General features: G+C 43.7%; 2 protein-coding genes across 4 annotated transcripts; one reads left to right on the top strand and one right to left on the bottom strand.

Annotated features, from left to right (window-relative positions):
• The first annotated feature begins 11278 nt into the window (after window positions 1–11278).
• LOC147432722 (uncharacterized) lies at window positions 11279–12899 on the top strand. Of its 2 annotated transcripts, XM_086491634.1 has the most exons (3): window positions 11279–11719; window positions 11804–12015; window positions 12125–12899. In XM_086491634.1, exons 1-3 carry the CDS (start codon window positions 11568–11570, stop codon window positions 12229–12231), a joined length of 471 nt encoding a protein of 156 aa, XP_086347760.1. In that variant the 5' UTR covers window positions 11279–11567; the 3' UTR covers window positions 12232–12899. The 2 variants fall into 2 exon arrangements, with proteins under 2 accessions (XP_086347760.1, XP_086347759.1); XM_086491633.1 differs by having other exon boundaries at window positions 11804–12191.
• Window positions 12900–71802: 58903 nt separating this feature from the next.
• On the bottom strand, window positions 71803–202013 carry TTN1 (ARM repeat superfamily protein). Of its 2 annotated transcripts, none has more exons than XM_086492561.1 (17): window positions 201691–202011; window positions 195915–196459; window positions 195420–195522; window positions 195134–195310; window positions 163735–163950; window positions 163522–163638; window positions 112602–112706; window positions 111066–111236; window positions 110776–110991; window positions 110149–110347; window positions 76277–76485; window positions 74213–74440; window positions 73605–74129; window positions 73222–73524; window positions 72914–72958; window positions 72645–72830; window positions 71803–72397 (listed from the first exon to the last, which is right to left on the bottom strand). In XM_086492561.1, the coding sequence occupies exons 1-17, from the start codon at window positions 201877–201879 to the stop codon at window positions 72110–72112; spliced, it is 3822 nt and encodes a 1273-aa protein (XP_086348687.1). In that variant the 5' UTR covers window positions 201880–202011; the 3' UTR covers window positions 71803–72109. The 2 variants fall into 2 exon arrangements, with proteins under 2 accessions (XP_086348687.1, XP_086348688.1); XM_086492562.1 differs by having other exon boundaries at window positions 72279–72416; window positions 201691–202013.
• Between the last annotated feature and the right edge of the window lie 86345 nt (window positions 202014–288358).

The raw sequence follows: 288358 nt of genomic DNA, 5'->3' as shown, positions 1-288358 counted from the left end.
CAATGTTGAGCTCATCTTAAAAACATTTACAAACCAATTGTATCATCTCAAGAACTAGATTAAATCCATTCTATAAAAGATCCATTTATCCACCTTGTCAACATGGACGCGCTCGATCTAACTGACCATTCAGAGCAATCAGCGTTCGACAAGTATCATGTATTCGAGCTTTGCCAATTTGAATGCACTCAGTGTGTTTTTGCCATCTAGAGCAATTTGCATTCGGCACAAGCTTCCGCTATTGCACCAAAGGTACCCCCCTCTGTGCTCTAACCTGGTTGACCAACAATATGTAAAGGGTTTTAAGAAGTATCATACCAAGAGTTCTTTTTGGCTTCCTATTGGTCTCGTACATTAATACTTTCATATCTAGGTCATTTTTCAAGGAAGGCTATCGTGTGCCCAAAGAATGTGAGTTGGTTTCTTAATAACTATCTCAATCTCAAGATTCAAATTCTTTTCATACTATCGAGAACCTCTGTCTCATTTGGTAGATCAACCCTTAATTTCTTGATTGAATACTAACTTAACTTTAGATTCCTTAAGAAATTTTGGAAAAGAAAATCATGTATACCATTATAATATATAAGTAACTCAAAGTTTTACATTGTTAATTTATAGTGGTTTACAAAGCTCTAGGATTGCTAATTATGGCCAAGCGAGTGGCTCTTTTATCTTCCTCATTCATAAGGTTGGTTCTCCCCTGATTGCATAAGATCTGGCTCCTCTTGCTCTTCCTCTACCTTGTCCTCCATTTCTACCTCCTCATAGATTATCTCCTTGATTTTGAGGAATGGCTCTAGCAGTAGTTCGAGGGTTTTTCTCTTATGGATAGTTATGTCTATAGTGCCCCATTTGATTGCATCCATAGCACCTCACGTTTGGGAAGGTCTGCTCCAAGTTCACTGTTGCAGCTACTCCACGTTGTTGATATCCTTGGTTGAAAGTTCCCCTGGCTCTTCCCCTAAAGTTATTAAATCCAGTATAGCTCCTTGTAGAGTGGGTTCCTTTGGCTGCAAGAGGCTTAGCCCTGAGAAGGGCATCCTGTATTGATGTAGGCTGATGGCTTCGAGACGTGTACTTAGGGGTTTGTTGAGGCCTTGACATAAATGGGCAATTTGTTGCTCCATGGTCATCTGAGGAGCATAGCGTCGTATAGACACAAAATTGGTGTAGTACTCCTCTAATGAAAGTCCGAGCTGGCGTAGACCAAAGAATTCGTTCATCTTGATAGCCTGATGTGCAGGAGGGAGATAGCATTTTTAATTGCCTACTTCATTTTTCTCCCAAGATGGACTGCTCGTGGGATTATCTCTGCAGTGTTGCTTCCACCAAAGTTTGGCATCTCTGCTGAGATGAAACATACCCAACATTGTTTGGTTTTCCTGAGCAGTTCCTGTAGTTTTAAAATAGTCCTCCATAGCATCTAACCATGCTTTGGCATCTTGCTCTAAATTGGGTCCCTCCCCCTTGAAAGTAGGGAATTGAACTTGCTTTAATAGTAATTTTTTCTCTTGAGCAACAATGTAAAGGCTATTTACACGAGTATTTCCCTGAGATTAAATTAGTGGAATTTAGTACCAAATGAAATCTCTCTTACTTATGCTTTTAACTTATTTGCACACATGATGAAGACAATTGCCAAGCCATAAACAAAACTGCTTATAGCATACCCATGAGAAGCATAGTATGTACAAGAGTTAATACAATCCATGAAGGTCCTACTATGTACAAGGGTGACAACAATCCTATACTAGAATTTTGTGGACTTTGGGGGGATCAGATATAGGATCAAAATATACAACATCTTTTGGTCCATTAAAACTAGGGCCTACACCTATGGGCCTAACTCTACTTGGGTAGATTACTTTAGACACCTGATCAAACACCCACTAATTTTGTGATACTTGGACATCATCTATTACAAGGGTTTTCTCTGGATTCTCTGTTCCAGTGAAAAAGTATACTTCAATCACTTTGAAGATCTTCGGCCCATTTGAGTCTTTTCATATTTAGTTCTAAACCTTCTAAATCTCCCGCATCAATGAAGAAAACTCCACCAGATCGTGACCAGATGATCCTCCAAGTGGAAGGAGAAAATCTCTTATCTAGCCATTTTATCACGCTTTTTCACATTGAATAGTGTCAGGATAGGCAAGCTCTCATAAACCTAATGTTGAAATCCATGGATTTGCAGTAGGCATGATAGAAATCTTCTTGCAAAGATGGGGATAATTCTCTCTCTTTCTTTCTCTCCCTCTTTTAAATCAAATATCTCTTTAATTGAATTCATCAAGGTCACTTATTTCAACCTAACACCCCAACTTTTCCCTAGGTCCAAGACTTTAATTAACACACGCTGTGATACCACTTGTGAGATCTCCAACCCGCCAATACCAAGATCGGGATGGGATCCTTGACAGGTCTCTAGGTCTGATAAAAATTAGAGTCTCTAAACAAGAAAAATCCAAGGCTATAGACCCGAGCCATTATCAATGGTAAAGGTCTATTCCTTGGATTTTTCTTGTTTAGAGACTCTGATTTTTATCAGACCTAGAGACCTGTCAAGGATCCCATCCCGATCTTGGTATTGGCGGGTTGGGGATCTCACAACATACAAATTAGATGTTCTCATTTGTCTACTTTGCATACTTTGTATTCTCTTGTTTATCAATCTATTTCTCTCTCAAACCGTGTTGCATCACACATGATGACATAGTTGCTAGTCTTCTCAGTGAAGAGATTCACATGAAATCTTGTAGCAAATCTAGAGGTTCTTTATGCAACATTGAATGTTATCATTTCCATAAGAAAGGGCATCCAAAAAAAAAGACTTTCATGCATGGCAAAGAGACAAGAAAAAGTCTTAAGACAACAAGAATCTAGAAAGGGAAAAGCTAAGTTTGCGAAGCTCAATATGGTAGAGTCTTCTAATACTGTAGATGTGCCTAGGGTCATACCTTTCTTACATGCTCTAGTCTTAGCAGACCTTACTCCATATTGTCTTGTTGCAAAAGATTCCAGCTTTGATCAGAATTTGGTCATAGATTTTGACCATGTGACACCTCATAGAGAGTGGTGACATAGTGAAGCTCAATGATGCTTATGATCTTGAGATACATGGTATTGGAGACATTAAGTTTGGTTTCTCATAATGACACAAAAATAAAAGTCAAGAATGTTAAACATGATCCAAAGTTAGAAAAGAGTGTGATATTTGTTGGTCAACTTGACGACTTGGGTTACACAAAAAAGTTTGAAATGGTTCATGATTGATCAGGAAGGACATCTTGTGAGAGGTCAAAAGCATGGAGCACTCTATTTTATCTTTGTTTTGTGTATAAAAGAGGATTGTATATCCATAGCCAAAATGTCATCTATTGAGTTGTGTCATTGCCAGCTAGGCCATATGAGCAAAAAGGAAAAGAAAACATTGGTACGTGTTTTTTACATATGTTAATTTTTTTCAAATTTTGTATGTGTGAGAATTGCATCTATGGCAAACAAACTAGGAAAAATTCATTGCCATTGAATAAGAAGTGCTTATAGTCACTAAAACTTATTCATAACAACATTTGTGATTGTATTCCAACAAAGTCTCTGGGGGAAGAGAGCTATTTTATGGCCTTTATAGACAATTCCAGTACAAAAGTGTGGGTTTATTCTTTGAGTCATAAGGATCAAATCTTCTCTACTTTCTCAAAATTCTAAGCATTTGTAAAGGATCAATCTGGCAAGAAACTCAAGAGATTACAGACTGATAATGGTGAAGAGTACGTCTCGAGGGAGTTTGAAATTTTTTGTAGCAAGAAAGGTATTAAGAGATAGCTTACTGCACCTTATACACATAATCAGAATGGAGTTGCAGAAAGGATGAATCAAATGATCATTGCAGAAACTCCAGTGAGGAGATTGCCAAATTGAAGCAAATATTGAGCAACAACTTTGCTATGAATGAATCAAATATTGAGCAACAACTTTGCTATAAATGAAGCAAATCATTATCTTGGATTTCATATCAAGAGAGATAGGAGAAAGGGAATTCTTGAGCTATCTTTGGAATCTTATATTCACAAGGTCTTGCAACATTTCAATATGCAGGGGAGAGGGCACATATTTGAAACAAATTAAGGAAGATTCTCCCAAATCAGATGCTAAGAGAGCTGAAATGACAAGAATGCCATACTCTTTGGTTGTAGGTAGTCTCATGTATGCTATGGTAGCTATGAAGCCAGACATTGCATTTGCACTGGGAGTGATTAATTGGTATATGGCTAATCCTAGCAAACAACATTGAATAGCAGTGAAATCTATCTTCAGGTATTTGAAGGTTACAACAAGTAAGTGCTTACACTCTCGAGAGGTCACAAAAAAAATAAAAATTCATGTCATGTGGGTTCAATAGTATGGTTGATACGTTTAATGGGAGATTTACACATTTAGTAGGTTCCAGTTTTGCATTGTGATAGTCAAAGTACCAATGCTTTGGCAAGAAATCCTTTGCTTCACTTCAAATGGAAGCACAATGATGTGAAATAACATTTCATCCGGTATGCATTGACGGATAAGCAATTGGAGATTATCAAATTCCACATTGACAACTCAGTGGATCCTCTTACAAAGAGCCTGGTTATAGAGCGATTTTCACATTGCATTGAGTTAATGGGCATAGGGTGAACACAATTGCACAAGAGTGAAGATATTGTCTTCACGGTTGTATATGTTAGCATTTGTCATAGCCATATATGTTACCATATACATGTGGTAGTGATGTGTGTGAACACACTAGGACCGCCGGGGCATTTTTTCCCTCTTTATGAGGTTTTTCCCCCCGTGCATTGTATATACGCCCATCACTCTAGGGCTATTTATCTTTCCATTACACACCAAGTAACACACTCTCTATTGTGTGCCTTGAGATTCCTTCGTCTTCTCCAAGCTGTGTGTGTTTCTCTGCAACCCTAATTCCAACAATTGGTATCAGAGCAGGTTACGCCCTCTCGGGCTTAGTCGCCAGCTGCTCCAGCACACACCTGCTCACTTTCTCCGATTACAGTGAGGTTTGGCGAGTGTTTGAAGGTCAACAAATATTTCAGGGAGGCTCTTAGAGCTTAATCTGCTCAGAGTTTTGAATTGGGCTCATTTCAGCCTTTGTTTCCACTACAGGCAGGTTTGCACATGCAATTTCGTCATTTTGTGCAAATTTTTTGTCAGTGCCGTTTTCTGCATAACAGGTGCCTTACAGTCTTCTATGGTTTGTGCTATATAGCACGTGTTGTTCTCGCTTCGTTTCTCCTATTTTCGGGCAGTCTTCACATCAGGTGCAACATTTACCATGGCTGACAACAACACAGATGTCTTCAAGATGTTTGTTGCTGAGGACAGGTTGGATGGGGATAATTACCCTATGTGGGCTTATATGATGCAACACGTTCTTGTGTCAAAGGGTGTCTGGAATATTGTGCAGGGCCTTGATATACGTCCTGGTTCTGAGGATGTAGGCGATGTTGAGGATGTTGCAGGTCTTGCTATAAGGATTGCTGCTATTAGAGTTGCTTTGCTTATGACAGAACAAGCTCGTTGGGATGTAAAGGATGCGCAGGCTCATGCATTGATTGCGTTGTCTGTGAAGCGCACCATTGTTCCTTACATTCGTTCAGCAAAATCTTCAAAACAGGCTTGGGATATTTTGGCTGGTCTTTATGCAAGTCGCAATGAGGCTAAAATTGCTTTGCTGCGTAAAGAGCTGGAGTCGAAGATTATGCATGAGGAAGATGATATGGACACTTTTCTTGCTAGTGTCAAGGATATCAATGAGAAACTTATTTCTCCAGGTGAAGTCATTTCAAACAGTTCCCTTGTGTAGACTATTCTTGATGCCTTACCAGATTCTTACCAGACTTTTTCTAGTACTTGGAGACGTATGACCCAAGGAAATCCACAAGTTGTCAAGTTTGGTGCATTATGCACATTGCTGTTGCAAGAGTCACTTTCTAGAAAAAACAGGACTAGACAACATGTAGTTGAACATGCTTTTATTGCTTCTCAAAGAAAATGCAACCACTTCTTATGGTTCTGCTGCGAGTGGCAAAACTTCTGTTCCCAATGCTTCTACTGGCAGCACATCGTCTGGCAATTTTGGTGATAAGGGCAAAAAGAAGATGCGTTGCCATTATTGTAAAGCTAATGATCACTTGATCAAGCAGTGTCCTAAGTTAAAGGCCAAAGAGGCTAAGAAGAAAAAGAGTGGTTCCACTGCAAATGCTGGTTCCACTACAAATGCAGCCATTGTTAAGCCTTCTGTAAAAGGATACTATAATGCTGACGTTGATGCAGGATGGGTTTTTAGTGCAGAGTGCACTTACAATCCTGCTGTCCATGATCCATGCATGTCAATTGCTGCAGATTCACATGTGTATTTCGACAGTGGTGCTACAAAGCACATTACCTCACATCGTGAATTGTTCACCTCTCTCGAGTTTGTCCCTCATGGGAATTCAGTCACTTGTGCCAACAATGCCTCTTAGCCGGTTCAGGGAGTTGGAAAGATTGTGATTACTACTGCTAATGGTAGTTGTTTCACACTTGTTGATGCACTTTATGTACATGGGATCAAGAAGAATCTTTTGTCTATATCTGCGCTTGCTAGATTTGGGCTTGTAGTCAAATTTGTGGATGATAGATGTACAGTTTATGATCTCAGTTTTGGTGATGAAATCGTTGCATCTGGGCTTTTGTGCCATGGGCTGTATAAGCTCACTTTGTATGACAAGTGTGGACAAAATTTTGCAAATGCAGTTGCAGATTCAAGGGCTATTTCAGATGCAAAACTTTGGCATGCACGTTTTGGTCATCTGAATTTTGTCAGTTTACTGCGTTTGCAAAAATCGGATATGGTTGCTTCTTTGCTGCCTCTTGAAGCACCTGTCAAACATGTTTGTGAAGGCTATATTTTGGGTAAGATGCAACGTTCTAAGTTTCCAAAGGATGGTTCAGTTCGGGCCACATGCAGGTTGCAACTTATGCATAGTGATGTTTGTGGGCCCATGCAAACTCCGTCCTTGGGCAATTACCTTTACTTCATGGCTTTCATTGATGATTACTCCAGGTATGCATGGGTATTTCCGCTTAAAGCGAAGTCCGAAGTTGTTATGTGCTTGAAACAATTTCTGGCTATGGCTGAAAATGTCTCGAAATGTACTATGGGCACCCTTCGTTCCGATCGAGGGGGGCAGTATATGTCTCATGAATTCAATGCATTTCTGGCTAGTAAGTGGAATAAAACACCAATGTACGGTGCCTTATACACCTTAGCAAAATGGTGTTGCTGAGAGGAAAAACAAGTCACTTACAAAAATGGCACGATGTATGGTCAAAAGTCAAGCTTTGCCGCATTCTTTTTGGCTTGAGGCCATCATGTGTGCCACTTATATACTAAACAGGTGTCCTACGAAAGCTTTACAATCTATTACTCCATATGAAGCATGGCATGATAGAAAGCCTTCTATTGAGCACATGCGTGTTTTTGGCTGTTTGGGATATGCTTTGGTGCCACAAACACAACACAAAAAATTTGAATGATAAGGCTGTCAAATGTATTTTTGTTGGTTATAGTGTTGAAAGCAAAGGTTACAAGTTGTAACATCCACAAACAAAACGTATTCTGGTTTCACGGGATGTAGTGTTTGTGGAAGATTCTATTCAGCCCTTGCTGTCATGTACTAGAGACAGTAATGTAAGCTAACAAGACATTTATGACACTTTGTTGCCTCTTTTCAGTGGTGGAAATACAAATGTAAGTTCCAATGAAGCAAATGTACAGCCTATGGGGGTTTCTGAAAATGTTACAGATCAGCCTATTACTGATGCAGATGTACATGATGTACTTGATGAGGAAAGGGCTAAAAATGAGCAGGCTAGAGGTATGCCAAAATGTCTGGTGCACACTTTGTGTGACAGTAAATTGGATGCACCTTTGTCTAGTCGTACTCATTCAGGCTCTCACCATGCATCTTATGCATCAGATTGTTATGATTTGGCTGTGTCTAGCTTACGTGATGTTGAGGAGCCTCTGTCTTTTGATGAAGCACAAAATTCAAAAAATTGGATTGCCATGTAATCAGAATATGATGCACTTATAGAAAATGACACATGGACTTTATGTGATTTGCCTCCTGGCAAAAAGTCCATTGGTACGAAGTGGGTTTACAAGTTGAAACACAAGCCGGATGGTGAGATTGATTGCCATAAGGCTCGATTTGTTGGAAAGGGTTATGCACAACAAAAAGACATAGATTATGGAGAGACCTTTGCTCCCACTTTTTGTATGACTACTGTGAGTTTTCTATGTGCATTGGTAGCTCATTTTGGTCAGGATGTACATCAATTAGACATTGTTACTGCTTCCTTGAATGGTGACATATTTGAGGAAGTTTATGTAACGTAGCCTCGCGGTTTTGTCAAGAAAGGACAAGAGGACAAAGTGTGCAAATGTAACAAGGCTTTGTATGGGTTGCAACAATCTCCTCGTGCTTGGTATGAGAAAACTGACACTCATTTGGTCAAATAAGGCTTTTGTAACAGTCCAACAGAAAGCACATTGTATGTAAAGCGTGAGGGTGATGTACTTCTCATTGTGGTTCTTTATGTAGATGATTTGCTGATCACTGGACCAAATGAGAGATATATTGCTGAATTTAAGGCTAATTTGAATACTACTTTCAAGATGAAAGATTTGGGGTTGTTGCATCATTATTTGGGCATACAGTACCAAACTGCTGTTGGCTGCCTCATTTATGTATGCAACACGAGGCCAGATATTCAGTTTGCAGTCTCACCGGTCAACAGATTTATGCACTACTTTCAAGATGAAAGATTTGGGGTTGTTGCATCATTATTTGGGCATAAAGTTTAAGCGGTGTAATGGTGGTATCTCCTTGTGTCAGAAAAGTTACATAGAGACATTGCTATGTAAGTTTGGACTTGAGGATTGCAAACCTATTGCCACTCCCATGGAAACAGGTTTGAAGTTGAGTCTACATGATGCTGGCGATCCTACTGATGTCACTCTTTACAAAACTGCTGTTGGCTGCCTCATTTATGTATGCAACACGAGGCCAGATATTCAGTTTGCAGTCTCACCGGTCAGCAGATTTATGCATAGCCCAGGGTCTAAGCATTGGTAGGCTGTCAAGAGGATTTTTCGCTACCTTAGTGGCACTTTACATATTGGCTTGTTTTATCCCAAGGGGGATCATTACCGCCAGATTTAAATGTTTTCTCGGACTCAGATTGGGCTGGTTGTTTTGACACGCGAGTGTCCACAAGTGGTTTTGGTTTCATGCTTGGCAGTTCATGTATATCATGGTTGAGCAAGAAGCAACCTACTGTGGCCACTTCGAGTTGTGCGGCTGAGTACAGGGCAGTCTTCACAGCTACTGTTGAGTGTATATGGCTCAGATGCCTTATGGCTGATTTGGGTGTTGGACATGACACTGCCAACACTATCTACAGTGATAGTCAGAGCGCATTGGCAGTTGCGAGAAACCTAGTTTTTCATGCTCGCACAAAGCACATTGAGGTGCATTACCACTATGTCAGGGAGAGTCTCTCAGCGGGAGAGGTCATCTTGGCTTACGTGCCAACACAGGACAACCTTGCTGATCTTTTCACAAAGGCATTGTCTTGTGAGAAGCTCGAAGCTTTCCGCAAAGCTTTGGGCTTACTCCCCTTTGTGGACTGATCATGTCCTCAGGGTATGGCACTTCCCTTTACTCATGTGCCAGCTCTCGTTCACCGCATCACTCCAGGGGGGGTTTGTTACCATATACATGTGGTAGTGATGTGTGTGAACACACTAGGACCGCCGGGGCATTTTTTCCCTCTTTAGGAGGTTTTTTCCCCGTGCATTTTATATACGCCCATCACTCTAGGGCTATCTATCTTTCCATTGCACACCAAGTAACACACTCTATTGTGTGCCTTGAGCTTCCTTCGTCTTCTCCAAGCTGTGTGTGTTTCTCTGCAACCCTAATTCCAACAATATATGGACACATTGGTCTTTAAGTGGTAGATTGTTGGGATAAAAGGTCATTGCGGTCGCCCATGACTAACCCTATTGCTACTAACGTTTACTATTTTTCTTGTACTAATAATAAAGGAACCAAACCAACACACACTCTTTATTTCCATAGCGTATGGATCCCCTCATCTTGTCTTCTTCCCATTCAAGCATGCACACATCAGACACAATGTCACCCCTCAACACGAAAGCCACATGTATATATATCTTGACAATTGGGACTAATCATAATTATTGAACAGTACCTCAAAGAGAACTTTTTACAATAGTGACAAGTGTATTTGTGCTGAGAGAGAGAGAGAGAGAGAGAGAGAGAGAGAGAGAGAGAGAGAGAGAGAGAGAGAGAGAGAGAGAGAGAGAGAGAGAGAGAGAGGCCACACAAAGATAGCGAGCGAGACACTTATAAGCAACCTATGTAATTTATTTATTTTTGGTTTTGATTTTGCGCTGTCCATGAGGCACATTTCCTTCATTGTAACACCTATCATTTCTCCAGTATGTGGCTCTAATTTTGCGAGCAGGTCAAATTGACGGGAATCTGGCTAGATGCTCCCAATGTTTTCGAGAGAAAAGGGATGGAGACGACACGTGTAAGAGAGAGAGAGAGAGGAGAGAGTCGCGTGTATCAAATGTAGGCAGCAAGGTGTCACCAGCGAGGCAGGAGGATGAGCGCAAGAGACCATGTCTCTCTCTCTGCTGTTCGCGCTGACGACAGAGTGCGAGCTAGGCGAAATAGACTCCAGAGCACATTAGCATTGCGAGGCAGAGGAGCGGTGTGGGTCTTGCTTTGCGCATTTGGATCGATTGCGCATTTGGTAGTCCCGATTTGGTGAGCCAGAGCTACGACCTCCTGATGGTCTCCTGTATCTGCTCCTGATCGAGGGCTTGCATTCCAATCAGCTGGTGATGATGCCACGCAGGTGGGGATTGTTGCAGTGCGAGCTGCTGATGGTGCAAGAGACCTGCAGATCGGCGGCTTGCGTGGGTGCTCGACAAACGACGCGAGCTGTAACTTGTTCGTGCACTGACCGGACACAGCGTGGGAACAGCCCACTTTTCCTTCGGCTAAGGGGCACAGCAGGGAATCTTCTGCATTAATTAATTAATGAAGTCCAAATAAACCCAGTAGCGTATGCTATAATTTCATGTAGAAAGACAAGGAACCTGTGGGATGTGCTCGGGGCCTCTACGGGAACGTTGTGGGTTCGATCGCCTATCTTTGTTCCTCGTACTCAATGAGGACGTGAATAGCGGCCTAATTTCTGTGCGTCGCTGTAGAAAGACTTTTGCAGCACCCTATTCTACACGGCGAAATACACAGCATCGAGAGTCGTCTGCCTATCCATTCCTGCGAGACCTGACTTGTTTTTGCAGGAATGGAGTTTTGAGAGAGAGAGAGAGAGAGAGAGAGAGAGAGAGAGCGCAAAATGAAGTACACAGCCTCAGAGGTAGCGTTGGCTCTGTTCCTCTTTGTGGCCGCAGCTGTATGCGAGATAGGAGGAGGCTGGATGGTGTGGAAATGGAGGAGGGAGGGAGGCCTTTGGGTCTACCTTGTTGTGGGTGCCATTGTTCTCATAGCATACGGCATCATACCCACATTCCAGCAACAAAATTTCGGCCGCACATATGCCGCATATGGTGGTTTCTTCATCTTACTTTCTCTCTTTTGGGGCTGGGCACTTGATGGTGACAAGCCAGATTTATGGGACTGGGTCGGTGCAGGGATTGGTGTGAGCGGCGCTTGCATAATCATGTTTGTACCCCGCTCTTAGCGCTTGGTGAAGCTCTGTATGCCACGGTGCAGGAAGTGGATCGGTGCAAGCTTCATGTGCAACATCCATCAATTATGTCTGCATCAGGGGACATGCAAGAGATCCAAACCATCAGTTATGTCCTTGCATTCCTGTTGTATTATATAGCATCTGTGTCCCAAGGTATGCTGAGTGTTACTCATACACCCTCCCTCATTCACAGCTCTGTCGATGTTATGGTTTCTCATTCTGCAGGTTTTGATGGTTCCTTGTTCACTTGTCTTGGTAATAGTGGTATTGTGTAAGGGAAAATATACAGCAAGACCAGCTTCAATGGATAACAAGGTCAGTTATTGGTTTCTTGTCTCTTCCTACTACAAGACACGAAAATGCATCTAATGTGTATGTCACCTTAGTGGAGGTTCCCATAAGTTTAATACCATAGCCGACATAGTTGAACGACCTTAATGAAACATAGGCTTCATAGCCTGTCATCGTGAGCTGTCCGCCTAGGAGCACCTCCATAGAGCTTACCACCCAACAATATGAGTACCATTTTATGTATGGCCCAACTTTGGACAAGCTTGACCATGAACTTGTGGTCTGGCACACAATGTAGCCAGCCAAATCCTCTTGGCATCATGTGGGACCGTCTTTTGGACTCTAGTCCTAAGCTCTATGCACTCGCGGTGCGCTCTACGGACTCTATCCGCACATGCCATGTGTGCTCCATGGTCCCACTATAGGTGATGTATACTCGATGTATATTACCTCCCCTAAAAGCAATTTTATACCCCCATTAACATTGAGGAACCCAAACCATCAAGTACAAACTCCCCTTCTAAATTAAGTTCAATACTCTGAATCTAGTGAGTTCTCTCTTTGAAACCTCCTTGTTAGCCTTTTGCATTCACAACATATTGCAACAAGCAATCCATACCAGTTGATTGAACACTTCAATGTTCCAAGTGAGATCTTGAAAGTCTATTGTATGTTTGCACTCGATACATTTAGTTTGATTGACTTGGTGTCTTTGGCCTTCTACCCACTAACTTACTCATTTCCAATCCAATAAATGGCATTTTCCCACGCAAACGTGTATATTTCCAATACGGAATTATTATTAGTTTGTCTCGTGTCTTTAAAAGGTGAATATCTTTTGAAAGTCTCCCACCCCACAGTGTATCACAGGGCAGGATGACCATTGTTCTTGTGATGTACTATCCTCTTATTGGTAGTCATCTTTTAACCATGAGTTCTTATACCCATGTCTCTATAAGTATAAGTTCCTATTATTCCTAGATAACTTACTATTATAGTTACCTCACCTTTGTAAAGGTGATTCATTATTATTTCCCTTACTTTCTTCCTTAGAAAGATTATCTATCCACATGTGAAGCTAAATTGTCAAAATATAATTTTACATTTTGAAACTTGTTTTGAAGCCCAACATACTTGACTCAAGACTTTTTGATTGTTTATAGTGTGTTGGAAGTTAGGCACATGCAAATACAAAGGTTCTAGATCCATTGATAATACCACCTTGCCATTCTTCAATCGCTCTTCTTTGAGTGGGTTGGCGGGCTTCAAAAGCTTGCAGTATAGAGAGACATTCTTAGGTTGGAGAACCATTTGCTACAATAGTTTTAAGGATTTCCTTAGCTGCCAGCTTGAAGAAAGCAAAGAGAAGATAAAGAACCTACAAACAATCAAAAGAAAAGGAACTATGCTATATGTTCAACAAAGCCTAAAGGAAATTAAAGAATCTTGAGAGTCACAAATGACGAGGTGGAGGCTACCCAGAAGAGTCAAAGTAGTGAGTAAGATTAGTTTACTTTCTTCATTGAAAACTTTCTTTGGTTTACTCTCTTTCCTTGGGAAGCCTATTAAGTTTTTTCTTTAGCTCGGTTTCTTTTGCTAAAAAGCATATTAAATTTATATGCTTGTAATAATTTTCTAGTAATCACATTTTTTGGTTTGTGTTGAAGTTAGATCCCTACTTCAACTAAATTGTTCACAAAAAAAATGAAGGCTACATCATGGTCATTTTGTGATGTAATTCTACGTGTTGTTGCTTAGAACATGTTTGATAATAAAATATTGAAGAAGGCTAGGCCTAAATGCATTAATGGTTTCTTGTAGTGTTCAACGTTAGAAGAAGAGGATGTCCAATGGACTATGGATAAGGCTGGTATCTATAGGGCAAGTTATAGACAAATATTCAAGAACATTTTTTTTCCCTAAACTCACAATAGTGAGTGTGTGTGTGTGTGTGTGTGTGTGTGTGTATATATACACACACACACACACACACACACACACACACACACACACACACACAAAAGTTACATAATAAGCCATTCTCTTTCTGAATCATGGTATCAAACAGGACACAATGAGCAGAGAAATTGTTACATCGGTTGACTAAGGGAGCTACCCTGAAAGCATACATCACCAGTACAAACGTACTAAGATTGGCTTGGGGTTGCCACCAAGGAGAGAGCTCTTCCACAACCCCCCTTTCCCACCAAGACGACTCAGAAGACATATCTCCCCGAACTAGACCCTACCAATATCACTTTTTCCTCGCCATTCTTCTTAGCAAACTCACAGTGGTAGTCGTAGGGCCCGATACCTTAATAATGTGGCTCATGAGGTCCGGTTTTTGGCCTTGTAAACCCGCTTTATTAGTGACGATCTCCGGCTTGTCTTGCACCTCCACCAAAGGGCAATATGTTTCTTTGTTACTCCCACCAGGGTTTGTGGCCTCTATGCTAATCGACTCTAAAATATCTTGAACCTCATCAACATGGTGCTTTATCTCTTTGCTTGACACATCCTGCGCTTTGTGTCTTTGCTTGACACATCTGGTTGCATCTCATTGTCAAATGCTCAAGAAAGTTAAAGTGAAGGAGTTCTTTCTTCCAAAGCCATCTCTTGTCCAATAGGCAAGGTACAGGATTAACTCCAGAGTCATGAAATTCTTGGAGAACCTTTTCACATCAAGCTTATATATATACCTTGGTAAAAGGGAAGATCTCAAGTTCAAAGTACAAATAGTCCTTGTCCTTTGACTCTACAATATGGGTCTCATCTTTCTTGCTACTTTTAGAATGATACTTAGAAAGGGGATGAATCTTCTTATTGTAATGCCAACAAAATTAACAAAAATTTCTACTTCTAGAATGGCACTTAGAAAGGGGATGAATCTTCTTACTGTAATGCCTACAGAATTTATAATCGAAACAAATTTTAGAAAAATTACATAGTTTGTCACAATTGTAGCACTTCTTCATTCCTTTATTGGAGCTAATGACATGTAAAGTGATTAGGGTCTCTTTCTTCTCTAGTTCATCACAATATGATCATAGCTCTCGAACATAATACTAAAAATCATAGCTAACTTTTCATATTGGGGAATATCACAGTTTTTTGTTTGATTGACCAAACTTATAATGTCTTCACCTTCTTCCATATTGACTTTGTACAATTAGGATCTTTAGAAGGATTTTGGACATTTCGGCTCTACCCTCCATGTTCTTGTTTAAGAATGTCTAAGCATCATGAGCATTGCACTCATTAATGAAATGTACGTATTTTTCATGCAAATATATAATACAATAATTCCTAAGTCTTTCTCATCCTTAGAGGATCTTGGAGCGATGATAGATGAAGATGATGCCCTAGTTTTTGTAGCATATAACTTCTCTTGCTATGCAATTGGCATCTTGACTCTTGAGTAGTGACAACAAATTTTTCTAAATGAGGTATCTTTGGAGTTTGGTTTGCCACGTATGAAAACCAAATCCATTAACTTTATCAATCCCATTTTCTTCCATCTGTGCTAAAACGAGGGGACTTAGTGGTCCTTTAGGAGACTTTATAGAAAAGGAATGCTACATTGTCCAACACCCCTCTGAAAACAACCCCTCAATGAGGAGCAACATGGCACCTCTAGAGTGTTTGGTAGAGTAGTTCTGCTTCCCCTCCATAGAAGAAGTAGAGGTTTTTTTTGATGCTCCCCCCCCCCCCCCGCCCAAACTAAAATTGTTGGCTAAAGGTGGAGTTCTTAACTGTGTAGTTAACAGGTTTGGGATTGATGTTAGTTGTCTTTGAAAACATATATGCAGGCTTTCTTTGGGTTGCCTTGACAATGGAGCCCTATTTTGTATCCAAGACTAGCTCGATTCTTTTGTAAAACACCTAAGCTGCACATTGAGTATGGTTGAGTCTTGAGGGGAAGTTACCTAGATTCCTCTCTAAGGAGGACTTGCCAGAAGAGTAGTGGATGAGGGTTTTCAAAGAGCCCTTTACGAAGAATGCTAAGATCTACTTTAACGATGTGAGACCAGAGTCACTTATGACATCATTTGATGCACCAAAACTTATACTAAGGTGCCCCCTTTAACATTGAAATTATGGTCATGCTTACGAAGGGCTTTGCCTATGAGAGGTGTGCAGTGACTTCCAGTGACCCTCAAAGGCATAAGATTGCATGGGCAGTGGTGTATGAGGATGTGCATGATATCTATAGGTATGTATAGAGTGGAAATTAAGAAATTCCGGACTTAATAAAGGTATTATTGGTGAAACCTATTACTATAAACTCAATGCCAGCCTCTCAACATTGTATCCCACTTTGTTTATCTTGCACATTTGTGAGGCGCCCATTATGAGAAGGAGGAGCAATTAGGGCATATATCTTTGGTGGGATTCTATCTTAAACATTGAAATGGTCGTTGTTGTGATCATGATTGTAGTGAGATGATCTAGCTTTGTGGAATATTCCTTCAAATTTTATATAATGCATATACTTTATACTAGGAAATGTTCAATAGGCGTTGGTCGTTGGATGTGGGCAGTGCGCATTCAATGCCACCCAAACCGCCCATGATGTATATACTAACCTACCAGCCTTGCTTGACACATGAATAGAGGCCATTCCCATAATCCAAAGCATCCATTGTTAGCTCTGTGGAATATTCCTTCAGATTTTATATAATGCATATACTTTATACTAGGAAATGTTCAATCGGCATTGGTCACTGGTTGTGGGCACTGCGCATTCAATGCCACCCAAACCGTCCATGATGTATATACTAACCTACCAGCCTTACTTGACATATGAATAGAGGCCATTGCCATAATCCAAAGCATCCATTGTTGTGATATCCAATCCCTGCTACTTATTTGTTTTGGATTTCTACACATTGTTGCATATAAAGTTGGGAGCAAGTAGTGCACTAGGTGGGACCAACTTGTGCAAACTCTAAGTCCATTCCAATAGTTGATCCAAAAAATTGAGGTCAAACAATTTGTCATGATACATCCCTTTTACGTGCATGGAAGAGAAAATGTGTGGATGCTCTTTGTGCCATTATCACGTGTGTAAGTGATTTTATTTAGCACATAGCCAAAGCGCACATGAAGCTTGGAACATATTGGCTCACCAATATGAGGCTCACAATCACACTAGAATTCAAAATCTAGAAAATAAACTTGTTAATGAAAATTTTAATGAAGGGGAGAAAGTGAAGGTATTTAGCAAGCATGTTAAAGACCTACAAGATCAACTAGTTGTTTTTTGTGTGTCCATCTCTTCCAAGGGCTAGCATGGTGTTGCATTTGAACACTTTCATGCAAGCATGATGGCCTTGTTACAACACTTAACATCTGTGTTTGTCTGGACCACTCTTACTTTGAAAAAAATTAAGTGCAATGTTGCTTGAGAAAGATCTGTGACTCAATACTAGGCAAGGTGGGTGACTGTGAGGACCAACATGGGTGTGCTATGTAAGGGCTATGGGGGATACACCATTGTAGCATTCATGGTTGTGCTTGCATCGTAGCAATAGATTAATAGGTAGATTAGAGAGATGCCAATACACTATGTAGAATATGATAACTTGCTTAATTGATTAGAATTGAAATTACAAGTTTTGGATAGTGACCTTATATAGGCTCATGGTGGGGGAATGGAATCAATGAGTGGATGGATATGCACCACATATGACAATGGCAAGGGTCATGTGAGCTACTAGTAGCATATGGTTAGATTATCTCACAAGTAGCATGTGTTTATTGAATGAGTAACATGTGTGAGGCTATAGAGTTCCATGGAAAAATTGTGACTATGCACAGAATGATGCATGCTTGGCTTTTTAGGGATTTTTCTCACTGGAAGTGTAAGCTAAACGCTTACCCCAACATGCTATACACAATTACTGTACATTCATGCATTTGATGTGCAACTCTCTCAAACTGAATGTAACACACATATTGTACATACAAACAAGCACATATGTATTCGTAATACAATGGGGAAGATGGTACATCTGTCTACCGGTGCAACTATGTAAGTACATGCCGAACAGATAGCGATAGATGTGGACACGCACGACATCTAATGATCGGCCTCTGTGGTTAACAAGTTTAGCCAATAATATTTGACACACCTCATGGTTTCAAAAGCTATTTTAAAGACTTGGACCCAACCTTCTTTTGAGCGTGAAAACCTTCACAAACAAACATACTTCAAACTTACTAACTTTTGACTTCACTTCAACATTGTAATTTACAGTTTATAAACTTTAAATTTTTTTATACACATTGACTCTTGGACAAAGACTTTTTTTAGCAATACTCGTCACTTCATTTCATTGATTATCTGCTACATCTTCCTCCACACTCAGGTAAGGTTACTAAGGGGATTTATTTATTTATTTTGTTATAAAAAAACAAAAGATTACAAGTTAAAATGAAAGAAGTGGAATGGCTAAACCGAAGACTTGTTGTTACACTTATTACATTATCTTAGTTTTCTATTCTAAAACTTCATAGTTGTCCACCTTCGGTTTGGCATCATGTTATGTAGGTGGTGGTGGTAGGGCTTGGGTTACTAGCGATGGGGGTAGATTGACCCTCGTCGATTTTGGTTGTAGGGAGTGGAAAACCAATTGAGGAGCTAAGGTGTGGTTGAGCAAGAATTTCTTGATTCGGTGCTAGCTTCTTGGCTTCTTTGTCATAACGTTATTGTGCAAAGTCTCTTGACATACCTCCTTTAGACAGATGATGGTTGTTATGAAGAGTGATCTCTGCTGATTCCTATTATGGGCGATGTTGGAATTAGGGTTGCAGAGAAACACCCACAACTTGGAGAAGATGAAGGAAGCTCAAGGCACACAATAGAGAGTGTGTTACTTGGTATGCAATGGAAAAGATAGATAGCCCTAGAGTGATGGGTGTATATACAATGCACGGGGGGAAAAACCTCCTAAGAGGGAAAAAATGCCCCGGCCGTCCTAGTGTGTTCACACACATCACTACCACATGTATATGGTAACAAATCCCCCCAGGAGTGATGCGGTGAACAAGAGCTGGCACATGAGTAAAGGGAAGTGCCATGCCCTAAGGACATGATCAGTCCACAAAGGGGAGTAAGCCTAAAGCTTTCTGGAAAGCTTCGAGCTTCTCATGAGACAATGTCTTTGTGAAAAGATCTGCAAGGTTGTCCTGTGTTGGCACATAAGCCAAGCTGATCTCTCCTGCTAAGAGCCTCTCCCTGACATAGTGGTAATGCACCTCAATGTGCTTTGTGCGAGCATGAAAAAATCGGTTCCTCAAAAACTGCCAATGTGCTCTGACTGTCCGTGTTGATAGTGTTGGCAGTGTCCTGTCCAACATCCAAATCAGCCATAAGGCGTCTGAGCCATACACACTCAACCGTAGCTGTGAAGACTGCCCTGTACTCAGCCTCACAACTCGAAGTGGCCACAGTAGCTTGCTTCTTGCTCAAACATGATATACATGAACTGCCAAGCATGAAACAAATACCACTTGTGGACACTCGCGTGTCAAAACAACCAGCCCAATCTGGGTCCGAAAAAGCATGTAAGTCTGGCGGCAATGATCCCCCCTTGGGATAAAACAAGCCAAGATGTAAAGTGCCACTAAGGTAGCAGAAAATCTTCTAGACAGCCTGCCAATGCTTAGACCCTGGGCTATGCATAAATCTACTGACCTATGAGACTGCAAACTGAATATCTGACCTCATGTTGCATACATAAATGAGGCAGCCAATAGCATTTTGGTAAAGAGTGACATCAACAGGATCGCCAGCATCATGTAGACAACTTCAAACTTGTTTCCATGGGAGTGGCAATAGGTTTGCAATCCTCAAACAGGATCGCCAGCATCATGTAGACAACTTCAAACTTGTTTCCATGGGAGTGGCAATAGGTTTGCAATCCTCAAGTCCAAACTTACATAGCAATGTCTCTATGTAACTTTTCTGAAACAAGGCAATACCACCATCACACTGCTTAAACTGTATGCCCAAATAATGATGCAGCAATCCCAAATATTTCACCTTGAAAGTAGCTTTCAAGTCAGTCTTAAATTCAACAATATGTCTCTCATTTGGTCCAGTGATCATCAAATCATCTACATAAAGAACCACAATGAGAAGTACATCACCCTTACACTTTACATACAATGTGCTTTCTGTTGGACTCTTATGAAAGCCTTGTTTGACCAAATGAGTGTCAGCTTTCTCATACCAAGCACAAGGAGATTGCTTCAACCCATACAAAGCCTTGCTACATTTGCACACTTTGTCCTCTTGTCCTTTCTTGACAAAACCGTGAGGCTGCGTTACATAAACTTCCTCAAATATGTCACCATTCAAGAAAGCAGTAACAATGTCTGATTGATGTACATCCCAACCAACATCAGCTACCAAAGCACATAGAAAACACACAGTAGTCATACGACAAGTGGGAGCAAAGGTCTCTTCATAATCTATGCCTTTTTGCTGTGCATAACCCTTTGCAACAAGTCAAACCTTATGGCGATCGATCTCACCATCCGGCTTGCGTTTCAACTTGTAAACCCACTTTGTACCAATGGCCTTTTTGCCAGGAGGCAAATCACATAAAGTCCATGTGTCATTTTCTATAAGTGCATCATATTCTGATTGAATGGTAGCCATCCAATTTTTTGAATTCTGTGCTTCATCAAAAGACAGAGGCTCCTCAACATCATGTAAGCTAGACACAGCCAAAGCATAACAATCTTATGCATAAGATGCATGGCGAGAGCTTGAACAAGTACGACTAGACAAAGGTGCATCCAATTTACTGTCACGCAAAGTGTGCACCAGCCTTTTTGGCATACCTCTAGCCTGCTCATTTTCGGCCCTTTCCTCATCAAGTACATCATGTATATCTACATCAGTAATAAGCTGATCTGTAACATTTTCGGAAACCCCCATAGACTGTACATTTACCTCATTGGAACTTACATTCGTATTTCCACCACTGAAAAGAGGCAACAAAGTGTCATAAATGTTCTATGAGCTTACATTACTGTCTCTAGTACATGAAAGCAAGGCCTGAATAGAATCTTCCACAAACTCTACATCTCATGAAACCAGAATACGTTTTTTTTGTAGATGATACAACCTGTAACCTTTGCTTCAACACTATAACCAACAAAATTACATTTGATAGCTTCATCATCCAACTTTTTGCGCTGTGTTTGTGGCACCAAAGCATATGCCAAACAGCCAAAAACACGCTTGTGCTCAATAGAAGGCTTTCTATCATGCCATGTTTCATATGGAGTAATAGATTACAAAGCTTTCTTAGGATACCTATTTAGTACATAAGTGGCACACATGATGGCCTCAAGCCAAAAAGAATGCGGCAAAGCTTGACTTTTGACCATACATCGTGCCATTTTTGTAAGTGACCCGTTTTTCCTCTCAGCAACACCATTTTGCTGAGGTGTATAAGGCACTGCACATTGGTGTTTTATCCCATGACTAGCTAGAAATGCATTGAATTCATGAGACATATACTCCCCCCCTCGATCGGAACGGAGGGTGCCCATAACATTTCGAGACATTTTCAGCCATAGCCAGAAATTTTTTGAAGCACATAAAAACTTCGGACTTTGCTTTAAGCAGAAATACCCATGCATGCCTGGAGTAATCATCAGTGGAAGTCACGAAGTACAAGTAATTGCCCAAGGACGGAGTTTGCATGGGCCCACAAACATCACTATGCACAAACTACAACCTGCATGTGGCCCTAACTGAACCATCCTTTGGAAACTTAGAATGCTGCATTTTACCCAGAATACAGTCTTCACAAACATGTTCAATAGGTGCTTGAAGAGGCGGCAAAGAAGCAACCATATCAGATTTCTACAAACACAGCAAACTGGCAAAATTTAGATGACCAAAACGTGCATGCCAAAGTTTTGCATCTGAAATAGCCCTTGAATTGCAACAACATTTGCAAAATTTTGTCCACACTCGTCATACAAAGTGAGCTTATATAGCCCACGGCACAAAAGGCCAGATGCAACAATTTCATCATCAAAACTGAGAGGAACTGTACATCTATCATCCACAAATTTGACTACAAGTCCAAGTCTAGCAAGTGCGGATACAGACAAGAAATTCTTCTTGATCCCAGGTACATAAAATGCATCAACAAGTGTGAAGGAACTGCCATTTGCATCAGTGAGCACAATCTTTCCAACTCCCTAAACCGGATAAGAGGCATTGTTGGCACAAGTGATTGAATTCCATTGAGGGACAAACTCGAGAGAGGTAAACAATTCACGATGTGAGGTAATGTGCTTTGTAGCACCACTGTCGAAATACCACACATATGAATCTGCAGCAAATTGACAAGCATGCATCATGGACAACAGGATTGTAAGTGCACTCTGTGCTAAAAGCCCATTCGGCATCAACATCAGCAACACCGTCTCCTTTCACAGAAGACTCAACAATGGCTGCATTTGTAGTGGAACCAGTATTTGCAGTGGAACCACCCTCTTTGTTCTTAGCCTCTTTGGCCTTCAACTTAGGACACGACTTGATCGAGTGATCATTAGGTTTACAATAATGGCAACGCATTTTCTTTTTGCCCTTATCACCAAAATTTCCAGACGAATTGCTGCTAGAAGAAGCATTAGGAACATATTTTTTTCCACTCGCAGCAAAACGATAAGAAGTGGCCGTATTGCTGTTACCACCCTTTCTTTGAGAAGCAATAAAGGCCTGTTCAACTGCACGTTGCCTAGTCCTTTTTTTTTGGAAAGTGACTCTTGCAACAGCAATGTGCATAATGCATCAAACTTGACAACTTCAAGATTTCCTTGGGTCATCAATCTCCAAGTACTAGAAAAAGTTTGGTATGAATCTGGTACGGCATCAAGAACAGTCTGCACAAGGGAACTGTCTGAAATGACTTCACTTGCAGAAATAAGCTGCTCATTGATATCCTTGACACCAGCAAGGAAAGTGTCCATATCATCTTCCTCATGCATAATCTTCGACTCCAACTCTTTACGCAGCAAAGCAATTTTAGCCTCATTGTGACTTGTATAAAGACCAGCCATAATATCCCAAGCCTGTTTTGTAGATTTTGCTGAACGGATGTGAGGAACAATGGTGCGCTTCATAGACAATGCAATCAATGCATGAGCTTTCGCATCCTTTATATCCCAACGAGCTTGTTCTGTCGCAGGCAGAACAACTGTAAGAGAAGCAATCCTTGCAGCAAGACCTGCAACATCGTCAACATCGCCTACATCCTCAGAACCAGGACATACATCAATGTCCTGCACAATATCCCATACGCCCTTTGACACAAGAATGTGTTGCATCATATAAGCCTACATAGGGTAATTGTCCCCATCCAACCTGTCCTCAGCAACAAACATCTTGAAGACATCTGTGTTGTTGTCAGCCATTATAAATGTTGCACCTGATGTGAAAACTGCCCAAACATAGGAGAAACGGAGCGGGAACAACACGTGCTATATAGCACAAACCGTAGAAGCCTGTAAGGTACCTGTTATGCAAAAAACAGCACTGATAGAAATTCTGCGCAAAATGACGAAATTGCCTGTGCATACCTGCTTGTAGTGTAAACGGAGGCCGAAATGAGCGTGAATCAGAAATCTGAGCAGATTGAGCTCTACGAGTCTACCCAAAATATTTTTCGACTTGTGAACGCTTGCCAAACCTCACTGCAATCAGAGAAAGTGAGCAGGCGTGTGCTGGAGCAACTGGCGACTAAGCTCGGGAGGATGTAACCTGCTCTGATACCAATTGTTGGAATTAGTGTTGTAGAGAAACACCCACAACTTGGAGAAGACAAAGGAAGCTCAAGGCACACAATAGAGAGTGTATTACTTGGTATGCAATGGAAAAGATAGATAGCCCTAGAGTGATAGGCGTATATACAATGCACGAGGGAAAAAACCTCCTAAAGAGGGAAAAATTGCCCTGGCGGTCCTAGTGTGTTCACACACATCACTACCACATGTATATGGTAACAAGCGATTGTATCACTATCCGCTATATATCCTTGTATCATTGTTTTAGGGCATTGTCTACATTCTCCTTACTTTTTAGCAGCACTTTAACCTATTGCTCTAATGCCTCGCACCTTATCCGGTCACAATCTTTTGTATTTGATTCAAACTTCATTTTTCTTTAGTGTCGAGCATGTGCATTCTTGATGTTATCTATCTTGCCCTACAGCTTATTGTTCTTCACCTGTAGATCTTTCATTTCCTTTGTCATCTCTTCGATTCTTTCGTGCTATTCTACTATTGTCTTACTGTTCTTAATCTATAGATCTTTCATTTCCTTCGTCATCTCTTTGAATCTTTTGTGCTATTCTAGTATTGTCTTACTGTTATCAGTAGATCTTTCATTTCCTTTGTCATCTCTTCAATTCTTGCGTGCTATTCTACCATTGTATTTGCTTGTTCCTTGGTATCACTCCTTTCTTTGCGGATGAATTCTTGGCAGCAATGATTTTGTACTTGTTTGTGTCCTTCCAGGGAATTCTCTACCAGAACAAGCTCAGTTGCGTTGTCCAACAATAACTTCACTAGTGACTTAGCATACAACTACCATTTTGGCAAGACAGAGTTGTGGGCTTCATCATCTTTAGCATAATGCATGGAGCATTGTCCTTTTTGTCAAGGTGTTGCTTCTCAATCCGGAAAATTCTCATTTCTCTTAGACTCAAGTGTGTCTGGCAGTTTGAGCTTATGTCAATATCATTTCCTGGTTCATGTGATCTTTGGTCTGTCTCTTTGCTCATTACCTTACTTTATGAATCGGTGGCCTTTAACTCATCCCAACTTTGGGTCACCTCTACTACTTGGCGAGATTGGCAGTTGAGCTTCCGCCATGTTTTTGTCGGTTCTTCTAACTTAGCTCTCCCCATTATTCCCTGAGCAACTACATTGTAGATGGCAAGAGCAAAGTAGTCATCTATCTGTATTATCCATTATTCTAGTTGAGTAGGAGCATCATCACCTATGCCTAGAAAAGGATGTGGTTGCACAGATTTGAGAAGGTCCTTGAGATCCTTGTCACACCCAAAATCCTTTTTGAGGGATGTAGCACGTGGCATCTGATTTGATACAAGGACAACTTGAGGTGTTGGTGGAACTCGTACATCATGAACCACAAGATTTGAAGCATTAGCATACCTTATGGATGAGGCAAACAAAACTACTTCCTCTTGACAATAGCTTCACTAATACTCAAGGGTAGATTTAAAATTATCTCAAAGTCAGACATTCAAAAAATGGATTCTCTTTATCTCATCCAAAATTTACATTTGGGAATTACTTAACGGTCAAGGGAAGCTCTTCTTTAAGTTTTTTTTTTCTAAGTTCTCCCATTTCATGCTTTTCAAGGAATGTCCTTAAATCTCTAGGGTTCATCGTAATGCAAAATATAAGATTTTAGACTTGTATAAAAAAAAAAGACATGCGAGCCCAAATTACAATGCCAATTTCTTTTCAACAAGCAGGGATTTCATTGACGTGATCACATCCTTTTGACCTTTAGACTTGGGGTATATATATAATATAAGTTACTCTATTCCTTCACTTGAAAGAAAGCTATGGAGGTCTCCTCTTCCTATTTATATATCAAAGACCGAGACTGAGGCCGAGGCTGGGGCCGGGGCCGGGGTTGGGAGAATGAGTTCGATTATTCTTTTAGTGAACGGTTTTTTAATATAGTTTTTTTAAATTTATTTTTGGTTTTGGATTACTTTTTTTTTTCAAGAATTCAAAAGAAATCAAACAACGAAGAAAATTACAAACTCTATACAAAAAAGCAGATTCTAACCTCTAAAGCTGATGGAAATGCAAACAGTGCAAAAAATTACTTGAAAAATAGAAAAAAATATAAAAAAATATAAAAACTACAAAACTCTGATGCAAAACTTCCAACATTGTAGAAATTACTTCAAAATAACAACATATCTAACCCTAACCCTAACCTTTCCTTAGCCAAACAATAGATCTACAGAAAGCATCATATAAAAAATTACAGGAAGGACAATAAACAATTGCATCGCAAGCTAAACACACAGTGCCTCCCCAACATCGGTGCCAAAAATGTTGCAAACTTGACCAAATTCAATTTAGGACATGTTTTAGGTGTATAGAATATGTTTAGGTCAAACGTTGTAAGTTTTGCAAAGAATTTGTCACTGTTGTAAATAATCGTGATTATTTTCTTTTGCATCATTTTTGCTTGGAGATTGTATCATCACCTCACCTATCATGTGTACACACCTATTACATGCCAAAAATCAAGTATGAGCTAAAATGAGCACCTATAACTCAGAAAATTGCCAAAAAACGCAAAGAAGTCTTTGCAAGCCAATTTGTGGGTTATGGACAACATTTCTTAATCCAAACCACCTTATATCTCATACACAGGGTCTATACAATGCGTAGAATCAAATTGTACCAAAAAATGTTGATTTTGGTAGAAAAGTTAATAACCACGATTATTTACTTTCTAGCCAAAATTGGGGAGTTTTGATATTTTGCCATCATACATCCAAAGTACATGATGTTTAAGCCCACTAGCCAAGTTTGAACCAATTTGGAGCTCAAATCTCAAATTTCCTTTATATCTACTGTTTCAGAGACATAACGCTAAAATTTGGTACCATTTTCACCTTATGCATCCAAATGAGCCCATATTTCACTAAGAGTATGTATTTGGTATAAACTTCAAGCCTATGAAGCCAAGTTTGCAAAAAGTTGAAAAAAATACTCAGTTGTAAATAATCGCGATTATTTACTTTGGTTGCAAAAATTTGTTTTGACTTTACAATTTGTTCCTTGCATGCTTTTATGCATCTATGATTGTTCAAAATTGATTTGAAGCAAATTGGACCAAAATTGTCAGCATTTCAGACTAAAGAATCTTTCAGAGAAAATTTTGACAAATCTGCTAGCTTTGCACTCTATTCACTGAACAGGAGCCATGCAAGCAGCAGAGAGGGCCAAGAAAAAGCTCAACCAAAAGGAAAACTTTTAGGAACTACCCGCATATCAACTAGATCCCGATTCAATCAAAGCAGCCAAGGCAACATACCTCTCCAAAGAATAGCTAGAAGAGCATCACACTATAGTCTTCACCGGCAGATTCAAGAGTGAAGAGGTACATCAGGTGGAGTTGCAACTCCTACCGAAGGAAGTATATGATGTTGCCGTGAAGCCAGAGACAAAAGAAGCCAACCACAAGCTAGGACTCAAAGATTTCTACAAACAGGAGCCTTGTGGAGTGGATTTTCAAAAAGCTTATGAGCTTCTATCCACAATTAAAGAAGATGGAACGGCCCAGATATCTGACACTAAGGGAAACAAGGTCGAACTGGTCATAACCAAAGATATAGTGGCAAAGGCACTTAGACTGCCTACAGAAGGAATGACCATGAGAGCAAGGGATAGGAAAACAATAGGAACTTTTACCAAAGAGACCGCCGCAACTACTTTTGCAGATTTGATTCACAAACAAGTGGAAGAGCCAGCACGATTATACCATCAGCACTTCCACTTCTTGGCAAAAAGGCCACCAAGGTACACCACGCCAAATCATGCAGTTGCCACTACTTTTACACAAGTTCTCAAGTCAAAAACCAGGCAATCGGTGGACCACGCCCAGTACATCCTGACCACTTTGAAGGGCACCAAGAAAGAAGGGAAGATCACGTACTTGGGTGCACTAGAAGTCTTGACGAGGAATGCGTACTATGCCATCGGCATGGCCGACAATCTACCACCTGCCTCTGACCAAAACGCATGTATACTAGCAGCACAACCATCTCCTAGAGCTACAAGGTCAGGAAAGAGATCTTATAAATCAGATGAAGAGTCGGCTGAAAGCTCGCCGGAAAGGCACATCAGTGAGAGCTCTGATAACGAGGAGAAGAGAGCGAGAAGAGAAGAAATGAAGACAAAAGCTGTGGCCTCCCACCAAGAAGAGCCCGTGCAGAAGCAAGCTTGCTTTAAAAGAGAAAAACACGCCTACCAGCGCAACCGACAAGCACAAGGGAAGGACCTAGAGAAATGGGTACCTAGTGGACTTAAGGGCCCAAGGACAAAGCATCACACGAGAAAAGAGGCTGAATATCCAACAGAGAATTTGGAAAAAATGTACCAAGAAGCTGAAGCCCTCAAGCTGAAAGAAGCCGAAGAAGTGGCTAGAAAGGAAAAGGAGGTAGAGGAACAGAGACAAGCGGAGGAAACGGCTAGGAAAGAAACACAAGAACAAGGCTATGAGTCTCCTAGACCCACTTCACTGTCCACGGCACAACAAGACCATCCTATGCCAAGCCCATCACCATCACCTGCAGGTAAAGACACCACAAAAGAGCCAACTAAAGATGCTCAGCCTGAGAAAGAGAAAGCCAGAGAATCGGAGTCCACCAAATAAACAGAATTTGCACAACAAGCTAACCAGCAAGAGAAGCAAAAAGAGAAAGAAGCAGAGCCAGAACAAGAGAAAGCCGCGAAAGCTATGCAAGAACCTGAACAACAAAAAGCTATTGCTACACAAGAGCAATCACGAGAAAAAGAACCTCAGCTAGAAAAGGAAGAGAGTCCTGCAACAAAAGAGACCGCAAAGTCTGAGCCAACATGTTCTACTTCCACACAGCAAGAAACAACCGAGGCATCCACAAAGCCTCAGGATGACAAAGAAGAAGAAGACCAACCCTCTACCTCCACGCAAGAAGAACCATCAACCACAATGCATAAAAAGGATAGACAAGAGGTTGCAGGCACATCAACTCAACTGGCAAGACAGGAGGATTGGCAGTCTAATGACGAGGTAATATTGCAAGTAAACAAATATGCAAGGCATATGCAAGATATGACGGAGAGACTCCGATCAGCAGTACTTAGCCGCATCACAAAGGATAAAGAACTCGAGATGGTGATTGACGCTCTCCAAGGAGAGTTAGAAGACAGAATGAATGTCATCACCGATCTTCAAAGGCAAGTACACGAGATGAAAGCCGAAGTTGAACAGCTAGCAAGAGATCGACAACAGAAAGAAATGGAAGAGTTAGGTGATGTGCTCACCAAGTTATCAGATGCTTGCAAAGCGAAAGAGGAACAACTGATAGAAGTTACGAACGAACTTCTTACGACAACCCTGTCAGCTTAAAAAATTCAAGTGCAATTGGATGTTGCAAATGCTTCTTTACAATACTTTGAACAGAGAATAAATGATCATGCAATCTTCTTACGACAAATAAGAGAAAATCCAGCCGTAGCCTCGATCAAAGGGACAAATGAAGTATACAAGGCACTAGAGAAAAAGAACAAAGACCTCGAGCTGGAATTAAAGCTGGAGCAATCTCAACACAGGGACCTGGCTTTGATGCGGGTCCAAAGAGAAGAAGAGCTCCTAAAAGAAATAGTTGAGCTCAAAAGAGTTAACTAGCTCTTGAGGGAAGGAAAGCCAAAAATGCAGGAAGAGGCAGGCCCTTCAGAGCAGCCACAACTAGATATACCCTCGGTCTCATTTGCTGAATTGGAGACACAGTCGATAGCAGAGATGAGTGGTGAAGATGAGTTTCAGATAAACATTACAGATGCTGACACAGTGCCTAGGTCCAGCTATCAAAAGCTGAAGAGGACGCACTGAAAGAAAAAATCACTGAAGAGATGGACGTGCAGTGGAAGGCTGGGATGGAATGGGAGTTGAGAGTTATTCACTCTGTCAACGTCACTCAACTCAGTCCCAATCAAATCAATGCGCAATGGCATCAACAATCCCTGCCATACCCTCTCATAAAGGTGGAGTTACTACAGGTAAAAGAGAGGCTCTACAAAGACATGCAAGAAGATGACGCAGATAAAGACCATCCAAAGTGGAGGTTGAGATGGTTGAACAAGAATCCGAGGTATTTGATTCTGTTCACAAGAGCACCTGCAGCCCTGCAAAGAGATCCCACTTTCTGTCCTGTACCAAGAGTAAGGACATGGCAAGAGCATGAGGCACTGACAAAGAAGCGGCCAACCTGGTTGAACTACCCAAGACTGCCAGCTCCAGGGAAAGGACAAGCAACAGAGGAATACATGGTGAAAACCCTAACGGGCGCCATGTCTTTCTTCAAGATTCTACCGGATCTCTCTTGCGCAATGTTATACAAGATATGCCGAATGCTACTCACTTGTATTGAATTTTTTCATGAGCCAGAGCAAACAGGCGCCCAATGGATGTCATTCCTCGAGGGTCATAAAGGATTATGCTATGATCTCAGTGGTTAGCCTTTCGAAGAAGTACTCTATGGCTTCTACGCCCGGTGTATGTTCTTGCTATCACATAATATGTTGGCCTTCAAGGAAGCTTTCTACACGGGATTCTTCACTTGGCGAATGAAGATATTTACACCAGTGATCAACAACCTTACCTCAAGATTTGTAGGCTACTCAGCGGTAGAGCTGAAGAACAGAGTGACCATGCAGTTTCTGCAAGTGCCAGATAAAGAAAGAAAAACCAGATACCAAAAGGCACTGAATGCGCTTAAAGACCACCTCGCCAGCTGCCAGCCCGAAGACTATTTCAACCTATAAAGTTGTGTCAAGGGACGACACAGGCGAGGAGGGGGAGAATGTAAGTAGCAAGCTAACACAGATACCATTTTTTAGAGTTCTCTTTGTAAAACACTTATTATTTTGATAAATTGAAAATATTGTAACTCCTATTTTCTCGGATAAATTTTGTAATTAATGAGCTGGGGCTACAAGCTTCTAGACTGTATCAACCTGTCATTACCCAGCTTTGATAGAGTTTTGACCACCCAAAAACCTTGGCTAAGGTATAAAAGCTAATTTTTGTAAGTTTTTTATAAGTTTTGGATAAGAAATACACAACGTGAGCTAACGACGCTCACTCCTCTCCTTCTCACGCTTCCTACTCCCTCCCCGGTTGTCACATTGCAGTTGCGTTTGTTACATTACAACCGCAGGTAAGAGCTCTACGCATTGACGTAAGTAGTTCACAGTATTTCGTAGTTTTTGGCGTCACCGACCCGCTGACTAATTTCATCATAACTAGGAATTTACACTTTCAAATCAAAAACTAAGTATAGGTGGGTATTGGGGCATCATTGCTAAGCATTTAGATGCATTCTGGGTCGAAAACGGCTAGGTCAAAAATCCACTACTGTTAATAATTGCAATTCTAGAACTTGACCTAAATTGGGGTTTGAGACCATAAGCATGTGTGCTTAGGTCTTATAAACTTGCCCTAGAAGTTTCATTACGTTTGGATGTCATTTGATGCTGTAACGGATGTGATTTGTTTGTCGATGAGCGATTGGCTTTTGGTGATTTCAGTCACTTGAGTGTAGCTTGAGTTAGGTGCAAGTTGTTAGTTGTTTTTCGAGAGATTGACACCCTCTTGTAGCCTCTATGGACTAGCTGAGTCAGCTTCATCCCATGGATCGACAAATTAATCGTGGTTCTCGCCAATACTGCAATAAGATAGGACAGTGAGGTTAGACATGCGTCCCACAGTCAGCAATTAAGACTTTCAAATTCTACCTTTGCAAAGAGCTAAAGAACTAATCTGCAACTTGAAAACTGAGTTAATAAGTACCAATTTGGATCCGATGGAACCCAAAATTGACGAGCGGCCTTGTACTATGTTGTTCTAACACTATGTAAGCTCAAAAGTAAAAAATCTTGTCTCTAGGCCTCAACAATAAATAATCGTGATTATTTACTTTTCTAAAATTTTACACTTTTTAGGCTTGTTTTGCCAGGTAATCACCTTGTTGTGGTCTCTTGACAAGTTTGGTTGAATTTGAACAAGATTTGTCCCAGTTATCAACTGTTTAGTGTCCGTAGACTCAGTTTTTGAGAATCTTGCTTAAGTCTCAATGTTGTGATCCAAATTTCACCAAATTTGATTTGTGGTGTCTACTTGATATACTTGAACTTGTGGTATACTCAATTGTGCAAGAATTTTCAATACTAAAGCAGATGTACTTCTGGTATTTTTTGCAACTTTTTGTCAAAATGTTGATAGTAGCTAGTAAAGCAACTCAACTTAAGCTCCCTAGCCGTGTTTCACCAAGTTTCACCAAGTTTGGATAATTACTGCTCAATTTGTCAAAAGTTTTGAGTCTGCAGACTGACTTTTCGAATCTGGGCACAATTTTCACTTTAATGATCCAAATCTTATCAAATTTGATATGACTGCTCAATATAACATGATAAAACTGGTGGTATGCATAGTTGGTCAGAAAAGTTGAAAAATAGGGAAAAAGTAAATAATTGATTATTTACTTTTGATAAATTTTTGCATATTTTTGGTCATCTGAGCATATACACATGTTTAACACTTCAATCTAAGCCTCTGAGTCATGTTTCACTAAATTTGAGCAAGATTTACCAAGTCACACTCAAGTTCTCCACAATCAGTACAGATTTCAGTTTTTCTCAAGGATTTGGTTTGTTTTGTGATCCAAATTCTATGAGCCTTTACAAAAGATTTTTGCAATCATGCACAGAGTCTCTGGTATCAACATTGGCCAATTTTGAGCTGAAAGCAAATAACCGCGATTATTTACTTTGGCCTAAAATGAACATTTTTTGCAATTTTTTCACTGGACAGTCTTTTTATGACCTATTTTAAGCCTCTGAGTCAAGTCAAAACTTAATTTGGCCTAAAATCTCAAGAAAAAGTAAATAATTTGAGTTTTTGCAAAGTCTTAAAAATTTACCTCAGTTGCATCCTTAAGCTTACCCATTGATTCATACAATTTTTAGAGTGTTATCTCCAGCCGAATTCAGTGGTTGACAGTCTTTTGGTGCTGTTTCAAGCCATAGACTTGAATTTTTACAACTTCACATAGACAACTCACAATTGATTCTTTTGGAGTGAGCAATGCTTTGACATCTCACCTCAGATTCTACTTACCCTACTCCTAGGTTCTACTACGATGGGGTTGTGGAAAGTGTCCAGAAACACTTGTTTTCTTGTTTTTAATGGTCTTTTGAGCCTTGATCTTAAGACTTGTCTTATCCATTAATCATTCTCAAAATCCTACTCTAGTCCTACAAGGTACTTAGCAAGTACAATCTACTTCCAAGCTACCTCTACACAGCAAAAGACGACAATATTAAGCTATGCGATTTTAAAGAGAAAGTTTAACTCTAGGTGAACCTATAGGAACTTAAAGGACAACTACACAAGACGCTTGTGTTTTCCCTTATTTAGGTCTTTTGATCCGCAACAGTGGTGCCAAATGTGGGACGGGTTTCTAACCTCACTCCTATCTTATTGCAGACATAGCGAGAACCAATGGGAAGAAGCTAACTTGACTAATGCATAGAGGCTACAAGAGGTTGTCAACCTCTTGGAAAACAACAGACAACTCGCATCTAACACAAGCTACACTCAAATGACCAAAGTCACCAAAAGCTAGTCGCTAATCGGCAAACAAAACATAATTGTTACATCGTCAAATGACATCTGAATGTTACAAAACTTTTAGGACATGCATATAAGACCTAGGCACACATGCTTATGGTTTCAAATCTCACTTTAGGTCAAGTGCAAAAATCACGATTATTAATAGTAGTGAGTTTTTGACCTAGTCGTTTTTGACCACGAATGCATCTAAATGCTTAGCAATGATGCCGCAATACCCCACGTGTGCTTATTTTGTGATTTCCTAGCTTAAATTCCTACTTATGATGAAATCAAGCCACTGGTCGGCGATGCCAAAAGCTACGGATTACCATGAAATGTTTACGTCAATGCATAGACCTCTTACATGCGGTTGCAACGCAGCGGATGACACTACAATGTGACAACCGGGAAGGGAGTAGGAAGCGCGAGAAGGAGAGAAGTGAGGGAGGTAAGCTCTCGCTGTGTTTCTATTATTCAAAAACTTGAAATTGACTTACAAAAATTGGCTTTTATACCTTAGTCAAGGTTTCTTTGGTCAAAACCTAATAATCTGGGAGCTCTAACTAAGGATAATTTGATACAATCTGGAAGCTTATAGCCCCGACTCATCGATTACAATATCCATCTGGAAAAGAGGAATTACAATATTCCCGATTTATCAAAAGAATAAGTGTTTTTACAATAAAAGCTCCCAAAAAATGATACACAGGTTAGCTTGCTGTTAACAGAGAGAAGACTTTTCATATCAACCTCTCATAGACTGTGTGTATTGATAAGGATTATAGATAGAGAAGAGAATCTGTAGCACAAAAAGTTACAGCTAGAGAGAGAGAGAGAGAGAGAGAGTAGAGAGAGAGAGAGAGAGAATTTGGAAGTGCGTGCCTACCTCTGCCATATAGTATGCGACTGAATTTTTGTGTGTTTGGCCATCTGAGAGAGAGAGAGAGAGAGAGAGAGAGAGAGAGAGAGAGAGAGAGAGAGAGAGAGAGAGAGAGAGAGAGAGAGAGAGAGAGAGAGAGAGAGAGAGAGAGAGTTCTCTGTGTGTGCTTGCGATTATGTATACGAGCACTAGTAAGAGAATTAAATAGAGAGAGAGTATTGTTTTTATTGTAGCAAAGAAGCGTGGGAGAGAGAGAGAGAGATAGATAGATAGATAGATAGATTTTATTATCGTCCTCGGAGGTCAAATATGACCTATGGGACCAAAGTTACATGTGATGTAGTATGTGTACGGCTGATGAGTGACTCTCGATGCTCCAAAATTGTAGTGATGAGAGTCGCAATGGAGAGCCCACACTTTGGCTGGGAGAGGAAAGTGTGTAGGTCTAAGTTATGGCTGAAAATGTGAGTGAAGCAAGTTCGGATGTGATCAAAAGCTGAGCACTCTAGTAGTGTGTGGTACTCAGACTCTCGAACTTGCAGTGAGCATAATGTGCACAATCGATTTGACTCTTCTCCATTGCCCCAACGCCCTATCTCGCATCGAAGGAAATGGGAGCTAAGCCGAATTGCTGCGATAGTGCGTATCGCGGACAAGGGAATAGGCTCAAGCATGTAAGTGTGAGTACGGTTTCCTCTCTCAGCGAAGAACATGGTTTTGTAGTTGGGGGCAATATAGGTGGTGTAATGTATGAAGTGTGACCCACCGGATTTCTCCCAAGCCGTAATACATTGGCGTTGTAGAAAAGCTTCATTCACTTGAGAGTCAATTGAAGCATCATGTAGCAAGTGTAATGCATCCCATCTCCCAAACCACTTCTTTATGTCTTGCATCCATCCCGTGCTCAAGATCTTGCTTTTATGCGTCTTTTGAACTTTTTTGCTTGCTTCCCATGCAATTGTAGGAAGTCGATGTGAGGGGTTTTGACGCATCTTTATCATGTACTCCACAACCCTTTCCATGCCCATAACCTCAATTGGAAGAGATCCCGACTCAAGAAGTAGGAGCATATATGGTGTTTGTGTCTTAACTTGGAGAAAGTTTGTAAGAAAACGCTTTTGGACATTCTCAAACTCTTTCCAAGTAGACTTTGAGATGCTCCCACCCCACACTTCAACTCCATAAAGAAGAACCGGTGTCACCAATGCATCAAAAAGATACTTCTTGAGAACCCAACACTTGATGTTTCCCGCATTACACATGTTCTCAAATGCATAATATGCTCTCTTTCCTGCTTCCAAACGACGCATAGCACATTCATGCCACTTGTGATTGGATGGAACCTCAAGGCCAAGGTACTTAAATCTCTCAACAACTTCAAGTGTCTCGTTGTTGTACACAATGCATGGCTTCTCCTTATGGTTGGTTTTCACAAGCATAACCTTTGTTTTGGATTCATTTACAATCAGCCCACTATGCAAGCAAAAGTTCTCAAGGACAACCATAAGCTTTTGTGCATCTTCTAAAGTGTGTGCTAGAAGCACTACATCATCCGCATACAACAAAAGCATGATTACCGCATTGCAAATAGTGACCTCTTCAATGCCTTCTTCTTGCATAAAGTCAAGTACCATTTGTTCCAATTGATCGATGCATAGACCAAAGAGAGTTGGTGACAATGGAAATCCTTGTTTAACCCCAATAGTGCTTACAAAAATTTCTGAAATTTCTCTTCCCATGCGCAATTGACAAATCACCTTCTCATAGATTCGAGAAACCGCAAGCATAAACTCACTTGGCACTTGGAGTTCTTCCATCCTTCTCCACAAATTGTTACGTGGAATCATATCAATGGCTTTCTTAAAGTCCACAAAACAACAATACAATCGCTTGCCTTTCAACCGACTTTCCTCCATGAGAACAAGAAGAGTGACAAGATGATCAATGGTGCTATGGCATCGACGAAAACCCGCTTGTCCCTTTGCACGCTTGTCATTCTCTTCAGCCCAATCACTCAATTTCATCTCCATTATGCACCCAAATAACTTTGCCATAAGAGACCCAATCATTATAGTCCGGTAGTTGCTTACATTCTTTACATCCCCTCCTTTATGCAAAGGCTTAACCCAATTAGTACTCCAATCATAAGGCATACCATGTTGAAGTGCAAGGTTGAACATATCACACATCCACTCATGGGTAAAATATCCCGTCCATTTGATCATCTCCGGCTTGATACCTTGAAGATCTCCCGCTTTGCGAGTGGCCAACTTTTCAAGCCCACCACATACATCCTCAATAGTAAAAAAAGACGGCATACATGGGAGTGAACCATAAAATGGCATTTTTTCAGTATTTTCTTGCTCATATAATTGCCTACAATGTGTGTACATATCCACTAGACTCAAGTTACCAAAATTTTCAACCCGCTTGCCTCTCAAGTTTCTCCAAAATCTTCCACATGCATGTGCCTTTTCTTGGACTTGAAATTCTTGTTGCTTTACTTCCCATCTTCTTCTCTTCTTTTGAATCAATGCCTTGTATGTATGCAAATGACTTTGATAGTTGTCTTTGTCCATAGTTGCATCAAGCTTTATCAAAGACTTTCGAGCATCTTGACATTCTTTATCAAACCACCTTTTGCGTGATCTATCTTTGTTGATACCATGGAGATGCTTTATGGCAAAGCATTCTTCCGCACAAGAACAAATAGCTTTCTTGAAAGCTTCCCATTTAGTTTCCAATGGTGCATCACATTGAAGCTTTGTCATCCATAATTTTTGCTCAACCATTTCAATGTACATTGGTGCCCGTTTGAAATCCATACATAGTGATAACTTCTCTTTCCTTTGGCTGAGATTATCATGCTTAGTTGCTTCTCCACATGAAAGGTCAATACATAAGGTGCGATGGTCGGATTCCGGGGTCCATTGACCAAACATAAAACTCTTTATGCGATACATGATGGCTTCAGAGAGTAGCATATAGTCAATCACACTATCCCCATTATGTCTTCTACATGTAAATCCATTGGTTCCACTCCACAAAGATACACCATTGGCAATGAGCATACCCGTGCTATTACACATGTGTAAAAGTAACTTTCCATAGTGATCGGGCTCTTTCTCATCCATTGAAGTACGATCATACAAGTGAACTTCCTCCAACTCCCTTGAAATGTATGGCATATCAAATTGTTGAGTATCATGTTGCAATGTTTTTGTGCGAGCATTCATATCCCCAAATACAATAACATCACCTTCACCTTTGAAATAAGCAATGTCCTCTTCCAAATCAGAAAATGGTTGATCTCTATCCATGCAAGCGTAAAAGGGAGAATCATGATGAGGAATGTAGCAACCGGCTACAAAAATGGGTGCTCTTTTTGGTGTCATAATTTTCAGCCATACATAACGTTTGTACTTGTCATCTTTCACAATTGATACAAAATCTTCCAATCCTTTCTTAACCATACATGCTAACCCTCCTTGTCCTCTTCGTTGCTTGAGATTCTTTGACCACATCAATGAATGTACATTGTAATCCTCCAAGCCGTTAATCCTTTGTGTATCATGCTCCCAAGTTTCAACAAGAAGTACAACATCGGAGGGAGAGAGAGAGAGAGAGAGAGAGAGAGAGAGAGAGAGAGAGAGAGAGATTGAGACCTTTTATGTATGAGTGTGTATGCTTGTGTGTCTGCATGAGATTGCAACTTTTTGAGTGAATGTATGCCTGTGTGTATGGGGGTTCCGAAAGAGAGAGAGAGAAGGTGAGAGAGGCAAGATAGAAAGACAAAAAGAAGAGCTGGATTTTCGATTGCCATCAATCTTGGGTGACATTCTTTGCTTGTATGAGTGTAAGAACCGAAAGAGAGGGAATTTCCTGTTGAGTGAGAAAGTAAGAGAAAGAGAGAGACAGAGATTATTTTCTACAGTGCTAGTGTGAGTATTAGAGAGAGAGAGAGAGAGAGAGAGAGAGAGAGAGAGAGAAAATTCAAATCCTGTACACGCGAACGCGAAGGCAAAGATGAAGATGGTGAACCAAAGCGCGACTTAGCAAGCGACCACGGTAGTGGCAGTTTGGGCAAGACAAAATTAATTGATGAATAGTAAGAGCAAATAATAATTCTAAAGTTAAATTTCAATATCGATGAAAATTTTGAAAGCAAAAATTTGATTAAAAAAAAAAAGTTTTTAGCTTCAAAGTTTTGCATCATATTTGATAAAATAAAAAAAATAAAAAAAAAATGAAATCTGCATTTTTGTATTAGCATTGGGGTTAAGGTTAGAAAATAGATTTCTATCAATAAAAAATTCATCTTATTATATCTGATGTGTCGCAAAAAGACTGATGTTGTGTGTACATTTGCAAATTAGCCAAAATCTATCGTAATCTAAATGTTATAAACATCATTTAAACGCTTAAAAACATTCATTAGCAGCATTAGCATATGGATAGTGTGAACTCATATGAAAATCATATTAAATTGTCTTTTACAATAGTGTTAGTGTATGATTAGCAAAAAGTTAGGGTATTTAGAGGCTAATTAGAGGGCTGTTTGGGTTGTTGGACTTTGTTAGTAAAGACTGAAAGGCATAGTCACGTGCTACTCGCTTTGCATTCTATCCAGTCTTTTTTCACCAACCAACATGGCCTGCTCCACCCATGCTTTATTTCTTTCTACACTTCAGAGCGTTTGTGCTTGCAAAACATGTGTATCGCACCTTCAACAAGTCTTCATTGAAGTGTTTATCCCGATTTGACACGGGAAACTTGTCATGCAGCATGCTGATGACTCTATCTTTTAATTCATTTGGCACTTCACTATAGGTGTTTAGTATGTAGTGCCAAAACACCTGAGAGCAAAGGCCACACATGCGCGAGATCACCTTCTTGCCATCGTCATCCAAGATGATGATGGCCTGATGTTGACTGAGTACGACAAGCCCTCTCACCTCTGATGTGTGAACCTGGGTGTCACTACAGACATCTCGATAGGTGTCTTGAGTGGGGTCTCGACGGGGGTACGGACTGCAGGTGTCTCCACTAGAGTGTGGGCCCCAAAGCGAGGAGTGTCGAGTGGGGTGAGTCTCGGAGGAGTAGCGAGTGGTGTGTAGCCAAGGCCGGTCGATAGCCACGCAAAACCTGGAGTAGAGGGAAATGTCGTGGCTGGTGTGGGAGCGGGCAAAGAAGGGGAAGGTAAGGAGCCTCGATAACTATGAGGCAGTGTGGAAGCATCAATGGCACCTCCTCCACAACAACCGCCACCACCACTAGGGCAACGGTGCCTAGAGGAGTGTGTAGATTGTCTAGTCGACACTGAACTCTCAAAGTTCACTGATCGCTTTGAAGCAGACAGAGACTCTGAAGGAGTGGAACGACGCGATTGTGAGACAGAGCCGTGGCGGTCCTCCTACCACCTCCTCTACTGGGGGTCCCAAGAAGCAAGAAACTAATCATCATCCATACCTACATTAAATATAGGAACACATCTTAATGATGAGTGGAGAAGAAAATCCAAATAAGTTATAATTTGATTCACAATTTTAACTTTCACAAGTTTAGCATAGAGACAAGAATGGACAAAACTACACGTGAATACAATATATATGACAAAAGGGAGAAAAATTACTTAAATACAATGTCTATGGCTTTAAGAAGTCTCTCTCTTATCCTCACACAACTCAATATAACTCCCTATGTCTATATAGAGCTCTCTTTCTAGGAAAATGTCCTACGTTTCATTTTGTAGGTCCTCTGCATGCATCCCATAGAGAGTAGCAATGTCAAGCCCATCTGGAACTACATCAGCGGCTTCCAAATCATGCCAAGGTGATTGGAAAATTGTAGCCCTCATATATCCGTGCACTCCGAGGGCTACCTCTATGACATATCACCAGTTTGGTGTAGATTTTGTAGGATGGAATACCACCTACAAGAGCCACATAACTTAATTACATGAGTACTTCCATACCACCAATTCTCTAAAGTTGGATGTTAAATATTTATAGACTTACTTGTTCACAATGCTCGGGTAGTACAAAAGTGTCTCGAAGGTAAGGCCACTTTTTGGTTGACTCCACCTCAAGGAAACCTGGCTCTCCTCTATGCACAGTAGCATTGCAACCCTCCATGTTTATCTTGAACCATTTCACGTCAAACAAGCCACAAAAAATCCTTTATAGTCTATCCTCAAAATTTCTAGTAGCGTGCCAAAGTAAGTGAGTTCCGCCACCACAGGATCTGTATCAGAGGGCCGTCGTCGACTAGATTGTTTGAATTTTTCCATGATTCTACAATCTTGTGTAAAATGCTTTCTGTCGATTCGTTCCACCCTAAAATGGCAACCTTTACACCATACTGCCGTATGACTTATACTAGAACCAACAACGATTATGAGTGGTGGTCCTAATATCTAGAAAGCCACGAGTCAAACATTGCAAACATACCTTGAAGATGCAACCCCCCAATTACTCCCACTCCTCAATCACCTGTTCGTCGCGTTTTTGTGTGCTTTTCAATTGGTTGTGCAACCATCTTAAGCTCATGAATGTTGGTAGGCTCTCAAGACCCTCTGGATAATGCATCGATGGTCGTCTTCCTCATCTCCACTCGTCATGCCCTTTGTTGCTCTTGCTTTGCATCCTCGTACAATGAAATCCATTTTTACATCACTAGATTGTGAAGCTGCAAAAGTGATTGATCTTAGTCGCTAGATCTTCTGCCATTTTCTTTTCAACACCGAGATTACACATCACAATTCTAGATATGCACTCAACCTCTATGGTGCACCGAAGCATATCTCGGGCACGATCCACTCAAGAGAGCCACTCTCCAATGTAAACAAGGGACTCTAAAACCAGCCAACCCTTTGCCATGCTACCCTCCGGACGTGCCTTCTGCCGCACATATCCCTTGATCGTTTTTCATAAAATTTTCTAAAAAGAACATCCATCTGGAATGCATTGTGTCTGCTATTTTCACCTCATCAACTATGTGAACAAGAAGATGCCCTTGAATGGTTAGCATGGTTGTAGGAAAGTGTTTCTAGAACTTGCAAACAACCTCCACAACATTTAGTTTGGCAGATGATATGGAACCTACATCAATCTCCTTCCAAAAGATGCATTGCACCAACTTCGCAAGTTTGTAGATTGTGGTCCGAATGCTAGGGGACAAACAACCCTCAATGGCCATCGCTAAAATAAATTGCAAAATAAGTCTAGCAATGGTATTAAAGTCCACATACGGATATGCTATGCAATTTCCACTATGATCTATTTCACTTCAAACATACCTGATACATTTTATACCACTCGTGTGACTTCAAACTAGTAAGCTTCCCTTCTTTAGTGAAACATCTTTGGAGCAAGTGCATTACACCATGGGCATACACACGGGTCAAATGATCTCTTTTACTTTGCGTTACTGGCCTCTTGTCAAAATCCATGGTGCTTTAGGGAGCTTTATTGATCCATCGGGTGATGTCTATCGCCAATATTGCTCCATACAATCCGCATTCCTAACATCAATGCTGGCTTCTAAAGTATCATTCTTGCCAATGAGATGGTCCCACAACAGATTACCCCTATTCTTGAATATATGCGTTGGATTGAGCAAGTGATTGATCATGAGTCTGGGCCAATATGGAAACTGATATCATAGAGAGAATCTCTTCATCCCTGCGGGCAGAGACTGTCATCACACATCTCCTTCTGCTCTAACTATGCTTGAGGCAAAATCTCAAGCCAAAACGGTGCTCAAAGCATCATAAAACACATAGATAGACTGATGGAAAATTATTTGCAGTCTCCTTTATACGAGGAGTGAAAATCCACCCGAATGACACATAAAATACATAAAATCAATGCAAAAGAGTACATCTTGGCACAAACTATCAATTGTTGGCATTGATAAACAACTGCTATATGTAGTATCAAGCCAAAATATCCTATTAGATACATAACCTATGGCAAGGATATTGTAATGGGGAACTCTAGCAACCTGTATCACCCAAGGTATCTCAACGTTTGAGAAAACCCCAACTCAATAAAACCTCATGCAAAACCCTCTAAAAGGCTAGGTAGTCACAAAAAACTATCCACAGTCTCAGAACGGGCTCCTTTTGTGCGAGTCTCAAAAGCAGTCAAGACTACCAAAACTGCCAAAAAATGGCTCCACACGGTGTACAATGGGAAGTATTCACAACTCAACGTACACAAGTAAGAAATCGCACATAAACAAGTGTAAAAAAATGATAAAAACAGTACACAAAATCTTTGTGGGGATATATGCTCTAAAAAAATCTCAATAGCACTATGCATGTTCAAGAAAAAAATGCATCTATCAATGTATAACAACCCACAGAGAAACTGCTACCAAAACCACTACCAAGAATGCCTATGAAGGCATTGTACTTGTGTGTGTCTAAAATCAAGAGAGAAATATATGTGCATGAAAAACCCTTCAATGTGTGTCAGGCCACAAGGAGAGTAGGTGTATGCAAGCTCAAAAGCCCCCGTGTAAACCTACTGTGAGAAAGCATGTATGTCGGTGTTGATTGGAATCCGATGCCGACTTCCACCGCCGGATGAAAGTGTGTTGCGAATGCCAATGCTCGAAGCTGAAACTATGATGAGAACAGGATTGAATGTTGAAAATCTAGTACCTAATGTGTGGGATGTCAGGAAAATATTGAGGATAGTGGCAGCACTGTACAGGATTGTTAGGCCAGAGGAACCTTAGTAAAGTATGAAATGGTGTGCAGATTGGTAATATTAATTACATTCTCTAGATTATGTTGGGCCATGATTAAAATTACTTATATGTGTATACTAACTCTTTCCTTGGCACTTCCATAACCTTGGCTATCACTCCTCTTGTCCCTTGAAAATTAGCACTCGAGTAACTACACCTATGGTTTAGAATATTGTTAATTGCAAAGTTTAGTGAATTGGGTTTAACGGTGCGAGGTTGACACTAGTTCCTATTGAGAGGCTAATAGATCAATAATGGTTAAGCCATAGGCAAGTCCCGAAAGACTCCATTATTAAGACCATAGCTATGTCCTCAATGGTGTCCCCCGTATCCTATAATCCAGCATACCAATAAAGTTAATAAATCCCAATCCCACTTACCATATTGCAATGAACAACTCAAACCTTTCATAGATTACCCAAGGACCTCTCTTCGTAGGCAAGAAAAGAGAAACCTCGGCTCTGATACCAATGTTAGAGAATCTAACACTTACTTTTAGATTTAATGGAGTTTAAATATATGAAAGGAAAGATCTTTTCTTCAAAAGAGAGATAGCAAGGAGAACATAGGTTGTGTCGGGCTGCCAGTTCCCCCTCCAAAAGGACTTGTATTATAATCCTCTCAAAAGAGAGATTTGTTACAATACATGTTTTTGCTATTGTAGAGCCTTGCTGAATTAAGAAGACGGTGTCTTCAAGATTCCATGGTATAATCCTCCTTTCCAAACCCTAAACACCCCAATGGGGAGAAAGGAATTGTGGGGAAAGAGGAAGATGAAGGTATAAAGAAGTATTTTTGAAGCAAGAAAATTGATACTCCATGTACAGTTGGGGCCTTACAAATGTACATTTTCACTACTAAAAATTATAAGGGTAAATCAAGTTCCATACTTAGCAAATTTATCCTTCCTTGATGTGTGCCTTGACAGGTTGATCCATTAGCACTTAATCAATTTCACTTGTTCTCTTTTTATTTTCCTTGGACTTAAGTGGCCAATTTAAGTTGAGAAATATTTTTAGAACATTTTAATTAATATTCATGATATGAACCAAGTAAAAGAAACTTGGGTTGTAAAACAAATAGTTTGCTAGGCCATATACACCAAGTTAGGGAGCTTTTAGGGAAGTTTCAAGCTGTACGATTACATAATGTCTCTAGAGAAAAAAAGCAAGAGGTAGACACCTTAGCTAGAGAGAGGATTAAGATATTCCAGTGGGAGCAAAGAAATTGAAGCTACCTCTCTTTCAAGGTAGTAATACTATACCGAACATCATGAGTTTAGACACAAGAGAGTGACACTGTCCTAAAGGACTTACCAAAGGTCAAAAGCAATGGTTGCATTCAAGGCAACAAACTAGCACCTTATCAATAACAACCTCTACTTCCAGGGTAAGGATACACAAGTACCTCTCTTTAGAGAGATCACACAAATACTTTCAAGTTGACATGATGGTGTTTGTGGACACTTTGCAATTGACATCACTAGTGTAAAGATTCTATAAGCAGGGTTTGTGTGGCCTAGTTTGCCAAACCACTATTGTAAGACATGCAAGGAGTGTTAGAAGGCTAGGGATAGGAGGCTCATCTATGAGCCACAAACTCCTATAATCTCTTATGGACCATTTGAAAAATGGGGAATTGTTCCTATTAGTCCTTTGCCAAGGACCCAATCAAATAAATAAGTGGCATTGAGAATTTTCGGCACTCCTCTTGAGATAGTATCTCATAGGGGACTAGGTTTTAAAGGAGACTTAGTAGGAGAGCTAATGGAGAAGTTTGGCATCTCACATCGATACTCAACTCCCTACTATCCACAATGCAATAGGTCAGTGGAAAAGGTAAATGGTATGATCTATCAGATCATCTCTAAACATGTAAACAATGACACAAGTGATTGGGACAAACATCTCATAGCCGCTCTTTTTTCCAATCTCACATCATTTAGGATATCACTGAGATTCACACCATATCACTTGGTATATGGGTAAGAAGGCAGTCCTACCAATAGGAAAAAAAATGGAGAGGCTTGAGGTTTTAACTAGGCTCATCATCGCAACCAAATTCTTGATTTGGAGAGGCTTCAACTAGATAGATAATCCTACCAATTAGTATGCAACACAGGTAGAGCAACGAGGACTTACCTTCAACAAGGGTATCAAAGAAAAAGGTTTCAAGAAAGATATATTGGTTCTAAGATATAGCAGGGGCAGCAGGTTTGACACCAAGAAGGATAAGAAATTTGCACTAAAAAATGGGAGGCCCCATTCATCATTAAAAAGCGTTAAGAGCAATGGTAGTTACAGGCAAATGGAGGCCAATGGTAAGCTTCACAAAACACGTGTCAACGGGTGGAGATTAAAGCAATACTTTTTAAGGTTTGATAAGGTACCCATGATGGATATTCCAAAGGAGAGAGACTCTTCCACCTCAACTTAAGAAGAATCAAGTATGGAGCTAGAGTCATAAATGCATCTAGCCTAAGGGGGAGCGCTAATGAGGGCCGCTTTTCAAATTTTTGGTCCATCTCTCTCCTTGGTGCAAGAACCTCACCTAGTTCTCCACATTTATTAAATATCTTCAACTAGGTTTATTTCTACTTTACAGATTCTACATGCCTGAAAAAAAGATTATGAACATTACTAATTGGCCTATCTATTTCCATCTCATCATCATTTTTTGTAATTTTTATTACTTCATTCCACTATGTAAGTATTATTATTCCACCTTCCTAGTATTTTTATAATACTTGTTGACTAGTTACATTATGATCTTTAAATAATAATAAAGGGGACCTCATTTGTATTTTCATAAGGAAATTCAAGGCCCTTGGTGGTGCTTTCACACATGGATGAAGACTTTTTGGGATGCATAATGGAAGTGTCAACCAAGATGGGACCACCAAAGACTTTAGTGGCAGCAAGGTACACATTCTTTTGTGGAATTTTTGGTGGCCTTTTCTACTTGGGATTTGGAAAAACTCAAAACATGAAAAATATAGCCCGTGAGTTAAAAAATTTGTCTGTTATTTTTATAATTTTAGAAATTGTAGCGTCAAGATATGATCCAAATAGTGGATCCTAGTTTGCCAAACAGAGAATCCTTGAACTCTTCTCACCTTCTCCTCTCTACAACTCACAACGACCCTCAGTCACCTCTCTCTCACACACACTCCTCTCTCTTCCTCACCAATACCTGCAATGTTTCAACCCTCTCACCATATTGATCATCTTCTTCACCTTTATGTCTCATAGTTTCTCATATGTAGACACTCACTCTCTTTCTCATTCTCATTCTCTATGTCTCTCACACACACAAATACATACTCACCTACATATACACATATGTACATAAAATCAAAATAACATGCCCACATAAAAACACAAACAAATCTCATCCTCAAGCTTGGTAACAAGGAGAGGCTGCTACCTCTCTCAAGGATTTCCTAGTGACAAAATGACATTCAGTCTCTCTCTCTACAAGTATGAGAAGCATGACGGTAATCACTCTCTCATATCTCTCTAAGTAATCCTCCCTCTAGGAGAGGGATCAAAATCATGAAATATCTTGCATTATTTCAAGAGACACAAAGCTCAACAATACAGTCTTGGCTACTTTGGAGTGCTCTTTGCCAAGTCTGATGGTCTCACCCTCTCCAACAACTTCCCACCTCCAACAAATCTCATGTAAATTTCCTCCCCTCTCCTTCAATAAGCTAGTGTAACTAGCAAACCGTGTAAATTTTCCATTCCTCTCTCTCTCTCTCTCTCTCTCTCTCTCTCTCTCTCTCTCTCTCTCTCTCTCTAATAAGACTATTAATTTGGCACATAAACACCTAGCGAGACAAAGATGACCCACAATCACATGGCCCTTTTTTTAGCTTAATAAAATATTAAGAAATCCCACCCTCTTTCCCTATATAAGGAGGGGTCTCCATCACCAAGAAGACAACAATCTTACCAAAGTGCAATCATGAGCACTTTGAGGCATAGGCACCATGCCTCCACATTCTAGCATAGCTAGAAGTTTTAATCTATGTAAAGGGGTTTGGGAGTCACCATCCACACCATCACACCACAAGGATTAAGGAGGCTATACAACACATGATTCACACACATAAGGAGAGCTATGGAGAACATAAATCATAGTGCACACCCTACCCTGTATAATCTTGTCTTTGCATCCTAGCCACATGCTCGCTAGGTGGTGGCCCTGATTTCTCTTTAGATAGAGCATCTCTTTAGATAGAGCATCTTCTCGTGAGGTGATAGGTGGTTCTGGCTAGATGAAGATGTAGAGGCCACCCCCACTCGAGTACAATTTCCTACTATCAGTATGAGATGAAATGATTTCTCTTTGCATGTCATCTAAAAAAAGAAAAAACGTGGTTTGTACTTACATGTGGTTATGACATATGGTTAAACAAAGTAGTGGGGTTGTTTTGAATCATGATTGGATGGATGTAGTGATTTTGTATAATGTATCGAACCTCAAATATGAATGTTGATCTCTCATGTGTATGGGTGTATTGCTTTCCACCCTTCTAGGTCAAAATTGGCTCTATGTGCAAGGGGGCGAGGTGTGGTTATAGTACATTATTTATGAATGGTTAAATGCTTTCAATATGGTATTTGGGGCTTATATTTAATTGCTGGAAGGACTTCTTCTTATGCATAAAAATTGGTTCTTTAAGTATCGTGTGTGTTGGCTCAATCAAGGATTGAAGATTCCTTATGGTTTTGGTTGTGAATTTTAATTGTGGAAACCGGTTGGCCTCATGGATTATTTTTTTGGTTATGATTGTGTTGCCAAAATTTTTGCAGCCATGCTATGTGCTAAATGTGGTTTTGTAGGATAGATGTACATCAATCAAACAAGGGTGAAGTGCTCACCCATGTGATGGGATTGGATTATGGTTTATGATTTTATATTGGATTATGAAGTGGTTTTGATGGGTTGTGGTAGATGTGTGAGAGTAGACACCTTGTGTAGTTTGATTTTCTTGGAAAGGATTGTTTGTGCATATACAAGATGCTATTTTAATTGGACTCATGTGCTATGTTTCTCATGACCGCATCAATATAAAATTAGGTTCACCTACATCACTTAGCCTTAGCTGAAAGGGTCGGTGACGTGGAGCTTTGCTAGATTGGGGGTCTTTTCTGTTAGGCTCATCTACATGATTACTACATTGAGGGTTGAATGACCTACACGACTAACATGCTAGAGATCTTGCCTTGGCTTGGCCTAACACCCATTGTGGCACCTAAACTTGTATGGTCGGTATTGATTTCCTATCACCTACTGGTATTTGAAATCCTTTAACATCTCAGTTCATAGACAGATGCAAAGTAGCCTCTATATTTGGCTCAGGTGAGTTGAAGGTGTTCTGGATCGCTCCCATTGAATTGAAATTATCACTCCCATTGAGGTGTTCCATTGAAGTGAAATTACCTCTATTCAAAGTAGGAGCGGATGTATATGGGTGGACCGATCGATCCCACACAAGATTCAGTGCTTCTACTTAGTCAAAGGTATACCTAATTAAAAAGGTGTACATAATTAAAAAGGTATACCTAATGGCTTCAAAATAATTAAAAAGCTATATTCTTGATGGCTTCAAAATAACTAAACTCCTTAAAATTTAGAAGATTCCATCAACAGATGCTAAAGAATCAATCGTAATCATGTCCTTCCTACTCAATCGTGTCCTTAAAATCCTTTAAAACTAGAATATTTCATCAACACGTGCTAAAGAATCAATCATAAACATGTCCTTCCTACTCAATCGGGTCCGCCCTACTATTGGTAAAGTGTCCTTCTTTGTTGTGCCCATGTCTCACCAACAATCTGCATTGGCATTGGTACCCTTTGCATCCTCTATGAGCAACATTGTCCCTACATGCACCTCTTGCCGTCCTCTATCATTGATGCTGCGTGTACACCCCGACTTGTCCTTATTGATCGCAATAGTCCATGCCAGCTCTATCAGCACACAGTTTGGTCCCGTACATTGTCGCTTACCACAGACACCAACTAATGGCCCTGCACATTGTTATTGTGCTCAAAGGCTGCTTCCATGATTGATGCCCTGTCTCAAGGCCTGACCTATCCATGTCAGTGTTGGTCCATGCTATCTATTTTCATGCCCTTCTTTGTTGATCCACTTTTGGTTGCCCGGACGACGAGACATGAAACCCTCTAGTAGACACCGAGCCTATGAGACGGCCACAAACACGAAGAAGCTAAGAGTTGCAAAATGAAATTCTTAGAAATCCAAGCAACAACAAACTTAGAAATCCAAATCTTTGAAAGAAATTAATGATTTGTTTTAAAGTAGAGCTAGTTACACTACATAACTTTATTAAATTTTTCTACAAATTGATACTAGCTTGGATAGCAAGGTGCATGCATGAGTTTACAACCCTTAGCTCCTTCGTCGTTGTGGCCATCATAGGCTCAAAACCCACTAGAGTGTGGCATGTCTATACTTGAATGAGAGAGAGAGAGAGAGAGAGAGAGAGAGAGAGAGAGAGATAGATTTTATTATCGTCCTCAGAGGTCAAATATGACCTATGGGACCAAAGTTACATGTGATGTAGTATGTGTATGGCTGATGAGTGACTCTCGATGCTCCAAAATTGTAGTGATGAGAGTCGCAATGGAGAGCCCACACTTTGGCTGGGAGAGGAAAGTGTGTAGGTCTAAGTTATGGCTGAAAATGTGAGAGAAGCATGTTCGGATGTGATCAAAAGCAGAGCACTCTAGTAGTGTGTGGTACTCTGACTCTCGAACTTGCAGTGAGCATAATGTGCACAATCGATTTGACTCTTCTCCATTGCCCCAACGCCCTATCTCGCATCGAAGGAAATGGGAGCTAAGCCGAATTGCTGCGATAGTGCGTATCGCGGACAAGGGAATAGGCTCAAGCATGTAAGTGTGAGTACGGTTTCCTCTCTCAGCGAAGAACATGGTTTTGTAGTTGGGGGCAATATAGGTGGTGTAATGTATGAAGCGTGACCCACCGGATTTCTCCCAAGCCGTAATACATTGGCGTTGTAGAAAAGCTTCATTCACTTGAGAGTCAATTGAAGCATCATGTAGCAAGTGTAATGCATCCCATCTCCCAAACCACTTCTTTATGTCTTGCATCCATCCCGTGCTCAAGATCTTGCTTTTATGCGTCTTTTGAACTTTTTTTCTTTCTTCCCATGCAATTGTAGGAAGTCGATGTGAGGGGTTTTGACGCATCTTTATCATGTACTCCACAACCCTTTCCATGCCCATAAACTCAATTGGAAGAGATCCCGACTCAAGAAGTAGGAGCATATATGGTGTTTGTGTCTTAACTTGGAGAAAGTTTGTAAGAAAACGCTTTTGGACATTCTCAAACTCTTTCCAAGTAGACTTTGAGATGCTCCCGCCCCACACTTCAACTCCATAAAGAAGAACCGGTGTCACCAATGCATCAAAAAGATACTTCTTGAGAACCCAACACTTGATGTTTCCCGCATTACACATGTTCTCAAATGCATAATATGCTCTCTTTCCCGCTTCCAAACGACGCATAGCACATTCATGCCACTTGTGATTGGATGGAACCTCAAGGCCAAGGTACTTAAATCTCTCAACAACTTCAAGTGTCTCGTTGTTGTACACAATGCATGGCTTCTCCTTATGGTTGGTTTTCACAAGCATAACCTTTGTTTTGGATTCATTTACAATCAGCTCCATTTCTATGATTTCCTAGCCTTTATATGTTCAAATTGTGTGAAGGGATCTCTATGCTTTTCCACAAAAAAACTCCTTCTTTTGAAGTTGGGAGAACCTAATTAGTCATTTATACTTTGGAGTTATAATATACATAGATTCTGTTATTGCATTAATTCATGGTTTGCATGTTTCATTTAGATGGGGCATTTAAAGATTCTCTTTTATCATTCTCATGTCATGCTCTCTCTCTCTCTCTCTCTCTCTCTCTCTCTCTCTCTCTCTCTCTCTCTCTCTCTCTCTGTGTGCAATGCAATGTACATAGATATTCACCCTCCAGTTGGTCATTTTCTTGAGTACTCTTTCATTTATACACATCAGCAGTAGCACTAGTCATTAGGTACCTCTAGATGCAATCCGGCTTATGGCTTAAACTCCATGCTAGGTTAGGCATTGAAAACTTCTTACCTATGCAATCACTTTCTCAACTCTGATGTATATTGAATTTTTATCAAAATGTAAATTGTATAATTCTTGCATAGGCCCTTGGGGAGGGGTATCTCTCAAAAATCCATATAGATCCTCTCCCATTTACCATTGGAAATCTCTAAAGGATGTAGGAGACCTCCTTCCTCAGACACTTAGCCTTGCTAACTTGACATTTTCGGCAATGCAAGACATAGTTTTGAACATACCCATGTAAGCCTGCCAATAAAATTATCTTCGTACAAGTGCATAAGTCTTCTTTATGTATGGGTTCCCTATACTTAGATTGTTGTGACATTCATAAATAATTTGGTCCATCTATTTAGTTTATCACTTGAAAGAGGAGATTCGGTGTGGAAAGGATAAACACGCTCCGAGTGTTGGAGTAAGAAAAGAAACCCTGTTTTTGACATGACTCCATTCCTTGGAGTATGCATTATCATGCTCATATTTATCTTTCAAATTTTAAAATCAAATTGCTATTTAAGCCATTTTATTCTTTCATGGTCAAACACCAATTCAAATTCAGCATCATATAAATAATGTCGCCAAGTTTTTAGAGTGTACACTATTGTAGCTCTCTTTTATAACCAAAAAAATTTTGATATGCAAAATCAAGTTTTTTTTATGTAAAATCAATTGGCCTTTCCTCTTGAAGAAGAACTACTCTAATAGCTTGATTTCTAGCATCTATCTCACAAGCACAAAATGTTAAGTGGGAGCCTGATTTACCCCTTGTAATTTTTTGTATTAAAAACGCACAATTGTGAGGCCCCCATTATGAAGAGAATCCATCATGCGTGAAGAAATATCACTTGCCAAAAAAACCAAAAATTCACGGCCAGTCTCGAGCTATTCCTTTTTGCCGGAATATTATGGCCGGACACCGGCCGGAAAGGGATCGAAAAACGGTCGGTTGGTTGATCGGTTGGCCGATGGTCGGTGGTCGGAAGTCAAAGACCGGTGGCCGATTTCAAGGCGGACTTATCTTCTCAAGGACGGCGACACATGGGCGCATTGGAGAGTCCAACTTGGACTTTTCTACACAAGGGCGGCTACACACGGCTGCCTCTCATGAGAGAAGGCAACCCTTTTGGCCTATAAAAGAAGGCCTCTTCTACACACAAAAGGTATTGTGGTGCATTGTGAAGTTGATGTGAGGTGGTGAGAGTGAAGCAAGGCGGGAGCTCTATTAAGGGTACAATCCCTTTGTAACCTACTTCTTGTTTGAAGTACTAAAGCCATCGAGTAGCTGCTTTCTTGCGGATGTAACCCACATTGGGTGAACCACGTATATCATGTGTACTCTCTCTCTCTCTCTCTCTACTCTATAATCTCTCATATGTGAAAATTATCTCTCTCCATTAAGTAAATTCTCTAATATCTACTTAGCTACGTCATATTTCCTAACACAAAATGTTTCATTGGATCCCTAATAGCTAAGATGGGTGCAGTACCTAGAGCGACCTTGTGCATCAAAACCTTGCTTTTGAGATTCTCCCCGATGAAATGATTAACCCTTCGCTTTCAATTGGTACACTATCATAGGAAAAGTAATTCGTGTATAGGTTTTAACAAACCTGCAACGATAAAAACTTGAAAATCCAAAGTAAATTTGGAGCTCTTTCAAATTTCTAGGAGAAGGCCATGTATGGACGGTTTCTGCTTTGGATTGATCCATGTGAAGGGCTTGCATGTTACATGCCCCAAATAGTGAATTTCGGTCTACACTTGGACTCTTAGTATATAATTTTTGTTGTCTAAGAAGATCAAACACATACTTTAGATGTAAATGCTCTTCCTCAAATGCATTGTAGCCTAGGATGTCATCGAGAAAAACAATGACAAATTTTCTCAGATATGGTTTCAAAACACTATCCATGAGCATCATGAAAGTAGTTGTCACAGTGGTTAAACCAGAAGGAAGAACCAAAAATTCATAATATCCAAACCTTGTTCGAAAAGAAAATTTAGGTATATCAACAAGTCTAGTTCTTACTTGATGCTACCCTAACTATAGATATATGCACATGCACATAGATTCTCGTGGTTTGAATATTATTACTATTACAAATAAGTAAATGTAGCTTGATAAACCACACATTTTCTATTTTTATGAAAATAAGCACAATGGGAGATACTCATGGTGAGGAACTACGTTGAATAGACCTTCTAGTGAGGTAGTTAGTAAGCTGATGTTCCATCTCGATAGCCATAGAACAACTCTATTTGTAAGGTGGTTTACTAATGGGATTACTATTTTCAACCACATCTATGCCCTATTGCACAGAATGTGTCGACAATAACCCCCTTTGTCATTACTTGGGCATCAAATTTTGCCTTGAGATAATCTTTTTTGCCATGCCCACTTCCCATGCAAGTAAAACATAACTTATCTTTCTTTGCTTTTTACAATTCCTCAGCTGAAAGATGGCCTCAAGGCCCCTTGGGCTTTTTGAATGCATCAGATTAGACTACCCCAAATTTTCTTTTATTATGTGTTTGATGATTACTATGAGATACATGTGCATGCAAACTATCAAGCATGTGTATGTTATGCAATAATTTATCATCAAGGTCATCATGAATATGTGCTTGCACTATAACTTCCTCAAGTTTTTTTGGATCCTAGGTTTTAACATACTTTTTAAGCTTAAGAGTTCCCACACATGAACCCTCATACCTATTGGAAGTCATCTAAACCCTCCAACATGAGGGAACACTTAGCTGATGTTGTCCAATTTCTATCCTTCTCATTAGTAGGAAGAAATTCATTTTTTAACACATGCTCAAAAGCAGCCTATGTGTGTGGTATGATGCCCTTTTTCTTGAGCAACATTCACTATTTAGAGGTGATACTTTCTAGTGTCAAGCTAGTTTGCAATGCCTTGGCCACATCTGGAGTATGATGAAGCCGGTGAATACCATCCCAATTACTAAGGAAGATATTCATCGTATCTTTGTTGTGCTCTTTCTCCTCCCCTCAAAAGATTGGTGATTTCATATTTTCCAATAGCTCATCCATCTCTTTCTGAGTGAGTATTTACAACAGGCCCGGAATGTACTTTTAGGTTAAATCCTAGGCTAGTCACTTGTAGGACCCTTGGTCTACTTGTTCATGAATTGCACTACTAGATCAAACAATTTAGTGACATTCTCATTCAAATATGTATATTTTGTTTCTAACACAGACATGAGTGATTGTAATGCCCTAAATTCCTGAAAATCGAGCAACTCCATGCTGTCATATGTGCCAGTTTTTGTGCGGGTACCCTCCATGAGAGTATCGTACTGAAAAGGCAATAGTAGGCCTAATGAGCGAAGGATTTTCAAAATCCAAGGTATGATACATGTTTATGCCTCAATACATGGTGCAATGCTGTGGTGAACGAAAAAAAATGAGTACCTTGTAAAAAGCAACGCCTTGTGAATCTTTGTCGAGTTGGTGGAGTACTTGTCACAATGACACAATTCAATATCATATTGCACATCAAGTACTAACCTGGACTAGTTAATCATGTGCTACAGGATATGATATGAGTGTACATTAGTAAGAAGTAAACTCTTTGAGAAGATTTATCTCTCTATTTGTAATTTGCTTATAATAGTGTGAAGCATGTTACTACTACTAGGTTTAGTCTCTTCATACTTATGCACAGTTTTCAATCTAGATCATCAGTTACAATGGGGTTGGCTATTGAGAAAGAATAAGAGATGAAAATCGATTGGCTGTGCCAAGTCAATTTTCAATGGCAAAATCGAATCCGATGCCGATTACAATGTCAAAGTTCCTCTCAATTGCTTTCTTGGATACAAATGTGAAACCTTGTGAGCTTCAATGCTCCGAACTTACCTTATCAGAGAGTTGAAGTCCCGATTGAAAGCCTCGAGTGGTCTCCCAAATCAAATCTTTGTGCTAGAATTAAAAGGTACGATTGTACTTATTGCCTGCTACAAGTGTTTGTTTTGTTGCAATGAGGAAAAGATGTGAGCAGAAGGTTGTGCCTTGCTTTTCTCGGGCTTTGAAATTTATTGAGGCTATGAACTATGGCCACGGACGGGGGTGGTTAAACCACCCCTTGTGTACCCCTAAAGGGCCAAAAATATTAGGGCTTGGTGTCCCTTGAGTATGAACGCAAGGCCACACAATCTCCGATATGGTGGCGAACAGTGACATGCTAGAGAAATGGAGATAGATAGGCTCATAGCTCTACTACCATTGCCAAAGTGACGAGAAAAGCCCTCATGTCGATGGTAAGCGAGATGGTGGAGGTCGATGGTGTTGAGTGTGCGCATGAGGGCAAGCTAGGGATGTTGCACACGTCCACCACATAGATGATATCTCCTTCCTCTGTTTTGTCTTCACCACAACTACATGCATGCAATACTTTTTAAAAAAAGACATTGTGCCCTGCTAAGAATAGCTCTGATACCAATATGAGGCTTAGGATTAGAGAACACGATGCTTCACCCAGCTATCCCTACTGACACTTATAAGCAGGTCCCTTGTGCTGGTTCTCAACTGGCTGTGCCCAACCCTTGGCCTCATAGACCACTCCATTTATCTTTATTCTTGAAATACAAAGTAATAAAGAGCTCTCTCGCTATCACACATTGAGAGATTCTCCACCTACATATGTTCTCTTCTCCACATACGACACACACCACTACAAGCACTACATTTGTTTTGGCAAGCTATTGGCCTTTATGTTACTTTTCAAAAATCCAATCTTTTAGCCATTAATGTGTAGCCTCAACATAGTTTTATTTGGTTGGGTGGAAATTCTTCTCAAGCGCATGTGGTCAGACATTTGGGATACCCGTATGTTGGCATATCTTGTGTCAACAATTGACTAAATGGGTGATGCAAAAGTTCAACCAAAAGCTTGATTACAAGAAACCATCTACATGGCCACCGCTTGTTCATTTATGGATTGTACAGGCTATTATTACGGCACACATTCAATTCTTTTTGCCATTGATAATGTGGAAAGTGGACACAAATTGTGTTATGTCTTCGGCTATGAATATTATTTGAAAAACTAAACATGCTAAAAAGGGATTTCACCTTATGTCTATCAAAAAGCTTTGTTCTTTAAAACAACATGGTGGTTTGAATATTCTTGATAAGTATTATCATGCATTGGCATCAAAGACCTCTTTGTTGCTCAAGTTTGTATCTCAGAGACAACCTTAGGGTATAATGTTGGTAGACGCGTGCTAAGATGTCTTCAACACCTTTGACAATTGAAAAGTCATGCATTGGGATGCAATTTTTAGTCATTTTGATGGCAAGATTGTTGGTTGTCCCTCTACAAAGCTAAGTTTAGATTGGAAGAGACTTGTGCTTAGTTTCTTCATTGGACTCCATGATTGACTAATGGTTCTAATTTCCTTCCTTTGGAAAGTATTTTTTGGAGTAGAGTTTTTCATGAACCATTGGTTGAACTTAGGAAGGCTTATTTCCTTGCAAGAAGGTATCTACTTTATTAAAGATGTATTCGATGAGAGCTCAAGTGCTATCTTTTGTAGGTGCTTGTGCTCAATTTGGCATGGGCTATCATCATCATCCTTTATGACGAAAGATTCAAAATTTGTTAGGCCTTTTGAGCCTTTTCCTAGTGGTGTCACGATAGCTCTTCCCAGTGCATTATTGCTCCTAGAGAGCCTTTTGCAGATCTCTCTCACCCTCTCATTCTCAGATGTTGTATCTCTTGCAACCTCAATGATCTCTCTTCTCCACATTTGCCTTGCTCATGGATGTGGAATTGCAAGTGTTCTCTTGTGTCAGAGGATCTTATCACAGTGTAAATGTCCACCGGATCGGAAAACAGTTCTTGCCTTCATTACACCTTTCGTTGCCTATTTTGACATATAGGAGACTGACGCATCATTGTATTCCCTTTTCCCAAATGTATTTTGACTATGCCTTTCTTTGCTGTGGACTTGGACATTTCTATATAATGATATACTTTGTGGGTTTTCCTATTTTGAGGTTTTCCACTAATAATTCAAAAGTGAGTACCACATAATAGCATTAGTAATTCAAAAGTGAGTATCAAAAAGCATAATAGCATTTCTAATGTAAGTATCTTTATATGGCTTCAAAATATATATATTCACGACCGAAATAGTGCAAACACACTTTGAAAAGAAGAAAACGTTGAAGGGGAAATAAAGCAGTTAAAAAACACAAATGTACCAATGTGCACTTGACCACCTCTTTGTAAAGACAAGAAAAATCTTTTAACTTTTCACTTTCATGGGTCTTTTCATTTCCAAACTCACCGTTCACTTATGCACTTAAGATGTTACCAAGATTGGGGAGACCTAATAGCACATAAAAAGGCCATGGAAGCAAGCATAGATTGAAGCATATTCAATACCCAGAAGATGTCATCTTTAATCAACACTTTTAAACTCCACGCAAAAGGATAATCCGAATGTCCCATTTAGGGAGTACTATCTATGCAATATATTTTTAATAACTATTTTGACTTCTTGGAACTTCTAAATAGTAAAATCACTACATGGAACAAAAGTTATGTATGCATATAATGCTTTTCAAGTCATTGAAGCTTTTGCCAAGAACAGCCATGGAGCCATCTCTATATGCTGAGCCACATTAGTAAGAGCCATCAAACTTTTGCAAGACTAGTAAATGTCTCTGAAATAGAGTAGATGCCATTGAGGTTGTGTTGCAATGGCCAGGCTATGTAGTGCCCATTTGGATGTCCCATCACTCGAAACACACCGTGAAGTCCCAAAGAATCTCATCATAAATTCTAAAATGCCTTCGTAGTATCTACTCACTTAATTGCACACCTTCTCTAGACTATTTCATAATCTTAATTTACTGTCTTACAACAAAAATAAACTTGGTGTAGGGAATAGTCACCTAGTGACCATTCCATGTAATGATTGTAACACATCAATGACCGGCAGAGACCGGTAACCATGGGGGAGTAGGCAAATCAGGGAATGGTCACAAAGGAGACCATTCCAAGCCGTCAACAGTCAAAGGGAGGGGAGCCAAGCCACGAGGGTCGCTGATAGGCCTGTACAAGTAATTTACATCCGATTTAGTACACCAGCCTATTCCTTGCATTGATGTGGTGCATTGCAATTGGAGCTTGGGCTGATACTTTCCTGATCTGTCAAATATCTGACGATGCAGCCGTGAATTCCGGTGAGGAAAGATCAGCAGATGGGACGGCTGGGAGGGGCTGCCCCCTGACCTTGACCGAAGTTCAAATTGTCATACACTAGGAACTGACACCCGTTTTACTTGCTGCAAAACATAGTGCCATCACAGCAATCACATACCACTGATCAAGTGAAGCACATAATCTTTTTAGGCACCACCGTAACAAAGTCATCTTCAAAGAAAGAGACATACATAATGTGAAATCAATTAGAGGACCATCCAAACTAACTAATGAGTCCTGTAGCGCGGATAATGGGTCATGCTCTCTACAGTGTGGGTGTCCCTTAGTGCAATGTGCGTGACAATCTCACTCAAACAAATGGAAACTCTCTCAAACAGAATGAAACACAGAAACAATGGATAACAACAGAGACACAACAGTGAACCAGAACATGTGGACTCGACTAGCTCAAAGAACCATGTACAGACTCTGGCGTGGCAGCACACTCAGCTCCAGCCCAGAACTCACAGGTACAAGGGGGTGTCGAGGCTCAGATGTGCAGGGATGGTGAAGCAGTGCTCTATGTAAGACTCCGTACCTAGACGATAACCGACCATCTATATAAGATAATGATAATGACCCAACGGCTACTACTCATAGATACAATCATAAAGAGCCACCAACGGCCTATAAATGTCAGCCAGCTAAGTGTGACCTGGCCACATGTCCACTAGGCCACCATCCGTATCCCTGCCACGTGTCACTGCCCAAGTGTCCGTCCAGTGTGAACAGACCAGACTAAACTGTACTAACTGTAACTGTGTCCTGTGAAAGTGACACTGTAGCCTGCTACAGGTTGCCCGCCACAAGACTGGTCACCGTCTTGGTGAACCAAAACTGAATGAAACTGCAAAAGTAACTATATGTACAATGAAAGGTGGGGTAAGAGCTCAGTCCTGTCACCCAAGGGAAAGTGTTGTCGCCACTGCTGCTCCAGAAGTATCCGGATCGGGAGGAGCCATCAGATCGATAGTGTAACTATGCGGTTGCTGTACTGTGCTCTCCATAACCTGGTTTCCTGTGGTTGTAGCAACCATCTGCTGCACAGCGGATGGGAGCACCTGCCCTGAAGTGAACTCCGGACGCCTAGTAACGCAACCATGGCGGTGTGCACCAGCAACACTGTCACAGCAAGGAACACTCTGGCTCTACATGTGTGGCATCTGGATCTGGACCTGAGACCCCTGCTGAGTGAAGTACTGGAACTGGGGCTGTGGGTAGTGTCCCATGAACTGCTGAGAGGGCTGAGAGGGACCTGTTGGCGCTGCAAAGCCGGCTGGATTCTGGACCTGTATCCTTGGCCCAGTCCATCCTTATCCCACAGGAGCCTGGGTAGGCCTGTTATCATACATAAGCATTTCTTGAAATCCCTGCACCTGTGCTTTTAGGTCATTAATAATCCTCGACTTCAATGCCTCCTGTAGTGCAAAAATCGTTACATCTCGATCTGCGATGGCACTTTCGGCAACTCGCAGAGATCACTCCATAGCTGCGTATGTGACGGAGTGATGCTGGTGGGTTGTAGCTAGCTGCTCCACGCCTAGCTCGATGGTGGCAATAGCAGCTCTCGAGTCTTGAAGTAACTTCTCTGAAAGCTTAAACAGAGAAGTGGAGTCGGTCCTACCTGAAGATCCCTCAGATGGATGTGATGCTGGAGGGCACACATGTGGCACTGCCGGCGAGCTAGAAGTAGGTACAGTTGGTGGCACAGCCGGCGAGCTAGAAGTAGGTACACTTGGTGTAGTAGGTGCCTCGGAGATTGTTGTTGTAGGTGGAGCGAGTGATATGTTGACCGGAGTATGAGTGAAGATGGGAGAAGAAGGAAGAGGATCCTGTATGGGTGAAGTGACCATCCTGTCCCGAGGAGCGGCAGTAGACACTGGTGCCGGCACAGCAGAACCAGGTGTAGAAGTAGACGTATGACGCTGAAGATGTACCCTAGTCTGTTGGCTCTCAGAAACTGGCAAGGAGACTTCACTGTATCCTTCACCACTTTTGCCTTGATCTTCTTTTTCTTGGTGACTGTGGGGTCCACCTGCATGCTCACGGTTTTCCTTTTCCCTTTCGAGGTTCCCTGTTCCTCATCCACTTCATTTATGTTAATAGGTATGTTTATGATCCATGCCAAGAGAGGTGCCGCAAAACATCTAAAACTTAACTGCACAGACTGCACTTGGGCCCGAAATCTTTTAGCCCTAGACTGCAAAGAGCTGAAGAGAATTTGGTGGAATCCACATGGGATAGTGTGGATTAAACAGTATAGCCCGTCGCAATGGGAGAATGTAGTGAGAATATCTGTTTTTACCTTGTCTTCTTTGGCATCCCGAGCCAGAAAGTAATACCTGAAGATTGCGAGAAGCCGTCTGTTTCGGTCATAATTAGGGTGATCTGAGCTCAATAGCTCTTGACATGCTTGAATTGTCGCATCCTTGGACAACAAAGAGAAAGTGCGAGTAGTAGACTTCACAGCTGGAAAGTTGGTCATACCCATGGCATGGTCAAGCCTTGTAGCTGTTAGCTTGTGGCCCCGGACCTTTGGAAAGTTTTTCAACAGTTGATGTATCAGTTCTGCTCGAACCGTATCAGGTAAATTTGCATTAGCCAATGCTGTGAGGCCCAGAGTCTGTAGCTGAGCAGTCGAAAGCACCTCACTGAGAGATGGTCGAGGTTGTTGCATATGAAAATGTAATGAGAATGCTGTGCGATTTTTTGAAGAAGCAGGCCTCTTGATTTCATGAGTGATGATTTGCTGCTTTTCTTTTTTCTGAGCCACTTTTGAATGTTCCTCCTGATCACTGGAAGCACCTGACTCGAAATTTACATCTGAATCATCAGATGCTGCTGAGTCTGCTTTGTAGCTCTCATCACTTGGGTCACTGGAGGTAAAGTCATCTACGTCTGGCTGCTACTGCTTGCAGATACTTCATCTGCTTCGCTCTCTGATTCTTCAACCATAGATTTCCTCCTCTTCAACTCTACCTTTTTCTTGCTACTTCCTTCTGGCTGTTTCTCCTGTTGCTTGCTACCTCCTGCCATGGTGAGGTCTTGGATGACAAACAGAGCAGTTGATTAGACCAGTGCTTTTCCAGAGTAGACAAGTGATGAAAAATCACTCAGTCAGCACCTTGGTCTGCAAAACGAGTTGGGATTGGACTAGGTAGAGGCTGGACAGAAGGGAGCTGGGGCGATTTTGGTAGTCTGGGGTGAGTAATTTAGGGCAGGGTCGAATTCAAACCAAAATAAGGCAGGGGCGAAATTGGGTGGGTAGAGGGTAGGGGCGGGCAAGGTTCTGAGAGATAGGGGCGAGAGGGCAGAGGGTAGGGGCGCGAGAGGGGTGCTGGGAGAGCGTAGGGGCGAGAGTGGGGTACTGGGAGAGGGTAGGGTAGGGGCGAGGGGTGCTGGTATAGGGTAGGGGTGAGGGGTATAGGGTAGGGGCGAGAGGGGGTCTGAGAGATAGGGGCGAGAGGACAGAGGGTAGGGTAGGGGCGAGGGGGTGCTGGGAGAGGGTAGGGGCGAGAGTGGTAGGGTAGGGGCGAGGGGTGCTGGGAGAGAGTAGGGGCGAGGAGTATAGGGTAGGGGCGAGAGGGGGTCTGAGAGATAGGGCGAGAGGGCAGAGCGTAGGGTAGGGACGAGGGGGTGCTGGGAGAGGGTAGGGGCGAGGGGTATAGCGTAGAGGCGAGAGGGGGAGGGTAGGGGCAAATTTTTAGAGTGGGCACAACGAAAATAGACAGGGGCGAAACCATCAAAAAAAGAAAAAGGGCAGGGGCGAATTGTGACAGAAAATGGGTAGGGGCGAATTTGACTAGCTGGGGCGAGTCCAAAAAATAGGGTAGGGGCGAATTTTTGACAGAAAATTGTAGGGGCGAATTTTACTAGCTGGGGCGAGTCCAAAAATAGGGTAGGGGCGAATATTGCAGGGTTGAGGCGAGGGGTCGATAGGTAGGGGACGAGGGCGAGGCTGGAGAGCAGAGGTCTAGGGATTCAAATAGGTGAAAAAAGGGTGGGAGAATTTAATGGCTAGGATGAGGTGTAGATAAGGAAAAAAGTGAGGGGAATTAAGAATCTGGGCCGATTCTTACCGCAGGTTATGTGGTACTCATTTAAGCCAAGGAACACAGCTGAGGAGAGAACATGGGGCAGGTTAAGAGATGCTAAGATACTTATTGACCAAGGGAGCAATGCAGTAGAAAAGGAAGGAGCAAGGAGGAGAGAAAGAGCTAGATATAAATGCTGTGAGAGATAGAGAATAAATTTAAGTTAGAGACGAAAAAGGGGATGCAGTTGAGCTGCTTTAATCTTCGAACACTATCCCATAATGAAAATGGCTATTAAATGAGACTTGAATTCGAAAATTACAAGAACCTAATGTAGCCGAGACAGAGTCAGAACAATAAATGATGCGTCGGTGCAACAAGGGAACTTTTCCAAGATAAGAACTGCCATGATGAAGTTTGGAGAAGAGATGAAGATGGTAAGCCCTAGAGAAATACCGAGATGGGAGTTGGTAAACATGTGGTGGTGAGATGGCTATCATCATTAGCTTTGGAGCTGGGAGTTGATAATCATGTGGTGGTGAGATGGCTATCATCATTAGCTTTGTATATGATTAGGGCTAGTGATAGTATTTAATCCTGGATCCGTTTACCAGTGGCAAAGGAACTCCTGTCAGGGTGACTAACTGGACAGCCCCATGTGGCAGAATCTCTTCCACCACGAAGGGCCCTTGCCAAGCTGGAACCAGCTTCTTTGCTTTCTTCAAATATTTTTGCCTGATAGAGTAGCACCAATGTGCCTTGCGTTATTTTCGGCTTTCTGAGGTGGCGATCATGCCACGCTTTGCGACGAAGTTGCTCCGCTTGCAGAGCATGAGAAGCTAAAAGGCGGCTTTCATCCAATAAGGTAAGACGGGACATAGAAGCAGCTTCCATTCCCCAACTTGCACGCAGACTGCCCACCCTTGGGCTTCCGGAGTTAACTCAAATGGAGCTATGGCTTCCAAACCCAAAGCGAGTTGAAAAGGAGTGTGATTCGTTGTTGCTTTAAAAGATGTGCGGTATGCCCAAAGAGTGCCGTGCACAGCCTGAGCCCACGATGCTGGATGGAGATGACATGTTTTCCTCAGGAGTGCGATCTGAACCTTGTTGGTGCTCTCGGCCTGCCCATTGGCTCTAAGGTAATAAGAGCACGACTTGCGATGAAAAATCTTATAATTGGCCAGTAAAGTGGAGATCATGTCATTGACAAAATGACTGTCCCTATCACTGGTGATCTCTAAGGGACATCCAAATCTGCATAAAATATTTTCATATAAAAATTTGGCTATTGTATTGCCAGTGCAATCTACTGTCGCTAGTACCTCCGCCCACTTTGTTGCATAGTCTGTAGCCACTAGCAGATATTTGCGATTACCTGGTTGAGCCGAGGGATATATTGGACCCACAAAGTCCAAGCCCCATCTCTCAAAAGGTAGCCACGCCATCGAGACCTGCAGAGGACGATTGGATTGCTTACTTGGCTTCGGCCCACAGCGCTGGCACACATCACAAACCTTAGAGTATGCTATTGCATCCTTAAAAACGTAGGGCCACCATAGACCACTCTGCAAAATCTTCTGGGTAGTGATGTGACCAGGGTAATGGCCACCAGTGGGACCATTGTGGGCATCCTCCAGAATATGCTCCACCTCATGAGGCGAGACACAACGCTTCAGAACACCATATGGTCCTGATTTGTAAAGCTCGCCCCCAATCAGAGTGAAAGGCCTGGATTTCAACAGCAATCTCCTCTTTTGCAGTAAGGATGCCTTCTCTGGGTACAGCCCAGTAGATAGAAAATGTAGGACCTCGCCGTACCATTCCGGTGTTGTATCGATTTTAAAAAGACTGCTATCTGGAAAGTCATTCGCAATCCCGATAGCTTCTTCACCTGTGTGAATGCGAGAGAGGTGGTCAGCCATTACATGATGCTTACTAGGACGGAGTACCACTTCAAAATCAAACTCTTGGAATAGGAGGAGCCATCGCCATACTCGACCTTCTACCTGTGGCTTATTAAGCAGATAGCACAAGGCATGGTGATCAGTAATAATTGTGAAGTGGACCCCTAGCAAATAGTGACGAAATTTGTGTAGAGCATACACTATAGCCAAACCTTCCCTCTCTGTGGTGCTATAGTTGTGCTCTGCTTTGGTAAGCAGGCGACTGGCATAATGTACAGGGCGATCCAAGTTGAACTCTTTGCTAGGCTGAGTCAGCACAGCACCCATAGCCAGCAGACTGGCATCTGTATGCACATGAAAAGGTAGGGCCCAATCCGGGGCAACTAGAATAGGCGTTTCAGTGAGGCGTTTTTTGAGGTATGCAAATGCTTTGGCCTCAGGTGTTGACCACTGGAAGGGAACAACAGCACTGGTGAGCCGGGTCAATGGTTGAGCCACCTGTGCATACATACGTATAAACTTGCGATGATAGCAGGTGTGGCCCACAAAGCTCTGAACACCTCTGGGATTTATGGGAGGAGGTAACTTCAAGATGGCCACTATCTTCTCTAGGTCAGGTGCCAAACCTTGAGCAGACACCACATGGCCCAACAGTGTGCCCTCTGTGACCAAAAAATGACACTTGTTCGGATTGAGCTTCAAACGTGCCTCTTTGCACCTGAGGAAGACTGCAGAGAGTTGAGCAAGATGCTCCTTTAGATTTTCTACTGGGGTCGAACATTGAGCACCCGAGAAGGTGGAAAAGTCGTCCATGAATATGCGAAGGTGAACAGTAAGCAGAGGACAAAAGGTGAGATATACTATGGGATTGAAAGAAGGCGGTGCATTTTTAAGCCCAAAAGACATTCTAGTGTAGATGAAAATACCCCAGGGAGTCACAAAAGCTGTTTTGATTTGGTCGTCAGGATGTATTCCTAACTGATTGTAGCCGCTGAACCCGTCCATAAAACTATACAGTACATGGCCAGCAACATCCTCGAGGACTCTCTCAGTGAAAGGTGTCGGAAATCCATCTGAGATTGTGACCTTATTCAGCGCCCGGTAGTCGACGCAAACTCGAATTTTGTTGGACTGCTTCTTTGGGGCAATAACCATAGGGGACAACCATTCTGAGTGCTCTACTGGTACAATAATACTTGCTTCTTGCATTTTTTCCAACTCGATTTTAACTGCTTCTGCATACTTGGGATTCAGTTTGTAAGCCCGTCCTCTGACCGGCTTAGCCCCCTCAATCGGGGGAATTGTGTGGACTCCTAGCTCTGCTGGGATTCCTTCCAAATCGTGGTAAGACCAGACAAACACATCCTTGAAAGAGCGTACGAAAGAGATTACCAGGTCGAGTAGAGTGGGGTGATCCCATAACCAAGTGGCTAATAAGATGGGCTGATGGTTGTCAGGGCCGCCTAGGTTGACTTCTCTGACTGGGTCAGGCGGTGCAGTGGTCGAGGCTGCGTCAGGGGGAGAAGACTGTGCCGTCTCTGTTAGCCTTTGAACATTATGAGCTGGCGTCTGATCAATGTTGAAATCAGCATACTCTTCCTGCAACCATCCTGATGGAAGCTCTGCAAATGGTAAATCCTCAGATACCTCAAAGTGCTCCGGCATGGGTGGAGAGTCAGATGGAGTAGAGGCTAAGGAGGGAGCTGGGGTGTTGGCCAACTCTTGCAAGGGAGACTTTTTTCCCCTTCTATGGTGGGTTATAGGCTCACCCAGGCCGAAGGTTTCCATCAAGGGACCCTCTGAAGGATGGGCACCAGAGACTGGTCCACTTGGTTCTGGCTCACTTGAGACTGGTCCACGTGGTTCTGGCTCACTTGGCTCACTGGGATTACTGGCTTCATAGCATGGCATCGAAGAGGTGGCTTCTAACCACTACAGTAAGTCTTCATCCGACCCATCAGGAGGGACCGGCTGCTCCAAGTAAGGGTTGGACTCTACTGACAAAGAGCTATGCTGAACGACCGGATCCATACCTCCTTCGAGACGAATTTGTTGCATTGGAGAGCCAGGAGTATGTATCCACATGGCGTCGGTTCCCCAGTGGTGAAGTGCTTTCGTATGTTGCAACCATGGCCTACCAATCAGCAAGGGATAACCTCCCTCTACCTGGGGAAGATTAACTACCACAAAATCCAAGTTAAAAGTGAAATCTTGTACCTTCAGAGGCACCTTGTCGACTATGCCCACTGGGTAGACTGTTCTCTGATCTGCCAATGTAACAGTGAAAGGAGCAGGTCTGGTAGGCTTTAGACCTAATTCCATCATAGTGAATCCGGGCATCAAATTGATTTCGGATCCTCCATCAACGATGACACCGGATAGCTGGTGCCCTAGAATAGATACAGTGAGACGAGGAATTTTATAATCGATGAGGGGAGCAGATGGATAGGAAATCAAATAAGACTCTGAGGGCTGTACAGGGAGGTGCCCGCCACTAGGCCCAGCCCCCGGGTACAGAGACTGAATGACTGACAGGGTGTCACTTCTAAGTGTTGCGTCGAGCCTTAGCATGTCGTATAGTGACACCTGCTGAAAAGTATTTTTCAAGATGGCTTCTGCTGTGGGCTTGGCGCCTTCGAACTGGGCTCCCTTTGGGACCTTAATCTGTTCCAAGTCAGCCACTGCTTCCAAGAAGGCTCCATCAATGTCAGATAACAGGGAAGTTGGTTTACTCTGAGCAATTTTGAAGGACTCGTCCTTTGGGTCAAATAGACCAGCTTGAACTTGAGAAAGTGGAGACTGGCGAGGTGGACCTGTGGGCAGACTAAGACCAAGAGCTGCTCTTTGTGCATGAGTAAGGACACCAGCAGGCTCCTCCACTTGCAGTGGCTTAACCACATGAGTAGCAGGTGATGGATGAGGCACTGTGTTCACAGTAATCAAGTTTATCTTTGGGAAGGTGAATTCTTGCTGGTTCTGAGTCGAGCTTGAAGACGTGGATGCCCTTTGCGTGGGACAATCCTTACTGTAGTGATCCTTCGAATCAAGGCAATGACGACAAGGAGGGGACTACTCAGGTAAAGGACACTTGCTTTGATAATGCCCATATTCTCCGCATCTATAGCAAAGTATGGGCCGATTGGAAGGACGAAACGGGGGACGAGGTGGTTGCTGCATGGAGTTGGAGGCTGAAGTGTAGAAGCTCTGAGGGGTTGAGGTGGCATTAGCATTATAAAAACTTTGAGTCGGGAAAGTACTTGACATACCTTGGACAGCAGGGGTATTGAGGAAAGGTGGCATGTAGTTGGGATGGCTGTAGTGGGAAACCATGTTTGATGCTGGTGCTAATCCCTGTTGGAGAGTAGGACCAAGACTTTGCTGTATTCTGTGCAATCCCTTTATATAGTAGCAATCCTTATCTTCATGACCTGATTTTTCGCAGAAGTGGCAATAAGAGCGAAGGGGACAGTCCTGTGGAGGGTGTCCTGGAGAGCGGCATGAACTACACCATACCATAGCCTTAGTCTCTTGCTGAGACCTGAGCTCTTCTAACTCTCTTTTAAGTTGATCATAAGTCTCTTGATGTGGAGGCTTCTCCTGTCTGAGAGAGAAGGATCTCTCTTCGTGAAGGGCCCGCTGTAACTCTAGGGCTTCCAGTTCCCTTCTTAAAGAAGTCAAGGGGTCTGATGGACTGTCCAAGAGTATAGGGGGCAGTATCTAACTGAGGAGAGTCAGTGAATTGCCTTCTTGCTCCCTCTATTCTAGTAGCAATAGCAACAAAGTCCTCCAGACTGGCTTTAGGACGGAGACTTTCTCTGAGCTTTTGTTGAGAAGTCTTAGGCAGAGCCTTCTCTACTCACTTCTTCACCATGAATTCCCCTGGTTGCTGAGGCAGCTTGGCGACCAGGGACTTCGTTCTGGTCATGAGCTCTGCAAATGTCTCCTTGGGCTGGAGCAACGGGTTGGCCAACTCATCTAGAATCTTCTCTTGATAATCCCCTGGTCGGAAAGCTTCACAGAACTGCTGTCTTAACATGGTCCAAGTAGTAAAGTGGTTTTCAGCAAACTGACTGTACCATTTATCTGCAAGACCATCCAAAGTGGAAGGGAAGAGCACCAGGTATGCGTCTTCTCTGTTGAGGCCACGACCTCTGCAAAGAGAGACAAACCTCCGAGCATGGTCGTCTGCATCTTCTGCGGAGAGACCTTTAAAGGTAGGGAACTTGATGTTCACCTTTGCGAGAACACTTGTGAGCTCCTCCATGGCCTCTTGCTCCTAAGTCTGTTGCTCACTAGCTTGCTGTAACAAAATGGGGGAGAGCCTTACCGAAGAAGGTGACCTGGAGGATGTAGAACCGGTTGAAGGAATGGAGGTAGCCGTATGAGTAGGTATGGGTGATGGGGTTAATATGCTTCTACTGGGCACCAAGGGTTGACGTCGTCTGTGGTAGTACTTCAGAGGACTCAGTAGTGCACTTTGACGCTCCAAAGACCTCCTTGTATATGTCATGCAGTAACCGCCACCCCCACCAAGCTTTGGGCAAAAAGACCTTCACTAGGGCAAGACAACCTTCACTGGGCTGAACATTAGTCTAGACTCTACTAGACCAGGGCGAGTGACTAGACCACCTGGCCTGGACCAGGACGAGGAAGGACTAGACCAGGGACGAAAAGGACTAGACCAGGACGAGCAACTAGGTGGACCAGGGCGAGAGAGGACTAGGCCAACCAAGCGAGAGACTAGACCAGCTAGGTTAAGCTGTCAAGAGACTAGACCAGCTAGATTAAGCTGAAACTGGACCAGACCAACAGGCTGCACAGGCGAAGCGAAGAAACCAGCTACTCAACAGAGTGAGACTTCAGTTGAGGTCCCATCGTGATCGCCAAAATGAGAGCACCTGTAGCGCGGATAATGGGTCGTGCTCTCTACAGTGTGGGTGTCCCTCAGTGCAATGTGCGTGACAATCTCACTCAAACAAATGGAAACTCTCTCAAACAGAATGAAACACAGAAACAATGGATAACAACAGAGACACAACAGTGAACCAGAACATGTGGACTCGACTAGCTCAAAGAACCATGTACAGACTCTGGCGTGGCAGCACACTCAGCTCCAGCCCAGAACTCACAGGTACAAGGGGGTGTCGAGGCTCAGATGTGCAGGGATGGTGAAGCAGTGCTCTGTGTAAGACTCCGTACCTAGACAATAACCGACCATCTATATAAGATAATGATAATGACCCAACGGCTACTACTCATAGATACAATCATAAAGAGCCACCAACGGCCCATAAATGTCAGCCAGCTAAGTGTGACCTGGCCACATGTCCACTAGGCCACCATCCGTATCCCTGCCACGTGTCACTGCCCAAGTGTCCGTCCAGTGTGAACAGACCAGACTAAACTGTACTAACTATAACTATGTCCTGTGAAAGTGACACTGTAGCCTGCTACAAGTCCAATTGCATTCAAGGCTCTATGCGCACGCACATCCACATTGTGTTTTAAAAACCTCATACATAAGAAAAACCCAAAGAAGAGTAGAGCACACAAAAGACGTCAAGCATGCACCACGTTTAGAAACAACCAAAGAACAATTTCAAGTAGTGCAAAGCTGTTTCCCCAATGTCATAGCCATATTGATAGTCTACCTAAAAAAGATCTTAAAGAGAACCTCTTCAAAGGTCGAGTGAGTTTGTCATGTTGAAATACATGAGAGCACCCTACCTGAGAGTAGTAGAAAGAATTCCAATCAGCAAAAATTCCTTTCCTACACTCATATTTTGTTATAAGATGTGCTGTTGTATTACAATTACTACAGAGGATAGATATACAAAGTAACCACAGCAATGAAGGTAATGAAAAGCAATTAAACTAGACTGCGTATCGACCATCAATGAATCTCGTCACAGAAAAGCTTCAAGAAAGAAAAGCTACTAGGGCATATACACTATAAATGTGAGATTGCCCAAATTAACTAAAGAAAAGAAAGTTTTATACTTGCAATTGAATCCAAACCAGAACTCTTTGCGTAAGACACTTGTGACCACCATGAACAACTAGATGTGTGCGGCGATAGACTGGAATTCTACTATGTAACCCAATGAATAAGGACAATTCGGAATTATAAACCTCCTCAAAATCAAAAGAGACTGTCAAAGAGAAATCTCAAAAACAAGGAAACAATAAGCACCATGGTGAATCATAGGGACATTGCAAAATCTCCAAACCAACCCAAGTGAAGAGAGGCTTACTGTTCGCACATGCCTCATTTTTAAAATTAGTAACAGCTACGTTATGATGATTGCGATTATTAACATCTGTGCATCCTGATATGTTTTGGCATCACACACTTGCTCCCTATGCTCTTGAATGCAAGTGGCAAACCTCCAAGTGACGAAACGCCCACAATGAGTAGCAATACAAAAAGGCATCCTCTTATCTTATCAGGGAGATGGAGTACTCAAACAAGTAGAAACAGTCAAAGTATAACTAAAAACTGAGAGGCGGGAGATCTCCCACTTCCACCAAAAACCGAAGGGTCTTCCATACAAAAAGCTTACTCCTCACACTTTTTTCTATAAATCTTTTTTGATTAATTTAAAAATAGGAAACCCCAAAGTGAGGAAAAACCATCAAAAAGATAAGATACAAAAGATAGAACACAAAAGTGTTCCTTAATGTGAAGGCTCTAAAAGCATACATAGGAGAGCTGAAGGATATCCGGGATATGTCCCCAACATCAAGGGCAAAATGTAAGGATTGCCTAAGTGAAATCTTTAACGAAGTAAAGGGATCCGCATGATGCTGACGGAACATTCGAAAATGGCGTTGGCACTACAAGACCAATATCTGGCCCATGTGAGGAAGACGGAAAATCGTTGAAGGAAGTTGGGAGAATGCCAAAAGCCCAGAACCGTTTGTGGAAAAATGCCGAGGGAAAGCAGAGGTGCATACACCTTTGTGAAGCGACGATCCCAATACAGGTGTCTGAGAGTCTCATCACAGGCTGGACATCTGACACAACGAGAAGAGCTGATGTGATGCGCACTAAGGAGAGTTCCAACAGGGAGAACTCCCAGCAAGCAGCGCCATAGAAACAGTCGTTCCTTCAGAGGCAAATGGCTCTTCCAAATTGCAGTAAGAGCCTTTCTCCACAGCTTATCAGTTCTTATCAGTTTAATAGTGCTCACACCCACATATCCACACATGCACACAATAATTTATCAATATGGATTCATATAGGCAATCTTTGGATACAAATAGGGGATCACACCAGATCTTGCTGAAAATTGCAAGCTATTTCAAAAATGTACCAACCTTAGGACAAAATTGTGTCAACATTGACATTTCAAGTGTGTAATGCTTTACCAGCCTGCAAGCATATCCCAAGGGGTTCTTTCCTGACAAAACTCCAAAACCCACAATCTCCTGTGAGATGATTCCTCTTGGAAAAAAGAGGTTGGGAAGGAACACTCCATTTGGGCCTGCAAAATCCACAACCTGTATGATGGCTATCATCTAAGCTCATTCAACAAAGCTGCATATGAAGCATTCTCATCATGGGCTGCGGAGTTGAGCGGCCACCCTTGGGGAATTTTAGACGCTCTTACAGCAATGTCTTCCTTTTGAATTTTGAACAAAAGAGCAAGCTGCTCCCTCTCATCTTTGATTCTATCCACTGGTGCATCCCAAACTGTTTCACTCACCAGATCTTCAGCCCGTTCTAACTCATCAGGCTTGAGAAACTCTTCACCTTTCTGCAGAAGCAAGATGTACAACTGTTCTGCACAGGTTTTACGCACCTGTTCAAAGAAGAGAAACCTGTATTACACACGGACAGCTTGTTTGGTAGTCATTTGATCAGCTTCTGGGGGTTCATTACACATTCCACAACTTGCAAGGCAGGATTCAGACGGATGTAGCAAGCATTCATATGCAATCAGCTAATCTAACCGGAGCTTGGATTGTTTCAGGAAAAGGAGTCAACATTCCCTTCAAACGATTCCTTGTTACTAAAAAACATAATAGGCCAAAAGGCTTAATACATACCTTAGGATACCGATGACCCAGTAGTTTCAACATCTGAGAGATAGACTCCATTCCTACTGATCCCATCATTGATGCCAAGTGAGAGAGTACGTTTATCCCAGCCATTATCTTAACAATGTCCTTAGAACCATGAAGCTCCTCCTTAACTGATGCCAGAATCCTCAGTGCACAATCATGATCCATGGCCTGCATTTTGGAACTTAAGTTAAGTTACATGGAATGTCGTTGGACATCAACAGCAGAATAAACACTTAAGGAACATCAGTCACCTGTGTGTCTGGAAATACACGTTTGCTATAAAGTAAATCAATGGACTGCCATCATAGAAAAGTTTGTAAGAACTTTATTGTATTTGCTACACAGCAATAATAAAAACGTAAGTTGTCCTTGCCAGTGGCAGATAACTTGTTTTTGCCAAAAGCTACAATTCAATCGCTTTAAGAACTCAACTACCTCCGAAAAATATAGACATAAATGGCCTTCATGAGCTTGGGGTGATTTAAACCCTCTGAAAGACTCTCTAATGCTTGGCAAAAATCTTACTGCAGTGGGGGGGCGGGGGGGGTGGGATCATTACCTTGTATGTAGGAACAATGACTCTGTCGTTACTCGCATATGTCTCAGTAATTGATGTGAGAACTTTTCCTAACCAGGTCAGGTCATTGATGCTGTTGTCTTGCAGAAGATTATCTGTATCTTTGATGCATAATCCAAGAGAAGCATGTTCACCTTGAAGAAAATCCAGCAGACAGCTAAGAGATACCTTGCCAAGTGAGTCACCAAGACCACCTATAGAAATAACCAACCCGGACATAGCATGCATTCTGTAAACAGGAAATTGAAGCACAGGAACAAGCCGTGGAAACACATCATCAGGAGCCTGTGTCAACCGCATAAACGTTTAATAACAGCTCCAGACAGGTTAACCCCAGGCTTGTTAATTTCAAGGTCAACACTTACCCCCCAATTGATGGTATTATCTTCAGGTATGAGAATCTTTAATGCCTCTTTGTGTGGTATGCATGGTATGTCAACTAATTTGTTGTGTAAAATGTTCTGAAGAGTTCTGCCAGCCACATCTCTCACACGATTAATTTTTTCCAGAGCCTGTTTGATCAGGCCACCAACAAGCCTGACTGTAAGAGCATGATCGAACCAAGTCAAATCATCCTCGCCTTTCTGTCGCATTGACTCCTTGCTCGGACCCATAGCTGAACACAGAAGTTCTGTGCACTGTTTGAGACCCTCTATTGCGGCTTCTCTCACCCAAGAGCCAACATCCCCCCTGTTATCTACAGCATAGTCATCAAGAGCCTCAAAGAGGGACTCCATCACTTGGCCTTTCAAGACTGATAAAGGGGATTTTCCGGAATCCAGAGAAGAGATCCACACCTCACTGCCAGCATCATATAAGCTTTTGCAGACAGCTACCAGAGCACGCACAGCATTCACTCGCGTCTCTGCATCTCTTTCATCTAGGTTTTCCTGCAGTTTAATTACAACTCAGCTAGTGGCACATGACAAAGCTTTAACTAAGCTCTTTAGAGTGTCAACTTAGTACCTATTACCTGTAAGTGAATAGCTTTTCCCAGTGTAGCAACAATTTCCTTCCAATGAGGCAGCAAAAAGCTGTGTGGTAGAGCAGTAAAAGCCAGTGCAGAACCACGCCTAGCTGCAGGGTTCTCATCTTTCTGAAGAATCTGCAAATGCTTTAGTGTGACCCGCTCAATATTAACTGATTTTGCAGGGACCATGTATCCTCGGATGAAAGCTTTCAGTGCTGCCACTGCACAATCCTGTTGATAGCAGGAAAACAGTCTATTCCGACATCAAGAGTTATCGGTGCAGATTCGATACATGCAACTTTTTCTAAGCAGTGTTAAAAAAATAACAACTGGTGCAATGAACAGGTCTGATTGTTTGATGTGAACAATTTGAATCTTGCTACTGTCCAGAATATATATACATAACACTCAAGCATGTGCAATCTGGAAACCTTTCAGAGCCAAGCCCATGAAAGAATAAAAAGGGCATAAGAGTTCACAGTATTACAATGCATCAAACTCTTTAATCTCTCCATTGTGTCATGTTCGTATGGAGGCCCCAGTCAGGAAATCTCATAATCTACTCATGTTTTTAATCAAGAAGGACATGATGCACCAGTCAGTTTGGAGATCTCACAATCTCCTCATGTTTCACCGAGACGATTTGTTTGCCGTTTTTCCCAATTTTTTGTTCGACAACTATTTCCTTTTGCTTCGCTTTAAAAGAGCTAACATATCAGAACTATGGCTAGTATGACTGTTTCTAAGATATTTCACCTTTAACAGGGTTCTCATTGCTTCACAATGAAGGTACCAATCTTTAGCGGCTGTTCCGTGGTGTTTGCACTAGCAAGTCAATTTAGCATTACTATGTCTGTCTGTGTACGCGCGCACGTGCTCTCTCGACATATCACAGCTAATATCACTAATGCGTTTTTTGGGAATGGAATATGCAAAATACAATGATCAAGATGTTTTTGTTATGTGTGGTTATTTCCCCCTCCCATTCCTAATTTAACCATCATTGTACATATCTTGTCTTTTCCTTGGGAGAGTCTCCCCACATGTTTGATGTAGCCCTCTCTAGCAGGGGCAGATTGTAGTCTACTTAACTAATGGAAGGATCTGTTCTTGCAAAAAACAGGATGTTATTGTTACACAAGTTGACATTGAATAAGTGTTTGATTATGTTCACACGAATCCTATTGCGGAAACAATGTTGAAGTTAGATTTTTGGTCTTCATATGTGAATGTGGTTTATTCATTGTATGATCACACTGTCACTAGGGCCATTATTGACAGCAATCTTACTTATGCCTGGCCTCTTTAACATTTGGTGCGTCAATGATGTCCTCTGAGTGCAATACTGTATGCGATCGCTTCCTACAATTCAACTTCTTGGGTGATCTACCTTTGGACACTAGTTTTGCAAAACAAGCCTATGCTGACGATGTTATGTTGATGCTGCGTATTGATCCCTCTGGTGTGCAGATGGTTATGAATGCTTTGTGTTTTTATCCTCTTGTAGCTTGCTTGCGTGTCAATTTTCGTAAATCAAAGCTGCTTACCTTGAATGCTAAGGATTGGCCTACTTCTTTGTGGCCTGGCCAGATTATGCAACCTACAGACATTTTTCTTCATTTGGGATATCCTTTGGCATGGAGTGTTATTTCTTCTCAGCAAGTGGAATGGGTGATTCAAAATGTACATCACAAGTTGCATTATTGGGAACTTTCCACTTGGCCGCTACATGTTCGTTTGTGGATTGTGCAATTTCTTTTAATTGCCTATATTCAATTTTGTATGCCATTGTTGCATTGCCAACTAGCTCTAGTAAAGATTTCCTGTAAAAGTGAATAGAATCTTTTTTCCAGAATGTGTAATTCGCAGAGCTTCTAGTCCATTCTCCCTCCAACCAATGGGAGAACATAGAACTTGTATACACAAACAAGCGCTCTCTATCTCAACATAGGTACAATTACTATGAACAGATGCCAACATGAATACACTTGCAAGAGACAATAAGGATGAGCAGAAAAGACATGACCCAAACTATCAATGTCATCAAGCACCAAACTTAGCAATCACCTGAATTTGACCATTTGGATGTCTTAGATTCTCACTGATAGTGTCCAAGATAGTTTTCTTTTGTGCATTAGTTGTCAAAGGGATCTGTATTAGTGCTTCACATTCTATGAACCTTGAAACTGCTGCCCGCATTATCTCACCACCTTTGCCTCTATACAAACGTGCTTTCTCTATGGCAGGAACAATGTCAGCTAGTGCTCTCTCTTTTTCTGCACAAAACGAATTCCAAATGGATGAATGATTGGCTTCCTGTGGGGAATGTGCAAAATATTCTGGGGTTTAAACTGATACCTAAGCCGAGAGAGATTTTTTTTAAACACAGCATCTACTTTTGCAAAGAAGACAACAAGGAGAAAAAAAAAATTCTGGACTGAAATTAAAAAATTGTCAATACTGCATTTTGCTGCACTCATTGACTGATTCCATATCTAGAGCTGTAAAAGACTACATATATTTCCAACGTTTGAATGCTTCCAATACAAAGGACTGAAGGATCATATGAACTGTTAACAGAAGAGCAGATAAATGAATCAATTCTTTCAGGGTCACCAACGCTAATGGAAAACTTCCTCATTTGTGTGCAATCTACTTTGAAGTGCAATCTTTGGCTTTCATCATTCGTGTTGTGTATTTCTTTGTCATTTGGTGTGGTGTTAGGCACATGGAAGCAGAAAACATGATACATATAACAAACTCTTATCTAATTGGGAATCACCTAACCTTGAAAATATTTTTTTGGGCTCTCCCTCCACTAAAAATTGAAGCTTGAAAAACTTAAAAAACAGGGTTGACTAGGATTTGTGACAGAAACAAGATAAATTATACTAGCCTCCACGACAGCATGCAGGAACTTTATTTCACGATTCTATTGATTCCCTTAATAGAATTTTATAGTTGTTTCATTCGTCCAAATATACATTGATAATATGGTTGTTGTATTCATCCAAAAATAAGGTACTGTGCACATTAAACTTGGATAAAAGCCTCTTGATGGATGATGTAACAACACAGAATCTGTCTGACTTCTCAGCTACATTTTACAAAACGTATGGTTCAGACATGGAAAGAGTTGTTTTGATCACTAGTACAAGGGAGGTAATATCCTGTTCTCACAACGTGTCAATTGCATCTGTAGTGCTTAGCAAGGAAAGGGGGGGAAAAAATGCTCATATGCAAAAACAATTAGAAGGCTTGACTCGGTCAAAGACACAATACATTCTGCGACATGGACTGCTGCAAATGCTTCAACAGCAATGTTTGTCTTCACCTCATTACAAGTGTTTTTGGTTGTTACTGCAGCGAGCTCAAATTTAGAGGCAGAAGTACATGTATGACAGGTCTAATTGGGTGTTTGATTGCAATATCAGGGCTGGATATCTATACAGATTCTGCAGACATTGTTTACAACGTTCTAACTTGAAATCAGCAATGACTTGCTCAAAAAAGAGCTAATTGCGTATGGAAAGGCCTCATGGAGGACAGATTCTTTTTTTTTTTTTTTTCAATCCTTCAATCAGTTAATTATACACCCTAAGAGTACAAGCATGTCATGTACAAGGTAAGGGAGCACTGGGAGAGACTCCACAATACAACAATAAGCTAAGGTGGAAATAGCTCAAACCATGGCATGTACTGCCTACGATGTGAACCACTCTCTATAGAGAACAAGGGACTACTCCGTTGGGTATGGATGATAGCCTACTGCCATCCTTGCAGGATATATGAATTGCCTCACGGGCAATCCTTCTAACTTTGTAGGCTGCACTCGGAATTTGAAGAAGTGATCAACATAAAAAATGTAGCCCACAAGCTGAGTAATCATCTCAAATGTTTTCATAATTTTTGGAGCTACCAGCGGTGAAATAGGATTTTTTGAGTGGACCCAGTCTGCCCACTTTTCTCACAAAGTAACCCATAGTCTTCTCTCACCTCCTTTCCTACTTTCACACACACACTCACTCATTCCTCTCTATCCCTCACTCAAACCTGCAACTTTCATGGCTTCTTTCATATTCTTCACCATTCCCATCTCTCCCTTACTCCATAGCTCAAAAATTATCATCTCTACACACATGTAGCTCAATTATCATCTCTACACACATATAGCTCAATTTCTCTCTCTAGAATCAAATTCATATTACCATAACCTCTTCATCGCAATCGAGCTCAATCCATAGGTTTCAAGTGGTCTCAGCCAACGGCAGACAGTGAACACCTTCGAAGATACTGAAGCATCAAGCCCTGCATAGGAACCATATGCTGAGGCTACTAATAACCTCCAACGGCTGATCCACGGATTCCCACCCACCGGAAGTGTACACATCAGAACACTTCCTGAGGGTCTCAAGGAGTTGCCGTTTTCTTTAGACAGGAGAGGCAAAGCAGGATACAGATTGTAGCATGAGATCCAGTGGCCGGTTTCATTTATATCCGCTTAGAGATTACACTGTAGCAGATTATATACATCATCCTATGTTACTTTGCACCCACAGGCGGTACCTGTGGACAAGAGGAGGATTGGGTTTTTTTTTTGGGGGGTTGGGGGGTGTACTCTACACTAGAGGAAGTTTTCCACATGGGAAACTTTAATGCCCAAGCATACCACCACCAGTGTGAGACCTATGCTTTCCAAGGACCAAGATATATGTCACATGCACAACTAACCATATGTGCCTATGGACAAGCGAACTCCTACTTCTAGGGTTTAGGACAACCTAGGAAGTGTTTTGGCACCATTGCGAGCCTTTACACAGGACGTGCATGTCCAAGCACTTCAGATTAGTTATATACCCCCTGATTGCACATGAGCACAACCAGTGTCTGGTAGGTGTAGGCACTGGAGAGGGTTCGCATCGTCCATCAGTATCAAAGCCTAGGTAGTATCTCCATATGAAACACCTCTTATCATGGGATTATTAATCCATTCATAAGTGACATTAGCATGAATTATAAGTCGTGGGGCTTCCCAGCCATCTGCTCGGCCTAGCTTTAATTCCATATATAAGTGACCCTAGGGCACTCAGTACCCTCGATACAAGCACCAAGTACCGGCAGTACCTCAACATACTAGCGTTTTCCACCATGACCTCCAACAACCCTGGCGTTTTTGCCTAGCATCAGCCTACAGTACCCAATCCAACCTGCAATACTAGATCAACCCCAGCGTTAGCAGTTTTCAACCATTACCTCGCCGTACAATCGCAGATCCAACAATCACTCCAGCTTCTTCAGATTCGGCCCTCAGATCAGCCAGCGTTTTTCAGTTTTCAACCCACCCTCGTTGTCGGCCATAGTGGATCAGCCATAGCCTCACCGACGGTTATAGATCGCGTCAGTTCCACTAGCGTTTTTGCATTTCAGCTTAGCCTCTTAGATCCAAGCATCCACCGCAAGATCCCATCAAAATCTCAACATCTAGGACCATTGTAACAACATATGTGCAATCTAAAGCAAACACATTTCTAGCAATAGAGAGGGGGGCCCTTGGAGAGGGGTGTGGGACCCCATCCGGTGTTAGTCTTCATCCTCTCTCTGTCACTCACAAAACCTTCAGTCACAGTATCATTCTCTCTTCTCTCTGTTAGTGTTGACACATCTCTTCCATGAAATAAAAACAACTCTCTCATGAAGAAAAGGAACCTTGAGTACGCACCGAGCACTCATCTTCAGCATTCACCATAAATCACTTCCGTTGCACATTACATTGGTATTAGAGCTCTTTGGAAATGTTTAGTATCATCACTCAAGAAAAGAACCTAAAGGACCTCTCAAGGAATTTTTATTAAAGAAGTTGTGTTCCTGGTCCGCCATCCCTACCCTTAATGCATCACGCATCAGGCGCGTCCCCTATCTTCATCGCTCTCTCTTAAGGGCCATTAAGCCATAAAGAACCACATAAAATATTTTTTTTTGTTTGAGATTGCACGTAACCCAAGACCACTTGGGCGTGTCGATCGCAAGACTGCTTAGGGGTGCACCCACAAGAAATAGTTGAGCTTGGGTAAGAGAAAAGCCTTCTTAAACACAGATTGCAATCGTTACCAGGTACCAAGAATCCACAAGTACCCAAGTACCCCAAGTACCAAATACTCCAAGAACCCCAAGTACCCAAGTATCCTAGTATTCAGTGCACGGTCATCGCCCAAGCGGAATGGATACCTTGCATGAAGGTGATGAGAGTGAAATGAGAGAAGCAATCCCTACACCTGGAGAACCTTTTCCAAATCCTTCTTCATCCCCATCTACCCCACGGATTGCACCAAATTCTATGGAGGCTTTGGTGAAGTCCATGATGGAGATGATGCTACAACAGGAGGCTGTGCGGGCCAAAGCCGTCAGGGAACAAGAAGCTCAACGTATAGCAGTTGAAGAAAAGAGGGCAGCTATGGAGCTAGAGCGCGAAAAACTGCGAGACCAATGCATGCAAGACTTGGTCCTGCACGTGCTCTCCTCGAAGAGCGATCCACTCAAGGAAATCGGCAAGTCATCACGTAGACGAGGTAGAGTTGTCCAATCACTAAAAAGTTGACTTTCAATAAGTATGATGGCAAGATAAATGCATCTTTGATTTACTCTTGGTTGCATCAATTTAACGCTTACTTTGCTAATACTAAGAAAAGCGATGCCATATATTTGTCGAGTGATGCCATTAATTGGTATCAAGCTTGGCAAGAGGCATAATTAGCTAAGCATCTTGAGCAGGATGGCAAACCACTTTATTGGTCATTAATCTCTCACTCTCATGTTTTGAAAGAGGATAAAACATGCAGTAAGTAGCACTCCTAGTACACAGTTACACATTCTAGAAAAGAATCAATCAATGCATGAAAAAGGAACCTCTTTCTCTCATTCATTCTCTACAGCATGAGAAGCATTTTTTGCATAATAGAGATTTAATTGTTCATAAGGATCATCAAGCCCTCAAGTGGCTGCAATGTGTATCCAGTACACCTTGGAGTGAACGTCAAGCTAAATGGTTCCAGTCTTGTGAGCAATTTGGTGGTCTGATTGATTATGTTTCTAGTAAAGCTAACACAGTTGCAGATAAGATCAGTCATGCAGGATAAATCTCGGCTCTGGAGTCAAGATCCATAGTCGTGATAGCATGAAAAGTCAGTATAGATTTTTCAAGTCTCTCATTCGTGACGAACTTTTGTATTTTCATCGCTATCTTTGTGTGTTAACTTCTCATAGGAAAGCCATATTGCACGATGCACATGATGCACTCACATAGTTACTCAAAAACTCGTTTCTTCAACAAAGAAGCTTCATGAAACGTTTCAAAACTTCTCTTGAACGTTTCAAAGGCCCATGTAATCTGCTTCATCCCAAAGCATATGTAACCATTTCGAAACTTTTGAAACTCGTTTCATACGCAACATTTCGAAACTTCATGGCTACTATGTGCACTCACCGGTGGGCGTAGAGGCACGCGCATAACTACCACTTTAGAGCAAGTAAACAGAACTTTTATTGCGAAAAGGTGTGTTTAAGTATATCACACAGTGTTCCATTTGTTAAAAAGTGAAAGCCCCTAGGGGGAAGCAACAAGGTCTTTTGATGCTCCTACCTATTCACGAAGGCTCATTTAAGTACATTTCCATGGATTTATGACTAATCTTCCACTTAGTTTGCATTCAAGGAATACTACAGTGTTTGATCGTTTCAACAATTTCTGCATGTTAATTCCTTGTAAGGCCAAGGTAACAGCACAAGATATAACATGTTTGTTCATTAAGCACTGGTATCCCCTTTGTGGTTAGCCAAATTCGATTGTGTCAAATAGAGATGTCAAATTTAGATCACATTTTTGGCAAGGACTCTTTGGAAAATATGGCACTTCGTCACATTTTTTATCTACATTTCACCCATAGTCTTTAGAGAAGCATAGTCCATTTCTCGACATGAACAAGGTAAAAGATGTGTCTTAATTTGTGGTTGCCTAACTCATGGTCAATGCACATCATTTCTTGTGTTTTTTGGTTGACGTTGTTTCACGGAGATCCCCCAAAGGAGATTCTTGGAAAGGGCGAGCACAAGTCTCAAGATCGTAGGCAAAGTTGAGAACATGGAGCCGGAGCTGTTCATTCTGCATCACTTTTGGCACGGTTCATAGAAGATAGCACTACCGTCCTTTTTGAAATTCAAGTTTCGTACAATCCACGCAACAGAATGGGCCATCAAAGATTTTTTTACAGATTCGGACTACGCAGAAGCCATGCAGCTCGGTATTAATACTCACCTTTGTAGCGCGGATAATGTGTCGTGCTCTCTACAGTGGGTGGTCCTCAGTGCAATGTGCGTGACAATCACTCAAACAGACTGAAAACAGGAAACAATAGACACACCCTAGCTCACAGAGACACAACATCAGCAATAGGGTAGACCACAACAAGTGACTCGACTATCTCAAAGCACCGATACAGACTCTGGCGTGGCAGTACACTCAACTCTAGCCCAGGACTCACAGGTACAATGGGGGGTCGAGGCTCAGATGTGCCGGGATGGTGAAGACGTGCTTTGTGTATAGACTCACTGCTCTCGACGACGATGCTGGACCAAAGGTGAAGAAGATAATCCCGATGACCAACCGCTACTACTCATATGTAACACCATAAAGGGCCACTAACGGCTCATAAATATCAGCCATGTGGTGACCTGGCCACGATGTCCACTAGACCACCGTCGGTACCCTGCCACTGCCACGTGTCACTCCCAGCCTAGAGGGTCTGTCCAGTGTGAAACAGCCTAGACCAACTGTACTAACTGTGTCCTGTGAAAGTGACACTGTAGCCTGCTACAAGTTGCCCGCCACAAAACAGCTCACCGTCTCGATGAGAGGAAATACTGAAAAAACTGTGAAAGAAAACCATTAGGTACTGCATCTGCACTTATTTCTTGAAGCAGGTTCTAGGCCCAAAATTGGAGTTTAGACACACTGCACTGCTTGCAAACGTTTGAAGCCTTTGGATAGGCGCGACTCAGTATGATTGCATAATCCAAGAATCCCAATTGCCTAAACAGAAAAAAGCTCCACATCAAAGAGATATGCTCGGTTTGGATCCAACGCATCTTTATTATTGATAACCATAGTGAGAGGAAAATGACCTGGTCCATGCTTGCAAATACCCTTGCCACACTTTTTGCAACAACACTCTTCTCGAACGGAGGAGGGATGACCATAAGCCCGAGTAACACCGCAAGGAGGGATGACCATAAGGCTGAGGGGGTAGGGAGGGCTAGATAGGGGCGAAGGGGAGAAGGTGGGTAGGGGCGAGGGGGAAGGGGGAGGGTAGGGGTGGGGCGAGGGGGGCTGGCTAGGGACGAGGGGAAGGAGAGGGTGGGTAGGGGCGAGGGGGGAGGGGAGGGTAGGGGCGAGAGGGGGTGGGGTGGGTAGGGGCGAGGGGTGAGGGGGTGGGTAGGGACGAGGGGGGAGAGGAGGGTAGGGGCGAGAGGGGGTGGGGTGGGTAGGGACGAGGGCAAGGTGAGGGGGAGGGTAGGGTCAAGAGGGTGGGGAGGGGGTGGGTAGGGGTGAGGGGTGAGGGGGAGGGTAGGGGCGAGAGGGGGTATGTAGGGGCGAGGGTGGGGAGGGAGGGCTAGATAGGGGCGAGGGGGAGGGGGAGTGGGTAGGGGCGAGGGGAGGTGAGGGGGAGGGTAGGGGCGAGGGGTTGGGTAGGGGCGAGAGGGGGAGGGTAGGGGTGAGGGTAAGTGAGGGGGAGGGTAGGGGCGAGGGGAAAGGGGGAGGGGAGGGTAGGGGGTGGGGCAAGGGGGGCTGGGGACTAGGGGCCAGGGACTAGGGGACGAGGTCGAGTGGACAGGGGGCGAGAGGGATAGACAAGGGGGTGGGGGGAGGGAAGGGGCGAGGGCAGGGAGGGGGTGGGGTGAATAGGGCGAGAGCTGGGCAATGAAGAGGGAGAGGGACTAGGGCGAGGGTGTGAGGTTGAGTGGGTAGGTGGTGAGGGGGGACTAGGGCGAAGGCCAAGGGAGGGGGTGGGTAGGTTCGAGTTGGGAGAGAGGTGGGTAGAGTTGGGAGTTGGAAAAGGGAGAAGAGGTAGCAGACCATGATGAGCAAGGTAAGGGCCAAGGACACAATGAACTATCATCAGCAAGATAATTATCAAGAGTAAGGAATTCGTCAAGCAGGCCGGGCTCTGTGAAGGGAGTTCGCCAGACCCAGAGTAGAGCTTCGTTTTGGTCATAGCAGCAGACATCTCTGAGGCTGATGTTTGAAGGGTGGTGAACTCTTGTGGTCGAGATTTCTTACTGCTTCTATGCTTCTTCATAGGCTCAGGTGGCTCATTGGGTTTAGTTACTGTGGAAACATTGAAAGAGGGTGTACCTTCATGCAAAGAGTGAATAGAGACTCCATAACAAGGCATAGATTTGGTAGCCTCTAACCACTCCAGCAGATCTTCATTTGACCCTTCAGGTGTAGTAGGCTGTTCTTGTTCAGGTTTGGTTTCCATTGACAAAGAAACTTGCTGCACCACGGGATCCATACCACCTTCTAAGAGAATAGGTTGCATCGAGGAGCCAGAAGTATGTATCCACATTGCGTCGTTTCCCCAATCATGAAGTGCTTTAGTGTGTCATAGCCATGGTCTTCCAATGAGCAAAGGAAATCCGTCCTCAACTTGAGGAAGACGAACCACAACAAAGTCCAAGTTAAAAGTAAAGTCTTGTACCTGTAGAGGCACATTGTCCACTATGCCCACTGGGTAGACTGTCCGTTGGTCGGCCAATGTAACTGTGAAGGGAGCAGGGTGAGTAGGTTGTAGACCTAGAGCTAACATAGTGAACTCGGGCATCAGGTTGATGCCAGATCCACCATCCACTATCACTCCTGAGAATTGTCGACCCAAAACGGACACTGTCAGGCGAGGGCTTCTATAATCAATGAGTGGAGCAACAAGATTGGATATCATATAGGACTCTGACGGTCGCACTGGGAGGTGCCCGCCACTAGGACCTGCTCCAGGGTAAAGTGACTATATAATTGCAAGGGTGTCACTTCTGAAACTCCCATCTAGCCGCAACATGTCATAGAGGGACACTTGTTGGAAAGTGTTCTTCAAGATTATCTCTGCTATATGCTTCGCTTTTTCTACCTGTTGTTGTTCCTCTAGTACTTTGATCTTCTGTAGATCGGAAATTGCTTCCAAGAAAGCTTCATCAATATGTGAGAGCAAAGATTTGGATTCTTTCATGGCACTAGGGGATGGCCTGTTAACAGCTGTAGGCAGGGTATCCACTGGTGTGAGAATGTGTGGGGGAGTTGAACTTGATGGAATGCTAAGACCGAGAGCGGCTCTCTGGGCTCGGGTGAGGACGCTCGATGGCTCCTCTGCCAACTGCGGCGGCTTATTTCGAGGGGTAGCCACGTGGGTAGAAGGGGGCGGCTGAGAAACAGTGCTAACTGCTATCAAATTGAGCTTGGGAAAGGCAAACTCAGTCTGGCTTTGACTTGGGTTCGAAGCCGTGGATGCACGAATTTTAGGGCAATCCTTACTGTAGTGATCCTTCATCTCAGGGCAATGACGCCAGGGAGGGGACCCTTCGGGCAGAGGGCATTTACTTTGGTAATGCCCATATTCCCCGCACGTGTAGCATAAAATGGGCCGATTCAAAGGGCGAGTCGAAGGGCGAGGTGGTCCTTGCTCCTGGTGCATTCAGTTGGAGGTGGATGCATAGAAGCTTTGAGGTGATGAGGGAGCAAGGGTATGATAAAAGCTCTGAGACGGAAAAGTACATGGCATACCTTGCATAGGAGGGGCTGTCAGCAAAGGTGGCATATGGTGTGGATGGCCACAAGGAGAAAACATGTTAGATGCAGGTGCTGGCCCTTGTTGAAGAGTAGGACCAAGACTTTGCTGTATTTGTCGCAATCCCTTGAGGTAGTAACAATCCTTATCCTCATGTCCAAATTTTTCACAGAAGTGGCAGTAAACCCGAAGGGGGCATTCCTGTGGAGAGTGCCCTGGAGAGCGGCATGAGCTACACCAAACCGTAGCCTTAGTCTCTTGATGACACTTGAGCTCTTCTAGCTCACGCTTAATCTATTCCAATGCCTCGTGATGTGGAGGCTTCTCTAGTCTAAGAGAGAAGGACCTCTCCTCTTGAAGAGCTCGCTGTAACTTTAGGGCTTCCAGTTCCCTGCGTAAAGAAGATAAAGGATCAGAAGGACTTTCCAAAAACACAGAGGGGGTCTCTATGTGAGAGGGATTGGTGAACAGCTTCCTAGCCCCCTCTATCCGCGTAGCATCTGCGATGAACTCCTCCAAAGTGGCGTCGGGTCGAAGACTCTCGTATTTTTTGCTGAGAACTTTTGGGAAGCGTCTTCTCTACCCACTTCTTAACCATAAATTCACCTGGTTGTTGGGGAAGCTTGGCAACCAGAGACTTGGTTTTGGTCATAAGTTCTGCAAAGGTCTCCTTTGGCTGGAGCACCATGTTGGCCAACTCATCCAACACCTTCTCCTGGTAGTCTCCTGGCCTGAAAGATGCACAAAACTGTTGTCTTAAGGTTGCCCAAGTTGCAAAATGGTTCTCTGCAAACTGGCTGTACCATTTGTCTGCTAAGCCATCCAAGGTGGATGGAAAGAGTACCAAATAAGCATCTTCCCTGTTAAGACCACGACCCCTACAGAGAGATACAAACCTCCTTGCATGGTCGTCAGCATCTTCTGAAGAGAGTCCTTTGAATGTAGGGAACTTGATGTTTACCTTAGCCAAAACGCTAGCCAACGGCTCCATGGCTCCTTGCTGAACCTGTTGCTCAGTAGCCTGCTGTAGCAGAATAGGAGAGAGCTTTACTGGCGAAGGTGATCTGGAAGATGTGGAACCGGAGGGAGGAATGGGTGAAGTCGTATGTGGAGGTATAGGTGATGAGGTTGATGGACTTCTACTAGGTGTCAAGGGTCGTCTTTTGTTGTAGTGCTTCAGAGGGCTCAGTAGTGCGCTTTGACGCTCGACTGACCGCCTTGTATGTGTCATGCAGTGAACACCAACCCAACCAAGCTTTGGGCAAGAAGACCTTGAACTGGCTGAAGACTGGTCTAGACTCTACTAGACCAGGCAAGTGACTAGACCAAGCTGGACCAGGGACGAGGTCTAGACTAGGGTAAACCAGGGTCGAGGAGAACTAGCCAGGGACGAGGACAGGTTGGACAAGGCGAGAGAACAGTTGGACCATGTGAGAGGAGGGGAGAGGATAACAGTGCAAGGCAAGGTCGGCGAAGCTAGATAGACCCAACTAGCTTCAAGATTGCACCTCACAGAGTGAGATTTCAGTTGAGATCCCATCGTGGTCGCCAAAATGAGAGTACTTGTAGCGCGGATAATGTGTCGTGCTCTCTACAGTGGGTGGTCCTCAGTGCAATGTGCGTGACAATCTCACTCAAACAGATTGAAAACAGGAAACAATAGACACACCCTAGCTCACAGAGACACAACAGCAGCAGTAGGGTAGACCACAACAAGTGACTCGACTATCTCAAAGCACCGATACAGACTCTGGCGTGGCAGCACACTCAGCTCCAGCCCAAGACTCACAAGTACAATGGGGAGTCGAGGCTCAGATGTGCCAGGATGGTGAAGACGTGCTGTGTGTATAGACTCACTGCTCTCGACAACGATGCTGGACCAAAGGTGATCCCGATGACCAACCGCTACTACTCATATGTAACATCATAAAGGGCCACCAATGGCTCATAAATGTCAGCCATGTGGTGACCTAGCCACGATGTCCACTAGACCACCGTCGGTACCCTGCCACTGCCACATGTCACTCCCAGCCCAGAGGGTCTGTCCAGTGTGAAACAGCCTAGACCAACTGTACTAACTGTGTCCTGTGAAAGTGACACTGTAGCCTGCTACAACCTTGAAATGGGGGGATATCACGTCTGCAACGCTTGCTTCTTTGGGCCGCGCCGAAAGCGACACAAAGTCTTTTGTGGCTCCTTCGATACTTCAACTTTGTCTAGAGTCGTGCTTCTTCCTTCTTCAAGAATCTCCATGGCTGAAAATTCCTGAAACCATCTCCAACACAAAACCATGAACATACCCATTCCATGTAAAGTGAATGGAAAAAATCTTGTCTTCGCTAAAGACTGTGTATGCAATGTAGATGAACATAGAGACGGAGTGCTAAACCGTTCACCACATACACGCAAACAATGAGATCGAATCTTTCTCTTTTGATCTAGAGAAATCAATTGTGGCAAAACACAATGGAAATGCCCACGCTTGGTGCTCATACTTTCACGTGCTCTTTCAACAACTGTGGCATGCCAAGGAAGAGACATGGAATGTGACTTTCTTACATACATACTATTCAGCTTTTTATGAACAATCTACATACATTCGTTCTCATTCATGAGTGAAACGTGCTCAACGTACAATATGTCATGCCTAGGAAAAGGGATCACATAAAGACGCTGACTAAAATACAGGAAACGATCACGAATGAAACACTCGAACAATGCGTGCGTATCAATCATGCGAACACATAATACTTCCTGTGAGGGTTCTTTGGACCTAGGCTCGAGAGCCAAGATCGGTTCTTCTTGAATGATCGAATCCTCCTGTGGGGGTTCTTTGGACCTCGACGCGAAAGCCAAGATCAGTTCTTCGTGATTGATCGAATCTACAACGAGATTAGCTTCGCTAGAAAAAGCATCCACTAACACATCATCCTTGTGAACAATCACATCATCTTCATGCAACTCATCATACTTGTGAGAAATCACATCTTGATCATGCAAATCATCATGCTCGTGAGAAATCACATCTTGATCATGCAAATCATCATGGTCATCACGAACATCCAAATCATCATGCTTATCATTGTCAATCAAATCATCATGCAAATCATTGTCATTCAAATCATCATGCTTATCACAATCATGCAAATTCTGTGTATCATGCGTTGGAGAAGAAGAGACTGATAGAGTCTTCTTTTCCCGAATCTCTTGCATCCGTGCCTGAACTTGAGAAAAGAGTCGCAACATCTCTTGCGTTCGTGCTTTGTTCTCGCGATAAAATCTTGCTTCTCTTTCTTTGGCTGCCAAGCGTGCTTGCTCGCTCTCACGGGCTATGGTTACCATTCTTTCTTGGTATGTGCGCTCTATGGCTGCTATTCTTGCGGCATTTCTTGCTTCGCGTTGTAAATTCTGTTGCATAAACAACAACTCCAACTCCTCCATTGGAGTTAGTGCAATTTGTGTCCTAGATGGCAAAGGGGGAGGGTCGAAAAAACCTCCTGGTGGAGAAAATTCTTCTTCGCCTCTCTCATGCTCATCACCTCCGAGCGAAGTATCCATTCCGCTTCGAGTGATGATCATTTTGAAGTCGTGGGTTCTTGTGGGTTCTTAAGTTCACGGGGAACTTGGGTTCTTAAGGTTCTTGGGTTCTCGAGGGTCTTGAGGTTTTCTTTCGCTTGCAAACCGCGTTTCAAAAGGATCTTCTCTTCACCCGGGTTCTACTCTTTTCCGCGGGCGCACCCCTTGGCGGCCTTGCGCTCACACCAAGGTTGCTTTTTCCCACCTCACCTCGATTGGCCAGCCGCTAAGTGCACGGTCCGCTCTCAATGAGTGAAAAGAGACAAGGGGAGGCTGCACAAGCCCTTCTTTCTTGGGATTCATGTCACTCTTCAAAAAACACGATTAGGAATCGACACGCCCAAGCGAACTTGGGTTCGTGCGATCGCAACAAGCAAAAAAAATTCTTGCGATTCTTGTGGTTCTTTCCTTGAGTGATACAAAACACTGCCAAAGCTCTGATACCAATGTTAGGTGCAACGGAATGATTGTTTGCGCTTTGCTCAAGATGAGTACTCCGAACTGTGCTCAAGGTTCCTTTTCGTTCTTATGGAAGGTAGAGCCTTCCGTTCTTAGTGGAAAGTGCTATGATCACAAACAAAGTGAATGGACACTGTGCGTGCAAGTGTATGAGACTGAGAGATAGAAGAGAAGAGAGATACGACACCAGAGACGTTGTAAAACCCTCCTCCGAAGGCCCCACTCTCGTCGGTGAGAGTGGTCTACTTATTGATTGCACAAGGTGGTACAATGACGATGCAATGGACTGATGCAATCTGGGACTATGCCGATGACAATGACGACTTTAGGGCTGAAATCTATGGTCTTCTATCTGCTGAATTCGGGGCTGTTTGGGTGGCTGAAAATGACTGTTTTGGCTGCGTTTTCGAGGGCTGAAAATGGGGATATCTGCAACCAACTAGGGCTAAATCTGCTACCGTGTCTAATGCTGAAAACGCTGCTGCATCTGATGCGGAATGGGCTGAAAACCAAAAACGCTGGGGCTGCCTGCTGAGCGTTAGTGAAAACGCTGAATTTTCGGTACTACTGGCGATGGTCTAGAAAACGCTAGGGCTGAGTGCTGATGGCGATCCAGAAAATCTGCAAACGCTAGGTATTGGGGAGGTGCTAAGGGAATCCAAAAACCCTAAGGGTATCTGTGGCGATGAGGGAACACCAAAACGCTAAGGGTTCTAATGGGTTCTTGCTGAGAAGGTGCCTGTTGAGCGTGTGCTCCTTTTGCCTCTTTTGCCAGAAAGTGCTAACTTGGGTTTGCTTATATATAAACTTAGCAAAATTGCCCTACCTACTTTTGTTGGGAAGTCACTTAAAAATAATAAGTGAAAAATACCAAAAATAGGGAAAATAGGCTAAATGCACTCGAAAATTCCCCTAACTGAATTTGATGGATTCTGAAGGGAATATTGATGATCATGCTATGTGCAACCAGAGGATATACATCTACGTTAAGTGACTGGGCATGCACGGTCTACGAATAGACTCACAAAAGTGCTAGATCACTTCTAATCTAGACTGACTGGATTGACTGAACCCTGATCATGCTGGAGCTTGTCCACTGACACATAGGGTTGGATGTGTCACGTGACACGTGCTCTCTACAATGGGTGCTCCTCAGTGCAATGTGCGTGACAATCTCACTCAAAACAGACGGAAAACAGGTAACAATAGACAACAATTGAACTCACAGAGACACAACAGCAACAGTAGACCACAACAAATGACTCGACTATCTCAAGGAACTGATACAGACTTTGGCATGGCAGCACACTCAGCTCCAGCCCAGGACTCTCAAATACAATGGGGTGTCGAGGCTCAGATGTGCAGGGATGGTGAATAAGTGCTCTCTGTCTAGACTCACTCTAAACGACTACGTTCGACCGTTTATGAAGATGATGCTGCTAATGACCCCAAAACGACTACTCATATGTACAATCATAAAGAGCCACCAACGGTTCATAAATGTCCAGTTAGCTAAGTCTATCTCCAAACTGAGTGGTGGTGGTGACCTGGCCACGATGTCCATTAGACCACCGTCGGTACCCTGCCACGTGTCACGTTTTTTTTTTTTTTTTTTTTTTGGGGGAGGGGGGGGGGGGGGGGGTGGGGGTGGGGGGGGGGACCCAACCCACCTTTTGGTCCCCAGTATTGTGTTGATCTTCTCCCCTCTTATTCTCTATCAAGTTCTGTTTATTTTCAGCATATTCGATGTTCGTGTGCACTCCCATTTGTAACAACTAGTGCCCAAAAGCTCCTAGCATCAGCCACGTCAAAACTCAGCATGTTGTGTCGCATAATTGGTCCATATGCTACGACGTTGGCATCAGTTCATATAGTCTCAAGAATCGTGCAAAAATTCCACCACAATCCACCGATTGCTGTACCTGGACTTGGGCAATCGGATTCTCTTCCCAATCGACTCTATTGTATCCAATCAGTTATAGTCGTGACACGTCACCACCTTGTCACTTGTGACATCCCGATCGCACTCGCTTACGCCTACAAGGATATCGGATATCACATGGTCAATGCAAACATGGCAATCTACATGGCAAGCGAGTTTTCCCATAGATTGAGGTTCACACTCCAACCTTGAGTTGGTACTCCAATGATGTGGATTTTTTTATCTTCACCTGTCTACTTGCCTCTGATATTTACCCTTCAGGTTGTTGGAAATACAGATACAAAATACGCACACATGGAGAAGATGAAAGAGAAGCTCAAGGACATATAACATAGGAACTACTGATATTGAGTTGTTGATACAACCCTAGAATGATGGGCATATACACAAGCTGGGAAAAAAAAACTCCCGACGAGGGACAAAAGTGCCCTGACATTTCTAAATGTGTGCGCTAGAAGTCTTAAGTGCGGTCTCGCATCACTACGATAATATGGTAGCAACTCCTGAGTGTGCGGAAAACATGAGCTAGCACTCATGTATATGAAAGTGCCAAAGCTTCAGTGATCCGTTCACAGAGGGCAAGAAGCCCAAAGCTTGTGGAAAAAACAAAAACCACTAGTGGACACTCATGTGTTAGAGCAACCAACCAGTTCAAAAAAGCATGTAGATTTTGTCGCAATGATCCGCACACAAAATGAAACAATCCATGATGTCTAGTACCACTAATATAGCAAGAGATCCACTTAATTGCTTTCGATTGCTTAGACCCTAGCTTATGCATAAATTTGCTCACTTATGAGATTGCGGTGCCCAGCACAGGTGCTCACACTGCTAAAAAAGGTCGACCAAAGGTGCAATGTCATCTCTGTAAAATTTGTTGGTGGATCTATCGCATTTTACTAGATATCCACGTCATCATTGTACAAAGATGCCACGCTCATCATCTTTTTTTATTGTCTTTGTCAACAAATTTCGTGATATACCCCCCCTTAAAAAGAGAGAATTCACCCTCAATTATGCTTGCAAAACAGACAACATACAAAGAACAGCTTAGTAGACACTGACTTTATGCTTACATGCATTTGACAACTTTAAACTATGCAGTGGCACAAAAACACAAGTCACTAAACAATCAAAATCACATTCACATTACTATCCCCATTGGGATCTTACACATGAACCATGATCACTGTGACTTATTTAGCCATCACATCCAGACCGCACTGATCATTTACATATGCCTTGATGCACTAAATCTCATCACTTCAGATTCACATCAACAAGACAAAATGTTGCGATCATTTTATCTTTAACACATACAAAAGTAACTGAGAGAGTAGATGTTTCATCCAATTTTTAAGGAATTCCCAACCACAAGCCAATGACTTACGACAACTTTCTATGTACGTATCATAAAGTCACTCAACAGAGTACTATCAACTTGTCAACACCCCCCAAAATCTCAAAGAGAAGTTGGTTGACTCTATTCTCTTGTGGATAATTTGTGGCAAATGAATGAAGTGGCTCCCTCTCGTGTAGCACACACCGCACCAAATTCAACCTGTTGATTCGATGTGCACTCTTGGAATAGTAGGAGCTAAAGCCTAATCAAAAGCCTCAAGGTACAACTCTAATATCTGAGGATTATCTACTAGGTCCTCCTCGATCCACTCTACATCAAGAGCAAGGTAATTCCTGAACTTGACCAAATACTTACGGACCAGCTTACCTTTCAGTTTCTTTTCCTTACGTGCTAGGACTTGGTCATATATAAGAATCTCCTCTATTTCTTCAACCTCTAGTTGCTCCTCAAGCTCCCTTTCCTCTAGTATTTCTCCCTTGAAAGGTTTCAATAGCCTCACATGGCATACATTGTGAACCTTCCGAGTATCCGACAACTCCAGTCGAAAGGATACGTTGTTGATCTTTTCAAACATCTTCAAGGGTCCATAGTATCTCATACTTAGCTTTGGGAAAAGCTTCTCTTTACCATTCATTTTCCTAGGACGTGCCTTCTCAAACCGAAGCAACACCCAATCCCCTTCCTTCAACTGCAAGTCACAATGATGCTTGTCTGTTGCCTTCTTGTGCCATTCTTGAGACTTCTGCAAAGCCTCCTTAATCTTTGCACAAGCCGTCCCCAGATCCTAAACAAACTGTTTTGCCTCAAAAATCTTATCCTTGGTGCACAAAATGGGAGGAACCTTTTTGCCACCCTCAACAATTTCAAATGGTGCCTTCCCTATTGAAGAAAGAACAATGTTGTTGTATGCAAACTCCACCAATGGCAAATAACACTGTCATAGAGACTTAAATTCAAAGGTATAACACTTTAACAAGCCCAAAACCACTAAATTTGTTAGCCCATTAGTCTGTGGATAAACAATGACGAGAATTTGAGTGTAGTCACTAGTGCCTACATTCTCACAAACTACTCATTAACAAGCTGATAAACCAAGGGTCTCTATTCGAAATAATAGATGTAGACATATCCTTCACTTTGACCGTAAAATCTGCATCAAGCAAGTAATGTCTCCACTGAGTCAAGGCATGTATAACTGCTAAAAGATCCTTCTCATAGATCTGTGCAACCCACTCTCCCTTAGAAAATATCTTGTTTTCATAAGCTATGACATGGCCATCTTGCATTAAGAGCGCTCCCAGACTGCTTCCACAAGCATCACATTAGGTCTCAAAAAAACATCAACACTGGCCCTAAAGTCAATTTTTGTTTCTGTCACAAAATGTGACGTGGCATGACCACCCAGACAAATTCCAAATAAAATGTCATAAGAGCTCTCGCTGATGGGGCCCAAGGGACGCAAAGAATTAAAGAATTGAAGCTCAAAGTTGTACCAGCTTATGGACTATGGTACCCCAGCCAAGGGGCATAAAACCCTAAAGACCAGAAGCTAGCACTCTGAAAGAGAGTTCCGTAAATCGCACTGACATGCTGACATGGCAGATCGTACAAAAATTCTGCGTTTTGTGTTGGCGATGCCACGTGGCAAGCTGTACAGATTTTTGCGATTCACGCTGGCAGCTTTTGGGAGCAGACGCTTTTGAACCGATTGCTTCTGGGGCTCTGCTTTTGGCATCCCTTGTACTGTTTATAGACCCCTTCGGGCCTCACTTTGCAGAGCATATGGACACAGTCTGAGAGCAAAGGTTCCTCCGGAATTGTATTTTGCAATGAATAATGATCACGAAATACCAAAAGGGGCAATAGACTTTGGGACCAATACCTCTAGGCACGGAACTACGCCGGACCATGTCAACTCTCTCTCTCTCTCTCTCTCTCTCTCTCTCTCTCTCTCTCTCCCCCCCCCCCCCGGGTTTGGACTCTCTCTCACTGATTTTAGGCTTTTGTCACCTCTTTTTTGCTGTTTTTAGGGTTTCGTCATTGATTTTTTTCTGTTTATAGGTTTTGAAACAGTTTTTTGGCCTGTGTTTTAGGGTTTCGTCATTGTTTCTTGCTGTTTTTTAGGGTTTCGAAACTGTTTTTGCCAATTTTTTAGGGTTTCGCCATTGTTTTTTTTTGTTTTTTAGGGATTCAAATGTGTGTTTTGCTGTTGTTTTACAGTTTCGAAGCTGATTTTCTCTGTTTTTAAGGGTTTCACAAGCGATTCTTGATATTTTTTAGAGTTTCTTGTATTTTTTTTTGTTGTTTTAGTCTCTCTCTCTCTCTCTCTCATGGTCTCCTTTCATTGGGCTACGCATTGACCCCCTTTCACATGGCCTCTCCAGTGGCTATAGCCCGCCTCCCTCTCAACATGAAGTTCCCGATTACCAACAAGCAAATATCAACACTTGAAGTTGAAGTGAAGGAGTGGAAGAAAGAGATGGAGGTAACCTTTCTTCAGAAGATGGGAGGAATGAAAAGAGGAGAAAAAGAACCTATGCGAAAGGATTTCTCACGTCGAAGAGCAAGCGGCTTCACAAGAAGCGACAATCCGAACTCTCCAAGGTGAACTTCTTGCAGCAAAAAGTGGGCGGCTCCAAGAAGGCAAAATTCAGCCATCAATGATGGAAGAATTGAATACCATGAGAGAAGCAATACGGGTTATCAAGGAAGATGAGGAGAAGAAGCCATGGGCCGCGGTCATCTCCGCAACACAAAAGAAAGTAGAAGAGGCCGAAAAATGGATTGAGGTCACCAAGAAAGGGAAAGGTACGGAAGCTCCTTGTACACCCACTCTTATTAACATGACCCTCGAAGAGGAACAAAGGAGGAGGATACGGGCTCTACATGTAAGGGTAACCGGCCTCAAGGACATAAACAATGTGGAAAAAGAGGTCACAATCCTCACATCCATGATGGGGGTGGACAAGCCTTTACACACAAAAGGCATGGTGAGTGGGCAAGAAGAGTGGTGGCCCGGGAGAATCTTCAAAAGAGAGAGCTCTCATACTACGCTTCCCCTCCTTGGAACAGAAGAAGAAATTCCTGAAAAAGAGGCCTACTCTCAAGAAGATAGTTATTTTCCTCGGAGATGATCTCACTCTCTCACAGCTTGCGCTTATGAGAGAGGTAATTCCAAAGATTACGGCGGCAACGGAGAAGGGAAAGACAGCCTTCTACAGAGATGGTCGGGTGGTGATTTTAGAGAGGCACTCTACATGACGGTGTGAGACCTATGAGGCCACACTAAAGATGGCTACTTGGAATTGTAATGGATCTATGAGGTTAGACGTTGGTGCCTTTGAGGACAATTTCAGAGAGAGGGACATTGTTTTCTTCTCAAAGACTCATCAGGCCCCTGGACAGCTTATGCCACATGTGGTGCGATACATATGGGAGACGGCCCACAGGACAGTCGCGAGATCTGAGCATGGGAGTAGAGGTTCAGGAGGACTAGCAATGCTATTTAGGGAGGAGTTACAGCCACTACTACATATTGTACAAAGAGATGATCATGCTAGATACATGTGGGTGAGGTTGAGAGCTGACACAAGCCGATTTGTATACATTGACATATGCTACTTCCTTCGAGTACGTCAATATACATCCTCCCAATACGTAGTATATGCAGCACCCAGAGGATAGTCGCCTTTCTCTATACTAGATCATGATATATGGGAGTTTTCTAGGGATGGTGATATCATCCTCCTAGGGAACTTCAATGCCCGAACGAGCAACTCTCGAACAGTCTTCTACAACACTTCAGATGACATGCTTAGAGAGTTGGATGTGGGTGACTTGGGGCTTGACAAATGCTCACATGACAGAGAGCAAACAGAGTATGGGAGATACCTCAACAAGATGACGACTACACATGGGTTAGCCATACTTAATGGCTTACAGCGATTTCCTGGAGCAACCGGTTTCACATGCTTTCCACACAAACACGGGGCTAGTACAGTGGACTATGTTATGGCACAGCCGAGCTTTATTCCTTGTATTCAGGATTTCATAGTGGGAGCCAGACCAGTGGACGTAGCAGTGGATCATGCTCTTTTGACATTGTCTCTTTCATTTCAGTATAGTACAACCCAGACATCAAGAGACAGATCACATACCCGTTATACTTTTACACCAAAGACTGACTCGGTTTATACTGAGGAGATCTATAGCCGTCTATGCACACTTGGTCCTGGCCTATCAGTGGAGGAGTGCACCACTTTACTGACTGAGACACTGCATGGTGCAGCATCAGAGGCATACCCACACACTCAGTGAAACCGGCCTGTTCAATCCAAAAAGGGCGGTAGACTTTACTTCAAACCTTGATTTAGCTTTCACCCATTATTAGTCGTCTATTATACCTGCGCTATAGTGACAAAAGAGAGGGGAATGGGATATAGATGCTAGAATGCACCTGTATGAGAAGACCGACACCAGATTGGCCCCTAACTTAGGCGCCCCTTTTGGTATTTCTTTATTGTTTAAAAGAGGGAATATACGCTGTGGTTCTTTCCAAGCTGCCCCGCACAACCTTGGCTGAATTTTGACTGTTCTGGCTTGATTTCGGCAACATAACTATACTAGAACCCTTCACAGTCAGTATTCCCACGCATTGGCCGACTTTCCCAACTCATACGGACACTTTGCAAAACCTGGCGAGAATCTGCAGCACGCTGAATTCTCTGTTTTCAGCTCTGAAAATGCGCCAGATCGCCTGTACAACGGTCCCCTTGCGTCCCCGAGCCTCCTGGGGGTATTAGGGTCCGTTTAGGGCCAAAACCCTAAACCTGCAAAAATACACAGCAGGCTGTAATTTACTGTTTTGGGCTCCGTTTCGCGTGCCGGTCGCATCCGTAGCAAGTCCTCGAGCTCCCGCACCTGTAGGGCTACTTGCCCTTTGAATCGGACGAGATTTCTGGCGTGAAACCTCTCCGAATTCACCTGTACCTGCGGGGGATTAGCCGCTAGCTAATCCAGTACCTGTGCAAGAGGCTCTTGCTTCGGCAATCGCGCATGAACCCACACAACTGTACATTGGTCAAATGAAGAGCCCACTAGTGGGGCATAACATACTGCCAAAGGGGAGAGAGAGAGCAGTGCGTAGCGTGCAGGGCATCACTTCTGGCACCGCACTGTGCATAAGAGGGAAAGCAAGCACTCCATAGCTCTTAACCTATGACAAATTCTGAAAATTAGCCTCCTCTCTCATTTTAGGCGCCCCCTCTCTGGCCAGGAGTAGCAGAATGCTCACAGAGTGCCACACTGCACATTTTCCAACTTTGGGCATTCCCGGCTAAAAATATCTCAACTGGTGCGTCAGTTGACTTTGCAGCAGAGCAAGAAAATGTTCCCTTTGTCATTCCGGAGGTAATGACGTCAACACATTTTCAGGTCCCAAAATAGTAGTTTCCTAAATTTTAGGAGATGCTGCCATTGTATCTTTCTAGGTCATCCGACCCTCTTTGTACACTGCGGCCACATCCAGAACTGAAATGTAACCTCTGTAGCAAAGGATTCCACTTTCGCTAGTCAATGACCCCACTTGGCTAACCATAGTCCTTGTCCAACCTTAGTGCTCTCTTGCCCTCAGGACTGGACTCCCTCAGGACAGTTCCACACTAGCTATGCAATACAAGGCAGTTAGATTTCTCGAGGGGTGTTTCCAAAAAGTGAAAGTAAATAGATAATAAGAAAGAAATCAACAAAAAGGATAGATAGTAGTCACACACTGGTGACACTCAGCCAGGTCGGAGGCGACATTCTGGAAGCATGCCCCAGAATAGTTGGTATGATGAGGAGTGCAGAGAGATGAGAGCCCAGCTTCAGAGGGATCTTCGTTTAGGAGTCATCACTTACATATAATCTCGGATTGCTTCACAGCGCCTTGTGCGATGGAAGAAACGAGCTTACTTGGCCCAAATGGAGCGAGATTTCTATCCGTTTTTCTAGAGTAGAAACTTGGGAGAGGCATGGTGATTCTTTCATGAGCACTCTCCTCCCCCAGTGATTACTTCTTCTAAGGTGTGGGGCCACTATGCCTCATTGTTATATACGATTCCTGGACACGACTCACTTCCAGATCCTACAGAGACATGCCCACCTACCAGCACCTTCTTTACCACTGAGATGGTAAAGAGAGCCATTGACAGGATGAGGACCAGCAGGGCATATGATCATGATGGTCTAGTAGAAGATCACTTTATACATGCTAGAGATATGTTGGTAGAGGTTCTTGCAGTGTTGTTCAATCGTGCCATGTGTGAAGGGTTACCGGAGACTTGGAGGTTGTCTACTATTGTGTCTATCTTCAAGGCAGGTGATCCTACAGAACTTGGGAACTACCGCACTATTATGGTTGGGCACACATTGGCACAGTTGTATGCATCCATTCTTGAGCAGCAATTGAGTAATTGGGCAGAGGGTGAGGGTGTAAGAGCGAGGGCCGGGCCGGTTTTAGGAGGGGTTTCTCCACTCTTGATCATATTCTGACACTCAGAGCCATCATTGAGGAGGGCAGGTCACCAGCGTCACCATGAAATACGTTTCAACAGGTCAGGACAGGTGAAACGTTTTAGGCCTTGAAACGTTTCGCTCACCAAGTGAAACATAAGCCGTTTCACTAGCAACAAGTTACCATAGTTTTAGTTTCAAAGTCGTTAAAACGCACATTTCAGTCTCACGTTTCACAGTGTTCTCATTTTGGACTGAAACGTTTCGTGGTGAAACTCCGTCTTTCAGGGTGAAACATTTCGGCCTTGACACATTTCGCGGTTACGTTGCAGGTCACATGGGAGATGTATTTATTGTAGATTTGTGGATTTCCGCAAAGCATTTGACATGGTACCGAGAGCTCGATTGATGCACAGATTGCAGGAGATGGGGGTGCCCATAGTGTTGATTTGGAGGATTATGGCTCTATACAAACCAGTGATGGAACACGTACGCACCCCGGAGGGGATATCTGATTTAGTTAACTCCACCATTTGGGTGAAACAGGGTTGCCCATTGTCTCCTACTCTATTTGGTATGTATGTTGATGAGGTGTCTGATTACATTGACAGAGAGGGTGATAGAGGTGCCCAGCTGGCAGGGACGTGGATCCCATTGTTGTTATATGCTGAAGATATTGTGTTGATCTCTCACTCACCAGAGGATTTCCTAACACAGATTTGCAGAGAATAGTGGATTGTCTGTAAACCTTGGTAAAACCAAGGTTATGGTGTTTAACACCACACCACAGTGGATCAAGAGATCAACACCGCCTTTCACATATGGTCAAGAGACTCTAGAGTATACAGATGCATACACCTACCTTGGGGTTATCTTCACTGGGCCTAGGTTTTCTTTAGGGAGACCAGCAGAGACTAGACTGACTAGAGCTTATGCCGCCTTGGCAAGCTTGGAGAGGATGTGTTCGCAGGTTCCGTTCCAGGAACCTCGGACAAAGTTATGGCTCTTTTATACTTTAGTAGCCTCAGCTATGTTGTATGCGGTGCAGATATGGGGACCTTCTTTAGGCAAGGACGGTTGGAGTCGTATGGAGAGGCCCTTGGTATCTATGGTCTCTCAACTGATCAGAGCCAAGGCCTCCGTACCCCACGCTATCATTCGAGCAGAGCTAGCTGCCCCTACTATGGAGATTGAGGCGCTTACCAGATTAGTCTCCTTTGTGCACAGCTTATGGGATACAGCTAGACTGGCCTTTGAGTCTTCCAAACAGTTAGCTCTTCAAGGGGACACTTCATGCTGGTATGCACTGGTGACATCATGGTTTCAGATGCATGGCTTCACCATGGACAGGCTGCCCCCTTTCCAGTACTCTCTTCAAACACCCTCAATGTCTCTTATACGGGTGGAGATTTCTCTACTCATTCGTCAGGACCTCGTCCAGCTGGATACTAGGAGGACATGGATAGAGCTGCCACAGGAGTTGAGCACGAACATGGCTTTCTATAGAGAGCATCTTCTCCACCTCACAGGAGATGGATTTGTGATTCGACCCAGCTACATTGATACACATATGTCTCATGGTTTGCGGTGTGCCTTGGTCAGATACGCACATCCTCACATCAGCTGGAGATTGAGACTGGTAGATTCAGAAGGATACCAACAGACAACAAGATATGTTGCTTATGCTTGCTAGAGCCAGAGATAGAGCTACATTACATCCGTCATTGCACAGTGTACTATGAGATTCGGGCCGTTTCCACTGTTTATTCAGAGAGGGTTTCGGTCCTTTCACTAGGGTCATGAGTTATCAAGATTAAAAATGACAATGTCTTGGGCTATATCTACTTGAGTTAAACAGATATAGAGACACTTTACTGGGGAGAGCTAGAGAGAGACAGTCCCAGAGACAGATTACAGATTTCTTTTCACTAGATATGGGACAGCCAGAGGAGCAGCCATCACTGCAGAGCTCGGCCCACACTCATTCGACCAGTATCGGCACTCTGATCGACCAAGCATTAGAGCTATGGAGATCCAAACGGCCACGATTGAGGAGAGGGGCTACACATCATCGATGGAGACTACAGCAGAGGATTCGAGCCATACTCTCTTGACATCCAGAGTGCAGATGAGGATGGATTCTAGTAGTAGTATTTTTGTTCTAATCTTTTTGTACCCAGACATGGTATCAGATTCACAATTTTGTAACAGTTTGGTCTCATAGGTCATTTTGGCCTTTTGGAGACGTTAATATAACATTTCATTTCATTTCTCTCTCTCTTTTTTCTCTGATTTTGAAGTTTCTATTCGTGTGTTGCTATTTATTCCTCGCTTGGAGTGTCCAAGCCTGTTACAATTTCATTCTCTCAAAAGCCATAATCTGTGAAGGTCCCCAAGCAAATGGAACCCCTTTCTTTTCACAGTATGCAACAACAAAGCAATCTTTGCAAATTGTCGGATGAACCGTTTATAGTATGAACATAGTCCCAAAAAGCTCCTTACATCATGTACATTCCGCACAGTTGACCAATCTCGAACTACAGCCTTCTTGGTTGGATCCATACTAACACTCTCTGTCAAGACAATGTGTCCCAAAAAGTATATATCCGGAAGAAAAAACTCACTTTTCTTACCATTTATCCAATTTTGTATTCCCTTACCTCCTATGTTCTATCTAGGATGTGGAGAAAACAATGACGTCATCAAAGAACGTTCCCACAAACTCATGATACTCGCTAAAGATCCGATTCATTCTGTCAATGTTGCAGAAGAATTTGTGAGTTTGTGAGTCCAAAAGGCATCACCAAATACTCGTAAAACACGACCTTGCATACATCTTTAAGAGCGATCATGCTCTGATGACAACTACCGTCATAAACTGGAGCGCATAACAATATCAAATATTCTGGATAAATAGAATTTATCGCTTAATATTGAAGCCAATTCATAAAGAGAAAAAGAGAGAGATCGACACAGTACTAGGACCCAGAAGATTGTCCTATCTCCTCCCCCTCCCTCTCCCCCGTCCAGGGAAAGAGTATCTTTATTACTTAGGAGAAGTCTTTGTACAAGCACTTGAACCGAACGTATTATCACGTCTGTTCTAGTTCAAAGTCAATGGTACCCGGAAGCATCGGTTTCCTATTCTCAGGCAGAACCCTATTCCTAGGAGCCTTTGTTCCTTACTCAGAATCCTCGAGAACCAAGGCTCTCACCTCTAGAATTCACCTTCCAAACTCATGGCATGGCATCTCTATAACTCTTTTCCGACTCTATTCCTAGGTCCTCTTCCATAGAATCTTAGCGTCAACTTTGCTATCTTGGACGCGAAGTCCCTTCTCGGGAATCTCTACTCTCAAATCCCAACTAGAGATTCTACCACTCTCAAATCTATGGATCCGATCTCGAAACCTAGGGTGCGAAACCCTTGGGCTGATCTAGCTTTGTTCTCACAAAGTGCTTTTCTCTTGCAGAGCCTCATGCCTTCCTCTGCTCCTACTTCCTCGTGCAGAGGAAGTGCACCTCCAGAACAAACACTTTAAATCAAAACATGAAAAACATCAGCTGTGAAGTCTCGGAACTTGCAATTCGGTTCTCGGAAAGTAACTCCCTGGAAGAGGTCGCTATGCAGAGAACCCTCTCTTCCAATCCTATTACACACAGAAGAGGTGTGCTCTTGGGTTCCTTCTCCTAATCAGCCCCATCTACGACGTTTATGGGCTGAAAACCATAGTGACAGGGAATGGCCATTTTCAGGTATCTATTCCCCTTTCCCATTCTAAGTTCCCGTTCCGAATCCTTGTTCCATGTTTCAAACGTGAGTACCCCTAACAGGGAATGGCATTTTGTGGCAGTTGCCGTTCCGCGTTCCCCGTTCTAGTTTCCCGTTCCTGGTAACTATGATGAAAACAGAGAAATACAGCAGCTTGTCGTGATGAAATCAATCTCCGAAGGTACTTTTTCGCAATGGAATTCATCTACTCGGTCCTGGCATCGTTTGATATGCTTGGAGCAGCCATAAGGTTCCTCAGCGTCATCTCCTTTGCGGCTGAAACCTGCAGCAGTTTAGAGGAATCTCTGAGGCCTAGTTTTTTTGCTGTGTCGTCATCTTGGCAGAAATCTGCAGCAGCATGGGCTTTATTCTAGCACCTGGCTTTACTGATCCTCCAACCCAAAACCTGGGGCACTAGGCTGCTTTCATAGCCACCAGGGACCGGCAATAATAGGAAGAGATTTGCTGCCCAGAATAGGGACCCAGGCCTTTCTTCTTTTGCTAAAGAGAGAGAGAAATGAAATGAAATGAAATGTTATATTAACGTCTTCAGAAGGCCAGAATGACCTATGAGACCAGAAAGTTACAATAATGTGGTGGATTTGATATAAAGTCAGAGTAACAAAAATGACAAAATAAAATGCTATGGAATCCAAAACAGCTACGTGTGATCTAAGCAACTAGGTGGGATAGCTAAATCATAGATTACAAAAGATCCAGCATCGGTCGCTGGCGGATCTCATCAATCTCCTCCATGGTCAATAGCCTGACCGGGCGTAGTGCATGTCGGGCTAGAGTGATCCGAATCCTCTGAGGCAGCCTTTGTCGATGCTGTGTAGTCCTCCGCAGTCGTGGGCGTCTCGATCTCCCTAGCTCAAGCGCTCGGTCAATCAGTGTGCTGCTTTTTTAATTTGGGGCTGTCCACTTATCAAGTGGGCGGCCGAGCACTCTAAAAAATGGTATACCTGCAAAAAAACTCAGTAAAAACTTATAAGCTGAAAAACATGCTTACACAATCACAACCCAAGCGTCCCTGGATGCAATCTCATGCATAGATGCAATGTGAACATAGACTCCTTTATGGGAAAGCATTTGCTTTCCCAAAAAGAAACTCGCTTTTTCAAAAAGCAACTACATTTCCTCAAAGCTTACTTCGAACCCATTTTCGTTCAAGTGCTTGTCTCATCTCTTATGCACAATTCTAACTCAGTTCAGAATACGTCCTAACTATGGAATTTTCCTTTATGATGCTCCCGTCACCCACCATATGACGCATCAGAAATAATCATCACTTAGTCCTTTCTCACCGAACTTACAGAACAACTCCTTCGCAATGCTCTATGTCACCCATCCCATGACACATCAAAGTTGTCCATTCCGGATGGTCGAATACTTCTTCTCAATGCTTTTTGTCACCATCTGATGTGACGTATCAAAAGTACCAATTTTTCGTGGCCCTACAAATATTCCCGTTTATAGTGCTCATCCCGTCATTTCTTTGAATTACGCATTGGAAACATTTGTAGTCGGATGTCTCAAACCAAAAAACCCTCTCACTTACAAATCCAATAATTCATTGAGAATTATATTTCTTTCAAATGAAGCTAATTTAGCAACATATACCTAGAGGAATCCAAGAATAGCCCAAATTCACCTATGAAGGAAAGTGCAGCTATAGACTCATGGCAATCGTCCATAAGACAATACAATCATCAACTACATCATGCATTGTATTGGCTAAATACTACTACATCCCTACTAACGTCATCAATGCCCAATAGTGGGTGTAGAACTAGGTACTAACATATGCTCCCAGCACAACACACACCACACACGCGTACACACACATGAGCATACATAAACACAAGCTCAACGTACTACTGAGTTTTTGTAATGACTACGGAGATCAAGGGCAGACTCAGCCACGATGAAGCCTAGCACTAGAAAAAAGGAAAGAATTAATGCAACAAAAAAGGTAGTTCATAGGGCATACGCACCACTAAGAATAGAAATAATTTCCACAATATCAATTGGTTGCAACTTGGAAAAAAATTGATCTAATGATAGCCACTTTTAAGATCAATTCTCCTAAAACAAGTAGAACCTTGTAAAATGTCAAGTATATCATCAATGTTGGGTATTGGAAACCTATTCTTGATGGTGATCTTGTTGAGAGCCTTGTAATCGATGTGCATCCTCCAAAGATCCGTCTTTCTTTTGAGCAGTACTTTGCTGAATCAATTCTTTCTCCAAAAGTCTCTTCCTTTGAGCTCGGCTCACTCTGTACGGGGTTCTATTTAGACAAGTACTACCAGGAATCAAGTCCACATTGTGATCATTTAGTTTTTCAGGTGATAACTTGCCACGCAAACCCTCTAAAAAGCACCCGGCTTGAGCTTGCAAAAAACTTTGATGTTTAGACTCTCTGATGATACAGGATACTAATTTGCCTTTCAATTTTACATTGATCACTATTTGCCCTTGTTTTTCTTCAATTGGATTTTCTTCGCCCCATCGTCGACTACGCGGGTGCCACGGCATCTCTAATAGAACATTGCACCCTTCCAAAGACATGATTTGAAGGACTTGTGCTCATGTAACCCTGACAATGTAGCCGCAGCTTACCAATGATAGGCATTACAACAACTTTATGCCCTTGTGCCACCAACACATCCATTTGTGGCTCCATGTCTTCAAGCTTGATCCCTAATCAAGCCGCCATTCAGTCGAGATAAATTGGCCTTGGCTCCACTGTCAAAGAAGATAAGCCCTTCTTGGTCCTTGACCTAGCCCCATGTCATGCAGAACTCAATGTTGGGATCAAAGTGACCCTCAAGCACCCCAAACAAGTCAAGCCTTGGTCTCCCTTTCTTTGCTCGCTCTTCTGCCGCTTTCAAAGATTCTAATTTGTCTTCATTTTTCTCCTCCTCCTTAGGACACCTTGCCAAGATGTGTCCCATCTCTCCACACCCAAAGCACTTGCCTTTCGTGTAATACTTTGCCTTCTGCACTGCAGACATCTCAGGGGTGGAAAATTTCTTCTTCTGCGTCTTCTTGGATTTCTGTTTATCCTTCAATGCCTCTTTCTTTTCAATTTTAGTCACTAGCTCATCTATAGCAAAAGTCAATAGCCCTATCCGTAACAAGAAACTATCCATCGCATGTTCCATTAGTCTCTGAATGCTAGAAGACCGCTACTTGGGACTATATCTCTGTATCTCTTTAGGTACGCAGCAATACTATTCCATTTGCTCCACCAAAGAGACCTTTCTGAAATGCGCCACTTGTAAAAACGTGTCCTAACATCTGTGATTGCAAGTCGAGATGGTGTCATTTGGTTCCAAGCCGTCAACACACCTACTTCAAACTAGGGAGTCAACCAAATAGAAGAGACCAGCTTCTTACCCAGGGACCACCATGTTTGAGAATTCCCTTTTAAGATGGGAAGCTACTTTCCGAAACTTGAGGGTTCTGTGAAATTGCATCCAGAAAAGGCGGTAACAAAATGCTTTATAAAAGAAAGATCCTTATGGCCAGAAAAGATATCGAACATGATGCTTTCACACCCCATCCTTGAATTCCTTCTTTCCCTTTTTCCGTTCAACGTTGTCATACTTAGGTTCCCATGTCATACGATTCCACTTCTTGTCAAAGAAATTTGCAAAAAGTATAGGGATCGGAATTGCCAGAAGACATAGTGTCCATTTTTGAGCATCAGTAACTCTTTCTGACCTATCTGGATCTGCTCTTTTGGTATTTCCACTTCCTCAACTCTCCTCGATCTTACTCGCTTGAAGATGGGGAAGAGGAAGAAGAATGGCTAGTGTCATCTTCGAAGTAAACATGTTGGCAGGGTCGCTTCTTAGATCCCTTCTCTACAAGTTCTTCAAATGTAGCCTATCGGCCCAAATAACCAAGGAAATTCCCGCACTTTCGTCCCCTCCTTGAGTGTTTCCGATGCTTCATCAACTCATTGATTCTCATTGATTCCATAACGCATTTAATATCTTCTTCTATCATAACAGAGGGTTTCTTATCTGACTTTGGCTTTTCTTTGATTTTCATTGCTGACTTTAGAGGTTTTTTGGTAGCCTTCTGTCATATATCATAGAATTCTGGGATCGGTTGGTTCTTCAGATACTCATCGGTTCTTTGTACAAGTGTTCACTTGCAATTGTCGGGAACGATCTGTAGACTTTTGATCCTCTTCAAGCGAGTTGTCAAGTGATTCATCAAACTCCTCCTCAGTTGATTTGTTGTTGTTGGAGTCATCATTCCCATTAAAATCATTCTCCCACAAAATTGTCGGTGGAACATGTTCTTATTCCCAATCCGAGTCTTTGTCAGGGTCTGTATCTTGTGCTGCAAAAACTGCACCGAATCCTCCATAGCAAAAGAATCGACTAAAGCTTTGATATCACTATAACCTGCTTGCTATTAGCAAGACGATACTCGCCCAGCAACACAAAAACAGAATCGAAACTTAAATACTTGCACTTCAAAACTCAAAGTAGTCAAGACACGAAGCGACAAAGGTCCACTTATAGATGCACTCGCCCCAAAGTTTGGCACCCCTTTTGGTACTTCTGTTACATTGATAAGAGCAGAATATGGTTGCCGGGGAGTTGCTCTGTTGTGTGACCACACACTGATCTGCAAAGTCAACCCCTAGGCACATATTTAAAGGCCCTAGGCCAAAGAGCAACTGAACCAAAATCTGGCCCTGATCCAAAACCTTCTACTTAAAAATAGGACGCTCAACACAAGTGTACACGCTGCTGACAAAGGCACGCCAAAGCAGCCATGTCATCTCCGTAAAATCTCCATTGAATCCGCCGCATTTTACAAGATTGCCATGTCATCAACGTACGGAGATGCCGCGTCATTCTCTGTTTTTACTTTCTCTACCGGCGGGTTGTCGTGCCACGTCATCACTTTTGTGACGGATGGAGCTCTACCGCTAGGGGATCATAATGTAAGACTATATGCGAAGGACATACGAGTATGATCTGCACTTGAGCTAACCCCAGCTTGTAATATAATGGGGCTGTAGTAAACATCAACAATAGGGGTATCAGCAGCTCCCTGAAGAATGTGCCTGGGTCTTATCTGAGCTGACCTAGATGCTCTACAGTCTGCCGGTGGAACTTATCTCTAATCTCTATCATCTCCTGTTGATAGAGATGAGGTGTCAAGAGCTCCCTGTCTCCTGCTGGCTATGAGTGTTTAAGCTCTCTGGAGTCCGAAGGGTAACCTTGCTGTGTGAGTGCTAGTAGATGTGGGGTGGATCTCCAAAAGAATGCGGTGATCTAAATCTCACATTCCCTGCCTGGTACCGTCTCATCCTATAAAGAGATCTCTCTGTGTCATTGAATCTATAGTATAAACCTCCCTTGTACTCGCCGGTCGGCTGACTCTAAGAACTAGCAGTCGGAGCGTGCTCTCTGAACAACGTAGAGTATCTCTCTCTGATGGCAAAGTAGCAGCCACGTGCATAATCTTCAATCTCAAGCTCCTTCCATTGTTCACCATCCACCTCCTCTCTGCATAGTCTGCATATCTGCTTGCCTCTGTGGATCTGAGCCCCTCTGCCAGTCTCTATCTCAAGGTGATGTGACGAAACCCTCTCTGTGTGCACGCGCATGCGCACGCATGCGTGCGTTTGTGTATGTAGCTCCTAGTATATGCTATGATTTTTGCTTATGCCTAGAAGGTTGTATTTTGCACCAACAGTATGCTGGTATGCTACTCTTGAAAGCTCTCTGTAATTCCATTGAATTAGCTCGGACCTATTTTCACTTGGAAAAGAAGGTAAGAGAACTCAGAGATTATACAACATCAGCCAGAAAAAAAAAACAGTTGGTTTACTAACATGACCGCAATTATAAAAATCACGTAGTACACCTTATCTAAGATAAAAGCCACAAGCAAGAGGGAGCTGCCTATTTTGACACGAGACAAGAAAGTGTTTTTTCAATCAAGTTGAAAGAGTGTTTAGTGCAAGTATTGTTTTGTCCAAGGCAAACCTATTGATCACCATTGAAAGTTATCCCTTGAAAAGGTAGCTACTGATTGGGCATCTTCTTGCCAAACAGAACTTGCACTTAGCAAGAGGATCCCGTGGGTTAGTGGAGAATAAGCTATGGTTAGCAACTCTTGTATCTCACAGTGAGCGAGTACCCCTAGCGGTTAGCAAAAGGGAAAGAGTTTTCCAGCTTCACGGTTAGCAAATAAGAAAACCTTTGCAAAGACTCATTTGGTTAGACAAAGAAAGTCTCCAAGTAGTGGCGAACTTATAACTGTGGCTATTTCATTTTGGTTAAAGATAGGACTCTCCAAGGTTTATAGTCAAAATCGGCATGCAATATCAGCTACATAGCATAGATAACTTCTTGTTTCTTGGCACAGACATGATGTTGAACATGCTACTCAATGTGACCCTTGCCCACACTTATGCTAATAAAAGAAATTGGTAATATCAACACAAACTGCAGGAAACTAACTAACCTTGTGAACAAATAAACCCAATGTTTTTTAAAGACAGGATCACTTCTGCAGAAGCAAGAGTTGCTCCATGCCGCAGGTTTAAATCTGCTGAAAGAATCCAGGACAGAAGTTTGTCCAGCACTTCACTTCCAAAGAAATCCATATCATACCTAACTAGCAACGATAGTGCCTTTGCTGAAAGTTCTCTCAATCCTCTTTCCTACAAAAGAACACAACATAAATTTCTAGGATAATCAAACCTGTTACAAGTATTTATTTAGCATATGTGTGAGGATTGCATTGCTGAAAATTTTCTTGGCCTTCTTTCCTACAAAAGAGCACATTGTAAATTTCCAGGATAATCAAACTTGTTACAAGTATTTATCTAGCCTATGTGTGAGGTTAGCATTGAGGATACAAAAAGCACAAGGAATGCCCATCAATTTGAACTTTGTAGTCATGAAAAAACAAACGGCCCATTGTTTGCCTCTCTTAATGAGACTCAAAGGACGCATGCAACAAACTATTGTATGAATTGCCACATTATTGTGTATGGTGTTTTTTAAAATAGTCATAAAGACTTTAAAATGCAATATCAGTAAGGTTGTGAGAGCAACAATAAGTTTTTGATTGGAATGTATGATATACCCAATGGCAAATTTTTGTATCCAACAGCTCTGTAATCATTGGTAGTCGGTATTCTTGAAACTGTGCTACATAAACAGCAACTGTGCAATATGCATTAGGTCGTGATGCGAGCGAGAAGTAATCTGCAGCATTTACAAGATCTATTCCATGTGGATAGCCTCCTTGTCTGCCTATATTCTCCTGAAATGCAGCTGAAGCTGCCCTTCTGCAATTGACCTGGCGTAATGGCCAAAAAGACATTAATTGGGAGTATAGCACACCTCTTACAAAGCAGGACCCTGTTACCATACCTCTCGATCATAGCAAGCAACAGTTAGCAAAGCCGGTGCCAGTTTGATAAGATGTCCCTTCATTATTGAAGGTGAGTATGCTCGAGCGAAAGCCCAGCACACATAGGCTGCAGCATCACGCACATGTGCTCCAATACTGTGGGACCCTCGCCTTACATCATAATGAAGAGCCTACATGCAGTCCTCCATCAGATATTAAAAACAAAATATGTTATCCCAGGATGCTTCACTTGGGTTGTTCAGAATAGATAGTTAATGTCATATACAATGAATCAAATGATGTTGCATAACCCAGCCTCCACTATTATATTTCAGATCTGATATAAATGGTCTTCATGTTTTAATGATATATTCTCTTTCTCCTCATTTACCAATTCATACCTGCTTAGCAGTTTCTAATTTGTGAATGTGCTTTTTTGGTTTAGGCCCTCCATTCTTAAATCCTACTAATCTCTGCTCCTTTTGAATAACACCAACCTTGAGTGCACACAGGCACACACGACTCAAAAGTAGTTCAAAACTTGTTGATGGAAAGATGTTTGTCTTCAGTAAACCTAAACAAGATGCTAACACAAATCCTTTTTGTGTAGCAATTGCAAATATTTGCAAGTGCGCATTCAAATGTGTCAAGTCCTGAACCACACCTATAACCTCCACCCTTAGCCATTTTAATAAGAAAAGTCTGAACTATACAGCACGCCATAGCTGTCTCAAAAGGTAAACAAGCAATAGCCTTTGGTCAATGGAAAAGTAAAGGCAAAGCCAGTGCAAGAACAAAAGACTAAACTGCTCACAAAGCCCCACAATTACTTCCTCTTCTTACAGCACTCATGCATGGGTTACTCCATCAAAACTTCTGAAGCAGGAATACCATGCTCCTTAGCAAAAGGTAAACATGCCACTACGTCCCATGATAAAATGAACCTGGTTGACATTCAAAAAGGATTTGCAAGAGATAAATGCAAAAGTGCCCTCGCAAAAATGCTTAGTGGGGAGCAAAGTGAGCATATCCTTCAAGCCTTGCATGATTCTAAAAGATAAGCCTACTGGCTAACCTCCTTTTGATAGACCTCGCTTTTTTGGGTCCCATACATAAGCATCTATAAGTATTCCTTCATGATGTCCAATAAATTCATAACATAAGGAGTGGAGATTATTATGGCATTGAAACATCTTTCAAAACTTCTCAACTTATTTGCTCTTGCCGGATAACACACCTTCACCACTTTAGGTGGAAGGCTTATTAAAATTGCACAAAGAGGTCCTTATTTGTTGCTAAATCGGAGGCGATTCAAATAGGTTTGTTAAAATACAAAAAGAATTAATCGGAAGATATTGAGGTTTGAACTTTGCACACCGCCGACTCGGCAGCCATGCAGTCATAGAAGAGAAACATAGCTAGCTGCTAGGTTTGTTCTGCTGATGGACAAACTTTGACAGTGGAAAATAGAAGCAAGCACAGAGAAGAGCAGCCAAAAAAAACCACACGACTATTAAATCTTCTTTAAAAAATGGAGACCCTTCACAACAACTTACATTCACAATCAATGGCACTACTTCTGCAAGTCGACTTGGAATAAGCAGACCTCTTCGTGCAAGCTCAGCTAATGCTAGACAACCTCCATGCCAGGCACCGTCCCCCTACAAACACAAAGAGTGACAACATGACAATAAACTCATCACACAACTGAAACACTTTAGCAAAAAAACCTGGTTTAGAAAGGCAATGTCTTTTTCTCAAAAAGCTTCTGCTTAAATAATAAAAATGCACCATTTTTTGAGAAATCCTTAACAAGCTTAACCAAACCCCCCCTCTCCAGCCCTTCTTCTTACCCCAACTGCCCTCTACTTTCTTCCCGTACCCCTGGACCACCCTTGGCGATAAGCCTTTTTCACACGATTATCACAGACTCACAATTGCTCGAACATGGATTGCTTTCCATCCAAGCCGCTTGCAGAATCACTATAAGACATTTTGGCCTACAACATTTGCACCACGGAAGTGCACAGTGATGTAAGTAAGACTGATGCACACTCCTTGCGGCATGCCATTGTGGATGCAAGAGTTAGTGTGCTTGATGGGCCCAATTGATCACCATAAATATATAAAATTGTCATAAATGTGATGAGTGGCATTCCAATGAAAGAGAACCTGTTTAAAGCGCCCAAAAGTCATTGAAACGAAGTCGGCGGACAAGTTTCTAACCTCAAAACAGAAATCCCGAAATTTTAGGAAACGGTTTTTTTGGTTCCAGCTTTTCATACCTGATGCCTTTTGGCCTTGGGCCTTTAAATATGAGCCTTGGGGACCCTCTCTAGCACTCTACAATGCCCAGACTGCAAAGGAGGTGCGCCCCAGCTGTTCTACTTTGCAAATCATCAATAAAGAAAGAAATATCGAAAGGGGGGCCAGTGCATCTATGGGCGGAACTCTTCTGCTCTTTTGGTCTCACAGGCCATTTTGCCTTGATGTTAATATAGCACTTCGTTTCATTTCATCTCTTTCTGTCTCTTTGTCTGCTCTCTCTTTGGATGACGACATTTGGGAGTTCTCTAGAAATGGTGACATCATCATTTCAAGGGACTTCAATAGTAGGACTGCCCATCATCAGACAGTTTTTTATGATACTTCAGAGGAGGTGCTGATGTTGTAGAGACGGGCCTATTCAGACGATCACAGGATGGGGAACATACTAAGTATGGACGACACTTGATAGACATGGGGACTCCACATGGATTGGTCATCTTGAATGGCCTACAGAGATTTCCCGATGCGGGGGGTTTTACATGCTTTCCACACAGACATGGAGCCAGCACACTCAATTTTGTCATGGCACAGCCGAGTCTCATTTCTAGTATCCAAGATCTCACGGTTGGACCCAGACCTGTTGGTGTGGCAGTGGATCATGCTCTTGTGCCGCTGACCATCTCTTTCCAGTTCAGTGTAGCACACAAGCCACAAACAGCAGCCCCTACTCGCTACACCTTCACGTGGGAGACGGACGGTGTATACATAGATGGGATCTACAGACGCTAGTGTGCAGAAGAGCTTTGCATAGGTTCGCCCATAAAAGTGGTTTGTATGTCAATCTTGGTAAAACCAAGGTCATGGTATTTAATACCACCCCATAGTGGATCAAGAGGTCAGCACCCGCATTCACATACAGCTAGGAGACAGTGGAGTATACAGATGCTTACACTTACCTTGGAGTGGTTTTCAGTGGACCACCATTTTCATTGAGGAGAGCAGCAAAGACTAGACTGACCAGAACCCACATAGCATTGGGTAGATTGGAGAGGATGCGTTCACATGTTCAGTTTCAGGAGCCTCGGACGAAGCTCTGGCTCTTTGACACTTTGGTGGCTTCTGCATTGCTCTATGGAGCTGAGATTTGGGGACCTTCATTGGACCATCCCGGGAGGACAGGTCGCACTGATGGATGGGGGGACATGGATTAGCCACTAGTCTCCATGATCTCGCGGCTCATTAGAGCCAAGGCTTGAGTACCACGTGCCATTATCCGGGCAGAGCTAGCTGGCCCCCCACTAGTAGTGAAGATGCTCACCAGATCTGTCTCCTTCATACACCGCATGTGGGAACTTCCTAGAGACAGATATGCCCACCTTGCACTTGAGTCCTCTCGACAGTTAGCCATGCAGGGAGATACAGCATGCTGGTATGGGGAGATGACATCATGGTTTCAGGCGCATGGGTTCGGCATAGACAGATTACCCACCTTCCAATACTCACTGGATGCACCCTCTCTCAGTCTTACACAGTCCGAGATCATCAGGCTCATCCGCCAGGACCTGACTCAGCTAGACTCCAGGAGGACATGGATACATCCAACACAGGAGCTGGGCACGAAGATGGCTTTCTATAGAGAGCATCTTCTCCAACTTACGGAGGACGGTTTTCTGATGAGGCCCAGATACATGGACACCCACTTGTCTCATGGGATACGATGTGCTATTTGCCAAATACGCACATCTTCACACCAGCTGCGGATCGAGACTGGGAGATACACTAGAGTACGGGCAAAGGCCAGGACATGCCTCTTGTGTGACATGGAGACTGAGACAGAGTTGCACTACACATGCCATTGCCCAGTCTACTACGAGATACGTGGCCGCTTCCACTGCTTGTTTAGGGAGGGCTTCGCACCACTCTCCAGAGTCTTGTGATACAAGGAACACCAGAGGCACACTAATCGACTGTAGCGCAGATAGTGTGTCGTGATCTCTACAATAGGTGCTCCTCAGTGCAATATGCGTGACAATCTCACTCAAAACAAACTGAAAACAGGAAACAATAGGAAACAACTGAGCTCACAGAGACACAACAGCAACAATAGACCACAACAAATGACTCGACTATCTCAAAGAACTGATACAGACTCTGGCGTGGCAGCACACTCAGCTCCAACCAAGGACTCTCAGGTACAATGGGGTGTCAAGGCTCAGATGTGCAGGGATGGTGAATAAGTGCTGTGTGCATAGACTCACTCTAAACCATTACGTTCGACCATATATGAAGATGATGATGCTACTGACCCAAAACGACTACTCATATGCACAATCATAAAGAGCCACCAACGGCTCATAAATGTCCAGTCAGCTAAGTCTATCTCCAAACTGAGTGGTGGTGGTGACTTGGCCACGATGTCCACTAGACCACTGTAGCCCTACTACAGGTTGCCCGGCCACAAGACTGGTCAACATCTCGGTGAGCAAAACACTGAAAAACTGCAAAAATTAACCATATGTACAATGAAAGGAGTAGCAAGCAGTGCGGTCCTGTCACCCAAGAGAAAGTGTCGTCGCCACTGTTGCACCAAAAGTCTCGACATCCGGGAGAGCCATCAAATCGATTGTGTAACATTGCGGCTGTTGGACTATGTTCTGAACAAACTGGCTCCCTGTGGTTGGAGCAGCCACCTGCTGGACAGCGGATGGAAACACCTGCCCTGAATTGTACTCAGGACATCTGGTGACACAACCATGGCAGTGTGCACCAGTAACACTGTCACAGCAAGGAACGCTTTGCACCTGTGGTACTGACCTTGAGGCCCCTGTGAAGTATAGTATTGGAATGGGGGCTGTGTCTACGATCCCAAGAACTGCTGAGAGGGACCTGCTGATACTCTTGCATACCCTGCAGGAGTCTAAACCTGTGTCCCTGGCCCAGTCCATCTGTATCCCACCAGAACCTGTGTAGACCTATTACCATACAAAAGCATCTCTTGAAATCCTTCTAGCTGTGCTCTTAGGTCGTCATTGATCTTTGACTTAATCTTCAATGCTTGTTGTAATGTGAAAATCGTTACATCTCGCTTTGCGATGGCACTCTCGGTGACTCTCAGAGATCCCTCCATAGCTGCATATGTGGCGGAGTGACACTGGTGCGTGACAGCTAGCTGCTATGTACCTAGTTCTATAGTGGCAATAGCAGCCCTTGAGTCCTGAAGTAACTTCTCAGAAAGCTAAAACAGAGATGTAGAGTCGGGCATCCCTGAAGATCCCTCAGATGCATGGGATGCTGGAGGACGCGTAAGTGGGACAGCCGGCGAGCAAGGAGTCGATACAACGGGTGTAGTAGGTACCTCTGAGATGGTTGTTGTAGATGGAGACTGAAATATGTTGACTGGAGTATGAGTGAAGATAGGAGAAGAAGGGAGAGGATCCTGTAAGGGCGAAGTGGCCATCCTGTCCTGAGGAGCGGAAGTACACTGGTGCTGGCACAGTAGAAGGAGGAGTAGAGGTAGATGGAGTGTGACTCAAAAGATGCGTCACCCTAGTCTGCCGGCTCTCTGAAACTAGCAAGGAGAGTAAAGACTGCACTGTATCCTTCGCCACTTTTGCTTTGATCTTCTTTTTCTTGGTTACTGTAGGGTCAACCTGAATACTTAAAGATTTTCTTTTCCCTTTCGAGATTTCCTGTGGATCCTCATCCACTTCGTCGAGGCTAACATATATATTTATAATCCATGCCAAGAGAGGTGCTGCAAAACATTCGAAGCTTAATTGCACAGATTCCACTTGGGCCCAAAATCGTTTAGCCCTAGACTGTAAAGAGATAAAGAGAATCTGGTGGAATCCACAGGGTATGGTGTGGATCAAACAGTAGAGACCATCGCACTGGGAGAAGATAGTGGGAAGATCACCTTTTTCTTTTATCTTCTTTGGCTTCTCTAGCGAGAAAGTAATACCTGAAGATTGTCAGAATCCGTTTGTTCCTTTCATATTTTGGGTGATCCAAACTTAGCAGTTCTTGACATGCTTGATCCTTGGACACCTTAGAAAAAGTGCCTGTAGCTGGCTTCACAGATGGAAAGCTAGTCATACCTATGGCATGGCCAAGCCTTGTAGCTGTCAACTTGTGGCCCCTTACCTTTGCAAAGTCTTTTAACAGTTGATGTATCATCTCCACAGGAACAATGGTAGGTAAATCGGCATCGGCCAATGCTGTGAGACCCAGAGTCTGCATCTGAGCATTGGAAAAGACCTCGCTCAGAGATGGTCGAAGCTGCCGTAAATAAAAATCCAAAGAGAACGCGGTGCGATTTTTGGATGTTGCAGGCCTCTTGATTATATGACTCATGATTGGTTGTTTACCTTTCTTTTGAGCTCATTTTGTATGGTCCTCTTGATCACTCGAAGCATCTCACTCGGAGTGTGCCTTTGAATCAGACTGCGGGTCTGCTTTGTAGCTTTCATCGCTAGGGTCGCTGGAAGTTATGTCATCCAAGCCATGGCTACTGCTTGCTGACATCTCCTCACTCTCTGATTTTGCAGCCACACCTTTCGTTTTTCTCAACAATTCTTTTTGCTTGCTACCACCTTCTGTCTGTCTCTTGCTACCTCCTGCCATAGTGAGTAGAGTGAGATCAGTTGGAAGAGTGTATCAGACGCGAGACACGACACTAGCAGGACTAGTATACGAGGTTGAGGAAGAGAGCGGTAGATTTGATAGGGACGGTTTTTATTTTTAGGGTAGGGCGAGTGGTGTTAGCATGGGACGATCGCAGTAGGGACGAGGCACAGAGAGGTAGGAGCGAAGCAAGGGGTAGTGGCGAGCCAACAGGAGACACAGGGCGAGGGGTGAGGTTGAGATGTAGGGGCAAGCCAATAGAAGACACAGTGGCGAGGGGTGAGGTTGAGGGTAGGGGTGAGGGGTCAAGGGGTGGGTAGGGGCGAGAGGTGGGGGGATTGGGTAGGGGCAAGGGAGAGAAAGGGTACGGGCGAGGGGGTGGGTAGGGGCGAGAGAGATAGGGTATGGGCGAGGGGTTGAGTAGGTGCAAGGCAGAGAGAGGGTAGGGGCAAGGAGGTGGGTAGGGGCGAGGGACAGAGAGGGTAGGGCGAGGAAGTGGGTAGGGGCGAGGGAGAGAGAGGGTAGGGGCGAGGGGGTGGGCAGGGGCGAGAGGTGAGGAGGTGGGATAGGGTAGCGGCGAGGAATAGAGGGTAGGGGCGAGAGGTTGAAGCATATGAAAGCCAGGGGAGCAGAGACAAAGTGAGTTTTAACGTTAAAAGCGAAAGCAGCCGAAGAAAAGAGAGTTAATGCCATGAAGCACCAAAAGCAAAAGCAGAATAAAAGAGAATTTAAATGCCTTGAAGCAATCCAAGAAACCTCCGAGATCTATGCAACGAGAGTTAAACTCAAGACCTGTCCTAATCTACCACAATGAGGGAGAGAGGGAGGGAGATTCGGATGGGAGGATTTGAAGCGTAACAATATAATCATAGGGCATCAAGATTGGAGACAAGAGAGTAGAAAACGATGAAATGAAAAAAGGTGATGAGTGTAGTGACTATGAAAGAGAGGAAGAAAATTGGGACGGGAGGATTATAGATTCCATAAAATTGGAGATGAAAAGGCGAAGTTAAACTCAGGAATATTTGAGAACGCAGTTACATCAAAAGTGATACACTTCAAAAGAAGATTAGAGATGTAAGAACGGTTGGTGGGTTAGTGGACACAGAGCAAGAGAGATACATCTGAAAGCTTGAAATCGGATTGAGGTTACAGATAGAAGACAGAAGGTTGTACTGAAGATAACATAGCTGAGAACGACTTAAACTGAGTTAGAGGATTGGTGATAGCTTTTCACCCTGAATCCATTTACTAGTGGTAGGGGCACACCTTCCAGAGTGACTAATTGGACAGCCCCTTGTGGCAAAATCTTTTCCACCACGAATGGCCCTTGCTAGGCTGGCTCCATCTCTCAAAGGGCTGCCATGCCATAGAGACCTGCAGAGGACAGTTTGACTGCTTGCTTGGTTTACCGTTTAGGGCCACAGCACTGACACACATCACATACTTTTACATAGGCAATTGCATCTCGAAAAATATAGGGCCACCATAAGCCACACTGGAGAATCTTTTGAATAGTAATATGACCACGGTAATGGCCACCAGTGAGACCACTGTGGGCATCCTCCAAAATATACTCCACTTCATGAAGGGAGACACACCGCCTCAGAACACATCCTGTCTTGACTTGTATAGCTGGCCCCCAATTAGAGTGAATCACCTAGACTTCAACAACAGTCGTCTCTTTTGTAGTGGAGAAGCGTTCTCTAGGTACACGCCAGTAGAAGGCAGATGCAAAACATCGCCGTACCATTCCGGAGTGGTACCTACCTTAAAGAGACTGCTATTTGGAAACAGGTCTGCAATCCCCGTTGCTCCTTCACCCGTGTGAATGCGAGAGAAGTGGTCGGCAAGGACATGATGTTTGACGGGCCTGAGTACCACTTCGAAATCAAATTTTTGAAATAACAGTAGCCATCGCCATACTCGACCTGCAACTTGCGGCTTGTTGAGCAGATAGAGCAGGACATGGTGATCAATAATAATTGTGAAGTGGACCCCTAATAAATAATGCCCAAATTTTTGCAGAGCATACACAATAGCTAAACCTTCCCTTTCTGTGGTGCTATAGTTGCGTTCGGCCTTGGTGAGTAGACGACTTGCATAGTGAACAGGGCGATCCAGGTTGTACTCCTTACTAGGCTGAGTCAGCACAACCCCCACAGCCAGTTGACTAGCCTCAGTATGCACATGAAAAGGGAGCGACCAATTGGGAGCTACTAGGATAGGCGCTTCAGTGAGGCGTTTTCTCAGGTATGCAAAAGCTTCAGCCTCTGCATTTGACCATTGAAAGGGAACAGTACCACTGGTTAGGCATGTAAGGGATTGAGCCACTTGTACATACATGCGTATAAACCTGCGATGATAGACTATGTGGCCTACAAAGCTCTGCACCCCTTTTGGGTTGATGGGAGGTGGTAACTTTAAGATTAACACGATCTTCTCCGGGTCGGGTGCTAAACCTTTAGCAGACACCACATGGCCTAGAAGTGTGCCCTCAGTGACCAAAAAATGACATTTGTTAGGATTTAGCTTTAGGTGTGCCTCTCTGCACCGGAGGAAGATAGCAGAGAGCTGAGCGAGGTGTTCCTCTAGATTTTCCACTGGGGTTGAACATTGAGCACTTCAGAAGGTCGAAAAATCGTCCATGAAGATGCGAAGATGATCCATAAGCAGAGGACAAAAGATGAGAAATACCGCCCGATTGAAAGGTGGAGCGTTTTTCACTCCAAAAGACATTCTAGCGTAGATAAAATTCCCCAAGGAGTCACAAAGGCCGTTTTCAGCTGATCACCTGGATGGATGCCCAACTGATTGTATCCACTAAACCCATCCATAAAACTATACAAAACATGCCCTGCTACATCTTCGAGCACACGCTCAGTGAAAGGTGTGGGGAAACCATTTGGGATAGTTACCTTATTCAGCGCGCGGTAATCTATGCACAAACGAATTTTATTAAACTGCTTCTTAGGCGCTATCACCATGGGTGATAACCACTCTGAGTCCTCCACAGGTACAATGATCCCTACCTCTTGGATTTTTTCGAGCTCTGACTTGACAGCCTCTGCATACTTTGGGTTGAGCTTATAAGGTCGGCCTCTGACAGGCTTAGCCCCTTCAACCAGAGGGATAGTGTGGAGACCCAATTCTGATGGAATCCCTTCCAAATCCAAGCAAAAACATCCTTGAAAGAGTGAATAAAAGAAACTACCTGATCAAGTAATGCGGGATGCTCCCATAACCAAGCTGCTAAGAGGACGTGCTGAGGGTTGTCCTGGTCGCTCAGGTTGACTTTTCTGACACGGTTAGGAGCTGTAACTGTGGAGGGTACTCCAGAAGTTGAGAATTGAGCTGCCTCTTGGAGCTTCGAGACTTCGTCGGCTTGTGTTTGATCGATTAGAAACTCCCCATACTCTTCTTGTAACCATCCTGGTGGAAGCTCCTCAAAGGGTAAATCTTCAGACACAGACATAACCGAGTGCTTTTGAGGGGGCGGGGCGTCCGACCTGGGAGATGTTAGAGGGAGGGGGGAATCAATGGCGAGTTCATGCAGAGGAGATTTTATCCCCCTTCGTTGATGTGTTATAGGTTCACCGAGACCGACGGCTTTTATCAGAGGAACATTCGAATCATGAGAATCAGGGACTAACACACTTCTTCGACTAGTAAACTGTCTGTTGTAGGACTTGGGATATTGGTGTCCGCCTGAGGAGCTGGGAGAGAGAGTGTTACCGGCACAGGTGAGTTTTGAATAGAGACCACATAGCATGGCATCGAGGCGGTAGCTTCCAACCACTGCAGCAGCTCTTCGTCAGACCCATCAGGTGGGATGGGCTACTCAGGGTTGGGGTTGGAGTGTACTGACAATGAGCTGTGATGAACCACTCGATCCATACCTCCTTCGAGCCGAATTGGTTGCATGGGGGAGCCAAGAGTATGTATCCACATGGCGTCGTTTCCCCAATCATCAAGTGCCTTAGTATGCCGCAACCATGGTCTACCAATCAGCAAAGGAAATCCTCCCTCCACCTGAGGCAGACTGACCACCACAAAATCCAAGCTAAACGTGAAGTCTTGTACCATCAGAGACACCTTCTCTACTATGCCCATAGGGTAGACTGTCCTCTGGTCTGCTAATGTAACAATGAACGGAGCAGGGCGGATAGGCTGCAGACCTAAGGCCAACATAGTAAATTCTGGCATCAGATTGATCCCAGATTCACCATCCACCGTGGCTGAGGCCAAGAGCAGCTCTCTGTGCCCGTGTGAGCACACGAGCCGGCTTTTCCACTTGCTTTAATCCATCTCGAGAGGCAACTACAAGAGTAGAAGGCGGGGCCTGTGGAATAGAGCTTACTGTGATGAGGTTAAGCTTTGGGAATGTAAACTCCTGTTGTTTCTGGCTTGTGCTTGCAGATGTGGACGCTCGTTGTTTTGGGCAATCCTTGCTATAGTGATCCTTAGCTTCAGGGCAATGTCGACAAGGAGGGGACCCTTCTCGTGAGGGGCATTTTCTCTGATAGTGTCCATACTCCCCGCACCTGTAGCACAAAATTGGCCTATTTGAGGGGCGAGGTGGTCTCGGCCCTTGCTGCATGGGACCGGATGCTGACGTGTAGAAGCTTTGGGGAACTGAAGGACTACTAGCATGATAAAAGCTGGAGGATGTAAAGTTGTTGTGCATACCTTGCATAGGAGGTGTTGTCAACAGAGGTGGCATCGGGTTCTGATGGCTATATGGTGACACCATGTTTGATGCAGTTGCTAGCCCTTGTTCGAGAGAAGGACCTAGACTTTGTTGTATCTGCCCTAATCCCTTGATATAGTACCAATCCTTGTCTTCATGCCCAGACTTCTCGCAGAAGTGGCAATAAGCCCGAAGGAGACAGTCCTGTGGAGGATGTCTTGGAGAGCAACACGAGCTGCACCATACCATAGCCTTAGTCTCCTGTTAAGACCGAAGCTCTTCTAGCTCTCTCTTGATTTGATCCAAAGCCACAAGATGTGGGGGTTTCGTGGCAAAGAGAGATATTTTTCTCCTCTTGAAAAGTGCGTTGTAGTTTTAGAGCTTCAAGTTCTCTACGTAAAGAAGTCAATGGATCAGCAGGACTTTCCGAAAAACACAGAGGGCGTCTCTATGTGAGGGGAGTTGTTAAACAGCTTCCTAGCCCCCTCTATCCTAGTAGCAGCTGCGATGAACTCCTCCAAAGTGGCGTCGGGTCGAAGACTCTCTTGGAGTTTTTGCTGAGAAGTTTTGGGAAGCACCTTCTCCACCCACTTCTTAACCATGAATTCACCGGGTTGCTGGGGAAGCTTGGCAACCAGAGACTTGGTCTTAGTCATAAGCTCTGCAAAAGTCTCCTCTGGCTGGAGCACCATGTTGGCCAACTCATCCAACACCTTCTCCTGGTAGTCACCTGGCCAGGAAGCTGCACAGAATTGTTCGCTTAAGGCTGCCCAGGTTGCAAAATTGTTCTCTGCAAACTGGCTGTACCATTTGTCTGCTAAGCCATCCAAGGTGGATGGAAAGAGTACCAAATAAGCATCTTCCATGTTAAGCCCTCGACCCCTACAGAGAGATACAAACCTCCTGGCATGGTCGTCAGCATCTTCTGAAGAGAGTCCTTTAAAGGTAGGGAACTTGATGTTTACCTTGGCCAAAACACTAGCCAACGCCTCCATGGCCCCTCCCTGAGCCTGTTGCTCAATAGCCTGCTGTAGCAAAATAGGAGAGAGCTTTACTAGAGAAGGTGATCCGGAAGATGTGGAACCGGATGGAGGAATGGGTGATGTCTTATGTGGAGGTATGGGTGATAAGGTTGATGGACTTCTACTAGGTACCAAGGGTCGTCTTCTGTTGTAGTACTTCAAAGGGCTCAGTAGTACGCTTTGACGCTCGACTGACCGCCTTGTATGTGTCATGCATTGACCACCAATCCAACCGAGCTTTGGGCAAGAAAACCTGTAGCTGGTTGAAGACAGGTCTAGACTCTACTAGACCCATGTTAGACTAGGGACGAGAAGGGACTAGACCAAGGACGAGGACTGATTGGACCAGGCTAGAGAGACCAAACCGATTGGACCAGGAGGAGAGAGGACCAAACCAGCTGGACCAGGGCAAGAGAGGACCATACCAAATGGACCAGGGCGAGAGAGGACCTAACCACCAGGCTACACAGTGCCAAGCAAAGTAGGGAAAGCTAAATAAATCCAACTAGATTCAAGATTTGCACCTCACAGAGAGTGAGACTTCAGTTGAGGTCCCACCGTGATCGCCAAAATGAGAGCACCTGTAGCACAGATAGTGTGTCGTGCTCTCTCCAGTGGGTGCTCCTCAGTGCAATCTGCGTGACAATCTCACTCAAAACAGACGAAAAACAGGAAACAATAGACAACAACTGAGCTCACAAAGACACAACAACAACAGTAGACCACAACAAATGACTCGACTATCTCAAAGAACTGATACAAACTCTGGCGTGGCAGCACACTCAGCTCCAGCCCAGGACTCTCAGGTACAATGGGGTGTCGAGGCTCAGATGTGCAGGGATGATGAATAAGTGCTCTGTGTATAGACTCACTCTAAACCACTACGTTCGACCATATATGAAGATGATGATGCTACTGACCCAAAATGACTACTCATATGTACAATCATAAAGAGCCACCAACGGCTCATAAATGTCCAGTCAGCTAAGTCTATCTCCAATCTCAGTGGTGGTTGTGAGCTGGCCACGATGTCCACCAGACCACCGTCGACACCCTGGCACGTGTCACTCCCCAGCCCAGAGGGTCCGTCCAGTGTGAACCAAAGCAACTGTAACCAATTGTCCAACTGTCTGTCCTGTGAAGTGACATTGTAGCCTTGCTACATCGACGGAGCGACCGAGCTAGGGAGATCCAGACGCCTATGATTTCGGAGAACTACACAGCATCGACGGGGGCTGCATCAGAGGATTCGGATCACTTTGGCCCGACATGCACGACGCCCGGTCAGGGCTATCGACCATGGAGGAGATTGATGAGATCCGCCAACGACCCATGCTGGATCTTTTGTGATTTAGCTATCCCACCTAGCTGCTTAGCTCACACCTAGCAGTTTAGGATTCCACACTATTTTATTTTGTCATTTTTGTTACTTTGACCTTGTATCAGATCCACCGCATTGTAACTTTCTCGTCCCATAGGTCACTTTGGCCTTTTGAAGACGTATATATAACATTTCATTTCATATCATTTCATCATCTCTCTCTCTCTCTCTCTCTCTCTCTCTCTCTCTCTCTCTCTCTCTCTCTCTCTCTCTCTCTCTCTCTCTCTCTCTCTCTCTCTCTCTCTCTCTCTCTCGCGCGGAAAGCATCCGCGAAGTGCCAATGGCTTCCCCCACGTGTAAGAGGACGCATCCCTCGCCGGCCGCCCACAAAGCCTCTTTCATGCTGGTAGGGAAGAGAATGTCGGCAATATAGAGAAGGAAATCAGAGAATGGAGAAACGAAGTGGAAGAGTGGAGGAAGCAGAGAAGCACTATTCTTCAAAGATGGACCGAAGAAAGAGATGGCATGCGTAGGAGGATTGCTTCGCTCGAGGAGAAAGTGGTCATCCAAGATTTCATCATCCGAAATCTACAAGCAAAAAGTGGGCGGCTCGAAGAAGGCGAAATACATCCATCCATGATGGAAGAATTGAATACCATGGAGAAGAAATACGGGTTATCAAGGAAGATGAGGAGAAGAAGTCATGGGCCGCGGTCATCTCCGCAACGCAAAAGAAAGTAAAGGAGGCCGAAAAATGGATTGAGGTTGACAAGAAAGGGAAAGATAAGGAGGCTCCTTGTACACCCACTCTTATTAACATGACCCTCGTAAAGCACTCTATACTAGATGATGATATATGGGAGTTTTCTAGGGATGGTGATATCATCCTCCTTGGGGACTTCAATGCCCGAACGGGCAACTCTCAGACAATCTTCTACGACACTTCAAATGAGATGCTTAGAGAGTTGGATGTGGGTGAGTTGTGGCTTGACAGATGCTCACATGACAGAGAGCAGATAGAGTATGGGAGATACCTCAACAAGATGACGACTACACATGGGTTAGCCATACTTGATGGCTTACAGCGATTTCCTGGAGCAACCGGTTTCACATGCTTTCCACACAGACACGGGGCTAGTACAGTGGACTATGTTATGGCACAGCCGAGCTTTATTCCTTGTATTCAAGATTTCATAGTGGAAGTCAGAGCAGTGGACGTAACAACGGATCATGCTCTTTTGACATTCTCTTTCATTTGAGTATAGTACAACCCAAACATCAAGAGACAGATCACATACCCGTTATAGTTTTACACCAAAGACTGACTCGGTTTATATTGAGGAGATCTATAGCCGTCTATGCACACCTGGTCCTGGCCTCTCAGTGGAGGAGTGCACCACTTTACTGACTGAGACATTGCATGGTGCAGCATCAGAGGCATACCCACACACTCAACCAGGTCGAAGGCGATATTCTGGGAGCATGCCCTGGAATAGTTGGTATGATGAGGAGTGCAGAGAGATGAGAGCCCAGCTTCAGAGGGATCTTCTTTTAGGAGTCATCACTTATAGACAATCTCGAATTGCTTCCCGGCGCCTTGTGCGATGGAAGAAATGAGCTTACTTGGCGCAGATGGAGCGAGACTTCTATCAGTTTTTCTTGAGTAGAGACTTGGGAGAGGCATGGCGATTCTTTCATGAGCACTCCCCTCCCCCAGTGATTACTTCTTCTGAGATGTGGGGCCATTATGCCTCATCGTTATATACGGTTCTTGGACAGGACCCACTTCCAGATCCTACAGAGACATGCCCACCTATCAGTACCTTCTTTACCACTGAGATGGTAGAGAGCCATTAGAAGGATGGGGACCAGAAGGGCATATGATCATGATGGTCTAGTAGCATAGCACTTTATACATGCTAGAGATATGCTGGTAGAGGTTCTTGCAGTATTGTTCAATCGTGCCATGTGTGTGGGGTTATATACAGATCATTGATGGGACATGTACGCACTTCGGAGGGGATATCTGATTTAGTTCACTCCACCATTGGGGTGAACAGGGTTGCCCATTGTCTGGTACTCCATTTGGTACGTATGTTGATGAGGTGTCCGATTACATTGACAGAGAGGGTGATAGAGGTGCCCAGCTGGCAGGGACGTGGATCACATTGTTGTTGTATGCTCATGATATTGTGTTGATCTCTGACTCACCAGAGGGTATGCATCGACAGTTGGATGCATTACACAGTTTTGCAGAGGATAGTGTATTGCCATTACCCTTGGGAAAATCAAGGTTATGGTGTTTAACACCACACTACAGTGGATCAAGAGATCAGCACCAACTTTCACATATTGTCAGGAGATTGCAGAGTATGCAGATGCATAGACTTACCTTGGGGTTGTCTTCACTGGGCCGAGGTTTTCTTTGGGGAGAGCAGCAGAGACTAGCCTAACTAGAGCTTTTGCGGCCTTGGGAGGCTTGGAGAGGATGTGTTCGCAGGATCAGTTCTAGGAGCCTCGGAGAAAGTTATGGCTCTTTGATACTTTAGTAGCCTCAGCTATGTTGTATGGCGTGCAAATATGGGGACCTTCTATAGCCAGGATGGTTGGAGAGGTATGGAGAGGCCCTTGGTATCTATGATCTGTTGACTGATCAGAGCCAAGGCCGTCTGTGAGGATTAGTGGCGCTAATCCTTTTAATTAAGACTTAAAACTTCATACTCAAGATCTAACTGAGACTCAAGACACTGAATATGTGTTTGATTGATTGCTTGAAAACTGAGTACAATAGGCTTCTTATATACGAGACGAAGAGAAACAAATGAAAAGACACGTCTCATTGTGAAGAGACACAACTTTAGACGTAAAGACATATCCTTTCAGCGAAGAATTGCAACCATTGGACGAAGAGTCACAACCGTAGAGCGAAGGGGTGTGACCAGTCGTGGAAGGAGTGTGGCTTTTGGTGAAGTGGCACGTCTCTTGAGCAAAGGTTCGTGACCATCCAAGCATAGGGCTCCTCCTTAGCATGGTACTTTGCCTATCTGTATCCATGAGTGTATGCGTAGAATGTATCTTAGTCACAATCGTGACATTCCCTCCCATTCAAAATAAAACTCAGGGTAGTTGAAGAACACTCCAGGAGAAGGAAATGTATTTTTGTAGTGCTTCTACATCCAAAGCTCTTTCTGTTAAGTCCCATGTCATGGCACTGTTATCGACCATGACTATTTTGCCAAACTGAAAACTAATCTTCTATCTACAACTTGATAAGTGCCTTTGTCAAAGTCTTTTGTAATTTCGAGCTTTGTCCAAGAAAAGTCTTTATCTGCTTCAAGTGAAACTATTGGTAAACTGACTTGCGTTTTCTGTTGAGTGATGATCATAGGTTGGAAATTTGTAAGGCATTCCATTGGTTTGTTAAAAACAGTAAAATCCTCCTGAAGGGATGTCGTAGACCGAGTCAAAGTAGTATTTGGAGGTACATCCATCAGTAAAGGTTTATCACTGGAATAAGTTGTCCCCAAAGATTCAATGCAGCGACTGAAGTCATGCTGCAAGAGTCTTGAAGTTTGAAAAATTATCATTCACCATAGCATTTCGTATTTGTTCAAAGAGAGACTTTATTCTGCAAGGGCGATGACGAGGTGAGTTTTTTTTCCTGGATTCACGGCCAAAGAAGGGGTTATGTGCTTGTCCGTTGTCACACAAGAACCAGAATCTTTTGAATCTTCAACTGTTTCAACGGGTATTAAGGCTTCCAATTGAGAAGGGGGAGGTCGAGGGAGCTGTCACCTCTTAGACCTCTGAAGAATCCTCTTGCACAAGGAAAGAATCAATAAATATTCAACTTTACCACCATCGGATAAGAAAGACTTAATGTAGGACATGGCTCACGAGGGGGAACTTGTTCAACGTCGCGGCATTCATGACCAAGTACTCGACTAGGGTCGGATATATATGCCACTAAGTAAGCCCATCTTGATATCGCTGATGATCCTTTGGAAGCTTCATATTGCTGCTTCTGTTGCTAATGATTCCGATAAGAAGTAGGTTGCTTAGAACTGTAATATTTCCAAGAATATTCATGATGAGACTTTTGTTGCTCGCACGAAGGTACTTTGTGTTTAGTTGTCTTTGAGAAACCATGCTTTGGGTGAGAAAATTGGGGTTTCGAAGCCTTTGATTTGAGTGGTTCATCCTAATTGACGACTGAAGCTTCGAAAGAAGGTGTTGAAGCATATGTAGTCCGAGAAACAGTTGGGTGACTGTAGCAGGCTACAGCGTCACTTTCACAAGACACACAGTTAGTACAGTTGGTCTGGTTTGGTTCACACTGGACGGACTCTCTGGGCTAGGCAGTGACACGTTGGCAGGGATACGAACGGTGGTCTAGTGGACATCGTGGCCAGGTCACCACCACCACTCAGTTTGGAGATAGACTTAGATGGCTGACATTTATGAGCCCTTGGTGGCTCTTTATGGTGGGACATATGAGTAGTAGCTGGGGGGTCATCATTATCATCTTCTTCATATATGGTCCAACGTCGTCGTCTAGAGTAGCAAGTCTATACACACAGCACGTCTACACCATCCCTGCACATCGGAGCCTCGACACCCCCATTGTACTCATGAGTTCTAGGCTGGAGCAAAGTGTGATGCCACACCAGAGTCTGTATCAGTTCCTTTGAGATAGTTGAGTCCATATCTTCTGGTATGTTGCTGTGTCTCTGTGTTGATCAACTGTTATCTATTGTTCCTTTGTTTTCATTCTGTTTTGAGTGAGATGTCACGCACATTGCATTCAGGAGCATCCACTGTAGAGAGCATGACACACTAGCCGCGCTACAGGTGCTCTCATTTTTGGCACGCCCGGTGGGACCTCAACTCTCTGTTGAGGTACAAATCGAGAAGGTAACTTGCTTTTACCTAGCCTCGTCTACTTCGCCTCGCACAATGCAGTCTGCTGGTCTGGTCACCCTAGACAGCTTAGTCTAGCTGACCTAGTCTCTCGCCCTACTGGTCTGGTCCTCTCTCGCCCTGGTCCAACCAGCCCTTGTCCCTCGTCTAGTCCTTCCTCGTCCCTGGTCCAACCAGGTGGTCTAGTCACTCGCCCTCGTCTAGTAGAGTCTAGACCGATCTTCAACCAGTTAGAGGTCTTCTTGCCCAAAGCTTGGTTGGGTTTGTGGTCCACTGCATGACACATACAAGGCGGTCATTAGAGCGTCAAAGCGCACTACTAAGTCCTCTGAAGTACTACAATAGAAGACGTTGTTGGGCGCATTTCTGACACCCCGTTTTTTGTAAATTTGTACATATGCACATGACATCCGATGTCAAAAGGGTATGTGGGCTTTGGTTTGGTGAGATTTTTAGCTTGTTTTAACAAGCACATGTACATGCACCGCAAGTCGCTAGTCTAGTGACAGCTGTCGGGCTACTGTAAGTGCCCGTGAGTGAGTTTTTTGAAGGGAGACTTGTATATAACTTAAACTCATGTACAAACTTAAAAAAGTTCAGCCAAACATCAGAAATTTGCAGGTTTTAGCTCGTTGTGTCTCCTTGGTGCTTTTGGATGCAGTTTTTTGCCCCGACTAGCCTTCTCTACGTGTAGTCGTGCTGGGACCGCTTTCTGTTCACGTCAATTTTGCTCATGGCAGCGTATGGAATCAATTTTGGTCATCTTTAGCTTTCTCGCCAGTCATTTTTCAATATTTTTTTCAAGCTTTAAAGTGCCCCAATTGGAGTTGTGCTCTTCAGGTTACGACTAGTTCTCTGCAGGGTTATGGCTATGGCAACCTAGTGGCAAATTGTGTGCAAAAAGATTTGGAGGGCATGTATGTATGAATTGTGAAAATGATGTTGAAATTGTGGGTTTGTGATGTTCAATCGTGAAAGGGGAGGCCCTTGTATTCATATGCATTGGTCGGCGTGTGCTGTAAGTCCATGCTTTGGCAGGATTTTGCTCCTATGTGACATAGTCTCTTGGGTGGGCGACAGCCAGTAAATTCCCAAGGGGTCTACTCCTATTGGACTTGTGGTGTTTCAAAAGGATTTTGCAAAGCTTTTGGTCTCTTGAAGTGCTCTTTCAACGCTCTTGGGTGACATCGCTATAGAGGTGTTCCAGTTTGCTTGTTTCCCAACAACGTCAACCCTTGGTACCTAGTAGAAGCCCACCAATCTCATCACCCATACCTCCACATACAGCATCATCCATTCCTCCATCCGGTTCTACATCTTCCAGGTCACCTTCCCTAGTAAAGCTCTCTCCCATTTTGTTACAACAAGCTATTGAGCAACGGGCTCCTGAGCAAGCAGCCATGGAGGCGTTGACCAGTGTTTTGACCAAGGTAAATATCGAGTTCCCTACTTTCAAGGGACTCTCCTCAGAAGATGCAGACGACCATTCAAGGAGGTTTGTATCTTTCTGTAGAGGTCGTGGTCTTCATAGAGAAGATGCTTATTTGGTGTTGTTTCCATCAACATTGGATGGTTTAGCAGACAAGTGGTATAGTCAGTTTGCAGAGAACCATTTTGCAACTTGGGTAGCTTTAGGACAACAATTTTGTGCAGCATTCAAGCCAGGTGACTCCCAAGAAAAGATTTTGGATGAGTTGGCCAACATGGTGCTCCAGCCAAAGGAGACTTTTGCAGAACTCATGACTAAAACCAAGTCTCTGGTTGCCAAGCTTCCTCAGCAACCAAGGAAATTTATAGTTAAGAAGTGGGTGGAGAAGGCTCTTCCCAGAACTTCCTAGCAAAAACTCAGAGAGAGTCTCTGCCCGACGCCACTCTAGAGGAGTTTGTCGGGGCTGCTACTAGGATAGAGGGAAGCTGTTCACCAACTCTCCTCAGGTAGAGACCCCCTCAGTGTTTTTGGAAAGTCCTTCTGATCCTTTAGCTTCTTTACTCAAGGAACTGGAAGCCCTAAAGTTACAACGAGCTCTTCAAGAGAAGAGGTCCTTCTCTCTTAGACAGGGGAAGCCTCCACATCACGAGGCATTGGAACACATCAAGCGCAAGCTAGAAGAGCTCAAGTCTCAGCAGGAGACTAAGGCTATGGTTTGGTGTAGCTCATGCCGCTCTCCAGGGCACCCTCCACATGAATGCCCCCTTCGGGTTTACTGCCACTTCTGTGAAAGTCTGGACATGAGGACAAGGACTGCTACTACCTCAAGGAATTGCGACAAATACAGCAAAGTCTTGCTCCTACTCTTCAACAAGGGCCAGCACCTACATCCAACATGGTTTCTCCCTGTGGCCATCCACATCACATGCCACCTTTATTGACAGCCCCTCCTATGCAAGGTATGCAGAGCACTTTTCCCTCTCAGAGCTTTTATCATACCCATGCTCCCTCATCACCTCAAAGCTTCTATGCTTCCACCTCCAACTCCATGGACCAGGAGCAAGGACAACCTCGCCCTTTGACAAGCCCATTGAATCGGCCCATTTTGTGCTACAGATACGGGGAATATGGTCATTACCAAAGCAAATGCCCTCTGCCAGAAGGGTCCTCTTCCTGCCGTCATTGCCCTGAAACGAAGGATCACTACAGTAAGGATTGCCCTAAGATTCGTGCATCCACGGCTTCGAAACTAAGTCAAAGCCAGAATGAGTTTACCTTTCCGAAGCTCAATCTCATAGCAGTTAGCACCGTTCCTCAGCCACCCCCTTCTACCCACATGGTTACCCCTCAAAATAAGTTGCAGTTGGTAGAGGAGCTCGGTCTTAGCATTCCAACAAGTTCAACTCCCCCACACATTCTCACACCAGTGAATACCCTGCCTTCAGTTGTTGACAAGCCATCCCGCAGTCTTTGCTCTTCGATATTGATGAAGCTTTTTTGGAAGCAGTTTCCGATCTACAGAAGATCAAGGTACCGGAGAAACCACTGGTAGAACAAGAAAAACTTACAGAAGAGACAGTCTTAAACACCTTCCAACAAGTGTCCCTCTATGACATGCTGCGACTAGATGTGAGTTTTAGAAGTGACACCCTTGCTGTTATTCAGTCACTTTACCGCGGAGCAAGTCCTAGTGGCGGGCACCTCCCAGTGCGACCATCAGAGTCCTATATGATATCCAATCCCTTTGCTCCCCTCACTGATTATAGAAGCCCTCGCCTGACAGTGTCCGTCTTGGGTCGGCAATTCTCAGGAGTGATAGTGGATGGTGGATCTGGCATCAACCTTATGCCTGAGTTTACTATGTTAGCTCTAACTCGCCCTGCTCCCTTCACAGTTACATTGGCCGACCAGCGGACAGTCTACCCAATGGGCATAGTGGACAATGTGCCTCTGCAGGTACAAGACTTTACTTTTAACTTGGATTTTGTTGTGGGTCCTCTTCCCCAGGTTGAGGGCGGATTTCCCTTGCTCATCGGTAGACCATGGCTGCAACACACTAAAGCACTTCATGATTGGGGAAAACAATGCCATGTGGATACATACTCCTAGCTCCCCGATGCAACCCATTCGCTTAGAAGGAGGTATGGATCCCGTGGTGCAATAAGTTTCTTTGTCAATGGAAACCAACCCTGAACAAGAAAGATACCTTCAGTCTGAAATCCGGCTCGCTGTTGCTCCCCCCCCCCCCCCCCCCCCCTGCTCCTGCCTTTCCCTCTCGCCATCGCTCTCCTCTCCCCCCCTTCGCCCTTGCGCTGCGTGCTGCCCCTGCCGCGCGCTGCCCCCTGCATGCGCGCTGTCTGCCCCGCGAGCGTTGCTAAGCCTGGACTCAGCCAACGCGTAGCCCGACCAGCGAGCAGTCCTACCCGCTGCCCCCCTCTCGTTCGCTCCCCGCTGTCCACGCCTTTCCAACCGCCCTTATCGTCACGACCCCCCCCCCCCCCCCCCCAACCCTTTGTGCATTCCCCCCCCCTTGCCCCGAAGGCCTCGCTTGAATTGCCTTGCAGTGGATTCACAATTGGATTCTTCTTGCCGAGTTCTCAAGCGATAGCCTTCTCGCCCTCCCTTTTCCTTCAGAGCAGCAGACACTAATGGAGGCTCATGCTCCGCCCAAGAGGGACTCCTCCGAAGCCCCCTCGCCCGACTCTGCTGAGCCCATCATTCGACTTGCTCTTTCACCGACAGAGCAAGCGAGCCTAGCCGCTGAGGTAGAGCGTCTGCAGGCGACTTCGGTCATCTGCAAGATTCTCGGCACCCGACCCAGCAGAGGAGAGCTGCGTGACCTTCTCCAGGCCCGCCTTCTCGCAGAGGTGGGCAAGATCTTGGACATACAGATACTCGGACGAGGCTACTATCAGGTCGAGTTTGAGACCTCCGAGATGGCGTCCAAGGTCATCGCCATGAGTCCTCCGTCCGAGTAGCTCGGGCCCACTTTCGACAATGGAGACATGGTTTTGACCCTGCTTCGGATGTTCTGGTAGAGGAGGCAGCCATCCCAATCTCCGTCTGCTTTCCGGGTTTGCGGAGGGAGTACTTACCACTTTTGTCCAGGATCGGCTCAGCCATTGGGACTGTCCTGGAGACACCTCGCACGGCAGCCTCAATAGCTGCCAAGGCGGCTGTCATTCCCTCAGTTCGCGTTTTGATCAAAGACACTCACACGCTCCCGAAGGTTATTCTTTTGCCTCGGGTGAGTGGGGGTTGGTTTAGACAGAGTGTGGAGTATTCGGGCCTCTCGAACCAGTGCTTCATTTGTCGACAGATGGGCCATCTAGCAAAGGCCTATCTACGGAGGAGGCCTCGACCTACACCACAGACTCAACCCGAGCCGGCAAGTGCTGGCCAGCACACAGACAGAGGCACAGCGCACACATGTAGAGCCACCCTCTGAGCTTGGGGCTCCAACAGAGGAGGGATGGCAGCAGGCCCGTGGTCGACGACGCCAGGGGCCACAGCGACAGCCTAGCACTCAGAGTGGTCCTGAGGCACCTACTCAGCAGCAGTGGGTTCCCACGGGGAACCAGTTTGGTCCTCTTGAGTAGGAGGAGGTCCTTGCTCCAGCCCCCACCCCAGCTTCACCTTCGACAGCCCCTCCCTCCCCCCCCAGAATTCCCCCCCTCCTCATCATCCTCCCCCTCGCCTCCTGCTCCCGCCGCCTCTACCTCTGCCGCTCCCCCCCGCCCCTCTTCTCCACCTCTTCCCCTTGCTCCTTTCTACCCCTCCCACTTCAATTCCACAGTCAACCCTAGGGGCAAGGCCTTCTCTGGCTGCTAGGAGATCTCTTGGCAGCGCCTTTGCCACGAGTCGCTTGGCGAGAGAAGGACAGCCTTTCTTGCGGCCCCCTCTGCAGGTACCGTCTCCCCTTGTAGCTATCCCTCGTGGTCTGACGAACATTGACATCCGGCGCCGATGTGACTTCTTCGACTACGACTTTACCCGTTTTCTCGGCGACCCCTCAGTAGACCATGAGGCAGCCTGCTTCAGGGTCCATGTTTTGTTCATTGCAGCTAGGGAGACAGAGGCCTTCGACTCAGCAGTTGGCTTCTCCTTTCCCCTTTGCGGCAGGGACCAGACTGAGTGGACTCTCGACTCAGTGTTGGGATGGCTATACACACAGGTCCTAGAGCTCTCTCACCACATGGGAGAACTAGGAGTTACAGATATGCTTCAGACTTTGTGGCCATTGGCCAAGTTTGCGGTGACACCTCCAGATACAGCAGGATGTAGACACATTGTGGTTTACTTCTTTGCCGATACACAGTGCTTGCCATGCTATGTATACATTCATGAGGACTCCTGGACAAAGGAGGTTGCTTTACGTACGGCTCGCACTGCTTGGGCTTGGACTCGGCACTCGTTGCAGTCATGCCTATCTAGAGGACGTTCGGATGCGGATTACTCCCCATCCAAGCCAGCCTCGAAGATAGCCCGTCTAGCTGCTGTGGCAACATCTGTTCTCTCTCGCTCCCCATGAGGATCGTCTCATGGAGCGTGCAGGGACTAGGTGGGCTCCAGTTTCAGCGTCAGTGGGGCCGACTGCGCCAAGAGCTTCAGTGATGCCTTGTGGGAGGAGAGATTGATCTCCTTAGACATTGTGGCCAGCTCTTGCGTGGACGATATGATACTTTTTGGTCAGCTGCTTTTGGACCTGGAGGCATCCAAGGGTGGGGTATGTATGACTATTGCGGACTCTTTGTAGCAGGCCATTGTGGGCAGAGGGATTATTGTGCCAGGAAGGGTTCAGTGGATTAGTATGCAGGTTCAGGGTTGCCTTGTGGGCTTCCTGAACATCTATGCGCCCAATGTGGCGAGTGCTCGAGCAGAGTTTTGGTCACAGATAGTTGAGTCTTTGCCGCAGGCAGAACACTGGTGCATAGGAAGGGACTTCAACATGTTGGAGGACCCTTCTGACAGGATTGGCGGTAACCATGCTACTGTGCATGGAGTTGAGTTGGCAGCTTGGGAGAGGTTTTGTATGACTCTGAGGGTCTCGGATGTTTGGCAACACTCTAGTTTTGTGAGGCCCCCAGACAGCCTTGCCTTCTCTCGTTCGGACCGCAGAGTGGGAGGAGTGAATCTACCGCGGATAGATCGCTTCTACACTAGTGACCACTTCAGTGACTTGGAAGGGACAGTTGGCATTCTGGCAGGGACTTCCTTCTCGGACCATGCACAAGTGATCCTCACAGTGGCAGACAGGCAGAGGAGTGGGAGCACGATGCTTCGCATCCCAGAGAGGGTCTTGTTGGACTCTACACTCAGAGCACAAGTAGAGGCTCTATGGACAGAGAGCTTGGACAAGCAGGATTCTCCTGCTGACAGAGTGGCCTCATGATTAGCTCAGATTAGCCGTTTCTTTCTCCAAGAGTCTTTGGCTCGCCGGGCTGCAGCGAGAGAGGAGGAGCAACGTCTCAGACGGGGCATTGCTTCGTTACAGAGGATGCAGGAGCAGCATCCAGACAGTCCTTGGCTCGAGGAGCAGCTACAGCAGGCTCGACAGGAGATTGTTAGCACAGAGGAGAGGCGACATGAGTTTGCTTTCCACCGAGAGGCATCTCAGTGGACCCAGGTGGGAGACAGAGTGACTGGTGCTTTCTTTGAGGTAGTAGGACCTCGGCACTCGCATGCCAAGGTCAGTCAGCTGCGGAGGCCCGACGGGTCAGTTGCTTCTGAGCCCGAGGATATGCGTGCAGTTGCTACTCACATTTACCGTGAGTTACTGTCTGCAGAGCCCCAGTGAGAGCGTCAGGATGCATGCAGGGAGCAGGTTTGGGCACAAATGCCTTGTCTTGTGACTGACGAGATGCGTCAGAGACTTGAGATGCCACTTCAGCTTGAGGAGTTGCACACGGCTCTTAGGGCCCTTCCCCGTGGTAGCTGTCCAGGTGAGGATGGGCTGACTCCCAGTTTTTTCTTGGAGTACTGGGACCTGCTCAGCCCAGATCTCTGTAGTGCTTTTCAATACATTTTGCACAGAGAAGTGATGCCTGACAACATGAGTGAGGGCCTGATCTACCTCATTCCCAAAGAGGGTGGCTCCCAAAGAGGGTGGCTCCTTGGATGAGATTCGATAGTGGCGCCCCATTACCATCCTCAACTCAGCCTACCAAATTCTTGCCAAGGCTCTGAGCTTGAGGATTCAGCCACTTCTAGAGAGCCTTATACATGGGACTCAGACAGGTTTTGTCAAGGAACGCAGTATCCTTGACAACATCTTTACTTTTTGGGAGGCTTCTGCCCTAGTACGGCTTTGTGGTGAGGACCTAGTGATTCTTCTTCTCGATTTTGAGAAGGGATATGACAAAGTTGACTGGGACTTTCTAGAGGGCACTTTACGCAGGATGGGCTTCTCAGATGCTTGGATCAAAGGGGTGTCAGCTTTGTACAGACAGGCTCACAGTCAGGTGCTTTTGCCAGGGGGTAGAGGTGATCGCTCGTTCGGTTAGACAGGGCTATCCTCTTGCCCCCTTCCTCTTTCTGTTCTATGCGGAGGCGATGAGCAGGTTTTTGGTGTAGCAGCAGGTTGGTCTACTGGGCTAAGCACTCCCTATTCGGGGAGATTCGCTGTTGGACGTTGAGTTTGCCGACGACTCAGCCTTGTACTTAGATGGCCAGGAGGCCAACCTACACGTGTGAGCACGCTCTGGAGACCTTCTGTTGTGCATCGGGCGCATTGATCAACTGGAGAAAGACAGTGGCTTTCTCGGTTGGTAGTGCTCCTGTGCCCGATTGGATGCCAGGAGAGGGTTTTAGGTGGATCCCCCCAGGGACTGCAGTTCGGTACTGGGCTGTCAGGTTGGTTTGGACTTGTCTCCCGAGCAGCAGATTGCTCCCCTCCTCCTGTCTATCAGGAGGAAGTTGTTACATTGGAGCTCAGCACGACTTTCTTTGGCTGGCAGAGTAGTAGTGGCCAACCAGGTGGTGTTGGCGACTATGTGGTACATCACTTCTTGCTGGATCTTCTCGAGTTCTTGTATCAATCAAGTAGAGAGGCTGATCAGGAACTTCCTTTGGTCATGACGTGACACTCAGGTAGCCCGAGACAAACTGGCTTGGTAGGTCATCACTCTTCCTTGTTCACATGGAGGGCTTCGGATCATTGACCCAGCACAGCAGAGCAGAGCCCTTCTTGGGAAGTTCATCGTCAGAGGACTATTTCCCAGTGAGGAGCCCTGGAAGGAGTTCTTGCTATAGCGACTTCGTGCAAGGGTGCCTCAGGCAGGAGGCCCCCGGCAACCTTCGACCAGATGGATCTTCACAGTGATGTGCAGAGTTGGTTTGAGCAGGAGATTGGAGGACCGATTCGCTGTGAGTTTGCTTCGATCTTGGGAGCTCTTGCGGCGAGGCCTGGAGCAGAGACAACCTACTTGCACGAAGAGCGCCTACGACAGCCCCTTGTCTGGAACCCCATGGTTAGCACTCAGAGAGGCCACATGGTTTGTAGTTGGCCTCATGTTTCCTGGGTCCCATGGCAACGGGTCCAGTGCGCTCTCTAGGTGACTGGTTAGAGTTTACAGACTTGTCAGAGGAAGTGCAGGGTCTCCAGCTACAGGGCATGAGAGGGGTGCAGAGCATGTGCCAGGACATCTCAGAGGCAGTTCCAGCTGAGTGGCTCATGCCTCTCGAGCCAGTAGAACCCGGGTGGATGGGAGCCTTCACACGACTGGAGGTTCTCATCTCAGTCAGAGCCTGCTCAAAGACTGTTCCAGCCCTTTTCTTCGAGCTTCAGGGTGGGGGACGTCTACAGCGACTTGCAGTAGAGGCCCTGCAGGTGGCAAAGTGCTGTTTTCAGAGGATCCGAGTAGTGGGCATCTATGGGAGGACCTGTGTCATCGATCCTGACCCAGCAGCTCTTGAGACTGGACACTAGAGGCTGTGGGCTTGTGAGTGATGTCCACTGGCACGAGTACAGTGGGATCCTGGTGAGTGGCTCTGGAGGGACCCTTTCTCTTCTGCAGACCACCCAAGTGTCCCGTTCTTTCTGTACACTGTTCGACTGGGACGTCATATACTTGCACCACAGAGGGAGGCCCGCCCCGCTGCAGCACCTCATTGGTAGGAGGAGGGTCTCACAGCTGAGTTTTTGGCAACCTTCTCGGAAAGGTTGTGGGACTCCAAACAGCCGAGGCGAGTCACCTTGTTTCAGTCGCTGGTCGCACACAGAGCTACAGCAGTTGGGAGTTGGTTAGTGCATAGTGGTCTCTCGACCGCATGTGCAGCCTGTGACCATCTTGTGGAGAGTCAGTGTCATTGTCTCTGGGACTGCCCCTCGGCCCAGCAGGTGTGGCTACGAGTTCTTCGGCTGATGCCTTCTCTCCACGGCTCGTCAGTACACGTGGGGAGCAGCGGCTTGGTCCACCCTCATGGGCCCGGTACTTCATTTTGAGCTATCTTCCACCAGCAGGATGATAGTGATGCAGGAGGGGCGACCTACACTCCAGCCTACTACAGAGCTTACTACACAGGAGTGGTGCAGTGAGAGAGAGGAGTGTTGGGAGCTCATCACTGGCCTAACACTCTGGTTCATCTGGCGGGCCCGTTGCTTCCACATCTTTGAGGCTCGCCCTGTGCCTCCAGCAGAGACTGTTCGCGATTTTTGGCTAGAGCTGATCCACACTCTCAAAAGACAGCTCGAGGGACTACAGGGCAGTTCCGACCGCATGCGGAAGCGCAGAGAGGCTTTCCTTCGACTCTGGCGTACTGGACCTTTCTACACCATGGTCCAGGGTGTACTCCGAATGGCACTACCGACCACCTGTGTGGCTTTTCCCTCCCCCCATTTCTTGATTTAGCCCCATTGTATATATGCTGGTTTTTTCATTGGGAGAGTCTCCCTCCATGGTTGTTGTAGCCCTCTCTTGAAGAGGTGGTTGTAGCCCTATGGACAGTTTCAGTAACTAATAGAAGGATCTTTTTCTCAAAAAAAAAAAAAAAACCCTGAACAAGAACAGCCTACTACACCTGAAGGGTCAGACGAAGATCTGCTAGAGTGGTTGGAAGCTACCAAGTCTACGCCTTGTTATGGTCTATCTATTCAACCTTTGCCTGAGGTCACACCCTTTTGTCGTGTTCCTACCGTAGCTGAGCCCAATGAGCCTCTTAAGCGAACAACTAGCGTAGCAGTCACAGAAGTTGATTACTCAGTTGACCCTTTACTGAAAGCATTCACATTGGGTAAGCTCGCAAAGGAGGGCAGTGGGAGGACTGCTGCCAGTATAACTCAAGTGGTATCTGCTAAGTTAGCATTGTATTTGTATCTGCTTTTGATCTACTGGTTCCTACCCATCCCTTATCCACCTCCCCACACCCCCACCCTATACACTTCTCTCTTGACCTCGCCGTACCCACCATTTTTCCCTCTCTCCCCCTCGCCCCTGCCCACTCACCCTCGCCCCCACTACCCAACCCACCCCTCGCCCCCTTCCCCCTACTCACCCTCTCCCCCCCTACCCAACCCACCCCCTCCCCTCCCCAATTCGTCCCCCCTCTCTCCCAACTCGCTCCTATCCCAAACCACCATACTATCATGATTGGGCACACATTGGCTAGGTTGTATACATCCATTCTTGAGTAGCGGCTGAGTAGATGGGCAGAAAGAGCAGGCATTTGGACATCAGGCCACGCAAGTTTCAGGAGGGGCTTTTCTACTCTTGATCAATATATTAACACTCACAGCTGTTATTGAGGAAAGCAAATCACATGGTAAAAGGATTTGTTGTATCTTTGTGGATTTTTGCAAAGCATTTGATATGGTTCCAGAGCTCGACTAATGCAGAGACTACAAAAGATGGGAGTACCCATAGAACTGATTTGGGGAATCATGGCATTATACAAGACAGTTATGCAGTAGGTTCAGTTATGCAGTAGGTTCGTATCTCCGAGGGTTGTGTGAGCATATTCACTCCACCATTGGAGTGAAACAGGGATGCCCACTCTCCCCTACATTGTTTGGTTTGTATGTAGATGAGGTTTAAGATTACATTGAGAGGGGAGGCGACAATGGAGCACAGCTAGTAGGGACCTTGATCTCCTTACTACTGCATGCAAATGATATTGTGTTGATCTCAGATTCGCCAAAGGGGATACAGCAACACTTAGATGCATTGCACATTTTTGCGAATCATAGCAGCTTGTCGGTGAACCTTGGCAAGACCACAGTTATGGTGTTCAACACCACAGTGCAGTGGGTCAAGTGATCTGCATCGACCTTCACATATGGTCAGCAGACGGTTGAATAAACACACACGTACACTTACCTGGGAGTGGTCTTCAAAGTTCAACGGTCCAAAGTTCTCCTTAAGGAGAGCAGCAAAGACTAGATTGAGAAGAGCATATGCAGCTTTGGGGAGCAAGGAGAGGATGTGTTCGCACATTCAGTTTTAGGAACCTCGAACAAAGCTCTAGCTTTTTGACACTTTGATTACCTCACCTATGCTTTATTGGGTACAGATATGGCGACCATCAGTAGACAATCATAGCAGAGTTGACAGTACTGATGGATGGAGATGTATGAAGAGGCTTCTGGTCTCTATGATTTCTCGGATGATAAGATCCAAGGCCTCTGTACCCCAAGAGATTATTCGGGAAGAGCTTGCTGCTCCCCCACTGGTCATAGAGGCACTTACCAGATCCGTCTCTTTTATCCACAGTATTCCGGTGTTAGGTGCAGCGGAATGAATGTTTGAACTTTGCTCAAGATGAGTGCTCCGAATTGTGCTCAAGGGTCCTTTTGTTCATATGGAAGGGAGAGCCTTCCGTTCTTAATGAGAGAGTGCAATGAACACAAACAAAGTGAATGGACACTGTGCATGAAAGTGCATGAGACTGAGAGATAGAGAAGAGAATACGACACCAGAGACGTTGTAAAACCCTCCTCTGAAGGCCCCACTCTCTATGGCGAGAGCGGTCTACTTATGATTGCACAAATCTCTACAATGCTTGGACTTGCCGACGATGTCGATGACAATGAGGACGACGACGAGACGGGCTGAAATCTAAAAAAGGTAAGGGTTGAAATCTGCAAATCTTTATCTGCTGAATTCTGACTCTATGTCGGTGACGATGTCGATGGCGACGATGCGATGACGACACGCTGAGAACTGAAAACGTTGGTCTTATGGCTGATTCTGTCGCGATGATCTGCAAAAACGCTGAGGTTGTGCTGCAAATCAAAAACGCTAGGGCTGCAATCGATCCTGTTGTCGCCAGTGGTTCTGCAAATGCAAAACGCTAGGCTGATCTGCTGGGTCGTGATGACACCGGGGCTGATCTGTTGTGCACAAATCGCCAAGGCTGATCTGATGCAAAAACGCTAGTTCTTCTATTGAGAGAAAACACTAGGGCTACTGCAGGTGTTGGTCTTGCTGAGAAGTTGCTTGTTGAGCAAGGTGCTCCTGCTGCCTCTTCTGCCAGAAAGTGCTAGCGCTAGGTTTCTATTTATACAAACTTAGCAAAATTATCCTACCTACTTTCCAACAAAAGTCATTTAAAAATAATAAGTGAAAAATGTCAAAAATAGGGAAAATAGGTCTATGCACTGTAAAAATGCTACTCATGGGATCTGATTGGAATCTGATGGTCATGATGTGTGCAACCAGAGGATATGCATCTACACTAAGTGATTGGGCATGCACGGTCTACGAATAGACTCACAAAAGTGCCAAATCACTTCTAATCTAGACTGACTGGATTGACTGAACCCTGTTATGTTGTAGCTTGTCCACGGACATATAGGGTTGGATATGTCACGTGACATCCCCTCCTTTTCAATGTGAGGTACTAGTACCGAACTGTATGGCGTCGAGGGAGATCGCCACTAGTATCCGGAATCCTCGAAGGGACTCTTCGCCGGCCCACTCGGATGTGTGGGTTGTGCGGTACTTGAACTTCATAAAGGTCTGCAACGCTTGCTTCTCTGGGCCACGCCGAAAGCGACACAAAGTCTTTTGTGGCTCCTTCAATGCTTCAACTTCGTCGAGAGTCATGCTTCTTTCTTCTTCAAGAATCTCCACGGCTGAAAATTCATAAAACCACTTCCAACACAAAAACATGAACATACCCATTCCATGTAAAGTGAGTGGAAAAAATCTTGTCTTCCTCAAAGACTATGCATGCGATGTAGATGAACAAAGAGAAGGAGTGCTAACCCGTTCACCACACACACGCAAACAATGAGATCGAATCTTGTCTCCTGATCTATATCAATCAACTCTAGCAATTCAGAACGGAAATGCCCATGCTTGGTGCTCATACTTTCTTGTGCTCTTCCTACAACTGTGTCATGCCAAGGAAGAGACATGGAATGTAACTTCCTTGAATGCAAACAGTTCATCTTTTCATGAGAAATCCGCATACATCCGTGCTCATTCAGGAGGGAAACGTGCTCAACGTACAATATGTCATGCCTGGGAAAAGGGATCACATAAAGACGCTGACGAAAATACAGGAAACGATCACGAATGAAACACTCGAACAATGCGTGCTGACGAATCATTTGAACACATAGTACTTCTTGTAAGGGTTCTTTGGACCTAGGCTCGAGAGCCAAGATCGATCCTTCGTGATTGATCGAATCTACAACAAGGTTAGCTTCGCTAGAAAAAGCATCAAGTAACACATCATCTTCATGCAAATCATCATGCTTATCATCATGCTCATCATTATCATGCAAATCATCATGCTCATCATTATCATGCAAATCATCATGCTTGTCATTATCATCCAAATCATCATGCTTATCATTGTCATTCAAATCATCATGCTTATCATTGTCATTCAAATCATCATCATGCAAATCATGTGTGTCATGCTTGGAAGAAGAAAGGACTGAGAGAGTCTCTTTTTCCCAATTCTGTGCAAACTGCGCTTGCACAATAGAAAAGAGTCGCAAGAACTCTTTCATGTGTTGGTCGCTCTGTTCGGCGGCCAAGCGTGCTTGCTCACGCTCACGCTCCAAGTCGGACCTTCTTTCTGCTTCTCTTTTTGTTTTTCTTACTTTGCTCTCGCGATCCAATTTGGCTTGACTTTCTTTTTCTTCCAAGTCGTACTTACGCTCTATGGCTGCCATTGTTTCTTTGTAGTCATGATCTATGGCTGCCATTGTTTTTGCGAACTCCTTGTCCATCATCCTCTTCTCGAAAAGCTTCATAGGATCTAGTGCAATCTTTGGCATAGATGGAGAAGGGTCGGAAAAACCTCCTGGTGGGAAAAATTCTTCGTCGCCTCTCTCATGCTCATCACCTCCAAGCGAAGTATCCATTCCGCTTCGAGTGATGACCATACACTGTGATCTTGGGTTCTTAAGTTCACGAGGAACTTGGGTTCTTGTGGGTCTTAGGTTCTTGGGGTTCTTGAGTTCACGAGGAACTTGGGTTCTTGGGGATCTTGGTTCTTGGGGTTCTTGAGTTCTTGAGGTTCTTGCGTGTCTTGAGGTTCTTCTTTAGCTTGCAATCTGTGTTCGAGAAGGATCTTCTCTTCACCCGAGTTCTGCTCTTTTCTGCGTGCGCACCACTTGGCGGCCTTGCGCTCACACCAAGGTTGCTTTTTCCCACCTCATGTCGATTGCCCGGCCGCTGACGGGAGCAAAGCGAACCCCGAACCCCGACGGCCTCTAAAACACCGGGGACCGAATGGAGCGCCTCGAGCCTGTCATGGTAAAGCAAACAGGGGGCACCACCTAGCTTCAGCGGCTAGGACGCAAACAACACACCACCATAACAAAGTTTTCATCCAAGAGAGATGGATGCTTGGGAGTAATGATGAAGAGGAAAGGGAATGAGATCAAGTGAGAGAGAGAGAGAGAGAGGAAGGGGGTATAGCGGCTTAGTACTTAGGCACCACAAAAGGATGGCGAATCCGCACACCCTTCACACATACACAAGCTCACTCCAAACACAAGATTAGGTGGCGATTCCACACACCTCACATGGGCAAAACATTGCAAGAAAACATACTCACAAAACCTCAAGCTTTATTTAGAGAATAAGGCGATGAAATGGGGAGCATAGGGTAGGGGAATGAGAAGGGAGAGAGTGGTAGAGCACATGGCGGATAGGTGGGAGTTGATGGCGAAGACTCGTACGAGGGTTATGGCCATCATCCTTCATTTAGTTGCCCTTCATCTTCCATAGCCAAGGGTGTAGAGGTCATGCTCAAGACAAGCATCGTGATTGCGGTGATGGTGATGGTGATGGTGTGGGTGTGTGTGTGTGTGCACTAGGCACACACAGTGCATAGTGTGTTCTTTGGTGATGTTGTGTGTGTCTTTAGTGTGATGGTGATCCCTCTTTATATAGGGGAGGAGGGGGGAGAAATTTTAGAATTTAGAAATGAAGAAATCATTATCTACATAGGCCATGTGACTGTGGGCCCCACTTGTCTGGCTGTGTGTATATGTGCCAGAATAGCAGTCTCATGAGAGAGAGACTAAGAGAGAGAGATGGGTTGATGAAAAAAAAGTGAGAGGTGACATGGAGAATAAAGTAATTACAAGAGGGGAGAGAGGGGAGTGTGTTCAGAGGTGAATCTGTGTGCAGATGTGTGTGAACACAAGAAAAATCAGGTAACCACCGGGTGGGGATGGGTCTGTGGGCACCTTTTTTAGTGAAACTGAGTGTGTGTGAGTGAGGAGGAGGTTATTTAGCTACAAGACAAGAGACATGGCGCCCTTTAGAGAGAGAGGGGGATATTTGGGTCATGGGATATGATAGAAGAGAGAAAGAGGGGGTGGGGTATACTATTTTGGCAGATAGGGTAAGTTGCATGTGAGTTAGGGTGCATTATTGGTGAGTTATAATGCATTATTGGTGAGAGGTGGGGTAGCTTGAGGGGAGAGAGAAAGGAGAAAGGACAAGGGGAAGAGAGAGGGGGTTGACCTTTTGAGTGGAGGAGAGGAAAAGGGACACCCGGCGGGGCAACAATGAAGAAAAAGGAGGCAAGGTGGGGATGGGCTACCCCGCAGGCATGAGGTGGCCTATTTTACCTTTCTTATATATTTACATAATCATACTTTATTTTTTTCTTACTTTTTTCCAATGCCTTTTATCACTCCCTCCCTAAGAGGGGGTTTTCATGGGGTGGGGACGAGAGAAGCGGGGTATGGGAGCTTGGCTTGTGAAAAGCCCCCATCACCGCTAAGTGCAGGGTTCGCTCTCAATGAGTGAAAAGAGGCACAAGGAGAGGCTGGACAAACCCTTCTTTCCTGGGATTCCTGTCACTCTTCAAAAACACGATTAGGAATCGACACGCCCATGCGAACTTCAGTTCGTGTGACCGCAACAAGCAAAAAAATTATGTGGTTCTTGTGGTTCTTTCCTTGAGGTGGGAGAGAGGGAGGGGGTAGGGGACGAGTTGGGTAGGGGGGGGGGGGGGGACTAGTTTGGGAGGGGAAGGGGCGAGTTTGGTAGGGTTGGGCAAGTTGGGGAGGGGAAGGGGGACTAGTTGGGGAGGGGCAGGGTAGGGTAGGTTTGAGGAGATAGGGGTAGATAGGGGCGAGGAGAGAGCAAACAACCCAAATCAGTAGGTAAATTATCAAGCAGGACAGGCTCTGTGAAGGGCATTCGCTAGACACAGATGATAGCTTTGTTCTGGTTGGAGAAGCAGACACCAATGGGGCTGATGTTTGAGGGGAGGTGAACTCCTGTAGAGAAGATTCCTCCCCATTTCTATGATTCTGCATAGGCTCAACAAAGTCAAAAACCTTCACCAAGGGTGTATCAAAAGCAGCTTCTATGACCTTCAATCTTTGAGTTGTCTCAAGTGGCTCATTATGTTTAGTTACTGTGGAACCATTGGTAGAGAGTAGTGTACCTATAGGCAAGGAGTGAATAGAGACTCCATAACAAGGCATAGATTTGGTAGCTTCTAACCACTCCAGCAGATCTTCGTCTGACCCTTTAGGTGTAGTAGGTTGTTCTTGTTCAGGGTTGGTTTCCATTGACAAAGAAGCTTGCTGCACCACGAGATCCATACCTCCTAAGAGAATGGGTTGCATCGGGAAGCCAGAAGTATGTATCCACATCGCATCGTTTCCCCAATCATGAAGTGCTTTAATGTGTCGTAGCCATGGTCTTCCAATGAGCAAGGAAAATCCGCCCTCAACCTGGGGAAGACGAACCACAACAAAATCCAAGTTAAAAGTAAAGTCTTGTACCTGCAGAGGCACATTGTTCACTATGCCCACTGGGTAGACTGTCCGCTGGTCGGCCAATGTAAATGTGAAGGGAGCAGGGCGAGTAGGCTGTAGACCTAGAGCTAACATAGTGAACTCGGGCATCAGGTTGATGCCAGATCCACCATCCACTATCACTCCTGAGAATTGCCGACCCAACACGGACACTGTCAGGGGAGGGCTTCTATAATCAGTGAGTGGAGCAGCGGGATTGGATATCATATAGGACTCTGATGGTCGCACTGGGAGGTGCCAGCCACTAGGACTTACTCCGGGGTAACGTGACTGAACAACAGCAAGGGTGTCACTTCTAAAATTCACATCTAGTCGGAGCATGTCATAGAGGGACACTTGTTGGAAGGTGTTCTTCAAGACTGTCTCTATTGTGAGCTTTTCCTGTTCTACTAATGGTTTCTCGGGTATCATGGATGCACGAATTTTAGGGCAATCCTTACTGTAGTGATCCTTCGTTTCACGGCAATGACGGAACAGAGGGGACCCTTCTGGCAAGGGGCATTTGCTTTGGTAATGCCTATATTCCGCGCATCAGTAGCACAAAATTGGCCGATTCAAAGGACGAATTGACGGGCGAGGTGGTCCTTGCTCCTGGTGCATGGAGTTCGAGGTGGAGGCATAGAAGTTTTGAGGGGATGAGGGAGCATGGTTATGATAAAAGCTCTGAGACGGAAAAGTACTTTGCATACCTTGCATAGGAGGGGCTGCCAGCAAAGGTGGCATATGGTGTGGATGGCCAAGGAGAAACCATGTTGGATGCACGTGCTAGCCCTTGTTGAAGAGTAGGACCAAGACTTTGCTATATTTGTCGCAATCCCTTGAGGTAGTAGCAGTCCTTGTCCTCATGTCCAGACTTCTCACAAAAGTGGAAGTAAACCCGAAGGGGGCATTCCTGTGGAGGGTGCCCTGGAGAGCGGCATGAGCTACACCAAACCATAGCCTAAGTCTCCTGTTGAGACTTGAGCTCTTCTAGCTCGCGCTTGATCTGTTTCAATGCCTCGTGATGTGGTGGTTTCTCTTGTCTAAGAGAGGTTGATTTCTCTTCTTAGCGAGCACGTTGTAGTTTTAGGGCTTCAAGTTCTCTGCGCAAAGAAGTCAATGGATCAGCAAGACTTTCCGAAAACACAGAGGGAGTCTCTATGTGAGGGGAGTTGGTGAACAGCTTCCTAGCCCCCTCTATCCTAGTAGAAGCTGCAATGAACTCCTCCAGAGTGGTGTCAGGTCGGAGACTCTCTCGGAGTTTTTGCTGAGAAGTTTTGGGAAGCGCCTTCTTTACCCACTTCTTAACCATAAATTCACTGGGTTGCTGGGGAAGCTTGGCAACCCGAGACTTGGTTTTCGTCATAAGTTCTGCAAAAGTCTCCTCTGGCTGGAGCACCATGTTGGCCAACTCATCCAAAACCTTCTCCTGATAGTCACCTGGCCTGAATGCTACACAAAACTGTTGTCTTAAGGTTGCCCAAGTTGCAAAATGGTTTTCTGCAAACTGGCTGTACAATTTGTCTGCTAAGCCATCCAAGGTAGATGGAAAGAGTACCAAATAAGCATCCTCTCTGTTAAGACCATGACCCCTACAGAGAGATACAAACCTCCTTTAATGGTCGTCAGCATCTTCTAAAGAGCGTCCTTTGAAGGTAGGGAACTCGATGTTCACCTAGGCCAAAACACTTGCCAAAGCCTCCATGGCCCCTTGCTCAGGAGCCCGTTGCTCAATAGCCTGCTGTAGAAGAAGAGGGGAGAGCTTTACTGGAGAAGGTGATCTGGAAGAGGTGAAACGGTATGGGGGATGAGGTTGATGGACTTCTACTAGGTACCAAGGGTCGTCTTCTGTTGTAGTACTTCAGAGGACTCAGTAGTGGGCTTTGACGCTCGACTGACAGCCTTGTATGCGTCATGCAACGACCACCAATCCAACCAAGCTTTGCGCAAGAAAACCTTGAACTGGCTGAGAACTGGTCTAGACTCTACTAGACCAGGCAAGTGACTAGACCAAGGCTGGACCAGGGACGAGGTTGAGGAGAACTAGACCAGGGACGAGGGTTGGTTGGACCAAGGCGAGAGATGACTAGACCGGTTGGACCAGGGCGAGAGGAGAACAGGGCGATAGGAGAACAGTGCAAGGCAAGGTAGGTGAAGCTAGATAGACCCAACTAGCTTCAAGATTTGTAACTCACAGGGAGAGACTTCAATTGAGGTCCCACCGTGATCGCCAAAATGAGAGCACCTCTAGCACGGATAGTGTGTCGTGCTCTCTACAGTGGGTGCTCCTCAGCGCAACGTGCGTGACAATCTCACTCAAAACAGACTGAAAACAGGAAACAATAGACAACAACTGAGCTCACAGAGACACAACAGCAACAGTAGACCACAACAAATGACTCGACTATCTCAAAGAACTGATACAGACTCTGGCGTGGTAGCACACTCAGCTCCAGCCCAGGACTCTCAGGTACAATGGGGTGTCGAGGCTCAGATGTGCAGGGATGGTGAAGCAATGTTGTGTATAGACTCGCTACTCTAGACAACGACGCTGGACCATATATCTAGTAGATGATCCCCTAACGGCTCATAAATGTCAGCCACCTAAGCCAATCTCCAAACTGAGTGGTGGTGGTGACCTGGCCACGATGTCCACTAGAACCACCGTCATATCCTTGCCACGTGTCACTGCCCAGCCTAGAGAGTCCGTCCAAGGTGGACCAGACCAACCAAACCAACTGTATTAATTGTGTGTGTCCAATGAAAGTGACATTGTAGCCTGCTACATCATTCAACAAACTTAATTTACTCGTCGTTTTGTAGTCTCTAGACTTGCAAGTTGTGATATCATTTTGGGCATTACGTGGTTTCGAATGTTTAAGCCCATTATCGATTGGGAGAAGTTCAGGCTTCTCATCAACAATAATGTGTCGCAACCAGTCTTCATTCGAAGCGAGAGCAGCATTCCCTCTCTCCCCTCATTTCTCATGTCCAACTAAAAGAGAGCTACATCAAGGAGCCCAAGCGGCGGTCATCTATGTTAACCCCACATCACAAAACTTGGGTATTCCTGACAGGAATGGTGAGTTGTTTAGAAAGTTTGAGCACTCGTTTCTCCAGGATGATCTCCCCCCTACAATTCCTTCCAAGCGACCTGAGGATCATGTCATCGACCTCGTGGACGGAGCACAACCTGTAAGTAAGTTTCCATACCGTATGAACAAGGCTAATGGAGAGGAGCTAGAGCGCCAACTAGGTGAGTTGTTGGATAGGGGTTTTATACGTCCCAATGTAAATCCTTTTGCTGCTCCTATTCTTTTTTTTCATAAGAAAGATGGCTCATTGCGGTTATGTGTGGATTATAGGGCCCTCAACAAGATGACGGTCACGAACAAATTTCTTATGCCGAGCATCAAGTACATTTTGGAGCGTCTCAATGGGGTGATTGTGTTTTCGAAAGCCGATTTGAAGAGTAGCTACCACTAGGTAAGGATTGCAAAACGAGACATCTACGAGACCGCCTTTCGGATCGAACGCGAACACTACGAGTTTATTGTTATGTCGTTTGGTCTGACGAATACACCGGGTACGTTTAATCATATCATGATGCGTATCTTCATTGACTTGGTCAATAAGTGCCTATTAATTTTTCTGGATGACATTCTCATTTTCTCCTCTTCTTGGCAATAACATACTATTGATGTGGAGAAAGTTTTGGCCCGATTGGATGTTAACCGTCTTTATATTGCAGCAAAGAAGAATTTTTCCTGACTACTGTGTGCTATTTGGGCTACATCATCTCTTCCAAGGGCATTCGACTTGATCCGCAAAGGTAAGTGAGGTAAGAGAGTGGCCTATGCTTGAGATGACATACAATGTTCGCTCATTTTTGGGTTTGTGTCAAGCATACAATTCTCACATCAAGCACTTTGCACATATTGCTGCACCATTGTCTGATTTGTTTAAGGGTGTCACAACTCGCCGTTGGTGCGTTGTCATGACTGATGCCACCAAGAGTGCTTTTGAAGCGCTCAAAGTAGCAGTCGTTGAGGCGCCATGCCTCCCCCTTGCCTCTTGGGATGAACCATTTGAGGTGTGGACTAAGACTAGATACATTTCCATTTGCGTAGTGTTGCAGCAAAACAACCATATAGTGGCATTTCTCTCTCGCAAACTAAATAGTGCTGAGAAAAATTATTTTGTCTATGATAAAGAACTTCTCTCTGTTATTCATGCATTAAAGCATTAGAAGCATTTCATTTATGGGCGTGATTTTGTCGTTCGCACAGATCACCAAGCACTTAAATGGCTTCACTCTATGCCTAGTGAGCATTAGAGTGATAGGCAAGCACGATGATCTCAATTTTTTGAACAATTTGGTGGTATGATTGAGTATGTCCCTGGCAAAGCTAACCCTGTTGCAGATGCATTAAGCAGGAAAGGTGAAACTCTCTCTTTAGAGTCTCATTCTTTTCTCTCTATTTAAGGTGTTAGTTTTGATGATTTTAAAAGCATTACATGGGTTCTGAATTTGAAAAGCATTGGTTGCAAGCACTAAATGCACAAGGTCCATGCAATTATGTGATGGTTGGCTTTTCTTTAGGAACCGTTTGTGTGTGCTACCTTCACATAGAGCACCCATTTTACATGAGGCACATGATGCTTTGACGGGTGGTCATAGGGGTATTAATGCTACATTAGAAAAATTTGAACGGTTTTTCTATTGGCCAAAAATGCGCAAGGATGTATACAGTTATGTTACTAAGTGGCTCTGTGTCGAAAAGTTAAAAGTCCCTCATCGTAAGCAACAAGGGCCACTCGTGTCGTTGCCTATCCTTGACGGGCCATTTGAGGACATGAGTATGGATTTTGTAACTAATTTACCTCCTCCGTCTTCACGGAACACGCAATGTCTAACCATTGATGATAGGATTAGCAAATTTTCCATGTTAATTCCTTGCAAGGCCAATGTTACTGCACAGGATGTTGCACGTTTGTTCATAAAGCATTGGTATCCATTGTGCGGTCTATCCAAGTATATCGTGTCGGATCGTGATACCAAGTTCACAACCCAATTTTCGCATGCTTTGTTTAAAAATTTTAGCACATTGTTAAACTTTTCATCTGTATTTCATCCACAATCTGATGGACAAACTGAAATTTATAAGCAGTTGGCATTTGATGTTCTCAAATCGTATATGCATGATAAGCAATCCTTATGAGGCGACATTTGGCCGACCTTTTCAATCGTTGTTGACTAGGTCTATTTCCAAATCAATGCTAATTGTGTTAGTCAAACCTACGCGAAGACACTCAAGAGTGTTAAGCTTTGGCTTAGCAAGGCTCAAGAGTCTTATTCTAGGCATGCTAATAAGCATCGGTAAGATGTCTCACTCAAAGAGGATGACTGGGTGTTTTAAAGGATCATGAAGCAACGTCTCAAGCAAGTTGGTAAGAGGTGTCCTAAACTCTCTTTCCATATGTATGGTCCGTTTCGATCGTCAAAAAGGTAAATGATGTTTCCATGCAATTACGCTTGCCACCTTCTTGGACAATGCATAATGTTTTCCATGTTTCTTGGCTTAAATTGGTTCAGGGTGAACCTCTAGGAAGCGTCCAAGATGAAGAGCAACCGGAGATAATTGATGAAGCCGGAGCACATCCTTTTGCATCGATTCAACCACGGCACCAAGAAGCAAGCAAGTCAATACTTCCTGAAGTTTGAGGATCGAGGGACACATGAAGCGGCTTGGGTGGATGAGGAGTTCTTCACCGATTACCCAAATTTGCTAGCCTCGTACAAGGAGACCACGCAGATCGGTACCGGTACTCACCTTAAGTAGGAGGGGATGTCACGTGCACATGGCACTGTGTGCCACGTGGACATGCTTCATCGACTTCCAGAGCCAGTTTCCCCTTTCTTTCTAGATAGGAGTGTCTAGAATCCTAGAAGGATTAGTACCAACAATTTTGTGAGCCTGTTCGCGTGACTTGCATATTCGGACACGTAAGTAGATCAAATTTTCCAGTTTTGGAACCCTCTTGCATAAATGGTTTGTATACATGTTTTGACAGACGTTATTACACTACGGTGGGCATCTAGCATGACGTGCATGTAGTTCTAGGTTAAGGGAATCCAACGAGCCATTCCCCGGGTCAATCGGATTCTCCGATCAGCGCATGTGCGACAGTTTCACCCAAACGGACACCCCCTGGCTCAATTTTTAATAAATCATTTTTATGATTAATTTGTTTAGGTGACATGGCGACAGTTGCCCTACCTCAACCTAAATTAATTCACAAGGCCTATACCTCACCTATAAAGGAAGCAATAGATCTCTCATTTGAAACAAGTTGCAGAAGGAGATTGCAGAGCGCTAGCTTGAGGAGCAAGGCAGCCCAGCGTTTTTGCCAAACATCAGCCTAGCGTTTTCAGCCTGCAACTCAGCCAATTTTTTTGGGGCAGATCAGCCAACGATTGCAGTTCTCAGCCCTAGCGCTAGCTTTTGCAGCAGATTAAATCAGCGTTTTCAGATTTCATCCCTTTCTCCTCGCCAAAAAGTGGCTCAGATCAGCCTACACGTGTCCCCGTTGCGGTCCAGTACTTTGACAGCCCATCGAGCCTCAAATGAGATCTGAATATGATCTGAATGTGATGTGACGTGACTGTTGTCTTTGTACAAGTGCTGGATTTGTGTCGTCTAGTGCGTCGATACTCAGAGTCAGTGTCTACCTAACTGGTTTATGGCTTATGTCTGATTTTGCAGGCGTAATCGAGGGCGATTACAATTCTTTCAAGAGAGGGGTATGTCACAAAATGATGACATAACAACCCTGCCCACTGTCACAAAACGAAAGCGTACACGAGCACTTAAAAAATCTGAAAATTATAATACTTTGCAAACATGAGAGAAGGGAGAAGATCGACACAGTATTGGGGACCAGAAGATGGGCTGGTCCCCCCCCCCCCGTTAAGAGTATTCTTTTATTCAGGGAGAATTCTTATACAAGCACGAGAACCCGAGCAAACCCCTACGTTCAGTAACCTTAGACCCGAAGGTCGTGCTTTCCCGTAAAGGGCTTAGGCACAAGGCCGTACCTTCCCGTCAGGGACTTAGACGCGAAGCCGTACTTTCCCGTGAGAGACTTAGGCGTGAAGCCGTACTCCCCGTGAAGGGGCCTTCCCGTAAGACGGGAGATTACTGCAAAACAAACCACACAAGGCAACAATTCTCAATGCATATCAACACCTTATACCTGTCGCTCCTTGCTCGGAGAATCGACCTCCGTACTCAGTCGTCACGCGAACACTTGCAAATTCCGTCGCCTAGTCTCTGCTCCAGAATCCCAGCGCTTGCACTTTCTGCTGCTTCCGGCTCTCCCAAACTGGAACGCTGGCTACCCTTTTATAGGGTCTGACACCCGGCGGGAATAGGGGTCCAAAAAGCAGAGCTTGGCGCTCCTAGAGAGAGGAGAGAGAAAATCGTTGAAGCTGGCGCTTTTTAGAGAGAGAAGAGAGAGAGATCGCAATTCAGCCCCCTGCGTAGCTATTAGCGCTGGCTTTTTAGAGACTTGCTTTATTTTGTTAATAAAGGCCTGGTCACTTAAAAGTGACCGGCCACTTAATAAAATAAAGTGTGAACCTGTTCAAACTTTAAAAACTCACTTAGTTAATGAACACAATGCTACACAAACACATTCCAGGCGTCCCCGGGTGCAGGACACGACACAGATGCAATGCAGACACAGACTCCTCGCGGGAAAACATCTGCCCTCCCGCGACTGTTCCTGCTTTTCGTAAAAAGCATCATTGAACCCATCTTTATTCTTGTGCTTGCATTCTTACGCGTATTTTCTTACTCGGTTCGGATTTCCTCCTTAGCCTACGGAATGCCCCCTTACTGATGCACCCGTCACCCATCATGTGACGCATGAGGGGCACTCGTAACCCGGCCCTTTCCACCGAACTTACGGAAACTCCTTCGCGATGTTTACTGTCACCCATCAAATGACACATCAGAGTTGTCCGTTCCTGATGGTAGTTCTTGTAGCTACAATCTTTTAACAGTTCTTAGTGCACATAATAAAATATCTTAAAAAAGAGATTAATCATTAAAAATAAGAAAATAGTCCAATTAGCAACATCCCACTGGCTTCTAAACAGTTGACCTCAACTGTAGTGCTTGGACATATACCTCCAGTATCTCCGGATAAGCTGCTAATTCCTCCTGCGTCATCCACTGAGAATCTAGATTCGAATAGTTCTTAAACTTAACCAAATACTTCCGTGTTATCTTTCCGGATTTGAGAGACCGCTCCTGATGACTTACTATCTGCTCCGGTTGGAGTATTTCTTTTGTTTCCTCAACCTCAGGAGGTTCCTCAGCACTAGGCTGGCTCGGAGGCGGTCCCACATACGGCCAGAGTAAACTGACATGGAAAGCATTATGGATCTTCTAATTAGGCGATAGCTCTAATCGAAAAGTGACATCATTCACTCGCTCAGTGATCTTAAACGGCCCATAATAACGGGTAGAAAGTTTTACCACTTTCCCCTTATGAGACGCTTGTTTCTTAAGTCTTGCCTTCTCAAACTTGAGTAAGACTAACTGTCCGACTGTTAAGTCTAGATTCCTTATGTGCTTGTTTGCAGCTTTCTTATGCTTTTCCTGAGAGCGTAGAATAGCTCTCCTAACTTGCCCGTAGGCTGTGTCCAAATCCCGGACAAATTCATATGCTGCAAAGATCTTATCCTTAGTTAAAAGGATCAGTGGAAGCAAAGGCTTACCATAGAGAATCTCAGAAGGTGCTTTCCCCGTCGATGAGTGTATGGTATTGTTATACGCATACTCGACAAGAGGCAAATATTTCTCCCAGTCAGATTGCCGGTCTGACACATAAGCTTTTAACATATCCAATACTGTGGAATTGGCTATCTCACTTTGCCCGTCCATTTGAGGATTGTAGGTAGATGAAAATTTCAGCTTCGTACCAAGATTATCCATCAAGGCACGCCAAAAATTTCCTGTCATGCGAGGATCTCGATCACTCACAATAGACTTAGGCATTCCATGATGCTTAAAGATCTGTGCTAGAAAGACCCTAGCCATATGATCTGCTTTGATCGTTTTCTTGACTGGTATAAAGTGTGCTTGCTTGCTAAACCTGTCCACAATGGTCCAGATTGCGTCATTTCCAGTCTGAGTTCTAGGGAGGTCCATGATGAAGTCCATGGCAATACTTTCCCAAGGTTCATTAGGCACAGGCAAAGGTTGTAGCAACCCAGGCGTCTTATGCCGATCATACTTCACTTTTTGGCAAACCAAGCATTCCCTGACATACTTATCAATGTCTGCTTTAAGGCTAGGCCAAAAGAAATATCTTTCCATTGCTAAGGTCGTAGGGAGAATACCCCGATGACCCGCATAAGGCGAAGCGTGTGCTTCATCCATGATCTTCTTTCTTAATGGTTCCGCCACACATATGGCCTGATGGTGGTAGAGATAACCGTCCCGAATGGAATAGGGAAACTCATTCTCTCCACGCTGTAGCTTTCCCCAAATGGTGGAGAAGTCTGGATCATTCGGATACAAATCCGGTAGTGCTTCTAATTCTTGGTGATACACCGAAGTGATAGCGTTCACCCTTGGCCGCCTAGACAATGCGTCCGCGACCACATTCTTACTCCCAGCCGTGTGAAGGATCTGGAAGTGAAACATAGACAAAAAGTTTGCCCATCTCATCTGCTTTTCAGATAGTTTCCTTTGCGTAAGAAAATACCTCAAACTCTGGTGATCAGTCTTGATCACAAAATCCGCTCCTAGCAGATAGTGCTTCCAGTTGGATAAGGCGTGAATCACAGCCATGAGTTCCTTTTCGTAGATTGATGCATGCAACTCTGCATCCTTAAGCCGTCTGCTTTCGTATGCCACTGCATGACCTTCTTGGTTTAACACTGCTCCGATGCAATCGCCTGAAGCATCGCAGTGAACCTCAAATGGTTTCCTTAAGTCAGGCACTATCAAAATAGGTCCATGGCTTAGCAAGTACTTGAGCCGATCAAAAGCTCCTTGTTGTCTCGATCCCCATCTGAAAGGAATCTTCTTCTTTGTCAAATCATGAAGGGGTCCTGCTACATGAGCAAATCCTCGGACAAACCTTCCATAATATGAACATAATCCCAGAAAGCTACGTACATCATGTACCGTAGTGGGAATAGGCCAATCTTCTACCACTCGGATCTTGGCAGGATCCATACTCACTTGATTGTGAGAGAGTATATGGCCGAGATAGTGTATCTCTGAGAGAAAGAACTCGCTCTTCTTTGCATTCACATGCAACTCATGCTTTCGCAATTCTTGAAACACTAAGTCCAAGTGCTTCCGATGTTCCTCTTCTGACTTAGAGAAGATGAGTATGTCGTCAAAGAATACTCCCATAAAAGCTCGGTACGGGCTGAAAATGCGGTCCATCATGCGATTGAACGTCGCAAGAGCATTGGTCAAGCCGAAAGGCATTACCAAAAATTCATATAGTCCAAAGGTTGTACGGAAAGCAGTCTTATGGACATCCTCAGGGGCGATCCGTATCTGATGATACCCACTCTTTAAGTCTATGCGACTAAAGACACTTGCACCCTGCAACTTATCAAGTATATCATCAATCCGAGGGATCGGAAAGCGATTCTTGATTGTGATCTTGTTTAAAGACCTGTAGTCTATGCACATTCGAAACGTGCCATCTTTCTTCCGTACCAGTAGAACTAGAGAGCAGTAGGGTGAAGCACTTGGCCGTACTAACCCTTTCTCTAGAAGCTCGTTGACTTGCTTCAAAATTTCCTCTTGCTGAGCAAGACTCACCCGATAAGGGGGTTGATTGGGAGGCGAGCTGCCCGGTATGAGATCTATGTGGTGATCTTCCGGGGGTACCGGAGGGAGTTCATCAAGAAGTGTTTCCGTGAAACAATCTTTGTACTTTTCAATAAATTAAAGACGCTTAATTTCCAGACTAGAGAGAGAGTCCCTACTAGTTTTATCCTGTGCAAAAATCAAGTAAGCAGAAACACACTTCTTCATTTCTTTCTTAATGGAGATATGGCTTACAATTGGGAACTGCCAATCTCCTGCATCAGCTTGAATCTTTATTTTCTTACCCCCATGATCAAAAGTGAGGGTCTTTTCCACATAATCCGGAATAGGTGTCATGTGAAAGTGCCATGGCATACCCAAGATGATATCACATCCCTCGATGGGTGCCATCAAAAATGATTCGCGGTCCTTGTACTCGCCGATCCGAAGATTGAGCTGTCCTTGCACGGGAGTTGCATTGGTTGTCAACCCCTCGAATGCCGATCCGGATGTAGCCGGTGTGCCAAGCTGAGCCAGTGAGGCACAAACGTTCCGCAGTATCCAGGGAGATGAAGTTATCCGTGGATCCTGGATCATATAGAATCAGTACTCGCTGGTTGTTCAAAGACCCCCAGCCCTTCAGAAGTTGACGCTTCCCTTTCTCAGATTCTGTGTTTCCTTGAACATCTGGGATTGAGTTCGAGCTTGGCGGTGCGGGTTGCTTCCTTGCTTTCTCTTGCCTCGTAGAGGCTTGCTCTTGCCGTTGCTGCTTTAGCGGGCAGTCCAGTTTCATATGTCCTTTCTCGCCACAGTAGAAGCATCTTCCTTCTTCTCTGAAAGCTTGAAGTTGAGTAGGAGAAAGATACTTAGCTCGCTTGCCACTGCCGTCTGGCTTCTTAAAATGATTATCGTCTCTAGATGGAGGACGTTTTCTTCCTTGGCCCCCTTGGTCATCGTAGACCCCTCTTTGTCTTGCACGGTAAGTGCTATGCTCCATTTTTCTGGGCGTCCCAGTTGAGTACAAATCCTCAGCAATGATTGTTGACTCCATCATCCTCTGAAGAGTATCATGCGGATACACCTTCATACTCTTTCGAAGCTGCGGTTGGAGACCCGCTTCGAACTCTCTTTTCTTTTCCTCGTCGGCAATCTTCATTAAGGGAGTGACCTTCAGAAGAACCGACCAATACTTGTCCACATAAGTCGTTACTCTTTCATGTTCCTTCTGGGCAAGCCAGTCCCATTCCTTCCGTATGTCCTGCTCGAAGTCAGGTGGAAGAAATTGTTCATAAAATTCAGATTTGAAGCTCTCCCAAGTTCTGGCCTAAGAACCTTCCAGAATCTTGGCTAACCACCAATTACTTGCCGTTTCCTTGAGGTGCATCCCCACATGGCGTAATTTGGATATTTCTGTGAAGTGCCCATTGGTAAAAGCGACTTCAAACTGTCTGATGAAGGACAGTGCTTTGGAGATGTCTCTCCGTCCGTTGTAGGTTTCGAACTTGATGTCCTTGTCGCCCAATTTGAAGACTCTCATGCGATGTTGAGACTTGCGACCATGCTTCTTGAATCGAGGCTTATCTTTAGGTTGATGTATGACAGTGGCAGTAGTAGCTGCTTCCTTCTTCTGACGAGATGATCGAGAAGTAGAAGTATAATCAGGAGAGTAAGATGGCGATGAGCTAGAGATGTCCTTGCTCTCATCTAGCAAAGAGAGCGCTTTTTCTTGGTCGTTCCTTGAAGTAGGCCATTCATTCCGATCCGAAGATCCTTTGTGCACCTCGGCACGTTCTTCTTCTCTTGCCTCCTGTGGTCTCACGCCAACAGTGTTATCTGGATGCTTGGCTACATCAGTTCCATTCGTTTTCTTCATTCCGCCCAAAAGCTTTTGGACGTCTGGCAACAGTAAGATTTGTTGCAACTCTGCAAGCTGAGCTTGCACTTGTTGAAGCTCCTCTTCAACGCTTCTCCCTTGGCTGGACACGGTTCTTCCCGTTCTTCCCGGGATCATCCTTCTTTGCAGAGAAAGAGAGGAGTCCGAGCTCTGATACCACTATCACAAAACGGGAGCGTACACGAGCACTTAGAAAATCTGAAAATTATAATACTTTGCAAACATGAGAGAAGGGAGAAGATCGACACAGTATTGGGGACCGGAAGATGGGCTGGTCCCCCCCCCTGTTAAGAGTATTCTTTTATTCAGGAAGAATTCTTATACAAGCATGAGAACCTGAGGAAACCCCTACGTTCTGTAACCTTAGACCCGAAGGTCGTGCTTTCCCGTAAAGGGCTTAGGCACAAGGCCGTACCTTCCCGTCAGGGACTTAGGCGCGAAGCCGTACCTTCCCGTGAGGGACTTAGGCGTGAAGCCGTACTTCCCGTGAAGGGGCCTTCCCGTAAGATGGGAGATTCCTGCAAAACAAACCACACAAGGCAACAATTCTCAATGCGTATCAACACCTTATACCTGTCGCTCCTTGCTCCGAGAATCAACCTCCGTACTCAGACGTCACGCGAACACTTGCAAATTCCGTCGCCTAGTCTCTACTTCAGAATCCCAGCGCTTGCACTTTCTGCTGCTTCCGGCTCTCCCAAACTGGAACGCTGGCTACCCTTTTATAGGGTCTGACACCCAGCGGGAATAGGGGTCCAAAAAGCAGAGCTTGGCGCTCCTAGAGAGAGGAGAGAGAAAATCGCTGAAGCTGGCGCTTTCTAGAGAGAGAAGAGAGAGAGAGAGAGAGAGAGAGAGAGAGAGATCGCAATTCAGCCCCCTGCGTAGCTATTAGCGTTGGCTCTTTAGAGACTTGCTTTATTTTATTAATAAAGGCCTGGTCACTTAAAAGTGACCGGCCACTTAATAAAATAAAGTGTGAACCTGTTCAAACTCTAAAAACTCACTTAGTTAATGAACACAATGCTACACAAACACATTCCAGGCGTCCCCGGGTGCTAGGCACGACGCAGATGCAATGCAGACACAGACTCCTCGCGGGAAAACATCTGCCCTCCCGCGACTGTTCCTGCTTTTCGTAAAAAGCATCATTGAACCCATCTTTATTCTTGTGCTTGCGTTCTTACGCGTATTTTCTTACTCGGTTCGGATTTCCTCGTTAGCCTACGGAATGCCCCCTTACTGATGCACCCGTCACCCATCATGTGACGCATGAGGGGCACTCATAACCCGGCCCTTTCCACCGAACTTACGGAAACTCCTTCGCGATGTTTACCGTCACCCATCAAATGACAAATCAGAGTTGTCCGTTCCTGATGGCAGTTCTTGTAGCTACAATCTTTTAACAGTTCTTAGTGCACATAATAAAATATCTTAAAAAAGAGATTAATCATTAAAAATAAGAAAATAGTCCAATTAGCAACACACACACACACACAGTGACCCTGTGGCAGAAATATGCAGCGTGGTAGCAGTACGGACCCCCACAAAATGTGCTGTCAGGCTGACATGGCAAACTGTACGGAATCCCGCTTTTTGCGCTGGCTGATGACATGGCAGCCTGTATGGATTTTTGCAAATTGCATTGGTGGCTGTTTGTAGCTTTTAAGCACCAGTTGCTTTTGGGAATAGTTTTCTTTTGAGTTAATTGCTTTTGGGGCTCTGCTTTTGGCATCCCTTTTAAGAATAAAAAGGGCCCAAGGGCCTCACTCTTCAGAGCATCTGGACGCAAAGTCTGAGTGCAGAGGACCCCTACGAGAGTTGTACTTTGCTCAAGATTTAATATAATAAAGAAATACCGAAAGGGGCGCCAGGTTTTGGGACCAATACCTTTGGGCACGGAACTACGCTGGGCCGTGTCGTCTCGAATTGAACCGTGATTTAAAGTTGTGAAGTATTTTTAGTGAATCTCTCTCTCATGTCGCGACAACTTCTAGACTTGGGGTGCCCAAGCCTGTGACGCTGAGACACTAGAACCACCGCAAAACTTCCCGACCAAGGTGGCTGAAAACACGGCTGCAAGAGCATCACAAAGCTGCAGAGGGAGGTACCACAAGTAGACGAGGAAACGCCAAAAAAGGGATTTTGCTCCACTTTGAAAACGCTACCAAATTTTTAGCGTTGGGTTTTCTTACGCTTGCAGATACTTACACAGAGTTTTCTCTTCATGCCTTTATATTATGAGGTTAGGACTTAAGATGTTTATTAAACCTGAGTCGAGCAATAACTTCAACTGATTTTGAAAATAAGTCATTTAAAAGTCATATATATAATTTAATTGAAAGGGGAGTTTCTAGGTGAACATACTGCACACCTCCCAGCCCAAGAATCTGGTTGCCACGTGAATTGGCACATTGAATTCCCCAAAACTAAATCTGCATGCTTTTAATGTCAAATGCCCACCAAAGTGTAATAACATCCGTCAAAATGTGTGTACAAACCATTTATGCAAGAGGGTTCCAAAATTGGGAAAAATTGTATGATGCACTAGTCCAAACATGCAGGTCCTGAGTTCCAACTCACAAAATTTCCAGATCTGAATCTCTTGGACTCTATAGACAAACCTTGGCTCCAAAGACATAGTAGTAGCATGTCCATAGATCAATGCGATCAAGATGTGATGGCTAGATAAGTCATGGTGATAATGGTTCATGTCTAAGATCTTGATGTTGATAGTTGTGTCTTTGTGCTAAGTGCATGGTTTGAGTCGTCAAGTGCATGTAAGCATAGAGTCGATGTCTACTTAATCATTTTATTGTTCATTGTCTGTTTTGCAGGCCTACTTGAGGGCAATTATTCTTTTTTTAAGCTTAAGGCTTCTGTTCTTCAATCTCCAAAGATGTGTTTATCATTATGAAAAGCATAATCGTGATATCTTATTGACGATGAAACTTAGTAAATCAAATAGCTGCATAAAGAGTTGAACTATTCTTGATCACCATTGTCCAATTTTAGAGAAACATGTGGAACTTCAACATTACACCATGGACATGAAGCACATGCCATCACAAAAATCGAATCAAACTTAGATTATCGATCCTTCATGTCAACCCCTTATCTGGGCTTAAAACCTAGAGTATAATTATGAAATACAAAACTTATCACATTCAACAAGGTAAGTTTACTACTATGAATTAAGAACATGTACAAACAAACAATTTATGAAATTTAGCTCAGATTACAGACTTGAGTTGGACTGAGAAGCTCTAGAACAGATGCAACGATTTCATCAGCAAGACCTAGAGTGAGCCTTCCAGTTATTCTTCCAACTCCTTTTGCTGCTGACCACCGCACAACTGTATCCTGTGCACATAAAACAACATAATAATGAAACAAAGGTATCAAAATAAAACACTGGAGCTGAAGCAATCCACTTCAAAAAGTTTCCCAAACTCTGACCTTATCCTTTAAGCTTGTGAGCAAATGCCCAATTATATCCTCAACCTCATTGACCATATCAACGTCATCATCTTCCACAGCCTGAGAGTTACTATTAACACCCCTTTCATTTGCATTTCCAGCAATATGTGATAGGCCTGTAGTGCTTGAACTGCCAAAAGGTAAATCCTGGTGTGATGTGGACGAAAGGTTTTGCATAATCACACTATCAGCTGCCTGTAAGATATCATGACTAATACATCAGAGACATCACCAGAAAATATGGTTAAAAAGAGAGGCGAAAGTATCAACAGGTAAATAGGAGCATTCTTACTGAAAAGGTCAAGCAATCCAGCAATCATTTAAATGCAGTACAGCCATAAGGACAGTAGTCTAGATCGCACCTCATATCTTTTTACAGTGCTGTGTACTAAAATACAGGGTAACAAAGTGCCCCTTAACTACCCCTAGTTCACAAAAATAATTGTCATCCCCTTCGGATATAAGTACAGAGCCATGCATCATCCGCACAATGAGCGTATTGGAAAAAAGGCTGGACTCTTCTTGGTTTAGTCAAATTATGACCATCACGCACGATCTCTTGTATCTGGTATGGTGGCGATCAAATTGAGGAACCATGATATGAGTACCAATGTTCGTCATAAGACTGTTAGCTTTAGTAGGTATAAATGAGAAATGAATGGTCAATTGGTCAATATGAGGCTCCGGGCTAATATGGCAATATGAAGAAGGCATTGGGCACTCATTGACAAGTGGAAGCACCAAGGTCTGGCTATGTTTCGCTTTAGAATCTTTGGGCATCTACACAACCCCTCTCTTGCAGATCTATTGGTTCTGATATAGGAATTGAGCTCTTATATAGGAAATGAGTTTCATTGAAACCTAGGTTGACACGTACGGTCACATACAAGGGGTACACGTACGAAGACGTGTGGTACTAATCGAACTAAAAAAAATTAGACGTACGGTGACGTAACGTACGATGCAAAAAAAAAATCATGCGTCTTACACACTACAAGAGAGACTAAACCAAGAAGTTTTCAAACTCAGAAGTTAGAACATGATAGACCATATGACTCATGACATAGACCTTAGTACTTAGTACTAAATACTTGTACCTTACGTCTTACAAGTTAGAACATGAAAGATACGCATTTAGTACTTAGTACTAAATACTTGTCACTTACGTCTTACAAGTTAGAACATGAAAGATCTATCCATGGACCTTGGAAACAGCAATGTCCGAAGAAAGAAGAATCATGATCTCCAAAGTGGTGGCGGCCATAGTAGATCCGCTACCCGAGCCTTGTTGCACATAGGTCATGGTTGTTTGAGCCAATGCACCCATGTGATGTTACCATCCTGCAGCAGGAGTGGCTGTAAGCATTGCCACAGCCACCAAAATGCTATCCTCAGCTTTGGTACCCTCATATACCAAGGGCCACAGTACCAACAACTCGGGAGTGACAGGGTGGCAGCCAATAGACTCACAGTTCCATCGCGAAGGATTGCGAAAACGGAGAGTTTTCTCGCGTGAAAACGCGTTTGATTCAACGGGGAACTGTCCCATTGCTTGTGGGAGCTCCACAGACACGCGTAGACGTGTTCGCTCCGCTCAAAACAATCCAAAACATAAAATTACAGCCTGCTGTGTTTATTTGCAGGTTTAGGGTTTCGCACTTAAACTGCAAGGTAACACCACGGGAGCCTCAAGAAAGCCTTGGGGTGCTTATACAGGACTTTGGGCACCTGACACGGACCAAAACAGGGAATTACAGCATGCTGAAATTGACCTGCAGCTAACCAGAAAACTTCTAAAATGCAAGGGAAAGTGTCCTAGACATGTACTTTTCACCTACAAGGGTTTTGGTGCAGTTATGGTGCCGAAATTGGGTCGAAAACTAGCAATTACAGCCCTTGACAGATTTGGACAGCTTGGTGGGAGTTAGGTAAAAGTGTTTGGGTCATTTATTTGCAACAAGAATAAAGAAATACAGAAAGGGGCCGCAGTCTTTGGGGCCTACAGGGTGTCGTTGGCTACTTGGGAGCGCTCTAGCTACCAAGTTGTAAAGTGTTTTGAAGTGGTGAATTCGAGTCACGGGTTTATTCGTAAAGTTACTTTCTGTCAGTAAGTACAGGTTAAGTTAAATAAATTATTGATCGGGTGAAAGCCAAAGTTTACCGCCTGTAGCGCGGACAATGTGTCGTGCTCTCTACAGTGTGGGTGTCCCCAGTGCAATGTGCGTGACAATCTCACTCAACAAATGAAAACTCTCTCAAACAGAATGAAACACAGAAACAACGGATAACAACACAGAAACAATGGATAACAACAGAGACACAACAGTGGACCAGAACATGTGGACTCGACTAGCTCCAAGAACCTTGTACAGACTCTGGCGTGGCAGCACACTCCGCTCCAGCCCAAGACTCACAGGTACAAATGGGTGTCGAGGCTCAGATGTGCAGGGATGGTGAAGCAGTGCTCTGTGTAAGACTCTCTAAACGACTCCGTGCAAGATAAGCTAGAACTATCCCAAAACGACTACTGATATGTACAACCATAGGAGCCACCAACAGCCCATAAATGTCCAGCCAGCTAAGTCTATCTCCAAACTGAGTGGTGGTGGTGACCTGGCCACGACGTCCACTAGACCACCGTAGGTACCCTGCCACGTGTCACTCCCAGCCAAAGGGTCCGTCCAGTGTGAACCAGACCAACTGTAGCTAGCTGTCCAACTGCCTGTCCTGTGAAGTGACACTGTAGCAGGCTACAGGTTGCCCGCCACAAGACTGGTCACCGTCTCGGTGAGCCAAAACTGAATGAAACTGCAAAAGTAACTATATGTACTATGAAAGATGAGGTAAGAGCACTGTCCTGTCACCCGAGGGAAAGGGTCGTCCCCACTGCTGCTCCAGAAGCTTCCGGCTCGGGAGGAGCCATCAGATCAATAGTGTAACCATGCGGTTGCTGTCCTGTGCTTTGCATACCTTGATTTCCTGTGGTTGTACCAGCCATCTGCTGCACAGCGGATGGGAGTACCTGCCCTGAAGTGAACTCCGGACGCCTAGTAACGCAACCATGGCGGTGTGCACCAGTAGCACCATCACAGCAAGGAACACTCTCGCTCTGCATGTGTGGCATCGGGATCTGAGACTCTTGTTGAGTGAAGTACTGGACCTCGGGCTGTGGGTAGTGTCCCATGAACTGCTGAGAGGGCTGAGAGGGACCTGCTGGGTAGTGTCCCATGAACTGCTGAGATTGCTGAGAGGGACCTGCTGGGTAGTGTCCCATGAACTGCTGAGAGGGCTGAGAGGGACCTGCTGGCGCTGCAAAGGTGGCTGGACTCTGGACCTGTATCCCTGGCCTAGTCCATCCATATCCCACAGTAGCCTGGGTAGGCCTGTTATCATACATAAGCATTTCTTGAAATCCTTGCACCTGTGCTTTGAGGTCATCAATGATTCTCGACTTTATCTTCAATGCATGCTGTAGTGCAAAAATCGTTGCATCTCTATCTGCGATGGCACTCTCGGCAACTCGCAGGGATCCCTCCATAGCTGCGTATGTGGCGGAGTGATGCTGGTGGGTTGCAGCTAGCTGCTCCACGCCTAGCTCGATGGTGGCAATAGCAGCTCTGGAGTCCTGAAGCAACTTCTCTGAAAGCTGAAACAGAGAAGTGGAGTCGGTCCTACCTGAAGATCCCTCAGATGGATGTGATGCTGGAGGGCGCACATGAGGCATTGCGGGCGAGCTAAAAGTAGGTGCAGATGGTGGAACAACCGGCGAGCTAGAAGTAGGGACACTCAGTGTAGAAGGTGCTTCAGAGATTGTTGTTGTAGGTGGAGCGAGTGATATGTTGACCGGTGTATGAGTGAAGATGGGAGAAGAAGGAAGAGGATCCTGTATAGGTGAAGTGACCATCCTCACTTGAGGAGCGGCAGTAGACACTGGTGTCGGCACAGCAGAACCAGGTGTAGCAGTGGACGTATGACGCTGAAGATGTACCCTAGTCTGCTGTCTCTCAGAAACTGGCAAGGAGAGTAGAGACTTCACTGTATCCTTCATCACTTTCGCCTTGATCTTCTTTTTCTTGGTGACTGTGGGGTCTACTTGCATGCTCACGGGTTTCCTTTTCCCTTTCGAGGTTCCCTATTCCTCATCCACTTCATTTATGTTGATAGGTATGTTTATGATCCATGCCAAGAGAGGCGCCGCAAAACATCTAAAAGTTAACTGCACAGACTGCACTTGGGCCCGAAATCTTTTAGCCCTAGACTGCAGAGAGCTGAAGAGAATTTGGTGGAATCCACATGGGATAGTGTGGATTAAACAGTATAGCTCGTCGCAGTGGGAGAATGTAGTGAGAATATCTGTTTGTACCTTGTCTTCTTTGGCATCCCGAGCCAGAAAGTAATACCTGAAGATTGCGAGAAGCCGTCTGTTTCGCTCATAATTTGGGTGATCCGAGCTCAATAGCTCTTTACATGCTTGAATTGTCGCGTCCTTGGGCAACAAAGAGAAAGTGCGAGTAGTAGACTTCACAGCTGGAAAGTTGGTCATACCCATGGCATGGCCAAGCCTTGTAGCTGTTAGCTTGTGGCCCCGGACCTTTGGAAAGTTTTTCAGCAGTTGATGTATCAGTTCTGCTGGAATAGTATCAGGTAGATTTGCATCAGCCAATTCTGTGAGACCCAGAGTTCGTAGCTGAGCAGTCGAAAGCACCTCACTGAGAGATGGTCGAGGTTGCTGCATATGAAAATGTAATGAAAATGCTGTGCGATTTTTTGAAGAAGCAGGCCTCTTGATCTCATGAGTGATAATTTGCGGCTTTTCTTTTTTCTGAGCCACCTTTGATTGTTCCTCTGGATCACTGGAAGCACCTGACTCTGAATTTACATCTGAATCCTCAGATGCTGCTGAGTCTGCTTTGTAGCTTTCATCACTTGGGTCACTGGAGGTAAAGTCATCTATGTCATGGCTGCTGCCGCTTGTAGATACTTCATCTGCTTCGCTCTCTGATTGTTCAACCCGAGCTTTTCTCCTCGTCATCTCTACCTTTTTCTTGCTACCCCTGCCAAGGTGAGGTCTGATGACAAACAGAGGATGACAAACAAAGCCGCTGAGTAGCCAATGGAAAAGTAGTAGGATGCAGACAATTTAGATTTCTCCGGCTAACTCGTTAGGCTGGGCGAGTAATTTAAGGTAGGGTAAATTCGAACAAGGCGAAAGAGGGCGGTTCGGGCGAGAGGGTGCTGGGAGAGGGTAGGGGGCGAGAGGAGAGGAGAGGAGAGGGTAGGGGGCGAGGGGTGAGGATAAGGACGAGAGGGGGGATAGGGGCGAGAGAAGTGCGGGAGAGGGTAGGGGCGTGATGTTTGGATAGGGGCGAGAGGGGAGGATAGGAGAGGGTAGGGGTCGAGTTTTAGGATAGGGGCGAGAGGGGGTGTAGGAGAGGGTAGGGGGCGAGTTTTAGGATAGGGGCGAGAGGGGAGGATAGGAGAGGGTAGGGGGCGAGAGGTGAGGGTAGGGGCGAGAGAGGGGGGATAGGGGCGAGAGGGGGTGTATGAGAGGGTAGGGGGCGAGTTTTAGGATAGGGGCGAGAGGAGAGGGTAGGGAGCGAGGTTATAGGGTAGGGGCGAGAGGGAAAGCTGGGAGAGGGTAGGGGCTAGAGGGGTTTAAGTAAGGGTAGGACGCAGTAGGTAGGGGCGAGGGGTTGGGAGACTAGGGTTTATTAAGGTCTAATGGGAGTTAGCACAACAGTAGCAAAGTGCTAGCAGATACAAAGATAGGATAATTTTGAGCAGGTACGAAGAGAGGACTCAGATAAAGAAGGGTATTAAGGCTTGCACTGATCATTAGTAGCCAGCTTTGGAGCACCAAAGAGTACTTTCCCCCTTTCTTTCTTTCTGCAGCAAAGCTGAAAGTTTATTTGCACCAAAGGTTTTTTTTTTTTTTTTGCGGCAATTGGAATCAAAAGTTCTTTGCCAAAACTCTGCCATATTCTCTATATAGACAGCCTCAATCGTCGTCTAAGCAGTCGTCTAAGCAGAATGCCCAAGTAGATTCCACTTTTCTCAACTGAACAAAAAAAACACTCTGACTAGAAGCTTGACTGATAGCAGCAGTTTGGAAGGACCTTAATATTTGACTGCAAATAACACTTAGGATAGAAACAATTAGACGAGCGACTGAACTGTTGAAGTTCCGATAATATTCAATTACCAGGAGGACTGAGTGGAGAAAAGATATCTTAGAGGAGAGGTGGAAACTTACAAACATAGCAAAAACTGAGACAGTAACAGAACATCTATTCTGGTGGAAAGCTATAGGGGAGGAGAGAAATGGGCCATCGAACCTACAGATGGCGGAAAGTTGCATACCCTTTACTCAGAGGAGTAATAGCACTTGATTCTGGAGCCATTTACCAGTGGCAAAGGGACGCCTTCCAAAGTGACTAACTGGACAGCCCCCTGTGGCAAAACCTCCTGTACTCTAAAGGGCCCTTGCCAAGCTGGAACCAGCTTCTTTGCTTTTTTCAAATATTTTGCCTGATAGAGTAGCACCAATGTGCCTTGCGTTATTTTTGGCTTTCTGAGGTGGCGATCATGCCACGCTTTGCGACGAAGTTGTTCCGCTTGCAGAGCACGAGAAGCTAACAGGCGGCTTTCATCCAATAAGGTGAGACGGGAGATAGAGGCAGATTCCATGCCCCCACTTGCACGCAGATTGCCCACCCTAGGGGAACCGGAGTTGAACTCAAATGGAGCTATGGCTTCCAAACCGAAAGCGAGTTGAAAAGGCGTTTGATTTGTTGTTGCTTTGAAAGATGTGCGGTATGCCCAAAGAGTGCCGTGCACAGCCTGAGCCCACGATGCTGGATGGAGATGACATGCTTTCCTCAGTAGAGCTATCAGAACCTTGTTGGTGCTCTCGGCCTGTCCATTGGCTCTAGGATAATAAGAGCACGACTTGCGATGAAAAATCTTGTAATTGGCCAGCAAATTTGAGATCATGTTATTGACAAAATGAGTGCCTCTATCACTGGTGATCTCTAAGGGACATCCAAATCTGCATAAAATATTTTCATATAAAAATTTGGCCACTGTATTGCTGGTGCAACCCACTGTCGCTAGTACCTCTGCCCACTTTGTTGCATAGTCAGTAGCCACTAGCAGATATTTACGATTACCTGGTTGAGCCGAGGGATATATTGGTCCCACAAAGTCCAAACCCCATCTCTCATAAGGTAGCCACGCCATCGAGACCTGCAAAGGGCGGTTGGATTGCTTACTCGGCTTCGGCCCACATCTCTGGCACACATCACAAACCTTAGAATATGCTATTGCATCCTTAAAAATGTAGGGCCACCACAGACCACTCTGTAGTATCTTCTGAGCAGTGATGTGACCAGGGTAATGGCCACCAGTGGGACCATTGTGGGCATCCTCCAGAATATGCTCCACCTCATGAGGTGAGACACAACGCTTCAGAACACCATCTGGTCCCGCCTTGTAGAGCTGGCCCCCGATCAGAGTGAAAGGCCTGGACTTCAACAGCAATCTCCTCTTTTGCAGTGGGGATGCCCTCTCCGGGTACAGCCCAGTAGATAGAAAATATAGGACCTCGCCGTACCATTCCGATGTTGTATCTATTTTAAAAAGACTGCTATCTGGAAAGTCATCCGCAATCCCGGTAGCTTCTTCGCCTGTGTAAATGCGAGAGAGGTGGTCAGCCATTACATGATGCTTACCAGGACGGAGTACCACTTCAAAATCAAACTCCTGGAATAGGAGGAGCCATCGCCATACTCAACCTGCAACCTGTGGCTTATTAAGCAGATAGCGCAAGGCATGGTGATCAGTGATAACTGTGAAGTGGACCCCTAGCAAATAGTGACGAAATTTGTGTAGAGCATACACTATAGCCAATCCTTCCCTCTCTGTGGTGCTATAGTTTCGCTCTGCTTTGTTGAGCAGGCGACTTGCATAATGTACAGGGCGATCCAAGTTGAACTCTTTGCTAGGCTGAGTCAGCACAGCACCCACAGCCAGCAGACTGGCATCTGTATGTACATGAAAAGGTAGGGCCCAATCCGGGGCAACTAGAATAGGCGCTTCAGTGAGACGTTTTTTGAGGTATGCAAATGCTTCGGCCTCGGGTGTTGACCACCGGAAGGGAACACCAGCACTGGTGAGCCGGGTCAATGGTTGAGCCACCTGTGCATACATACGTATGAACCTGCGATGATAGCCGGTGTGGCCCACAAAGCTCTGAACACCTTTGGGATTTATGGGAGGAGGTAACTTCAAGATGGCCACTATCTTCTCTGGGTCCAGTGCCAAACCTTGAGCAGACACCACATGGCCCAACAGTGTGCCCTCTGTGACCAAAAAATGACATTTGTTTGGATTGAGCTTCAAACGTGCCTCTCTGCACCTGAGGAAGACTGCAGAGAGCTGAGCAAGATGCTCCTTTAGATTTTCTACTGGGGTCGAACACTGAGCACCCGAGAAGGTGGAAAAGTCATCCATGAATATGCGAAGGTGATCAGTAAGCAGAGGACAAAAGATGAGATATACTATGCGATTGAAAGAAGGCGGTGCATTTTTAAGCCCAAAAGACATCCTAGTGTAGATGAAAATACCCCAAGGAGTCACAAAAGCTGTTTTGATTTGGTCGTCAGGATGTATTCCTAACTGATTGTAGCCGCTGAACCCGTCCATAAAGCTATACAGTACATGGCCAGCGACATCTTCGAGGACTCTCTCAGTAAAAGGTGTCGGAAATCCATCCGGGATTGTGACCTTATTCAGAGCCCGATAGTCGACACAAACTCGAATTTTGTTGGACTGCTTCTTTGGGGCAATAACCATAGGAGACAACCATTCTGAGTGCTCTACTGGTACAATAATACCTGCTTCTTGCATCTTTTCCAACTCGATTTTGACTGCTTCTGCATACTTCGGATTCAGTTTGTAAGCACGTCCTCTGACCGGCTTAGCCCCCTCGACCAGAGGAATTGTGTGGACTCCTAGCTCTGCTGGGATTCCTTCTAAATCGTGGTAAGACCAGGCAAACACATCTTTGAAAGAGCGCACGAAGGAGATTACCAGGTCGAGTAGAGCGGGGTGATCCCATAACCAAGTGGCTAATAAGATGGGCTGATGGCTGTCAGGGCCTCCTAGGTTGACCTCTCTGACTGGGTCAGGCGGTGCAGTGGTCGAGGCTGCGTCAGGTGGAGAAGATTGTGCCGCCTCTGTTAGCCTTTGGACATTATGAGCTGGCGTCTGATCAATGTTGAAATCAGCATACTCTTCCTGCAACCAACCTGATGGAAGCTCTGCAAATGGTAAATCCTCAGATACCTCAAAGTGCTCCGGCATGGGTGGAGAGTCAGATGGATAGAGGCTAAGGAGGGAGCTGGGGTGTTGGCCAACTCTTGCAAGGGAGACTTTTTTCCCCTTCTATGGTGGGTTATAGGCTCACCCAGGCCGACGGTTTCCATCAAGGGACCCTCTGAAGGATGGGCCCCAGAGACCGGTCCACTTGGTTCTGACTCACTTGAGACTGGTCCACTTGGTCCACGTGGTTCTGGCTCACTTGGCTGACTGGGATTCTTGGTCTCAGGTGTAGCTTCAGATGTAGGATCAGGGGGATAGGGTGAATCTGTTGGCAAAGGTTGAAGAGAGACTACATAGCATTGCATCGAAGAGGTGGCTTCTAACCACTGCAGTAAGTCTTCATCGGACCTATCGGGAGGGACCGGCTGGTCCAAGTCAGGGTTGGACTCTACTGACAAAGAGCTATGCTGAACAACCGGATCCATACCTCCTTCGAGACGAATTTGTTGCATAGGAGAGCTAGGAGTGTGTATCCACATGGCGTCGGTTCCCCAGTCGTGAAGTGCTTTCGTATGTCGCAGCCATGGCCTACCAATCAGCAAGGGATAACCCCCCTCTACCAGAGGAAGATTAACTACCACAAAATCCAAGTTAAAAGTGAAATCTTGTACCTTCAGAGGCACCTTGTCGACTATGCCCACTGGGTAGACTGTTCTCTGATCAGCCAATGTAACAGTGAAAGGAGCAGGTCGGGTAGGCTTTAGACCTAAGGCCATCATAGTGAATTCGTGCATCAAATTGATTCCAGATCCTCCATCAACGATGACGCCGGATAGCTGGTGCCCAAGAATAGATACAGTGAGGCGAGGACTTTTATAATCGGTGAGGGGAGCAGATGGATATGAAATCAAATAGGACTCTGAGGGCTGTACAAGGAGGTGCCCGCCACTAGGCCCAGCCCCAGGGTACAGAGACTGAATGACTAACAAGGTGTCACTTCTAAGTGTTGCATCAAGCCTTAGCATGTCGTATAGTGACACCTGCTGAAAAGTATTTTTCAAGATGGCTTCTGTTGTGGGCTTGGCGCCTTCGAACTGGGCTCCTTTTGTGACCTTAATCTGTTCCAAATCAGCCACTGCTTCTAAGAAGGCTCCATCAATGTCAGATCACAAGGAAGTTGGTTTGCTCTGAGCAATTGGGAAGGACTTGTCCTTTGGGTCAGGTAGACCAGAGTGAGGAAGTGGAGACTGGCGAGGTGGACCTGTGGGTAGACTGAGACCAAGAGCTGCTCTTTGTGCCCGATTAAGGACACCAGCAGGCTCCTCCATTTGCAGAGGCTTAACCACATGAGTAGCAGGTGAAGGTTGAGGCACGGTGTTCACAGTAATCAAATTTATCTTCGGAAAGGAGAATTCGGGCTGGTTCTGAGTCGAGCCTGAAGACGTGGATGCCCTTTGCTTGGGACAATCTTTACTGTAGTGATCCTTCGAATCAGGGCAATGACGACAAGGAGGGGACCCCTCGGGTAAAGGACACTTGCTCTGATAATGCCCATATTCTCCGCATTTGTAGCAGAGTATGGGCCGATTGGAAGGACGAAACGGGGGACGAGGTGGTTGCTGCATGGAATTTGAGGCTGAGGTGTAGAAACTTTGGGGAACTGAGGGAGTACTGGCATGGTAAAAACTGTGGGGTGCAAAGTTGTTGTGCATACCTTGCTGCATAGGGGGTGTTGTCAGCAGAGGAGGCAACTGGTTTTGATGGCCGTAGGGTGAGACCATGTTGGATGCAGGTGCTAACCCTTGTTGGAGAGAAGGACCAAGATTTTGTTGTATTTGACGCAATCCCTTGAGGTAGTAACAATCTTTATCCTCATGTCCAGCTTTTTCACAGAAGTGGCAGTAAAACCGAAGGGGGCATTCCTGTGGTGGGTGCCCTGGAGAGCGGCATGAGCTACACCAAACCATAGCCTTAGTCTCTTGCTGACACTTGAGCTCTTCTAACTCGCGCTTAATCTGTTTAAATGCCTCATTATGTGTAGGCTTCTCTTGTCTAAGAGAGAAGGACCTCTCCTCTTGAAGAGCTCGTTGTAGCTTTAGGGCTTCCAGTTCCCTACGTAAAGAAGTTAAAGGATCAGTAGGACTACCTTCCGAGAACACAGAGGAAGTATCTATTTGAAGAGAGTTGTTGAAGAGCTTCCTTGCTCCCTCTATTCTAGTAGCAGCTGCGATGAACTCGTCGAGAGTGGCGTCGGGTCGGAGACTCTCTCGGAGTTTTTGCTGAGAAGTTTTGGGAAGCGCCTTCTCCACCCACTTTTTAATCATGAATTCACCGGGTTGTTGGGGAAGCTTGGCCACCAGCGACTTAGTTTTCGTCATAAGCTCCGCAAAAGTCTCCTCAGGTTTGAGCACCATGTTGGCCAACTCATCCAATACCTTCTCCTAGTAGTCACCTGGCCTGAAAGCTGCACAGAACTGCTGTCTTAAGGCTGCCCAAGTTGCAAAATGGTTCTCTGCAAATTGGCTGTACCATTTATCTGCTAGGCCATCCAGGGTGGATGGAAATAGTACCAAGTAAGCATCTTCTCTGTTCAGCCCACGTCCCCTACAGAGAGATACAAATCTTCTGGTATGGTCGTCAGCATCTTCTGAAGACAGCCCTTTGAATGTAGGGAACTTGATGTTCACCTTGGCCAAAACACTAGCTAGTGGCTCCATGATTTCTTGCTGAGTCTGTTGCACAGTAGCTTGTTGTAGAAGAATAGGAGAGAGCTTTTCCGGAGAAGGTGATCGCGAAGATGGGGAACCTGATGAAGGAATGGGTGATGTGATATGTGGAGGTATAGGTGATGAGGTTGAAGGATTTCTACAAGGTGTCAAAGGTCGTCTTCTGTGATAGTACTTCAGAGGGCTCAGTAGTGGGCTTTGACGCTCAACTGACCTCCTTGTATGTGTCATACAGTGACCTCCAAGCCAACCAAGCTTTGGGCAAGAAACCTTGAACTGGCTGAAGACTGGTCTAGACTCTACTAGACCATACTAGACCAGACGAGTGTCTAGACCAGATGGACCAGGGACGAGGAGGACTAGACCAGGGTCTAGACCAGACAAGTGACTAGACCAGCTAGACCAGGGTCGAGGGGTCTAGACCAGAGACGAGGGCAAGCTGGACCAGGGCGAGAGGGGACCAGACCAGCAAGGCGAGAGACTTAGACTGCACAGGCGAAGCGAAGAACCCAGCTACTCAACAGAGTGAGACTTCAGTTGAGGTCCCACCGTGATCGCCAAAATGAGAGCACCTGTAGCGCAGATAATGTGTCGTGCTCTCTACAGTGTGGGTGTCCCCAGTGCAATGTGCGTGACAATCTCACTCAACAAATGAAAACTCTCTCAAACAGAATGAAACACAGAAACAACGGATAACAACACAGAAACAATGGATAACAACAGAGACACAACAGTGGACCAGAACATGTGGACTCGACTAGCTCCAAGAACCTTGTACAGACTCTGGCGTGGCAGCACACTCCGCTCCAGCCCAGGACTCACAGGTACAAATGGGTGTCGAGGCTCAGATGTGCAGCGATGGTGAAGCAGTGCTCTGTGTAAGACTCTCTAGACGACTCCGTGCAAGATAAGCTAGAACTATCCCAAAACGACTACTGATATGTACAACCATAGGAGCCACCAACGGCCCATAAATGTCCAGCCAGCTAAGTCTATCTCCAAACTGAGTGGTGGTGGTGACCTGGCCACGACGTCCACTAGACCACCGTAGGTACCTTGCCACGAGTCACTCCCAGCCAAAGGGTCCGTCCAATGTGAACCAGACCAACTGTAGCTAACTGTCCAACTGCCTGTCCTGTGAAGTGACACTGTAGCAGGCTACACCGCCCTTTGGTGAGGCTACTGGCCGGTTTCATGTTTCCATTGCCAGGACAGCATCACTTTTTCCTCAAGACGTGAGACCCTTGGTCTGTTTTGGGCGAAGACATAAAGCACAAATATTTGGAATTCCACTATGGCTGACAAGACAAATGACACCAGAGAAGAGAGTTCCTCTTCACAAGACAGACAGGCTGTTCCTCCAGAGTATGTGGTTGGCAAGAGTTCACAGCCACCACTGTCTGTACCTTTTATTGATGAGAATGCGCCACAGGTTCAAGGATTAATGACTGGGCAACTACACGAGGATGCGTTCCAGACACAGTTGGTAGCTGTTGTGAATGTGTTTACTTGGTTGGTGTAGAATCCCAGGTTTATGGAGTTTCTCCAAGCTCCACAAGTGTCACAATACGGAAGGTAGCTTTCTCATCCAATAGAGCCCATTGAGGCTCAAGCCTAGGTTCCTAATCTGTCCCAGCAAGGCAAGGAGCATGCACATGTTGCAAAGTCAGTTGGGGTTCCAAGGAAAACCTTTTCTGTCCATGAACAGGTGGCTAAGACACCGATTCCTCATGCTATTCCAATTCAGCCAGCCACCTTTGAGCGTCCAATTATTGGTCTAAAAGGACACGGAACTACTTTCTAGGCTATGCATCAGGTATTTCCACCACCCACAGTACATCCTGTGTATTTTGAAAGTGGAACATAGTTACCAGGGAACGGGATTCTAGGGATGTGGAACGCTGGAACGGCGTTCGGGGGGTGGAGGATCACATGGAACGGCTCGGAACGGGGCCGCCGGAACGACTGGGCAGCAATAAAAAATGGCCAAAATTTGGGGGCAGAATTGCACCCTCCCCCCACCCCATCCCTTACCTTCACAAGTGACAATGCACAAGGTTGCCATTATGCATCTACTATCTCAAGCTCCCACTCTCAAGTCTCAAGCTCTTATGTATCTTTCTCTCATAGTCTCTCAAGCTCTCTCCCTCTTCCTACCTGTCTTTCTCTCTCAAGCTCTTAAGGAGTTGAGCCTACATGAAACACATTTGCCACTGAAGATTCGAGAATCTCCCGAGTTGTCTCAACTTTCAAGTCTACGAGGTTTAAGGCTCAAGCTCTCTTCTTCTCCCTCTCCCCCTCTCTCTCACATAATCCATGGTCTCATACTACTTGTATTTAGACAAATAGAGCTAACAATTGCATTGTTTGGATGTTTTTTATGCCTCCCGTTCCGCATCGTTCCCGTTTCGGACCCCTCGGGCATTCCTTTGTTCCGCGGGGAACCGGTTGCCGTTCCTCTTCCGTGTTTCGGGTAACTATGGTTTCAAAGCATGGCTCGTTATGCGCCTGGAAATCAGCAGTACATGCCAGGAACAGTCTTTGGGGGTATGCAAGGCATGATGCCAATCCCCATGTGTGGTAATATAGGCTTACAGCCAGGGTTTCAGAGTACTCAAACCAGTTTGGGATGCCACATGGCAAGTTTGCTATGGCCGGTTTTTCCAATCAATAGGCATATATGGCATCAGGAAGCGAGAATGCTAATGGCCAAGGTAGCACTGTATCCATGTTGCAAACACTTCCCTATGACAATTTAACAGTGTTGGACAAGCCGAAACCATACAAAGAAGGTGGTGCAGCTGTGAAATTTGACACTTTCAATGGTTTGTAGACAAGACAAGGCTCTCACTTTCCTCCAACAGTTTGATACTGCGTATGCAAGGGGGAATTTTACTAAGGCTTTGAAAGTTCGTAATGCTGCCACTTTCTTGAAAGGAAATACGCGTTTGTGGTGGACGACATTATTGATGCAAGGACAAGCACCCGCCACATGGGTTTATTGCAAAAAGATGTTTGCATCTCCATGGCTGTCAAATGAATTTGAAGCTGATGTGACATATTGGAACCAACTCAACGAGTACAAGTTTTGTAAAACGCTCCTTTCCATATATTTCTACAGATTTGTGCCATTGACAATGCAGATAGACAAGTATTGTTGTGGGCTACCTAAATGGCTCAAGAACTCCTATACAAAGAACAGAGTGGCCACTCTTACTCAGCTTATGGTGGTTGCCAACACTGGTCATCCCTTATTGAAAGGAGAAGATAGTGGATTCTAGGGAAAAGTAAAAGGGGGTCAGTCAAAGAAAAATTCAGCAAAGAGGTCCTTTGCAAAAGCGACTCTTGAGCTTCCCAGGGGTCAAGAAAGGCAAAGAAAGCTAAAGACTCAACCGAGTCTTCGAGAGGACAAGCCAAAAGAAAGAAAAGTTAAGGAAAAAGTTGCAAGACGTTATTTGGTGAAGTGCAAGAACTATCCACGTATGGATGCAAAGTGGATGGAAGAAAGTGAACTGATAGAGTCACCAAATGTATTGCAGCTCTATCTTAAAGCCTTTGGTTTACAACCCACATATTCCCCAACTCAGATCACTTCAGTAGAGCTAAGGTCAAAGGTTTTGACACGTGCTCAAAAGAGGGGTGATATTGGAGCTAGCATTTCACATGTACATAAGGATTCAATGCAATAGAGGTGTACATTGCTTGACAAAAGTATGAAGGCTTCATTAAGTCATTTATGTGTATGTTTGACAGTCTTTCTTGCGAATACATCCAATAGTAAAAGGGTGCTTATCACACTAAATCATCTGCGGCATGTATAGGATGTATGCAATCGTGGTATGTCACGAGACTCTGACAAAACCACTATCTATATTTGTTGGTTTCTTTCGCTTGATTTTTTATTTAATTTTTGGGACCGTCTTTTTGAAATCACAAATGCCCGAACATTGCATGGGCGAGAGTTCACCCATAGGAGTCGAGGCCAGGCAACCATGAGATGGTTGGCTAGATCGGCACGAGAATACGACTAGTAAAGAAGTGGCTAGGCTCAGTTCGAGTCATTTAGGCCCCTCGGCAAGACTTTATAAGTTGGCGGGTACTAGGAATTAAACCAAAGGGAGCAAATTGGACACGTGGCAGTAGGAGAGCAACCTGCAAGTCAACTCACACTCCAGAAGCTCATCCAAAGAGGGGGCACCCAAAATTGAGGCTGCAGGCTGATTTTTATCATAAGTGAACACAGTGTGCATGTGTGCGCGTAGTGGGTGCAAGTGATCACAGCTTTATAGGAAAGCTTGCCTTTTCCCTTGTCTCATGTAGCGCGATGATTTGCTCTCATGCATCTCTCTCTCCCCTTTGCACAAATAGCAATGCCCCACTAGTTCGGCGCTTCTCACACAACCATGTACAATTCTAGGGGTTTTATGCACGTTTGCCAAGGCAAGATCCTTCTGAACAGGAACCGGATTAGCTAATTGCCATGTACGCACAGTTCCATCACAAAGAATTCCAAAAACGGAGAGTTTTCTCGCGTGAAAACTCGGTTGATTCAAAAAAAAAAAACTGTCCCATTGCGTACAGGGACTCCAAAGACACGTGTAGATGTGTTCACTCCGCTCAAAACGATACAAAACAGAAAATTACAGCCTGCTGTGTTTATTTGCGCGTTTAGGGTTTCGCAACTAAACTGCAAGGTAACACCAGGGGAGCCTCGGGAAAGCCTTGGGGTGCTTAAACAAGGCTTTGGGCACCTGACAGTGACCAAAACAGGGAATTATAGCATGCTGAAATTGACCTGTAGCTCACCGGAAGGCTTCCAAAATGCAAGGGAAAGTGTCCTAGACGTGTACTTTTGACCTACAAGGGTTTTGGCACAATTATGCTGTCGAAATTGGGTCGAAAACCTGCAATTACAGCCCTTGACAGGTTTGGACGGTGGGAATTAGGTGAAAGTGTTCGGGTGTTTATTTGCAATAAGAATAAAGAAAGAAATACAGAAAGAGGCAGCAGTCTTTGGGGCCTACAGGGTGTCGTTGTCTACTGGGTGAATTCCAGTCAGCTTTATTCGTGAAGCTACTTTTGTATCATAAAGTACAGGTTTAGTTAAATAAGATATTGATTGGGTGAAAGCCAAAGTTTACCGCCCTTGAGTGAGGCTACTGGCCCGTTTCAATAACGCATGAAAACAGCCCTGTACAAATATCTGTGCAGTAGAGGGTATGCAACCTAACTAACGGAATCCTTTGGGCATGCAGGTCTTGAGAATTGGCTCACAAGGGTGGCAGAAGATCTCCTAGCCGAGAATTAACCTTAGCGAACCCCCGGGATGGTTCAACATGTCCATGTGGCACATAGGGCGACTACGCACATGACATCGAGGTTAGGACTGCTTGAATGATGAATGTTGTGGATGCACAAACCAATGAAGGCTCCTCCAAAACCAGTGACGACAGGCACTACTGGTCCAAATATGGAATGGACAAGGGTGCTTGCTCAGAGAGAGGGCAAAAACTACTAGCACACCAAGGACTGGATTTATGACGGCCAAAAACCCGTGCCCAACAGAACTTAATTTACCTACCAAAAATGCAGATTGTTCTGCAATCCACTGATCTTTTGACACTTTTCCGCTGACAATACTAAGACTGGTGCTGTTAGTTTTGATGGCGATGAAAACACTTATCATAAGAGTTACTAGCCAACAAACTTTCCTTAGTCCCACCACAGTTACGCTAGCCTGGGCTTCCTCCCAAAGACCGACTCTACTATGGCAGGTCTTTGTTGACACCCAAACAATGCATGTGGTGAAAACATTACCATGCTGACGGAATGAACTTAGGTTCTGCAATCCTCTTCAAGGGTCCGATGACGAGAAAAATGGATGTAGCTAGATGCCTAGACTGGAATTCCTAATGTAGAGACCAGGAAAATGGGATCAAGGTGATACTTCTTCCATGCTTACATTAGTATTCCAGATCTACATCTTCATGGATCCAATGCCAATCGTCCCGCCAATGTAGAGTACAACAAACCCCGTATGTCAAGATGTAGCAAAGGGATTAGCATGGGCCGGTCCTGATGGTCCACTGTCTGCAAACTCTGAATGTGAGAGATTGTTGGTGGTATCCATGCCGCTACTAGTAACGACCATAAACTGGTTGTAAGTCAGGTGTCCAATAGGAGAGTGCTATTGTTTAGGCATCCGTCCCCCTGTGGGTGCCCACACGACAGCCTTGCGCTCACACCGAAGTTGCTTTTCCCCACCTCTTCCACAATCAGACGTGCCATTGGGCCAATCGTCAAGGGAGAGAGAGAGAGTCATCAACACTCTACGGGCAAAGCTCTTCTTTTCTGAGCCGCATCTCTTTTGTACACAAGACAAACACCAAGAAAAAAAAATCTCCAAGGTTATTCGTTATGGTTTTCACAATGGAAATGTTCCCTCGAATGGCCTGCTGCAATTGTGCTAACTTCACGCTGTCATAATAATCAATATCTAATTCTTATGATTTTCTCCTGTTAAACTGATCATTTAGTATGGGGAAGTACTAGGGGAGAAAAAGCTAGAATATTGGTTAAGCTAGCGGACCAGCCACAGTAGGGATCCAACGGAGGGAAAATAGGCATCCAAAGGGGGGGCCATCTAAAAAAGAGCCATGTGCAACAATGGGCTTAAAAGACCCTAAGGTTCAACCCATTAAGACTGCCAAAATGCTAAGGTTCCAAAATTCAAAGGTTATGTCCAAAGGTCAAACATTGGGGGAATTGGATGCTTTTAAAAACACTTAATAAAAGAACCAATAAGAATTAAGCTCTCTAGAAGACTATTGGACAGTCTCCCAAGGGGACCAATGAGCATTCAGCAACCCAATGGCTTGCCTGATTCCTATTGGCCATGAGGCAAAGGGGTCCAATGAGAGTTTAGTTGAATTAAATAATTACCTAAAGCTCTCACAAAAGGGGAAAGGCGAACACATGTCAGAAGGCTATCACTTATGTTGCTTAATTACCATTGGCTAAGCCTGGGGAGGTCCAATAGGATTCTAGCAAGAGCAAATAGCAAGAGGGGTCGACCAAGAGAGAGAGAGGGGGCTGATCTTTCAAAGGCATTAACACCTACACACTCATACTAGCTCACGTGTGAAGTAAAGAAGACTCTCTCTCCTTCTCAAGCTTTAATGGAAAGCATATCACCTACTCCAAGCTTGTGAGAAGGGAGGTCTACACCAACAACTCTTGGCTTTGTGATGCAAATCCAACCAAGAGCCAAGCTTCAATGCATGCTCATCTCCTCTACCATGCTAATTACTAAGCTAAGCTATGCTAATATGAGTGATTATGTGAGGAGATGTACATCTTTCTCGTAAGAATACTCCTTCTTCCTCTCAATCTACTCTCATACCCCGCTATCTCTCACCATCTTCGAAGGTGTGTGAGGTCTTGGGTCTGAGACCGTGAGGGAATTGATGTTGTGTTTGATAAGTGTTTTGCGTAGTGCATGAAGTTTCCATCTTCATTGCACTAGCTAGTATTGAAGGAACACAAGAAATTGTATTGTAAAATGTCTCTCTTGATGGGATAAACCATAATACAAAGCCTTTTGGAAGGGGGAACGGCTCCATGCAAATCCGGTCCTCAACTGTTGTCAATTGCTTAATTTCTCTCTCTTTTGAAGTATTGTTCATGCTATCTAACTAGGTGTTATGCTTTTTGTTGCTCTCTCCACCCAAGCACTCTTGTTATTCTCATTAGGAAGCTATTCTAATGAAATGCTTACTTGGTTCATGCTATCTGCTACACACTAGTGCTCCTGTGCCAGATTGGATGCCAAGAGAGGGCTTCAGGTGGATTCCCCCAAGGACTGCAGTTCGGTACTTGGGTTGTCAGGTTGGTTTGGACTTGTCTCCTGAGCAGCAGATTGCTCTCCTCTTCTCGTGTCCATCAGGAGAAAGCTGTTACATTGGAGCTCAGCACGACTTTCGTTGGCTGGTAGAGTAGTAGTTGCCAACCAGGTGTTGTTGGAGACTATGTGGTACATCACTTCCTGCTAGATCTTCTCGAGTTCTTGTATCAGCCAGGTAGAGAGGCTGATCAGGAACTTCCTTTGGTCAGGACGTGACACTCAGATAGCCCGAGCCAAGGTGGCTTGGTCGGTCATCACGCTTCCTTGTTCTCAGGGAGGGCTTGGGATCACTGATCCAGCACAGCAGAGCAGAGCCCTTCTTGGGAAGTTCATAGTCAGAGGACTTCTTCTAGGTGAGGAGCCCTGGAAGGAGTTCTTGCTGCAGAGGCTTCGTGCCAGGGTGTCTAAATCAGGAGGCCCTTGGCAACCTTCGACCAGATGGATCTTTACAGAGATGGGCCGAGTTAGTTTGAGCAGGAGACTGGAGGACCGCTTCGCTGTGAGTTTGCTTCGATCTTGGGAGCTCTTGCGGCGTGGCCTGGAGCAGAGACAGCCGACGTGCACGGAGGAGCGCCTACGGCAGCCCCTTGTCTAGAACCCCATGGTTAGCACTCAGAGAGGCCACTTGGTTGGTAGTCAGCCTCATGTTTCCTGGGGTCCCATGGCAGCAGGTCCAGCGCGCTCTCTAGATGACTGGCTAGAGTTCACAGGTTTGTCAGAGGAGGTGCAAGGTTTCCAGCTACAGGGCATGAGAGGGGTGCAGAGCATGTGTCAGGACATCTTAGAGTCAGTTCCAGCTGAGTGGCTCACGCCTCTCGAGCCAGTAGCACCCCGGTGGATGGGAGCCTTCACACGACTGGAGGTTCTCATTTCAGTCAGGGCCTGCTCAGAGACTGTCCCAGCCCTGTTCTTCGAGCTTAGGGTGGGGGACGATTACAGCGAGTTGCAATAGAGGCCCCGCAGGTAGCAGAGTGCTGTTTCCAGAGGATCCGAGTTGTGGGAGGACTTGCGTCATAGACCCTGACCCAGCAGCTCTTGAGACTGGACACTGGAGGCTATGGACTTGGGAGTGTTGTCCACTGGCACGAGTACAGTGGGATCCTAGTGAGTGGCTATGGAGGGACCCCTTCTCTTCTGCAGACCACCCAGGAGTCCCCTTATTTCAGTACACTGTTCGGCTTGGACGTCATATACTTGCAGTACAGAGAGAGGCCCGCCCAGCTGCAGCACGTCATTGGCAGGAGGAGGGCCTCACAGTCGAGTTCTTGGCAGCCTTTTGGCAGAGGCTGTGGGACTCCAGACAGCCGAGGTGCGTCACTTTGTTTCAGTGGCTGGTTGCACATAGAGCTATAGCAGTAGGGAGCTGGCTTGTGCATAGTGGTCTCTCGGCCGCATGTGCGCCTGTGACGAGTTGGTGGAGAGTCAGCGTCAGTCTTTGGGACTGTCCCTCGGCCCAGCAGGTGTGGCTACGAGTTCTTTGGCAGATGCCTACTCCGTCTACGGCTAGACAGTACTCTTGGGGGGCAGCGGCTTGGTCCACTCTCACGGGCCCGGCACTTCAGTTTGAGCTATCTTCCACCAGCAGGATGATAGTGATACAAGGGGGGCGACCTACACTCCAGCCTGCTACAGAGCTTACTCCACAGGAGTGGTCCAGTGAGAGAGAGGAGTGTTGGGAGCTCATCAGTGGCCTGACACTTTGGTTCATCTGGCGGGCCCGCTGTTTCCGCATTTTTGAGGCTCGCTCTGTGCCACCAGCAGAGACTGTTAGTGACTTTTGGCTAGAGCTGATCCATACTCTCAGAGGACAGCTAGAGGGACTACACGGTAGCTCCGACCGCATGCGGGAGCGCCGCGAAGCTTTCCTTCGACTCTGGAGCCCTGGGCCTTTCTTCACCAGTGTCCAGGGTGTGCTCAGATGGCACTACCGACCACCTGTGTGGCTCTTTCCTCCTCCCATCTCTTGATTTAGCCTCATTGTATATATGTTGTTCTTTCATTGGGAGAGTCTCCCCATCATGTTTGTTGTAGCCCTCTCTTGAAGGGGTGGTTGTAGCCCTACGGGCAGTTTTCATTAACTAATAGAAGGATCTTTTTCTCGGAAAAAAAAAATTCTACTACACAAATTATTAGACCATTAAATGTTACATTGGTATCAAAGCACAAGGTTTCTCTTTTCTTGCTCAAGAAGGGAGGTCCTCAAGCTAGCTATAAATGGTTGGTACTATTAATTGCATGTGAGTAAGTAGAATAGGGATTTTCCAGCCTTGCAGTGCACCTGCCTTTGTGCAGTTAACGGGGCATCACCGTCGAGAGCTGTGGTCTTAATAGTGGAGTCCTACGGGGCTTGCCTAGGGCTTAACCACTATTGAGCTATTAGAAGCTTGACAAGAGCCGGTGCTGTTGTGGTGTTGAACAACCCTCTCTTCTATTCCTTGCAATTAATGGTATTCGAGCCACGGGTACAGTAGCTTGAGTGCTTTTTCTAAAGAGGTAAAGAGGAGTAGCAACTAGGGCTTGAAGTGCCAAAGTACACCTAAAAATTTTATACCTAAAAGTTGTTAGAATGGCTGACAATAGTAAAGAGAGTGAAATTAATGTTGATAACTTTGATTTTGCTAATGAGCAAGCTACTAATGATGCCCCGATGCTTGTTAACTATCTTGTTTCTAGGCTTCAACAAGCCATGGGCAATCCATCCCTCCAAAGTGAAGTGCAACGGCAGCTTCGTTCTCATGGGATTCTCCAAGCTCCCCACCATGACGAGAGAACACCTAGGAAGCCTCCTTGCGAGACTACCAAAAGAGGTCTCTCTCCAATTCGGGAAGAAGAAGAGGATCCCTATGAAGGGCTCAGAAATTTACTCCTTGATGATGCATCTCCTTCTCAAAGGAGAATTCAAGAGCCTCCACCGAAGGAACGAGAAAGAAGCGAGTCTCCCGCCACCTCGGCAGAGATGGCTCCATGAAGACGGTGGGCTAAGCTCCATGTCCAAAGCTATGTGGACAAAGAGGACTTCTTTATCTCTCCTCTCAAGCATGAGGATGTAATCCTAGGGGCACCATGGTTTGATCGCATGGCTGCCAATGTTAAATTCCCTGAAAGGAGAATCTCCTTTAAGTTCAGGGAAAAAGATATGTATATAGATGCTAAGGAAATGGGTCACACTATACCCATTGTACATACACAAGCTTTCAACAAGTCAATAAAGAGCTCTATTTTCGTGTACATGATTTTTATTAAAGACTCTCAAAATGAACCTAATGTTTTAGCAAAAGAAAATATACACAATCAAAAGGAATTAGAGTTATCCAATTTTCTCAAGGGGTTTCAAGATGTTTTTATTGACGACGTCCCTTGTGAGCTACCTCCTAAACGAAACAATGATGACCATGCAATTGAACTTCTTCCAGGAAGCTCACCGCCTAACAAACCTCCTTATAGAGTTTGTCAAGCTCAACAAGAGGACATTATGCGGCAAGTGCATAAGTTAGTTGAGAAGGGCATGGTTAGGCCTAGCTCATCTCCATTTTGTTTTCCTGTGCTACTAGTGCAAAAGAGAGACGGCACATATCGTATGTGTGTCGACTATAGAGCACTAAATAGGATCACTATCAAAAATAGGTTTCCCGTTACACAGGTAGAAGACCTATTTGATAAGCTACAAGGGTCCACCTACTTCAGTAGGATTGACCTAAAAAGTGGCTATCATCAAATAAGGATAGTTGATCAAGACATTGTAAAGACCGCATTTCGCACTACGTTTGGTCTTTACGAATACATTGTCATGCCTTTTGGCTTGACCAATGCACCAGCCACATTCAACCGCTTGATGAAGAAGCTATTCACACCTCACCTAACCTTTACTACAGTGTTCTTTGATGATATCATCATCTACTCTAATTCATTAGACGAACACAAGCGACACCTCCAGGTAATATTTCAAGTTCTAACAGAGAATAAACTTTATGTTAATCGAAAGAAAAGTGATTTTTTCTAACAAGAGATTCAGTATTTAGGTCACATTATCTCTCAAGATGGCATCCAAATGGATCCATCAAAGTTAGAGGTAATAAAAGGATGGCCTAAACCAAAGAATCTTCATGAGTTAAGAAGCTTTATAGGTATGTGCGCATACTATAGACGCTTCATAGAAAAGTTCTCACTAATAGCAGGACCATTAACAAAGAAAAACGTTAGGTACACATAGTCTGACAAGGAGAACAATGCTTTCGAAAAGCTTAAAGAAAAGCTTATCTCTCAACTTGTGCTTACACTACCGGATCTCTCAAAGCCATTTGAGGTCCAATGTGATGCTTGTGGTGATTGCCTTGGAGCTGTTTTGCTTCAAGAAGGCAACGCCATAGGCTATGAAAGTCGAAGGCTTGACCTTGTTGAGCAAGCTCTAGGCATATATGAAAAGAAACTCCTTGCACTTCTACATGCCTTAGACTCATGGAAGCACTATTTATTGGGGACTCCTTTCATTTTGCGAACGGATCACCAAAGTCTTAAGTACTTCATAACGCAGAACAAGCTCTCCGATAAACAAATAAGGTGGGCAAATTTTCTTTCGCAATTTCATTTTCATATTGCTCACGTTGCTGGCAAGCATAATCAAGGTAGCCAATGCACTCTCAAGACGGCCGAGAGTGAATGCCGTTTCCATAGCAACTCACAATGATCTATCTTCTATGATAGATGAGTATGCTATTGATCCCGATTTTAGAGATGTAATTTCAGCCCTTGCACTAGGGAAGAAAGCGGAACCATTTACTTTACAAGATGGTTATCTTCTCTATGGCAATAGACTATGCGTTACTAGCTCACTACGTGAGAAAGTAATGTATGAATCTCATGCTCCTCCTTATGCAGGGCATAGAGGGATTCAGTTTGCTCTGAAGGGGATTGAAACATATTTCTATTGGCCTACCATGAAAGCAAACATACAAGAGTATGTTTCTAAATGTGTGGTATGCCAAAAGACGAAGTTTGATAGAGGGAAGCAACTTGGATTGCTTCAACCTTTGCCAATCCCTAATTCATCATAGGAGAGCATATCCATGGATTTTACCTTTGGATTGCCTAAGTCTATCCATGGGAATACGGGAATATGGACGATAGTAGACAGGTTCAGTAAACAAGCTCATTTTATACATGTCAAAAAGACTATCAAGGCCCATCAAATGGCAACCCTCTTGATTTCACAAATCTTCAAGTACCATGGCTTGCCAATGTCCATAGTGTCGGATAGAGATCCTAGAATGACCAGTAACTTCTGGAAGGGTCTCTTTGAGAATTTAGGAACAAGGCTAAACTTCTCTTCGACCTATCACCCGCAAACGGATGGCCAAAGTGAAATAGCTAACCTAACAATTCTCAATCTACTAAAAGCCTATGTAACGAAAGTAGATCAAAGATCCCAATGGAAGAAGTACTTACCCTTAGTGGAGTATGCCTACAATAACACTGTACATACTTCCACGGGAAAAGCACCTTTTGAGGTAATTAAGGGAAGATCAAAAAGTCCCTTGCTACTTAAGGTACACGGGAAGATCTTCACTGCAGATGAGTATAGCCGAGACCTACAAGAATCTTTCCAAAAGATTAAGGATGCTATCTCACAGCAAAGGCAAAAGGCTGTTGTTGACAAGCAGACAAGAGCCCAAGCCTTTAAAGAAAATGATTGGGTCTTACTCAAATTTCCCAAGGCTCGATTAAGGCACACGACGGGCAAGAATCCTACGAGACACCAAAAGTACTATGCTAAGTTAGCAAAAAGGTACTATGGTCCCTTCCAGATTCTTAGGCCAATCAATGAGATGGCCTATCAACTCAAGTTGCCCAACCATCGGCTCATGCACAATGCTTTCCATGTGAGCCTACTAAAGCCTTACAAAGGAGAGCCACCTCAAGAACCAACTATTGAAGACCCACCAAAGATCGAGAACCAAGAAGAGATGCTGCAGCCCGAGTCCATTCTCCGACATGAAGACAAGGTACTAAGAGACAGTAAGACTATCCGACGATATCTTATTAAGTTTAAGAATTATCCTTTTGAAGATGCTAGATGGATGCAAGGCATACAATTAAAGGATAACCTAAACCTTGTCAATGCTTAGAATGCTTCCCAAGAGTAAGCAAATGTACAAATGTTAAAAATGAACAAAATTTTTGTCTTATAAGAGTCTCTTTTTCTTTATTGTGCACAAAAATGAAGTAGTATGCATGCTTAGATCAAGTTTGCGGAGACGACGTCTCCTGAACACCAAGAAGAGCTTGTCACTCTACTATGGAAGATGATAGGACTAATGTGCAGACATGCTTGCGGCAGCCTCAGGCTCTCAAGCGCCAAATAGACTAGTCATCCATTGTGGAATGATGTCGTAGGGTAACATAGGGATCCTCTACCTAATAAGAAAAGGACTAATGAATATGCTTTATCTTCTCTACCCCATAGTCGAGGACCCATAGTCGAGGACAACTATGATTTCAAGAGAGAGGTAATGTCATAATAATCAATATCTAATTCTCCTAAATGATTTTCTCATGTTAAACTGATCATTTAATATGGGGAAGTACCAAGGGAGAAAAAGCTAGAATATTGGTTAAGCTAGCGGACCAGCCACAGTAGGGATCCAACGGAGGGAAAATAGGCATCCAAAGGGGGGGCCATCTAAAAAAGAGCCATGTGCAACAATGGGCTTAAAAGACCCTAAGGTTCAACCCATTAAGACTGCCAAAATGCTAAGGTTCCAAAATTCAAAGGTTATGTCCAAAGGTCAAACATTGGGGGAATTGGATGCTTTATGTGTCTCCCAAAAGTCTTTGGCAATCCCTACATAGAAGGGGGCGAGCCTTGCAAGTAGGGGATGAGAGAGAAACTCACACACACACACACACAAGCTCCCTTTACACAAAGGGAATGAGGGACACATGTCAGCTCCCTAGCCCAGATGCCCACAAGGTGTACCCAATTCCTATTGATTGGCTTGGAGGTGGACCAATGAGAATTAGGCTAGAGTAAATCTGGTTTAATTAATTTAAAAACACTTAATAAAAGAACCAATAAGAATTAAGCTCTCTAGAAGACTATTGGACAGTCTCCCAAGGGGACCAATGAGCATTCAGCAACCCAATGGCTTGCCTGATTCCTATTGGCCATGAGGCAAAGGGGTCCAATGAGAGTTTAGTTGAATTAAATAATTACCTAAAGCTCTCACAAAAGGGGAAAAGCGAACACATGTCAGAAGGCTATCACTTATGTTGCTTAATTACCATTGGCTAAGCCTGGGGAGGTCCAATAGGATTCTAGCAAGAGCAAATAGCAAGAGGGGTCGACCAAGAGAGAGAGAGAGGGGGCTGATTTTTCAAAGGCATTAACACCTACACACTCATACTAGCTCACGTGTGAAGTAAAGAAGACTCTCTCTCCTTCTCAAGCTTTAATGGAAAGCTTATCACCTACTCCAAGCTTGTGAGAAGGGAGGCCTACACCAACAACTCTTGGCTTTGTGATGCAAATCCAACCAAGAGCCAAGCTTCAATGCATGCTCATCTCCTCTACCATGCTAATTACTAAGCTAAGCTATGCTAATATGAGTGATTATGTGAGGAGATGTACATCTTTCTCGTAAGAATACTCCTTCTTCCTCTCAATCTACTCTCATACCCCGCTAGCTCTCACCATCTTCGAAGGTGTGTGAGGTCTTGGGTCTGAGACCGTGTGAGGGAATTGATGTTGTGTTTGATAAGTGTTTTGCGTAGTGCATGAAGTTTCCATCTTCATTGCACTAGCTAGTATTGAAGGAACACAAGAAATTGTATTGTAAAATGTCTCTCTTGATGGGAGAAACCATAATACAAAGCCTTTTGGAGGGGGGACCGGCTCCATGTAAATCTGGTCCTCAACTGTTGTCAATTGCTTAATTTCTCTCTCTTTTGAAGTATTGTTCATGCTATCTAACTAGGCGTTATGCTTTTTGTTGCTCTCTCCACCCAAGCACTCTTGTTATTCTCATTAGGAAGCTATTCTAATGAAATGCTCACTATGTTCATGCTATTTTCCGCTACACACAAGTTACTAGACCATTAAATGTTACATCAGGATGCTTCCGAGAACGCTGAGGTTGACCGACCGCGATGAAGATGGGCTGAAAACGCAGCTGAACTGCAGGGGCAATGGGGAGGATGATGACGCAGGCTCCAAGCTCTTCCATTGCAGAACGCAGGTGTTGAGCAAAACACTAGCAGATGCTGATGCTACTGCTCTACCATGCTGAAAACGCTTGTCTCCATTGCTAAAAATGCAGCTTCGATTATGGACTTTGCTTTGCCGCATGATGATCTGGCGATGTGCTACCGTCAAGCTCCCAACAGGTGCTGAAAACGCAGCCGTGAAGTGAAAAACGCCTAGGAGAGAAAAACGCCCTTTGCTGGTCTTGGCTGCACAGATGGGATCTGTGGAAAATGAATGACCTCGGCCTTCTTTTATGTTGACTTACTAAATGGTTTGTCTAGAGATTATGTCCCTTCAGTGACCCTCCAATTATGACCCCTCAATAACTGAGGATAATAACATCAGGACCACTAGAAACTTACCTAACTCATGAATGACTAATTTGATCAGGACAAGACCTTGCAGGTTCATTTCCCTCATAGAGGCCTACATGACGACACTTCCAAATGCCTGCAAACACATAATAAGTTATAACACACGAAAACCGCCTTGTACAAATATGTGTGTAGTAGAGGGTGGGTATGCAGCCTAACTAACGGAATCCTCTGGGCATGCAAGTCCTGAGAACAGGCTCACAACGGTGCCAGAGGATTTCCCTAGGCTCAGACTAACCCTAGCTAAGCCCTAGGATGGTTCAGCATGTCCACGTGGCACATAGGGCGACTGTGCACATGAGATTCTTCTCTTTCACATACCACCTACAAAACCCACTCTTATGATGAAGACTCTCTCATCGTATGTGCAAACAAAGAACTAATATTTCCTTGGAGTGGCCAGCTTGTAAGGGTTTCCTCATGCACAAACGAACACGGAGAGGAAAAAAAGAACAGACACCGAGTATCCACAAAATAATAAACATACTAAGCATCCATGGACCACTAGCATCAACCTCCACACACAAGAGTTCCATGTGCAAAATAAATAAAAATAAATTACCATAAACTCCCACCATCAATGAGCCTTCTGTGCTCTCCTCTCTAGCTAGTAGCCTCCCATAGCACCCTATGCAAGAGGGTAGAGAGCCTGTCGGGCTAGGCCATCACGGCCCCATGAGCTCTAATGGTTTTGTGCATGTTGCCATGTCGAATGCACAAGCAGGACGAAGCTCTAATACCAATGTTAGCCACTCACTGGATCCATCCTACACACATGACATGACAACTCGCGCATAAATGAGCGTAGAGAGCCAACATCAAACTCACCTCCCAACCATAGAGCCAATACAGGGCTCACCCCCAAGTCTGGGAGCCTATAGCTAACGGGCTAGCCTCTACCACAAGGGTTGGTGTCCCATACCACCAAGCCCACACCAAGCCGGTGTGCGGGAGAGCTTCCAAGGGCCTAGAGTCCAAAGTGTGGTGATCACACAAGATGGCTAACATATGAGCCCCAAGTCCTGTTTATAGGATTCCTTAACCGCCCTAACCATAGGGCCATGTTCACACTTGGCGAGAAGCGCCCATCCTGATGTATGGGGACGCAACAAAAAGACTCTCCAAAAAAAATGAGATTCCTTTTTAGACGTTCGTGGCATTTTATTAAAATTGTTTTTAAAAAAGGACACTCAAATGTCAAATTTTGGTACCAAACTAGTGCTAAAGTAAGACCATAAGCACACAGGCCATAATGTACACATGTCAACCATCCCACACATTGAGCAAGAGCAAGGAGAAACCATCTAAAACGACCACAAAACAAAATGTATCTACATTTAACACGCTGCCCCACACCCCTCTCAAACAAAATACACACGTGCATTAAAAGAAAGAATATCTTACCCAAGTGGCCAAACATCTCAAATAATTGGGTAGGACTCGGACTTTATTACCAAAACTTGCCAAGGCTTTCCTAATTCATGCTTGCCTTCAAAAATTTCACTAAGCGCTAGTGCAAGATATTGAATATCCTTTTGCAGTGTGTTAGCAATTACCATTGCAACCTTTGAATCTACAGATATATACATAAATGAATCTAGCAAAAGCCCACATTCCCTTGTAAAGGAAATCGACAAGACAATGTAACCATCAGCTTCATCGTGCACAGCAACGACTGCATGCTATCAATGTTTACAAAAGCCACCCTTATGCAAAAAAAATCTGCAATTGTTGGCAGTTTATGTTTTCTGGGAAACACATTCTACACGTTTTGATAAAGCTCAAATTTGTCTTCGTTCCAACATATTTTGTGTCTCATGTTTTGTTTTCTTTTTTGTGTAAGTTGAACAGAACTTTGATTTGTTGCTGAAAAAGTCTTGAACCAGCCATCTCTTGTGGAAGTTGGGTTTTTGATCGGATGATCAAAAAGGGTTTTCATGAGAATTGCGTAGTATGGCATTCCCATTAACGTTGTCAGTCTCCAATATGTCTAGAACTAGATATTGACATATGCTGCCACCCACATGGACAAGGCACACATGAGCTTACATTAATAGAAGATCTGTATAACAGCATGGGCACAGGACACACAGACACATGAGCTTACGTGAATACAAAGGTCGTTTATCAAAGAATAGGAATTCTCACACTAATTGGCAATTATGATTTAGCCTTTTAAACTTACCTTTTTCCTAAATAATGAAATGCATGCCTAGATAAGAGTGTGCTCCTCTATGTTGGTTACTGTTATGTCTGAGCGTCTCTCTACCACCTTGAAAACAACTACATATCTTTTGTGCTTTATGCACCTTCATATGGAATATTATCGGATGTATTTTGTTTGGAGCATGCGAGTCATTAAAACCTCTTGCATATGCCCAGAAAGCTAGTTCTTGTAACTTGGCTTCATGCACAAAGAAGTAACCAAGGGATAAACAAAAGCTCCAAAGGCATCACAGGCAGCAATCACTGCAATAGTAATAGAACTGCAGAAGAATAACAGTTCAATGCAACTGTTATCAAAAGCACCCCCATTGATACTAACTATGCTAAAGCATGAAAATAATTGCAAGAAAGCGAATAAAGAGTGAGGTATATTTAAGAGAAAAGGTCTGATGTGAGAAAAAAGAGGGGGTGCAACACCTCACAGCACACAAGTTTGCTCACTATCTGTCAGCTTTTCATCAGTAGATCAGTTTGCAGGTTCATAAACGCTCTTAGACCATTATTTATAAGCATCGTAATGAGGTTGAAAACAACAACAAAAAAACCTTATGTCATGCACACATATTCTTAAATAAATAAAGGGTCATACCTTGTATTGCCAAGATATGGTTCTTGGAGGCAGATAAACAAGCCCAATGCGCTGAACAAGCTTGACCAGAAACTTTCTAAGCAGCAAGCTCTGGGTTGCCAAGGAAGACTTGGAAAGTTGACTGGCTTCTTCCCACGCTGTTGGTGTAACAGGATAAAGGATATCTCTATCTCCCGCCTAGAATATAAAAGCTGAGCGGTTATGTGATATAAGAGTGAACCAAAAAAGACGATACATTAAGTTTCATCATAGTTAACTAGAGGATATTGAAATTTGGGGGCATCACCTTAAAAATGGCAGCCACAGCTCCCATAACTCCAGGTGCCAAGAAAACCCCTGCCGAGTTCTCTAGAGCAGCTGCAAGTGCTTGTTGTGTCCAAGTCATGAAGCTGTGAAATCAAACTGCTGTGAATATCTATTTTTTTACAATTAGATATATGAACATATTAAAACTGCCCAATGGAAAACATTACGGCCAGCAAATTCTCTAGCTCTTCCTTTATCTTAAAACAAGGCTGGCATGCTTTGCATTAAATTTCTGCATCCAGGCAGGCACTCCACCCCAAACTTGTTTATACATTCCATTTTCTTTATGGCATATTTCTTGCAAAAATCAAAACGTTGGGTTTCTCCATACCATCTCTCATGTTCCAGTCTTTAAGTTACAACATTCCTTGAAGCCTCAATATAGCACAATCAATTCAGCTAGTGCAATAGTTTATCCTTTCAAGTCAAAACATATTTTTAATAAACAATAAAACCAAGAAATACGATAGCTTACTCTCTAAGAGCTGTTGGCATGTCTGGGCGTGTTAGAAGTCGTGATAGAAGTACTCCAGCCATCTCACGCATTGGACCTGGGCTCGCAAGATAGTCTTTGCATAGTGTCAGTATTTTCCCAACCAAAGGAGGAACTACCCTTGAAACAGTTAGATCTATTTCTGTAAAGGATGAATCCACAGATGCTATGTCAAAGGGAACCAAAACCAATATAGATAGCCACAAGAGGAGACAACACTTGGTCTCCCATTGTCCAGTGCTCTCTTCTCGTAGAATACTGGTTTCCTCGATTTCACTATGACATGATTGCAGCAACTCCACAGCAGGTTCCAAATCAGAGACATGGTGTGGAAAGAACTTGATCACAGTCTTGTAACCACAAACTGTCACAAGGGTATATATTACACTGCAAATTTTCTTCATAGTACCCAAGCTTGGATTGCCTGTATTGGCAGATGCTTGTTTGCGTAAAATCTCCATTAAAGGGCACACCATGCTCTCCAGATATGGCTCTAGCAATTGACCTTGTTCTTGATACTTTTCCATCTGCAGAGTCCCCTTGAATGTTAGCAAGAATTAAAGGCATTAATGTATACATAAACGATGTAACATTTTTATTAATGTGTATTAAAAGCGAAATAATTTCAATTTTTCTGTATGATATTTTCTTTCGACTTACTTGACACTACATATGTGAGTAAGTGATGAATTGGTTAGGTGCATATGTCTCTCCAACCTATGGATCTTGGAGCTAGCATGTTGAAGTTGACAAAATGCATTTGCATTTTTGGTTGTGTGGTTCTTCTAAGACTACTGCGAAATTTGCATGTCTCCAAGTAGATCTAAGAATTCTGAATTACCCGTTTTGGCTTGCACCAGAATTCAGAGTGTTGTCCAACTACTTTAATGGTGAACTGGTTGGACAAACTATTTTGGCTTGCATGTATGTTTCAGTCTCCTTCCAAGTTTTTTGTCGTTTTCCTCGACTTTACTTTTATTATTAGCTGAATCACTACCCACCATTTGTCAAAGGCACTCTTTTTTCCAGGGAATGTAGCTATTTTTGAGCTACTTATGAGTGATTGCACTATTTCATTGGTTTTTCTCACATTGCTTCGTTTTTCTCACATTGCTTCATTTCATCGGATTGTGAAACTTTACCTCGATGCTTTTGGTTTAGCATAGTCTACTCCAAACGGAACCCAAAATTCGGCTTGGCCGGAGATCTGGTGCAATGGGATACACAAAAGGGGAGTCACTCCGCTCCTTTGTCAACAGATGCCTTGATTTTGATGCTAAAGTCGCGGATGTCTCTTTGAGCTTCGAGGATACTGAGAGCTAACAGTATTCTGCTGGATGACTTTATGAAATGGAATTCCTGATTATAATACTGATTTGTTATTGACTTCTTTTAAGTGCAGGAACTGATAGACGAAATGACTGCAGCCCTTTGGTCTGATTGATCTCGAATAGACATGGTTGCAATAGGGGTTAGTCAATCGGACATCGATGAGGTCCCAATTGGATCTAGATGCGATTGCTAGCTACATTGCCGATAAATCATGGTCTAAGATCCGAATGAATGTTGAATGTCATGTGATGTCCTGTGATGTCTAGTGATGTCCTGTGATGTCCTGCGATGTGACTGTCCATTGGTACATATGCTAGATGTGTGTTCCTAGTACGTAGGTACTAACAGTCAGTGTCTGCTAATACGGTTTATGGCTTCTGTCTGTTTTGCAAGCGTAATCGAGGGCGATTACAATGCTTTCAAGAGGGGGGTATGTCACAAAGTGATGACGTGTCTGTCCGAGAGCATTCGGGAAACCCTACTCCTGACTGCTGCTGAAAACCCTAAATCTGCAAACCCTAAATCTGCAAACCCTAAAACCTGCCAAAAACCCTAAAAACAACAAAAACCTAACCCTAACCCTAAAAGTGCAGCAGCAATGATTTCCAAATTGATGACGTGGCAAAATCCCATGATTTGCGACGTTTTTTTTTGGAAGCTTTTGGCGTCAGCTTTTGGCTACGCAAATTGAGCTTGTGAGAGAGAGAGAATTGATTGCTTTATTTACAACACTCAAGAGAGTTTGTGCGAGATAGAGAGAGAATAGTTTGCTTTTGATTTGGAAGCTTTTGGGGCTCTGCTTTTGGCATCCCTTGTAAACTTTAAATAAACGGAGAGGGTTCTCACTCTACAGAGCATTTGGACGCAGAGTCTGAGAGTGAAACCCTAACCGCTCTCTTGTACTTTGATCATTGATTAATACATAAAGAAATACCGAAAGAGGCGCCAGTGTTTGGGGCCAATATCTCTAGGCACAGAACTCCGTCAGGCCAGTGCAAATCTATTGTGATCTGTGAATTGTTTTGAAGTGGTTATTTGTTGCTGTCGTGATTGATTCTTGACTTGGAGTGTCCAAGTCTGTTACACCTGCATCTAGCACCCCTTGCGTTTTGGCTTGCTTATGCCTAGCTCAGCATACGGATCATCAAGACCTTCGTGTCCTTAGCACCCAAGTACCCACAGTACCAAGCACCAAAGTACCCCGCAGTATCCAGCACTTAGCCTCCTAAGTACCAAGCATCCACCGCAATACCCCTCAGCATCTACTACAATACCCTTTAGTATCTAAGCAATATCAAGCATCTGCATCAAGTACCCAATAGCATCTCAACATTTCATTGTATCAGCATTTGTGCAAGTAATAAAGCAAGTACTTGCTCTAGCAACATAGCAAGGGGACCATTGAGGGTCGTTCAGACTCGACATTTGGTGTCGTCTCTTTTCTCTCCCTTTGTGTCTCTCTCGTTCATTGTCTTCAATTCAGTTCTTGTTCAAATGAAGTAATGTCACGTGACACATCCAACCCGATGTGTCAATGGACAAGCTACAGCATGATCAGGGTTCAGTTCAATGAAGTCAGTTTAGAATAGGAAGTGATCTGGCACTTTTTTGAGTCTGTTCGCAGACCGTGCATGTCCAGTCACTTAGTGTAGATGCATATCCTCTGGTTGCACACAACATGATCATTAGTATTCCCACCAAAATCCATCAGAATCCTTCAAGGGAATTTTCTAGTGCATTTAGCCTATTTTACCTATTTTTGGCATTTTTCACTTATTAATTTAAGTGACTTTCCAACAAAAGTAGGTAGGGCAATTTTGCTAAGTTTGTATACAAGCAAACTAGAGCTAGCACTATTTGGCAGAAGAGGCAACAGGAGCCAAGCTCAGCAGGCAACTTCTCAACAGGACCTTGGCGGTTTCCCCCTCCAAGCAAGAACTCCCATGCTAGCGTTTTTGCATCAGCCATTGCCTAGCGTTTTCAAGATCTACATCACCGCCAGCAAGTCCCATTGTTAGGTGCAGCAGAATGAATGTTGTATTTTCTCAAGATTAGTGATCTTTATTGCTCAAGGTTCCTTTTAGTTCTTAGGGAAAGAGAGAGCTTCCCGTCTGTAGAGTGTTGTGGTCACGAACAAAGTGAGTGGATTGTGCGTGCAAGTGAATGAGACTGAGAGAAGGAGACAGAAGAGATACGACACCCGAGAGGTTGTAAAACCCTCCTCCGAAGGCCCCACTCTCGTCGACGAGAGTGGTCTATTCTTTGATTGCACAAAGGTGTACAATGGGTATGCAATGGACTATGCAACTTGGTCTATGCCGATGACGACGATGGTGACGATGACGACGACGACGACAACGATGGCTGAAATCTGAGATCTTCTAATTGCTGAATTTCGGGACTGTTTCGGTGGCTAAAAATGACTGTTTTGGCTGCGTTTTCTTGGCTGAAAAATGAGGTTTCTTAGGGCTGAAAACTGATGGTCTTTACGGGCTGAATCTGCTACACTTTAGGTGAATAATGCCGGTCTTAATTTGCTGGTGAAATCCAAAAACGCTAGGGGCTGAAATTGGTCCTTCTGTCGCCGGGGTTCTGCAAATGCAAAAACGCTAGGCTAATCTGCTGTGTCGTGATGACGCCAGGGCTGATCTGCTGTGCACAAATTGCCAAGGCTGATCTGATGCAAAAACGCTAGGTCTTCTATGGAGAAAACGCCAGAGTTGTCGCGGGGGTTGGTCTTGCTGAGAAGTTGCCTGTTGAGCAAGGTGCTCCTGCTGCCTCTTCTGCCAGAAAGTGCTAACTTGGGTTAGCTTATATATTAACTTAGCAAAATTGCGCTACCTACTTTTGTTGGAAAATCACTTAAAAATAATAAGTGACATACCAATAAATAGGAAAATAGGCTAAATGCACTGGAAAATTCCCCTAACGAATGCGAATGGATTCTGATGGGAATTCCGATGACCATGCTGTGTGCGACCAGAGGATATGCATCTATGCTAAGTGACTGGGCGTGCACGGTCTACGAATAGACTCACAACAGTGCCGGATCAATGCTAATCTAAACTGACTGAACTGACTGAACCCTGTTGTGGTGTAGCTTGTCCACGGACACATAGGGTTGGGATGCGTCACGTGACACCCATTGCATAGCGTATTTGCATCAGCATCTTCGCCAACAAGGCCCAGCTTCTAACGTTTTTTGACAAGACATCACTAGCGTTTTTGGGAAGCCTTCATCTCTAGCGTTTTCTGAAGATCCAGCGTTTGCAAATTGCGTGCCTTGCAGTCTTCAGCCTAGAGATTTTCAGCAACGAAGACCCATAGAAACAGCCCCCAAAATCAGCGTTTTACGACTAGCCGCAGATTTCAGCCCATAGCATTTTTGGACAGCAGTAGAAAGATTGCAGATTTCAGCCCTAGTGTCGGCCTCGTCATCCCCGTCGTCATCACCGACATAGCCTAGACTTGCGTCAGTCTCATGCATACCATTTGTACCAGATTGTGCAATCATAAGTAGACCACTCTCGCCGACGAGAGTGGGGCCTTCGGAGGAGGGTTTTACAATGTCTCTGGTGTCGTATTTCTCTTCTCTCTCTATCTCTCAGTCTCATACACTTGCACGCACAGTGCCCATTCACTTTGTTTGTGATCATAGCATTCTCTCATTAAGAACGGAAGGCTCTCCCTTCCATAAGAACAAAAGGAACCTTGAGCACAGTTCGGAGCACTCATCTTGAGCAAAGCGCAAACATTCATTCCGCTGCACCTTGCATTGGTACCACAAGGTCACCCCCAAAAGGCCAATACAAGCTGTCATGCCTCATCTACCTCCCACCCACCCACTCCAGTAATATGCGAATCATTTGTGTTCTTGAAATCTATATAATATAAAATTAGCACACCTCCCTGTAACTCAAGCAATGAGAGGGCATTTTCAAAGTCCGCAGCATTTTTCAAATGTGAAATCCATTCACCACAATATGAAACAAACTCCTTACCAAAGCCAAGATACCATAACCTGAAGATGCTATACGTAAGGGTCAAACTCACAGCATCCATCAGCAATGATATGAACACAAAAACCCAGGGTGAATAGGTAACATGCAAGTGATGGTTGAGATAAATGCGCCCTGGCCTACTTCAAGAAATTTCATTGTTACACGAGATTAAACCACTTCTGCAGCGTATATTTGCTCCTATGGGCACTCATAAAGATTAGCAAGTGCAAGAATACATTGATGGTGCTAATCCTCATATTGTATAGACACAAGCGGACTATCTTTTATTCTTCTGTAAAGCATGTTGCAGAAGGCTTGCACTTGATGTAGGTGCTATACAAAGCTACTGCTGTGCAACCATGCACACCGTGCAGATCTCCAAAACGACATACAAACCGAAGGCTTCACACTGGAGAAGCACTTACTATGAGTTGAGCTTTCTTAATTTCTGGCATGGGCACATCACCATCGCCAGAGACCATCGCTGAGATCAGGGCTTCAAGAACTTTCCACTCTAAGACAAAGGAGCGCTTAAGAGCTACAGAGCACTCATCGGGCTCTGCATTTGCCAGCTGCCGTCTCAGCTCCTCTGCTTCTGCTGCTTCTGCATCCATAGTCGTAGAGCAAGGAGAGAATGCAGCCCAAATTTCAAAACTTTCACGTTGGACAACGAGGAAGCTCGTTGTTTCTCGCTGATCTGCAAGTAAATAACCAGCCACCCCGAAACTGAACTTATAAGTTTATGCATCCATAAAATAGCGCCTCTAGTAACTAGGATGGTGTAGGGAACGGTCCCTCTGCGACCCTCACGACTAAATAACATGGGGTTTTGAATGAAGACCGCAAAAGCAGAGGTAAGTTCGGCCATCCGGTTTTAAACGGACGTGTTCGAGTTTACATTTTCTGTCCTAGTTTATTTTTGCGTGCGTGAGTTCACCATAAAGAGTTTATTTCACGCCTTGATGGCATTAAAATGCACGCACCGCACCCACGTGGTTAGCTCATCACGTTGCCATGGCTCACGTTGTGGGTTCGAGTCGCGGGCAAGGCGCTGACTTCGCATTTTTGTTGGCTACCGACGAAGGGGTCATTAAGGTTTAAGAAGTGTGCATTGAGTGAGACCTTCCATTAGGAAGAGAATGGGGTTTAGAAGGGCCTCTTTATTTGGCAGTTTAAGAAAGTCAACCCTTTAATATTAAGAAATTAATCAAAGGATAGCTTTTGAATTTAAACAAGCAAAATGGCTAGTTTATTTGAATTCAAAGTTTTCCCTCAAAATGGAATTTAAAATCTAGCGGGTAAAACCATATCATGTAGCATATCTATGGAAAGAGCTCAATGCGTAGATTGTAGATCTATGATCTCCTCTCAAATCGAAGATCATATGTGGGAGTTATGGAAGGCCAAAAATCCTTTGACCCCTCTTACACATCTCTTACACACCCACCATTCTTGCACACATGGCATACACCTATTTGTCAAAATGTTCATTACCTCCATAAGTTTATCGAAAATAAACACTATAAGAGGTACTTCACATTAGCGACACTTGTAGTGCAACGCTCAAAAGTGAAAATCCACGGCATCGCTATTCTATTTGTTACATAGCGACGTCGATAACGACGCCGACGGGGATAAAAAATAAACTGAGAGCGTTTCAAACTCAGTTCTCAAATCTGAGTTTTCGACGCTCAAGCAAAGAGGTAACCCGTGCACTCCCTCTCTCTCTCTTTCTTCCCCACACACACACATACACGAGGAGAGAAGGAGAGCCAGGTATGCTCCTTCCCTCTCCTCTCTCTCATGTTCCCTTCCCCTCTTTCTCTCTCTCTCCCTCTCTCTCTCACACACACACAGACACACACACACACATTGTGTCTTTGAAAGAAAGAAAGAGAGAGAGAGAGAGAGAGAGCACATGCATAAACAAAAAACACATACACACACACATTGAGAGAGGAGAAGAGAGAGAGAGAGAGATAAAGTAAAGAGAGAGAAAGATATAAAACAAAGAGAGAGAGAGAGAGGAGAGGAGAAAACAAAGAGAAAGAGAAAGAGGGAGAGAGAATAAAAAACCAAAGAGAGAGAGAGAGAGAGAGAGAGGGGAGAAGACGAAAGAGAGAGGTAACGGGAGAAAACAAAGAAAGACAGATTAAGTTAAGATTTAAATTAGATAAAGTTAAATTACATTTAAATTTATATTTATGTTAAGTTTAAAATTAGGTTAGATTTAGATTTACGTTAGATTAAGATTATGTTAGATTTAAAATTAGGGTAGTATCAAAGATTAAATAGCTATGTTATATTTAAATTACATTACATTTCGGTTTAGAATTTGAGATTGGATTAAATTTAGGTTTTATGTTGAGTTTATTATTAGATTAGATTTAGATTTTAAGATTAAGACAAGATTTAAGATTAATTAGATTAAATTTAGATTTAAGTTAGATTACGTTTAGGTTTAGGTTAGAGTTAAGATTAGATTAGATTTAGGTTTATTTTGAGTTTAAGATTAGATTAGATCTAAATTTATGTTCAATTTAAGATTAGATTAGATTTAGGTTAGATTTTAGTGCATGTCAATGAAGGCTCGCTTTGCCCAAAGAGCAAACACTAGTTACACAACATTATATATATTCCCATCAAAATCTGACACCTATTAACTCACATAGTAACCATATTCAATTAGCCATGAATCACCACATGTTTAATTATGTTAGATTTAAGATTAGATTTTGGATTGAATTTTTATATTAGAGTCTACCTTCGGGATTACGGTAAAAAAATTAGAGTTAGACGAACGGTGATCCCTCTCTTCCTCTCTACGGATGCGACCTTAAGTTGGAAAGCTTTCAACGGCATGATACTCAGATTGGAAGCCAACATGTAATGTGCTAAGTAATCCCTCGAACAAAGATCTATTGTGAAGAGATGTTAAGATGCTGTGAATTGCTACAGCTAGAGAAGAGGCAAAGGGGTTTTGTCCACTACATGCACTATCATGTAGACGTGGGTGTGTAGATTTCTCGTACCCACAAATATAGGCATTGACCAATAAAGACGAGATTATAACCTGGTGGTTCTGATCTTCGTGCACCTCTAGACCGAGGTGTGTGGGGATTGAACATGACTAGAGCATGTGAAGTAGTTTACAGTGTGAACAAAGAGAGAGAGAGAGAGAGAGAGAGAGAGAGAGAGAGAGAGAGAGAGATAAAAGACGGAGGATGCCAATAGAAGATTAAATTTACGTCCAAGTTACAAGGTTTTTATCTTCATGTGACGAGGATGTGGGTCCATCCAACCAAAACTATCTCTCAACAAGGATCTTACCTTCATTATGAGTAGTGACGAGGATGTTTTGAACAGTGGTTGATGACAGGACATGACCCCACACCGTACGAGCGCGAGTACATAGGCAGAAAGGGCTTAAATACCCTGATGGACATTCTGAGTTCTTATGGCGGCATGGTTAGTATTAGGGTTCACTCTTTTCTATTTGTTGTATTGTTTTGTAAATTACATGTTTATACTTTCAGAAAGCTGTCTTGTTGTTTTTTTTTTGCAGAATCCGGCAGATACGCCGCTTGGACGCGATGAGACGTTTGATTAGACGACGTCAATCTAGCCGTAGCTAGATACCATTAGTTTCCTTTTGTCATAGCATATGTATCATGAGATGACGTGTATACATCTTTTTGTAACAATTGAAAAACCATGTATATTTTCTCAATAATGACAATGGTGTTGTAACTATTACATTTGCAAAGCTTAACAATCAAGTGATTTTGCCTATGATGTGTACAATTGTCATTGATTTACTTTCATCAATTTACTTTTGTCAGTTTTGTATCTTTATTCTGCAAACAATACTATGGATGATGGAGTTAATGGTTATATTGTCTTGTGGGTGACTACTTTGGGTCTATACCTAAGCTTGCATTTTCTTTCAAAGGTGAATCTGTGCTTATCTTGGATTCATTTAGGTTTACTCTATTATTGAAACATTCAATATGGTTGATAGGTGAATACCATGCCACCATAATTGTTTACTCTTGGGTGTCGTTATAAGCATCGCTATATAAGGCTCTGCAACGTCGCTATAAGTGTCACTATAGGTAGCCTTAAGCATCGCTATTAGCAACGGCTATAGCGACGCATATAGCAACGGTTATAGCGACGCGCATAGCGACATTCTCGTATTGACGCTATTAGCGACGGTCCTAGCTACGCCGGGGAGTATAAAAACCCAATGTATTTCCATCGCTAAAAACGTCACAATTGCACATAACCTATTGTAGTGAAAGAGGCCCTCCTACACCCCATCCTCTTCCTAATGCTAAGTTGATGTTATAGTAGGAGAAAGGCTAAGAGAGCTATTTTGTTTGTTGTGTTACAAAAAAATTTACTTTCTCAAACCCCTGTTGTTTAAGCAAGTACTCTCTCTCTAAAAAAAAGAGGAAAATGGTATAACCTTTCTATCACCCAAGTGTGGTAGATTGGTTATGCCATTTCCCTCTTGAATAACAAGTCTTGAGTTCAACTCCTCGTCGAATAGATGTATAAGGTCTCTTGAGATAGTTTCCTACGATGTTAAAACTCTCTTCTTCTTCTCCTTCTCTCTCTCTCTCTCTCTCTCTATATATATATATATATGTGTGTGTGTGTGTGTGTGTGTGTGTGTGTATGTATGTGTGTGTGTGTGTGTGTATGTATGTATGTATGGTGTGTGTGTGTGGGTGTCCCTAGTTATTATAAGTTTCATCACCCAAAATTGTCCACCATATCTACATATCTCTATGTGTGTTCTCAATTGACAGCATAAGGGTGGAGAGAGAGAGAGAGAGAGAGAGAGAGAGAGAGAGAGAGAGAGAGAGATGAAATGAATTGTTATATTAACGTCTTCACGAGGCTAAAGTGACCTATGAGACCAGAAAGTTACAATGTGGTGGATCTGATACAAAGTCAGAGTAAAGAAAATGACAAAATATAATACTATGGAATCCTAAACTGCTAGGTGTGAGCTAAGCAGCTAGGTGGGATAGCTAAATCACAAGAAATCTAGCATCGATTGCTGGTGGATCTCATCAATGTCCTCCATGATCAATAGTCTGACCAGGCGTCGTGCATGTCGGGCCAAAGTGATCCGAATCCTCTAATGTAGCCTTTGTTGATGCTGTGTAGTCCTCCGCAATCATGGGCGTCTGGATCTCCCTAGCTCGGTTGATCAATGTGCCTCTGGTGGGAGGCGACGATCTCTCCTGTGGTAGTAGCTCCTCTGGGTGTCCAGTGTCTGCTTTAAAGAAGTCTGTGATCCGTCTCTAAGACTGGCTAGCCTCTTTCCTCATCAGGCTCTCTCTGTGTCTGCGCAGCTCCAGCAAAAACAGACCCAAGCATCTCCGATCCTCGTACCGCATGACTCTGGAGAGTGGTCCAAAGCCCTCTCTAAACAAGTAGTGGAAGCGGCCTCGTATCTTGTAGGAGACGGGACAGTGGCATGTGTAGTGAAACTCTGTCTCAGTCTCCATGTCACATAGGAGGCATGTCCTGGCCTCTGCTGGTACTCCATTGTCTCTCCCACTCTCGATCCGTAGCTGGTGTAAAGATATGCGTATCTGGCCAGTAGCACATCGTATCCCATGAGACAAGTGGGTGTCCATGTATCTGGGCCTTGTCACAAAACCATCCTCCGTAAGCTGGAGAAGATGCTCTCTATACAAAGACATCTTCGTGCCTAGCTCCTGTGCTGGTTGTATCCATGTCCTCCTGGTGTCTAGCTGAGTCAGGTCTTGGTGGATGAGCATGGTGATCTTGCACTGTGTAAGAGTCAGAGAAGACGGTGCATCCAGTGACTACTAGAAGGGGGGCATTCTGTCTATGATGAACCCATGCGCTTGAAACCATGATGTCATCTCCCCATACTAGCATGTTGTATCTCCCTGCATGGCTAACTGTTGAGAGGACTCAAGTGCAAGGTGGGCTTATCTATCTCTGGGAAGTTCCCACATGCTGTGTATGAAGGAGATAGATCTGGTGAGCACCACAACAACTAGTGGGGGGGCAGCTAGCTCTGCTCGGATAATGGCACGTGGTATTGAAGCCTTGGCTCTAATGAGCCGCGAGATCATAGAGACTAGTGGCTTCTCCATGTCCCCCCATCCATCAATGCACCTGTCCTCCCATGATGATCCAATGAAGGTCCCCAAATCTCAGCTCCATAAAGCAATGTAGAAGCCACGAAAGTGTCAAAGAGCTAGAGCTTCGTCCGAGGCTCCTGAAATTGAACATGTGAACACATCCTCTCCAATCTATCCAATGTTGCATGGGCTCTGGTCAATCTAGTCATCACTGATGCTCTCCTCAATGAAAATGCTGGTCCACTAAAAACCACTCCAAGGTAAGTGTAAGCATCTGTATACTCCATTGTCTCCTGGCCGTATGTGAATGCGGGCGTTGACCTCCTAATCCACTGTGGGGTGGTATTAAATACCATGACCTTGGTTTTACCAAGGTTAACAGACAAACCACTTTCATGGGCAAACCTATACAAAGCATCCAAGTGACATTGCATCCCCTCCGGAGAGTCAAAGATCAACACAATATCATCAGCAAATAACAATAGTGGAATCCATGTCCCTCCCAGCTGTGCACCTCTATCACCATCTCTCTCAATGTAGTCAAAAACCTCATCCATATACATACCAATTAGAGTAAGAGAGAGCGGGCAACCCTGCTTCACCCCAATAGTGGATTGAACCGGTGTAGATAGACCCTCTGAGGTGCGTACATGCCCCACTACTGACCTGTATAATAAATCAAAGAACAACTCTTGGATTCAAATAGGCAAAATGGCTAGTTTATTTGAATTCAAATTCCCCCCAGGATGGAATTTAAAATCTAGCAGGTAAAACCATATCATGTAGTGATAGCCGTTTTTCAGCTCTCCGTAATTGCCATAGTGAGCTACCTCACCCTACCCAAATCACGTAAACATTGTGGCTATCCCTACCTTTTCATTGTACATAGGCGTGTGTGAGTTAGGGGACTTTTCCCATATCTCCTTAAAACTCTTAGCTAACTATTCATTGGGTTAGTTGAGCAAAAATAAATAAAAATTTATGGCCCATTTTTGTGTAAATATTTTATTGTATATAGGGTCTAAATATAAGGAATTTTCATAATTATTTTGGTATGTATTTAAATATTTCTACTTAGGTATGCGTTATTTGCCTACGTATGCTATGTACATTGACTCACCATTACCATAAATTTTTTTACCGTTTTCCATATCCTTTATTCCATATAGAAAGATTTTCATGCAAGCTCTCTTATTTTTGGTGTGAATCCACTCCTAGGAAAAAACCTCATATACCTTTAACCATCAATCATTGCCTTTCACTAAATTCCTATTACCTACAAGTATTATTTCTTACCTCTTGTAAATGAATATACATCAATAAAAACAAATGAGGAATCTCCTCATTTGATTCCCTATATTTTCATATATTTATTTTTTATATATCTAGCCCACACTATTCAAGACTCCATGAATTAGTTATATATACTAGCCTAGTTTTTCCATCATATTGATATAGTATATTTATGCATAATCCACAACCATGCATATTTTCAAACCTCGAAGAATCAATTAGGTCATGCTCTAATGCAAGGAGGGGCTCACCTTTGGAGTCTTATGCAAATTCAACAAGAAGGGGGGCACTGAAGACTTTTTTGTGAAGAAAAATAGTCATTTTGGTGGGATTTTTTATATCCATCTCCACTCCGAATTTGAAGTGGTGGTTAAAAGACAAAATATGCACCAAGAGCTGAATAATTACCTCAAAAAATTTAATAATTTTTTAAGCTACCACCAGTCACTACAAGAGGTTTTGTGCACTTGTGACATTTTTAGCGACGGAAATACATTGGGTTTTTATACTCCCGGCGTCGCTAAGACCATCGCTAATTGCGTCGATACGGACGTCGCAATGAGCGTTGCTATAACCATCATTATATGCGTCAGTATGGCCATCGATATATAGTGACGATTACAGGCTACCTATAGCGACGGTCATAGCAACGCTGCAGAGTCTTATATAGCGACGCCCGAGAGGAAAAAATTTATGGTGGCAGGGCATTCAACCATCAACCATATTGAATGTTTCAATAATAGAGTAAACCTAAATGAATCCAAGATAAGCCCAGATTCACCTTTGAACGAAAGTGCAAGCTTAGGTATAGACCCTAAGTAGTCACCCACAAGACAATATAACCATTAACTCCATCATCCATAGTATTGTTTGTAGAATAAAGATACAAAACTGACAAAAGTAAATTGATGAAAGTAAATCAATGACAATTGTAAACATCATAGGCAAAATCACTTGATTGTTAAGCTTTGCAAATGTAATAGTTACAACACCATTGTCATTACTGAAAAAATATACATGGTTTTCCAATAGTTACAAAAAGATGTATACACATCATCTCATGATACATATGCTATGACAAAAGGAAACTAATGCTATCTAGCTACGGCTAGATTGACATCGTCTAATCAGACGTCTCATCGCGTCCAAGTGGCACATCCGTCGGATTCTGCAAAAAAAAAACAATAAGACAGCTTTCTGTAAGTATAAACATATAATTTACAAAAGAATACAACAAATAGAAAAGCGTAAACCCTAATACTAACCATGCCACCGCGAGAACTCAGAATGTCCATCAGGGTGTTTAAGCCCTTCCTGCCTGCGTACTCGCGCTCATACAGTGTGGGGTCACGTCCTGTCATCGACCACTGTTCAAAACATACGAAGAATCCATTATGTTAGAATTTAAAAACCCATAAACCCTAAACTATCAAACCTAAAGAGCAATGCAAAAACACTTACAAAATCGGCCTCAAATGATGCCCACCCGCCGCTCTCCAAGTGGTGCGAGCTCCCTACCTCTACTCGCGCTTTGGCTGCCTCCTTTTGTTGCTTCCACTTGTCAGGATTCTCGCACGCTGCTCGCTTCTCATTCTTCCAATCTTCTTTGGCCAGCCAATCTGGTCTATTCCACCCATGCTTTATTGCTTTTTTGACTTTAGAACGCTTGTGCTTGCAGTATTCGTGCATTCGAACTTTCATCTGGTCTTCATTGAAGTGGTTATCCCGTGTTGACACGAGAAACTCGTCATGCAGCATGTTGATGACTCTGTCTTTTAATTCACTTGGTACTTCACTCCAGGTGTTTAGTATGTAGTGTCTAAACACCTGAGAGCAAAGACCGCGCATGCGCGAGATCACCTTCTTGCCTTCATCATCCAAGTTGATGCCGCCGCTGAAGTCGATGGAGTAAGGCAAGCCCTCTTGCCGGTGTGTCAAAACTCGTCATGCTGATGACTCTGTCTTTTAATTCACTTGGTACTTCACTCTAGGTGTTTAGTATGTAGTGTCTAAACACCTGAGAGCAAAGACCGCGCATGCGCGAGATCACCTTCTTGTCTTCATCATCCAAGTTGATGCCATCGCTGAAGTCGATGGAGTAAGGCAAGCCCTCTCGTCGGTGACGTGTGAACCTGGGTGTCTCGGCAAGGGTCTCTAGCGGCGTGTTGATGGGGGTACGGACGTCAGGTGTCTCCACTGGAGTCTGAGCCCCGAAGCGAGGAATGGCGACTGGGGTGACTCCCGAAGGAGTAGGTAGTGGTGTGTAGCCAGGAACGGCCGTCAGCTGCGCAAAACCTACCGTAGATGGCGATGTCGTGGCTGGTGTGGGCGCGGGCAAAGAAGGGGAAGGTAAAGAGCCTTGTCGAACACGAGGCGGTGTCGAGGCATCAACGGCGGCATCCCCACAACAACCGCCATCGCCACCACTAGAGCGTTAGTGCCTAGACGAGTGTGAAGATCTTCTCATCGACACCAAAGTTTTGGAGCGTGCTGAATGCTCCGAAACAGAGGGAGATGCTAAAGGAGTAGAACGATGTGATGGTGCTCTAGAGTGATGACGATCCTCGTACCACTGCCTCTGCTGGGGTGACAAAGAAGAAAGAAACTCATCATCATCCATATCTGCATTAAACACACGAACATTTAATCTTAATATTGAATGGAGAAGAAAACATGGACAAGGGGAGAGAGAGAGAGAGAGAGAGAGAGAGAGAGAGAGAGAGAGAGAGAGAGAGAGAGAGAGAGGACCCATAAAGGGGGAGGGATTCCTGTGTAGAGAGATTCCTGTGAAGTTCTTGTGAATTTGTCTCCAGTGTGCATTCTAAGTATCTTGTAAAGCACTGTGCTCCGAGTGCGATGGAGACTGAGGCTGCAATCGCGAAGGAGGACATCCGTCTCTGCTCATAGATGCTGCTCGTCCCTCCACTAAATCTAGTTGATCGGGTGAAAGAGTTACTAAGAAGCAATAGTAATGCTTTTTAGCGTCTCTTTCATCTTATGAATCACATCTAGTGGAGGGATGAGCAACATCTATGAGCAGAGACGGATCACCTACTTCGCGATTGCAGCCTCAGTCTGCATCGCACTCGGAGTGCAGTGCTCGTCGGCGAGGAGTGTCCGTGCTTGTGAGAACATACGTGGAGCATACATACTTGGAGTGGATGCAATGAGGATTAAACACAATTTAAATTTCTCAAGTATAGCCACGTGAATACAATATATATTATAAAACGGAGCAAAATTGTTCAAATACAATGTTTATGGATTTAAGAGGTCTCTCTCTCATCCTCACATAGCTCAACATAAATCCCTATATCTATATAGATCTCTCCATTTAGGCAGATGTCCTCCGTTTCATTTTGTAGATCCTCTGCATGCACCCCATAGAGAGCAGCAGCTTGATGCTCGACTGGCACCACCTCAGCGACTTCTGGCTGAGCATCTTCTCCAACCTCCTCCATTGATGCCGCTGTGATTGGCACATGGTAGCCCTCATACGTCTGTGCAATACGAGGGGAATGGTATGGAGTCTACATTGATCTCCTTTTGTGAGATCCATTGCACCAACTGCAAGTTTGTAGATTGTGTTATGGACGTCAGGAGACAAACATCCCTCAATGGCCACCGGTAAAATAAACTGCAAAACACGTCTAGCAATGATATTAAAGTCCACACACGATTTTGCTACACAATTCCCACTATGATATATTCCACTTCAAACATACCTGACACATTTTATGCCAATCGTGTGACTTCAAACCGGTAAGCTTTCCTTCTTTAGTGAAACACGTTCGGAGCGAGTGTATTACGCCAGTGGGGGTCCGCACAGATCAAATGGTCTCTTTTACTTTGCGTTGGGCTCCTGTGAAAATCCATGGCTCTTTAGGGAGTTTTATCGATCCGTCGGATGCTGTCTGCGGCCAATATTGCTCCGTACGATCCACATTTCTAAGGTCAACCCTGGCTCCCAAAGTATCTTTCTTATCGGTCAGATGGTCCCATAGCAGATTACCCACATTCTTGAATATGTGCATTGGATTGTGCAAGCGATTGATCATCAGTCGGGGCCAATATGGTAACTCGTACCATAGAGAGAGACTCTTCATCCTTGGGGGCAAACCATCATCACACATCTTCTTCTGCTGTAACCATGCTTGTGCAGACATCCTCGGTGGCTCTCTTCCCAAAAAGCCATTGTGTAACACATGATTCTCTCGAAGATACGCTTAATGACCTTCGTAAATTTGCTTCTTCAATGAGGGCGCCCGACGTGCATTCAGTCTAGGTCCACATGTGACACATGCTCTATATCCGCTTGTTTGAAGCCCTGCATGTATACACATGACAATAGATAAGCTTGAGAAAAACCAAGATTTACAGTGTTTGAGTTTGAGTGTAAATCACATGAGCATTCTGTTATTCCGGGATAGTCATGCATGGTCCACATTAGAATGCCTCTGATCAAAGCATTCCATCGACCTGTGTGTGGGCTCATATCCACCACTTCTATGCCAATCCAATAATTGTTGTAGCTCTTTCAATAGTGGACAAAGATACACATCCATATTCTTTACTTTATACCGCCCCGACACAATCAAGCTGAGCCATAGGTGCCCCTTCTTGGTAGTCAACCACGGGGGAATGTTGTAGTTGACGATGACAATGGGCCATACACTGTAAGATGTTGATCTTTGACCAAATGGATTTACGCCATCCATAGCCAGGCCTAGGCGCAAATTTCGAGGTTCCCTGGCAAGATCCGGCCATGTTTTGTCTATATGTTTCCAGGTTGCACAATCTGCAGGAATCCGTAGCACACCATCTGAAGATTTATTCTCCTCATGCCATGATGCTAGGGTGGCCATGGATTTACAGTCGAAGAAATGCTTGATGCGAGGAAGCAGAGGAAAATGTCGCAAAACCTTTTGTGGAATTTTTGTTCCGTGGAGATCTATTCGATATCTCTCAGAATCACATTTCGGACACTTTTCTCATATCTATGTGTTCCCCTCTGGAAAGAATGCAGCCGTTAGGACAAGCGTGAATCGAATTGTAATCCATCCCCAAGTTTTGCAGGATCTTTCTTGCTTCCTCTCTAGAATCTGGCATCACATTATCAACTGGTAGTATGTGCTCTTTGAGCAATCTACACAACAAAAAAAATGCGATACACTTGTGTAAGTAATCTATCAGATCATTATACATCTAGAGTTTTTTATTAAAGTAAACACATTGTAATAGATCATCTGAAAAGCGTTGTGACGCTAGTGTCACTCTATCCAAACTTTGCGTGCATGTTGAGAAGAACCAGGAGCACCTTCAATCTAGACACACGTGCTCCATTATACAACGGCGTATCGGCTTCACTTTTCATATCATCATAGATAAGCCTTTCTAAATCCATGATCCTCTCAATCATTTAATCGATCTCGGGCCAAACATTGCCTCGTTGGAAATGTAGTCTGCATGATCATCCTCCAAGCTGTCGGAGGCTATATCTTGTGGCTTCACGTATGCTGCTTGACTAAAGCGCCTGCGAATTACACGTCTATTGGGTTGCAAGATTGCTGCTTGTTGGCCATTGTCAGAGTCCGACAAGTTATAAGTGGCAACAACTCGATCTATAATAGATGGATCGAACTTGCCAAATTTGTGAACGTGCTGCAAAGAAACGCGTCTTGTCCGTCGCACAATATGCTTGCATTGATTACAAGGACATAAGATCCTTGTTGAGATAGGTGTTTCGGTTGGACGGCCCCACATCCTCATCACTACTCATAATGAATGTAAAAACCTTATAACCTAGACATAAATTTAATCTTCTATTGGCATCCTTTGTCTTTTATCTCTCTCTCTCTCTCTCTCTCTCTCTCTCTCTCTCTCTCTCTCTCTCTCTCTCTCTCTCTCTCTCTCTCTCTCTCTGTGTGTGTGCGCGTATGTCGCACGTGTCAATGCAAGGAACTTGCCGATACACTGTGTGCAAGCCACAAATGGCTCCAAGCACACAACAAGACTAAACTAGTAAGCTCAGAAATGGCGTTGGTGTGTCACTCACCGCTGTACGCTTCCTGTCGTGGAGGATTCCTCACCGCGAAAAAGAGGGAGACGTCGTTACACTGAGCTCAACCACCTCACCGCCGTCGTGCCGCCACAATGCTCGATCGCACACACACTCTCTCTCTCTCTCACGCATATACACACACACAAGGAGATGAAGAAGAAGAAGATGGAGATGGAGCAAGAGCACTCTTCAATTGCACAAATGAGAGAAATAGTGAATTTTAGGTTTAGTTGACTTTTATATGAGCTCACCCCATTCACACATGGGCGCCCATGCTTAGCCAACTAATCCCTTCTATCTTCTAGTTAGAGTGCGCCTCTCATCGGCGATCACTCTTACCCTTTTCCTATTGGACCGACAAGCCCGGTACCTGACTCTACCAAATAAATAATACAGCGTCCGTCGTAGGTAATAGGAATGGGCGTGAGGGTTAACATGCCCCCCTTCCTGATGTAGATTTTGTCGTCGGAAGCTATTGAGTTGAATCTCGTTCATTGAGGTGGAAGAGCATTTGAGATGAATGTCCTTAGCCTTCTTCAGTCATTGCAAAATCAAACAACATTGGCACAATAATTGCATTCTCATATACAATTAAAAAGCATATGTAGTTTTAGGCAGACAATTGATTGGTAGCATAAATCTAAACCATTTGTCAACAATAAACATTAAATTGCAATATAATCAAACGCATAAACAGTTGGGAAGGTAAAAAACTAAACAAGTTCGGGGTCGCTAATTCAACGATCGACTATTAATACCATGGGTAAGCTTCTCAATTTTCTCTGGTCAATTAGATTGTTTAATCGCAAGAGCCAAGTATTTTATGTTCGAGGGTTGACTAGAGGCTATACCTAGAAGACCTTGTAGTTAAGCTACAATAAAAGGAATTTCTCATGAAATCATCGCCTGACTGATTACCTTTTCTTTGACCCCCCAAAGTCTTTTCACAGTGATTCGATTTTGATATGTGTGCTTATTTTGTATGCCTTGGGTTTTGTGCTTTTCAAGGAAAAGCGCCCACACTGGGAACCTCTAGGGCTCTAGTACCATAGGCAATACATGTGAGTGGAGTACCAAATCAAGCTAAGATTTCTTTTCTGGCTTAAGATTTTACATTATGGCACTTTGATTAATTTATTTTTGTTCATTTTCAGCATTTTAAGTTTGTAACTTTGGGGGGTCATATAACATTGTTACCCTCCCCAGGCTCATCACACTAGTAAACTCCCTTTATAATACTTAAGCTAAAGGTCAATAGGGACTAAGCCCTAGTACATTGCACACAATGCTGCCTAAATCGGATTAAGAACCTAAGTAACCATTAATTATTAGGAAGGCATTCCCCATGGTATTAAGAGAAGATCTCTAACACCTAGCTTGGTCAAACTAGCTTAGTCGGACTACTTGATTTTTAAACCTAGACAAGTGATTATGACAAAAAAATTACATTGAATTTAATGTTTGGTACTAAGCAATGAGTTGAATATTATGCTACCAATCACAATTAAAGCAGACAAACATAGATGCAAAAAAATAAGGGGCAATGCTAATGGACAAGAAACACCGGTTTGCGTTGATAATTGCACTTGATTTGAAGAGTGAGTCGAGATAAAGATTCCATGAAGGTCCAAATCCTAACAACATGAACATGATCCTGTACACACTAGGAAACACAAAGAATACCTCTAAGAGGCACATCAGTGGGAAGAAAGAACTTTGCTAATCACTCAACTCTAAAACAGAAACACTCCTATTGTACTAATCTTACCTACCCTCCATCACTCGAGTGATGAGGATCAAAGGTGTTTGATGACATAGGTTTCTGTTTCAGTCTACTGGATGTGAATGTGTAGGTCTGGGTCAATGTTTTGACTTTTATTGTGCATACTCGTTTGCTAATAGCTCTTGCTCTTTATTATTTTTGTTTTTTGTGAGTATAAGTCTTTATATATACATTCCCTGAGATTGGGAGATTGAGAGATTTGGGAGGAAGGTTGAGAGGGGAGTGAGTGAATGATGACTGTTAGCAAACACTCCCCCCTTCCTTGGGTAGATCATACCGTTTGAAATGTGCTCGCCACCCTTTGAAACCATTGTTCCAGTCGGTAATAGGTGAGGATTTTTGCCAGTAGTTTTCTATTACCTTAGGTGCCTTGTCGAGTTGCAAGGGTGGTAAGGTACTCTCCCAGGATCGAACTTGAAGTGATTCATCAGGTGATTCTTGAACACTGGGAGGTGTGGATTCCTTTGTAGCTTTATGGAGGTCCACTATTGTAGGTGGAGGCTGTGGAGAAGCTTTTACCTCTATGGATGCATTACATGAGGAGCTAGAAGCTTCATGGACTCCCCCCTTCCTGAGCTAGGTGGAACCAATTGTTCTTTCTTCGGTACCCAAACTAGCTCTAGTGCGGGTGTGTAGCATTCTATGATTTTTTTCTTTCCACGATCGTCAATTCATTTTGGAGCTACAGGATTGGGCGTACATGGATAAGGTGATAGGTAAGAACACAATCTACGTTTTGGTACCCAGATTTGATGATTTCCTTAATAGTAGCCTTGGGCTTCCAATAGTTTTTTAGGAATCCAACACCATGTTCCCTTACATTTTTTGGAGTGAGTGGGACGTTTCTTACAAGGCTTCTGTTTTTTAGCACTAGCTATTGTCGCTAAGAAAGCTTTAGGGACCCACTTATACGTTTTCTTTGTTATATTAGGATGAGTTGTGTCAGAAGCTATATGCATTTCTTGTAGCATATTTAAGGGTACAGGCATTTCATCCTCCTCAGGTGTTACCCAGGTCGTCCCCCTATTTCCCCAAGTGTCTATGGTTGCTGCTAGGTGGACCCAATCCACATTTTTTGACTCAGTCATCCCAGGTAGTACATCCATATAAGGATAATCTTCCCCAGCATCAGTGTCCACTTTACACGTGTAACAATACTGCAATGGGGCCGAGTGAACTGTGGTGTCAGATCTATGATCAATTATAAACCTGTTTCCTAGAGGATGTGTGTGCGCGTATGTCGCACGTGTCAATGCAAGGAACTTGCCGATACACCGTGTGCGAGCCACAAATGGCTCCAAGCACTTAACAAGCTTAAACTAGTAAGCTCAAAGAAGACGATGGTGTGTCACTCACCGCTCTACACTTGCTTCGTGGAGGATTCCTCGCCGCGAAGAAGAAGGAGCCGCCGCATCGCCACGCTCAACCGCTTCACCGTCGTCATGCCTTCGTAATGCTCAATCGCACACACACTCCCTCTCTCTCCCTCTCTCACTCTCACACACACACAAAGAGATGAAGAAGAAGAAGAAGGAGATGGAGCAAGAGCACTCTTCAATTGCACAAATGAGAGAATGAGTGAATTTTAGGTTTAGTTGACTTTTATATGAGCTCGCCCCATTCACACTTGGGCACCCATGCTTAGCCAACTAATCCCTTGAATGTTCCAGTTAGAGTGCGCCTCTCATCGGCGATCACTCTTACCCTTTTCCTATTGGACCGACAAGCCCGATACCTGACTCTACCAAATAAATAATAGAATGTCCACCGTAGGTTACAACGTCCGTCGTAGGTGATAGGGTGTCTGTGAGGCGTGAGGGTTAACATGCCCCCCTTCCTGATGTAGATTCCGTCCTCGGAAGCTATTGAGTTGAAGCTCGTTCGTCGAGGTGGAAGAGCATTTGAGATGAATGTCCTTAGCCTTCTTCAATCACTGCAAAATCAAATAACATTGTCACAGTAATTGCATTCTCATAAGCGATTAAAAAGCATATGCAGTTTTAGGCAGACCAATTGATTGGTAACATAATTTTAAAAAAAAATTCAGCAATAAACATTAAATTGCAATATAATCAAATGCATAAATTAAGTTGTTTAATCGCGAAAGCCAAGTATTTCATGTTCGAGGGCTGATTAGAGGCTATACCTAGAAGACCTTGTAGTTAAGCTACGATAAAAGGAATTTCTCATGAAATCATCGCTTGACTGATTACCTCTTCTTTGACCCCCCAAAGTCTTTTCACAGTGATTCAATTTTGATGTGTGTGCTTATTTTGTATGCCTTGGGTTTTTTGCTTTTCAAGGAAAAGCGTCCACACTGGGAACCTCTAGGGCTCTAGTACCATAGGCGATACATGTGAGTGAAGTACCCAATCAAGCTGAGATTTCTCTTCCAGCTTAAGATTTTACATTGTGGCACTTTGATATTTTGTTTGTTCATTTTCAGCATTTTAATTTTGTAACTTTGGGGGGTCATATAACACTGTTACACCTCCCCAAGCTCATCACACTAGTAAACTCCCTTTATAATACTTAAGCTAAAGGTCAATAGGGTCAAGCCCATTAGAAAGCCCTAGTACCTTTCACACAATGCTGCCTAAATCGGATTAAGAACCTAAGTAACCATTAATTATTAGGAAGGCATTGCCCATGGTATTAAGAGAAGATCTCTAACACCCAACTTGGTCAAACTAGCTTAGTCGGACTGCTTGATTTTAAAACCTAAACAAGTGCTTATGACAAAAAATTACATTGAATTTAATGTTTGATACTAAGCAAATGCACAGAATATTATGCTACCAATCACAATTAAAGCAAACAAACATGGATGCAAAAAAGATAAGGGGCAATGCTAATGGACAAGAAACACCTGTTTGTGTTGATGATTGTGCTTGATTTGAAAAGTGGATGAGAGAAAGATTCCATGAAGGTCCAAATTCTAACCACAGCAACATGTTCCTGTACACACGAGGAAACACAAAGAATACCTCTAGGAGGCACATAAGTGGAAAAAAGGAAGTTTGCTAATCACTCAACTCTAAAACAGAAACACTCCTATAGTACTAATTCTACCTACCCTCCATCACTCAAGTGATGAGGATCAAAAGTGTTTTATGGCATAGGTCTCTGTTCGAGTGTACCGGATGCGAATGTGTAGGTTTGAGTCAATGTTTTGACTTTTATTGTGCATACTCGTTTGCTAATTGCTCTAGCTCTTTATTTATTTTTGTTTTTTGTGACTATAAGTCTTTATATGTACATTCCCTAAGATTGGAGATTAAGAGGTTAGGGAGAAAGGTTGAAAGGGAAGTGAGTGAATGATGACTGTCAGCAAACACTCCCCCCTTCCTTGGGTAGATCATATTGTTTGAAATGTGCTCGTCGCCCTTTGAAACCAATTGTTCCAGTCGGTAATAGGTGAGGATTTTTGCCAGTAGTTTTCTATTACCTTGGTTGCCTCATCGAGTTGCAAGGGTGGTAAAGTGCTGTCCCAGGATTGAACTTGAAGTGGTTCATCAGGTGATTCTTGAACACTGGGAGGTGTGGATTCCTTTGTAGCTTCATGGAGGTCCACTATTGTAGGTGGAGGCTGTGGAGAAGCTTTTACCTCTATGGATGCATTACATGAGGAGCTAGAAGCTTCATGGGACTCCCCCCTTCCTGAGCTAGGTGGAAAAAATCGTTCTTTCTTTGGTACCCAAACTAGCTCTGGATTAGGTGTGTAGCATTCTGTTATTTTTTTCTTTCCACGATTGTCGATTTGTTTTGGAGCTACGGGATTGGGCTCACATGGGTCAAGTGACAGGTAAGAACACAATCTACGTTTTGGCACCCAGATTTGATCATTTCCTTGATAGTAGCCTTGGGTTTCCAATAGTCGTTTAGGAATCCAGCCACATTTCCTTACATTTCTTGGAGCGAGTGGGACGTTTCTTATAAGAATTCTATTTTTTACTACTAGCCATGGTCACTAAATAAGCTTTAGGGACCCACTTGTATGTTTTCTTCGCTATAATAGGATGGGTCTTGTGAGAAGCTATATGCATTGCTTGTAGCATATTTAGGGGTACGGGTATTTCATCCCCCTCAGGTGTCACCCATGTCGTCCCCCTATTTCCCCAAGTATCTATGGTTGCTGCTAGGTGGACCCAATCCACATTGTCCGACTCGATCATTCCAGGTAGTACATCCATATAAAAAGAATCTTCCCCAACATCAGTGTCCGCTTTACACGTGTAACAATACTACAATGGGGCCGAGGGAATTGTGGTGTCAGATCTATGATCAATCATAAATTTGTTTCCTAGATGGTGTGCTTGACCAGTCACAAGATCCACTCGAATGACAGAATCTTGGAACTGTAAGTAGACATGGTTTTTAGACCAGCCATGCACCATTTTTGCTTCCCTCATGAAAGGACGTCCTAAGATCATCTCCGATGCCATAGTGTGTTTGGAGAAATCCATAACAATAACGGTAATCCTTATTTTATGTCCAAAGACCTTGATCTTGAGATCTTCTAGCATCCCAATAGGTTTAACAATAGACCCATTGGCCATCTTCACTACTATGGTTGTGGTCGCAAGGTGAGGTCTTCCCATAGTTTCCCAGCAATTTTTAGTCACAATGCTAACCCCAGTGCCACCATCAAGGATTCCCTTCACAGTTAAACCCTTAGTAGTGATTGGTATGATCGCATTGGATTCATCACCCTCAAAGTATTGTCCCAACTTGTTAACAGGTATTTCTATAACAAGGTTCTCATCTAGGTTGGGTTGCAGATCTAAGTTTTCCTCCTCTATTGGCATCTCCCCAGCTCCATCCATCTGTGCAAATTGTGGTAGCCCAAACTTTAGTTCTCCATTGAGGAAGGCTCGAAGAGCTAAGACTAGCTCAGGGTCTTTATATAGTTTGGACATGATGGTGGTTCTAACTTCTGAAGACATCAAATCCATCAATTTGGCAATGTTTAACGGCACCTTTTGGACTTGAGTCCCTTGACGTGGGGAAGATGGGATCTCCATTTCTTTGATAGGATCAAGTAGTCCCTTTGTAAACATTCTTTCCATCAAGAAGTGAGTACGCCCACTTTCCCATGACTTTAAGTTACTTTCTTCTTGGATGACACTAGGTATGGCTAAGGGTCTATGGTCTTGGTGAGGTTGTTGTTGCGTAGGAAACACGGTGTCTATTATATGGATCTTCCTAGGTGCTGGTTCTAGATCCCTTTGGGTATCTTCTACCAAAATCCTTAATTGCTTGACTCGCTCAATCTCCTCTGTAGGGTTTGGATAAGTTCATATCTTCTTCTTAGATCCCTGCCATTGTGGCTCATGAAGATCTTCCTTGTTGGTTTCTATGTTAGTGGTCGTTTTGGTCTCCATGGTTTCACCTGAATCAGAATCTTCTTCAGCGTCATTCATATATACGGGGTCGTCACCAGTCCCTGTGTTGTTCTTTGAACTGGGGTCTAACTTCGCTTCTTTTTGCCATCTCTTTCTTCGTGTTTTCTTCTTTTTTTGAGATTGGGTAATTGATGCCGTGTCTCTTTCCTCAAGAATATAATTTTGTTTTTGGAGCATCGATCGTGTGAGTACGTTTACTGGTACCACATGTGTACTTTGTGATGGCTCCTTGGTAACTTCAATCAAGTTTAATGGCATGATCTTCGGTGCATTTGGATTATTTGGACATTGGGCAATCAAATGATCTATGCCACATCGATTACACATGAGTATTGGTATTGTAGATGTGCTCGCTTGATTGGTTTGCATTAGTGTGGCATTCTTTTGTAGCCTAATAGGACACTCGGCTACACGATGTGGACCTCCACACTCATAGCATTGAAGAGGTGGTCTCTTAGCAGTGTAGTTGATATTTTGGCCTCTTGCCGCAAGAGCAGCTACTTGATATACAGGTTTGACTTGTCCCCAATAGTCCTCCATGTAGTATTGTGGATTTTCTTCATGCACATCCATCCCATAGGCGATATTAGGATCTGTATCTTCCTCACAGCCTTCCAAACAAGAAATAGATGACTCACAATCCACTTGATTCACAGAAGTGATTCTCAGATGTGGTGGTTGCGGGCCTAGCACTGGAGGTGGTAAAGGTGTTGTTTGAACAACATTTTGGGTCCTAGGTACCATGTGTTGTGCTGTTTGTTCAAGAGGTGGGGCCGGCATCAATGCAGGCACTCGAGGTGTGTCTGTCCATGCTAAGGTTGGTCTATTGGCCATCGCGCGCCTTAATACTATGCAATCCTTAGCTTGATGACCATACCTGCCACAGGCATTGCAGTTCCCATTGAATTTTACTCTAAAAGTAGGGCATTCACTGGTACTATGCGGTCCATAGCATACTGAGCACCATTGTTGCTCCCTTCTTGGATACGTATGATTGTTTTGCGGAGCACGATTGTCTCTAAGACTCTCTTGAATAGCCTTGGTGAGACCTGCTAAAGTCCTTTTAGATATCTTTGGCTCCTTAGCAATAGGCTTTAGGGTCATTGGCTGATGCCCTGATGCTTGCGAGCTAATAGATTTAGTCTCAACAGACACTCTTTCTCCTTGAATCATTAAATTATCCTCCAATTGGATCGCATTGGTGGTGACTGCTTCCCAAGTGGTGATACCTCTAATGACTAGGCCATTGTAGATATCCTCATGTCGTAATCCCCTAATGAATCTATCAAGCAATTGATTATTATTGAAGCGCTCATTTGGATTACAACGAGAATTCAAATGCTTCAAACGACTAATAAAATCTCTCACCGACTCTCCTTCCTCTCGTTGGGATTTCTGGAGCAACGAGGCTACACCCCAAAGCACTCCCTCTCGTATGTATTCTTTCAAGAACAATATCCTAAGAGTAGGGTAAATCGTTTTTTCTTCCACCCTTAGGGTTCTATACCAATCCCCTGCCTTCCCACTTAAGGTTAGGCTTAAAGCATTGCTCTTATGTAGGTCATTGCGTTCTCCTAGAGAATCGCATATTTGTTCGAACACTTCGATAGGCTTTCTCACATCCCCGTCTCCACTAAATTTTTGTGTGAGCTTGGCTATTTGTACTGCCTTACTTCTAGGCTCTCTATCAGGCGTGTTATGCATATTCTCAGCAATAGATTGACCAATAGCTTGAGAAAATGTTGCCAAGTCACCTAAGTGAGCAGGCACCGTGGGTGAAGACGCTCCAGAGACTACATGTGGAGTAGGTATTGGCATTGGGCTTGGTGCATAGGAAGCCTTTGGGTTCCACGTTGGGTACGATGTTGTGCCATGTGGTGGTCCATAGTTCATATGGGTGGCCCTAAGCATAGTAGACATCGGATGTGACATGCTAATGCTAACCGGTATAGTCCCATGGAAATAAGAACTTGTGTATTGTGGTTGTGGAGCATAGGTAGTTGAAACAATGGGAGGGGTAGGGACTACATGAGTACAAGGACCAATGGGTGTATACGATTGGTGCACACTTGTAGGTACTATTGCAGGCATTGAGCTACCATGTAGCAGTGCTTTACTAACAAATGAGGTCCATGGCATGTTTCTTGGCATGCCCATCATTGGGGTAGGCATGGTAGCCGTGGTGTCATCAAGGGAAAGATTAGCTAGACTTGGAAAGGTGAAGCTATCACTTGTGGGCTCAGATTGCACTGAGACCGCTGGAGAAACAACATATGGAGGATCCATCGGACTTACCGAGGGAGTCTCCATTTGCGATAAGGTTGAGTGTTTAGCCTTTCCCATATCTAAGAATCTCATGAGACCCGTTGAAGGCATGTTGATCCCCTTGTTCTGTCTCTCTAACTCGATAACCCTATGGATGACCTCACAAACTCTTTGTTGTTGATCCTCCACGCTAGTAGCACCCATTGTGGATTGTAGAACATCTAACCAACCCACATGATAGGTGTGACCTGTGTATAGGTCGGTCAGAGTCTCTGTTTGTAATTCGTACTCCCAGTTCTCATTTAAGAACACTCCATCTAGGATTGAGGTGCTAGGGGTGTCCTTTGAGCTAGATGCAATGTTGCTTTCTAGGGGTTGGCCCTTAGCGGTTGCTAAGTCAGGGACCCTCGATTGCTCTCTTAGCAAGGATATTGACATAGGGGCTTTCGCTTTTAACTCTCTTCGGTACTCCGCCTTACGTAAGCTCTCGACTTTCTTTTCCCTCGCTGCAAGGATATATCGCTCAACCTCTTGCACTTCGGCAAGGCTTCTACCATTGGGTAATATGACCTCGGAGGGAAATAACTCTGAAGAGTCAGGAGGTACAGTGAATGAAGTATTCACGTACACATTCTCTAACGGTATAGGGTCTAAGTTTGTCACGAATGGGGAATTTACTTCCCCACCCCCCTCATTTACATCATTAGCTCCATGTTCGGAGCGAGTGGCTCTCCTAAAGGTTTCCTTCAGGCAGCTAAGCACGCTCGGCCTGGACCGCGGGCCCATAGCATGCATGTCTTGGCTTGAGCTATCGGGATTAGGCATTGGGAAACCCTCCATGATGTCGTAGTCAGAGGAAGAGTCACTAGCCGCTATGTTTGGGTCTTGGTTTGTACTACCTTGGATCCCCATCGAGGGCCCAAAACCTAAAGTAGGTGCATATTGAGAACTCGCGTAAGTCGAAATTCTCTCTAGTTGCTCCGTCTCTAGCACACGACCAGAGTGCAGATGCATGTGCCTTTGGCACCCTACAAACGTCGACGAATAACCTCGAAGGTTAACCGCTTACCTTTTTTAAGCGTCCGTTTTCACTCGTGTTTTTTACGTTTTTTATGTTTTTTTTAAAATTATTTAATGTTTGATTTTTTTGATTAAAGTGTGTGATAGCTCGAAATGAGCGTATCACTTAGAGGGTCGCTATATGCTTTACAACACAATTTTTGGGCATTTAAAGTTCCGTTGGTCCTCAAAAAATCGATTTTTAGCTATGTGTGAAGCTAAAATTCGTTTTTTTAAAAGGCGACTGAGGCCTAGGCCTGAGCGTGAGCTTGAAGCTTGGGTCTGGGCTTGGGTTTGGGAGATATTCCCGATCCCGGTCCTACTTTTTTTTTTTTTCAAAGGATAAGGTCGTCGCGGCCTGCGCGAGAGCACACACACACACACTCTATCTACCTACTTCTAACTAATACACCTACTCTTACACACTAACACACTCTATTGGCTCTCACTAATCTACTTCTTACTGTACACAGAAAACTAACTACCTTAATACACAGAGAATAAACACAGTACCTTTGAAATCTCCATTAACAAAGAAAACTAACTACCGTAATACACAGAGAATAAACACAGTACCTTTGAAAACACCATTAACAAAAAAATCACACAGTATAACACCAAATCCCTCTTCTCAACACACACACCCTTCTTCCTTACATTTCCTACAATAGAAATTGCACCACGGAGAAGCACAGAGTGCTACTCAAGCTTAATGTATGGCATTCCCCGGCAACGGCGCCAAAAATGTGCGCGTATGTTGCACGTGTCAATGCAAGAAACATGCCGATACACCGTGTGCGAGTCACAAATGGCTCCAAGCACACAACAAGCTTAAACTAGTAAGCTCAAAGAAGACGATGGTGTGTCACTCACCGCTCTACGCTTACGTCGTGGAGGATTTCTCGCCGCGAAGAAAAAGGAGCCGCCGCTTCTTCGCTGAACCGCTGAACTGCCGTCGTGCCTTCGTAATGCTCGATTGCCCACACACTCCCTCTCTCTCCCTCTCTCACTCTCTCTCTCTCTCTCTCACACACACACAAAGAGATGAAGAAGAAGAAGAAGGAGATGGAGCAAGAGCACTCTTCAATTGCACAAATGAGAGAATGAGTGAATTTTAAGTTTAGTTGACTTTTATATGAGCTCGCCCCATTCACACTTGGGCGCCCATTCTTAGCCAACTAATCCCTTGACTGTTTCAGTTAGAGTGCGCCTCTCATCGGCGATCACTCTTACCCTTTTCCTATTGGACCGACAAGCCCGGTACCTGACTCTACCAAATAAATAATACAATGTCCGCCATAGGTTACAACGTTCGTCGTAGGTGATAGGGTGTCCTTGAGCCGTGAGGGTTAACAATGTGCTCGACCCATCACAAGATCCACTCGAATGACAGAATCTTGGAACTGCAAGTAGACATGGTTTTTAGACCAGTCATGCACCATTTTTGCTTCCCTCATGAAAGGACATCCTAAGATCATCTCCGATGCCATAGTGTGTTTGGAGAAATCCATAACAATGAAGGTAATCTTTATTTTATGTCCAAAGACGTTGATCTTGAGATCTTCTAGCATCCCAATAGGTTTAATGATAGACCCATTGGCCATCTTCACTACTATGGTTGTGGTCGCAAGGTGAGGTCTTCCCATAGTTTCCCAACAATTTTTGGTCACAATGCTAACCCCAGCGCCACCATCAAGGATTCCCTTCACAGTTAATCCCTTAGTAGTGATTGGTATGGTCGCATTGGATTCATCACCCTCAAAGTATTGCCCCAACTTGTTAATAGGTATTTCTATAACAAGGTTCTCATCTAGGTTGGGTTGTGGATCTAAGTGTTCCTCCTCTATTGGCAGCTCCCCAACTCCATCCATCTATGCAAATTGTGGTAGCCCAAACTTTAGTTCTCCATTGAGGAAGGCTCGAAGAGCTGAGACTAGCTCCGGGTCTTTATATAGTTTGGACATGATGGTGGTTCTAACTGCTGAAGGCATGAAATCCATCAATTTGGCAATGTTTAACGGCACCTTTTGGACTTCAATCCCTTGACGTGGGGAAGATGGGATCTCCATTTCTTTGATAGGATCAGGTAGTCCCTCTGTAAACATTCTTTCCATCAAGAAAGCGAGTACGCCCATTTTCCCATGACTTTAAGTCACTCTCTTCTTGGATGACACTAGGTATGGGTAAGGGTCTATGGTCTTGGTGAGGTTGTTGTTGTGTAGGGAACACGGTGTCTGTAATCTGGATCTTCCTAGGTGTTGGTTCTAGATCCCTTTGGGTATCTTCTACCAAACTCCTTAATTGCTTGACTCGCTCAATCTCCTCTGTAGGGTTTGGATAAGTTCCTATGTTCTTCTTGGAGCTTGGCCATTGTGGCTCATGAAGATCTTCCTTGTTGGTTTCTATCGTTTTGGTCTCCATGGTTTCACCTGTATCAAAATCCTCTTCAGCGTCGTTCATCTATACGGGGTCGTCACCAGTCCCTATGTTGGCCTTTGAACTGGGGTCTGACTTCGCTGCTTTTTGCGATCTCTTCCTTCGTGTTTTCTTCTTTTTTTGAGATTGGGCAATTGATGCCGTGTCTCTTTCCTCAAGAATATAATTTTGTTTTTGGAGCATCGATCGTGTGAGTAAGTTTACTGGTACCACAGGTGTACGTTGTGATGGCTCCTCAGTAACTTCAATCAAGTTTAATGGCGCGATCTTCGGTGCATTTGTATTATTTGGACATTGGGCAATCAAATGATTGATTCCACATCGATTACACATGAGTATCGGCATTGTAGACGTGCTTGCTTGATTGGTTTGCATCAATGTGGCGTTTTTGTAGCCTAATAGGACACTTGGCTACACGATGTGGACCTCCACACTCATAGCATTGAAGAGGTGGTCTCTTAGCAGTGTAATTGATATTTTGGCCTCTTGTCGCAAGAGCAGCTACTTGATATACAGGTTTGACTTGTCCCCAATAGTCCTCCATGTAGTATTGTGGACTTTCTTCAAGCACATCTATCCCATATGCAATATTAGGATCTATATGTTCCTCACAGCCTTCCAAACAAGCAATAGATGACTCACAACCCACTTGATTCACATAAATGATTCTCGGATGTGGTGATTGCGGTCCTAGCACCGAAGGTGGTAAGGGTGTTGTTTGAACAACATTTTGGGCCCTAGGGACCATGTGTTGTGCTGTTTGTTCAAGAGGTGGGGCCGGCATCAATGCAGGCACTCGAGGTGTGTCTGTCCATGCTAAGGTTGGTCTATTCACCATCGTGCGCTTAAATACTATGCAATCCTTAGGTTGATGACCATACCTCCCACAGGCATTGCAATTCCCATTGAATTTTACTCTAAAAGTAGGGCATTCACTGGTACTATGCGGTCCATAGCATACTGAGTACCCTTGTTGCTCCCTTCTTGGATACATATGATTGTTTTGCGGAGCACGATTGTCTCTAAGACTCTCTTGAATAGCCTTGGTGAGATCTGCTAAAGTCATCTTGGATATCTTTGGCTCCTTAGCAATAGGCTTTAGGGTCATTGGCTGATGCCCTGATGCTTGCGAGCTAATAGATTTAGTCTCAACAGACACTCTTTCTCCTTGAATCATTAAATTATCCTCCAATTGGATCGCATTGGTGGTGACTGCTTCCCAAGTGGTGATACCTCTAATGACTAGGCCATTGTAGATATCCTCATGTCGTAATCCCCTAATGAATCTATCAAGCAATTGATTATTATTGAAGCGCTCATTTGGATTACAACGAGAATTCAAATGCTTCAAACGACTAATAAAATCTCTCACCGACTCTCCTTCCTCTCGTTGGGCTTTCTGCAGCTGAGAGGCTACACTCCAAAGCACTCCCTCTCGTATGTATTCTTTCAAGAACAATATCCTAAGAGTAGGGTAAATCGTTTTTTCTTCCACCCTTAGGGTTCTATACCAATCCCCTGCCTTCCCACTTAAGGTTAGGCTTAAAGCATTGCTCTTATGTAGGTCATTGCGTTCTCCTAGAGAATCGCATATTTGTTCGAACACTTCGATATGCTTTCTCACATCCCCGTCTCCACTAAATTTTTGTGTGAGCTTGGCTATTTGTACTGCCTTACTTCTAGGCTCTCTAAGGCGTGTTACGCATATTCTCAGCAATAGATTGACCAATAGCTTGAGCAAATGTTGCCAAGTCACCTAAGTGAGCAGGCACCGTGGGTGAAGACGCTCCAGAGACTACATGTGGAGTAGGTATTGGCATTGGGCTTGGCGCATAGGAAGCCCTTGGGTTCCACGTTGGGTACGATGTTGTGCCATGTGGTGGCCCAAAGTTCATATGTGTGGCCCTAGGCATAGCAGACGTTGGATGTGACATGCTAACGCTAGCCGGTATAGTCCCATGGAAATAAGAACTTGGGTGTTGTGTTTTGTGGAGCATAGGTAGTTGAAACATTGGGAGGGGTAGGGACTACATGAGTGCGATGACCCATAGGTGCATACGATTGGTACACACTTGTAGGTACTGTTGCAGGCATTGAGCTACTATGTAGTGGTGCTTTACTAACAAATGAGGTCCATGGCGTATTTCTCGGCATGCCCATCATTGGGGTAGGCATGGTAGCCGTGGTGTCATCAAGGGAAAGACTAGCTAGACTTGGAAAGGTAAAGCTATCACTTGTGGGCTCATGTTGCATCGAGACCCCTGTCGAAACAACATATGGGGGATCCATCGGACTTACTGAGGGATTCTCCATTTGCGATAAGGTCGGTTGTTTAGCCTTCCCTGTATCCAAGAATCTCATGAGACCCGTTGAAGGCATGTTGATCCCCTTGTTCTATCTCTCTAACTTAATTTCCCTATGGATGACCTCACAAACTCTTTGTTGTTGATCCTCCACAGTAGTAGCACCCATTGTGGATTGTAGGACATTTAACCAACCCATGTGATAGGTGTGACCTGTGTATAAGTCGGTCAAAGTTTTCGTTTGTAGTTCGTACTCCCAATTCTCATTTAAGAACGCTCCATCTAGGATTGAGGTGCTAGGGGTGTCCTTTTAGCTAGATACAATGTTGCTTTCTAGGGGTTGGCCCTTAGTGGTTGCTAAGTCAGGAGCACTCGATTTCTCTTTTAGCAAGGATATTGACATAGGGGCTTTCGCTTTTAACTCTCTTCGTTGCTCCGCCTTGCGTAAGCTCTCGATTTCCTTTTCCCTTGTTGCAAGGATATATCGCTCAACCTTTTGCACTTCGGCAAGGCTTCTACCGTCAGGTAATATGACCTCGGAGGGAAATAACTCTGAAGAGTCAGGAGGTACAGTGAATGAAGTATTCACGTGCTTATTCTCTAAGGGTATAGGGTCTACGTTGGTCATGAATGGAGAATTTACTTCCCCACCCCGCTCATTTACATCATTAGTTCCATGTTCGGAGCGAGTGGCTCTACTAAAAATTTCCTTCAGGCGGCTAATCACGCTCGGCCCGGACCGTGGGTCCATGGCATGCATGTCTTGGCTTGAGCTGTCGGGATTAGGCATTGGGAAACCCTCCATGACGTCGTAGTCAGAGGAAGAGTCACTAGCTGCTATGTTCGGGTCTTGGTTTGTACTACCTTGGGTCCCCGCCAAGGGCTCGAAACCTAAGGTAGGTGGATAATGAGAACTCGCGTAAGTCAAAATTCTCTCTAGTTGCTCCGTCTCTAGCACACAACCAGAGCGCAGATGCATGTGCCTTTGGCACCCTACAAGCGTCGGCAAATAACCTCGAAGGTTAACCGCTTACTTTTTTAAGTGTCCGTTTTTACTCGTGTTTTTTACGTTTTTAATATTTTGAAATATTTTTTCATGATCGATTTTTTTGATTAAAGTGTGTGATAGCTCAAAACGAGCGTATCACTCAGAGGGTCGCGGTGTGCTTTACAACACAACGTTCAGTCACCTGAAGCTCCATTGGTCCTCAAAAAAACCGATTTTTAGCTACATGTGAAGCTAAAATACGTAATTTTAAAGGACGACTAAGGCCTAAGCCTGAGCGTGAGCTTGGGATTGGGTCTGGGCTTGGGTCTGGGAGATATTCCGAATCCCTATCCTACCTTTAATTATTTTTTTTAATTTTTAAAAAAAAGGATAAGGTCGTCACGGCCTGCGCGAGAGCGCACACACACACACACTCTACCTACCTACTTCCAACTAATACACCTACTATTACACACTAACACACTCTATTAGCTCTCACAGATATACTTCTTACTTACTGTACATTACATTACACATAACTAACAATTTTAATACTAACACCTTACACATAGAAAAAACACACTACCTTTGAAAACTCCATTAACAAAAAAAATACACAGTAGTAACACAAAATCCTTCTTCTCAACATACACACCCTCCTTCCTTACCTTTCCTACAATTGAAATTGCACCACAAAAGAATCACAGAGTGCCATTCAAGCTTAGTGTATGGCATTCCCCGACAGCGGCGCCAAAAATGTGCGCATATGTCGCACGTGTCAATGCAAGGAACTTGCCGATACTCTGTGTGCAAGCCACAAATGGCTCCAAGCATACAACAAGCCTAAACTAGTAAGCTCAGAGATGGCATTGGTGTGTTAGTCATCGCTCTACGCTTCCTATCGTGCAGGATTCCTCGCCGCGAAGAAGAGGGAGACGCCGCTACGTCGCGCTCAACCGCCTCGCCGCCGTCGTGCCGCCGCAATGCTCGATCGCACACACACTCTCTCTCTCTCTCTCACGCATAGATACACACACACACACACACACACACACACACACACACACACACACACACAAGGAGATGAAGAAGAAGAAGATGGAGATGGAGCAAGAGCACTCTTTAATTGCACAAATAAGATAAATAATGAATTTTAGGTTTAGTTTACTTTTATATGAGCTCGCTCCATTCAAACTTGGGCGCCCATGCTTAGCCAACTAATCCCTTGAATATTCCAGTTAGAGTGCGCCTCTCATCGACGATCACTCTTACCATTTTCTTATTGGACCGACAAGCCCGGTACCTGACTCTACCAAATAAATAATACAGCATCTGTCGTAGGTGATAGGAATATGCGTGAGGGTTAACACTCTCTCTCTCTCTTCACACTGTAGACTACCTCACATTCTCTAGTCATGTCCAATCCCCACACACCTCGGTCTAGAGGTGCATGGAGATCAGAACCACCGGGTTATAATCTCGTCTTTACTGGTCAATGCTTATATTTGTGGGTACGAGAATCTACACACCCATGTCTACATGATAGCGCATGTAGTGGACAAAACCCCTTTGCGTCTTCTCTAGCTATAGCATTTCACAGCATCTTAACATCTCTTCACAGTAGATCTTTGCTCGAGGGAATAATTAGCACATTACATGTTGGCCTCCAATCTGAGTATCATGCCGTTGAAAGCTTTCCAACTTAAGGTCGCATCCGTAGAGAGGAAGAGAGGGATCACCGTTCGTCTAACTCTAATTTTTTTACCGTAATCCCGAAGGTAGACTCTAATATAAAAACTCAATCCAAAATCTAATCTTAAATCTAACCTAATTGAACATGTGGTGATTCGCGGCTAATTGAATATGGTTAGTGTGTGAGTTAATAGGTGTCAGATTCTAATGGGAATATACATATTGTTGTGTAACTAGTGTTTGCTCTTTGGGCAAAGCGCGCCTTCATTGACATACATTAAAATCGAATCTAATCTTAAATCGAACATAAATCTAGATCTAATCTAATCTTAAACTCAAAATAAACCTAAATCTAATCTAATTTTAAATCTAACCTAAACCTAAATGAATTTAACTTAAATCTAAATTTAACCTAGTTAACCTTAAATCTTGTCTTAATCTTAAATTTAAATCTAATCTAATATTAAACTCAACATAAACTTAAAATCTAATCCAACCTTAAATCCTAAACCTAAATATAATCTAACTTGAATCTAACATAGCTAGCTAATTTTTAATACTACCATAATTTGAAATCTAACACTACAAGAGGCTATTCATATTAGCGACGCTCACACAGCAACGCTCAAAAAAAAATTTCCCGGAGTCGCTATGAGCGTCGCAAATTTACAAAGAAATTTGCGACGCTCATAGCGACGCCGACTGGGCTAAAAAAATAACAGAGCGCCCCCAAAAACTCAGATCTCAGATCTGAGTTTTTCTGCGCCCTCAAGCAAGGAGCAGGTAACGCTCTCCCTCTCTCTCTCTCTCTCTCTCTCTCTCTCTTTCTCTTTTTCTTATCCACACACACACACACACACACACACAAACACACATACACACACACGAGGAGAGGAAGGAGAGCCAGGTATGCTCCTTCCCTCTCCTCACTCTCATGTTCCCTTCCCCTCTTTCTCTCTCCCTCTCTCTCTCTCTCTCACACACACACATACACACACACATAGTGTTTTTGAGAGAGAGAGAGAGAGATCCCTCTCTCTCTCTCTCTCACACACACACATACACACACACATAGTGTTTTTGTGAGAGAGAGAGAGAGAGAGAGAGAGAGAGAGAGAGAGAGAGAGAGAGTACAAACATAAACAAAAATGCACACACACATACATAAACAAAGAATGCACACACACATTGAGAGAGGAAAAGAGAGAGAGAGCATGTAAAACAAAAAACGCACGCATTGAGAGAGGAAAAGAGAGAGAGAACATGCATAAACAAAAAACGCACACATTGAGAGAGGAAAAGAGAGAGAAAACATGCATACGATCCAAAAAAATGCACACACATTGAGAGAGAAAGAGAGAGAAACTAATTTAACGTCGTAGGAAACTAATTAAAATTAAAAGACCTAAAGATCTAGCCGACGAGGAGTTGAACTCAAGACCTATTATTCAAGAGGGAAATGACATAACCAATCTATCATACTTGGCATGGGTGATAGAAAGGTTATACCATTTATCTCTTTTTATTGGCACACACATCCACACACGCGCACACACACAAGAAGAAGAGAGTTATAACGTCATAGGAAACTATCCTAAAAGACGTTAAAGATTAGGTTAGATGTAGACTTACGTTAAATTAGATTTAGGTTTATTTAAGTTAAATTAGATTAGATTTAGGTTTATTTTTAATTAGATTTATGTTTATTTATGGTAGATTTAGATTTACGTTATATTAGATTAGATTTAGGTCTCCATAGAGTGCGATGCCTGCATGAAGCGGGTGAAGAAAGCCCTTAATGGAATATAGGGTATTGCTGCCTTCACTCATAGTGGGCTCCGTCGATCCAAAAGTACTGGTGAAATGTCTTCAGAAGATAGGGAAGAAGGTGGATCTTCAGGGCGGCAAGAGTCACTACATCCCCGACACAATGACCATCTAGACAACCTCTAGTCATTCAACAGCAACTTCAAAATTAGTAACAAGAGCAAGAACGGTCTAAAGGGCCAATTGCTGTCGTCAGATGTGGATGAAGATGAGGCAGCGTCACCGCCGGAAGTTAACTCTCACATCTTTAGTGATGAGAATGCCAACTCTTGCCGAGTTATGTGAAAAATTATGTGTTAAATCAGTTTTAAGGTTCTTATAATCCCTGTTAGTTTAGTTCTTTGTTTTTAATATAACATAATTTACGTTAGATTTAGATTTATGTTATATTAGATTAGACTTAGGTTTATTTAGGTTTACCCACACACACACACACACACACACACACACACACACACACACACACACACACACATACACACACACAAGAAGAAGAGAGTTTTAACGTCGTAGGAAACTATCCCAAAAGACGTTAAAGATTAGGTTAGATGTAGACTTACGATAAATTAGATTTAGGTTTATTTTTAGTTAGATTTACGTTTATTTAGATTTACGCTTATTTACGTTAGATCGAGTCCACGCAAGAATTACTTACGGTTTAGGGTTTAGAGTTAGACGAACAGTGAAAAGATCTACTGTGAAAAGATGTTAAGATGCTGTGAAGTGCTACAGCTAGAGAAGAGGGAAAGGGGTTTTGTCCACTACATGCAGTATCATGTAGACGTGGGTCTGTAGATTTCTTGTACCCACAAGTATAGGTATTGACCAATAAAGATGAGATTATAACCCGGTGGTTCTGATCTCCGTGCACCTCTAGACCGAGGTGTGCGGGGATTGGACATGACTAGAGAATGTGAGGTAGAGAGAGAGAGAGAGAGAGAGAGAGAGAGAGAGAGAGAGAGAGAGAGAGAGAGAGAGAGAGAGAGAGAGAGAGAGATAAGACGAAGAATGCCAATAGAATATTAAATTTGTTGTCCACGTTATAAGATTTTTATCCTCATTATGAGTAGTGACGAGGATGTGGGACCGTCCAACCGAAACACCTATCTCTCAACGAGGGTCTTATGCCCTTGTAATCAATGCAAGCATGCTGTGCGACGGACAAGACGTGTTTCTTTGCGGCACGTTCGCGAATTTGGCGAGTTCGATCCATCTATTATAGATCGAGTTGTTGCCAATTATAACTCATCGGACTCTGACGCTGGCCAACAAGCAGCAATCTTGCAACCCAATAGACGTGTTCGCAGGCGCTTTGGTCAAGCAGCATATGTGAGGCCACAAGATGTAGCCTCTGACAGCTCGGGGGATGATCATGCAGAGCACATTCCCAACGAGGCAATGTTTGAGCCCGAGATTGATGAAATGATCGAGACGATCATGGATTCAAAAAGGCTTATCTATGATGATATGAAAAGTGAAGCCGATACGCCATTGTATAATGGAGCACGTATGTCTAGATTGAAAGCACTCCTGGTTCTTCTCAACATGCAGGCAAAGTTTGGATGGAGTGACACTAGCGTCACAGTGCTTGTCAGGTGATCTATTACAATTAGTTTACTTTAATAAAACTCTAAATGTATAATGATCTGATAGATTTTTACACAACTGTAACGTATTTTTATGTTGTGTAGATTGCTTAAAGAGCACATACTACCAGTTGACAATGTGATGCCAGATTCCCGAGATGAAGCAAGAAAGATTTTGCGAAACTTGGGGATGGATTACAATTCTATCCACGCTTGTTCTAATGACTGCATTCTTTTCAGAGAGGAATACATAGACATGGAGAAGTGTCCGAAATGTGATTCCGAAAGATATCGAGTAGATCTCCACGGGACAAAAATTCCACAAAAGGTTTTGCGACATTTTCCTCTGCTTCCTCGCATCAACCATTTCTTCGAATGTAAGTCCATGGCCGCCCTAGCATCATGGCATGAGGAGAATAAATCTTCGGATGGTGTGCTACGAATTCCTGCAGATTGTGCAGCCTGGAATCATATAGATGGAACATGGTTGGATTTTGCCAGGGAAGCTCAAAATTTGCGCTTAGGCCTGGCTATGGATGGCGTAAATCCATTTGGTCAAAGATCAACATCTTACAGTGTATGGCCCGTTGTCATCGTCAACTACAACATTCCCCCGTGGTTGACTACGAAGAAGGGGCACCTATGGCTAAGCTTGATTGTGCCAGGGCGATATAAAGTGGAGAATATGGATGTGTATCTTCGTCCACTATTGGAAGAGCTACAACAATTGTGGATTGGCATAGAGGTGGTGGATATGAGCCGACACACAGGACGACGGAATGCTTTGATCAGAGGCATTCTAATGTGGACCATGCATGACTATCCCGGGCTAACGGAATGCTCAGGTGATCTATTGACACTCCTCACTCAGACACTGTAAATCTTGTTTTTTCCCATAGTTGATCTATTATCATGTGTATACATGCAGGGCTTCAAACAAGCGGATACAGAGCATGTGTCACATGTGGACCTAGACTGAATGCACGTAGGGCGCCCTCACTGAAGAAGCAAATCTACGAAGGTCATCAAGCGTATCTTCCAGAGAATCATGTGTTACGCGACGGCTTTTTGGGAAGAGAGCCACCAAGGATGTCTGCACAAGCATGGTTAGAGCAGAAGGAGATGTGCGATGACGGATTGCCTCCAGGGATGAAGAGACTATCTCTATGGTACGAGTTACCATACTGGCCCCGACTCATGATCAATCACTTGCTCGATCCAATGCACATATTCAAGAATGTGGGTAATCTACTATGGGACCATCTGACCGGCAAGAAAGATACTTTGGGAGCCAGAGTTGACCTTAGAAATGTGGATCGTATGGAGAAATATTGGCCGCAAACAGCGTCTGATGGATCAATAAAACTCCCTAAAGCACCATGGATTTTCACAGGAGCCCAAGAATGCAAAGTAAAAGAGACCATTCGATCTTTGCAGACCCCCACTGGCGTAATGCACTCGCTCCGAACGTGTTTTACTAAAGACGGAAAGCTTACCGGTTTGAAGTCACACGATTGGCATAAAATGTGTCAGGTACGTTCATAGTGGACTTTAATATCATTGCATAAAATGTGGACTTTAATATCATTGCTGCAAATACTTTACAGTTTATTTTATCGGTTGCCATTGAGGGATGTTTGTCTCTCGACATCCGTAACACAATCTACAAACTTGCAAAGCTGGTGCAATGGATCTCACAAAAGGAGATCAACGTAGACTCCATACCATTCGCCAAACTAAATGCTGCGGAGCTTGTGTGCATGTTTGAGAAACATTTTCCTACTACCATGCTAACCATTCAGGTGCATCTTCTTGTTCACATAGTTGATGAGGTGGAAATAGCTGGCACAGTCCATTCCAGATGGATGTTCTTCTTAGAACGTTTCATGAAAACGCTTAAGGGATATGTGCGTCAAAAGGCACGTCCGGAGGGTAGCATGGCAGAAGGTTGGTTGGTATCAGAGTCCCTCGTGTACATTGGAGAGTGGCTAGACGGATTTGATAAAGCCAGGGACACGCTATGGCGAACCATAGATGATGAGCGCATATCTGGGATTGTCATGTGCAATCTCGGTGTTGAGAAGAAGATGACGGAAGATCTAGAGGCTAAAATCAACCGATTTTGCATGCTTCACAATCCAGTGATGCAAAAGTGGATTTCACAATATGAGGATGCAAAGCAAGAGCGACAAAGGGCACGAATCGAGTGGAGACGGGGAAGACGACCACCGATGCACTATCCGACGCGTCTGGAGAGCCTACCAACCTTCATGAGCTTAAGATGGTTGCACAACCAATTGAAAAGCGCACAACAATGCGGTGACGAAGTGACTGAGGAAGAGTGGGAGTACTCTCGAGGTTGCGCGACCAAGGTAAGTTTGCAATGTACGACATGCTAGTGACTTTATTTCTAAACGTTTGAACGGCCACTCATAATTTTTGTTCGTTGTAGTATAAGTCATACACAGCAGCATGGTGTAAAGGTTGACATTTTAGGGTGGAACGGATCGACAAAAAGCGTTTTACTCAAGATTGTGGAATCATGGCAAAATTTGAACAGTCTAGTCGACGACGTTCCTCTGATGCAGATCCTGTGGTGGCGGAACTCACTTACTTCGGCACGCTGCAAGAGATTTTGAGGATCGATTACAGAGGATTTTTTGTCGACTTGTTCGACGTGCAATGGTTCAAGATAATCATGGAGGGTCGCAACGCTACTGTGCGTAGAGGAGAGTCTGGTTTTCTTGAGGTGGATTCTACTAAGAAATGGACTGACCTAAGAGACACTTTCGTACTACCAGAGCATTGTGAACAAGTAAGTATGTAAATAGTTAACATCCCCCTTTTACAAGTTATGTGCTTGAAAGCTCTCATGTAAGTTATGTGGCTCTGGCAGGTATTATTTCATCCTACAAAGTCTACATCAAACTGGTGGTACGTCATAAAGGTAGCCCCTCGTAGTGCAAGGACGTATGAAGGCTACCATGTGTCAATCACAACGGCATCAATGGAGGAGATCAGAGAAGATGCTCAATCAGAAGCCGCTGCGGTGGTGCCAGACGAGCATCAAGATGCTACTACTCTATATGGGGTGTATGCAGAGGAGCTACAAAATGAAACAGAGGATATGTGTTTAAACGGAGAGCTCTATATAGATATAGGAAGTTATGCTGAGTTATGCGAGGATGAGAGAGAGATCTCTTAAAGCCACAAATATTGTATTTGAACAATTTTGCTCCGCGTTGTAAAAGCTCTGGCTCTCTAAGTACCTTCCATGGTGTATAACGCTCTTTTCTACTCGCGCTCACATCTTTTGATTGAAAATTCTAAGTTTTCGACTTGCCTCTTCTATCACTCAATTCATTGCGTCATTGTATTTATATGCGTCATTACGTCATTGTATTTAATGGTCTTTGCGTCATTGTCTACTCTATTCATTCAATATTAAGTTTAAATATTCGTGTGTTTAATGCAGGTATGGATGATGAGGAGTTTCTTTCTTCTTTGTCACCGCAGCAGAGACAGTGGTACGTGGAGCGTCATCGCTCTGGCGCATCATCGCGCGTTCCTACTCCATCCGCATCTCCCTCTCTTTCGGAGCATTCGGCGCGCTCCGAAGCTTCGGCGTCGACGAGACGATCTTCACACTCGTCTAGACACCGGCGCTCTAGTGGTGGCGGTGGCGGTTGTTGTGGGGATTCCGCCGCCGATGCCTCCACACCACCTCGTGTTCGACGAGGCTCTTTACCCTCCCCTTCTTTGCCCGCCCCCACACCAGCCACAGCATCGCCATCTACGCCAGGTTTTGCGCGGCTGACTGTTCCTAGCAGCTACACACCTCTACCTACTCCGCCAGGAGCCACCCCACTCGACACTCCTCGCTTCGGGGCCCAGACGCCGATGGAGACACCTGACGTCCGTACCCCCATCGACACGCCGCTAGAGACCCCTGCCGGGACACCCAGGTTCACGCGTCACCGGCCAGAGGGCTTGCCTTACTCCGTCGACTTCAGCGGCGGCATCATCATGGATGATGACGGCAAGAAGGTGATCTCGCGCATGCGTGGTCTTTGCTCTCAGCTGTTTAGACACTACATACTAAACAAATGGAGTGAAGTACCAAGTGATTTAAAAAACACAGCCATCAGCATACTTCATGATGAGTTTCCCGTTCCAACACGGGATCAGCGCTTCAATGAAGACCTGATGAAGATTCGAATGCGCGAATACTGCAAACACAAGCGTTCCGAAGTGCAAAAAGCAATCAAGAATGGGTGGAACAGGCCAGATTGGCTGGCCAAAGAAGATTGGAAGAATGCGAAGAAAGCAGCGCGCGAGAATCCCGACAAGTGGAAGCAACAAAAGGATGCAGCCAGAGCGTGAGTAGAGGCAGGGAGCTCGCACCACTTGGGGAGCAGTGGATGGGCATCATTTGAGGCCGATTTTGTAAGTGTTTTCGCATTGCTCTTTATGTTCGATAGTTTAGGGTTTATGAGTGTTTTACCTAACATAATGAAATCTTTGTATGTTTAGACAATGGTCGATGACAGGACGTGATCCCACACCGTACGAGCGCGAGTACGCAGGCAGGAAGGGCTTAAACGCCCTGATGGACATTCTCAGTTCTCGTGGCGGCATGGTTAGTATTAGGGTTTGCTCTTTTCTATTTTTTGTATTGTTTTATAAATGTCGTTATATGTTTATACTTACTGAAAGCTGTCTTATTGTCTTTTTTTGCAGAATCCGACAGATACGCCGCTTGGACGCGATGAGACGTCTGACTAGACGACGTCAGTTTAGCCGTAGCTAGATAGCATTAGTTTAGGGTTTCTCATAGCTTATGTATCATAAGACGAATTTTATACGTCTTTTTGAACCATGTATATTATTACATTTGTCACCGCAGTTCCTTTTGCCAATCAATTCTTTATGCCTATGATGTTGTATAATTGTCATTATTACATTTGCCAATCAATTCATTTTGCCTATGATGTGTACAATTGTCAATTTTACGCTTGTCAATTTTGCAAACAATGCGTCTTGTGGGTGACTATTTTGGGTCTATTATCTACCCTTGCACTTTTTTTAAAAAGTGAATCAAGTACAATATGGTTGATGGGTGGCAGAGCATTCAATGCCCTGTCACCAAAAAAAAATTCTCTCGAGCGTCGCTATAACCGTCGCTATTTATGGCTCTGTAGCGTCGCTATGAGCGTCGCTATAGTCTTCTGTGTAAACGTCGCTATAACCGTCGCTATGAGCGTCGCTATGAGCGTCTCTATATAGCGACGCCTATAGCGTCGCATATAGCGACACTCTCGTAGCGATGCTATTAGCGATGGTTTTAGCGACGCTGGGGGTTATAAAAACCCAGTGTATTTCTGTCGCTAACAGCGTCACAAGAGCACACAACCTCTTGTAGTGTAACCTAATCTTAATCTAACGTAAATCTAAAATTAACATAATCTTAAACTCAACATAAACATAAATCTAAATGTAATCTAACCTAATCTAATTTAAATCTCAACCTAATTTCTCTCTCTCTTTGTTTTCTCCCCTTACCTCTCTCTTTCGTCTTCTCCCCCTCTCTCTCTCTTAGATTTTTTATTCTCTCTCTTTCTCCCTCTTTCTCTTTATTTTTGTTTTTTTTCTCTCTCTCTCTCTCTCTCTCTCTCTCTCTCTCTCTCTCCCCCTCTTTTCTTCTCTCAATGTGTGTGTGTATGCATTCTTTGTTTATTCATGTGTGTGTATGTGTTTTTTGTTTATGCATGTGCTCTCTCTCTCTCTCTCTCTCTCTCTCTTTCAAAGACACAATATGTGTGTGGTGTGTGTGTGTGAGAGAGAGAGAGGGAGAGAGAGAGAAAGAGGGGAAGGGAACATGAGAGAGAGGAGAGGGAAGGAGCATATCTGGCTCTCCTTCCTCTCCTCGTGTATGTGTGTGTGTGTGTGTGTGTGTGTGGGGGGGGGGGGGGGGGGGGGGGGGGGGAAGAGAGACAGAGAGAGAGGGAGAGCGCGGGTTACCTCTTTGCTTGAGCGTCAAAAACTCAGGTCTGAGATCTAAATTTTTGGGTGCTCTCGGTTTATTTTTTGTCCTTGTCGGAGTCACCATGAGCATCGCTATTTTATTTGTAAAATAGCGACGCGGTGAATTTTCACTTTTGAGCGTCGCACTACAAGCGTCGCTAATGTGAAGTACCTCTTGTAGTGAGTGAGGTATGATTTTTTGATTGGACCCCAGTCTACTCACTTTTCTCACAAGTAGTCCGTAGTCTTCTCTCACCTCTTTCCACACTTCTACACACACACACACACACACTCATTCCTCTCAATCCCTCACTCAAACCTGCACCTTCCATGGTTTCTCTCACCTTCTTCACCATTAATCTCCCCTCTTACTTCCATAGCTCTCATATTGTTGGGGTGTCGGCCAGGTGGCCGTGGGAAACCACCCTTGTATACTTGATTTCACCTAATCAATATAGGGAGAAAAAGAGAGAGGGTTGACTCTTCTCTTTCTTCTCCACTAACCCAACACAGAGGCTGTTTGTGTATCATCCCCTTCTCCATTCTCTTCTTCCCCTCTCTTGCACACACCCCATACACGCGCTACACGCGTACAACAATTGGTATCAGAGCATTGGGTTGCCTCGGCATCTTCCCTTCCCTAACCACGCATGCAGCGACCTCAGTTGAGACTTTGGACTTGGAGCTTACAGCTCTGGACAAGCATAGCCAGCAGGTCCAACAGGTCGGCGACAGTGAGTCGGCGGGCAGCAGAGAGCTTGCAGCTGAGATATAGAGAGCAAGCAAAGTCAAGGCTTAGTGCATAGCCTCTGGACTCGGGGCAGCATTGAGCTTCAATGTCGAGCAAAGGCAGCTCAAGAGCCGAAGCAAGCAAAGAATTTTGAGGGCATAAGTAATTCGGGCAACAGGGCTTGAGAAGCAGAGTGTCGCATAGTTGTACAAGGCAAAGAAGTTACAATGAAATTGAATCTACCAGGGTCGAGCAGGGGGGGCAATCAAGCTTCAAGGCATTAAGACAGGTGACGAGCTTGCAGGCACAGTTGACGAGGAGCTTGAGAATCAGGCTGGCAGATTTGGGGCATTGTCAAGCAGCAGTGGACCAAGCAAGGAATACACACTCACAATTCCTCCATGTGTAGTAATCAAGCAGGTAGAGTCGACAGACAGCACTGGCATATCTCGTCAGAGATGCAGGATTTTCTTCAATAGAGAGCGGGAGAATCAAAGGCAAGGTCGAGAATGCAATCGGGGCAAAGAATCGAACGCGAATTGAATCAGCAAGGCTGCAAGGTGCACACACACACACACCCGTCCTAATCTCCTCAAACTTGGAAGGGCTCGTTAGTGTAGCTGCAGTAAATTAACGTTTTTTTCAACCTTGACACCTATGTGTGTGCAAGGGTGCACTCCTACCGGCGACCTCGACAAAGCTTCCCCGACTCCTCTTCTCCAAACCCTGAGTTGCTAGCAAAGCGAGCAAGTGATTGAAAGGGATTCTCCGACTTCGTCATCTTTTTTGACATGGTCATCCGACTTCGACGTCCACACACTGAGTCCAACAAGCTTGAGAGCGATCTTGACAGATCGAGCGAGATCTCTGATCGATACCGATCCGATATGGATTGGACTAGTATATCAAGTGCGATGTCGAGGTACTCGATCCAATCAATCTCAACAAGGCGGTAGCGATTGCGGCCTTGACCGTTCGATATCGGCTTCGAGCATTGGCATTTTACGGCTACTCGGCTAGCCACTTCCGCTCGGCAACATCGACATCGACACCACTCATGTGCACCAGCTCGACACTGCTCATTACGACGGATCTCCGACATCCGACCCAGACACCGGGCGTTTCCCCAGACGAGCGCGTTCCCGCGATCAATGATCGTGCCTGCGACATGCGTGGGTGAGGGACCTCTATCATAGAGGAGTGACACCTGGCATTGGCATCGAGCGTACCGATCGCACTATACGACACAGTTTATGGATACGACACCTTTGGCGGCTATTCGACTAGCAACACCGGCAGGTTACAGGCTACAGGGTTTTTTTTTTCATCCCATTCACTCACAGATTCTCCAGGTTACCAGACATAGCACTTTCACAGGCAATTTGGCAGTCATTTCGACAACAGATTTTCTACGGACACATGCGTTGACAGATGCATTTTGTTGTGAGCACACCTAGTGCTACTGAGCTCTTTTGAGAGTAGATATCCCCGCAGGGATCACTTTCACTACATGTAGCAGTTCTTGGCGCCTGTTTGAGCGCGGTTTTACTCATGTACGTTGAGTTGCGGACATTGCCCACTGTACTACGTGTGGAGCCATTTTTGGCTATTTTGGCAGTTTTTCCCGGCCGTTTCTGAGACTCGGACCGGAAGAGTCCTTTCTGAGACAGTGGCTAGTCCATTTGTGTTTGCATTAGCCTTTTGGAGGGTCGACAGCGTGAGGTTTTCTTTGAGTTGGGGTGTACTCGAATGTTGAGACACTTTCAGTGATACATGTAGCTGGAGTTCCCCTTTACGGTACCCTCGCCATAGGATATGTATCTGGACGGTTTTTAATGCTTTTGACGCTGACTTGGCAGTCACACAGTAGTGGTTTTGTGTAGCACATGCCCAGTTAGTGCAGTTGGCACATTTATGTGCATTTTGAGTTGAGTTTTGACTCCTCATACAAAGGAGACTCTGCCGGATTTCCTTCCCACGAGTCGTGACTTTCATTGTTGGCACTTTTGAGTCTATTTCGGTTGAGATTTTACTCCCGATACAAAGGTTACTCTGTCCAAAATTTCTACAGCTTCTCGCCATAGTTTGGCACCTCTCAAACCCTCTTGTCAGCGATGGCTTCTTCTTCAGAAAAGGAGGAGTATTTCATTCGGAAGTTCGATGGGAGCAACTTCACCATGTGGAAAGGGCGCATGAAAGATGTTTTGATAAACAAAGGCCTCTCAGAACCGTTGAAAGAGCGCGCAGAGGATGATGGTTGTACATAAGCTCAATGGGAGCTTTTGGATGCAAAAGCCATGGCTACGATACGTCTATATCTAGCCGAGTTAGTCTTCTTCACTATCATAGGGAAGAAAACAACCAAGGAACTTTGGGATAGCTTATGTTCAGCATGGGAGAGCAAAAGTGCATCCAACAAAGTTTTTCTCATGAAAAAGCTTATGAAGCTCAACATGAAAGAAGGTAGCACAGTTTCCGGTCACTTAAATGAGTTCAACTCCTTGTTCAGTCAGCTGACATCTTAGGGCTTTAAGGAGTTTGGCGATGAACTCGAGTCTATCTTCTTGTTATGCTCTCTACCCAGTTGATGGGATATCTTTTGCACAGCCATTAGCAATTCAGCTCCGAATGGAAAGTTAGAGTTCAATGCTGTCACAGATGCGTTGCTCACTGAAGAGATTCGTCGTAAATCTCTCAATGTGCTAGTCATGGAGATGCATATATGGTTAGCAGTTCAACAAAGGCAAGAGGCTATGATAAGAACAAATATAAAAGCAAAAGTAGAGAGCGAAATCCTCGTAGTCCTAGCAGACACAGGAACCAAAGTAGAGACCGCAATGCTAGAAACATCGAGTGTTACTATTACCACAAGAAGGGTCATTACAAAAAGGATTGTCGCAGTTTCCTAAGAGATTAGAAAAACATGCAAAAGGATAATTCTGGCAAAGGCAAAAGTACAGTAAAGAGTGAGGAGCTCAATATTGTTGAGTCTCCCATACCTACCATTGCAGTAGAGGATGCTCCTCCTCCAGTGATGCTCATTATGCCCACATAGATTCATGCCGAGGTGATAGAAGATGCCTCAGATGTTCTCGTTTTCACTTCAGATCTCACTCCAGATGCTTTGGTTGCACAGGATGAGGGTTATGCACAGAATTGGATTCTTGATTCTGGTGCAAGTTTTCATGTCACACCGCATAGAGAGTGGTTTTCGTCTTATGCATCCATGCATGGAATAGTCAAGCTTGGTGATTCCTATAAGCTTGACATTAGTGGCATTGGTGATGTGAAACTTCAGATGCATAATGGCACTACTTTTGTGCTGCAGAATGTCAGACATGTGCCCAAGCTTACGAAAAGCTTGCTTTCTATAGGGCAATTGGATGATCTTGGCTACACTATAGTTTTTGGTAATCGTTCTTGGATGATCCGCAAGAACAACCTTTTCATGATGAAAGGTAATAAAAATGGATCCCTGTACTCTTTGTTTGTTTCGAGTGTCAACGAACACTCTATCTATGTTTTTGAGCTGCCGTCTCCTGAGTTGTGGCATAGCCAGCTAGGGCATATTAGCCAAAAGGAAATGAAAACACTTTAGCGTTTTGGCTACTTACCTGTGTTAGATTACACGGACTTACCATTGTGTGAGCATTGTCTATATGGCAAACAGACTAGATTGACATCTTTTGCATTGAATAAGAAACTAGGCGAACCTCTAGACTTGGTGCACAGTGATTTGTGTGGTCCAATGCCACATAAAACTCTAGGGGGGGCGAACTACTTTCTCACGTTCATAGATGATTCTACCAGAAAGGTGTAGATGTATCTCCTTAAGCGTAAGGAAGAAGTCTTTTCGACATTCCAAAAATTACTCGCCATGGTTGAGAACCAATCAGGAAAAAAGCTCAAAGCTTTTCGCACAGACAATGGTGGAGAATACGTCTCCACAGAGTTCAAGGATTTTTGCAATAGAAGAGGCATTTGGTGGCAGTTTATTGCTCCATACCCACCTGCAAAAAATGGGATAGCTGAAAGAATGAATCATACGATTCAAGAGCGAGTTGTCTCTATGATTTCTATGGCGAAGCTTACTCCAGAGTTTTGGGGGGAAGCTGTTCTGACAGCAGTGCACATCATCAACAGGTCACCTAGTTCTCCTTTGAATTTCAAAATTCCAGAGGAATTATGGACTGGCAAAAGGCCAAGGTATGAGCATTTACGTGTATTTGGATGTGAGGCATATGCACATGTGCCCAAAGAACTTCGTCGAAAGTTAGATCCCAGATCACACAAATGCGTTTTTATTGGCTATGGTACAAACGGGGAGATGGGATATCATCTTTGGCACCCAGAATCAAACAAAGTCATTCGTAGCTCACATGTGATTTTCAATGAATAAAAAATGCACAAGAAGCCCATCAAAGATGTTGAGTACAGACATGTTCGTTTTGAGGATGTAGCCTCCGAACCAACTCAGTTCAGTAGTGTTGCATCTACTCCTCAAGTGCAAGATACTATTATTGCTCCGGAGAGAGCAGAGTCCAGCAGTTAGGCACTGAGACGCTCTGAAAGAGTATCAAGTGTGCCCGAGCGGTTTGAGCCGGGTATACACCACATTTTGGTCACTGACAGTGGAGAGACAACCTACTACAAAGAAGCTATACAAATGGAGGATAGCATTAAGTGGGAGCAGGCTATGCAATTAGAATACAATTCGATTGTGGCTAATGAGACATGGGATTTGGTTGAATTACCAAAAGGAAAAAATGCTTTACCTTGCAAGTGGCTATACAAGAAGAAGTATACAGCGGAAGATCCCGAGCCTAGATACAAGGCTCGTCTAGTTGCCAAGGGTTTCAAGCAGCAAAAAGGTGTAGATTTTGATGAGATTTTCTCTCCAGTAGTCAAGATGACTACACTTCGCATCGTGCTTGGATTGGTTGCTATCCAGGACATGGAACTTGTCCAAATGGATGTGAACAGAGCATTTCTTCACGGGGATCTAGATGAAGAAGTCTACATGAAACAACTAGAGAGATTCATATGTGAAACCCAAAAACCAACGAGGACAGAATTGATTTGTAGACTTAAAAAGGCACTCTATGGCCTCAAGCAAGGTTCAAGGCAATGGTATCAAAAATTCGACAAATTCATGCAGTCTCAGGGTTACATAAGAAGTCAAGAGGATCACTGCTTATACACAAAAAGATTGAACGATGGTTCTTTAATCATCTTGATCTTGTATGTAGATGATATGCTTATCACATGCAAATCAATTGATGAGATCAATCAGTTGAAAAAGATGATAGGTACTCAGTTTTCCCTGAAGGATTTGGGAGATGCGAATCACTTTCTTGGTATGCACATCAAGAGAGATAGGCAACATGGAATTCTTGAATTATCTCAAGAAAAGTACATTCACAAAGTCTTGCAACGTTTTAGTATGCAGGGGGGGAAGTCATTGAGTACCTCAATGCAAGCATACTCCAAACTTAGCAAGGAAGACTCTCCCAAGACAGTGGCTGAGAAAGAGGAAATGGCGAAAGTACCATATTCTTTAGCAGCTGGCAGTTTGATGTACGCTATGGTAGCCACAAGACCAGACATTGCACACGCAGTGGGAGTGGTTAGTAGGTACATGGCAAACCCTAGCAAGAAGCATTGGGAAGCAATGAAGAAAATCCTCAGATATTTGAAAGGTACAGCTAGCAAGTGTTTACGCTTCGGAAACAGTGATGCATCTATTGTAGGTTACACGGATGCGGATTATGCGGGTTGCGTGGATCGTAGTAGATCCACATCTCGCTATGTGTTCATGTTTGCTGGAGCAGCTATCTCTTGGAGGCCGTGTCTCCAAGATTGCACGTCTTCATCTACCATTGAGGCAGAATATGTTGCTGCGTCTGATGCCATCAAGGAAGCCATATGGTTGGCTCGTCTAGTGGGAGATTTGGGCATTCACGAGGTTCCAGTACTACATTGTGATAGTCAGAGTGCCATTGCTTTGGCAAAGAATCCAGTGTTTCACTCAAAGTTGAAACACATAGAGGTCAGATACCATGTCATACGAGATGCATTGGCTAGCAAGCGTATCAAGCTTGTCAAGGTTCACACTGACGACAACCCCGCAGATACTCTCACAAAGAGCCTAGCCTCAGAGCGATTTACACATTGTATAGAACTTATGGGTGTAGGATGAAGCCGCAACAATGCTTCTTCAACTTTGTATAGACTAACTATACTAATGCCACTATTGGCCACCATAACCTTCAAGTGGGAGGTTGTTGGGGTGTAGGCCAGGTGGCCGTGGGAAACCACCCTTGTATACTTGATTTCACCTAATCAATATAGGGAGAAAAAGAGAGAGGGTTGACTCTTCTCTTTCTTCTCCACTAACCCAACACAGAGGCTGTCTGTGTATCATCCCCTTCTCCATTCTCTTCTTCCCCTCTCTTGCACTCACCACGTACACACGCTACACGTGTACAACACATATGAGCTTCACATATACATACACCATCTCTATGCCTGTCTCTATTACTTTCAAAGTACAATTCCATCTTACCTCTTCTATATACATAAAATTCAGCATGTAAACCATGCTTAACCTCTGCAAATTGAGAGATGTCATCAACCGAATTGCCATTTTCATCGCGATAATCAACCTTGACGGCGGTGGCATAAAGAAGAGAAGAAGAAGAAGAAGAGGATCGATAGTCATTTTGAGAACCTACACAAGTAAGTCCAAAACTTCTTCAAGCTTCACCATCACAAGGATTTCCTCACTTCATTCAACCATCTTACCTCAACCATCCACCTCATTCTACCCATTGTAAATATATCGTTAACTTTCTAGTGATTACTAACACTAACCACTAACATACTAGCACAAAATAGCCATTGACCTAACCATAAAAGACACCTCACCTCAAGACATGTACATAGTATCTCTCTCTCTCTCTCTCTCTCTCTCTCTCTCTCTCTCTCCCTCTCTCTCCCTCCCCGTTCTTATTAAAACTCTACTTTCACCTTATCTACCATCAATAATGCTCTCTTTTGAGCCTAGTTCCATGACTCAAGCAGACAAAGAAGGCCCGCAATGTTTTGATATTCAGAAAAAATCATAATCCTGATATTTTAGCTTGTAAAAATAATCTTAATGAGGGTCTCCAAACTATAAATAGGCCCCTCTCCTTCTTGTAAAACAACCCTCAATATCTCACATAGCACCCCAACACTCTATGCGTGAGGAGAGACTTAGGCGTAGCAACCACCTTGTGAGCTTCACTTTTGGTATGCGAGAAGCTTTCAAGCTACACAGTGCAAGTGAGAGCGTGAGTTCAAAAATCTCAAAACCACTATTGTATATGTTCCTCCATCATCAATAAATTGAGGTTTGGTGCATCAAAGGCGTGATTCGACATTCAAATCTTTGTCCTTCCACTTGTGCAATACGGTTTGGTGAATTCAAGGTGACTTGTGTATTTTGAATTTCTATCATTTGATCTTGTTTTAGAAAGTGTTTTAGTGTGTTCTCATTGCTAATTTTGTGTCCATTGTAAGAGGGTATTGTGGTGAGAGGTCTCCCACACCCTAAGACAGTGTGTGTGTGTTGGCAATGTTTAGCATTCACTAAGCATTACGTTAGTTTTGTACAAGATCTACGATAGCATCATAACGAACCATCTCCATTTGCAAGTCACAAACAAGATATTGTGCAAGTTTCATCTCTCTCTCTCTCTCTCTCTCTCTCTCTCTCTCTCTCTCTCTCTCTCTTCCCTTTGCTCTAGCTCTCTTTGCCCCATTTGGTGTGTGTCTTGGTATGAGATTGCTTGAGTGTGTTTTGTGGCGTATCTTCACAAAATCTCTCTTGCGTTCTAGTTCGCATACCATAACTAGGTGGTGCCCCTTCACTTGTTTGGTTGTGGGTTTGTTGTTGATGTTTTTGGCTTGTAGTTGCCCCAACCCCAATTGAGCAGCACGAGAGCCTTGAGAGGTGTTTAGAGGTCGTCTCTCTTATTGCCCGCCCTGGACCGCCTCAATTCTGGTGCCCCCACGGAGGAGGGACATGTGTCTATCGTTGTTACATATTGCCTGAATGTTTAGCTTTTAGCATAATCAAGTAGATTGCATGAATCAGGAGAATTTGTATGATTCTTTCATTCCCATTGCAAGGCAAAAGGTACACATCATTGTTAGTACTAAGCTACAATTTCAAAGTGTAATTCGTAGAGTTTTGGGTCCCCTTAGTTGGCCGAGATAAATGCTTCAGTAAATCCTTTTATTTTGCCTCTCATTAGGTACAACCTTAATTTGGACGTCTATATTTTTGTTTTGTTTTAAGCACTGGTCATGCATAGACCATGGATAATGGCCCAAGAATAGAGGTTTTTCCTTTCCATTTCACTCCACACATTGAATAAACGTTGCAATTAGTAGAAAGATCCATTTTCAACAACGTATGGTGTTCATGTTTGGTCCCCAAAGAGTAGGAGAAACTCTTGCATCACCAAACCCTGTCATCCTGCCTCTTATTGATTATCATAGATCATTTGATGTGCATATTTTTATTTTATTGTAGAACAGATTGCAATTTAGAAAACATTATTGTGTAAATCTTTTTTTAATAAAATGTGTGTCACTTTGAAATCAATTCAATGGAAAGCCAACGCCAAATGTACGGATATCCTCTTTTCTTTGGAGAGCCTGGAGAGGATGCAGAATTATTTTTAGCGAATTCAAAATGTCTTGCCGTATCAAGAGGATAGTAACTGATCAAGAATGTGTGAAATGTTTGAGGTGGTCCTTAGGAAAGATGCTAGCACTTGGTTTGACTCTTTGCCTAAGGAAGTTAAGGGGAATTACACAGAAGTTTTGAATCATTTCAGGACATACTTCTTTGATCCCCAAAACTCTCAAAAACTATGGCAATACATTGTTTCCCATAAGCAAAAAGATTTAGATGACTATACTTGTACAAGCAAGAGTTTCTACGTCTTTGGATTCTACGGATACGAAATGTTGCTAACCCTGGTGATGGTGCATAATTTCTAAAGAAGGAGAGGTTCATAGCTGGACTCTTTCCTAATCTTAAGGTAAAGGTGGAGGCGGATGCACCTGCCACCTATGATGCAGCTCAAATTAGAGCTTCCAAGAAGTATAGGAAACTCAAGTGCCTAAGGGGAGAGGTTCCAATAGAAGGTCTTAGACCCAAAGGTAAGTCACAAGCATCGACGTTTAGGGAGCTAAATGGGGTAACAATAGAAGTGATTGAGAAGTTTAATGAATTTTTAAGCAGCAAGTCAATTCATCTTGCACAAGCTGTAGGTCCAAAGGGACGAGAAAAGAAGTCAGAAGAGCAAGAGCCACCACGACCTAGGAGAGTCTTGCAATGTTGGAACTGCGGAGAGTCTGGACATGGGATGTATAATTGTCCTTGGCTCCGTGGGGAGCCAGGGAGACCTAACTTGAATTACCCAGTGATGAATGCAGGTGAAGGAACTAGTTAACAACCATGGCTTTTGCAAAGACCAAATGGGGCAAGACCACCTCCATGAGGAGTTCCACCTTTGCCATATCCAAATGTGCATGTGGTAGAGGTGACAAATTCCAATGAGGTGGACATGGAAGCAAATGGCATTAAGCATGGCTGTGGAAAGGGTAAGGAGAAAGAAGGAGTCTCGTCTATGATCACAAAGTGATCATAGACGAGAAAAGAAGGCAAAGGCGACCAAGGAAACCAAGAGGACTCGACGTCGTATCAACCTCCAAGACTTCCCTCTTGGACATGGTATGGCTCCATACAACTTGTTGGAAGACATGAGAGGTAAGGGTCCTGATATCTCATGGCCTCAGCTTCTTGCATTATGTCCACAAGTTAGGAGGGATTTATTCTCGGAAAAAAAAAGTTAGGAGGGGTTTAACAAAGGTAGTTAGCACTAGGAGAAAGGTAAAAGAGAGTGTGCCTGTTGTAAAAATTACACAAGCTAAAATGAATGAGGATATTACACATATGCTAGATTGCTACATCAAAGGAGCATTGGTTAGGAAAGGTCTAGTGGATGGGGGTGCACAAATTTGCATCATGGTAGAGGGACTCATGCAAAGACTAGGCATGCACATCCATGAGACACCTGAAATCAAAGTGAAGATGGAAAACAATAGCAAGTTTAGGTGTGTAGGCATTTGTAAAAATGTTTTTGTAGAGGCCTTTGGCATTAAGAAGGTAGTGGATTTCTATGTCATGTCTACCAAGAAAAGTGGCTATCCATTTATCCTAGGAAGACCATGGCTAATGAAAATGCGAGCTTTGCAGGATTGGGAAAGTGGAAAGTTGATCTGCAGGAATGAAAATCATAAGAAGGTTGTCTTTGACATGAAGGAGCAACGTCAAGAGGAGCTCCATGAAGAATCATCGCAAAGTGAGAGGGAGGAAGACTGGACTGATAGCACTTTAGAAGAAGAAGGTAGCGGTAGCACTACAAAAGAGGAGTCTTCCATTGAAGTCATGGGGGTAAGGTTTAAGCCAAGCAACCAAGAAACCTCTTGCCCAGGCTTGGAAGAGGTAGGTCCTCAAGAGAACCAAAATGTGGAAGATGAAGGAATGTTAGAAGGTATGCTGTCTATCACACTTACAAGGGACGAAAGAGAGGAGTTCAAATGTGTGCTAAGAATTTTTTCTAAGCTTTTTGCTAAAGACTACACCGACGTGCGTGGAGTAGATGATGTTCAATACAAGATCGAGCTAAAGCCAGAGGCCACACCTAAGGTTCAAAAGCTACAAAGGCTAGGAGTCATCAAGGAGCAGGCTTTACTCAAGGAGGTAAGAAAGCTTCTAGCAGCAGGTTTCATTTATCCAGCGGAAAATTCAGAGTGGGTCTCTCCTATTGTTGTCACTCCCAAGAAAAACGGCAAGTGGAGGGTGTGTGTGGATTACCGTCCACTGAATGAGGCAACAAAAAGAGATCACTTTCCCTCCCATTTCAGGATGAGATACTAAATGAGGTAGCTGGTCATGAGAAGTACACTGTGTGTGATGGCTACTCGGGCTACTTTCAAATAGATATCGCATTAGAGGATCAATTGAAAACAACCTTCATCACTCCGTGGGGTTGTTATGCTTTCAAAGTCATGCCATTTGGCCTGAAAAATGCTCCTGCAACTTTCCAACGCTTCATGAACATGTTTGAAGGTCTACACAAAGCTAGAGCATGGAGGCAAACTTTGGCTTTTTTGACAAACTGTCAACAGAGTCCATCTTTGAAGGTCTACAAGAGCTCAGCTTGGAAGCCAACTTTGGCCATTCTAACAAACTAGAGTGAAAAGTAGGAAACATTTGTTGGAGCCTAGAAGCCAACTTTGGCTACTTTGTCAAATTGCCAACAAAGCTTATCTTTGACCTTTCTCAGAAGAGTAAAAAGTAGGAAACATTTCTTAAGAGCCTTAGAGAGGATATCATTGAGCTTCTTGAGTGCTTATCAACCTAGACTGAGAAAGTAGCACATCATCTCCTCTCTCTCTCTCTCTCTCTCTCTCTCTCTCTCTCTCTCTCTCTCTCTCTCTCTCTCTCTCTCTCTCTCTCTCTCTCTCTCTCTCTCTCTCTCTCTCTCTCTCTCTCTCTCTCTCTGTCTCTCTCTCTTCGAGCAAGGGAAGTGAAATTTCAAGCACAATGGGGCAAGGAGCAATGTTGTGGGTGTGGCAAAGCGAGCTAATTGGCATAGCCAACATGGTGGTTGATTCATGAGAAGAAAAGCAACACACATGTATCAAAGGTTGTCATTGCTTGCAATTCCAAGAAAGCCTCAAAGAGAATACCGTATGCTCGTAGGCAAATACATCCTTATAATTCTAGAGCAACTGCCTGAAATTATTCTTTACGTCCGATTTCAAAGGTGGTTATTGATTTTAACCACCTTTGGATTTTCTTTTAAATTGAGATTCCGCTCTTTGCTTTTTTAATGATCATTTGGCAAAATCAATTTGGTCCACCATCTTTTATTTTTACGAGAGATTCATCTCCCTTATTAGTCCTTATACCTACTGTATATTGATTAAAGGGATTTCCTCATCCTAGAAATCTACCTTGCAATCTGAGTATAAACTATTTCAACTAGGTATGTTTGAACTTGATTGCCTATGATCCTCATCGAGTCTGAAATCCCTCGCTATCTGACCTGGATCTTCTGATAGCCTGCCATCCAGATATTTCTCTTGGATTAAACTCATTGAAATTCTTTGGATATTAATGCTGCCTCTAACACTTTTCTCTCTCCAGGTAAGTACTGCATCCAATTCTATATGTGCTATAGGAAATATATACAGAGATGCTAACATTCGTTCGATCTTATTTGTGCCATATTTCCTACACAAGTCCATTGGCCTCATTGCCCTCTTCCAACTTTTATTGTTGTTCTTTTTTACCTTGATTCTCCTATTGGCTCCCTAGATTATTAACGTTTGGCTTGCATAATCATGAATAGCTCTTGTGTCAAGCCAAGACCATCCTAATAGCATTTTGTGAATGTATTATTGCTTTTTTCTTTGCCTGCTACCATCCTTTGCATCAATGTAAAGCTTCACTTTACACTTCACATTTGACTTTTAAGACTCATGGGATTGTCAACATCTTTTGGCCCTCTTTGCATGCCTTCTTTTGGATCGAGCTGAATGTTGAGAGCCCCAAACGCCCTCAGTACCTCTCCTTATCGGGTAACATTTGTCTCTTGATTCTAGGATTCAAGTTCATCATCAAATCTTTGCTCTGATTCTTTAGCCACCATGTTGAGATGGTCCTGCTCCTCAACAAAAATTGTGGTAGGTCTCCTTCCTCTTGCTAAACATCTTGGTAGCATTGCGAATGTTCAAATGTCTCCAAATTCCAAAAAAGGGAGGAGATAGGTTCTTATCAAGAGCTTAAGCTCACCACCATGATCAAAAATGGAATAACCAGGTCACTTTTGTTAGCTGTTTCAGGTTGGATATTTGGAGTCAAACCTGGGGGGTTCACTATTAGTAATGGAGGGATGTCACCTACGTGCAACTAGATAAGACTCCCTCACAGAAGCTCATGATGTTGAGGTAAGTCATAATGTGAGAATTATTGTGAGAATCTGTCCAAAACTTCTTGTGATATCCCCTAGGTGAGATGAGATGCACGAGATCAATCATATTATGCAGGAAGGTGTAGATAACATCTCAATAATATGCAGCGGCCCTGACCACAATCGGAAAGCTGAACGAGATATTTGCGGTTAAATTTCGAGCGCTAGTGCCCTACGTGGCACTAGCAGGCGCCGGTGATCTTAAAAATGCAGAGCTTTTTTAAGGCAATGGCTGCTGCCACATAGGCAGCAGCGCTCGAAATTTATCATCGCCCGAGAAGGAGATAGTATATACAACTCGTGTGTGCAGCGACACAGAGCTTGATGCCAAGGATAGTGAAGCCAATGAAGAGGATTCCGATGGTACATCAAAGCTGCTGTCTTGGCGAGTACGAGTGGGATCTGGAGTGTAAAAAAAACACGTTCTGCATGCATTAAAGCTTGCCATGTCAATCAGCAGGAGCAATAGCGAGCAACTTGCTTTCAACTCTCCTTTGTAGCTAATGTAACCAGCAAGCGGCAACAATGTGCCTCACGACTCTCTCTCCCACTCACACACACACATAAGTGACCGTCGGCCATTTTCTCTCTGTAGTCCGATCCGACTAACCTTCTCTCTCTCTCTCTCTCTCTCTCTCTCATGCAGCCCACCATGCACAGGATCCCACACCTTCTTCGCCGACCTTTTCATCCTCACTCACTCACTCACTCATTTGCATGCAGCAATGGCCATCGTAGTTTAGCATATATCTTGCTCTCTCTCGCATGCTCAATGCGCACCAAATATACAGCCTAGCACACTTCCAGCTTGCGGGTCTACTGCCATAATGCAGCCTAATGGCCACTCATCATTCTCCACTTTCAACCCTCCCTCTCCAGGCCTTAAAGTTGACTCCCTCCTTTAGATTTTGGTTAAATATATACGACTCCTAGTCTACATTTATCGAGCTTCAAATTACACTCAACCTGTAAAAGTTGAGCGTCAATCGATTTTTGAGTTGTGCAGTTCAAATGAAGTTTAACATTGTACGATACTATGTCACTACAATATAACAAGTGACACCTCTACACATGCATGCATTCATAATAAACATTTGAAACATGAGAGAGCTCATATTCAAAATTGCATAGTATTTTGAAGTATCTAACCTTGAGATAATAAGAATACACAAGTTACAACACATTATATATATATATATATATATATATATATATATATATATATATATATATATATATATATATATGACACCCTACTCCTTATACTTGGGAGTCTAATGACACCTTGCCCCTAGTAAGAAAGTTTCACGGTGAAGCCTTTGTGGACCATTCTAGCCTTCATTTGATGCCCAAAATGCCAATGACGCCCAAAATGGCCTCCAAATTTAAGGCATGTGGACCCTCTCTCTCTCTCTCTCTTTCTCTCTCTCTCTCTCTCTCTCTCTCTCTCTCTCTCTCTCTCTCTCTCTCTCTCTCTCGCTTGCTTGCGATGCTATTGGTTTGTAAAATTATCTCCTCATAGATTCTGGTGTTGCTCAGTCAAATTCCTCCTTCTAGGGTTAAAAAACTAAGTCTTGTGCAAAGAAATTTTTGCAATTGAATTCTTGGGATCCACAAGAGTTGACTAACTCTAGCTCAAATGAGTTAGAATTGATTGTAACTTGTTGAAATGATGGAAAACTAAGCTTTTAATTCTTTAATCTGCAAAAATTTTCAAACGTTCCCGTGGTCTTGCAGTAGTCAGGAGCAGAGAGGGCTTGCCAAAATATACAAAAACCATATACTACAATGAATAAATCAACAAATTTGCATACGTGACAAGTTGCACACACACACACACACACACACACACACAGAGTCAAGAATCATGCACTATCTAAGAGAGGAAGAGAGTGGGATAGAGCATGAGAGCACATACAGGTGCACCTCCTAGAGAAGAGTGCTACACCGGCATGGCGAGAGAGGAGAGGTGAGAAAAGATAATAAACTCATAGACATTGGATGCAATCTCCCCGCATATAAGTGTGAGCATTCTCCTTTTGCACATATTTATTTATAGGTTTCTTGAATGCTGAAAAATGGATACAATTAAATTGGCCATTGTGGTTCTTAAAGCTTCTAGAGCTAAATATACTATAAGCCACACATTAACCTCAAAGTCTCAAAACTCTTTAAAATTATTTTTGATAGAGTTCAATGGTTTTTGGCAATGGCTACTTAGCGACATACTAGAGTTGTTGAAGGGCATCAAAAGTCCTTAAATATGCGCCGCCGCCATGTGAAAGGATAGCCAACTATATTCACATAACATATATATGATGCATTTGCACATGAGCTACTCATAATAATAACCTCTACATTTAAATATGCTTAGATAGGAGGAGCACAAAATGTTATGCCGTAGGTGGCAAAAGGCATCTTCAAAAGTGAGATAGAAATTTTCAAAAGAGATTTGCACCACTTTTGGTAGACATGCTGTTGAGAGAGAACTTTCTAGTTTGGAGACATGGCCGGTCTAGTGAAATCTCAAAATGTCACATTGAGGAAATACATTTTTCACTTAAAATGAATCTACTATTTTGTGTCGAGCACAAATTTATCCAAAACTAAACGTACTAAATGAGGGCATCTATAGGTTAGAGGGATGCATTAGGGCAATGGAATATTCCAAGCGGGTTTTCTCCTTCTTCCCCTCCATTTAACTAGATGTTTTGATTTTTCAACCAGCTCAAGGCTAAGCTGAGGCACACTTCTCCCAAACACTATCTCTAAGTGTTCTCTAACCCAACATTATTTTTCCAACAAGCATCAAAATAAATATTTTTTGAAAAACTTGGTAAACCTTTGAGAGTGAAATAGGAGGTTTTTATTAAAACTTAGAGATTTTCTCCTCTTGCCCCTTGTTAGAGGGAAAGAATAGTAGGCAGGTTGAGGTGGTCCAGTTCGGTGGCATGGCTTGCTAATGTGGCAAGTTGGTAGGTGATCATGGCGACAGTGTCGTCTCAGTTTGCAATCTCTTGGGGTACTCATCTTCAATGGAGGGATTTAGCTCCCCTTGGAAAGCTTGATGTTAGGGTTTGGTGCTGGTAGTTCAATATGACATTGTGTCTCCTATTGGTGGATCTCAGGGTGCTCATTGTCTCCTTCCTAATATGCTTCGAACACCCTTGGGCAGAGTGGCAGTCCCTCATGGGTCGTGCCTCCCATGCATAGGTCTCTACTTGTCCCCTTGGTAATATGTTCTCTTTTTTGAAGGACTAGTTCGCTTCTAGCTGGCTCATCTTTGGTTTGCTTTTGGTGGAGTACTTGTCAGGACAATGAGTGTATCGGTGGCAACAATGACTCGTTGGTAGCACCTCGAGATGTCTCTTGGTGATGGGGACTGCAGAACCCACCATATTGGTAATATATGGTATGCAATCTAAGTTTGGTCATTGTTTTTCGAAGATGGCCTCCCCCGTTCAGCTTGTGTGTGATCTTGTAACGCTGGCATTTATCACATCTTTTGGCAAAAAGTGAATCATCTTTGAATAAGGTGGGCCACCAATAGCCTAATTGCAACACCTTCCTAGTAGTTAGTTCCCATGAGAAATGTCCTCCATCTATACCCATGTGGGCTTCTTGCAATATGTATAGGTACTCATCTTACGAGCACAACGTCTAAGAATATTGTCCTTTCCTAGCTTGTAGAGAGTTCGTACAATTAGAGAATAAGGTTCACATTCTTTTGACTGTTTTCGAGCTATATCCTTACGAAGCTCTTTGGGTGGAAAACCGCTAACTAAAAAGTTCACAATCTTCTCACTCCATTCGGGCATGGTCTTGACTAGGAACGGAGAAGTATCAGGCAATTCATCATCAATTCCAATAGGGGCTTCACCATTTGGTATGTGAGAAAAATGATCCTCCATGACATTGTTTTACCGGGTCTCACCACAACAGTAAAATCAAACTCAAGAAGAATTAACAACCATCGTGTAATTCTTCCCATGGAACAAGGTTTATTTACTAGATACAACAATGCTTGATGATCAACATAGAAAACAAACTTGTTGGCAAGAAGGTAGTAGCGAAATTTCTTCACTGCGTAAATTATAGCTAAACCTTCCCGCTCTGTAGTGGTGTAGTTCCTCTCAGTATCATTTAATTGACGACTTGCAAAGCTAATGGGGTAGTTCAATTTATGTTCTCCTCGTCGAGCTAGAACACACCCAATAACAAAGTTCGATGCATCAACATGCACATGGAAAATTACATTCCAATCGGCATTCATAGAATGGGAGCGCTTGTCAAGGTCTTTTTCAATGACTCATAAGCATGGTCACCCTCTGCGGTCCAGTGAAACTCAATAACAAGTTTGTACAATGGACGAGCTATCTCGACAAAGTTTAAAATAAACCACTGGTAATAACCAACATGGCCCATGAACCTTTGAACTCCTTTATAGTTTGTAGGTGGTGGCAAATCAGCAATGGCTTTAATTTTTCTCTCATCTGTGGAAATCCCATTTTTGGACAATATATGCCCTAAAATGACTCCATGTTTAACCCAAAATTGGCATTTGAAAGGGTTTAAGGAGATGTGATACAACCTGCACTTCTTGAACACTTTTCGTAAACATGTTAGATGTTCTTTCCAAGAGGGATAAACACAAAGGTCATCTAAGAAAGCATCGTAAGACTCCCTCAAATATTCTCTAAAAGCAGTGTTTGTTAATCTTTGGAAGGTAGCAGGGGCATTAGTTAAGTCAAAAGCCATAACACGAAAAACAAACACTCCAAATTTGGTATAAAAGTTGTTTTAGCTTGGTCCTCTAGCACAATTGTAATTTGATTGTAGCCAGAGTACCCATCTAAAAAGCTATAAGCTTCCTTCCCTACAACTCTTTCAAGCACGTGTTCTGAAAATGGCAAGGGGTAATGGTCCCTCCTAGTGGTGGCATTGACCTTCTTGAGATCCACGCACTCTGAGTTTCCAATTCTTTTTCAGCACAATAACTATTGGAGACACCCATTTTGAGTGCTCAATAGGGTATATGAATCCGCATTTCTTAAGCTTTTCAATCTCTTCTTGAACGATCTTTCCATACTTAGGATTCATTGGGTAGGGTCGTGGATGGACTCGTTTAGCCATGCTATTCATGGAAATTGTATGTTGCACCGCAGAAGGAGGAACACCTTTCATATCATGATATGTCCAAGCAAATCTATCTTTGAATTCCTTGAGAATTTCTTTAAGTACATACTTCTCAGTATTTGTTAGATCTTGGGCAATGAAGACAGGTTTGGACTCCTCGCGTGGGTCTGCTAACTCTTTCTCCTTAACTATTGTTGGACCATCATAGACTCCATTGCTTCCATCGATGGGTTTTCTTTGGGCCTTTTTATACACAACCTTACGTTCCTCTGTGGTGTAGGATTTGAAATGATCAGTGCAGGGTGTAAGTCTATGGGGTCTTGTTGCTCTATGGACTGTGATTTCTCTTCCACTTCCTTTTGTTGTTGAGCTAACTCTTAATTTTGTCATCTCCTTACGGTAAGGCTCAATTTTGGCTTCTCTAGAGCCTCTAGCTATGCAATGTCAATGGGTTGTGGACTACACCACATAACGCTTTGAAGGTATTCACCCCAGTTATCTACTAGCTTCCGATGAGCATCACATGTCCCTATATAATTAAGCCCTTCTGCGAGAGATTTCTTTTCATTTATTCTAGCACGCATATTTTCTCGATATCGTTGTCTCTTATACCTCTTACTCTTTTTGTCTAATTTTTTATCACGGTCGATCTTCAGTGAAGAGTCACGAGATGAATCACTACTCGTGTCTTTTTCTCTCCTTGATAGATTGTCATCTAGGGTACCACTGGCCCTCGAATGGTTTTTCCCCACATTTGCATCAAGATTTAACTCAGATTCTTTGTCCTCAGAGTCAATTTCAATTGATGATTCTGACTCCGAATCATGTGGGGTAGAGTATTTTGAGACGCTATTGGTTCCAGTGTCAGTCGAGCGTTCATCCGGTAGGTCATCAAAGCTATATGTATTGCTTCTATCGTATTTAAAGGTACGAGTGGTGGCATTTCATGCCCCTCAGGTGTTACCCAGGTTGTCCCCCTATTTCCCCAAGCCAAGTTTCTATGGTTGCTGCTAGGTGTGTAATGGAATTGATATTTCAATGTTTAGTGCAACTGACAGGTGTAAAAGGCTCACGGCTATGCGAAAGAATATTATATTCTATGTATAATTTATTACTCAAGTGCTCTTTTATGAGCTTTGGCCATTTATGACCGGCCAGCCAGTTTGTACTCAATTCGACCATTCAAGAAATCTATAAATCAAATACGTGCAAGAGGGAAATGGTCAGTGTTGCATGGGGGGAGATTGCACCCAGTGCTTGTGTCTTCTTCGTTCCTCTCCTCTCTTCTCTCTTGCTGGGCCAACGTAGCACTCCGCTCTAGGAGGTGCATCTGCACACGCTCTCTCACTCTCTCCCAATCTTTGTAGCCAATCACGTTATAGGATTAGTATGATTCCTTGTTCAAGAATTGGCACAAAAAAGGTTGGATGTCGTATAATCTCAATTTCGTGTTGAGCTCGAGTATGGATTTGTGTGAGTCGTTAGGTACGTAGATTTGTTCGTTTATGGCTTGCTGTGTTTTATTTTAGGTATATTCTAGGGACAGCGCGCTCCTATTTTGTAGCAGTGGTATCACAGCTTGGGCTACGTTCTCGGGTTTGCGATATTCATGCCTACAGAGATTATTAGGATTTAAGATAAGTCATGTTTACTGGAGCGTAACTTATCTTGTTTTGAAAATATGTATGCTGAAGATTATCATTAATCTCATGAAATTTCAAATTTGTTTGGATTCTTTTAGAATTGCGAATTTTTATGAGCTAGTGAATTAAAATAATAATAATAATAATAAATAATCTATTCACTAATTATAATTAAGCATAGAAAGCTAATTATGCATGAGGAAATGAGGAGTTTTGTTGCATATGGCTATAGAAAAGGCTAGTTGGTGATATAAAATATGCATATATAAGAGAGATAATCATATTTTATGTAGGGAAGATTGCATGCCTACAATTGTCCCTATATAGAGACGTATTAATTACAAGTGCAAGCAGCTAGACGAAGAGATTAGCAAACGAGATTCGATGACTGTAAATATAGAGTAAGGGAATCATGCTAAATGAATAATCCTCAAATCCATTTCCAGTAACAAGGAGATATCGTACAAAATGTAGAAAAACTGAAGGATCTTCATGATTTAGTAAAAACAAAATTTATTTGAGAGGGCAATTGACTCAAAAGTAAACACCGAAGCAATTTTAATAGACTCAAATATAATGACGATGAGGAGAACCCATCGCACTTCAACTAGTGAGAACGACCCTCAAACTGTCTTTTCATTTTCAAGTCACTCATAAGCATAGTAATCACTTGTTTTAATTAAAGCACACTCAGTCATATCGTGAGTCTGCACTGCACTACTAACGAATGATCACAACCATGAAAGATTGTCGAATCCAAGCGGCCATGCAACGGTCGCCTTCCTCTCGATCTTTCTTTCATGCCAACTTGCCAACCACAGTTCAAACTTCAACTGCCTCTCTCTCTCCTCTTCAACCACCCCAGCCGCTAATCATCATGATCACCAACTACTTCTCACTCTCTCACATGTGCTGACTTAGGTTCTCCAACGTCCTACTCTCAGTTGCTCATGGCCATGACACGGCATGCAATCGCATGCGCCCTCTTCTAATCTCTCTCTCTCTCGTAGCTGGGGGCGCCTACACTCACCAACTAGAACAACACACACAAGAAGCTGTCCAAACATCCCCCTCTGCAGTCCGGCTCCATCTCTCTCTCTATTTCTCTCTCTCTCTCTCTCTACCCTCTTCTAGATCACTGATTCGGGCCATCTCTCTTTTTCTCCTCCACTCGCCGCCATGCAGCATTTGCGGCTGTGGTTTCTTTATAAAAAGCAGCAGTCTGCATCCTGGCACTCTCTCTTTTTCGTCACCTAATAGTCAAACACACACACACACACACACACACACACACACACACACACACACACACACACACACAAATTTTTCTCTTGGCGTCGCCCTTGCTTTCTCCCTTCTCCTCCCACCCTTGCATGGAGTGCAACAACAGCTTCACCTTCCAGGCCCGCTAGACAGTACCTTTTGAAGCGGTAATTGACAAGGGTTTCCGACTTGTCCTTCCCTGCGTGTGGGCCGGCAGCTGAAAAGCAAGCGGTGCAGCAGTCAATGATGCACCTGATTGTACTGTTAGAGATACGTGCCACGACACTACATGCATATCACCTAGAGGGGGAGGAATGGTAGGGGTGCAGTCTAATTGTCTCCCTCTTCAATGCTTGGTTCTTAGAGAGAGGTGGGAGGTAGGCTAGGGGGGGGGGGTAAATAGGAGGAGAGAGGTGTCATAAAAGAGGGAGGGACCCCCAAAAAAAAAACGCGCATGCTTAAAAACCCTAAAAATTGATTTTTTTAAAAAAGTTCCAAAGTTGACCCATTTGGCTCCAAAACTGCCCCAAAACATAAACTAACTTTAAAAAGTCAATTTTTCTCCCCAAAATCCACTTTTCTCTCTCTCCCTCATTACTTTTCTCTCCCACACTCTCCCTCTTCTCCCTCCTCCCATTCTCTCTCTACAGCCAAGGCAGCCATAGCCAAAAGCTTTCCACCACTCTCTTCCTCTCTCTCCATAGCTCCCCCTTCTCTAACACCTCCATCAACCCTCTACAGTCCCACACTCCATAGCCCACAACTCCACTATCCTCTCTACCTCTCTACCTCTCACTCCTCCCCTCTTTCTCTATCTCCACTGTCAAAGCCACCATAGCCACCATAGGCAGCTCACCTCACCCTCCCCTCAGTACTCAACTCTTTCAAATCCCTTCCTAAGCCCAACTTCCCAAGCATGTCCACGCATAGACGGCCCAAACCAGAGATAGAGGAGATTGTGTTGCACAACACAAAAGACTCAGAGGGGGTATGGATCCCACAAGTATTCAAGAAGGGCGCATGGATCTACATGCAACCGTCACGTGCTGGACCTCATCGCGTACGGTGTCGAGGCGTATTGGAACGTCATTGGAAGGGCCGGCTATTGGCATTCAAAGAAACAAAGTCATACCCATCATAAGTCAATTTCTGAACTGGATTTTTGACTCTATTAGATCTGCGCGGTCCTTGGTCACTCCTTTGCCCTCTAGCATCTTCTTGTACTTTCCTTACACCACGTGTCCTGACAGTCGGAATTCCAAATTCCTCATCAAGACTTTGTTCAGAACCATCTGAATCTATGTCTACATGTGAAAAACCTGATGATGCATCAACCATAAAGGGAGGTTCATCAACCTTTTCCTTTCCTTTTCGTGATACATTCCTTGTACCTGTTGGTGGAGTAACCTGCGTACGTAGTCTACCATTCCATGGTTTCTCAACAGAGCCACGAGAAGAGGACTCTTGTGGTCCACTCAAAACCTGTGACTGTGGCCTCACATTTTGTACAACCACATCATCTTTTACATCAGCCCCAATAGTGCCATGTGCATTACTGTACTAGCTGCTCATCTCATCAAAGACTACATCTCTGCTCACTCGTAATTCTCGTGTAGTAGGATTGTAGCACCTGTACCCCTTTTGTTCAAGGGAATATCCCACAAGAATACATTTCTCTGCTTTAGGATCCAATTTCCTACGCAACTCATCTGGTACATGCACGTAAGCTATGCAACCAAACACTTTCAAGTGTGCCAAATCAGGCTTTGTACCTGTAAACTTTTCCTCAGGTGTTACATCATGCACCGCAGTTGTAGGTGTCCTGTTCATAATGTACACAGCTGTATTTACAGCTTTAGCCCAGAAATGATGAGGCATGTTCTTCTCATTCATCAACGCACGTGCAACCTCTGCAATGTGCCTGTTTTTCCTTTCTGCGACCCCATTCTGCTGTGGAGTATATCTGCATGTAAACTGCTTGTGTATACCATGCATTCACAAAAAATCTGAAAAATCATTGGAGAAGTACTCTCCCCCTCCATCTGACCTCAATGTCTTGATTTGCATATCTGTCTCCTTCTCAATCATGACTTTGAAGTTTTGAAAGTGACCAAACACTTCACTTTTGTTACGCATGAAGTAGACCCATACTTTCCTTGTATGGTCATCAATGAAAGAGACATAATATCTGCAACCATGTATACTTGCAGTATCGGTTGGACCCCAAACATCTGTGTGCACTACCTCAAGTGGCCTTTTACATACATTGCGCTCATGTGGAAATGAGCCCTTTGACTGTTTTCCAAACTGGCATGCTGCACACACTTTATGCATACCATCCACCTTGAATTTGGGCAAACCTTTTACAATCTGTTTTGATTGCATGCTGCGCAATCTCTGCTCATTGACATGGCCAATGCGTTTGTGCCAAATGTCAACATCAGCCACAACACCTGTGCCCTGTGCAAATAATGCAGCTTTTACCTCAGGCATGTCTACATTCAGCGTAAACATTCTGCCCACACATTTACCCTCTGTGATCAGCTTACAGCCATTCTGGAAATCTTCTACATAACAGCCATTTGGATTGAAGCGAACCTGCAAACCCTGCTCAACCATTTGTCCAACAGAAACAAGATTCTTTGTAATGTTTGGGACATGAAGTACATCTGCTACGTACTTTGATTTCCCACTCTTCGTATTTAGAGGTATGTCCCCTACATGAGCAATGGGGTGAGCTGTGTCATCTCCTGTCTGCACATAGCCTGACACATCTGGTTTGCGCATATCTCTAAACCACTCTCCACGAGACGTCATGTGATTAGAGGCACCTGAATCGACATACCAAACATCATCTTGGGTGGAATTCTCTGCAGTCATTGTATTCATTACATGCTGCATAACAAACATGCGCTCGTTTTTGCTGTCATCTGCATCTCTGCTAGTAGATGCATAGTTGCCCTGTTCTCTCTTTCTACTTGCTTTTCCCTTTGGACAGTCACGTGACATGTGACCTCTTTCACCACAAGTCCAGCATTCTCTACTATCTGGAGTATGTTGCTGCCTGCTTGATCCTGCACCACGACCTCTTTGACTCCCCCTGCTTTGAGACTGGTTTCCCTTGCCACCTGTATTGTTTTGATTTGATTGACCTTCTAGAAATTGGCCCCTGCAACCCCTTGGGCCTCGACCACGGCCTCTACCTCTACCTCTGTTGGAGTTAGAATAGAAGGCCTGTTCAGAATTATTTCTGCCATGAGAAGAAGATGTGTCAAGGTTCTTCTCCTCAAGAATAAGCATAGAAATCAAATCTTGGAACACGGGGATGTCGTCTCTTGTATTCATGGAAAACCTAAAATGTACATACTCATCTCCTATACCATCCAAGCATGCACGGACAATGTCATCGTCTTCCACTGAGACTTTAATAGATCCAAGAGCCTCAATGATACTCTTGATCTTCAAGGCATAATCATTGATTGAGAGGTTGTTCCTCTTAACCTGATTTAGCTCCGACTTTATTTGAAGCTTCCTGGCCTTGGTGTTCACCTCGAACACTCTGCCTAAGTTTCTCCATGCAATGGCGGGGGTTTCAGCATCCTGTAGATAGCCCATCATGCCATCTGTGATGCTCATAGACAGCCAATACATCACTTTGCTCTGGCCTTGTTGCCAGTCCCTCAAAGCTTTCCTTTGTTCTGCTGTAGCATTTGCCTCGGGAATCTCTGGTTCCTTTTCATTGTCTCCTTCTACATAGTTCCAATAACCTTTTCCTTTTAGAAAATTTGTTATTCTAAACTTCCATGCAGGGTAGTTATTTTTCTCAAGCTTCTCAGTAACAATCTGACTGAAACCGTCAGACATCTTGAAGCACTAAGACAAAATAGCTGCAATCTGCAAAAACCTGCAAATCTGCTGAACGTGCTATCGTGGTTCCTGTAACGCTTTTTACACTCAACGAGTGTCCACAATCAAGCGTTTCACAACCACTGTACTTGTACAGTAAATCTCTGTATACTGCACTTTGGAGACCTGTTCAGAAACTTGTGCGAAAAACCCCTGTATATCTGGTCGTGGATTGCGAACGAAGGGATTGTGATGCTCTTGCTCTCTTAGCCTCTCTTGCCTGCACCTGGCTCTGATACCATGTAAAGAATGAGGATGCAAGAGAGCTACACAAGACAAGCACAAAGCACACAGACATGGAAAGCTTCTTCTTCTTCTTCACAGAAAAGAGAGTACAAAATGACTAAGTGCTAAAGCTGAAAAGTAGCACATATGTACATGCGGTCACTAAGTGTGAACTCGCTAGAAGCGTACTAGGCTGGCACTATAAGTGTAGTCCAGCTGTAGAATCACTGGCAGAGATCCTCCGTGTCGGTCACCTAACGTGCCAGTGAGTAAATGCCGTAAGCGGCCAAGACTCGTAGTGGATGCCAGCTCAAGGTGTAGAGCTCGACATCTCAACAAAACTCTACCAGAGTTGCTTCAGGTTGGAGAGTCTTCTGTAGCTTCTATTGAGACGTCTTGAGGAGAGCCTTTGCCACCCACTTCTTGGCCGTGAATTCTCCTGTTTGTTTACTGGGAAGCTTGGCCACCAAAGACTTTGTTCTTGTCACGAGTTTTACAAATGTCTTATCATGTTGACTTTGCCAACTCATCCAAGACTTAGAAAATCCCATGGTCTCAAAGCTTCACAAAACTATTTCCTTAGAGTTGCCCAAGTTGTAAAGTGGTTCTCAGCAAATTAATTGTATCATATATTTGCTAAGCCATCGTATATTGATGGGGAGAGCACTAGGTAAGTGTCTTCTCTGTTGAGGCCATGACATATGCAGAGGGATACAAACCTCAACATGGTCGTTTGCATCCTTTGTGGAGAGTCCTTTGAAAATCGAAAACTTTATTTCGCCTTAGCTAGAATGCTTGTCAGCTCCTCCATTGCTACCTGCTCAAGAGTCTGCTGTAACACAAGTGTATTGAGGAAGATGATCGGGGTGGTGAGGAGCTGGTTGAGGGAGTTGAGGTAGATGCTTGAGAAAGCAGAGGTAGCGGGGGTGGAAGACTTCTACTTGGTACGAAAGGTCGACATTTCCTATGGTAGTACTGCAAGGAACTCCTTAAAGAGCTTGCTCGATCTTCAGGGGTATAGTCCTCAGTGTAAGTGGTGCATATAGATTGCTTCGTATGAGTCATGTAGTAGCAACAAACCCACCCAAGCTCTCGGCACGAAGACCCTCGAACTTCTTGGATAGTCGAGACCCATTGGAACAAGCTAGACTAAACCTTGGCTAGACCACTCTAGCTAGACAGGGGCGAGAGCCTAACCAGCTAGACCAAGTTGGATGAGGCTAAGATGTATTAGACCAACCTGGACGAGGACCAAGGTCGACTAGATCAAGCTCGAACAGATTAGTAGACTAGACCAGGCTAGGGGCTGAACCAACTAGCTCCTCGACCTTGTATGCTTAATGGAGCGAGGCTCCAATTGAGGTCCCACTAGGGACATGTGGTAGAAAAAGTGTCATGCTCTCTATTGTGGGTGCTCCTCAGTGCAATATGCGTGAAATATCACTCGGACAGAAAACACACACTATAGAGCAATGGAAAGAAAACACTACAAAGCAATGAAACAAGCAACTCCAAGACACAACAACAGTCTTAGAACTAATGGAACTTGACTAACTCTTGGAACCGATATGGACTATGGCTGGCAATACACTCAGGTCCAAGCCCAAGACTGACAAGTACAATGGGGATGTCAAGGCTCCACTGTGCAAGGAAAGTGCAGATGTGCAATGCTGGATACAAGACAGGAGACTCCATACTCATAGAAAGTATGCTATATATGACGACTACAACGAACTATGCCTATATATAATCATAAAGAGTAATCAACTACGCATACATACAATCATAAAGAGTAACCAACGGCTAGCAAGATATCCTTGACAATCTAGCTAAGTCTATCTTCGAACTGTGGTGGTGGTTAACTGGCCACAATGTCCACTAGACCACAACCCCTATCTTTGCAACATGTCATTGCCCATGTGAGTCTCCATCCAATGTGAACCCAAGACCAATTGTAATTGCCTATCCTTTGCAAGTGACATGCTACAAAGGGTTCTCATAAAAGAGAATTTCTTTTATTGGCATGACCTTGATTTCTATACGCAGGGAACTCAAAGCACTGAAATTACAACGAACTGTTCAGGAGGAGAGGTCCTTCTCTCTTCGTTCAATAGGAGAAGTCCCCACATCAAGAAGCTTTGGACCAAATCAAGAGAGAGCTAGAAGAGCTTCGGGCTCAGCGGGAGTCTAATGCTCCAGTCTGGTATAGCTCATGTCGCTCTCTAGAGCATCCTCCACACGAATGCCCCCTTCCCACTTATTGCTACCTTTGTGAAAAATCTAGACACGAAGACAATGATTGCTACTACCTAAAGGGATTGCAATGACTACAACAAAGTCTTGCTCCTACTCTTCAACAAGGGTTGCCAGTTGCATCCAACATGGTTTCCTCCTAAGCCCATCCAAACTACATGCCACCCTCTATGCAAGGTATGCAAAGTACTTTTCCATCCTATAGCTTTTATCATGCTAATGCTCCCTTGGCCCCTTAGAGCTCAGCCTCCACCTCCACCTCCACCTCCACCTCCATGCAGCAATAAAGCCTTAACTTTCTCAGACCACATGTCCTAGCTAATGAATTTTGGCGTGAACAAACTTGTACTTCTTTGCGTTGAGTTGCCCACCCTCTCGTTGAAGCCTTTCAAAACTCAGCCTCAGCTTCTCCAAATGTGCGATCTTGGAGTTATAACATCCAATGTCATCCATGAAAACTTGGATCCTTGAAAGATATCATACCGTCATGAATCAATCCAAAGGGCATTCTCTTGTAGGCAAAACAACCCCAAGGAATCATGAAGGTAGTTTTAAATTGATCTTCAATTGCTGTCAAGATTTGAAAGTAGCCATAAAATCCATCCATAATTGAGTAGGATTCATGACCTGCAACTTGATTGAGGATATCATCCCATAAGGGTAGTGGATAATGATTTCCTTTCGTGGCAGCATTCAAAGGTTTGAAATCAACATATACCCTAAATCTTCCATTCTTCTTGGGCACAATAACTATTGGGGAGACCCATTCAAACTCAATTGATCTTCAATTGCTGTCAAGATTTGAAAGTAGCCATAAAATCCATCCATAATTGAGTAGGATTCATGACCTGCAACTTGATTGAGGATATCATCCCATAAGGGTAGTGGATAATGATTTCCTTTCGTGGCAGCATTCAAAGGTTTGAAATCAACATATACCCTAAATCTTCCATTCTTCTTGGGCACAATAACTATTGGGGAGACCCATTCAAACTCCCCCTCTTGAAGATAAAATTTTCTTCTAAAAGTTTTGTCACCTCTTCATGAATTGCCTTCTCGTGAATGACTCCATCTCCTAAGTTTTTGAACCTTTGGCTTGGCACATTCTTTTAGATCAATTCTATGCTCGTGACTTCTCATGAACGATTCCCAATCTCCTAAGCTTTTGAACCTTCGGCTTGTTGGCACTTTCTTTTAGGTCGATTCTATGCTCGACCCCAATTGCCCCTTGCTTTGGGAACTTGGTGAACATATCCAAATACTTTTTCTTCTCTTGTTCCATCAAGTCTTCTCCCAAAATGATTCTTGCATTCACTTTGGTAGGCACGATTGCTTTTGGATTCTCTTTCTCCTTTTTGACCTTCACATTATGCAAGGATGCTTCCTTTTCAACAATTATCTCAAATAAATCATGACAAAATTGCATCAAGCCTTCCTCTACACTCCCTTCTGATGATGTAGATGAAGCATCACTATCATATGAGCCCCTTTTTGTTAAATCCATATTTTGCATGTGCGTTAAAAAGGCTCTGTATGGCTCTCATGTGTCTTCATGTTGTAGACTATGGTTCTTCCTTTCTCTTGGTTAGGGATGGTGATCAAGCCCGTGTACCAATCCTACTTAGCGCCTAGGGTTATAAGCCATGGCCTCCCTAAAATGATCGCGTAAGAATTTTCACCCGTTTACATCATGTAGCAATCAACCAAGCACTCAATCCCCAAGAATTTTATCATGACATCTTCACCTATCCCAAGACACCTTGCCTCAATCATGACACACTTGGGCACCACCATCCATATATGCTTGCACTTCTATCTTCTTTCCTGCCATAGCTTAAACAATTGGCACCATATTTACATCATCTTTATCTTCATTGTCGTTATCATTGTCTTCATCTTCACTTTGTTGGCTTCATGTGTTGTTGTCATGTTGTTATCTTCATTTTCATTCATATCTCGATGTTGTTCTTTGGTTTCTTGATTTTTGTTGGTCCAAAATGTTGAAAATGCTGCTTTTATTGCCAATGGTGTAAAATACATATACACTTCGTTTTGTGTGCTTGTGTGTGTGCTCATAGTGATGGGTTGTCTTACCTTACACTCGTTCTGTAGGCAGTGTCTATAAACCCTATGATATGTCAAAAATACAAGATCATCTCGAGAGAGAGTGATATCATACATATCAAGTTTAGTGTTATGATTAGATGAGTTCATGTGCAAAAAGCTTTGATCCATTGAAGAATTTTTCAAGCTTCGCAGAGAGAGTTTGTCAAAATGAAGCACCTCTTCACCTTTCAAAGTGAAGTCACTCTTCACACAACTTTTGATCTTTGATGATGAGACTTTCCTCTCTTCTTTTGAAGCCTTGGCTTTAGAATACTTGTTGTGAGAAGATACCCTATGGCTTGGAGGTTTTGGTGCCTTAAGGCCTTGTTCTTGAAGATTCTACTCGCATGAAGTAGCTCTAGTGGAGCCAAAAGCAGGGAACAAGGGGCTTAGGAGATGGTGCAATGCTGTAGCTCGTGGGAAAATTCAGCATATACCTTTGTGTAGCGAAGCTATGAGACAAATGTGGGAATGAGGGTTTAGATAGTGGGGCCAAGTGCCCATGTTTTAGTAGCTTTGTAGGTAGGTGTTTGTGGTTGGATTATTTTGAATTGTGAGCACGTGGGACTCGGGAGAGCTTGGCAATAGACTCGTAGCATGTGGGACCGAGAAACGATAGCAAGACTACCAGCGAGCTTGCAGACTAAACAACACCAAGCAATTTGATAGGTTGGCACGTGGATTTCCCTATCTTACCAGGTTTGTGGAATTTTTCCTTCAACTCCTACAAACAAGTTGGCTTATGGATCTTAGTGATTTTTTCAAAGAAGGATTTTGCGGTACCTAGAGAGATGACCAAAAGCTATAAGATGCCCAGGCTAACATCTTATCTTATGTGAAAACTTTTGCTATTGGCGCCTCAGTTGCTCATTGTCGACATATATATTGTCCTCCTTCAGTATAAGTGTGTGATTTTTTTGTGGTAGATCTAGTGTTTGAGAGAACTGGCTCTATTGGAAAATAGAAACTCTATAGAAATTCAAATCACAGGAAGGGAATCTTTAGATATCGTATTTAACACTTGTACTCCTCCATTTCACATGTTATGGCAGAGTTAAGTAACAGAGGTAAGTCCAAATTTTTACTGCATAAGCATAAAAAGGAATGTTGTTATGGTGGAAACGTTAATGGGCCATTCATGGTTTGATTAATAATTTAATTACAAGAGGTTAGAGAGAGAGATTGACACTAATGGTAGTAGAAAATCATGAATAGATTAATATGCAAAACAAGTACAAAGGGGGCTAGAGTGATGGGGTAGTGATAGGATGAAAATTTGGATACAAAGTGTATAGCTTAGGCATCATCGATAGAGTTGGGAGAGGGTGCCAAGTTGGATACGAAGTGTGAAGCTTAGTCTTCTTCTATAGAGTTGGGAGAGGGCATCCGATAGCAAAGGCAATGACTCAAATGTGTAGGCTTACAAAGTAGAGAGTGTTCTCACTTGTGGTGGTGCAGATGTGTCACACACCCCAACAAGCCTCCCCATGTGTGTCATAGTAGCAACCAAAAGTACAAAATTATCGTCCCCTTGAGAATTTGATAGTAGGGTGTAGGACCAAAGTCAAAACATCCTCCGGAGAGAATTGTCAACTGGGTGTAGGATCAAAAATTCCTATCTGTTGAGAATTTGACAGAAGGGTATAGGACAAATACAAAGAATGGTAGATGACTAGGTGGTAGGTCAAATACAAATGGGGCTTCTATGATTTCGGAGATAAAAAGTTGAAATCCTATTGCAAATGTTCAAAGTTCTTTGTATCATACTTTGTTGCCGATGTCATCTGCAAAGCGTTTTCGTCATGTTTGTTGATTCCCTCCAAATGTGTCATCTAAGTTGTCAAAATATATGTCGATGGTAGCATCATATGCGTATTAGATTTTGTGCAAAGATGTGCTATAGTGAGGATGGTCTTACCCATTGTCGGGTAGTATTTGATTCTTGTATAAAAACTATCATCCTTGTGCCAAAAGTGTTTTCTTTGATCCAATGTAAATGTGTAAATGCATATGGTTTGGTGCAAAATGCGAGGACATGTGTGTGCAAATTCATGGCGTGAGATTTTATAATCTTTAGTGATTGTGTTTTGCATACATGTCATGTTTTGATTGAGGCCCATGTCACATTGGGACATGACGCAAAACATGACCCAGTTGAAATGGCAAGCGCTCATTGGTTGCACAAAAAGGCAAAGATGGCCTCCACAGGTTGTCATAGGGATGACCTCCCTAGCCCAACCAACTTTCACTTTGCTTGGCCATCCTCAAAAAGCAATTGCACGAAAGCTGCCGACGGGCGTTGAGCTTTGGCATCTGGCGTCACGTGCACAGAGACAACCACCTGGCTACTCGCCATTTGTAGCAATTTTTTAAAAAAACCCTAGTGTGACACTGTGAGGCCGCACACAATTCAAAAAGAAAAGGGACGGGTGCCCGAATGTGAGAGGGTCCTGAGTCGATGCCTTGGAAGGACCCAATGGGATTTATTAACTCTACCTGAGCGTCTTTTTGAAATTTGCTTTAGCTAGTGTGAGCGCCCTTGGCCTTTGACTAACCTTGCCTCCTGTTAATAGGAGACTCCCACCAGTAATTGCTCACAAAATAATTTGTATAGATTTATAAAAAGCAATGAGCATTAGATGTCACAAAAGACACACACACACACACACACACACACACACACACACACACACACACAGGTATTTCTATAACTAATTATACCTAGGTTCTCACACTTTACCTTGCAAAAACACTATCTCTAACACCCTATGGTTTCCCTTTACTAGGTTGATGCTTGTTCCTTGAGCATTTTTTTTTGAAACCCTCATAAACACCTAAACTAAAGAGGTGTCTTTCTGCCCCGAGATGGTTTCTGTCTCTCTATCTTGCATTGGGCTCCACACTTAATGGCTACTTATAGGCCTCATAAACACCTAAATTAAAGAGGTGTCTTTCTACCCGGGATGGCTTCTGTCTCTCTATCTTGCAAGGGGGTCCACACTTAATGGCTCCTTATAGGCCTTGTCCCTTGTGGGAAGGCACCCTTCGTGGAGCATGACAATCCTAAAATCCCTGAATGTGGCACTTAAATATGGTTTGAACATTACGAGGTGCATTCACATCCATTACTGCATCCCTTTCCTCTTCCCTTGTCGCATAAAACTATCTACCGTGTGCATGCAAACTTGCTAGGCTAAGCATACTCCTACCCCTTTTGTATTTTTTGTCTCTACTGGGACTACCCATGGCAATCACTCTATGAATGCCGTTGCTTGGAGATACGAACCTACCAAACGACCAATTCTTGGGAGGGGCCTCAACCATGAGACTCTACTATATATAGAGGTGAGGGTTGCTCTGGTCGCTCACTTAGCCTTGTTTGCATTGGTGTGTGTATGTGAAAGAGAGGAGTGTAAGTGTGTTGCTGCTTGTTGAGCATCATAGAACTGGTGGAGCAAGCATCTCAGATTGGTGCTTATATGGTCTTGTTTTACAGTTCTTACTTAGTCTTTGTGTTATCACTACACCCTGTACACATTTTATTGGCATAATTACATAATTAGGTTGTACATACAATTGGTACTCACTACCTTTTTGGTGTTTTTTCTGTCTTACTATTGGCTTGGAATAACAATCTGTCACATAGGTTTTTTTGGTTAAAAAATCGGGCGGGGTTGCCCTCCTGAGCATTGTCATTCAATATATTTGTTTAAATCGGATTGTGGTCCTCTAAACTGTTGAGCGTTGTTGGACTTGATACCCAACCAGGGGGTCACTACTGTGGAAACTGCCACTGGATTGGCTTGGTACATGCCATCTCTGTACAATCAATGCATGGAGGGTTTTTTTTTAATCAGTACATAATCTACAGTTTATTTTTTAAAATGGGAGAGAAATACATACAGACATTTTGCCTTGCATTGGTGCTTGATTTGATCTGACTTTATTTACACATACTATTTATTTTTAAAGGGGGGGGGGGGGGGGTTGTACTGGTGCAACCTAGGCACTTGGTAGTTGATATGGTCGCCTAATGTGTGTGCATCATGAACGTACTTTTAAAAGGGTTTTTTTTCACCAAAAGTTGTGTTTTTTGACTTGATGTCTGTATGTTTTTTGTATTGGCTGACTGGTCTATTGTAAGGAGTTTTATTAGTGTTTAAAAAAAGGGGGGATGGCATCTCGTTTGGTTGTAAAATATCACTCAGTTATTTGACATGATGGTATGAGATTGATTGAGCAAATATATGACTCCATCCCAAACGTGGGTTTCTTTGTTATATTAATAACCTCTATACTTGGAAGCATTTAAAATATGGTAATGGCCTAGACAATGTTTCCTGCTAATGTATTGCTAATGTATTTAAATCTTTGGCATAAAAGCTGTGGTGTTGGCATTGGTTTCTTACAAAGAATATGGTATTTCTTGGCTCATGATAAATCTTTGAAACGGCTTGGTAAGTAGCCTATGTGGAAGGAAATATGTTACGTGGCACCAATGGTTTGATTGGCTAAGTTTAAAGAAAAGAGAGAGAGAGAGAGGGGAAATGGGCATATGACACTTGGATTAGAAGGGGTAGTAGCCTTCTAATCAAAATTTAAAATTATTTAAATAGCTATTTAAGGGCTTAAAAAATTAGGGTATAAAAACCTTATTTATAACCTACTATAAACCCACTTCTATCTCAAAGGAGTGATGACCTTTGTGATTAACAAAAAACATATTTTTAATGAGAAAGAGAGCTAAAAATTATTTGGAAAGTAGGTTTTATGCTAAGAAAGTTATAAGATTGACATGGATAACATCTGATAAAGTCCATTGACACCTATAAAATGCATTCAAGGCTAACATATCTATTGTCTTGTTTGAATGTATGCAAGTGAGGAATCTATCCTTTCTTGGAATTCTTTGGGCTTAATTGCTAGCCGTTACTAGTGTACCTGACTCTTGTCACATTATAGATTCATCTATAATGACTATCCCTTGAACATAAACATTGGAATGGGACCCCATTATCATTACTTTGTACAAGAATAATTTAAAGATTGAGTTGTTTTTGTGCTACCCCTTGTCACTTGTCTAAAGCCAGCTGTCTTTTGAACTATTATGTTCTTTTGTGTTCATGTATTTAAACAACAACACACACATACACACATACCACCTTCAACTACAATTATGCAGGTATTCCAAAGAGAAAAACCAAGAAGACTCCTGAACTTTCACTTAGTGGTAATGAGGCTTAATTCCTCTCAAAATTATCGTGCTTGGGCTCAATGGAAATCTCTTGACAAGCACTTCCTCCCCACACAAGTAATGCATTGTAATGTGAGATAAAAAGTAACTAACCGAATACGGTAATTATGAAAAAAATACACTAGATGCAAGGGCTTATTATGCAAGGATTCAATGCTAAATATGAATTTTGCTTCTCCTTGCCACACAAGAGGGTAGCGGAGCATGCTCCTGCCCAATGATGATTAGGAAGTGGGATTATTGAAAATGATAATGCAATATGGGTAAATCAACCTAGATGTAGAACCGCCTGCTCTGATACCACATGAAAGGGAATGGAGTTATGGAAAAAATATATATGAGCCATTTATGGTGTGATTTTTTAGTAATTTAATTACAAGAGGTTATAGAGAGAGATTGATACTAATGCTAGTAGAAAATCACGAGTAGATTAATACGCAAAATGAGTATAAAGTGGGCTAGAGTGATGGGGTAGTGATAGGATGCAAAGTTGGATGTATATCTTAGGCCTCCTTTATAGAGTTGGGAGGGTGTGCCAAGTTGTATACAAAAATGTATAGATTAGGCTTCTTTTATATAAATTGAGAGGGCATATGATGGAATAAGCAGTGATGTCAAAAGTGTAGGCTTCCAAAGTAGCAAGGGTTCTCACTTGTGGTGGTGAGTATGTGTCACACACCCCAACAAAGCAAACAACCGCAGTACCTGAGAGAACGCCTCAATAAGATATTTGGATAGATGGACAATTGATCTCAAGGGCTAGACCTTGGCGATAGCAGTTTCTTTCCCTGTGCCCATCACCCTTGCACCCCTCTTCACTTACCCTTTTGTTTGGCCATTCTAGCATACGAGCATCCACCTAGTCGGACACACAACCGGATACCACATTTGTACTCTTTTATTTTTCCGAGCTAGTGTAGCTACACTATGTGTAAATCCTAATTCCAAAGCATCAAATCTATTTCTTGAGTTGCAATTCTTTCATGATACATGTAAGGGCCCATGGGAGCCAACCACTGGCCTTTTAGAAACCTCTAGGTATAAAAGACAATAATGCTAGTGTGAAAAGGAGAATTATCTTTTGGGGAAAAGGGAGTTCTGTGTACGTATGCTCAAACGACTATATCTAATGATTGGGTAATCCATTTTGAATTTTGAAAGCTGCATTGTGTTCCTCTTCTCTTGCTCTTTCATTCAAGTGTAAACATTTCAAGTTTTGTCGAGGTTTGTGACTACACGTCTACGAGCTTAATATTTAGTTTTGAGTGCTTAAAATCACTATTTTTTGACATCTTGGCCATAAAAGAGTGTTATTAAACCTTAGGGCAACCTGTGTGGGTCATGATCCATGTACATTGTTAGAATGTTATCGAACTTTGTAGACTTGTCCCTTTAGGCCTAGTGAAGCTTCCCTTAAAGTTTCGTGATGATTGGAGTCTGTTTAGTCGACTAAGTGACCAGGATAGACAACCTCAAAGAGTCTCCATGCCACATTCAAGTCACTTCCATGAGTATTGACATCATGTTAGTGCTTGATATATATGCTACAACTGTCCATTGCAGTGACCCTCTACATTGGATGCATGAAGCTTTCCATCTTCATTGCATCACCTAGATCACAAGGAATACAAATACTGTATTGTAACAAGTCTTTCTTGATCCGAGAAATCATAATACAAATGCCTATTGGAGGGGGACCGGATCCACATAAATTTGGTCCTCAACTGCTGTCATGTTCTCTAAATTATCTCTCTTGCAAAAGTATTGTTCATGCCAAGTTAAATAAATGCTTTTATATTGCTACTATCAATTATGTTCACCCGCTATGCTCACAAAGTAATTTCACAAAAGTACTCTCTCTAATTTCCGCTACTCTCAAGTTAACATGCCAATTTTATTAAATTGGTATCAGAGCATTTGGTTTCTCTTTTCTTGCTTAAGACGAGAGGTCCTTGAGTAGCCTATAAATGGTTGATTTTGCTAATTATATTAGGTTAAGTGGAACTAGGATCTATTATCGGTTTTTTTGAGCCCACTATGTGGGATATGGTGCACACCTCGAGAGCTTTGGACTTAATAATGGAGTCTTTTGTAGACTTGACTACGACTTTACCATTATTGAGCCATAAGAAGTCCAAAAGGAGCTAGCCCTTGAAAACTTTGCTACGATAGACCTACTCCACTACTCTCTATAATTAACCACTTCGAGCCGTGGGTGTAGATATTTAAGAGCCAATTTTCAAAGGCTAAGAGGAGTGGCAACTAAGGTTTTGAATTGCCAAAGCATACACTAAGTAAGTACACAAATTTTGTTAACATGGCTGACAATAACCAAGAGAGTACAATAAACATTGATAGATTTGATTTTGCACATGAAGGTGCTAATGATGATGCCCCCATGTTTGTGAATTATCTCATAACTAGGTTGCGCTATGGGCAACCCTGTTTTGCAAAACTTCGGGCTTATGGAATTTCCCTTTCTCTCCAAGAGGAGAGAGAGCTTAGGAGGCCTCTTGAAGAGACTCCCAAAAGAAGACTCTCTCCCATACGAGAGGAGGAATCCAAAGAGCAAGAAAGCAATGGAACTTTAAGTTCCTCTGAAGATGCGGCTCCACAGAGACGGTGGTCTAGATGATAGGCCACTCCTCCCAAGAGGAAAAGATCAACACACAGTCCTTCTACTTGTCACTCCAAAAGGGAAGAGAGGAAACAAATGAAGAAAAGGGCAAGAAAGAGGTCACCCTCTTCTCCTTCTTCTTCACCTTCCTCCTCTTCCGATGAAAGCTATGGCTATTCTCCTAGAGAATACAACAGGGGAGGACATCCCAAATCATATTTTGCATGGCAAAGGTCACAAAAGCAAAAGAAGTTCAAAGAGGGAGGAAAGAGTATCTCTTTTCTCACCTATGATGGCACCTTTGGTGTTACCGACAAATTGTTTTCCTTCATCTAGCAATTTGATGCGTCCTTTGGAGACGAGGGCTTCATAGAGTCCTCCAAGCTACGCCATGTAGCTATGCACTTCCAAAAATCAGCTCGTCAATGGTGGGCTAGCCTTCATGGCAACGACAAAGCCCCAAAAACATGGAAAACTCTACGAGTTTCCATCATAAGAAATTTCTTGCAAGCGATGCAAAGGACAAAGTGCTTTGACAAATGAATGGTGTAGCTTGAAGCTTCTCTCTCATGAGTCTATCCACAAGTATGTAGACAAGTTTTGGGATTTACATCTCAAGGCTACTGTCTTTCAAAAGATAGACTATGTTGAGAAAAAGTAGCAATTTTGTGCAGGATTACCTAAAGAGATGGCCAAATACATCAACTCTCAACGACCTGGTTCTATCACCAAAGTAATCCATCACACCATGGTTGCTTCACGCATCAATTTCCATCAAGGGGCTAGATGAAATTTCAAGCCTATGGAAAACAAAGAGAAAAATGATGCAAAGGGGAAAACCAATGCTCAAAATTCTTTCCAAGGCACTTCCAACAACAACAACAACAATCGGTCCAAGGAGAAGGGAGTTTACAAAGGCAAATATAAACTCTCTAGCTTTTTGCAAGGACCATAAGTGTTGTAAGTGTGGGGAGCAAGGACATGGCTATTGTTCTTGCCCCAAGAAGAATGTTCGCAATGAGACTCCTAGGGCTTCTACCATCGAAGCTCCAAAAGAGGATGTTCATTGCAAAGGATCATCACTTTCCTATGCTTGGGGAAAGGTAAGAGAGCATGATGCCTTCATCTTGTTTGACCCTGGCTCTACTCACAACTTCATATCAATGGAGTTGGCCACCAAGTTAGGCATTCAAGCTTTTGAGATGGGAGATATGGTAATGACTGGCATATATTTAAAGGGAAATCAAGCCTCCGTTATTCCCTTGATTGGGAAGTTGAGGCTTCATGTCCAAAGCTATGTCGACATCTCTCCTCTCCAACATGAGGATGCTATCCTAGGGGCGCCATGGTTTGATCACATGGCTGCCAATATGAAGTTCCTTGAAAGGAGCATCTACTTCACCTACAGGGGAAAGAACATGTATATGGATGCTAGTGAGTGTGGTCGCACTATTCCACTTGTAAATCCTCCTGCTTTTGATAAGTCAATGAAGAGCTCAGTTTCTGCGTACATGATTTTTGTCAAAGTGTCTCTAAAAGATTCTAATGTTTCATCAAATGTAAATGGTAGGAATGAAGAAGAGTCAGACTTGTCTAATTCTCTAAAATGATTTCAAGATGTGTTCATCGATGATATCCCTATGGACTTACCTCCAAAATGAGGGGATGATGACCGTTGCATTGAGCTCCTTCCAAGAAGCTCACCTTACCTAACAAGCCTCCTTATCGAGTCTGACAAGCTTAACAAGAGGAGATCATCAGGCAAGTACTTGAATTGGTAGACAAAGGGATGGTGAGGCCTAGTTCCTCTCCCTTTTGTTCTCCAGTCCTTTTAGTGAAAAAAAAAGATGGTACATACCGTATGTGTGTGGACTATCTAGCACTAAACCATATCACTATCAAAAACAGATTTCCCGTGCCTCAGGTAGAAGATCTGTTTGATAAGCTACAAGGCTCTATCTACTTCAGTAGGATTGACCTTAAAAGTGGATATCATCAAATAAGGATAGTGGATAAAGATATCCTAAAGACCGCGTTTCGCACAACATTTGGTCTTTATCAATATCTAGTCATGCCTTTTGGCTTGACTAATGCACGAGCTATATTCAATTTTCTAATGAAGAAATTTTTTAGACCTTACCGCAAATTCATTGGAGTGTTCTTTGATGATATCATCATCTACTCCAAGTCTTTGGAGGAACATAAGGAACATCTCCAAGTGATTTTTCAAGCATTGAGGGAGAACAAGCTTTTTCTCAACCAAACGAAAAGCAAAATTTTCCTTCAAGAGATTCAATACCTAGGTCATATTATCTCTCAAGATGGTATCCATATGGATCCATCAAAATTAGAGGTAATAAAAGCATGGCCTAATCCAAGAATCTACATGAGCTAAGAAGCTTTATTGGTATGTGCGCATACTATAGACGCTTCATAGCAAATTTTTTCTCAAATAGCAGGACCACTACATGACTTAAATAAGAAGAAAGTTAAATATGTATGGACTGCTAAGGAGCAAAATGCTTTTGATAAGGTCAAAGAAAATCTTACCTCCCAACCAATCCTCATGCTTCCAGATCTCTCAAATCCATTTGAGGCCCAATGTGATGCTTGTGGTGATTGCCTTGGAGAAGTTTTTCTTCAAGAAGGGCATGCCATAACATATGAGAGCCGAAGGATCAATATCAATGAGCGATTCTTGGGCATTTATGAGAAAGAACTTTTAGTTGTTCTACATGCCCTAGACACAGGAAGCACTATTTATTGGGAACTCCATTTATTCTACGAACCAACCACCAAAGTCTCAAGTATTTCATGACGCAAACCAAGCTTTCGACAAACAAATCAGGTGGGCAAATTTTATGTCGCAATTTAATTCCATATTTCTCACATTGCTGGTAAGCACAATCAAGTGGATGATGCACTTTCACAGTGACCAAAAGTTAATGCGGTATCTATAGCTACTCACAATGATCATCTATCCTCTATGATAGATGAGTATGCTACTGACATTGACTTTAGCGACATAATGTCAGCCCTTGCTTTGGGGAAGAAAGATGAACCATTCACCTTGTAGGATGGTTATCTTCTCCACGGCAATAGGCTATGTGTTACCCATTCCCTTTATGAGAAAGTTATGTCTGAGTCCCATGCTCCTCTTTATGCAGGGCATAGAGGTAATCAACCTACTCTTCAAGGAGTAGAGACGTATTTCTATTGGCCTACCATGAAAGTGGACATACAAGAGTATGTTTCAAAATTGCAGTATGTCAAAAGACCAAGTATGATAGAGGGAAGCAACTTGGATTACTCCAGCCATTGCCTATTCCAAATTCACCATGGGAGAGTATATCCATGGATTTCATCTTTGGATTGCCCCAAGTCCATCCATGGGAATACGGGAATATGGACAATAGTTGACACATTTCGCAAGCAAGCACACTTTATTCCTATCAAAAACACTATCAAGGCACACCAAACGGCAACTCTCTTCATATCTCATATTTTTAAACACCATGGATTACCAACATCCATTGTGTCAGATAGAGATCCTAGAAAGACCAGTAATTTCTGGAAAGGTCTTGTTGAAAATCTAGGAACAAGATTAAATTTCTCTTTGGCCTATTATCCACAAACGAATGGCCAAAGTGAGATAGCCAATCTTACGATACTCGATCTACTCAAGACTTATGTTACCAAAGTAGATCAACGCTCACAATGGGAAAGGTACTTACCTCTTGTTGAGTATGCCTACAATAATACTGTACATACTTCTACGAGAAAAGCACCTTTTGAGATCATTGAGGGAAGACCTAAAAGTCCCTTACTACTCAAAGTACATGGGTGTTAGCAGTAAGCTAACACAGATACCACAGATACCATTTTTCGGAGTTCTCATTGTAAAAACACTTATTATTTTGATAAATCAAGAATATTGTAACTCCTATTTTTTGGATAAACCTTGTAATTGCTGAGCCAAGGCTACAAGCTTCCAGATTGTACGAACCTGTCATTACCCATCTTTGGTAGAACTCCTAGATTGTTAGTTTTGACCACCAAAAACCTTGGCTAAGGTAGAAAAGCTAATTTTTGTAAGTTAAATAAAATACACAGCGTGAGCTAAAGACGCTTACTCCTCTCCATCTCGTGCTTCCTACTCCCTCTCTGATTGTCACATTGCAGTCGCGTTGAAACCGCAGGTAAGAGCTCTACGCATTGACGTAACACATCACGCTATTTCGTAGTTTCATGGCGTAGCCTAACCACGGCCTAATTTCATCATAGCTAGAAATTTACACTTTCAAATAAAAAACTAAGCATAGGCGGGGTATTGGGGCATCATTGCTAAGCATTTAGATGCATTCTGGGTCAAAAACGACTAGGTCAAAAATCCATTGCTGTTAATAATCACGATTTTGGCACTTGACCTAAAGTGGGATTTAAAACCATAAGCATGTGTGATTAGGTCTTATAAACATGTCCTAAAAGTTTCGTTACATTTGGATGTCATTTGATGCTGCAACGGATGTGATTTGTTTGCCGATGAGCGATTGGCTTTTGGTGATTTCTGTCACTTGAGTGTAGCATGAGTTAGAAGCGAGTTGTTAGTTGTTTTCAGACACGCATCTCACATTTGGCACCATTGCCGGGGATCGAAGAGACCTAAACTAGGGAAAAACACCAGGGTCTTGTGAAGTTATCCTTTATCTTTCTCTAGGATTGCATAAAGTTCAAAACTTTCTTTTAGAAAACCTCATAGACTAAGATTGTCATCTTTTGTTGTGTAGAGGTAGCTTGGAAGTAATCATACTTGTTGAGTGCCTTTAGGATTGTAGGATTGTAGAAATAGATTAGGATTTTGAGGAGGATTGATAGACGAAACAAGTCTTAAGATCAATGCTCAGAAAACCATAAAAGACAAGAAAACAGGTGTTAGTGGACACTTTCCACAACCCCATTGCATGAGAATCTAGGAGTAGGGTAAGTAGGATCCGAGGTGGATTTTAGAACATTGCTCTCTCTCAAAAAATCATTGTGAGTTGTTATTGGAAGTTGCAGAATTTCAGGTCTACGGATAGAAATAGCACGAAAAGACTCTAAACCACTCAATCTGACTGGAGAGTAAGCTTAAAAGTTGTCTGAACCAGTGGGTAAGCTCAACGACACATCAAGGAATCAAGTTGCAGATGAGGAATTGGTATCTTGACAGAAAGCTGCAATCGAATCAAGTGGACTTTGACAACAAGTCAATCCAAAGGTAAGTACTCTATCCAGGGCTTCATAAGTCTATATGAACCTTAGGTCTGGTCGTGTACTAGGAAATCAAGGCATACTCAAAGAAACTGCTACAACCGGAAGCCTCGATACCCTGCAAAATACTGGAAAATAGCACATAGCAAGACATAAACGACTAAATCTACGTACTTGCCGACTCGCATAGCACATAACCACGGCGTATGCAAATAGAGAGAGATAGAGAGCGTGATAGAATGGGAGAGCACGTGCAAGCGCACCTCCTAGAGCCAAGTGCTACGCCGGCACGGCGAGAGAGAAGAGAAGAGAAGAGAGGTGAGAAGAATAATGCAGACACAGGGTGCAATCTCCCCCCGTGCAAGAGTGACCATTTCCCTCTTGCACGTATTTGTTTTATAGACTTCTTAAAGGGTCAATTGTGAGTACAAACTGGCCGGCCAGTCATAAATGGCCGAAGCTCATAAAGAGCACTTGAAGAATACATGAAATATATTTTTGTATGCATAGGCCTAGCTCGGTCAAGCCTTTTCCACCTGTCATAGGTGCAATAAATAATAAAATATCAATTCCATAACATACCTCTCCGTTGGAAAACAACTGTCCTCAATTGCAAAGATAAAAATCTGCAAACAATACTTGTCAAAAACAATGATTAGAAACCTGTATCAAATAGTAAAAGAGAAATCCATAAAATTAGACAACATTTCTTATGCCTACCGTCATCCACATACTACCTATTCTAGTGTCCCATACCACTAGAATAAGCAGTATATGTCATACCTTGATGAATCAGGATATCATTGGTCACACTCATCATTGTGTAAATCAATTCTCATCAATCTCAAGTTCACTTTCATAAATACTGTCGTGACATAAAATCATCATATACCAATTCAAATCCAATTCCAAAATATCTTTCATTTTCTATACCCGGGTAACAAAATCATACCATTTACAGTGGTGGCCAGCCACTACAGCATGATTTTGTGATCGGTGTTGCCTAAATCGGCGAATCTACACCAATAAGGCGTGCTGCCTAAATCGGCGAATCTGCATTTGATAGTGTTAAAAAAAGAAAAATCGTGAATCTGTAGTTTGTTGTGGTGCTGCCTAAATCGGCGGATCTGCATGGACAACTGGTGTTGCCTAAATCGGCGAATCTACACCAGGATGAGTATTTACACACTACCTAAATCGGTGAATCTGTGTGTACCTGACCAATGGACTAGACAAAACATACAAATTTACAAAACACTTACCTAGTAGCAAAGTGGAGTATGTTTGATTGAGTAGAAAAATACTAGCAAATTATTGTTCACGATCCCAAAGCACCTTAGTTCATATGAGTAGCTACAGAGCTTAATGAAAAATATTTCAACAAAATTTCATTCAGTACAATTAGGAGCCAAAATGTTAGCAGTGTCTGGTTACAGAGCGTATAGGACACTGTAGGAAAAAAATAAAAATAAAAAGAAATGAAAAGAGGAGTGATGTGCTTGATGTACATACTGGGAGGGTATGCTGCATCTAAAAAAAAGTATGTGCCTGTGTGTGCGTGTAGAGAGAGCTATAATTATAAGAGTCATAATTTGGATTTGGGGGGGGGGGGGGGGAAGAGTCGTAAAGAGAATTCTTGTATTGTTGTGGATGTAGCCGTATCTAAGAGTTTTGGCCCAGTCTTGTATAAGAGGGTTAGTGTATTGAACCAAATAAGCAGAAAACCAAATTTATAAAATGATATTGCAAAATTAAAACAAAGACAGGATTTATCGAATTGGTTTACCCGCCACACATTTGTTCTTAATGGTATGCTTACAATAAACGGAAAAAAAGTAGTCCATGGTATGATCTGCGAAGCTCTTTGTGAATGATTAGACATAAAAGGAGTTAGAAAAATAATAAAAATTAAAGTTTGAAGGCAGCGACGAAAATCATGTGGTTAGTGCAAGCTAGACAGACAGCCATATTGCCCTAAAATCGTGATGAAGATAATGGTGTTGACCAAATTTACTAATTTGGAAGTTCATCAAATTTCAATCCGTATAAATGAGTTCATGACCTTTTTATAACCTGAATTAATGAAATAAATCACAAAAAGATCATGTAGTAGCAGCCCAAGCTCACAGTAGGAGTAGTTGGAGACATGAGCAAGTAAAATTTGTATTAGGTTGTGCTAATTAAAAACATTAAGTAGCTTAAAGTATAATCCTGACAAGATTGCTAGAAAGAGCAAAGGATTTGGGAATATGGTATTGCATATGTATCGAAAAAGAATAATAAAAACCATGCCATACTGCTTGTGCTACAAGAGGTGCTGACAATTGACAGTAAATCAAGAAACAAGTTATGAATCACAGCATAAGAGAGACGATAGAAATTTTGTATCTTAAAAAAAAAAAAAAAAAAAAAGAAAAAAAAAAAAGAAATAAAATGTGCTACATTAGAGGTCTATCAAAAAGAGGGCTTATTTTTATTAATAATAACACTGATAAAATAAAAATAAAGACCATTCTCTTTTCAATTGAAAACTCAATGCCAAGTGGCATCCATTCCCTTCTTCTATTTTCCAAAATGATATCAGACAATCAAGGTAATTAGTTGTAAGAATTGAGTTGCCCCATACAAAAATATTGTCCGAGTGTTACATCCCCACCATCATGACTCATCTCTATATACGCTCCCTAAATCTAAAGACCATTGCAAGCAATCTCTTACCTTTAAAATGCCCTTTTGGGCAAAACAAAAGACATG

The sequence above is a fragment of the Adiantum capillus-veneris genome, chromosome 20 (genome assembly GCF_014529385.1).
Source record: "Adiantum capillus-veneris isolate H3 chromosome 20, ASM1452938v2, whole genome shotgun sequence".
Taxonomy (NCBI): domain Eukaryota; kingdom Viridiplantae; phylum Streptophyta; class Polypodiopsida; order Polypodiales; family Pteridaceae; genus Adiantum; species Adiantum capillus-veneris.
Note: the sequence above shows the minus strand (reverse complement) of the source record. Positions and strands in the feature narration are given on the sequence as shown.

What these genes read in the sequence shown, in the direction of transcription:
- LOC147432722 (XM_086491633.1), top strand. Translation starts at nt 11,568, where the DNA reads ATGCGAGATAGGAGGAGGCTGGATGGTGTGGAAATGGAGGAGGGAGGG. An exon ending in CCGCACATATGCCGCATATG is followed by an intron (nt 11,720 to 11,803) that starts GTGGTTTCTTCA and finishes GGGTCGGTGCAG; the next exon opens with GGATTGGTGTGAGCGGCGCT.
- TTN1 (XM_086492561.1), bottom strand. Translation starts at nt 201,879, where the DNA reads ATGGATGCAGAAGCAGCAGAAGCAGAGGAGCTGAGACGGCAGCTGGCA. An exon ending in ATACAAAAATTTGCCATTGG is followed by an intron (nt 110,348 to 110,775) that starts GTATATCATACA and finishes GTTCTTTTGTAG; the next exon opens with GAAAGAGGATTGAGAGAACT. An exon ending in TGGGTTTATTTGTTCACAAG is followed by an intron (nt 76,486 to 110,148) that starts GTTAGTTAGTTT and finishes CGTTTTGTGCAG; the next exon opens with AAAAAGAGAGAGCACTAGCT.